Source organism: Arvicola amphibius, chromosome 10, assembly GCF_903992535.2.
Source record: "Arvicola amphibius chromosome 10, mArvAmp1.2, whole genome shotgun sequence".
In the NCBI taxonomy this organism is placed as follows: Eukaryota; Metazoa; Chordata; class Mammalia; order Rodentia; family Cricetidae; genus Arvicola; species Arvicola amphibius.
The window spans coordinates 10,442,222-10,686,086 of record NC_052056.1 but is presented as its reverse complement, the minus strand read 5'-3'; the positions used below and the strand labels follow the sequence as shown (position 1 = coordinate 10,686,086).

Below are 243,865 nucleotides of genomic sequence, written 5' to 3'. Positions count from 1 at the left end.
GGAAATGCAAGCTGAACCACCAAAATTACCTTCACATATAATTTATTGTGCAAAAGTTCCTGTGAATAACTTTTGTTTTGTTTGTTTGCTTGTTTTAGACAGAGCTTAAGTAGCCCAAGATGGCCTTGAACTCCTGATCCTCTTTCCTCTATTTTCCAAGTGCTGTGATTACAACCGCGTGCCATCACGTCCAGCTCACGTCAAAAGGTTTCCACCATGTTGGATAGATGGTTCAGTGGTTAAAAGTATGCATTGCTCTTGTAGAGGACCCAATTTTGGTCCTCAGTACCTACAATGGGCAATCCACAACCTCCTGTAACTCCAGCTCCGGGGGCCCGATGCCCTGATTGTATGTATATGTGCATGTTTATGCATGCACCTCTGAGGAGGAAGGACAGAGGCCATCAGACAGGCTGACGTTATGAGTTCGAGGTGATTATGAGCTGCCTGCCGTGGGTGCTGGGAACTGAACTTAGGTTCTCAGTGATAACAGTATGTGCTCGTAACCTCTGAGCCATCTCTCCAGCCTTCTCTGTTAGAAATGGAAATTTTATAATTTGGAACTCGGTTCTTCTCTCAGTCACAGCATGTTTTAACTGATGCTTTGCAACCATATTACAGTTTGTCCTATGCTCCCACGCCTATAGCATTGTGGAATGGAACATTAAAATTCAAGAAAGAATGGGAAGAAACAAGCAAAAGAGGAACAGTGACCCTCACCCCCCCACCCACTGAGTCACTGCCCTTCCACACCAAAGAACATCTGGAAAACACCCCCACAACCCCTGGCATTTAGGAACTGATACAGCTGACCAAAGTCCATGTGATTTCCTCTGGCTCCATGGACACTGAAGGCCTTCTCCTCAAAAGTGGAAAACCTACGTTGTTTCTCCATTCCATCCTTCGTACCATCAAACGGCATGTCTTCTCGATGGCGAATTAAAATTCTCTTCCAGTTCAGTTTTCTGAGTCTGAAAAACAGGTTTTCAAAGTAGGAAATTTCAAAATAGATTTTCCACAGCACTGAGAATAGAATTTATAAGATATACTTCTCAGCATTGTGGGTGGTGGTACATGTATTTAACCCCAGCACTTGGGAGGCAGAATGCAGATCTCTGTGAATTGAAAACCTGGTTTACATACTGTGTTTCACACTAGCCAAGGGATATGGTGAGACCCTGTCTAAAAAAACAAAACAAGCAAATTATAACAAAGGGACAAAGAACAACTGACCAGTTCCAGTTCATGTTCCTGTAAATAAGGAGGTAATCTCTCGGGAGCTTATTTTCATCAGATGGTTCTGGTTATGATCCCATCTGAACACTCATTGACTGTCATCATTATGATCTTCCATTAGAATTTGATTTTTAATATTTAATTATTTTGTAGGAGGGTTCTGTGAATCTCAGGCTGGCCTCTACCTTAATATGTAGCCAAAGGTGGCACTAAACTCTGGGTTCTCACACTTCTACCTTCAAAGGGCCAAGATGTGTGACCACACCTCCATGCCTGGGATAAATGGTGCGAAGGACCGAACCCACAGCCTTGTGCATGCCAGGCAAGCGCTCTGCCAACTGAGCTACAAACTCAGCCACTGTCACACCTATTTCAAAACAATACAAATGGTTGACTCTTAAACTGCTTAAGAAACTTCTCAGAAACTAAACAGAGGAACAAGACAAGTGGTTATCCTAATCCTCAAAAAGAATTCCCGTTTCATATGACAGAAGAACAGATTCATGGACACTGATAGGTCCTAGATGGCATCGGGGGAGGGGTTTAATTTATTCAGCATGTATTACAGAGTGTGCATTGTGCTAGGTGAGGAGGGTAGTATACGTGTGTCATTATATATGACTTCTGCCTTACGATCCACTTGAGACTTAATCCCCGTGAAGATAACCCCCTGGGACATACTTATTTCTACAACTCAAGATTCATCTTTCAAATTATAAGTAATGATGTGATATCTAATATAGGTGAAGGCGCACCTTGACCAGAATTCTTCGCAAGCACTCTGTGGGCCTTCTACACACACCACACCGGGTTTCCCAGGAAGGCTAAAGCCAGATAGGGCCAGTTCCTTTGCCCACTCCAGGATGTTTTTTCTTTTGCATTTGTTGTAGATGTGATGGCTGTAGATCCAGAGTCTCGTGAAAGTGAGCTCCATGGGCTGGGCTGGGCTTTCCTTGGCAGGGGAGGGGGAGGCATCCCTGTTGACATAGTCAGAGGCATGCTCTCTAACCCAGTCTGTGGCATTCAGTACACAGACCTCTCCAAGACAGTTCTTCTGCAGGTATGCCAGCAGATCTGTGTTCAGCTGAGTCTGCTGGGATCTACTCAGTGATGCTGATCTGATGCAAGACACAAGGGGGGAAAATAAGTCAATTTTCTTAGAAAACAAAACAAAACAAACACAAGAATTGCTTTTATTTGCACATTAATTTTGACCTGCACAGTTTCTCCAACATACCTGACAGTGATTTCAGGCAAAACTGTAGGGTACTTAAAGGGAAGAAAGCAAGACAGAGAAAACATCACCTGAGAAGAGAAGGGAGAAAAATGCTATAAGCATTGTTTTAGGTCTTGCCGTGCTCCATTTCTTTCCAAAACGGAACAGAATTACCCTTGCTTCCTCAGAGAAGTCCAGGTGCATATTGATTGTAAAGTATACTTGTGATGACCGGTCCTGCATTGTCCTCTTCTCAACACAGTCTTTCAGCTCTGCTAACGCCAGCTGGTCGTTCACTATGAGCTCATTCTCACCTGGGAACATACTGGCCAGGAGGTCTAACTCAGAGAGCTGGGCCTCTGCCTGTTCTAGCTCAACCATGCTGAGACATCTGCAAGCTCCTAAGGAGTTACGAAAGAGAAAGGATTTATGCACAGTCTTGGGAAAATTCAATAGAGCCCATGGGCATTTCCTTTAAAAATACTTAATTCCTTCATAAAAATAAAAAAGTAGCCCAAGTCTTTTCCTCTTCCATGTATTCTATTCTAATATATGAAAATTCTACTTCCATATGTTGTATTTTAGTCTACTGTCATGTACATGCTAAAGATCAAAACAATGAGGCAGTGCTAGACACAGCTTAGTAATTAGTAGTTAGGAGTGATCCTGCTGCCCCAGGGTTTGGTCCCTAGAAACCATGTCACATGGCTCACAATGGCTTGTAACTCCAGTTCCTGGGACTCCTATGCCCTCCTTGAGTACCTGCAGACACATGGCATTCTGTGACACAAACGCATACAATTTTTTTTTTAATTAAGTAAGAGACAATCCATTGAAATCCACAAAAATCTATGCAGTAAATTTCTGGTTACAACAATGGCCATTCTCATAGAAGAAAACAAACTATGTAGTCAAAAAGCCAGAAGATACATCTAGAGGAGTGACTGTGACCAGTCACACTGGAATCAGGATGAACTAAATAAGAGAGTAGTAAGTATTTTGAAAACTCCCGGTTGTGAGTTTCTCCGCCTATGCAATAAGCCAAATTCAGGCAAATTAATAATTAAAAAGTTTAATAAACAGACATTTCTGGCTCAAGACTTAAGCGACTGCTGTAAAAAGGTAAATGAAAATGTGAATTTCCTCAATGGGGACACTTTTCCATTTTTAGAAAGGGTCTCCCAGGATAGCCTACAATTCAGAGACCCGCCTCCTTTGCCTCCCAACTGCGGGTCCTCGCTGGACGATTTAAGGAGGTCGACCAAAGAGCGGGTCCCAACGCGTTAACACAGCTGTCACGCAAGCAGGCACAGTGACACTGATTGGGCAGCCGCAGATTGTGGGCGGGGCCAGGAAACACCGAGTTCGATTCTGGCCAATGAGGGGGAAGGCTGCTTCCTCGGTCGCCCGTTCCAGCCCCCCCTCCACCCGTGGGGAGATGCTTAGTTCCGCTTAGCAGGAGCACCCGGTGCCACACTCACCCAGAGTCGAGACTGCCGCACGGCCGACACCCCGTGGCTGGAGGCACCCGCAGCTCAGGTCTCTCCCCCAGAGAGACTAAAGAGAACGGTGCGACCTTTGAACCCTTCCTGAGGGAAGCCAGGACAGCTCTGCGGGCAGGCGCCTGCGCGTGAAGACGCAAGTCCCGGAAGCAGGAAGTTTCTGGCTTCTTTCTTAGTTTGATGTCTGGGGGCAGCAAAGGGATACTTTGACTCCCCAGATGCTTCATGGTCCGGGTTTTTATTCTTAACACTTTTCCAGACCGGACTCATTGCCTTAGGGCGCTGGGGCTGTGGCAGTGCTCCTGGACCAACAAGGGACGTCGGCCAGCAAGCACCAGAACAAATGCTGATCAGAGCGAGCCAGGATTCTTGCTAATGCCCGAGAGTCTAGAGCAGAAACGTTCAGTAGCGTACACAGGGAAGACAGTATTGTCATCCTCTTTTCGTTACGTGACCCGTCCCTGCTCCAACGAGATTTTCTCTGAAGCTAAGCAAATTTTACAGCCGCCAAGGTTGCAGGTTTCTACTTAGAACCTGAGCCTTTAGCAAACAGTTTGGTGTATGCTAAGGGGATATCGGTGGTGGTCACTTCTCAAGAGAGGTTTGCTTTTCCAGAAAAGGGGGAAATTCCAGGCTTACAGAAGCGTTTAGTAGTTGAATTTCAACTATGTTAAAAGCAAAACTCGGACGTAGTCTGTTTTCTTACTCTTAACAACTCTTTTCTAAGTAAGGGCTGGAAAACAGTTCATAATCTCTAAGAAATAAAGACCACCATTCCGACTGACTTTTCCAGAAAACAGTTAATGGTCTCTAAGAAACAGAGACTACCATTTCAGCTGACATTCCCAGACAAGGCAAACTTTACTCTTGCACACTCTCAGAAGAACAAACACAGATGGGAGGTGCATGTGGTTTTTATCTAACTCACGTGATGACTGTCTTTCTTTCCCATTGAATGGGGTCCTACTTCATAATCTTAATTCAGATAATCTGAAAACAACTGACACATAGAAAATGAAGAAGGAAGGGAAAGGGGGTCCCACTACTCCAGGTGATCAAATTACTGGAATAGAGCAGCTAGCCTTCATGTAAAGAAAACTTTAAATGGGTGGACAGAGGAGTGTAAAACATTGTCTAAAAGTCTTACAAGGTGGGGGATATAAAACGATTTGAATTCCTTGTTCAAAACACAAGAAGCACATTTGATGTTTCTTCCAGTAGGCTTTTAATCCTATGAAAATGAAGCTCGTTGCTGTTCTGCTTTCTTCAGGAGCTTTGCGGTAGTGTTTAATGGAGCCAACATAGGTCCACTGGAGCAATTTTTATCTGTGCACATGTGCACAGATGGGATTAAGCAGTGGTGTCAAGAATTACAAATTCTGGGTTTGTAGAACCTTCCTGTTTGTGGTGATTCTTGTCTCTGAACCACCCAACAGTAAAGCAGTAGAGATGTGGCCATGTGGATTGAGGTTGACTGTCCTGGTTTGTAACCAAGCTGGGAAGCAAATGAACAAAAGAAGTAAAAAAAGGAGGGACATAATTGGTCCTAGGTACAGTGAAAGTTTATTGTAGATTTAAAAAAAAAAAAAAGGCCAGAGGCAGAGCCTTCTGTGAGAGTCCAGAGTGAACATGACCATGAGCAGGGCTATGTGAGGAGAGAAGGAGGAGAGAGGGGACAGAAGAGGCCAACCAAGAAGGATGGCTGAACCAAGAGACTGGCATAGCCGAAATAGCTGAGTTATGCAGGGGCCAGAGGTGGGGTTGGGGTAAAGCCCAATGCCTGAGCTGGAAAGTTAAGGGTAGGGGGTGGGGTATGCCAGCCAGAAGGGCCCTGAAACTGGTAAAGACTGAGGGATGCTAGGAGAACCTAGTGGCCAGCATCTGCTTTGAATGTCAATGGGAACCTTAACCACTTGTCCCTGAAGAACTCTCAATTTATAATCCATATTAATAAAAGGACAGTGAAGGGTGCTCCAGTGCTAAGATATTTTTAAAAGATTTTCTTCCTTATCCAACTATATGCAACACACTTTTCTTTATATGTATTTTCTTCATTTTAGAAATGGCTTGTAAACATTTGTCATTCATTGGTAGTAGATGTCATCGGTAATTTCAGAACAGCAACAAAACCCACAAAGATAACGCTTCATAGCAGCTCTCTAGCTCCATCTTGGAGGAGGTGTGGAGAGAGGAATCACCTTCGCAGCCATCCCACCCCACCCCACCCCACCCTTAGCAATGCCCCAAGTGAAACTAGCAGCTGCTATCTAGTAGGAAATGCTATTCTGCCTGGTGGTGGTGGAGCACACCTTTAATTTCAGCACTCAGGAGACAGAGGCAGGTGGATCTCTCTGAGTTCACGGCCAGACTAGTCTACAGAGCTAGTTCCAAGACAGCTAGCACTGTTATACAGAGAAGCCCTGTCTCAAAAAACAAAAACAAAAAAACAAATGCAAGCTCTGCCAGTAGCTTAGGCTTGTTTCTAACTAGCTCGTATAACTTAAAGTAACCCATATCTTTCTATGTTCTTTTATGTGGCTTGGTTACCATTATTCTGTAGTAGAAGCCCATGCTGCTTCTACTGCATCTCCTGGTATCTCTGCCCCTTTTCCTTCTATCATCCTCTGTGCCTGGAAATCCTGCCTAGCTATTGGCCATTCAGCTTTCTATTAAACCAGTAAGTGCACAAAAAGATTATTCCACAACAACCTATTACTATCTCGCTATTAATAGGTTTTGAACACCACCACCTCCATAATAAGTTCCTTTGCTGATTGAGCAAGCCTGAGCAAGCTGAGTTGAAAAAGTATAACAACAGGTATATTGAGGAGAGCAACTCCTGGGCAGGTTCTCCAGCTCCAGAGATAAGAGGCCTAGGAAGTTGTACACCTGAACTAAAGCAGGGAGATTTTATAGGTTGTAGGTTAGGGGTGATGACTTGTCCACTACAAGCTGAGCTTGTGTCCAAGTATGGTCAAAAGCTGACCACTTAGGTGGGGACTCATGTGGCTGTTAACATCAGGAAAGGAAGCTGAAATAGCTGCCAAGAATGAGGAGCTGGGCTTTTTGGTGCCTTTCCTTGTTCAGAGACTCTAAGCAGGCAGGGTTTGGAGAGAGAGAAAGAGAGAAATGGGGTTTTCTGGACCATACAGGAACAAGCTGGAGGCTTGAAGTAGACAGTTATGATTGCCTATCACTATGACCACCTTGCAAACAAGGCTTTGTTTCAGGAGATTACTGTGGGATGTTTTACTCTTTTGACTTTTCTGGGGGGTCCACCACCCAGCTCCCAAATAAATCACACAGTGGCTTACTCTTAGTTATGAACGCCTGGCCTTAGCGTGGTTTGTTGCTAGCCAACTTTTCTTCTGTTATTCTGACTACCTTTTTCCTCTGGCTTTTATCTATCTTCTGTATATCTTTCCTTCTTACTCCGTGGGTAACTGATATCCTCATCTTTCTCCACTCAGCTCATTTCTCCTTCTATTTATACTCTCTGCCTACTAATCCCACCTATCTTTGCTCCTGCTTTGCTATGGGCCATTCAGCTCTTTATTAGGACCATCAGGTATTTTAGACAGGCAAAGAATCACAGCTCCACAGTTAATCAAATACAGCATAACAAAAGTAACACACCTTAAAATAATATTACCCCAACAGGGGATTTTTATAACTAACTTGTTATGCTTAACCTTCTTCTTCTATAACCCCACCAATCTGCCTGCCAAATTGCTCGTTTGGAAACTCCCTATTTCTGAACTAGAAAAACCTTGTCTTTCTCATGTCCAGTTCTGACCTCTCAAACCCCACCTTAGAGGGAGGCAGCCTATATACATGAATAAAAAGGCTTGCTTTAATTGGCTATTTTGATTTGGGTCAGTGGTCTCTCTCCTCAAATCTTTGGGACTAAAACAATGATCTAGGTGTGAGGTCCAAAGGAAACTCCACTTCCTCAAACTCCAAGAAGCAGAAATGAGCTTAATTTTATCTATTTCTGGTGATTAAATAAAATGCCAGTATTCCTCAGAAACTTATGAAGCCGGTTCCCCTCACAAAAAGGAGTTATTTCCCTGACCTCTGGCAGAAGGGATGTACGGCTGCCTGTATAGCATATCAAGATCAAGCTCATGTGGCGCCCTCTCTCTCTCTCTCTCTCTCTCTCTCTCTCTCTCTCTCTCTCTCTCTCTCTCCCCCTCCCTACTTCTGCTTCTCTCACTATGTTTTCTCTGTTCTCTACCTTCTGCTCTTCTCCCTGAACTCAAAGATAGCCTTGGCCATGTCCATGCTGACCATGTTATCTACTTTTCCTCTCTGTTCTGGATTCTTCCAGATGCCTCTGGCTGTTCTCGCTCTCATATCTATCTACAATTAAAAATCTTTCCCTTAACTATATCATGGAGGAGCGGTCATGTCTTCAATTTATGCACTAGGAATCATCATGAATATTTTGTATCAGTGTCGTCACAGCTTATGAAAAGTAAATTGCAGGACTGGAGAAATGACTCAGCAGTTAAGAGCACTGGCTGCTCTTCCAGAGGAACCAGGTTCAATCCCCAGCACCCACACAGAAGCTTGGAACTGTCTGTAACTCCACTTCCAGGGGATCTGACACTGTCACACAGATATACATGCAGGCAAGACACCAATACACATGAAATAAAAATAAATTAAAAAGAAAAATAGATTGCATAATGTCAACAGTTCTCTGAAAATACAGAAGCATAGAGTTCAATGCTTTTTTACTTTTTAGCTAAAAATGAAACAGCCATATTAAATGTGTATTTGCTTTGTTTTGACAACTGTACACATCTGTGTTACTCATAGTCTATTAGGGTCACCTCCCAAAATTCCTATATTTTCTTTCTTAGTTCTCACTCTTCTCTAAGAGGAACTGCTGCTCCCTCACACACTTTGTGTGATCTAGAACTTAATACGGTCAGACCAAACAATAAGTGCATTTTTCTTTCCATATACTGGTTTACAGTTATTTATATTTCTACTTTCACTTCTGTTTCTTCAGTATTATGTTTTAATTTTATTTATTTTTTGATCATGTACTTGGATGGCATGGATGTGTACCATGGCTCGAGTATGGAGGTCAGAATACAAACTGAAGGAGTTGGTTCTTTCCTGAATTTTAGACTCAGGTCATGAGGCTTAGCAAGAAGTTCTATAACCCTTTGAGCCATCTTGGGGCCCCAGCATAATACTGTAAAGAGTTATCAGTGTTGTTTGCTTTTATTTTCTATTTTTGTTTTTAAATGGTGCTATATATCCAATTCAGGACCTGGTACATGCTGAACAAATGCTCTCCTGCCTAGCCACAATTCCATTCATTTTCTATTTTTTTTGTTTTTTTTTTTTTTTTTTTTTTTTTTTTTTTTTTTTTTTTTTTTTTTTGAGAAAAGGTTTCTCTGTGTAGCTTTGGAGCCTGTCCTGGAACTCTCTGTAGGCCAGGCTGGCCTCGAACTCACAGAGATCTGTCTGCTTTTGTCTCCCGAGTGCTGATATTAAATGCATGCTCCACCACCACCCAGTTTATGTGAATATTCTTAAACAGCATTTTGTTGAAACGTATAATGAATACAGTTCCTCAATATTTAAGAAGCACTAGCATACTAGATACTTAGATACTAAAATTATAAACGAAAATGTATATCCTTCCCCATATCACATATGTATGTGTACGTATATACACACACTTCATCTGTATATATATGGAAACATACTAAATGTGTCGAAATGAAGGTTAATTGGCAGAGATAGAAAATAAAATATGAGGGGCTGGAGAGATGGCTCAGAGGTTAAGAGCATTGCCTGCTCTACCAAAGGTCTTGAGTTCAATTCCCAGCAACCATATGGTGGCTCACAACCATCTGAAATGGGGTCTGGTGCCCTTTTCTGTCCTGCAGGCATACATACAGACAAAATATTGTATGCATAATAAATAAATATTTTTTTAAAAAGAAAATAAGATATGATATGAGAGCAAAACAGAAAAACTAAATTTTGCAGGCTAAGGGTTCTGCTTGCAGTTAAGACTGTTAAGAATAAGTTCCTGTTGGCCCTGTGCAGGTTAAGGTTTCTGCCTGTAGTTCAAAAATAAATTCCACAAAAACAGAAACAAAGGGCCAGGCGGTGGTGGCACAAGGGAGGCAGAGGCAGGACACCCCATTCAGCCTGAGGATTTGTGGAGACAGGATCTTGCCCACTTCAGTCCGAGTATTCAGTAGAGATAAAAAGTCTCTCTAGTGGCCGGCTGCACTGCTTCTCTGATCTTTCAGCTTTTACCCCTTAATATCTGACTCTGGATTTTTATTATTAAAATGATACAGATGACTAATGTTTAAATATTTCACTTATAATCTGTTAGGTCTCAAGAAGTCCATATATCCAGAAATGAGTTACAGGTGAACTATAGAAGAATTTCTGATAGATAAGAGCTCCAGCATCCTTTGGAAATGTAAGGTTGTCCCTCCCCAAAAGGACTCATTTCCCTTACCTCTGGCCGAAGGGACATATGATTCTCTATTAGCACACACTTTTTGGTTGCAAGCATATCAAAGTACATGTTAACCTCCAGGCTCTCTCAACCGCCATTGATAAGTAGCTATTATACGTCTCAAAGCTCTCACACCGGCCTCCTGTCCCTTCTCACCTCAGATCCCAACTCTCGACTCTTGGCTCCGGCACCCCTGCCCCTGCCTACTCTGGCTATGTTTTATCTTGCTATCCCTACTATTCTCTCCTACCCCCCTGCTTCTCTAATCCTTCCCAGGTCCAGCCTACTTCTTTTTATCTCTGCTCTAGAATCTTCCAGATGCCTTTGAAGGTTTTCTCCCAATAAAACCTTCCCCTAATGGATCAGTAGTTTCCTTACCTGCCCTTGCACACAATCAACTGTTCTTTTCTCGGGTTTTGCTACTGACACCCGCATGTAATAGCCCCACTGGTTACAGTCTATTGAGGTCTGTTTAATTCTTGTTACAGAAGACGTGGCACAAAGTGCACACTTACTATTTCTCATCAACGAACATAAGTATTCCAAAGAGTTTACATCCCGACATTCCCTCCAATTCCTTTCAGTTTTGGTTTATGATACAAGGTGAGGCAGAGTTCAGAAAGGTCATCAAGTTTGAGGACTGTCCTGGCTTCTTAGAAATGTCTTGTATCAAATAATAATAATAATAGAGATGTGGTGATGATAATAATCCCTCTTAAGCCTCGGGAGATGGCTTAGTGGGGAAACGGTGTTTGCCACCACACCTGAGGTCGCCCTGGAAGTTACACAATGGCGCAAAGCCAACTCCAGAAAGTTGTCCTTTGACCGGCAGACAGACAGTCATACTCAAAAGAAATACACCTTCTTTATTTGCTAATTATTACTTTTTGTTTTTTCAAGGCAGGGATTTTCTGTGTCCTTTTTCTCTGTGGACCAGGCTAGCCTGTAACTCAGAGATCGTCTCTATGCCTTTGTCTCCTGAGTTCTGGGGTTAGAGCTGTGCGCCTTTACGCCGGGCAAATCCAGTCTTAAAAAAGATTCACTGTTGCTGCTTACCATTTTAATTTGCTCAGGGTGCGGAAAGGCTATTGCAAGGCAATTTACGAGCTCATTTTTAGAAGCGCGAAGGACAGATTTAAGGGAAATGAGAGGCTTCTGCAGGTTGCTCTCGGCCACCCTGCAGAAGCAACGCATTTAAGAGAAGAAACCATCCACCTGACACCGCTCTCTAGGAGGATTTAAACCACCCGACAGTCGATCACCCTCAGCCTCGACGGGCAGTCCGCGCAGGCTCGGAGCCGGGGCGTCGGAAACGCACCCCCGGGCCGAGCCATTTCCCACAAGGCCGCGTTCCGGAAGCCGCGGGTCCTGAAGCGTGACTGGCTCGGTGGGGTAGCTCTCTCTTCGTCACCAGGAGGAAGCCGAGCTGGCTGCCGGCTCCCGGCCCGTCGCCGAAGGCAGTTATGGGGGCCGTGCTCCCGGGTGAGTACGGGCGGCCCCCGCTCGCCCGCCTTCCCGCCCCGCCGCTCTCCGCTCCCCGGCCGGCCGGCCGGCGCCGCGGCGCCATTGGCTGCGGGTGCTGTCAGTCCCCGGGGGCGGCGGGGGACTCGCGGGGCCCGCGTCCCCGGCTTGTGCGGCCAGCCTGCCCCGTGGTCTCCGAGCAGTTGGAGGGGCCGGCGGGCGCCGGGAACCGGGCTGGCTGGGCGGCTGGCCTGCGAGCTCCGGCCAGCGCCCGGTGACAGCATGCGGATTGGAAGCGCGCTCGGCTCTGTCACCTGTGGGTGACAGCCGACGTCCAAACGCGAGAGCCACGTTTCGGGGAGACCTGCTGACGAGGTTCTCCACACGCCTTTGCGGCGGCGCCGCACAGGCAGAGGAAGACCGGGAGGGCAGGGGAGGAGAGCAGCCGGCTTAACATGCGAGGGGACAAGAGGAGTTTTGATTTCAGCGTAGCATGGAGTCGCGAGCGAATGAATGGGTCCAAGAGGCCCATTCTTATCTGAAAACTCACCCGACAGAACATTCATGTTTTATAGCACCCCTTCCCACGACCCGTCAGTTGCCCTCTTAGCTGTCAGAATTTTAATGTGTGCCCTTCAGTAGCATCGACTGACTCCTCGGGTCCACTCCTTGCCCTAATTAAAATTTGCCTTTCAAGTTTGCCTTTGCTGACTCAAAGGAAAAGGCAGGCAGTCCTTCAACCAGATTTTCTGGTGCTGTTTTCACAACTGTAGGCCTTTGACTTAATTGTCTACCTGCGTCCTTCCCACCTGCAGTTGTGCCTTCTTTTTTCAGGCGCTCTTCGTGTTTTGTCATATGTGTGCCTGTTTTTTGAGACAGTCTCAGTCGGTGTGTAACTCTGGCTGGCCAGGAACTTTCTAACCGCCAGCTTTGCCGTAGCAGTGCTGGGTTTAAAGGAGTGTGCCGTCGTGCCCAGGCTCTGGTACTGTGATGTATTAACGTAGGAAGTTTTTCTTGAGGACCCACTATGTACTGACAGTCTGCTGTAGGCATAGAAATACTGCCCAGAATCAGTTCTTTCTCCTCAAGTTCCAGATTGCAAAGAGAAAAACAGCATGTTTAGATTGTAGATTTGAAAAGCAATTTACTGCATGCAGTAGAGAAACAGGTAAAGGAACAAAGGATAATGCGTGTTTTCTTCCTTCTTTCCCTCCGTCCTTCTTCCCTCCTTCCCTCCTTCCCTGTTTCCCTCCCTCCCTCCCTTCCTCCCTCCCTCCCTCCCATGTTTTGTTTTTCGAGACAGGTTTCTCTGTAGCTTTGCAGCCTGTCCTAGAACTTGCTCTGTAGACTAGGCTGGCCTCAAACTCAGAGATCACCTGCCTCTGCCTCCCAAGTGCTGGGATCAAAGGCTGCGGCACCAGGCCTGGCACTAATGCACGTTTTCTTAAAGCTTCATTGAAGTGGAGAGGGAGGATTTGTTAGGATGTGGCCTGAGGGAGAAAGCGTCTTAGGTATCAGGCAGAAGTGGGCCAAGGAAGCACTGAAGAGATGATCTTGGTTGAAAGAGTTGTGCTCTCAGAACCAAAGAATGGAATTGTAGCGGCAGCTCCATTTTTGTTTCGGAATTTCTTCTTTCAGTGAATATCTTCATTTAAAAGATTATTGCGGAAATCAGATATGATGGTTTTGGAAGGGCACTGTCTAATTAGAATACGTTAACTGTTTATATTGATTCATTAACTGTTTATATTGAGGAGTTATGAGTGGCAGGACTGCTAGTGCTTTGGAGCCAAATTAAAAGGGATAAGCCCCAGAGTATGAACTTGGACCTTTAGCTTTTTAATGAGTTCACTAGAGTAACATGATACAAATTGCATTTTTTTGAAGATGAATCTTATTCTAATGTAGTACAGATTAGAGGGGGGTTAGTTTGGAGGTGAGAACTTGGATACTATTTATTTTTCTAAAATAGGACTGTATTTTTACAGCACTACATGCTTTGTGTTCCTTTATTATGTTTTTATATTTATGGCAGAGTCTTATCAATCCCAGGGTGGCGTCAGACTCAGTGTGTAGTAATTGAAGATGACGCTGAATTCTTGACACCCCTGTCTGCACCTTCTGAATACCAGGATCACTGGTGCCTCACTCTACCTGGCTTGTGTGGTGCTGCAGCCTGAGCCAGAGCGCTTTGTGGTGGCGAGCATCCTGTGTGGTGCTGGAGTCAGGTAGATCTCTTGAGTTCGAGGCCAGCCTGGTCTATAGGGCAAGTTCCAGGACAGCCAGGGCTACACACAGAAACCCTGTCACAAAAAAACCAAAAAAATTTATTAAAAGTTTGATGGTAGTTCCTTCCCCTCTGAGGAGTGAATGGGGGGTGGAGCGGGGGATTAGGTGGAATGGATGGGAGGAGGGGAGGAAGTAGGAACTGGGATTGGCATGTGAATGAAAGATGATAGTTTGTTTGAAAATATGTGTGTGTGTGTGTGTGTGTGTGTGTGTGTGTGTGTGTGTGTGTGATGGTGCATCCGTGGTGTTCCTGACTTGTAAGGTGCGATAGGTATGCAAAGCATTAAATGTGGCTTCTAACCATAGAAATCTTTCTTTTGTTTTTGTCAAGCCGGGTTTATCTTGTTCTCTAGATTGTAATTTTGTGTCAGTGAGCCATCCATGAAGTGCCAACATGGGAAAGAAACGAACAAAGGGGAAAAATGTTCCAGCTAAGGCTTCCTCAGAATCTCCAGGTATATTTTACCTTTTGTTGTTAAAGCCTGTTACTATACCTAAATGAATTTTCTGTTAGATTTATTTTTATGTATTCTGTGTAGGCAGAGTTTCTCTGTGTCTCTGTAGCTCTCCCAAATAACCATTCAGAGACTTATTAAATATAAATGCTCGGCCAATAACTCAGACTTCTTACTAAATAACTAAATAACTAAATAACCCATATTTCTTATCTGCATTCTGCCACATTGCTCAATACCTTTTCTCAGTATGACAAATTCTTCTCCTCCTCTCCTTGTCTCCTTCCGACTCTGAGAGACTTCTCTCCTTCACTCCTTTTTTTCCTGCAAATCCTGCCTAACCTCTACCTGTCCAGCTATTGGCCAGTCAACTTCTTTCTTAACCCATATTAAGTCACAGTAACACATATTCACACAGTGTAAAGGAATGTTTCACAGTACTGGGTGTTTTCCTTATATGCATGTCTGCACTGTGTGCATGCAGTGCTTTCAGAGGCCAGAAGAGGCCATCATATTCCCTGTATTAGCTGGTTCTGAGCCACTATGTAGGTGCTAGGACTCAAACCCAAGCCTCTTAGAAGAGTAGCCATTGCTCTTCTGATCATCTCTCCAGCCCCTAGATGATATTTACGTGATGTATATATTATTATGTATTTAGGGTTTTGCTATTTCTTTTAAAATTTTACTGCTTGTAGTCTGTACACCATGTGTGTGCAGTACTTTTAAAGGCCAGAAGAGGGCATCAGAGCCTCTGGAATTGGAGATAGTGGATGCCATGTTTGTAAAGGCCAGAAGAGGGCGTCAGAGCCTCTAGAATTATAGATAGTGGATGCCATGTTTGGTGCTGGGATTGTAACCACAGGGCCTTTCGAAGGGTAACACGTATTCTGAACCACTGACCCGTCTTTCCAACCCTATTTACTTCTTTTTTAAAAAAATTTATGTGTAATAGGTCTTTTTACTGCATGTATGCTTTATGCATCACATCTGGGGAGTGCCTGTGGAGGGCAAAAGAGAGCACTGGATGCTAGGAAGCTGGAGTTAGACATATTTGTGAAGTATCATGTTGCTGCTGGGGTTGGAAACAGGTCCTCTAGATAGGGTTTCTCTGTGTAACAGTCCTGGCTGTCCTGGAACTTGCTTTGTAGACCATGCTGGCCTCAAACTCATTGAAGTCTGCCTGCCTTTGCTTCCCAAGTGCTGGGATTAAAGGAGCGTGCCACCACTGCACAGCTTGCTTGATTAGTTTCTAAGACTCTAGTTTCCATCAAACAATGCAAACCCTTCATCCCAAAGTCCATCATTGACTTGTCCTAACTTGATTTCCATTCACAAGCCAGCTGTCAGTTTTGTATTGTGTATGACTTCACCATTTAGGGAGATAGGATACATTTTAGTCTTTTCAGTTTGCCTTATTTATTAATTTATTTGAGACGGGGTCTTTATATATAGTTTTTGCTGGCCTAGAATTCCATGTATAGACTAGACTGGCCTAAACTTACCAGAACTCTACTGTCTCTGTCTTTTCAGTGCTGGAGTTAAAAGGTGTGCACCCCCAGCCTGATTGCTTTTTACTATTTGATGACATAGTTTTCAGTGTGGTGTATGAGGTGAAAATACCTGACTCCAGATTCTGGCATAGTCATTCAGTAGTTACTTGCTCTTACATACTTAATTTTTTTCATTTGTCATTAGGAATAATAGTGTCTTCCTTCTAGGTAATTATGAGGATTAAATGAGATCAGTATATGTAAAACAGTTTATAGGATATATTTAATCAGTATCAGAGACTTTTGTAGTGTACAGGCGAGCAGGCCTGCTTTTCGTCCTGCCCAGCTTCTACATGGCTAGCTTTACACCCGAAATAACAACACACAAATTGTATTCTTTTAAACACTGCTTGGCCCATTAGCTCTGGCCTCTTACTGGCTAACTCTCACATCTTGATTAACCCATTTCTCTTAATGTGTGTAGCACCACGAGGTGGTGGCTTATCAGGAAAGATCCTAACCTGCATCTGTCTTGGGTCGGAGAATCATGGTGACTGACTCACTTCCCTTCTTCCCAGCATTCTGTTCTATTTACTCCACCCACCTATGTTCTGACCTATCAGGCCAAGCAGCTTTCTTTATTAATTAACCAATGAAAGCAACAGATAGAAGACCCTCCCACATCAGACTTTGATTACTGTAATATCCTTTAGTTCTTGGCCTTATCTACTTCTTGAAATTTTTGTGTCATTAGACTTTCCTTCTGTGTCAGATAGTCAGTTTGGGAAATTCTAATGCTTGCTTTATGTTTCTGCTCCTGATGGAATGAGCTTCCCAAAAAGGAAGAGGTGTGACTTGGTTACTTTTAGGTTCTCAGAGAACTAGGCTAGTGTCTGGTCTGTAATGGGATGTTACAGTATGAGTGAAGAACCTCTTTTCCCTGTCCTTCAAAATTTAAAAAAAAAGATATGAAAATAACCAGACAAATGGAAATGAATTTACAGATGTGATTATATTTAGGGCATCACGGCAAAATTTCTGTCCTTGAGAGATGGCTCAATTGGTTCAGAGTGCCTGCTCTTCAGTCATAAGGACTGGAGTTTGGATTGCAGCACCAATATAATAAATCAGGTCGCCCACAGATGCTCCAAGAGATCAGCACTTCCCTGGCCTCTGGGCTCGCTTTGCATGCACACCCTCCTGTGCACGGTCACACACATACACAGAAAAAAAAAAAAATAAGTCCTAGAAAATCCACTTCAAATTTGTGAAAACTTTTTCTCAGGAGAGTTTGGGTGTAGTTCAGTGGTAGTGTCTCTGTCCACTGTGTGAGGTCCTAGCCCTTCCTGTGTACCACAAAGGAGAAAGGAGATCGGAAAGTGCCGCTCATGGTTGTCATAGTGGTTCCCTTGGGAACCTAGAGCTCAGATGATAGCGCCCGCCCGCCCTGACTTAGCACCACTGCCACTGCTCACAGTCGTGTATATTCAAATGCCCGTCAGGGTGGTGAGTGCTCTGAGAGTCTGAAGCTCAGCTGTAGAGTTAATTTAATGTTGAAACTTGTATACGTTCAGTATTAACAAGAAGGCTAGTTTGATCTTATGTATTGCTCCCCCTCCCCTTTTTTTCCATAGAAACAATGTGCAGACACCTTAGAAAAGGGTTGGAACAAGGTAATTTGAAGAAAGCTTTAGTGAATGTGGAGTGGAATATCTGCCAAGACTGTAAGACTGACAATAAAGTGAAAGATGAGCCCGAGGAAGAAGCGGAAGACCCTTCAGTTTGGCTGTGTCTTAAATGTGGCCACCAGGTACGTTTGAATTCTAATAAACGTGAGATTGTAGGTAGCACTGAGTTTGCTTTAGTAGGTCTTATGTAAAGACAGTCTGGCTGGCTGATGGCAGCGGGCACAGGTTATGATCTCAGGCCAGCTGAATCTGAGACTAAACTTTTTCCTATGTTGGTATTTTGGGAGGGTTCTTTCAGGTACCATGGTTGCAGCAGTGAGGGAGCAGGAATAGGCAGAGAGAGATTAAGAAACAGTCCCAGGAGGGCATTTGTATGTTGAACTCTTGGGATGTGCCCTGAATAGAGGAGAGGGTCTAGGCCTTTGTGCCCATGCAGAACAGGCCCTGGTCCTGGAGAGAAATTATAGTCTTCATCAAGGCAGCTCTGTAGTTGGACCTTCTCTTCAGGAACACCAGCTCTCCAATAACAAGGAGACTTATTATTAATTATAAACAGTAACAGCTTGCTCCCTCTGCATCTCCTTGACCTCTGCCTTTCTTCTCCCCAGCGTTCTCTCTGCCCTGGAAATCCTAGTTATTGGCCGTTTAGCTTTTTATCGAATCACTCAGAATTACATTTCTTCATAGTGTACAAAAAGATTATTTCACAACACAGCTCCCTTCCATTGAGGATAACTCTGGGGTGGGTGGGTTGGGTTGCTACCATCATCAAACTACATTTCAGGCATCTAGAGAGTGAGTACTTTGGTCTTATGGCCTGATCAGGAATCTGGTAGGTACTTCTCTGTAAACAGACTGTTACTTTTGTTTCCTGGCTGCCCAGACCCAAATTATCAACAGAAACTATATTAATTACAGCACTGTTTGGTTGATGGCTCAGGCATATTTCTAGCTAGCTCCTACATCTTAAATTAACCCATTTCTATTAGTCTATGTATTGCCATGTGGCTGTGGTGTTACCTCATTTTCTACATGTCTTGTTTCCTCAGGGGCTGGCTGGTGTCTGACCTGACACTGCCTTCTTTTTCTCTGTCTCTGCTTGGATTTCCCACCTGACTTTACTCTGCTAAATCATTGGCCAAAACAACTATATTCATTAGCCAATAAAAGCAACACATATACAGAAGGACCTCCCACATCACATCTCAATGTCTACTATATATCATCCTGAATTATAGATAGTGGATGATATGGTCATGGTATTAAAGTTCAGACCCTTGGTTATCTGAGACAGAGACTTGATATGTAGCTCTGGCTAGCTTGGAACTCACTTTCCTGGAACTCAGTATGCAGGCCAGGCTTGCCTTGAACTCACAGATCCACCAGCCTTGGCCTTTTCAGTGCTAAGATAAAAGGCCATGCTCAACTGATGGCAAGTCTTTGTTAGGAAACTGGACTCCTGGTCAGTCGTACCATGAAAACCACAAGATGAGACAGACAACCAATTATTTTAATTTTTGTTTGTTTTTGTTTTTTCAAGACAAAGATTTTCTGTGTAGCCCTAGCTATCCTGGAACTTGAACTGTCATAGATAACTTGCCTTTTCCTCCAAGTGCTGGTATCAAAGATGTGCACCTGACTTTTGCTCCATTTTTTAAAATAAAAATATTTTTAAAATAAAAAATTAAGATCTTATTTATTTATTTATTTATTTATTTATGTTTTTTGGGACAAGGTTTCTCTGTGTAGCTTTGGAGCTTGTTCTGACACTCGCTCTGTAGACCAGGCTGGCCACAAACTCACAGAGATCCACCAGCCTCTGCCTCCTGAGGGTGCAGTTAACGGGAGGTGGTGTTAGCACTTTAGAGAACAGCTCACTTTTTTGAGTTGAACAGCACGTAAAAAGACTGTTACATCAAGAACGGTAAGCTGGAAAGTGTGCATGGGACGGAAGCAGCTGAGGAGAAAGAACTTTCTGGTGGCTCTTATGGAGTCCACAGCAGATCTGATGTATGTGGGTTTGATGGAGGGTGTGGGTTAGTGTGGTGGGAACAGAACCAGGGTCTTGTTGCACAAGGTAAACATACTACCCCTGTGTTCATGTGGTGTAATAGGGACAGGAAGAGAACAATTACTTGGAAAGAAGATTAATTTTAGTGCTAAAATGCACTTTTCCTTGAATATCCTCAGTTTCCTGTGGATATTTGAGTTTCAAAAACAACTCTGTAGACTCTACTTTTTTTTTTTTTTTTTTCTGAGACAGGGTTTCTTTGTGTAACAGCCCTAGCTGTCCTCAAACTAGCTCTTGTAGACCAGGCTGACCTTAAACTCACAGAGATCCTCCTGCCTCTGCCTCCTGCTGGAACTAAAGGCATGTGCCACCACCGCCCAGCTGAGTCTACTTTTTAAAAAAGATTTCTTTCTTTATTTATTATGTATACAACATTCTGCCTCCATGTATGCCCGCATGCCAGAAGACAGCGCCAGATCTCATTACAGATGGTTGTGAGCCACCATGTGGTTGCTGGGAATTGAACTCAGGACCTCTGGAAGAGCAGCCAGTGCTCTTAACCACTGAGCCATCTCTCCAGCCCCTACTTTTTTAAAAAAACATATTTATTTATTTTGTGTGCATGCATGTGTGGGCGAGTGAGGGATATAGATCATGCCCTGGTGTGCCAGTGGAGGTCTGAAGACAGCTGGAAGGACTACTTCCCGTAGGTCCTGAGGAATCAAATCCGGGTCTTGCCCATTGAGCCGTCTTCACTAGCCCCTAACTCTTTATTTTTAAGATCATGAGAATGACAAAAGTTCTTGAAGTGCTTCTTTGTAACTGTAGTCCCTGTGGCTTTGAGTCTTGTGATTATGACTCCCTAGGGCTGTGGCAGAGATTCTCAGGAGCAGCATGCCTTGAAGCACTACTCGACACCAAGATCTGAGCCTCACTATCTGGTGCTTAGTTTGGACAACTGGAGCGTCTGGTGAGTTTCAACCCCTGTGCTGATTGACTAGAGATTATTCAAAATACTGGAGAATGAAACTTTTGGGAAATATTTAAAAGCAGAAAAAAGTAAACTGGTATTCATTTGTCTCTTAGTACTGCACAGACACAAAAATAAGTGCATAGAAGACACAGGGATCATTACCCCTTTAAAGATAGGGGCAGCAAGAACAAATTTCAAATAAATGAGAATATAGTAAAAGGATAATTTCCACAAATCTATTGTCAGACCATTATGTTGTATTTCTAAAATTGTAATATTATTAAAACATTTTTATTTCATTGAAAACCATCTTTACAGCATGTATTCACTGAATCTCATTTGTCACTTGTAAAATGCATTAATTTTGTTGGCATAAGTCTGTAGTTTAAATAATACATACAAAAGACTGTGTGTAGTGTATTGCATGCATATGAGTGTGCAAGTCACTTATGTCGAGATCAAATAGCATCTTCTTCTGTTGCTCACCACTTACAGCCTTGAGACAGTCTCTCTCACTGAAACGGGAGGTTGTTGGTTGGTTGGTTGGTTGGTTCATTGGTTGGTTTGACTGGCTAGCCAGGGACAATCCTGGAGTTACAGGCAGGTGCAGGCATACAGGGAATCAAAGCCAGATCCTCAGGCTGTGTAGCAAGTACCCTTATTACACTGAGCCATCTCCCCAGACCAGAAAAGATTTAATGGACCGAGAGTGCAGCTCAGCTGCAGGGCACTTACCCAGAATGCATGAAATCTTGTGTTCCATTCCTAGAACTTCATATGGAGAGAAAAAAAAAAAAAAAAAAAAAAACACCTTTCGGTTTTAATGATGTGCCCTGAATTTTGAATTTCCATGATACTGATGTGTAGTACCATTGTAGTGAATTTTATTACTAAATCAGTCTTAAAAAGAAAAACATGTTTTTAACTATGTCTGTGTAGATTTGGCTCATAAGTGCAGGTACCTGAAGAGTTCAGAACTTAAAGGCTTCCCAGAGCTGGAATTGTAGGTGGTTGTGTGCTGGCCAGCAAGGGTGCTGGGAACCAAACTCGGCTCTTCTGGAAAAGCAGTGCATACTCATAACTCTTGAGCTGTTTCTCCAGCTCTCCGAAATCAGTCTTGTATCTTCAGTTTCTCTCTCCGTTTCTTAGGTTATCATGTTGACGATGTGTTTGTGTTATGTGTGTGTGTACATATGTGAGCACTCTTGTGCAGGCTCAGGCTTGCCACAGTGCATGTGTGGAGGACAGAGGACAGCTTTCAAGAATCAGTTCTCGCATCCATTGGGTTCTGGGGATTGAGCTCAAGTTCTCAGGATTTTGAGGCAAGCACTTTTATCCACTGAGCCATTGCCAGCCCTACTTTCATTATTTTTAGTAGAATAATTGGACAGTTAAACATCTTTGGTTCTCCAGAGTAAATAATTTGTCTCTCCCTCTTATAGTTGTCTGTTGGTCAATTTTCTTCTCTGGTTGTAGGTGTTACAAGTGCGACGAGGAAGTCAAATACTGTAGTTCAAACCGGCTGGGCCAAGTGGTCGATTTTGTTAGAAAACAAGCTGGCACTACAACTCGAAAACCAGGTGAAAGTTTGTTTCCTAATGCATACAGTGACGGTGATTTGTGTAGCTGCTTTTATTTACTCATTCGTTCCTTTATTTTTTATTTGTTTATTATTATTATTATTATTATTATTATTTTTGAGACAGGGTTTCTCTTTGTAGTCCTGGCTGTCCTGGAACTTGCAATGTAGACCAGGCTGGCCTTGATTCTCTTCTCTCTGCCTTTCAAGTACTGGGATTAAAGATGCACCCCAGTGCAGCCAGCCATTCATTTACTTTTTGAGATCACATCTTTCTGTAGATAAAGCTGTCCTTGAGTTTGTGAGGCACCTGTCTCAGCCTTCTGTTTACTGGGATTACTGCTGCATGGCTCCACATCAGTTAATTTGTTACCTTTAGTATTGCACATAGCAGGTAATATTAACTATGATGTGTTTTAAACTGAGAAGCTATTTTTGTTGTTATAATTAAATAGAATGTAAAAATGATGTATTCATATGTGATTAATAGGCCGGACTAAGGTCCTCGGAGGTCAAAGGAAGTAGGCACTGCTCTCATAACTCTGACCCAGACCGTGTGTGAGAGTGTGTATGTGTGTGTGTATAAAAGGAATCATAATATTTTTTCTAGTTTTCTTCTACTGAAAGTAGTTTTTTTTATCCAATATATTCTGATTACCATTTCCCCTCTCCCACTCCCTAACCCCTCTCAGATTCTGTTCACATTTCTTCCCATTCAAATCTACATCCTTTCTCTCTCCTTAGAAAACAAACAGGAATCTAGATGATGATGATAAAATAATAAGGTAAAACACAAACAAGTTGGGAAAGGACAAAACAAACATAAGGAAAACATCCAAAGGAAAATCACAAGAACACATATAGATGCAGAAACACACATGTTCACAGAAATTTCATAGAAACACAAAACTAGAAATCATAATAGATACTCAAAGGACTGTAATGGGAAAAACAAACCCTGATATAGCATTAGGAAACAGAGACTCTCCAAAGAGGCCACTGAATTCATTGTGTTTGTTAGGTGATGGAGGATTCTCATTGGCTAATAAACAAACTGCCTTGGCCAGCCCTTAGGTGGGTGGAGTAGACAGAACAGGAAGAAGGAAGTGAGGTAGATGGCTCAGTCAGATGCCATGCTTCTCCTAAGTGAGATAAATCGCCATGCCTCTGCTCTCTGGGCCAGACTGCCGTGCCTCTCCTCAGGGAGACAGATGCGATGAAGCCAGCCGCCAGGTCAGACATGGTCTGCTGCAAAACTGGGGATAAGATTTGGGGATTGGAATTGGAGGATAGGAAGGAGAGTGAAGATCGCCTACCTCATTTCTTGGCCAGTGTGGGAAGCAGGTTTCCAGGGAATGCTATAGACTTAATTTTACTGTATTTAGTGATACATTTTGTAATAGAAGATTTTCAGTCTATCAGTAAATAACATGAACACACACATACATTGGTTTTTAGGCAGAGGTTGTGTTTTGTTTTGGGGAATGGTCTCTCATACACTAACTAGCCTGAACTTACCTAGGTCCACCTGCCTCTGCCTCCCAAGTGCTGGGATTGAAGGTGTGTGCCACCATGTCGGGCTAGAGGTAACTGACCTTACATGTATTCAAGAATGACACTGCTTTTCACTCGGCAGCAGCTTCCCTTCTGACTTACGTTCCTAGCTCTCTGTGGCATTTTCTAAAGTCAGTTTCTTAGATATTTCTGAGAAGTAAATGAATTGGCACGGTGTACAGCATTTGCTTTAAGTTTATTTTTTAGATACTTGTGTTGACAAGTATCTTTTTCAAGCCAGAATTGTTTATTCATGTCAGAATTTAGTTTTGGTTAGTAGAATTCATTTAAACACATTGTGTTTGCATTCTTGTTTTATGTCCTAATTCTACAAAGTAATATACATAAATGTATAAAGAATATTTATGTTATAAGGGATGATTTTATACCAAAGCATATGCTACTCTTACACTTGTCAAACCAGCTTCTATCCGCAGTTCTGCGTGTTTATCACTTCTGTGAGTTTACCACTACTTACTATAAATATCAGTCAAATCGGTGCTAAAATAAAAAATTCTAGTACAGTGGCATGTGCATATTCTATACTTGCCAAGTCTTCTTTTTCTCCCCTTTAAAGCAGAGAAAGATAATGGACACATTGAACTTGAAAATAAAAAGTTGGAAAAAGAGAGTAAAAATGAACAAGAGCGAGAAAAATCTGAAAACATGGCTAAAGAAAATATTCCCATGGACTCTGCTTCCCAGATAACCATGAAAGGACTCAGTAATTTGGGAAATACTTGTTTCTTCAATGCTGTTATGCAGGTGACAGAGTTCTTTCTCTTCTTCCCTCAGGCTCTGAAACTTAGAGTTGAGTTGTATCCCTCTGCCCCCCCCCCCCCCCCCGTTAATTCCTGCATATTCAAAGTAACACGTGTTTATTGCATGTAATAAACTCTGGTAGCACTGGTGATAGAATGGCGTTTTAAGTAGCCGTGGCCCCTGCTCTCATGAGTCATGAGTTTGGATCAGGAAAACACAGGGCGGCCTGTACAGAAAGAAATACATTGTCAGAATGGTAGCGAGTAGTGATGAGACCGTCGGGATGTGGGAACAGGTATCTCCTTCCCAGTCTTAGCAGGAGGCCATGTCCGTGAACCATGGAGAGCAGGGAGAAGAGCCTGTTGTAGTGGCTCCTTGCCTAGGTAGAGAGATAATAGTCAGTGTTGGTTGTGTTCTGTTTTGGTAGAACAAACTCTTCAATGTTTGAATGACTTGATTATGTAATTAATCGCCCTCTTATTTCCACCCTGCACTGTAGAATTTGTCCCAAACACCAGTGCTTAGAGAACTACTAAAAGAAGTGAAAATGTCTGGAACAATTGTGAAAATAGAGCCACCCGACTTGGCACTTACGGTATGTATTTGATTCGATTGAACTTTATAACTTTTATTTTTGAGACAAGATCTCACTTTGAAGCTCTGTCCTGGAATTTGTTCTGTAGACCAAGCTGGCCTCGAACTCACAGAGATCCATCTGCCTCTGCCTTCTGAGTGCTGGGATTAAAGGCTGCACAACCACCACCCATTTCTAACTCATTTTAAGAAAGGTTCTTGCTACTGGCCTGACAGTCCCTTTGTATCTGACCTAAAATCTGACCTCAAGTCTTGGCAGGCCTTCTGTCTTAGCCTTCCATGTTATGGGGTTGGAGGTATATGCCATCATGCTAAGCCAGATTTTTTTACAATATTTATCTGGGAAGATGTCTCTGTGACAGGCTTGCTGCCAAGTCTGAGGACCTGAGTCCAGTCATTGGGACTGAGAATTCACTCCCCAGATGTTTTTTTCTGACTTCCACACTTGTCACAGCACAGCATGTGTGTCTACTTCTGTGCATGAAATAAATGTCAAAAAATAATAAAATTGTTTTAAGTATCTTCTTTGTAAATGTCCATATTCCAAGTTGTTTTGAGGAATTGAAACTCATTCTGCCTTTTCTCCTTGGTTTTATTTCAATCTAAGATAAACAATTTAGAACTAATTGCTGTTACAAGGACCTTATGTTTGCTTGCTGTGAGCTCACCATGTTCCTTTTGTTTGTTTTCTGTATGTGTGTGTTTTCTACCCTGGTTTGGGAATGTTGATAATTGTGAAGCCCAGGCCTGTACTGGGTTGTTGTTTTTTGTTTTTTTTTTATTGTTGTTAGATGTATTTTGCCTTTGCTTTTTAAATTAATAGGTATTAAGTTCCTGTCCACTTAAAACTAAGATAAAGCTCAATTTTCCTTTAAAATTTTTTTATTATCATTTGTGTGAGGGGTGTGTGTGTGTGTGTGTGTGTGTGTGTGTGTGTGGTATGCCATGTTGTGCATGTGGAGGTCAGAGACTTCATGGAGTGGATTCCTAACTTTCCATCTTCGTGCACGTTCTGGGGATTGAACTCAGGTTGTTAGGCATGCCCAATAAGTACTTTAATCACTGAGCCTTTTTGTTGGCCCAGAGCTGAATTTTTGAACAGGAAGTTTATCTCTTGGTTTATATTTTGGATGTTTACAATGGGCAGCTCCATCAATATCAATTGACTTGTTACATTTTGGGAAAGTAAATGATCGTAATGTTTGAGTGAAATAATTTTTATTCCTATTTTTAGGAACCTTTAGAAGTAAACCTTGAGCCTCCAGGACCTCTGACTTTAGCTATGAGCCAGTTTCTTAATGAGATGCAAGAGAACAGAAGGCGAATTGTAACGCCTAAGGAGCTCTTTTCTCAGGTCTGTAAAAAGTGAGTATCCACTTGGCTGTGCTTTCAGTGAATCAGGAAGATGTTGAGAAAACAGTTTAAGACTGACAGTTTCAGAACCAAGTGAGCAAACACATATTTCATTCCAAGTTAAAGAAGCATGCTTCATGTGGTAATTAAATCTGCCTCGGGTGTTCTTATAGTAGACACAATTTTTTATATATATATAATTTATTTAACTTTATTTCATGTGCGTTGGTGTGAAGGTGTCAGATCCCCTGGGACTGGAGTTACAGACAGTTGTGAGCTGCCATGTGGGTGTTGGAATTGAACCCGGATCCTCTGAAAGAGGAGCCAGTGCTCTTAACCTCTGAGCCATCTCTCCAGCCCCAGTAGACACAAATTTTGAGAAAACTCTGGCACTTACTTGGGATGAAACTCTTCAGACTTTAACTGAGCTTTGTAAAGTGGTAGAGCCATCAGTGCTTCTCTTTCTTGTGTTTTGTCTTCAGAGCAACACGGTTTTCAGGGTACCAGCAACAAGACAGCCAGGAGCTTCTTCGCTACCTACTGGATGGCATGAGAGCGGAAGAACACCAAGTTAGCATACTCTGAGAATCCTGTTGTAATTTCATGGGCTCGCCTACCATTTCCTGCCAGTCACAGAGGCCACTGTGCTTTTAAACACTTACTTACCAGGTTTTCCAGCCAATATGCTTCTTCATTAGAATAAGTGAAGAGGATTAAAATGGTCCTCTTACTTGAGATGTTCTCATTACTCGATGCTCGCAGCAGTGCCGTCTTTAAAGGCTCGCTCCGTTACACTAGAGCCTGGAGAGGCTCAGAGCACTGGGAGTCCTTGTTGCAGCACATTTTCACTTTGCTAAGAGTCTGGGGACGGTTTTTATAACTGGAAACTCTTGTTAATCACCAGTATATGTAATGCATAATTCATTTAATTCTGTACTTATCCCAGGCAACACTGTTTCATATCTTACTGAGGTAGATCATTTTCTTACCCCATAGGCTGGTGTAGAGATGTTCCGTCTTAGTTCAGATCACTGGTGATACAGAGCAGGGCAGGGTGTGTCAGAGCTGGTTCTTGCAGCTGCGCTGTGGCCTCACTAGCACTGTCAGTGTCCTCCTGAGATAGTGGCGTGTTCCGGAAAGCAGGGTTGACTAGGTTGAAGGTCTCAGAATGCTAACACCATACCTGTGTTCAGAAGTTTGCTTTATAGGCTTAATAGGCATAATTTTTCTTAGCTCCTTGAATTAATTTTGATTTATTTGAATTAATTTGTGATTATCTTAGTAAATTTGGGGAGCTACATCTTGATCCTTTCTTGAATTTATTACATATTTTCTAAGGAAAATAACTTTAAAATTTAATAGTATATATATATTCATTTTATTACTTTTAGAGAGTGAGTAAAGGAATTCTTAAAGCATTTGGTAATTCTACTGAAAAATTGGATGAAGATGTAAAAAATAAAGTTAAAGGTAATGTCTGACTTTTTGAACTAAAACACTATAGTTAAATTCTTCTGTACCATAGGACAAGATTATTGGCACATATGTTTGAAAACCTGAATTATTTTAACACAGTTTATCCATGTCACTATGAGTTTTAAAAATTAATTGGTCCTCCCAGTGGTCAATATTTTGGAGAAGTTTAACTTGTGAATATTCTTTTTATGCATTAATATATTGAGACCTATAAAGATAGAATTAAGATAACATCACAATTTTTCAAAAATTGAATTGTGACTAACCATAGCTCAGACAGGCCTAGACCTTCACAGCTCTTTCTGCCTTAACCACTTGAGTGCTGGAATTATGGGCTTGAGCCATCACAATTGGCTTTTTCTGTAGGACTCTGTGATGATGGGATTCTCCTGCAGAGACAGAACTACCTACATGTAGCTACCGAGCACTGGATACAGGGCTGATGAAACACAAGAACTACATTTTGATTTTCATTTAATTTTTGTCAAATGACCATGGAGACTAATGGATACCTCCTTGGCATCCTGTAGAGCCTGGCCAGTAACCAAATAGTGTCTACTGGACCGTCTGTTGTAATACCTCTTGAATAGTGCTTATGCATTTCATGAATTTTGAAAATCAAGTGATGAGATATTAAACTACTCTGACTTTAAACATGTCAAGTATTGCCAGTACTGGAGAAAAACAAAGGGAACATTCTGCCTGATAGTTTGCAGAGTTTGTTTTGTTTTTAATTACAAAAAAGTTGAGTTTTAGAGCTCATAAACCAAGTTACGCATTTTCTTTTCTTTTTCTAAACTGCAGTCTCTTATCTGTTGTAATCAAGTGTTCATGCTGGATGGAACAAGGCAGTGGTCCTAGCAGCTAGCAGAGTCTGAGCCTGTCATTTTACTCACACGATAATAGAAAGTCTTACTGAGCTGTAGCTTGTTCCTTACTAATAAATAGACTTTAGATAAATTTTTTTTTTTATTTGTAACAAGGTTGGGCTGGAGAGATGGCTCTTTGGTTAAGAGTACTGGCTACTCTTTCAGAGGTCCTGAGTTCAATTCCCAGCAACCGCATGGTGGTTCACAACAGTCTGTAATGAGATCTGGCACCCTCCTCTGGCATGCGGGCATACATGGAGGCAGAATGTTGTATACATAAAAAAAACCAAAAAAACCCAAGGTGATTGTGTTAATTATTTGCTCAGCAGTAGAATATAAAGTGCTAATTTCCACAGCTTACAAATGCAACACATAATTATGACTAGTGGAAAGAATGTTTAGGGACAGGACATTAAAATTTAGATAAGTAATTTAAACTCTTCTCAATTTTAAGAAATTGTAATTTTGTTGTTGCAGACTATGAAAAGAAAAAGACAATCCCAAGTTTTGTGGACCGCATCTTTGGTGGCGAACTGACTAGTACAATCATGTGTGACGAATGCAGGACTGTAAGTGGGTGTCATGTGCAGTGGGTTTAGGCATTAACACTCGCTGAGGACAGATGCATCTGATTAAATATGGGGTTGTTGGTTTGTTTTGAGATGAGGTCTTACTGAGTATCCCACATTGGCCAGGAACACGCACACCACAGAATGCATCCTGCCTCAGCTTTCTGAGTGCTGGGATTATAAGTGTGTACCTCCATGCCCAGCCCTTATAGGATATTCGTTATTGATATTTATGATTCTTCACTGGAAATATAGCACCGCTAAAAAAATTACAGTAACTATAAGTTTTCCCCAGTTCAAGGTCCTCAACATTCTGTAATTTTTTTTTAATTTCAAATTTTCTTAATCCTTTGCTTATTAAATCCCACCTTCTACCCTTCATCCTAATAGGTAATGTTTAATGTGAGTGTCTTGCTTTCCAGGATGGGGATAATCTAATAGTAAGATTTAACATGATTTTTTTTCCTTTTCCTTCCATTGCCTCTTTGGTCGGTTAAGGTCTCCTTGGTGCATGAATCTTTCCTTGATTTGTCTCTCCCAGTTTTAGATGATCAGGTAAGACTATTTTATTTTATCAAACAAAATTTATTTACTTATGTGTTTATTTTGCCTTCCTTAGCTTTTATGACGAACACCCTCACACTTTGTAAGGGTGTCTGTATTACCAGCAGCACGTGAAGAAAATTTCCAGGATCTGTTAGAGATGGAATAATTTTTAGGATTTGAAAAAAAATAGACTGTATTCTTTTTGGATTTTCAAGACAGGTTCTCTCTGTAGCTTTGGAGCCTATCCTAGAACTCCCTCTGTAGACTAGGCTGGCCTTTCACTCAGAGATTCTCCTGCCTCTGCCTCCTGAGTGCTGGGATTAGAGGCATAAGGCACCACTGCCTAATGGACTATATTCTTTATTAGAAAGCTGTGTTTACAATTCTTTATAAGTATTAAATTGATTGTATTACCCATAGGGAAGTATTTTTTTTCTGTTTTCACTATTTAAGGCTGATCACAAGTTCCTTGTAGTCTTAATTAGATAAAGAATAAATAGAATTATTATCTTAGTTTTATACTGCATTAATTTGGTTATAAGATAACAAAAGAGCATTGGTATGGTTTCCCATGCCTTTCCTTTAGTCTCAGGTCTGGGGAGTCAGAGACAAGCATATCTCTGAACCCAGGCTGGCCTTTTCTATATAGGGAGTTCTAATAAATGAGTATTGAATAAATTATTCAAGTCAATATAAATTAGGAACCCTTTGCCCTGTTACTTAAATAATTAAAGTCTTACCAACCTAACTTTACTTACTTCCTCTAAGACTATCATTTATGTGCAGAAAAACAAAACAAACAACAACAACAACAAAGGAATTCTATGGTGTGATGCAGAAACCACTTAAAGTACATTTACAAAAGGACATCTATACAACATTCCATGACTTGTGTCCAATACAGTTCATCACATTCATTTCTAATATACTTACCCATGACACTTCTTGCTTGAGATAATGTATATATGTGTTTATCTTCGGGTGCCTTTGAAACGCTGGAGCTGGGGCTCTGGGTGGTCGGAGTCACCTGACACGAGCGCTGCTCCTGACTACGAGCCACCTCTTCAGCCCCTGCTATTGCCCTTTTACCGTTGTGGTTCATGTTTTCTCAGCGTGTGATGAGTGGTAAGGGGGCCTGGAGTGGTGGCTCAGCAGTTGGGAGCACTGGCAGCTCTTCCGAAGGCCTGGGTTCAGTTCCTGTCATCCGCATGCAGTGCGCAACTGGGACTCCAGTTCCAGGGGATCTGGAACTCTTAAGTAGACGTATATGCAGGCAAAACACCAGTGTACATAGAAAAATAAATCTTAAATGATAAGGGAGTAAAGTAAGCTACATGAATTTTCTTTCACCATAATAGTGGTAATGTTTTGTTTTTCTTCATATTTTAAGAGTGGTAAGAAAAACACAAATGATAAGAATGTTAAAAAGACAATGGAGGAAAAAGATAAAGACAGTGAGGAAGAGAAAGATGACAGCTACATGAAAACAAGAAGTGATATGCCTTCAGGAACCAGCAAGCACATACAGAAAAAAGCAAAGAAGCAAGCCAAAAAGCAAGCCAAGGTGCGTAACTACAAGGGAAGTTATGCTTTTTCTTTATTTATTGTGCATTTACTTGTTATTTTTAATTAAAAAGATTTAGTTAACATGCAGAATGGTGGCTCTTAGCACTATATTTTTTGTTTTGTTGAAATTTTATTTATATTATGTGAATGTGTGTTTCGTTTACATGTCTGTGCACCACATGTATGCCTGGTGCCCATACAGGCTAGAAGAGGGCATGAGATTCCCTGGACTGGAGTTATAGATGGTTGTGAGCTGCCCTGAGGATTCTAGGTCTCGAGAAGAGCAGCCTGTGCTCACAGCCACTGGGCCATTTCCTTAGTACCTATGTAGACTTCATTCTTATTTGCCCCTTTCTTCTCCACCTCTCCCCCTATGCAGACAAAAAGGTAAATTCAGTAGGGAAATTTTACTGGCCTTGTGCATATGGCTTCATTGTGTCTTTTTTCCTTCAAGAATTTTCATGTATCCTGTATCCAAAACAAGTTGTCAGTTTGTTGTCTTTTTAGTGAGACTGGTTGGTAATTACAACTCATAGATACATATTCCTGCAGAGTTGTCATAGTTTCTTTCCTATTATTCCAACAATATGACATGAACAAGGCAACTTCAGGTGTTGAAGTTGGCTTAGAGTTTCAGAGGCTTAGAGTCCAGATGGCAGAGGAACAGCTCAGAGTTCACAACATTTTTGTTTCTTGAGACAGGGTTTCTCTGTGTAACAGCCCTGGCTGTCCTGGAATTCACTCTGTAGACCAGGCTGTCCTTGAACTCATGGAGATATTTTTATACCTCTGCCTCTTGAGTGCTGGGATTAAAGGTGTAGATCACCATCGCCTAGCCCAGAGCTCACATCTTGATCTTACAACCATGAAGCAGAGAAAGAGCACTGGGAATGGTGTTGACTTTTGAAACCTCATTGCCTGCCCTCAGTAACACACCTCCTCCCACAAGGTGTGTTACCTCCTAATCCTTCCTCTCTATATGGATCCACCAACTGGTGATCAAATACTGAAACATGTACCTGTGAAGGCCATTTTCATTTAAACCACCAGAGTGTTGTCTGAACCACCACTCTGTCTAATTCTTGACTTCTCAGTTCTAAGTCGCACAACTCATAGCTCACTTCTCAGCAGTACGCATCATCTCTTGTATTGTTACCTCCACAATAGCCCGGTGTTTGGTGAATAGTGATAATTATTGATTTCATTTAAAGAACTTCTTGTTATAATTTATTTGAACTCTGATAGTAAAGGAATTTTAAAATCAGAATTTGAGAGTGAACATTTCTTATGAAATGATTTTTTTTGAAAAGCAACAAAACCTGATGTGGTATCTACTTTCTCTACCTTTCTCTCTTTGCTTCCCTCTCTCTCCTTCTCTCTCACTTTATATATATATATATTATACTTTTTACACAGAACCAACGAAGGCAACAAAAAATTCAAGAGAAAGTTCTTCACTTAAATGATATCTGTACCACTGACCACACTGAAGACAATGAACACGAAGCCGAAATGTCACTTCCGGGAGAAGCGGAAGTGGATATTGAGTCCAACCATGGTTCTCAAGAGGAGGTTTTACATACAGAACTTTATGTTAATGAGAAAGATTTCAATGGCCAAGAGAAAATGATAGAAAGTACAACTGACAGTCAAAATTGTCCAGAGGCACTAGGTGTGAAAAATGTCAACACTGAGTGTGATCTGGGGATTTTGGCATCTGCTACTGAATGTAGTAGGGTTTTAAATGATTCCTTTCTAGAGGAAAGGACCAATGGAGAACTTGACATTACCAGTGGTTTAAAAAACCTTAATTTGAATGCTGCTATTCATCCCGATGAAATAAATATAGAGATTCTGAATGACAGTCATTCTTCTGTGACAAAGGTGTATGAGGTCATGAATGAGGACCCAGAAACTGCCTTCTGCACCCTTGCCAACCGGGAAGCTTTCAGTGCTGATGAGTGTTCAATCCAGCATTTCTTGTATCAGTTCACCCGTAATGAGAAGCTTCAAGATGCAAATAAACTGCTTTGTGAAGTATGTACAAGACGGCAGGGTCGTGGACCAAAGACAAATATAAAAGGTATTTAGAGTTTTTCTTGCTCTAAAAATTGATATTAAAGTGCATATTCTGCAGGGGGAATACTTGTAAACTATGGTCACATCGGGGTTTGGAGAGTTACTAGTGCCCTCTTGCATGTAAATGTCTTAACAGAAGGAAAAACTTTATTGGCATGGCTAGCACACTGGCACCTAGCAACAGTATAGTGAACCAGCTTTTCCCAGTCTCTTCTGTGGGTAAACTTCCCACTGGAATGCCGTCATAACAGTGACTCGTTTCCTTGTTGGCTCTAGTAATGGCCTTCATCTCCCCTACTCCCAGGAAGTCACACTTGAAGTTTTCAGTGTACTTATGTGGCACATTCAGAATATAGGGACCAGGCTTTCTTATCTCCCTTAAACTATAATATCCTCTTGCCTTGCCCGAAAGGGGCAGGATGTCACAGATTGTTAAAGATCTTCACTAGAGTTGAAATATTTTAAAGTCATTTATTTATATGTAGATACAAAGAATAAGGAATGTTGCTTTTAGAGAGTTTTAGAGCAGACAATGTCAAGCAAGCCAAAATCTGTAGACCTCTTATACTCCGCTTTTGATAGTTTCTAAATTAAAATGTTTTTTTCCTCAGTCATTTTTTATGGAGGGAGATATGCCATACCTCCACCTCCAGGCATCTTGCTGATGTTCCAGTTCTTAAAGATTTCTTAGTTTTTGGCTAAGAATGAATTTAGCACCTTGTACATTTTACTAGTGAGTTGTACTTTAAGCCTTTAAAAATTTTTTTTTGAGAAACCGTCTTCTTAGGTAACTCCTGCCTGTCTTCAAACTTGTCTTCCTCCTGCCTCTACCTCCCAAGTACTGGCATTATAGGCATGTGCCATCACGTTTTTCCACCCCTCAAAAACATTTCTTTAGTGGTGGTATTTATAAATGATTTGATGATATGGAACACTTACTTCCATCCCTAATTAAATGTTTGGCTTTACTACATGACATTCTTCTGATGCGGTGCATTCAGAGCCAATTACTGTTTTTGTTGTTGTTTGTTTTTGGTTTTTTAGAGAGAGGGTTTCTCTGTAGCTTTGGACTTTCTCCTGGAACTAGCTCTCGAAGACCAGGTTGGCCTCAAACTCACAGAGATCGTCTGCCTCTGCCTTCCGAGTGCTGGGATTAAAGGCTGCATGACCACCGCCTGCCTCTCGCAGTCAATTACTGTTTTTAAGTTTATATTTATGCCAAGAAAATATCCTTGATTTTGCCTCTTGTTTAATAGAAGCACAAATATTACCACATTCTTTGTAGAAGTTTGTTAATCCTGTTTTAGAATTTGAGATGATCTTATAGCCAACTGATTGTTTTGTTGCTAGCATCTCTCGTTTCTGCAGGTGAGAGGAAACATGTTTACACCAATGCGAAGAAACAGATGCTGGTTTCCCTTGCTCCTCCAGTCCTCACTCTCCATCTGAAGAGATTTCAGCAGGTGCCCATGCAACGCCTACCTTATCTCTTTCTGTATTTGCTTCTGCTTTTTCTTAATTCTAACTTCAAAAAGAGTGGGAAAATCAGAAGAGAAATATATGTAGGTTTGTCAAAGTAAGAAATTTAGATAGTCCTAGGTTTCTAGAACTCATTGAGATTTATAGTGTCTTACTCTAAGCTTAACTTCAGATTAGAAAAACATAGGTTTACTGCCTAAATGTTTTTCTGTTTTGTGTATTAAATCTACTTTTACTGATGTGATAAAAAGACATTCATTGGATTTTCATAATTTTTATGGCCGTATCTTTCCTGAAAGATTTGGTATAATACAGCCTTGAAACCGTCCAGGGTTTTGTAGGTGCTGCCCCTCTTACTGGTCAAGCATGGTCTTGACTTAGTGTTTGTGTCTTACGAGGAATTGTGTAAGCACGGTAGGAACATGAGCTGAAAAGTATTTCACAGGGAAATAGTCTGCTATTGCTGAATTTTAGGAATGCATTGGAGGTGACTAAGGCAGAATCAGAGAGATCTCATCAGAGAAGTTTCGGTGGTATGTGGTACTTGAAGAAAAACCTAGGCCAGGTGGTGGTGGCGCACGCCTTTAATCCCAGCACTCGGGAGGCAGAGGCAGGTGGATCTCTGTGAGTTCAAGTCCAGCCTGGTCTACAGAGCTAGTTCCAGGACAGGCTCCAAAACTACAGAAAAACCCTGTCTCGAACACACACACACACACACACACACACACACACACACACACAAAGTCTCCTTAGAAAGGTGACTAGGGCTGGGTATTGGGAGTTCTTTGGGCTTTAGAGGGGATAATTACTTAATCTGTACAGCTTTTCCAGAAAAGAACTTAATCTGTAATCCTCCTCCTTTAGGCTGGTTTTAACCTACGCAAAGTTAACAAACACATAAAGTTCCCGGAAATCTTAGATTTGGCTCCTTTTTGTACTCTTAAATGTAAGGTATGTAAAAATGGTTTTTAAGGGAAATTGTTTGAGAAATCATAACCCACCAAATATGTATTTCATATTAAACGTAAAGCTGATGCTAGTTTTGAAGAAAGGCTGGGGATGAAGCTCAGTGATTGCTTAGAATTATTTTAGAGTGGTACTTTGATCATTATACCTTTATAATTTTAAGATCTGTGATGAACCATTTTGAAAATTATTTTAGATTGTCTTAGTGTCTTTTCTATTGATATGATAAGGCACCATGACCAAGTCCATGTATAAAAGAAAGTGTTTGTGCTTACAGTTTGAGGTTAGAGTCTAGGATTGCCACATGGTCAGGAACATTGACAGCAAGCAGACAAGGCTGAGAGCTCACACCTTGAGATAACCATGAGGCAGAGAGAACTAATTGGGAATGAAGTGGGCTTTTGAAACCTCAGAGCCACCCTCAGTGACAAACCTCTCACAAGGCCACATATTCTAATCCTTCCCAAACAGTTCCACCAACTGGGAACCAAATACTCAAACACATGAGCCTATGGGGGCCATTCTTATTCAAACCACCATGGACATAAAATGATTTTGACTTATTTTTATGGCAGACATTATCCTGATAGTTGAGAGTGCATGCACACATCTCGGTTTAATATAGCCTGTTCAATATAAATGTTGATACAGTATGCAAAGTACATGCTCATGTCTCGGAGAAGACCATATAAAGCAGAGCTTGCTTAAGCTGATACTTAAAAAGAGTAAAACTTTGTATAACGAATTAAGTTTTCAGACAAAAACAAAAGCAGGTACAAGAATATAACAGTATGAAATAGGGTAGTACCTGCCAAAGACCAGCAGAAATTTTACAGCTCACAGAATAAAGCATAAGCATTCAAAAGGCAAAGATGGAATGAGGACTTTAATGTCAAAGAACTCAGCCTTATTAGGTGTGCAACTGAAAGCGACAGAAGAAAGGTAAAGCAATTTGGTGACCAAGTCCCACCTGAGTGTTACCTAGATTGTTTGCTTTGTGTGGAAACTGGATCTGAGAACTGAAGAGACATTGAGTTAGGAGGGACTGAATAATTCAGTTAGTAGGCAGGCAGGACAGGAGGGGGAAGAAATGTTTTAGGAGGTAAAATTAAAGACTTGTTTGGTGTCAGAAAGGGAGTCAGACTCCTTTAAATAGATATTGAGAGTGGTACAGAGCAGAGGATTTCTAGATCCAGGTTTGAGTGACTGGACACATGGAGTGCCATAGAGGCAGGCAGCAGTGGCATGTGCAGTCAGGAGGTAGTGGCAGGAGGATCGCTTGAGTTCAAACCTAACATGGTCTACAGAGTGAGTTCTAGAACAGCCAGGGCTGCACAGAGAAACCCTGTCTCGCCCCGCCTCCCCCCCCCCCCCAAAAAAAAAACCCAAAAATTTGAGTGAGAAGGGGCCACAGGTTGTGGTAGTTTGAAAAAAAAAAGTGACCCCCAAGTGGAGTGGCACTATTAGGAGCTGTGGTCTTGTTGGAGGAAGTGTGACTATGGAGGCAGACTTTGAGGTCTCATATATGTTCAAGCCATAGCCTAGGACAGGCTTTTGAGTCAAGATGTAAAAATTCTCAGCACTGTCTCCGGCACACTGCCATACTCCCAGCCCCCTGCCATGATAATGGACTGGAGCTCTGAACGGTAAGCCATCGGCTCAATTATCTGTCCTTTGAGTTGCAGTGGTTGTGTCTCTTCACAGCGATGAACCCAAACTTATAACAGGGAACAGGTTGGAAGGATTGAGGTCAGCATTGGATACATTGAATTTAGGTATCTTTGATACCCAAGCACTATGTCTTGGAAATATTTCCAGTGTACATGTCTTATACCCAAGAGGCTTGAGATACAGATTGGAAATCAGTGTGTAGATGGTGACTCAGAATGAGCTGTCATTTATGTTGAGCCTGGCAGATATCACATAGCCAAGAACAAGACTGAAGCATTTGAATGGAGATGCAGAGGTAGAAGGGGAAGGCACCACGACTTGTCTTTCAGAAAAGGATTTCAAGATTAGAGAAGCTGTGCTGCTGTGTTTGCACACGAACCCCTGATGTGTAAAAACTAAAGTGCTGAATGCCTTCTCATTCTGGACGATTTCAGAGTTGAGGTGTAGTCAGTTGTCATTTTTACTACTAGGTGCTGCTGTTGCTGCTTCATAGGCTATCAGACTATACAGCAGACAATCAAGACTCAAGGATACTTGAGGTTAAAGAGCACAGAAGTGAGAGTTGAGGGAGTAGAGCATTACAGAGAAACTGGACTGGATCTCTAGACTAAGAGTTCAAAATCCAGTCCGTTATGGCACTGAAAAGGCCATGTGTGTCACCAGGGCATGTACCTCTGGGGAAATGCAGGAGGTACAGAATGCAGAGGACTGTTAAATAAGTGACTTTCAACAAGGGCACCAAGGAAAACAGCCCCTGCCTGAGGGAATTTGCATTTGTCAAGGCCTGTGATACCTAGGGCCTTAACAAGCAGCCTCCACTCTGGGTGGGAAAGTAAAGTCCAAGAATTTTCTTTTAGCATAATCTAATTGTTAGCCTTCTACAAGGTTTATATTGGTGGAGAACCAGGATTATGGCCAGGGGTATTAAAGAATTCTAAGGCATTAAGCAATTCTTTAACTGGTAAGTTGAGCTCAGTATCTCTACTAGTTTTTGTACTATGGAACCAACTGCCAACGTCTGACAAAGGTGGAAGCATCTCTGTGGGCTGAGAACAAAGAGGTGTTATGTAAGACACTGTGAATGTGTCTTGCCAAAGCATCTGTATAAATGGGGTAAGAGTAACACTGGGTTATTATTTTTTAAAGAATGTTGCTGAAGAAAGTACAAGAGTACTGTATTCCTTATATGGAGTTGTTGAACACAGTGGTACTATGAGGTCAGGGCATTACACTGCCTACACCAAGGCAAGAACTGCAAGTAGTCGTCTTTCTAATCTTGTTCTCCATGGTGACATTCCACAAGGTAAGATAATTCCACAAGTTATCTTGGATAGCAGAGACGTTTTATAGATTATGCCAAAGCCAAAATGACTAGCCTCAATCTTTCCTTTTGTGTCTCCTAACAGACCGTGAAATGGAATCGACTAAAGGGCAGTGGTTTCACATCAGCGACACACTTGTGCAAGCTGTGCCTATAGCCAAAGTACTAAACTCACAAGCCTATCTCCTATTTTATGAGAGAATACTGTAGTAACTAAAGTGCTTTCTCTGAAATACATCTATGGCTTTTATATTGGCTACATAATATAAAGATAACAATAAAAAGTTAAACTATAAATTATGTTCACATAAGTAAACGACAGTTTATTTAAATACCTATTCATAAGTTTTTGTATTGTCATACTGATTTTTATTGTTTTATCAAAGGAAATTTGAAATACTAAAATCCTGTTTTTAATCTGATTGGGTGGTAGTTCTCAACACATCAATAAAATGACTTAAGTTATATATTAATAACTTAATTTTTAAGTTATATATTACTGTAACCCTACTTGCAACAAAATGTTCATTTTTCTAGTGTTGGGATTATAGATCATCTACATTATGTTTGCAGTAGTGACTGGAAACAATGTGGAATCCTGTTGTCAGCGTGCACTAACTGTAGCATGGTTCAGGTGACCGGGCAGACATTATGCAGGTACTCACAGCTATGCTGTAGACTAAAGTGCTGCCTCCACACCAGCAGAATCTTGTCAAGTATGTGGTGGGAAAGCTTTCAAAGCTGTGAGTTCGAAGGAATAACTTTGGAAATTTAGTCTAGAGTCTAGAGGTTAACACATTTTTTTTTTTTTTAAAAAAATACTTTCCAGTCTGTCTCTGTAACAACTAATCTGCCATCCCCTTGTAGAAAGCAACTACTACCATACATGGTATGGTTATAGCAACTTATTTTCAGAAGCAGAACAAAGAACAGTCATGTAAGCAACTTGCCTTGTTCATAGCTTGTGTTTAAAAAGCTTGACATAGGGACTGGAGAGATGGCTCAGCGGTTAAGAGCATTGCCTGCTCTTCCAAAGGTTCTGAGTTCAATTCCCAGCAACCACATGGTGGCTCACAACCATCTGTAATGGGGTCTGGTGCCCTCTTCTGGCCTGCAGGCATACATGCAGAGAGAATATTGTATACATAATAAATAAATATTTAAAAAAAAAAAGCTTGACATAAGCAGTAGTTGATCAGACAGGTATAACAGTAACACATTTATTTTACCATCCAGGAAGAATACAAACACAAATACTTCTTAATTTAGGGAGACTAAGAAAAGAATAGGGAACCCTAGTTTCTGCTCCACAAATAAACTGCTTCACTGCTTCACCTACAACAGAAAGTCCCTCAGTCATTTTGGTCATCATCCCAGTCTTTCTTCCCACTTGGAGGTTTGGGCCCACCAGCTGGTTTTGCCATGATGATCTGAAAAACAAAAAGCCAAGTTAAGTCCAATAAACTCAAGCTTTGCAGTGAAGACAGTTTTCTGTCAGCAATGTTAGAATTACCATTCAATATCAACACTCTTCATCTCTATAACCACAATCAGAAGTGCTGTATCTACCATTAAGTTTCACGAAAATTTCTCCTACACCCTGCTGCCTGTCACTCTCCATCTAACTTTTGTTGAACCTTAAAGTTTCCTGTCTAGCCAGTGCTGGGTCTCCCTGGGATTTGCCTGTTTCTGACCCAGGCCAAGTAGTGAGGTTATAGATGTACAACTGTGCTCAACTTTTTTTAACCTTTTTACTTAGGTCTTCAGGCTTGCAGGGCAAGCTTTCCATCTGAGCCATTTCCTCTAACCTGAAAACCTATTAAGTTTAAGACAAGGTCTTGCTTTGTAGAGCTGGCTGGCTTGGAACTCAAAGATGTGCCTGCCTTTGCCCGAGTGCTGGAGTGTTACACCACTTTTGAAAGATTCAGTTTGCATTTCTCACTCACCTGATCCACTCTAAGTACAGTGACAGCAGCATTAGTGGCCAATTTAATAGCCCAGTATTTTCCCAAGTAGGTATCTAAAATACTGGCTTCTAGCATATCCTTTACAGCCGGAATTTCAGCCTGTCAACACAAAACTATGTTAATTTCTTACATGTGAAAATGTTTATGCCCAACATGAAAAAACTACAAGGCTCCTAAAATATATCTTAACTAAGTATTTTATACAGCCCCACCCCAAAGCTGTCAATAAAACTAAAATTTCCTATTAGATAAATTTAAGAAAATTACTTGTAGAATCATGGCTAAGTTACAATTCCGCCTTTATACATGCTACTTCTATGTTTGAATTGTATATGCACAGAAATTAAATTTAATAACTACCTCAATATCCAATCCCACATTTTTGTTTCCTTCTTGGTGCACTGCGTAAAGTTTAGAGATAACTTCGTTGGCCTTCACGCCAGAATTTTCTGCCAGTGCACGTGGAATAGCTTCGAATGCTTCAGCAAACTTCTTAATAGCATACTGTTCAAGTCCGGGACATGTCTGAAACAAAATGTATCAACGCATTGTATTAGAAAAGAGTTGGGCAGTACTGGCTCACGCCTTTAATCCCAGCATGCGGGAGGCAGAGGCAGGCAGATCTCTGAGTTCGAGGCCAGCCTGGTCTACAAGAGCTAGTTGCAGGACAGGCTCCTGAGCTACAGAGAAAAACCCTGTCTTGAAAAACCAAACAAACAAACAGAAATGGACAGAAAGTGAATTCATTAAAGTGATACCTCTCCATATGATGTAATTTGTTTGGCCAATTCAATTTCTGTTGCTCCACCTCCAGGTACAAGACGCTTATCCTATAAAAATGCAAAACACTAAGATGGATTATTTCTTCAGACCATAGTTTTTAAGAGCACCGTTGCTCAAAACTTGAGTATACATTTAGGGAAATCAAGTGACTCTGTCAAACTTTGAAGGCTAGCAATCCATAAATACAGCACTGATAGTGAGTGCTTCAGCAGTGGGAGGCAGCCCACACTCAGGAATAGCTCTGCCTGCTACTTTCTAGTTTGTACAATTAGTTTTTGAAGGCAATATATTCATTAGCAACTGATGTGTTAAACCACATTTGAGTCTGCCAACTGTGTTTTCAAGAAATAAAAAATTTCTGAAATTGCGAATACTGACCCTTGTGAGAACTTTGAAAGTATTAACTCCATCATCTACTGCCCTTTCTATATCATCCATCAGATTATCTGTAGAACCTCGAAGAACTATAGTAGAAATGGCACCATCTTCTTTTTCTGCCAATAAATAATTTTTAGATTAAATGAAAGAAAGCACACCTCATAACTGTACAAAACACACCTTACCATTATGACATACCATGCTTAAAAACAACCACCTGTGTGTCTCCAACTTCTGAGAGGTAAACATTGTCACAATGTCCCATTTCCTCAAGGACTGGAGGAGTCTATAAGAAAATGATCCTTGCAGTAAAACTTCAAATGTGTTAGTAAAAATTCAAATGTATTCACTTATCTTTTTTTAAAAATACATACCAATCTAGGAAGAGCTGTAGCACCAACTGTTTTACACAGTCTTCTGAGATCCCACTTTGAGTTCAGCCTTCAAAAGGAAAAAATAGTAGAAATTTTAATTCAATCATATTAACAAAATGCAGAAAATAACTGGACAAGGTGTTACATGCCTTTAATCTCATGGTTTTTCTGTCTAATAGCACTGGCTGTCCTGGAACTCAGAGATACACCTGCCTCTGCTTCCTGAGTGTTAGGATTAAAGGCATGCGCCCCCACCCCCCAGCAAGATCTCTTTGACTTCAAGGTCAGCTAGAGCTGTATCAAAACATCGCTTTATTCTAACTAAACACATCCACACTGGACTGAGTTAGGAAGCCAAGATGCAGAATGTAACAAACTAGCCAGCAATGCCACATCTGAAGTATATAACAGTTAAAGATATAAAAGCTGGGGCCAGTTTAACACCTTTGATCTCAGCACTTGGAAGGAGAGACAGGTGCAACAGTCTACATAGAGTTCCAGGCTAACCAGGGCTACATGGTAAGAACCTGTTTCAGGTAAGTACTTAAACATTTACAGCATTATCTTAGGAATTAGTAAGGTATTATAGTCTCATAGACTTCTAACCAGGGACCGTGTGTGTATGTATAAATAAAAATCTCCTTTAATATGTGCAATTGTGCAATCTGTAAGAAAGAGCATAGATTTTTACTATGTCTGGTTTGGTGCTAGATAGTACAAAGTTTTTGCATGTGCTCAATGAAAAGGTATTTTTCCTGACTCTCACCCTCACCAATAAACAATTCAGTAAGCTGGTACCTTAACCCTTAAGCTGTTCCTTTTGCCTGAAATGCTTTTTTCTCCCCGTTGGTTCTTGGACCCCCACAGCTTAATTGTATGCTCTACCTGCCCCTCCTTGATAAATCCTTTCTGCTTGACATAAGACCTTCATTTTCCATCTATCAACTGTCTATCAATTCAATTTATAGAATTTGCTTAGCATTTCCCCAAGAATTTTTAGTATCAGAGACGTAGCTCTTACCTCACCAACATGATATTATACTTGTTAGCATAATGAAGAGCCATGTCTGCCACTTTGCCACCGGTTACTATGACATTTGCACCAGTGCTGGCAATAGCTTTCACCTGTGCATCCATAAGATTTTCTTCTCCCTTGCTAAAGTTCATCAGCTCTTCAGCAGTCTTTATCAGCACTGTTCCCTGGAAAACAATCAAGCTCTCACTTGAAAACCATTTGATTTTGGTGTTCAAAGTTCTAGGATGGTTTACTTAATAACTTAAAGACTTGAGAGAAAAATAAATGCTTTATTATGAAGCAAAACACATAACGTATATAAATTTAGATCCTTGGAGCTTGTTCTATACTTCTTTATGCCAAAGTCAATGCATGTGCACTGTGTTATGCACACTGATGCAGTTAAAGAAACACTCTTTAGAAATGTCAGCCATTTCAAATACTAATCTATCTACAAATTAGTATCACCAAAACAATTAGTCCTCAAATTTTCCTTGAAACACAGACTATACAACCATTCTCCCCTCAATCCTGTAAAATCAACAACTTCAATCTGCTAAGAATGTTTGGCACAAATCCAACTACTTAGGAATCCAAAACATGTAGTTCATTTTCAAATTAATATTTTAACAAAAGACATTTATGAATGTCAACATTCAACAAAGTGATTTCACCAAGAGTTTACAAGATGCTCATAGTATGAGCTGCTTGAATATAAAGAGCTGTACATAAGAATACAAACACTGCTATCACACAATGTTTCTAGTTTAGTATTTGGTAGCTGAAGCAAATACTCATGCATTAAAAAAATCTACAATTTCCAGTTTATTATGAAGTACATACTGGCTGAAGAGCTAATCCCACTTCAACCCAAACTTACTTTTCAATCTCATACCTTAGTCTCTGTAATCATGCCATCAAAGGGACAAGAGTACACCGCTATTTTTGCATCTTTGACAGATGTTACATCACCTTCGGTTTCCTTCTTAAAAACCATGCCATGCAATACTGAAGATGAATAGATACCAGAGCCCTAAGGAGTCAAAACATCAAAATTGTCACTGAAGTTAAGTTTTAAACTAAAGAAGTATGCTAAGGCTAACAGGACCAGACAGTGGGCATAAACAAACCATTCTTCTCAAGGTTACACAGTAAGCCACTACTATGGAGGGAAGGCACTTCAGCGGGCTGGGAAAACTAAGACAGCAATCAAGTCGTGTATTTGCCTAATCACCAAGCACTTTGTACTAATGTACCAGGTAGAATTGTTACTACACACAGAATAGAAAAAATCAAAGGCAACCATCTCTGCAGTCCCATTCTATTACAGTATTCTAATCCCTAAATATCAGGGGGAAATGATGACGTCACAAGAAAATGCACTCTAATAGCAACATCATAATTTATTAATACCAAATGTTATAAAATGATGCCATAAAACAGTGGCTCTCAACCTGTGGGTCAGAACCCCTTTGAGAGTTGCATATCCTACATATCAGATATTTACAATTCATAACAGTAGCAAAATTAAACCTATGAAGTAGCAACGAAAATAATGCTATGGTTGGGGGGGATTCCCACAACATGAGGAACTGTATTAAATGGTTGTGGCATTAGGAAGGTTGAGAACCACTGCCTTAAAAAGACAGTTAAGTGTTGGGCGGTGGTGGCGCACACCTCGAATCTCAGCACTTGGCAGGCAGAGGCAGGTGGATCTCTTAAGAGTTCAAGGCCAGCCTGATCTACAAGAGCTAGTTCCAGGACAGTTAGAGCTATACACAGAGAAACCTTGTGTCAAAAGACTAAAACCAAAAGACCGTAAATACTAAGTCTAAAACAGGGTGAAACTTAGGGGCAGAGAAATGGCTCAGTGGTTAAGAACACTGGTTGTTCCTCCAGAGGACCCAGATTTGATTCCTGACTCCCCCACAAAGAGTAGGTCAAAACCACCTGTAACTCCAGTCCGAAGAGATCTGATGCCGCCTTCTGGCATCCATGGAAAATGCAAAGTATACAGACAAACAGCTGGCAAAACTCACATAAACAAGTCTTTAAAAAAAAAAGCAAAACAATTTTGGAGCAAGGAAATAAGCAAAATAATCGATCTTGGACTGAGAATGTAGCTCCATGGTAGAGTTCTTCCCTAACACACCCAAAGCTCTGGGTTCAAGTCCCAGTACTGAAAAAACAACACCCCCTTCCAAGACCTATTTGGATAATGGTAATGCATTTTTGAAACTTACCAGAATCTTACATACTCTGATGTTATCAACATTGAAATTGCCAGAATCAGGAAAAATAGATACTGTCAAGAAGATGAAACATATTTTTTAGACAACAAAGATATCTCAGTCAAAATTAAAGAGAATGTATTTTGGATTTTTTTCTTTTACTGGTATAACTTACCACATGCCTGAGCAATAAGCTTGGCCAGAAATGTTTCATTCCCGTACTGCTTACTCATTACAGAGGTTCGAAGCAGAGATGACACTTCATCAACATCTCGAAGGTTTTTTGCAGAACAGCATACCAAATCAGGAAGAATCTCGTGAGCTTTTTTACAAGCTATTTCATAGCCCGATATTACCTAAACCATGAAGAAATACTTTAGTAGACATAATTTTGACATGACATACTCTGATAACCCAATAAATGTATTTTCAACATAAAGTAACAAAAGTGTTTGTAGAGGACACATGGTAGAGCCAATAGCTATGAACTATATAGCTTTGACAACAACACACCGTTCAATCCTGATTCTATCACTTAAGTGTTATAGGGCCCTGAGCAAGATTTCTCTATCTCAAATCTCTCTTCATATGAAATAAATTGAGTTTAAGGTTTAGCAATAGGATTCTTCTGAGGACAAAATCTGTACCACACGTGAAGTATATGGTCATTGCCTAGCACAGTGTAAGCTACTCAATGTTAGCTATTACTAGTGGACTTGAAGTTTATTTTAAACTTATTCATTTGTATATGGTAAATGTGGGAGAAGTGTGAAGTATGTGAACAGTGTACGCCTCTATATACAGGTGTAGCACGGTGGCTGGAAGTAATTTCAGGTGTCCTGCTCTATCTCTGACATATTCCCTTTACACAGACTCTCAATCTGAAGCTAAGTGGCTGATCAGCAAGTTCCAGTGCCTCCCACAGTGCTGTAATTACAGGCATACCCGAGCAATACATGAGTTCTAGGGATTTGAACTCAAGTCCTTGTGCTTGTCCTTGAGTTATCTCCCTAGTCCTGAACCTTCAACTTTAAGCAACAAGTAAACAACTAAAGTACAGAATACTTGCCTCTGATACTGACAAACCAATCCTCAGAAGTTCTTCAGCTAGTTCCAACAGAGCTCCAGCAAATACCAGAACAAAGTTTGTGCCATCCCCGACCTCTTGTTCTTGCATATGAGAGGCCATCACGATCATTTTTGCAGCAGGATGTTGTACCTGATATAAAGAGATTATCAAGTGAAAACTTTTTTTGGTTTTTCAAGACAGGGTTTCTCTGTTACAGATCTGGCTGTCCTGTAACTTGCTTTGTAGATCAGGCTGGCCTCAAATTCACTGAGATCCACCTGCCTCTTCTGAATGCAGGTATTAAAGGCAGACTTTGGTTTTGATCCTTTTGCCTCTGCATCCTGAGTGCTAGGATTAAAATTGTGTGCCACCACGCTCAATTTATACAGCATAGGAAATTAAACCCTAGGCAGACACCCAACAAATTAAAACGCACCCCCAAGTCTGAAAGTAAATTTTAAAAAATAATGAAAATTCCTGAGTTCTTAGCAGTTAATTTTAGATACTCTTCAATTTAATGGGGACTGAAGCCAGGTTTTGTGCTTGCTAGGCAAGTGTTATCACTGAACTATATCCGTAGAACACTTTTAGATTCTTCCAAACCAAGGAGGAAGACAAACTCTAAGCCAACACTGCAGTTCTATTACTTGGACAATACCCCATTTCTGAAAGTGCCTGGAGACCGCAAGAGCATGTTAGAGCCCTCAGAGCTGGGGTTACATGTGGCTGTGAGCTGCCTGATGTGGCTGTTAGCAACTGAGCAGTAAGCGCTCTTAATCATCAGGTCATCTCTCCAGTCCTACTCAATACTGTTTTAATTCCCGAGAACGTCAACATGGTGGAAGATAAACATTTACCACAAAATTTCCTCCACAAATATTCTGAAGCTAATTTGTCCTTAGCATATCATTTTTTAAGATGTTAAAGGAATGTTACTTTTTTTTTTTTCATTTCTTTCAAAGCAGATTTAAGTTTTCGTCCAGTACTTTTAAGGCAATGCTTTGGAAAATTCTTCAAAGCCGAGCAAGCACACATAAAACTACAGTTTAATAGAATGAGAAATAGGTGTGTCAAACATTCCTCTTATCCCTGCTTAAAGTATCTGTTCTGCAGACTCTTTGACATCAAAACTGCAGCAAAACAAAGTTCCAACTGGTTCTTTAAAAAAGCATCAATATTTACCATCTAGTTTTATAGATGTTTTGCTAGTCACAGCAACACTCCATAAACAAGTAACCGAAGACAGTGTGTGAGCAGCCAACAGTCAACTGCTGGTCACTTACAAATCTTCAGATCAGCTTGAGGAAGAAGAAGCCCTTTACCATCTAACTGAAATAAGGCTGCACCGGGGTCAGTTGGGTCTTTCTCGATGGCTTTGGGAAACTTACTTCCAGCTCTCGTAAGATAGTCGCCGCGTCATTTGTCACGAACAGCTTCTCCAGGCGGTTGATGACCATTTTATTCATTCCTCAGATAGTTGCAAAGAGAAATAATCCATTATTATTCAAACATTCTCCTCCATAACCCAGAGAGAACATGGTCCAGAGGCTGTACTGGCTTTCACCCTCCATGCACACACTTGCTCTGCATTTTCAGATCTACCAAGAGCCCATGGGCTTTTGCTGACTGAACACCCAGTTTAGCATGTAGAAAGCATTCAACAAATAGAAATTAAGACATACAAAATTAATATACTCAGAAACACACTTGTCTTATGCTTAATTCTCTAGTCTATCTTTAGTTCAACTAAGAGTTTGCTTAAACTATGTCAAATTTTGAAACTGTTCAGCCTTTTCCATTATAAAGAGCTATGTCAACAGCGAAAGTGCTCTAATTTTCCTATTACCTAATAGGATAACAGTACCACTTTTTAAAATTTTTCTAGAAAGCTAAATTTCGGACGGAAAGTTAGAAGCACACCAGTGCCATCAAAACAACTAGCAAAAACTGCCCTATAATTTACCACCCTGAGGACAAACACGAGACAGAAGCTAACACACAATCACACCAAGTCTTTTACAGCCTGAATATGGCCATTACCATTTGGTCCGTATGCTGTACGAGTGGTCTGAGCAAGCTCCTTGCAGGCTTGTATATTTCTATACACGGCCTCTTCTAATCCTGAAAAATGCTGCAAAAGAAAACATCTGCTTAAATAGGGTCATGAAGAACTCCCAAACACAGAGGATCTGCTCATCATGTTTCTAATAAAGCTTTAGGTTCACATAAGCACTTAACACGGACTCTGGAGTCAGTCTTTGTCCCCCCGTCCCCCCCACTAACTTAGTATAGAGCCCAGGCAATTTTTTTCTGTATGTAAATCAATGAAATAACTAACATTCCCTACTTGACAAATTGTTTAGAAACACTTACCTGTAGTGACTATTTAATTTGTATTTCAGTAAATAAAACTTGCCTGAAGATCAGAGAGTAAAACAGCCCCACTGGTCAGCATTATTAAGACCAGGCAGTGGTGACACACACCTTTAATCGCAGTAGCAACACTAGCTTGCCATAGAAACTGGGCAGTAGTGGTGCATGCCTTTAATCCCAGCCCTAGAGAGGATTATAAAACAGGAGGAAACAGCTCTCACACACAGTCTCATTCTGAGATTCCTGGAGGTTAGAATCACCATTTCAAACTGAGGTAGAAGTTAAGAGCCAGTGACTGGCTGTTTTGCTTCAGATTTAACTGCAGTATCTGTTTCTGGGTTTTTACTAATCATCCTACACATACCTACTGAAGAACTATCCTTCCCTCTCACCTTTACCAAGGGACTGAACCTAGGAACTCAATCTACCATTAAGCTACAACCCCAGTCAATTAGTACTAGCTTTTTATTTGAAATTCTTTTGGGGACTTGGGTTGTCTTCACTTCAGTCCTCAGTACCGATTTACAGGCATCTCGGCTAAAGTACTAGTCTCTGAGTGAGACAAATGTTTTTAAATGTATCATTTTCTCAATCTAAGTGAGGGAGGTAGACCTAAGCTGGAAGCCATGACACCCACTCCACATCACCACAAAGGAAATTGCCAATATCATTACATTAAATACTGACAACCACTTAGTATGCACAAGCTATCAGCAAAATGTTCTCAAACTGTTAAGGGTCCTCTACTTCCCTTAAGACCTTAAATTCAATTCACCTGTCTATTTCTACAAGTCTTCGTACCATGGTAAACAAAAAAATTATCTGGCAGCTTGAACATCTCTTGGCAAATGGCTCCATATACAGTGTGATACTTTACAAAAAAAAATCACTTTCCTAAAATTATATCCAAGAGAGAACACTATTTTATCTGGGTCGGAGCTTCACTTGTCCTGTGGGCTACAACGTGGGATAGTTAGAATTCAAATATATTACTATCTTTTGGCCCAGTTTTCTCAATTTAGAGAAGATAAAGAAAACATGATCTCGAGAGGTAGATTTTCAGTAAAATTAAACTGGGGATCAGGTATCTACGGAGGATCATTTGGAAGGAAGTCACCACGAGCAGGTCCAATGGTGGCTATACCATGCCGGGCTCTGTCCCTTCCATCTTACAACCCCCGAGCCGTGCGCCAACCGGCTCATCCGTCCCGCCCAAGTCCATCAACTGCACCGCCAGCTCCCGTTACGGGCGGGGCCCTGACCGCCATCCCATAGAGGGGAATGCAGAGCTGGGGTGCGAACCCGCCGTCTTGCCCCGTCCGCTCGGGCCAACCCTGGTCGGGGAATGAGAGGCTTGCCCGCTAGAAAGGGAGGCGTGCTGGGCGTCAGCGGCCCGGCATGCAGAGCACGCCTCCCTTTCTGGAACCTTCCTTTTCCCGGGTCGCGGCGCAGTCTCACGCCCGCAGGCCTTTCGCCTCTCCTACAGCCTTCACTCTCGATGTCACCTACTTTTGCTCCATCCTTGAGCATCTGGGCAAAGCCCGGGGCCTTGGGGACGTGGAGCGCCATGGCTAGCCCGCAATCAACCGCTCACGCGCTCGGAGGAAGCGAGGTGCGCGCACAGACTGCCGGGAACGCCGCTTTGCGTCCCCTTCCCCCGCCCGCTCCTCTGACGTATCGCGAGAACGAGCGAGGCCGAGCACTAGAGCGGCTCCTGCAGCCAGACCCAATCTACAGATCCCCGATCAGGGCGAACGATTAGGCCGAGCACCGAGCGCGCGCTCCCGGCGCCTGCGCCACTGCCGCAAACTGCGGTTCTTCGTTCCCGCTTGTTCTAAGTAAACTCTGGTCTGGATGTTTGGCTTGAGACGGCTTCTGAGGCGGGCATTCCACTTCTTAATACTGCAGATCCAGTTTGCCTTTTCCTCTCGCGCCGAACCTGCCCTTCGTCCCTGCAAACTCCCATTGGCCGTCCTCTGTGTGCTGGTCACTGTTGGAAGCACCGAAGGCTGGAAGGTGATGGTTAAAATGGTAGCAGAGATTGCAACCTGTGGAGTGCCCACGCATGGGCAGTTCCGTATGGTTTGCCCAAGAGTAGTTATCTTTGTTATTGGTCAAACTTACAAATGAATATTATCTCCATTTTAGAGGAGGGAAATTGATGTTCACTATGTTAGTAATAAGCCAGAGGTTGCCAAGCCAGTAAATATTAAATATTCCTGCCCCAGGCTGGCTGATTGCAAAGTATGCGTAGTTAAGCATTTTGCTTTCTTCCCCCAGGCGGTGGTGGTTCAGGCCTTTAATCCCAGCACTAGGGAGGCAAAGGCAGGCAGATCTCTGTGAGTTCAAGCCAGCCTAGTCTGCAGAGTGAGTTCCAGGATAGCTAGGGTTGTTACACAGAGAAGCCCTGTCTCAAAAAATCAAAGACCAAACAAGCAAAAATATTTGGAAAGAACTGTGAATACCACTCTTTTAAAAAGTTATTTTCAGTAGTCTTATGTTAGCCTGCGGTGGTCACTGTTACATTTTTAATGTTTAGTCGTTTGTCTGATTTATAATATTAACAACTATTGATAACTAAAATACACATAAACAAAAGATTATTGACGGGTTCTATATTTTAAAGCACATATAGGCGTTCTATAACTGTAGAGAATATAAGACCTGGTTAAAGAGGACAGTCCAAGACTTTCTCATGGATTAGCTAAGAAAATTAAAGCTCCTGTCTCAGAAGAACATCATTTATGAGCCTAGCTGGCGCCAAAGCGGAAGGGAATTTAAAATAATAACCTGATTCTGTAAAAGTGACTATGATGAATTAAATCTTGGGAAAATGTAATGATTTGATCATGAAAATCAAACTTGAGTTCAAGACTACTGATGAATTTTCATTAAAAGTTTACGATAAAATTGGACTTTGCCTTAGTTGTTATAAACAGTAAATGGGAAGAATTAAAATCACTTTAAATCTAGTATATGATATTAGATTTTAATTGCCAGTAACTCCTTTTAAATGAAGATTTGTTAATTCTGTGTAATTTGGATTAAACTGTATTTGTAATTGCAGAGTCGTGATAGCAAGGGGGAAGTTTCTACTGGGCTTAAGCAGAATATGTGTCAGCCAGAAAAGAAAGCAAACACAAATCCTTAGTGTGAGTCCAGTCAGGTCTAGCCCGGGCTGCTGTCACACTAGTATCTCTGCCTGCTTGGTTCTACTCTGGGTCTTCTAGCCACAGTAGCCAAACAGCTCACCCTGTTCTTCACTCCATGTCTCATTCTTTCAGCAGGGCTCTCTGGAGGCCTCCGTGGTCCGTGATATGACAATGGCTTTAATGTGCAAAGCCTGAGAGGCCAGTTGTCCCTGATGCCCACTGTGCCTAGCAAACCTTTCCATCTCCTGTGGCTCCGTTAACTCCATCCACATAAGTAAGCCTAGCATTTTCCTTGACAAGCCTGGTTATCATTCTGATGGCCTCTGCCCTTCTCCGTCACATGTCACTCGGTTGCAGTGACAAAAGTCTTTCTCAACCAGAGAGTCAGCGCTGCATGAACTGAACTTCCAATTGGATATTGAGTGGAATGAGAACTCCATATCTAATTCCCATGTAGACTGCTGCCCAACAAATGAGAATCGAACTGTTAGCATCCTAAAATTCACAGGCTGAAGTCCTCCCCATTAACAGGGTGAGACATTTGGGTGGGTAATTGGTTCATAAGAGAAAACACTTTGGAGCGGATAGCACCCTTATAAAATATATTTAAGGGAACTTCTTGCCCTTCCACTGTGTGATGGCACCTAAGAACCAGAAGGTAGGCTTTCACTGTACCTATCCACACTTTGATCTTGAATTTCTCAACCCCCCAGACTGAGGGATGAAATTCTGTTGTTTGTGAGCCCCCCAGGGTGGAATTTTGTTAGTAGTCTAGTACAGCGAAGGTGTGGTCTGTGTCTTCTCGTCTACTTATCATACAGTCAGACAGACAACAGAACACAGCAGAAAACGTGCCGCTTTATTTTTTTTCTTTTTTCTTTTTTTGGTTTTTCGAGACAGGGTTTCTCTGCAGCTTTTTTAGAGCCTGTCCTGGAACTAGCTCTTGTAGACCAGGCTGGCCTCGAACTCACAGAGATCCGCCTGCCTCTGCCTCCCGAGTGCTGGGATTAAAGGCGTGCGCCACCACCGCCCGGCCCAATGTGCCGCTTTATAAAAGATCAAGGATTCAAGGTGTCTGAGATTTCAATTCAAGAGTACATGCTGTTAACACAGTGGTTCTCAACCTGTGGGCTGCCACCCCTTTGAGGTCTCATTAGATCTTTACAGTATGATTCATGACAGTAACAAAATTACAGCCTGGGATTAAAGGAGTACACCACCGTGCCCAGCTTACTTTTATTTCTTAATATACCTGCATTTTCTCCCTATCTTTGCCCAGTCTCTGTGGCTTGGGAATGAGGTTGGGAGGACAGCGGGCTACAGACTAACATGTCTATCCTTCGTGAGTGTCTGTCTTCTGGGCCAAGCAACTGCTATCAGTTGTGTCCCAGGCAGGGATGGTTTGACCCTTTACACACCCGAGAATAGAGACCTGGAGTATAGCATGAGACTCTCTGTGTATCCAACTGCTCCCTACCACCTGGCAATGATGCACATGGCCTGGATGAGGGAAGGAAAGAATAGAGCAAGGGCTCCATCTGTGCCCTCTACCCTGCAGAGTAAGGCTTTCCAGGTGGCTGGTTGGGGAAGGAATGTCCGCACCCCTGCAAGTAACCCCTTTATAAGGAAGCCTAATAAATGCATTGGTTCCTCAGATTGAACTTCGGTGGAATCTTGCCTCCGTTTGTCACTGGGACCTTGGGAGGAGAGGGGAGATGTTGCTTTCTGTCTCCCTAAGGGAAAACATGTTAACATCACCATCTCATAGATTCCCTTGGTTTCTGTCAAACACACAGGTTATAAGGCCACTTCAAATTCAGGTCTCAAAGGGCTGTGCTGGTTATAGATAAAACACTTGGCTGTTGTTTTACATTTTGAGACAGGGTTTGTCTTAGTTGTTTTTATATTGCTGTGAAGAGACAGTGTGACCAATGTAACTTATGGAAGGGAGAATGTATTGGGGCTTACAATTTCAGAGGGCAAGTCCATGACCAACATGGTGATGGTTGGGGGAACATGGCAACAGACAGGTAGATGGGGCAGTCATGGAGCAATACTGGAGCAGTAGCTGAGAGTTTCTGTTGGATCCACAAGCAAGAGCAGAGAGAAACACTGGGAATGATTTGGGCTTTTGAAACCTCAAAGCCCCGCCCAATGACACACCTCCTCCAATAGGACTGCACCTAATCCCGCTCAATCAGTTCTACCAACTGGAGACCAAATGTTCAAATATATGAGTGTGTTTTTTCTTCTCTTTTGGGGGACTCACCACCCAGTTCCCAAATAAGTCACACGCAAAGGCTTATTATTACTTATAAACTCCCAGCCTTAGATTGTCTCGCTTTTTATCTTAAATTAACCCAACTACTTTTTGCCTTGGGGCTTTTTCCTTTTCTTACTTCTGTATGTCTTACTTTCAATCTTACTTGGTGACTGGATGGCTGGCCCCTTTTCTTGCTCCTTGATCTCTCTTGCTTCTTTTTTTCCTCTACATTCCTCCTTCTATTTATACTCTTCGCCCGTCAGCCCCATCTATCCTTTCTCCTACCTTGCTATTGGCTGTTCAGTTCTTTATTAGATCATCAGGGGTTTTAGACGGGAAGGACAACAACTCCTCAGAGTTGAACAAGTGCAGCAAAACAAAAGCAACACATCTTTATATCGCTAAACACTTGTTTATCCAGAGCATAAACAGATGTAACCTTAAAGTAACATTCTACAACATATGAGCCTATGGGGGCCGTTCTCGTTCAAACTACCACAGCCTGACTTCACACTCACTGTGTAGCCGAAGCTGACCATTAACTCCCGATTCTCTGACCTCTGCCTCCCAAGTCCTGAGACTCCAAGCATACATCTAGCAACAGGACACTTTTATAATCAGATTATGGTGCAGGTAACAAAATGTGCCAGCTCTTTGAGGTCAAGATTGCTCACAGCAAGAATGATGCTGAAAGAACAGGACCAGGGGACATGGAATTCAAACCTCATGATACCTGTCCCTAAGGTACCTCTAGATGGAACAAAATGCCTTTAAATTCTGTTACTTAGGAAAAAGAGTGGGGCAAGAAGACTCTACCTCATCAAAGTGTTGGCAGTGACAATAAACTGCCTCATAACACGGAAGATACAGATGTAGAGAGATGGCTGAAGAACAGCTTTTCCCAGACCCCCATCCTCCTATGCTCTTGCAGGATCAGATAGCATTCTCCAGAGGCTCAGATGAGCATGGCCTTTGTGGGTCCATGTAAGAACACCACCAGTACATAGCAGAACCATTTTCTTCTAGTTTAGTGGTGATTTTTGGCCACACTGAGGCCATTTTGCTATGCCAAGTCTTTGGGAAGCTTCCTGTCTTGCTTTTTCTTCTGAAGCAGTATTTCTCTCGCTTCATACTGCAAGACATTTTTAACTGTCTTTGGTTATTCAGTTGTTTCCCAACTCCTTTGTTGTTTGTCTGCTTTTGCTTGTTTTCTTTTTCAAGACAGGGTTTTTCTGTGTAACCCTGGCTGTACTGGAATTTACTCTGTCAACCAGGCTGGCTTCAAACTAAGAGATCCGCCTGCTCTGCCTCCTAAGTGCTGGAATCAAAGGCATGAGCTACCACTGCTACCACGGCTTGGCCTTGTTTCCCAACTCTTAAGGAATGCTGGCTGCTAAGACATGACCAAGGAGCGAGGATAATGTGTTAGATAAGACAAGGCTGAGTTTGTTTCTACTGCAGCCATTGAGAATCTATCATCATAGACGTTCTGGTTAGCTTTCCATTTCTATGATAAAATACACGAGATCATCAGCTTAAACAGAAGAAATGCTTATTTTGGCTCCTGGTTTCAAGAAATTTCAGCCCATGATTAGCTGGTTCCATTGTCTTGGGGCCTGTCTGAGGACATTATGGTCAGGCAGTTTTGTTGATAAAGCAGGGCTCTGCTGGGTAGGGAAGGGATCTGCAGTCAGCTGACTCGCGGTCTGGCTGGAGATGGCAAGTGAGGGGTCTCTGCTGGGATGGCTCAGCTCTGCCTCACAGTGGCTTGTGTCTGAGCAGGCTTCCGGGGCTTGTTCTCAAGGAGATGGAGAGTTCCAAGGGAAAGGGGACATGTGCAGACACATTGTCAGATTTGCTGGCATCTCCTTGATCAGAGTAGGTCACCTGACCGCCCCTGACTTCCTGAAAGATTGGAGAATCAAAGAGTATAGATGGAAGGAAATAGGAATATTAAGGACAGTAATGCCGTCAGTGACCACAGCTACATAACCCCAATCAGTCTTTTTGCTAAGAAACTTCAAGCATTTTTTTTTTCACTTTGTCTTCAATAATCCCATTCAACAAGCCATCACAGGAAACACTGTGATGTCATTTGACCTTACAGGATTTTCTATAAATCAGCAAATAAACATGTCCTTCTGGTGTTTTACTAAACTTTTTTTCCAGTTACAGTGGGCGATGACTATATTGAAAAAATACCCCCCAAAATTGAAAATGGCCACTGTTTTTAAAAAAAGGAATTTTAAAAATTATTGTATTGTTTTGTGTGTATGAGTGTTTCTCTGCATGTGTCTCTGTGTAGCTTGTGCGTGCAGCGCCCACAGAGGCCAGAAGAGGGCATCAGACTCCTGTAACTGGAGTTACAGATGGCTGTGAGCTGCCACATGAGTCGTCTGAAAGAGATGCAGTGTTCTCAACCCTGAGCCATCTCTCCAGGCCCTACTATAGCCCTTTTTTACAGGACTGTCCTGTTATCAGGCGTATGTGTAGGCGGGTACCTGTGCCTGGTACCCATGCTCTCTAACTCCTCTGCGGCAGCGTTCTCCCTGAACCTGGACTTGCATTCTGTAAACTGACCTGGCCATCAGGAACCCTCTTGTGTCTATCCCTCTCAGGGAAGGGTTACAGATGTGGATCCAGCTTGGTGCTTGGTGCTGCGCTTGCATCTTTCTAGCCCAGTGCAGTCATTGTTGGTGGGCTGCAGTGTCTTACTTTTATACCTTTATGTTCTGAGATGATTCAGAGCATTTTGGAGAGTATCCTATCAGCCATTCCTAAAGGCACTAGCTTGTTTGCCTTTGTTCGTGTCTTAGTTTTCTCTGCCCTAGTTTATTGCATAGAATAGCCATACTATTCAGATACTCTATTCAAATAACGCTGGATTTGAACTTGGTAACATGTTTTTTAAAAGCGTTCCTCTCCGATCCCTGTTAGAAGTCTGAAGTCTGTGTTAAGAGTGAAATTCTCTGGATGCCATGTGCTGACTTCTCATTCAGTAATAAATTAGTAATTTTGCCTTTGGATCAAGCCAGGCATTAAGGGTCTTCTTCTTTGGAGAATTAAATTTGATATGTTTTCCTTTAAAAAAATAATTTATTGTTTTATGTGGCTGGGCATTTTGCTGGCATTTTTGTCTGTGTACTACATATTTGCAGTGCTCACGGAGGCTAGAACAGGACATCTGATCTTCTGGAACAGGAGTTACAGATGGTTGTTAGTGGACACATGGGCACTGCGAAGTGAACCCAGCTTCTCTGCAAGAGCAGCAAATGCTCTTAACTGCTGAACCATCTCTCCAGGCCACAAACTGCCATTTTTTCTATCATATCCTTTTTCTTTTATTTTCTTTTTCTGTTTGTTTGCTTGGTTTTTGATTTTTCAAGACAGGATTTCTCTGTGTATGTAGCTTTGGTTGTACTGGAACTTGCTCTGTAGACCAGGCTGGTCACTAACTCAAGAGATCCGCCTGCCTCTGCATCTCAAATGCTGGGATTAAAGGTGTGTGCTGCCATCACTGCCCGGTTTACATAATATTTTTTTTGAACATTTATTCTCCTTAGTTTCTTGCTTTTCCATCTCTTTTTGCCTCAACTATCTCAGTTTAAGAACAGTTTTGCCAGGCACAGTGGTCCGCGCCTATATTAGCAGCGGTGGGAGGCTGTGACTGAGGAGGTCAAGGCCAGCCTAGGCTACAGGGTGAGTCCCAGACAAGGCAGCAGATGCTAAAGGTTCCCATAGGTTTGGGAAGGGTTAGGACGCCTGGCCTTGGAGGTGTGTCACTGGGGGTGGGCTTCCTGGTTGTAAATACTCATGCCTTTCCAGTATGCTCTCTCTCTGCCTCCTACTGGTGGAGCAAGATGTGAGCTCTTAGCTATGCTGCCACCATATTCCTGCTGTCAGCTTTGCCCTGCCACCACGAACTCTAATCCTCTGGAACTTAAATGCTTTTGTAAATTGCCTTGACCGGGGTGTTTTGTCACAGCAATAGAAGAGTAACTAAGACACCCTTTCTCAGAAAGAACAACCACCAAACACCTTGACAGATTTTGTTTTTTTGAGCTAGATTAAATCCTTGATGGATTTCAGTGGGATATTCATTTTTCATAGTTACTAGCATATGGGTTTACAGATGTTTTAAAAGTGAAACTCTTCATTTCAGAAATTTAAACATTTAGCAGAGGAAGAATTTATTATTTGTCTTTAATTACATTTACTTATTTTGTGTGTGTGTGTGTGTGTGTGTGTGTGTGTGTGTGTGTGTGTGTGTCTGTGTGTCTGTGTGCCTGCGCGCGCATGTGCATACGCACACACGTTCGTTCGTGTTTATTCAACTTGAGGGAATGGATTCTGTACTTTGACCACATGGGTCCCATGGATTGAACTCTGCTCATCATGCTTGGCTGGAAGAGTCTTTCCCTGATGAGCCATCTCCCCAGCCCAAAATTTACAGATGTTTGCTTGAACAAAGAAACACAACCACGCTATGAAAGTTACAATGCCAAAGTATGAAACTTGAGAGGGGCTTACATTGTTATATATAGATGCCATTAAAAACAGAGAAACTGGAGGATCACTGTAGAGTGTTGGTGCATATAAGATAGTTCCTGACTTATTCCCTCCCTCCATCCTTTCCTCAGTGCTGGAGAGCAAACCCAGGGCTTTATACATGCTGAGTGAGTGCTCTCCCACTGAGTGCTCTTTCACTGAACTACAGCCTAGGCTCACTCACTTCTGACTTGTGATTCTCCTGCCTCAACTTCCCAAATGCTGGGGTTGTAGGACATGTCCCATGTCCAGCTGGACCATAGTTTCTTTTAGGAACTTAGTCCATGAGACATTGCTTATTTTGGGGGTTGGATTGGTAAGGATGCTCGATGGTCCAAATGCTTATTAGCCATTGTCATTCTCACTTGTCCTATTCTTAATGTTTTGGCTATTTTTGTTGCAATGATTTCCACTCGGGTGTTCAGTGCAGTCAGTCATTAGTCCTAGGGAGTAAAATTAAGAAAGGATCTGTGTGTCTATTTATGTAGCAGTCCGCTAGAGCAATTACATTTTCTCATTGCTATGCGGCAGCCCACTTCCTGTTCCTTAATAGAGCCTCGCTCTTCTGACTGCGTGTCCAGCTGTATCACGGAGGAGAATATTAAGTCATGCCAGCAATTTCTGTGCAGATGAAAAGTAGTGGCTACTGAAATTACTTTCCCAAAGATGGTTATCTCTTTAACGTGGTTACACAGTAACGGCATAGGAAAATAAAGTCTAATGATTAGAAATGAACTCTGAGAAGAAAAGAATCTGTATTTAGGAACTGCGAGAAAGGAGAGGTGTAAGGATATATATATTTAGAAGACCTAATTGCAATCACTTATCTTAAGATGACATTCAACTTTGTCAAAAAAAAAAATCCCAACAGGAAGCGAAAGAAGTAAGCAAGGAAAATGTCTTTCTCCAAGTCTGTATATTTCTTTCTAACCTATGATATGGAACAAGTCATTGGCCCTACACTGAAGCCTTTTGGATCAAGAATTGTTGTAAAATACTTTTAAATTTCATTAAAATTAAAGGACATTGAGTGTCCTTCCTCACAAAGATGAAATAAGAACAGATATGAGAAGGCATGAGTCAGAAGTTATTGATAGTAGCCAGAAGTGACAGGTAATGACAGGCACCCAGATGAGGACCTGTCACACATACAGAAGACCCCAACCTAGAGAACGTAATTGAGGTTAGTGAAGCCATTGCATTTGAATCGCTTCAGGTGATTGTCTATGCCGATCAGAGCACCCAGGGAGTTTCATCCATTGCACCCGTGGAAAGAAGTTCCTCAGGCTGGGGCAGCTTACAGTATGCTCACCCACCCTCCCAATGCTCCTTCCCACAACGGCCAACTGCAGTCTTGTTTTCGGCAAAAGAGTAGGAAAAGGTGGAAGATCACTGAGAAGATACGAACCCGTGCTGTCTCTTAGTTAACAACCGCTGGCGGTAACCTCTAGGCGATTGAGGGAGGTCATAGCCTATTTGTTAAGGTGCTGATTGAGACTCTGGGACACCGGTTCCTTCCCTGAATATAAAACCAATTTTGAGCCAAGTCATTTAAGACCTTTTGAAAACTGAGTCTAAAATAGCATGTGATATCCTGAGGAGAAAAATAAACGAGGTGATCCACGGGGAAAGGGCAGCTTTATATGGTGTTCTTACAGAGAGAGAAGGCAGGGTTGATAATGAGAGGCCAGAAAAAGCAAAACCAAAAACCCACCGTGGCACAATCACATGAATTCCAGCTTGGAATGGACATTCCCGTGTCTGCGGCCCAGTGAGTGCTGCCCCCAGCCCTGAGAACGGGTGGAAGGATTTTTGAGTTTATGAAATGGACAGTCTACTAATCAACAATGCTCTTAGGGGATGATGGTGCCATTTCTTTCTTCTTAAAAAATATTGATACTATGTGTGTGTGTGTTGTGCGTGCTTGCAGGAACATGTGTATTTGGGTGCCCCCAGAGGTCAGAAGAGGCTGTGGGAACCCCTGGAGCTGTGGGTAGAAGTGGCGGTGAATTTTCTTATGAGGGTGCTATAAATGGAACTCGTGTTCTCTGGATAAATGACAAACACTCTTAACTACTAAACCATGATATGATATTCGTTTTACTTTTCTATTGAGACAGGGATACACTATACAGACTTAGCTGGCCTGTACCTCCCTGCATAGTACAGGTTGGCCTTTAACTCATAGAGATCTACCTGCCTTTGTCCTACAAAGTACTGGGATTAAACACCTAGGTCACCATGCCCAGTGAGATGATATCATTTCTTGATGAGCATAATATTTAAAAGTGTTCCTTCAGAGTCGTTTTGCCACAGGCAAATTACTGTTTCACTGCAATGCTGAACAGAGCTGACCTTCAGTTTCCCCGATGATGATGCTGATGGTGAGAATGAAAATGATGATCAGATACATAGTAAAGCATGCTCACCGTAATTTGGCCATATGGTGACGCGCAGTTGACGCCTACTTGCTCCTCAGCCTCTCTTCTCACTTCATTTACCTTGTAATAACTGTATCCTGAATTTTATATAAGAATTACTGCTTTTGAATTTCATAATATTACGGTTCAGGATTTTATTGTACAAAGGCAATGATGGTGATAATATCACTAAATGCCAAGTGTTCCTGGGCTGAGGGTTTTGTGCAAGTTATTTCATTTGCTCTTCAAAAGCACGTTGACAAAAGCCTTCAGTGCATTCCCATTTTACCTAAAATAAAAGCAAAGCTCCATTTGGGGGATTTTAGGACCCAGTGTGACCTGTGCCTGCTGTCTTGTGTACTGTGCTTGCTACGCGTCTCCACGGCTGTGCTGTGTGCCTCAGGGTCTTGAAATGTGCCGCTTTCAAACTCTTCCCTCCATAGGGCTCTTCCCCCTTCCTTTCGTTCAGACTCTCCTCCTCTCACACCTTACCATCCATGACTCTTTCTTGTTATTTAGGTGCTTGGACAAATCTCACCTCACCACAGAGAGTTTATTTGAAAACTGTCTTAAAAACATCATCAATCTCTCTCAGATCATCTTGTGTGCTTTTCTTTCTAAGACCCAACACATTGTCTCTTAAAATCTGCAGGCATGGGCCCTGGGATCTCTACAGAGACCAACATTCATGGATGTTCAGTCCCTTATAGTAGACGGTGCAGTGTTTGCTGTAACATGGATCATCTTGTGCATTCTACATCATCCCTAATGTCATGAAAACAGTTGTCATATGTACCGTTTAGTAAAGTCTGCACGTGTTTTCTCCAGATACCACTTAAAAAGTACTTTCCGTCTGTAATTGGTTGGACTCACAGATGGAAAATTCACAGATGTGGAAGGATAATTGTAAGTCAGCAAATTTCTCTTTTCACAAAGTTTTTCATATTATTTATTTACTTATTTATTTGTGTACAGTGTATATGTAGAGATCAGAAGATAGCGTTCAGGATCCAATTCTCTTCTACCTTATGTGGGTTCTCAGGGTTGAATTTAGAATACCAAGGTGTAGCTGAGGATGACTTTGAACATCTAATCACCATGCCTCCACTTCCTGAGAGCTAGAATTTCAGGCATGTGAACACACTAGGCTTTTGCCTGCTGAGCCATCTCATCAGATCTGCCAGTACAATTTCATGTTTCTTAAAAACATTCTGCCATGGACTGACATGCTCCCATGGTCATGCCTCTCCCATCTCGATGGACTGATATCTCTAGAAATCATGAACCACAGTAAATCCCCCCATCGCTTTTAAAACAGGAACAAGAGACCTTTTTATTCCTACCAGTTGGAATTCAATGTTATTGATAATTTGAAAAAAATCTTTTCTTTATTATAATGTTCTCTTTTATTCTCTGTAGGGGGGAGCTTCTTTTCCTCCAGGCCTGTTGGCCACCCGATTGAGAGGGCAAGAGCTACTAGTGGTGACAGGAGACTTTGTGTGCAGTCCATGAGCAGAAATGGAGACAGTCCTCCCAGAGGAAGACTTCGGTGAAGCAGCTCAACTTTATTCCAGAGTATAAGGAAAATACAGGATTTGGGAGCCTGGAGACACATCCTAATTTGCAGCAAGCGACTTGCTTCTATCACAAGACTTATTATGTGGCAGTAGGGTCCTATCTAAATGGTTAGAGCTCTTGCCTAAGTACCATGTGGGTCATCAGGGGAAGAGAGTTTGCAGGGAACTATGTCAAGGGTCTCCCTTGAGATGCGTCAGGCATCCTGGGGTTAGAGACGCCATCCAGATGAGGCTGGGTAGAGAACAGGAAGTTCTGCGGGAAGGGAGGGACTTCCATATTGTTGAGCTTAGAGAAGCTGCCAGGGTATGGCAGACTGCGACCTCTACCAGCCAACAATGTTGTCCAACAATTCTCTTCTGCCCTCCATTTCCCTTGTCTCTTTCTGTTTCTCTCTCTAGTTCTTTTTTTTTTTTGAATAGTGATTGAGATGGCAAATATTTAATAAACAACACATCTGAAGTTCTGGACATCCACAGACGCCGGAGTTCATGAGTGTCCTGGAGCCAAGGTTCAGGCAGGTTAATATGTTTCTGTATTAGATCATTTGACCTAAATAACTTGAACAAGATGCCGGCAGGCTTAATTATGAATACTATTTTCCTCAACACTCACCAAGAGAGCGGAAAACACCACGCCTGCAATATGTAAAGACTACAGATAAAAAACTTAAACTTAGATGTGTGTGTGTGTGTGTGTGTGTGTGTGTGTCTGTGTGTGTGTGTATGTGTGTCTGTGTGAAGTCTCACAGGGTAACCAACGTTGACCTCAAATTGAAGATGCTTTTTCTTCGGACTCCCAAATACTTACATTGCAGGCCCCTCACTTCCTGCCAAGGTAGCAGGATTTGTTTGTTTATTTGTCTGTTTTTTGTTGTTCAGACAAGGCTGGGACTGCAGGGCAGGTGAAGATGACCTTGAACAGCAACTTCTGCTCCCCCTCCTTCTTCCTTTTTGTTTTTCAAAACAGGGTTTCTCTGTGTAGTCCTGACTGTCCTGGAATTTGTTCTGTAGACCAGGCTGGCCTTGAACTCACAAGAGATCTGCCAGCCTCTGCTTCCCAGGTGCTAGGATTGAATTTGTATTATAACCTCATGCTTTCACCCTTTAAGAGCTGGAATCACAGATGTGGCTTATATGGTGCTGAGGATGGATCCCACAACTTTGTCCATTCAAGGCAAGTACTGGGCTGACTGACTAACTACATCCCCAATCCATTTAAAGTTTTGTTTGTTTTTTTAAAATTTTTGAGATGAAGTCTCATGAGGGTCAGGCTGTCCTCAAAATCTCTGTGTCTCTGAGGATGACCTTGAGCCTCTGGTTTTCCTACCTCCCAGGTGCTAGCATTAAACACACACACACCTGGCTTTATGTGCTGCTGAGGACTTCGCCCATGGCTTCATGCATCCAAGCAAGCATTCCACCAACTGCGACTCATCCCCAGCCCCTGTCAAGGCTTGACTGAAGGACTGTGTACCAGCGAGCAGCGAAGCTGTGTTTCTCAAGTGTTGACCTTGGGAAATGCCGGTGCGCGCTCAGGAGAGAGCAGAGCTGCGAACACATTTCACTTAGGATCTGATAACCCCCACTTACCATCCACCAGAAGGCAGAAGTCGTGATTGTTTTCACCAGCAGAAGTGAAGCTCAAGTAGGACGCAATTTAACTGTCAAAGATTGGTGATTTAGAAGTTTAAACACGAGCTTAAGAAAAGGCAAACAAGTCAGGAGGCGGTGGCACACGCTTCTCATCCCCGCACTTGGGAGATGGTGGCAAGTGGGTCTGGTCTGCAGAGTGAGTTCCAGGACAGCCAGGGCTGTAGAGAGAAACAAGTGTCTTTCTGTGGAAAAGGAAGGGAGGGGAAAGGGGAAAAGGAGGAGGGAAGAAAGGAAAGGATGGACACAGCCCACCAAACCGTTCCCTTGCCTTTATTTACATCATTATTAAGTCTGTGATGGAGATAAAGATAGATATAGTAATCCAACTCCGTTGTTTACATCACGTTCATACACAGTTGTGCTGATTCTGCTCTAAAGTATACTAAGTGGCCTGCAGAGGGCGCACTTTCCTTATGTTTACACCTCATGCTTAAACAAAAGAAGAGGACGTTTTAAAAGATTAAAAAAATTCTCTAGTGAATAAGCAGAGGGGGTTCAACTTTTTTTTCTTTTCTTTACTAAATGTTGGAAAGTAGAATATGTAAAAGTTATAGCAGTGAAGGCACTCTCTTATTAGATTTTTCAGTAGCAGAAAAATCAGGAAAAAAAAAAATCCTGACTAGCTGGTGTCCCGCCCATTGATACATCTACAACACAGCACAGCACAGTACAATTCAGCTCAGTACAGCACCAGAGAGTATAATAAACCCATCACAATACAATCCCAACCCCTGAGGCTCAGGGAACACTGCGAAGAGGTGGGTTGCAGCAGCCAGAGGACAAGGACGCCTACCTGTTATAAGATAGTGTAGGGCAGCCGCACCCATGAAATCTTAGCAATGTGGTCACCTAAACAAGACGATAACATCTGATATCCGGAGTGGTCGAGGGAAATCTTGAAAGGCTCTGCCCTTCAATGAAAGAGCCATGGGCAACTCTGGCTGCGAAGGAAGGGAGAACCAGTCTTCTGGGGCTACTAACCTTTAATTAGTTACTCAGTTTGAAGTAGCTATGAGTTTGAGCAGAAGTGGAAAGGACAGGAGTCAAAAGATGGCAGAGCGGGGTGGAAATGACGTAACTACAACACTCAGGTGTGAAATCCCCAACAATCAAAACTGATCTCGTTCACTGACTGATTCCCTTCCAGCTCTTTGCCTCCCTGCGACTTCCTCTTTTACCTTGTTCTTTTCAGTTAATTTATTTTTGTTCTGGAGACAGGGTCTCTCACTGTGTAGCCCTGGCTGCCCTGCAGCTTGCTATGTAGACCAGTGTGGCCCTGAGTTCACGGAGATCTGCTTCTCTTGGCCTCCTGGAAGCTGGGATTGATGGTGTGGGCAACCATGGTCAGCTTTTATCTTACTCTCTTTTTCTTTCTGTATGTGTGTGTGTTTTCATGCTGAAATATGCTTTTAATAGTCCCTTTTTCTGTATGGGTATTATCCAATGGAAATACAATGCAGTTGCAGATATAATTTAAAATGTCTTCATAGTCACATTAAACAACAAATAGAAACAGGTGACATTAATTATATGTATTTTACTTTTAGTTTTTTTTATCATTTCCACACATAGGCAATATAAAAATATGAATGGATATTATTTTTGGTGGATAAGTTACATTTACAGCACATTCCAAATTAAAATGATCATATTCAGTTGTTAAGGAGCCACATGGGAAAAGCACATGTGGGAAAAGCATTGGACGATGCATCTCTCTGACTTCCTTTAGTTATCTCATCCCAACCATACTAGCATCTAGGAACCACTCATGTCGGATTATCCACCAGTTTGGATAGAGTAGGAAACACAAGAAAAAACCCGAGTGTCTTCTGAGCCTGTCACCAACATCTGTAATCTTCTTCCTAGGAAGGAAGTGGCATCTCTTAGGCAGTCAGTTTTTCAATGCCTCAGATCCCCTTTTTCACAACCTGAGGTGCCTCTTTATCCTCCTGAGCATTCATTTGCGAGCGCATACAACCTGCCATCTGTTGGGTATTTCCTGTGTGCGGGAGTGTGTGTCTAATTAACTGTTTACACATAAAATTCCATTTGTCCTTTACACTAACCTTTTAGGTGTTTTTTATTATTTATCCCCTCTGTTTTAAAGACGGAGAGACAAGCGGGGGAGGCTTAGAGTTAGATCCAGTTAGAAGATTACTGAGCTGAGCTCTCAAGCTGGATATGGACATGTCCAAGTCCTGTAGCTTCACTAATAGTGCCTCCCAAGGAAGCGGTGGTTATTGTAACTGACAAGCAAAGCAAGGGGTCGCTAATCCTGTAATCAAACCTTTCGTTTTTAGGGGAAAAAACCCCACATTTCTGAGGGATGCTGAGTGGCTTCTCCCACGAACACCCAGGATCGGAACTCATGCTGTTGACTCAACCTTGGTGCCTTTTCCCTTTATTAGAAATGTTTCCGGATTTAAACCCTAGTTTATAAAGACCATTTAGTGACCCTGTCCAAAGAGGAAGCAAGAGGTTTCAGATTCTCCCCAGAGCAAAAAAGACCTGACCCGAGAAGGTTTGTGTGAGGTCACCGGTCTCCTCGCGACTTTGACTTGGCCTTGATCTTTTTTTAGTGTTTTAGTTTTATGTTCTGCAACAAGTTTGGCCATGTTGGAGGACCATCCAAAGGTCAGTGAGTTGGCTGCTGCGGATTGGGCGCTCACCCGCACGCCAGCGTCTATTACTGTGCCGGTGGAAATCCCCAGCTCACCTCAGGACGGTGTTCCAGCCGCTTTCCGAAAGTCACAACTTTGCAGGCTTTTTGTGCACTACTCCGTAAGAACTCAAGACCGTGGGGACCTGGATGAGAGCGGTGGGCGAGAATCACACCTGCGAAACTCTTCTGAGTTGTCCTTCCCTCTCCATGGGTCAACTGATGTAAGAGTCCACTGCACTTTCCCACCAAAGGGTGCGATTTGAAGTGGAAAGGTTGTTCCTAAATAATTTAATTATGATTTTTTTTATTTCTTTGATTTGAGTACAAATATTCTGATATTTTAAAGGATCACAGTGACTATCAAAAGATTTCTTTTGAAATGTTGTCTCACAGTATAATTCAAGATCATCTGCCGACGGTTGTGGAACACGCCTTTAATCCTAGCACACCAGGGGCAAAGGCAGGCAGATCTCTGAGTTAGCAGCCAGCCTGGTCTACAGCCTGAATTCTAGGACAGACAGGGAAATCCTGTCACGAAACAACAACAAAATAACAACAAAACACTCAGACCATCATCTGGATTTGAACTGATCTTGAATTATACAATAGATTCTGTTGATCAATCTGTTTAAGAAGCTGTTGTTAAGTCTGGAGACCCCGCGGAGTGTGTTAGCGTTAGCAAGTGCCTTTAATCCCAGCACCGGGGTTGCAGAGGCCCATGTTATCTGTGAATTCAAGGCCAGTCTATCCTCAAAAGCAAGTTCCAGGAGAGCAGGATAAACAGGGCTATACAGCGAGACTAGAGACCCTGTGCCCACAGTCATTTAACAAGACAGTTGTCTTTATCTAGGAAAACAAATGCTTTAGCTGAGTTCCGGCTTTGACATTGAGCACATCAAGTATCCCGATTCTCAGGTTTCCTTATACTAATACTTGAATGTTAAGTTCCTTCCTTCCTTCCTTTTTTTCTTTTTCTTTTTTTGAGATGAATCTTTATTTTACGTGCTTGGGTGTTTTGTCTGCATCTTTGTGCACCACATACATGCCTGGTGACAAAAGAGACCAGAAAAGAGTGTCGGACCCTCTGGAACTAAAGTTACAGATGGTTGTGGGCCACTATGTGGCCCTTGCACCTCTCTTCCCAGCCCAAGGGTCTATAGAAAGGCAGTAGCCTTTTTAAGGGGCTCTTTCTGCTTAAGAGTCAATCCCAGCCGGGCGGTGGTCCTGCAGCCTTTAATCCCAGCACTCGGGAGGCAGAGGCAGGCGGATCTCTGTGAGTTTGAGGCCAGCCTGGTCTACAAGAGCTAGTTCCAGGACAGGCTCCAAAGCTACAGAGAAACCCTGTCTCGAAAAACCAAAAACCCATAACCAAAAAAAAAAAAAAAAAAAAAAAAAAAAAAAAAAAAAAAAAAAAAAAAAAAAAAAGTCAATCCCTAGGAGGGTGTTGGTGGTGTGAGGTTTTTAATCCTAGCACTGGGGAGGCAGAGGTTGCTGAATTTCTGTGAGTTGGAGGCCAGCGTGGGGCAAATTCCAGGACAGCAAGTGCTACAGAGAGAAACCCTGTCTCGACACTGACCCCCCCCCCCCAAAAAAAAAAAAAAACGAAAAGAAAGCCAATCCCTCCCTCTGCTGATGTCAGCTGACCTATCCTTGTCGTTCTTCCCTGTGGCGTGGCCCCCACTCCGTGCGCAGGGAATGCCAGTGTTATGGTTTACAGTATCTTGTCTAGCTGGTTGCTCCAGGAAGAGCTGGGGACCACCACTTGGTGTCAATCTAGAGTTATTGTTAAAAAGCAGTTTTTGATCTTGTAGGTTCTGATTCTGGGTTGGGGTTTGCGAGTCTGCATTTCTGAGTAAATCTTCAGGTGATGTTGACTTTGCTGGAACCAGAACTATGTTTGGAGGAGCAAGACTGAAGGTCGGAAATAACTACTGATTTTCGGCGGCATTATTATAGTTGTTAGTATTCAGGCATCTGCACTGGCCTGCCCTTAGGGTCCTGACAGGATACGTCCTCAGCTGCAGCCACTAAGAGCACCTCCTGTGTACATTTGCTGCATTCCCCACTTCCTGCCTCTTTCTCCCTCTCTTCCACCCCTCTTGTCTCCAGGTACCAGTCTCTGCTCTCCCCCTCTCTTTCAATAAACCTCCTTCCCATGTGAGCCTTGTTGAATGGTGTGATTTCTCTTTGCTGCGTTTTTAAAATTACACAATAATTACTATAAAACAAACAAAACGAAGTGATTCTACTGTTCCTAAGAGAAATAAATGTACAGATTTTGCAACAGTGATGCTTAACCCTGCCCCCACAGGGTTTTGTTTTTTTCTTTTCACAGAAAATAATTTTGGAAGCAGATGTTTATAGAGAGAAGTGAGCTGGATTGGGAGTTATGGGGGGGGCATTGAGAGCCTGCTATCTGTAAAATTGATTATGTTAAGAAGTGTATTTGAAAATATCTACTGTGCTTCAAAAATGTATTGACAAAAGCATCGGTTTGTTGTCAGTTTCAAATGAGAAAGTAGAGGAGAAAATACCATTCATTTGCTTGTTTATTCGTTCCGTGTTGATTCTGGGACAAGCCCTCTCTCTTCTTGGCACTGGGGAACATGGCAGATGCGATTTCCTGCTCTCCTGAAGCTTGGAGTCGGCTGACCAAGACAAGCTTCGGAGACATAATCATGATAAGTAGGGTAAGGCTTTTGATTTTTCATTTGTTGTCAGTTAGCATGTATTAATTATACAAAATTCCAGGCTTCACAGTAGTATTTTAATGCACATATATAATGATCTTTGGTCATATTAGAGAGAAGAGAATTTGAAATAGTAAAAGGCCTGGGTGCCAAGGAGCTATAGAAGGTGAATGATCTTTCTTTAAATATCGGAGGGGGACTTTCTTTATTTTTATAATTAGATTTACTTGTTTTATTTTATGTGTGTTTTGCCTGCATGTATGCATGTGCACCACATGAGTGCTTGGTGTCATAGAGGTCGGAACAGGGCATTGGATCCCCTGGTACTGGAGTTATGGATGGCTGTGAGCTATCTACCGTGTAGGTACTGAGAATCAAAGCTTTGCTGCAAGGGCAGCAAGAGCTTTTAACTGCTGAGCTGTCTCTCCAGCCCTGGAGGCGGGGGAGCCCTTCAACAAGGCGGTGTTTCAGCTGGGCTCTGCAGGCAGCGGTCCAGGAGTGGCCGGAGATCCACTGACTTGAAAGCACGGTGATCAGAGTGTGTCTAAGCACAGGGAGGGAAAGAGCACAACCTTGTGGGTCCAGAGCAGAGCAGCGCTGAACAGGACACACGGGATTACAGGTGGCAGAAACCAACTCAGGGGAGCTTAAGTATAGAAGGGAAGGTTGTTGCCTAAAGAGAACATGGGTGGAGCTGGCCTTGGGCACAGGGACACGAAGTGACCTCTCCTCTTCTCCTGGGCTTCCCTTGGAAGAAAGCTACTCTGTCTCTCTTTGAGGACTGCTTCTTCACGTCGTTGGGAGACCACTGGTGATCTTCCCAGCTGTCTCACATATGCAACAGCCCAGTCTCACTACTGCAAAAAATTGAGGACTCCTTTCTCCCAGAATGACTATATTAGTAACATCCCCAAGAGTTCTGGCTGGGTATTGATGAGTACTCTGCGCAGTCCTAGCCTGATGACTCTGGTTGGGAAAGGAGTATTGAGGATTGCCTGACTCACAGAATCACAAGGACACTCGCTATAATACACCATGGAGGAAAGAATTTCCATTACTAGGAGAAAAAGTTGCAAAGTGGTGCTGGACGGACAGATAACAATACACTCCCAGCATGCAGTAGGCGCCAGTGGTGACGTGGCTCAGTGCGTGAGCATTTCCTGAAGAAGCCTGGCAACTTAAATTTGGTCCCTGAAACCCATGCAAAGTCAGGAGGAGAGGACTGAATCCACAAAGTATATGGCAGGAATTTGAAGGGAGTAGTCACACCATATTCACACACTGAATTTTAACATTTTTAGGTTTATTTTCATTATTTTTAATTATGCATATCTGTATGGGGGTGTGTGTGCACATGAGTGCAGGTGCCTTCAGAGGCCAGTAGAGGGCATTGGATCCTCTGGAGCTGGAGTTAGAGGTTGGTATTGTTGTGCCCAGTCCGTGGGGGACCCCAAAAGACCACCAGGGAGACCAACTCACCGAAATGCAAAAGCAAGGTTTATTGTGTGCACAGTACAAGTGGGCAGAGGCCTCATCAAAGCAACTGGCACAGCAGTGACAAGAGGAGGTGCCCATCCTTCTAGAGGGTACTATTTAAAGGCAAAACCCAAAAAAGTTACATTAGCAGGGTGTGGGGTGATGGGATCAATCCTGATTGGCTCATGCCTAGGGACTTTTCAGAAATTTTAGTTTTGAACCTCGCCTGTTGCTTGTCAAGTTTTCTTATTGGCTGACCTTCAGGTGGGGGACATTCTGTAGTTATCTGTACTTCTAGAGGGCTACCCTGTTACTTTTGCCCCTAGCCATTTGTAAGGACTGGAATGTTTTATGGGGAATAGCTTACACAAGACACAAGATGGAGATGAAGGACAAAATGGAGGAACTTTGGTTCTTTAGGTGTGAGCTGCTAGCTGTGGGCTTTAGGAATTGAACTCAGGTCTTCTTCAAGAGCAGTATGTGCTCTTAACCACTGAGCATCTCTTTAGTCTACATATTGGACTTACGTTTGTTTGTTTGAGGTGGGGTCTCATATCTAGTCCAGGCTGGCCTCGAACTCATAACAATCCACCTATTTTATACTTCCTTAGAAATGCCTCCAGACCATCTGGCCTTGGACATTCTCTGACTGCATCTTAATGATAGGTTTGGTTTTGAGTACTGATAGGGTGTCCGCACTACAGGGAACAGAAGGATGCTTGGAAAGGAAAGATAAAAAAGAGCCTTTGTAAGTTGTACAGGCCATTGTTATGAACAAAACATAAAGAGATGGCATAAGAATAAAATTTATTTTTATCACAATTGTTACTGTGACTGCCCTTGAGATGCTGCTCAGCCCCTGAGTGTGACAGCACCACCGTCCTCGGGCCAGGAGACAGATTTATTATGAGTTTGTTTAGGGCATCGCCCTCTTCCTGAGTGCTTTTGAAATCAATCATTTCTTCTGTAAGCATTTTGGTCAAATAAGGTGATATGTGGTTACAGTAATTGATTTCTCATAAATTAGGCAGAGGAGCAGTATTCCAACTTAATTAAAACCTGCAAGGCTGTAATTTATGCTTGTTTACAATGGTCGAAGGGGGTTAGCCATTAATGCGATAATATTGGAACTCAGAGAAGTAGGAAAGCCCTTGTTCGTTTTCCCCCCAGATTTTAGCTCAGATGTCATGCACTGAATTATTATGATTGTACAAAATCATGGAAGTATCTATCAAAGCAAACTGTAAACTTGGTGAATTGTTGTGTCTGCATATTTAGGGAATCCATTTTATTTTATTTTTATGAAAGTATGTGTGTCATTTGTGTGTGTGTGGTGTTTGTGCATGTGTGTAGATGCAGGTGCATACACCTATGCATGTAAATACAGTGCCCAGAAGAGCATCAAAGCATCTAGACCTACTGTATCCCATATTTTCTTAAGACAGGGTCTTCTCATTAACCTGGCAATAAACATATGGTAGTCAGCAAGCCCCAGTGATCCCTTTTGTCTCTGCCTCCCAAGTTTTGGTTACAAACTTGTTTTTTGTTTTTGTTTTTCTTTTTTTCCGAGACAGGGTTTCTCTGTAGCTTTGGAGCCTGTCCTGGAACTAGCTCTTGTAGACCAGGCTGGCCTTCAACTCACAGAGATCCGCCTGCCTCTGCCTCTCGTGTGCTGGGATTAAAGGTGTGTGCCATCCCTAACTCTAACCCTAACCCTTGACTCAGTGGTTAAGAAACGCTTGTTCTTACAAAGAACCCAACTCTCATGCTGTGCACATGGGGTGGACATAAGAAAAACAAAAAATTTGTTTTGTTTTCACTGTATATAATTTGCAATATCTTTTAAAAAATCTTCACTCTTTACAAGATACATGAAAGACTTTATCAATGCTGCCTCTTCCCTAAAGACAGAAATTAAATTCCAGAGGAAGCAAACTGCGTATCTGTATTCCCCCATCAAGTGGCAGAGCTGTTAAGGAAAAGCAAGATAACTCTGACAGCCAAGTTTAGAAAGCGTTAACTCAAGCTGCCTGGCAAAGGACATCTGTTGCTGGTTCCTTTGTTTTGAAAACAGAGACTCCTGCACATCTGCCTTACCTGTGCTTTCATGGGACCCTCAGCTATGATTAGGACACCATCCTCATGACCTTAAGCATCCTTTAAAGATTTAAGTATACCAATGTAGCAGGTAGAATTTTTGACATTGCTTCTGTGCAGAGATCCCTCGAACAGCAACTTGGACCTGTTTTCCCAAGGTCTAGTGAACTGGTCTTGTTTTGAGTGTGAGCTGATGTTTAAAAATGTTAGAAGATTTGAAGGCACAGTGAAAGGGTTCGGAAAAGTCGCTGCAGCTGATACACAAAGCCTAGGAGAACAACCAGTCGGAATAAGCTAAGATCCCTCATAGCAGATAGACATAGGGATAGTGACCACACTGTTGACCATGCTGTTCCTTTCTGACATGGTGTTACCTCCTTCTCTGTGGTTCCATGTTTTCCAACGTTCTGTCCTTAGAGTTGCATGCTATGTTGTAACAAAGTGAGTTTGATTCCTTTGATTATGTTCATTGCAGCTGGGAATATTTCAATGAACATCAGTTGCTCCTGAGCACGGTAGTCCCCTCCTCCACCAGCCTGCTCTATTTATTATTATTATTATTATTATTATTATTATTATTATTATTATTAGTAGTAGTAGTAGTAGTAGTAGTCATAGCAGTAGTATTCTTGAGACCGAGTCTCACAGCACAACCCAGCCTGGCTTTGAGCCGAGGATCGTCCTGTCTCAGCCTCTGAGTGCTAGGGCAGCAAGTGGTTTTCTCGCCCTAAAGAGCAGTTCTCCCTCCTGCATCCTCTATGTGGCAGCACAGCATGCACAGGGAGCTGGCACACCTGCTGCAGGCTGCGCAAGCTTCACAGCATTCAGACTCAGCTGCATTTTAGTTAAATCATGTGATCTCTAAGTCCTCTGCCTCCCTCTTCAGCGTTCCTTACTATCAAAGTCATGTAAGTGGGAACCAAGAGATTGGAGTCATTGGCCTTGGTAGAGAGGGCGGTCTGTCGAGAAAAGAAAAGAGATGCCTTGGAGACTGTCTGGCTCCAGGTTCCAAGCGGCTCTGAATTTAGGGGATCTCACCAAAATAATCTGAGTCTGTTTCCTCCTCTGTAAAAGGAGGTAGTGTGGCCTGGGCGAGGTGGTTGGGGGCTGCAAGCTTGGAGATACAGTTGGCACATCACCTGCAAGAATGTGTTCCTTTCACATTACTGCATTATAGACAACCCGAGATCTAAACAGCAAGTGTCTCTCATTTTCTGTGTCAGGAGGCTGGGTGCAGTTCAGTAAGATTCCCCTGGCTTGGGATCCATGACAAAGTCGTACAAAGCATCATTTGCATGGTTTGAAAAGAGGAGGTGATGCGTGTTCCTTGGGGACCATATTTTGGGGTGCTTTGAGAGAGTTTCTGCTGCTTAACAGCTGATTTGAAATTAGATGTTGGGTGTCTCAATTAGGGTTTTTATTGCTGTGATAAAGCACCGTGTCCACAAGCAAGTTGGGGAGGAAAGGGTTTATTTGCCTTACACCTCCACTTCATTATCTACGGGAGTCAGAACAGGAACTCAGACAGGGCAGGAGCTGATGCAGAGGCCATAGAGGAGTTCTGCTTACAGGCTTGCTCCTCATGGCTTGCTCAGCCTCATTTCTTTCTTTCTTTTTTTTTTAATTGATTTTATTGAGCTACACATTTTTTTTCTGCTCCCCTCCCTTCCTCTCCCTTCCCCTTCAACCCTCTCCCATGGTCCCCATGCTTCCAATTTACTCTGGAGATTTTGTCTTTTTCTATTTCCCATGTAGATTAGATCTATGTAAGTCTCTCTTAGGGTCCTCATTGTTGTCTAGGTTCTCTGGGATTGTGATTTGTAGGCTGGTTTTCTTTGCTTTATGTTTAAAAGTCACTTATGAGTGAGTACATATGATAAATGTCTTTCTGGGTTTGGGTTACCTCATTCAATATGATGTTTTCTAGCTCCATCCATTTTCCTGCAAATTTCAAGATGTCGGTTTTTTTCTGCTGTTTAGTACTCCATTGTGTAAATATACCACATTTTCCTTATCCATTATTTGGTGGAGGGGTATTTAGGTTGTTTCCAGGTTCTGGTTATGACAAACAATGCTGCTATGAACATACTTGAGCACATGTCCTTGTGGCACGATTGAGCATCCTTTGGATATATACCCAAAAGTGGTATTACTGGGATTTGGGGAAGGTTGTTTCCTAATTTTCTGAGAAATCACCATACTGATATCCAAAGGGGTTGTACCAGTTTGCACTCCCACCAGCAATGCAGGAGTGTTCCCTTTACCCCAAAACCTCCCCAGCATAAGTTGTCATCAGTATTTTTGATCTTGAAGCCAATGACCTGTAAGCCATTCTTACAGGTGTAAGATAAAATCACAGATTTGTTTGATTTGCATTTCTCTGATGACTAAGGATGTTGAACACTTCCTTAAGTGTCTTTCAGCCATTTTAGATTCCTCTGTTGAGAGTTCTCTGTTTAGGTCTGTACTCCATTTTTTTATTGGATTATTTGTTCCTTTTGAGGACCAATTTCTTGAGTTCTTTGCATATTTTGGAGATCAGACCTCTGTCTGATGTGGGGTTAATGAAGATCTTTTCCCATTCTGTAGGCTGTCGTTTTGTCTTGTTGACCGTGTCCTTTGCTTTACAGAAGCTTTTCAGTTTCAGGAGGTCCCATTTATTAATTGTTCCTCTCAGTGTCTGTGCTACTGGGGTTATATTTAGGAAGTGGTCTCAAGTGCCAATGCATTCTACTGTATTTCCCACTTTCTCTTCTATAAGGTTTAGTGTGGCTAGCTTTATGTTGAGGTCTTTGATCCATTTGGACTTGAGTTTTCTGCATCGTGATAGATATGGGTCTATTTTCATTTTTGTGCACGTTGATATCCAGTTATGCAAGCACTACTTGTTAAATATGCTTTCTTTTTTGCATTTGATATTTTTTGCTTCTTTGTAAAAAATCAGGTGTTTGAAGATGTGTGTATTGATATCTGGGTCTTCTATTCTGTTCCATTGGTCCTCCCTTCATGATAAAGGTCTTGGAGAGAGCATACCTAAACATAATAAAAGCAATATACAGGAACCCAACAGCCAACATTAAACTAAATGGAGAGAGGCTCCCAGCGATTCCACTGAAATCAGGAACAAGACAAGGTTGTCCACTCTCTCCATACCTATTCAACATAGTTCTTGAGGTCCTAGCTAGAGCAATAAGACACCAAAAGGAGATCAAGGGGATACAAATTGGAAAAGAAAAAGTAAAACTCTCACTGTTTGCAGATGATATGATAGTTTACATAAGCAATCCCAAAAATTATACCAAGGAACTTCTACAACTCATAAACACTTTCAGTAATGTAGCAGCATACAAGATTAACTCAAAAAAATCAGTAGCCCTCGTGTACACAGATGATAAAAGGGCTGGGGAAGAAATCAGAGAATCAACACCCTTCACAATAGCCACAAATAGCATAAAATATCTCGGAGTAACTCTAACCAAACAAGTGAAAGACTTATATGACAAGAACTTTAAATCTTTGAAGAAAGAAATTGAAGAAGACACCAGAAAGTGGAAAGATCTCCCATGCTCTTGGATAGGAACATGAATTGGCATAGTAAAAATGGCAATCTTACCAAAAGCAATCTACAGATTCAACACAATGCCTATGAAAATCCCAGCAAAATTCTACAAAGACCTTGGAAGAACGGTACTCAACTTCATATGGAAAAGCAAAAAACCCAGTATAGCCAAAACAATCCTGTGTAATAAAAGAACTTCCGGAGGCAACACAATCCCTGACTTCAAACTGTACTACAGAGCTACAGTACTGAAAACAGGCCGGTATTCGCTAAACTTTTAAGTACTTATTTTAATATATATTTACAAACTATCTGTGTTAGTCTATTAACTATTGGTAAGGCGTAGTTTCTTGCTGTAGATTTAAAAAATATATAAATAGAGCTTCCATTACTTTTTACTTCAAAGGTTCTTGTTCTCCTCTTTCCCCTTCTGTTGGTGTGTGCGTGTGTGTGTGTGTGTGTGTGTGTGTGTGTGTGTGTGTGTGTGTGTGATCCACTGGCAGAGGATGTGACTGCGAGATGGAGAATTTGGTGGGTAGGATGGCAAAATCAGGATCTGCACATTATGCCAAGAAAGGTGTAAATCACGCCAACACTTAGTATCCCAAGGCCAGTGTTCTGAAAACTGCTGGGGCGCTTTACAGAGACAGTCCCTCAGGGCAGATGAAAGACAAGAGCCTTTCTTTCCTCTGTGGACTTGGGTACAGGCTTAACTTCGGTCATCATTTGGCTCCTTTTTGATGCATCTTATTCAGGCATAAACTGTATAACTAAGCATGGCAGACCTGTAGCTTCTCAGTGGCAAAAAGACTCTTAGTGATTTCAAATTAGTTGATGTAACTGAGCCCAAAGAACAGGAAAGTTAATAAATTGTGGAAACAGGACTCAGGGAAAAGACTAAATCTCATGGAGTCTTATTTGGCCACAGTATTATAAATGACTTGACTTTGTACTTTCTTGCCCTTGGTTTTTGTGTCAACTTGACCCAAGCTAGAGTCATCAGAGAGGAAGGAGCCTCAGTTGAGAAAAATACCTCCATGAGATCCAGCTATAAGGCATTTTCTCAAGTCATGACCAACGGGGGAGGACCCAGCCCATGGTAGGTGGTGACATTCTTGGGCTGGTGGTTCTGGATTCTATAAGAGAGCAGACTAAACAAGCCATGGGAAGCAAGCCAGTAAACAGCTCTCCTCCATGGCCTCTGCATCAGCTCCTGTCTCCAGGCTCCTGCCCTGTTTGAGTTCCTGCCCTGGCTTCCTTGGCCTCTGCATCAGCTCCTGTCTCCAGGCTCCTGCCCTGTTTGAGTTCCTGCCCTGGCTTCCTTCAATAATAAAGAGCAATGGTGATGTGGAAGTGAAGTAAACCCTTTCCTCCCCAGCTTGCTTTATGACCACTGTGCTTCATTGCAGCAACGAAACCCTAAGGCAGGGTCCACACCCAGCCCTTTAGAAGGGGGAGGCCAATTCTTGTTCTCTAGATAAATGACCGCACTCTCAAAGCATAAGCTATATTATTAGACTGAGTATAGCTCCATCACAGATCTCCCATCCACCCCTTCCCCTCACATCATGTAAGTTTAGGACACAGACTGCCATGTTGCGAGGACGCTTGAGTAGCCCTATGATGAAGTTCACATAATGGGAAGGAGGCATCTTGCTGGCAGTTATGAAGACGCCAGCTTGACAGCGGCGTGAAGTCCAGTCGTGAAGAAACCTTCAGAGTACACAGAGTACAGCAGCCTCATAAGAACGGACCCAGACTACCTGCTCTGCCTGGATTCCCAGCCTGCAGGAACTGAGCTAATGACGGTTGCTCTTTTAAGCCAGAGATTGGCAAAGTACAACTCTAAGGCCTCATTCAGCCTGTTACCTGCTTTTTTTCCTCATTAAAAAGCTTTTTAACTTTTATTTTAGTGTGTGTGTGTGTGTGTGTGTGTGTGTATGTTTGGGTGCCTGTGCCTATGTTCATGCATGAACTCCAGTGTGCTGGTGTCTTCTATATCACTCTTCTCACCCTTCTTCACCTCTTCCTTTGAGGCACGGTCTCTCCTGAACTGTCTCCAAAGCAGAGGCTCTTCTTCTCTCTCGCTCCTCTCTATCCTCGCTCTCTCTTCTCTCTATCTGATCTAAAAGCGAGAGAGAGCGGATCTCCCGAGGAAACCTCTCCCTCCATCCCCCACTCCAACTCCAGCCTCCTCGCCTCTACTCTCTCTCTCCCTCTCCCTCCCTCCCTCCCTCCCCCCCCCCTCTCTCCACAAGATATCTAATGCTATCATCTGAAAAGATGACGAGGAGAAACCTATGAAGATAAATGTTTATTTATTTATCTACTGTTCTTTCTTTTTTCTTTCTTTTTTCTTTCTTTTCTTCCATTCTCTCTCCCTCCCTCCCTCCCTCCCCTCCCTCCACTCCCTCCACTCCCTCCCTCTCTCTCTCTCTCTCTCTCTCTCTCTCTCTCTCTCTCTCTCTCTCGGTAGGTTTTTCCTCACTGAACCTGGCTCTGTGATGACATCACTAAGTCACCGACTCACTCACCCTGTGGCTATCTTACCTCAGCTTTCCTTATTACTCGGCAGAAAACCCCTGGAGTGCTTTAGTTGTTGAGTTGTGATTTAAGCTGTTTACATGAGTGCACACCTCTCAGCTTGTACAAAGTTCCCCTGTAACTGAAGAAACCAGATTCCTCTCAAGCATATTGGTTTGATAAAGGCATGAGGGAGAGTGTGGAGCTTGGGGTAGAATAAGACTTTTGTAGCAAAACCTCAAACTGACACTCCTCGTGATCCCTCCCCACTCATCACTGCTGCTTCCTTTCCTGCAGTCTGGCATCAGGTTCCACAAGAAAAGGCTCAAGACTGTGGCTGTGCTGCTCTGGATTTGCAGTGCCTCTGAGAACACTCATGATGGACTGGAAAGGGTCCGGTGAACAGACCTGATCGCTTGTTTCCCCTTCAGTCCTTCCTGGATGACCTAGGAATCTGTCTTCTGTCTGACTAATGAGAGATCTAAGGAGTGCCGTGAGGACCCAGCTGGTGACAGGGCCGATGCCTGTCATTGTCCTGGCGTTTATTAGGCAATGTGTACTTTCTATTTTGTTCTTTATCACTTAGGCCTTGGAGATTCTTCCTCTTGCTTATGGTGGTCTCTTGATTTCCTTCCTGGTGACTGGATCTCACCCAGAGGTCACAGGTACCTGTGACAAAATCAAGGTAAATAAAATAGCGTCTGTTTCTCAAGAACATTCATTTTATTTCTATGAATTCAGTGTCTATTGTGGTGCAACAAAACAACCATCCATTCTTTAACCCCCCCAGTCTGCCTAGTGCTTTGGATCTGTGTTGAGAGTTTTCTTTTTATTTCTTTTTTTTTCTGTTTTTTCAGGACAGGGTTTCTCTGTGTCACAATGCTAGCTGTCCTAGAACTAGCTCTTGTAGGCCAGGCTGTCCTTGAACACTCAGAGATCACGTACCTCTGCCTCCTGAGTCTGGAATTAAAGGTGTGCGCCACCATCACCTGGCTTTGTTGAGACTTTTCATCTCCACAGATTCCTGCTATGATGCTGCTGATGTTTTTCTTCTTCGTTTTTTCTTAATCCATGTTTTTCTACAAACCAAATTCAGGCTTGTTCTTCTCCGTGACACTGCTTCTAAAATAGTGGTCCATGGTCTCAGCATCAGCACCTCTCCAGACAACCCCTTAGAAAAAAGAAAATGTTAGAGTCTCATGTTGCTCAAGTAGAGTCGAGGATGACCTGATTTTATCATCTCTACCTTTCAAGAGCTGGGACTCCAGGTGTGCACTGCCAAGCCTGGCTTGTTCAGGGCTGAGGCTCAACGTCATGGCCTCAGTGCTAGGCAAAGACTGTATTAGCTGAGATACACCTATTGCCTAACTTTTTCTCTTTAAGCATTTATAATTTTACTTTTTAAAAATGTGTGTGTGTTCATACATGTGCACATACACGTGAGTGCCAGTGCAGAGGTGTCAGATCACCGTGGAGATGAAATTACAAGCAACTGTGAGCCACCTGACATGGGTGCTGGGATGGAAACCCAGGTTCTCTGGAGAATAGCATGTGCTCTTAACCACGTCTCCCTCTGTCCCCCCCCCCCCACTTAACTTGAGGTTATTTCTGTTTTCTATCAGAGCAATCTCTCACATCTCCTCGAAGCGAGAGCTGTGGTTATATAAACTGTGGCAGTCTCTGGAGAAGAGCCCCATCCCATAATTCTAAATGTATGGATTTCTTCCCTGGCGACGAGCATCGTCATTGTTTCATTTCCACGTCACTGTGGACAGAACAAACAATTCCTATGAAGACATCTCGGCTCTCCGAGACTCTGCTCTGAATAACCTACCTACTCACTTTGAATCTGAGAACTTCCTTCCCTTCCCAAGCAGAGAAGCCTGACTGGATTAGAGAAGTCCAGGACGGAAACCCGACACTGTCCTGAGCCAGGAGCATTTGGACTTACACACAGGAAAGGACTTATTTGTTGACCTGTCTGAGTACAGACCGTGTGCTCAGCCTCTCCTGTTACAGCACTTCAGGAAGCATCATGCCTAAGGTACCATTGCTATGACCTGCAGTGAGTCCTCCAGCTAATCCCCAACCACCTAGTGACATTCTTTATGCATGTGCATCTTTCCCCAAAGCATCCTTCCTGCAGTCTTTTCGTGCCGGTTCTCTGGGGCACAGAGAACTAAGGCACCCCCCCCCACACACACACCACGTTCCCTCACATTAATTAAGAGTTGTTACTAGGTAGCCAGCTCTCCTAGGGGATACTCCGGGTCCCTTGCACTGTGCAAAGGCCTGGTGGCCATAGGCAGGACTCTCATGCTGGGAAGGTTGCGATTCTTGACAAGGGGAAAAGAATTGTCATTGGAAGCTCCTGCTCCTCTGGGGGCCATGTGAGTTCTGCCCATCTGTGCAGCTTCCACAGACCCAGTTAATTGCTGATGAGTCCTGGGCTGGTCCTGACCCCCACTTTCTGTGTCTCCAGCCCTAGAGTTGTGCTTCCTTGGAAAATTCACCTACAGGTTCATCTCCCCTTTCCCTGATGCCCCGCTCCCATGTCATGTCCATGATTAGCCTTCAGCAGATATGATTCTTCCTGCTGCTCTTCGCTGAGCTCCTAACACTCAGAACTGAGACTGGAATCACAAGTGCCAAGTCTGTGTGTGCATGTGTGTGTATGGGTGTATGTGTGTATGATTGTGCACATGTGTGCATACTCTGTCCAGACCAGTCCCTGCCTCTGTTACGTCTAAGAACTCAAGCTCTCATGGGCCTCTGATGTGGGAGTCCCCCCTGTGTGTTGCTTGTATTGGTTAATTAATAAAGAAACTGCTTTGGCATTATAGGGCAGAACTTAGGTAGGTGGAGAAGAGAGAACTGAATTCTGGGAGGAGAAAGAAAGAGTCAGAGAGACACCATGGATCCACCAGAGACAGATGCTAGGAATTTTCCCTGGTAAGCCACTGCCATGTAGTGATACACAGATTAATAGAAATGGATTAAATTAAGATGTAAGACTTAGGCAATAAGAAGTTAGAGCTAATGTACCAAACAGTGATTTAATTAATACAGTTTCTGTGTGGTTATTTCGGGGCTAAGTGAGTGTGGTGGCCTGGACAAACAAGCCTCCTGTCACCGAACAGGTCTCAGACCCCACAGAGTGGTCGACCTGTTAAAGCAGGACTTAGCTTTCCACTGTGTCTTTCGGTCACATACGCAGGACCTGTCTTCTTTACTGCCAATCCTTTCAGCCCCAGGTCCTGCCTTCCCATCTAAGGGATGATTTATCAGGGAAGAAGGAACCACGGTGCGCTAGACTTTACAGCTGACAGCTAAGCGGAGACAATGTCCACAAACTCTGACTTATGAAGAGAAATTATCTGCCATGGAAGATGGAGCCTCAGGAATAGAAACAGTGTTGAAACTGCTTGTAACGTAGAAGGAATGGGCTCCAGCATAATAAAGCCTACACAGGACAAACTCACAGCCAACGTTATGCTAAATGGGGGAAATTGGAGGCATTTGGTCTAAAGCAGGCACTGGACGAGAGTGCACTCAACTCTTTATCTTAGCGCGTGGGCTCTTAGGAAGAGCAATGAGGGAAATATAAAATGGATAAGGTAGGAAGACACAACCAGGCCGTTTCTGTTTTAGATGGCAGGATCCCGTGCTCGAAAATGTTAAAGGCCTTATCATTAGATCTGGGCAAAACTTTCAGCAAAGTAGCAGGACACAAAATTAACATACAAAAGCCAGCAGTTTCCCCTATACATATACCGTAAACTTGCAGAGGAAAAAGACCATAGTAATTCCACTCACAGTAACTTCAGACACACAGAGAACAAAACCAAAGACTTCGGAGTAAACTTATCCATGGAGAGAAAAATGGCTCTACACTGGAAATTAAAATAATGGAGGAAGCCGGGCGGTGGTGGCGCACGCCTTTAATCCCAGCACTCGGGAGGCAGAGGCAGGCGGATCTCTGTGAGTTCGAGACCAGCCTGGTCTACAAGAGCTAAGTTCAGGACAGGCTCTAGAAACTACAGGGAAACCCTGTCTCGAAAAATCAAAAAAAAAAAAAAAAAAAAAATAATGGAGGAGAAAACTGAAGAAGTACTTGAAGGTGGAGCGATTGCTTCTGCTTAAAGATGATCAGAATTAATATTCAGAGCAATATACAAGTTCAATGTAATCTCCATAAAAAGCTCCCATGATATTTTTCACCAAACTAAAACGACTAGTCCTAAAATTCATATGGAATCACAACAGATAGCCCCTCGCCACGATAACCAGAGCAGTTCTACCCTCAAAGAATATTGCTGCAGGCATCACCATATGTAATTTCAAATCACACTACGGGAGCTAGGCAGAAGTCCCTCAAGCACGAAGACCTGAGTTCAGATCCTTAGCACCTATGTTAAGAACTGAGGGCAGTGGTATGTGTCTGGAACCCACTGCTGTGGAAACGGAAGGATGGACCCCTAGGGCTCTGGACCAGTCAGTTTAGATGGATTGATGAGCTCCAAGTTAATTGAGAGACCTTGTCTCAGAAAAATGTGTGTATGTGTGTAGGGCTGTGAGATAGTTCAGTGGTGCTTGTTGACAAACCAGAGGACCTGAGTTCAATCCCTGAGACCCACACACTAGGAGAGAACTGACTTCCATAAGTCATCCTCTCCCTCTTCATGAATGCCGTGGCATGGACATCTCCACACAAACATATATGCACACATACTGTGGTAGTTCGAATGTAATTGCCTTATAATCTCATAGGGAGTGATACTGTTAGGAGGTGTGACTTTGCTGAAGTGGGTATGGCCTTGTTAGAGGATGTGCGTCACTGTGGGGGAGAGCTTTGAGATTCCCTATACTCAGGATACCTCCCAGTGTGTCATTTGACTTCCTGTTACCTGCAAGAAGTAGAACTCTCAGCTACTTCTCCAGCACCATGTCTGCCTGGCCACTTCATGCTCCCTGCCATGATGATAATGAACCTCTGAACTGTAATCCACCAACTCATTAAATGTTTCCCGTATAAGAGTTGCCATAGTCATGGTGTCTCTTCACAGCATTAGAAACCCTAACTAAGACACAAGTAAATAAATTGTATTAAAAAAAATTCTTAAGGGCCAGCGGGTGAAGTGCTTCCTGACCATGAGTTCAGTCTCTGAAGCCCAACGGTAGAAGGAGAAAGGAGAGAACTGACCCTCAGGAGTTGTTCTCTGACCATCACAGGCTCATGCACGAACATACACGCACTTCACACACACACACACACACACACACACACACACACACAGCACAAAATACATGAATAAATGTAAAAACATTTAGAAATTAAGAGTGATTGAGGAACTTGGCATCAAATTCTGGTTTCCATACACTCGAGCACACACACAAATGTACCCCTTTCCCCCCAGTCTCTTCATGTCCGGTATTTGTCTTTTAAGAGTTCCTATTTGAGAATTAAGAATACCCCAAGGTCGCTGTTTTAAAGCCAGATGATCTGGATTTGCATCCTGGCTCTGGATGCCCTGATTCTGTGTTCACGGGTAAGCTAACTAAATGCTTTGTACCTCGGTTTCCTCCTCGGTGCATGTGGTTACTACTGGTTTCATCCTCATAGAGGTTTTGTGAGAAAATTAGTATTAGCTCACTAATATTTTATGCACATTCCTAGGTGGTGCATCATTATCCATGTGCAATGTTATGAAGTGTGTATGGATCTATTTCTATGTGCAAACCATGTGTCTCTCTCCCTACTATTGTGAGTCTTAATATAATCTTTCTTCCTAATCATCTTAGTGGCACTATCGATTCTGTACACACACACACACACACACACACACACACACACACACACACACACATTCTATCTCTCATCTGTCAGTTGCTCATCATCTCCCTCCTTTATTTTTCCTCTCTTTGTTTCTATCTGTGCTTCAGAACCTCTGTCATGATGTGTATGGCAGGTGATTTGAATCTAGGTTTTCTGGCCTGTAGTCATTTTCCCTCCAAAGTTGTTTCCCTTTGTAATTTGTACCTAGTTATATTTTCTCTTTTGCTTTAAGATATTTATTCCATTAGGTATTTTCCACCACTACTTTGGGGTCATAGTATTGCCTTCCTTTCTTTTAACACATTTCATGCAATGTGAGTAGGGAGTTTGTAATTTGTCTTTTTAGCCTTGGGATGTTCTTAGACCTGAGTTTGGACTTCTTCATTGTTCTCCTCTACTGATTGTGGCCCCCTCTCTAGACCCTCTCTGACTGCTGGGCCTCCTCCTCCCACCTCACCCTCTCCTCTCTGACTGCTGGGCCCCTTCCTCCCATCCCCAGCCCTCACTCTGACTGCTGGGCCTCCCCCTTCCCAACCCCTCTGTCCACTACTGGGCCTCCTCCTCCCACCTGACCCCTCTCTCTGACTGCTGGGCCTCCCCCTCCTATCCCCACCCCTTTCTCTGACTTCTGGCCTCCCCTTCCACTGCCCCTCTATCTGACTGCTGGACCTCCCCATCCCCCATCCCTCTCTCCACTGCTGGGCCTCCTTCTGTGTTGTTTTTCTCTGACCTTCACTGCGTCATAGTTCAATTTGTTCAGGTCTCCCAGTGCTGGCAACCCTGTCTCACGGGCAGGCAGAAAGTAGAAGACATAAGAAGGGACAACTCACTGCAGAGACACTTGAATAAAATCCCTTTGCTCTCCTTAGGTTCTTCCAGACTCAAGTTCAAGGTTGCCCCAATACTGAGATATCATACAACGAGCTGACATGTTTATCTAATTATTCTTTATCAATAAAAAAAACCAAGAGTCAGGTATTGGGGTAAGAACCTGAATCATCAGAGAAGTGGCAGAGAAGTGACCAGTGACCTCCCATCTCTCCCGTTCCCCCATCCAAAAAAGCTGAGGTTCTCTCACAGGCCCGCCTTGCTACTTCCTGTCTCTTATCTGTCCTCAGTTCTCCAAAACCTCTATGGTTAATTTTGGTCATCAGTTATGGTCAGTTAATTATGGTTAAGTTTGCTTTGCCCTCTGACTCAACGCAAACTTTTATTGCCTGAATGCGATCAAAATATCAATTGTTGTATGATATCTCAGTGTTGGGGCACATAGTAAAATTTGTGAAGTTTGTTGCAAGGATTATTCTCCTTTGTCAAGTTGACTGGATTTAGAATCACCTGGGAGACACACCCCTGGGTACAGCTGTAGGGATCATTCCAGAGATGCTGACAGTGATGTCCCACAGGCTGGAGTGTGGACTGGATTAAAGGGGACAAGCAGGAACCCAGCTGTGGCCTGCTGCCACCTCATCCTCTTGTAACCACAGCTAGTGAAAGACCCAGATAAATCCAGACCCCTCTAGCAGAAAAAATAGAGCCAAAAATCTAAGCAGGAAAGGAAGAGCCAAAAATCTAGGTTAGCTGGTTCAGTGACTCTGTTTTAGGAACTAGTTGAAGATAATGTTAGATTATAATCTTGATAATAATCTTGAGAAACAGGGAGTTACCCCATTGTGATTATCACTGATATTTTCGGAATTTTTTAATGATCATTGGTATTTTTGAAATTTTCCAATGACGCCCTCCCTATCCCCTTTGGATTACTGGGTTGTGGTTTTTTCCCTTCAATACCCTTCTCCCAGCTACTCGGGGTCGAACTTTCTACCCCTGCGTGGGAAATGAGTTTCAGCCCCAGTGCACTGGCTCCTGTCCTGTCAATAAACCTCGTGGTGGGGGGGAGGCTGGAGAGATGGCTCAGAGGTTAAGAGCACTGATTGCTCTTCCTGAGGTCCTGAGTTCAATTCCCAGCAACCACATGGCGGCTCACAACCATCTGTAATGAGATCTGGTGCCCTCTCTGGCGAGTAGGCATATATGCAGACAGAACACTGTATACATAATAAATAAAAATCTTAAAAAAAAAAACCTCGTGTGATTGCAGTAAGGATGGTCTCTCGTGAGTTCCTGGGGGGTCGTGTTATCCCGAGACTTGAGTGAGAGTCTCCTTGCTCCAGAGGTCTTTCACTAGAGCTACTTACACCTTCTCTGCCATGATTGATGGGCATACCCTTGAACTGTGAGGCAAAGCAAAGCCTTCCTTCCTTAAGTTGCATCTTTTTTTTCCTTTTTTTTTTTTTTTTGTGAGCAGGGCCTTACTATGTATGTATCCTTGGCTGGCCACCTAGAACTCTCTCTGTAGACTAGGCTGGCCTCGAACTCACAGAGATCTGCCTGCCTCTGCCTCCTGAGTGCTGGGTTAAAGGCATGCGCCACTGTGTCCAGCTCTGATGTTGCTTTTGTCACTATGGTGTCATGGTATGTGAGAAAAGTCACATACCAGTCCAGAAACAAACAAACAGCATAAATCTGGCTTTGGCACCTATTGTTCCCCCCACCCCCACCCCCAATTAGCTCTTGTCAGTAGGGCAGTAGGTAGACACAATGATTTCTGGACATTCCTGAACATGTTCACAACTACATCTCTCTGACCAAGAACTTCCTTGAAGAGCAAGGTGGTGCTATTACATATAATGAGGTTTTCAGCACCCTTCCCCTCCCCCCCCCGCAACAACACCCAAGGACCAGGTGAGGAGCTGCAAAGAGCCTTGGCCAATTTGAACTCCCTTCTGACTTCGTGTTGCTGCGGGTGATTTCAGCACTCACAAACCCCGAAGAGACAACCTTTTCTCTTAGTGCCTCTGCTGCCAACTAGGGCCTCCATACTGCCACTTCCCATTCTGTTTTAGAACTTCTGTTTGCACGTGAAACAAGGATACTGTCAAGGGTATGCTAGTCAGATTGTCTTGTAAGCAATGCATGCAGAATGTATTTCAAATCAGGAAAGGATCTTTTCTCACACCCGATCCTTGGATTCTGTGAATAGAGTGGTATCTTGGGAGACCTTATAAGGAGACAATGGTTGGCTTAGATTATTAATTGGTTAAATATTAACACACAAAGAGGCCCTTGTTGGCTTTTTGGACAATCATAATAGTGTAAGCAGGGTTGGGTTTGTATTTGCCTCACTTAATTAAAATAAAGGATGTGCATGATGTTGGAGACTCTTGAGCTTCTTTAAAATCTCTCGTTTTCACATAGCACTTCCTCTACTACTGGTTTCTAGGTCTGTTTAGCATTTCTCATTTGGTTCTGGTCTGTGCTGGGCAGGGTGTATGGTAATGGAGTGTGTTTGGTTCAGAATAGTGGATTTCTTTGGTTCTCCTTGGACCATAGCGAGTGATTTCACTGACCTTTGGAAGTTATGACACTATGAATGAGATGAGGGGTTGTTTGTTTATGAAAGGGCAGTGGGGGTGGGGCAGGTGTGGTGGTGCACACCTTTAATGCCAGCACTTGGGAAGCAGAGGCTGGTGAATCTCTGCGAGTCCAGGTCAGCCAGAGGCACATAGTAGAAAGAAACTTTGTCTTAAAAACCAAAACCAAACAAAACCAGTGAAGACAGAAAGCAACTGACAACAAACAGTGATAGTCTTATTTATTACTATTCCTGTTATGATGGGTGGATCAGGACCTGGGTTCATAGATGTCCACATCCCATTCCTCTAGCGGTCGATTTTCGGCAGGGTGGGACACCCACAGTTACTTGAGGTATAATGTGAGATAGAAAAGGCTGAACCAGGCACTGCTCTGAGGCTGAATGCCGCTCCCCACAGGGGACTCGGCCCTTGACTCAGAACCCTCTTTTCTTTAGTATTTGATGCTCAGCTGATGCAAGTCTTTGATTTATGTTTTCCCGTTGGACAGTGGGATGGTTGGGCTGCTTGCAGGTCTATAAAAGGTTCTTTGATGTGACCCGCTCCGCCTTGACCTCTTCCCCATGTAGGGCTCCAGATCCCACTCCTAAAAGCTCTAATTTGAGAATCAGAGTCTGAAATAGCCCCAAACGTATCCTGTTTAGCTTGTCATTCAAATAGCTAAGCCCCTGCCACGACCATTTTAAACCCTCTCACCTTTCATCTAGCTAAGCAGTTCTTTTTTGAAATCGGACTTGTTTATGAAGGTGTGTCCTTTTCTTTATCCACCCCAGTTCTGCCCCTCTGGGAAGCACTGACAGAAGGACTGGGACAGAAGCAAATCTCCCACAGAACTGCTAAGGCCCTGAGCCTTGATGGCTCCTGTTGTCTCCCCTATGTGCTGTGGTCAAAGTTGGGGTCACCTGGGGATGCAACCTGGACCTGATAGTGGCCATTCTTCAGGCAGTTGTTTAGTTTCTCTTTGCCTTCGTATCCCCAGCTGTAAAATGCCGAGGTCTTTAACCTGGAGAGGACCAGTTCCATCATTTTTAGAGTCTTCGGCTCACACTGGAATAAAATGGGAATGGGGATACCTCTGTTCAGATTTTTGAGGTGACCATATCAGAGCACCACATAAGTGGGGATCCCCCGGAAGTGAGACCATGTGTCACTGCCCAGAAAGATGTCCCTATTTACAGCATTATTGTAAGAATTCAATAAACTAGTATTGGAAGCCTTTAAAGTAGTGTCCGGCACTTATACATTCTATAAATGGCTAGCTAGAAAATGAGAGTTGAATAGTGTGGGAATGAGAAGGATCATGGGTAGTTCAGTGTGACAGGAGAGGAAGGCTTGGGCTGTACTTGGAGACTCCCTGCATAGTTTACTTATGAATAGCCCACGACTCTCTTCAATAATGGTGATTTTCCCAAACATCATTTTGAATGCTTTTTTATATTCCATGTACAAAAAGAACAGTGGTCATGTGTAACTTATGATTTTTATGTGATTTATTATATCACTATAGCATGTTAGAATACTTCTTATGATATCATTACTCTGCTACTTAATGGCCACATTATTATTTTTTTTTTTTTGTTTTTTCGAGACAGGGTTTCTCTGCAGCTTTTTTAGAGCCTGTCCTGGAACTAGCTCTTGTAGACCAGGCTGGCCTCGAACTCACAGAGATCCGCCTGCCTCTGCCTCCCGCGTGCTGGGATCAAAGGCGTGCGCCACCACCGCCCGGCCACATTATTATTTTTTTTTTATAGAAAATGACTTATTTATTTACTGTCTATCTGTGTTTGCCTGAGTGTATGTGTGTGCACCATGTGCTTGCAAATGTCCACGGAGTCCAGAAGGGGTGTCAGGTTCCCCAGAACTGGAGTAACAAGCAGTGTGAGTTACCATGTAGGCGCCGGCCACCGATCCTTGGTCCTTTGTAAGAACAGCAAGTGTTTGGAACCTCGGCACTATCTCTCCAGCACCATGTGATTTTTGCTCCTTAAGTCATTGAGTTAAGAGAGAAATATGTCACTGAGACATGAGTATTAAAATATGGGAGAAAACTTGTAAGTAAATATGTAAAAAGCATAGGCGAGAGGTGAGTCTTCAAGTGTTCAATGAAGGGATGAAGAGATAGGTTGAAAGAAGTCTGACTCTGGCGATCCTATTCTAATCGCTTGGCTCAGTTCTTCCCGCCACTCATGTCGACACACGTGGGCGGACTTAGTCTGAAGAATTGTTACTGTACTTTGCTCTAATAGAGCCTTAAAGGAGTTATTTTTAAAAGCCTCAGATCAGTGGACAATAAAATTTTCTTGAAATCGTCTTTTATAAATTACAAAGGAAATCTAATTCGTCAGTGTTTACTTTCTCTCGGAAGGGAGTACTTATTCATCGCAAATGTCAGAATCCAAATTTGGAAAGAAGAGTCTAAAATCGTGCTCATTAGGCTCTGCAGAAAGCACTTTGAACAAGTTGAATATGTAACTGATTTTTTACCATACAGGCTGTGAATTGGCTATCATCAGTGCGAATTGGCTATAGTTAGTGTGAATTGGCTATAGTTAGTCCAGGAGGGATGATTTCCTGATACATAAATAACCTTCCTTTTCTTGGAACTGAGACATAGAGGACAGTAGGGATTTGTTTAATTGAAATTGTTTGGGTTAATTTGGCAACCTGCAAGAATGCCTCTTTGATTTTGAGCTGTGGTCTTGCTCATCTTGAGCACTATGCTGCCATCTCAACAGAAAAGCATGTACAAAACCTGTCCTTGTCACAGGTGTGTCCCTCCTACTCAACATAATGAATATTCATATAAATCCTAAGATCTGAGATCCTTAAATCCCTAAAGGGGATAATCTCCTGACTTTCCCTGGATTTTTCTGTTCCAGGAAAATGTCAGATCCTATTCCTGGTCTCTTCTAGGAAATCCTCAGCTCCATTTAGCTGCAGTAGCAGTAGGGACCTGGTCCTCTACAGATGGGCTTAACATGCTATTTCCGTGTTTCATTTGAAAGGCCGGGCAGCCGTTCATTTGTGGTTAATACTGTAATTCTTAAAATGTCCTTTTAAGACGTGGATGGAAATATCCAAAACTCCATTTTCATTCGAATGGTGTCATTGCTCAAGCGCACACGGAACCGTCAGCAAAATGTGTTTGTGTCAGACAACTCGTATGAATGGAAAGGAGCGGGGCTAAAAAAAGGCGATTGACAGGTGTCTTGTTAGGCTTCTGCTCTCCGTCATTTTTGTAACTGCACAGTTCTCAACGCCCCGCCTCCAGGAAGATGTCCTGATGGATGATTCTACTGCACTATTTTAGGATGTGATGGCTTCATTTGAAAAGTGTTTTGATGAACAAAACACCATCACTTCCTTGTCAGTTTTTGGGATGCTCTCGGGTTTCACGGTATAATCAGGGACTGAACGGGTACTGCTTGGGTACCAGATATTTGATGACTAAGTGGGCTTGGCAGTGAAATCGGAGGTCGGCTTCAGCCGGGAAAGAAGGGATTAGCTCCATTCTGTGCTTTTCTTGATGGCTGCTGTAAAATGTATTTTTAGTTTATTACAAACCAGTTCACTCTTTTTTTTTTCCTGAATTAAAGTGAGGGAGAGATTTCTGGGAGTAATTATATTTTCAATTAAGGGCCAGCTTTGTCTCCTAAAGTTAGCAAAGTTAGAATTACAAGAAATGTTGTAAACTATCACCTTTAAATATCTGTCTTCCAAAAGACAAGACAAGGCTGAGAGATGCTAGGCAGCGATCTCAGCACAGCTAATGAGTAAGAGACAGAACCGAGATGCAAGACAGATTGTATGGCGTGATACCACACATGACACTGGTCTTCTCCAGATTGTATGTTAATGGCTTTTGCGCTCAGTAGTGAATAGCTAAGGCATCCATTCTTCACCATGCTCTCTGTGTGGTTTTCCATTTGACCTTATTCCTGAAGACACTGAGGATATTTGAACTGGCAATCAAACTGATACGCATGACTTTGGCATCAATAAGAGTGCACCATCTTGACCCCGAAATCTCATTGCCCTATCAGCAGCTTCTCATCCGGTTGGTCACTACAGTTCTCTATGTCATCCATCTCTGCCACTCTATGCAAGAGTGGTGTCCACACTGTCTGAAGGCTGGGAGGTAAACCTGCAAGTCACGGACACCCAATGTTCTAAGAGCTTTAGCGTGACAATAAACAGAGGACTCGGAGGACAAGCCTGGGTGACCACACAGAGAAAGTGGCAGCAGTGAGGGACTTGATCCTCCAAACCACAGTGTTGACATCAAAGCTGGGGTGTTTGAGGACACTGAAAGGAGGGGCGGTGGCTCCATTGTGTGGAGGGGTGGAGCCCGAGACATTTTCACTCAGTATTATGTCCTTTTTTAATTATTATTATTATAATTATTTCTTTGACCAAATATCTGACAAGAAGTAATTTAGGATAGAAGGTTTTATTTTGTCTCACAGTTGAAGGGGCTCATTGCACCATCATAGGGAAGACATGGTGGTAGATAGGGAAGCCCCAATGGTAGGAGCAGAATGCTGGCTGGTTATACGGCATTCAAGTCAGGAGGCAATGATGAATGCTGTTGTGCTCAGCCCACTTTCTCCTGCTTATGGTCCCATCAGAATTTGGGATGTATCTTTCCACATCAATTAAACTGATGTAAAAACTCTCACATATGTGCCCAGAGATTTTTCTCATGGTGATCCTAGATCCTTTCAAATTGACAATCAGTATAAACTATGACTCTTAGTATCAGAAGTTTTTTCTCTTGGGATAGTGATGGGGCTAATCCTAGGTACCATTTCTACACAGGAAAGCCCAATAACACACTCTGGACGCATTACTGAGACAATTGCAAGAATATATGGACAGCAAACATACACTACTTTTTCTTAGTTCACTCCCACAAGTTACTTTTAGCAACTCCATTTCTGCCAACACAGCATAGGTAAACCAGAAGAGGCTCAAAGCTGGGGTTTGGAAAAATCCACAAGTTTGGTGTTATGTTCTGTGTATAGCCTTTCCAAAGAGGAATTGATGAGATTTAGCTGAAGATTCTACGTAGAGAGGTAAATAAAAGGAAACCACAATTTCAATGATATTAGAAAAATTTCCTGTCCTCTTTTCAAAATTTAAATGCTGTGGGACAATGATTTTGTACCCTGTAAATATTTGTCAGTTGTATTGGTTTAATAAAAGGCTGATTGGCCAGTAATCAGGCAGGAAGTAGAGGCAGGGCAACCAGAACAGGAGAATTCTGGGAAGAGGAAAGGGCCAGTCTGCAGTCGTTACCTAGACACAGAGGAAGCAAGAGGAGAATGCCTCACGGATAGAAGTACCAAGCCACGTGGCTAACACAGACAAGAATTATGGATTACTGTAAGATGTAAGAATTAGTTAATAAGAAAGCCGGAGCTAATAGGCCAACCAGTTTATAATTAATGTAGACCTCAGTGTGTTTCTTTGGGACTGAATGGCTGTGGGACCAGGCAGGACAGAAACCTCTGTCAACATTTAAATGTTATGTATCCTTTCCTTTCCAGGGTTGTAGGTTGCTCTCAAAGATCATGTTTGTTGGTATGTGTACATGTCTAGAAAGTAAAATTGATGAGGACCAGGTTGACACTGGAAGTATCCCTCCAAGTGTGGACACTGAGTTCTCAGCTCTGTCCTTTTGTTCTCCTGTGTACAGTTTCCTGAAGAAGGCATTTGACTGAGATTCTATCTAGTTCTAATGCTATCTATAGTAGTGGTTCTCAACCTGTGGGTCATGACCCCTCTGGGGTTGTATATCAGATATTTACATTATGGTTCATAACAGTAGAAAAATTATAGTTATGAAATAGCAACGAAAATAATTTTATGATTGAGGTCACTACCACATGAGGAATTGTATGAAAGGGTTACAACATTAGGAAGGCTGAGAACCACTGGTCTATAGGGATGTCATAGTAAATTCTTGCACAAGGAATAACTCATGATTCAGTTCACTGGAGGAAGCTGTCAGATTTGTATCCACAGTATTTGGTTGGTAAAATAAGCAAGCCCCTTTGTATTCTTCCTCTATTGAGAAGTAGCTGCTTACCCTGAAGGTCCAAGAGGATCTGGCCACAGCAGTGTTTTGTGGACATGAATGGACCAGTGTGCTCATGAACTCCCAGCAGCTGTGGTTAACTTCCCAAGAGCTGTGCCTGATCAAGATGATCAGTATTCCAGTGTGGAGGGTAGAGGGGCTTGCTGTGCTGGATCAAGATGGTGGAGGAGAGAGGGGCTCGCAAGCCTCTGCCACTTGCCAAGAAGGTGTTAGCAGTTGGTGGTTTCCAGGGAAGGCGAGTCAGTTTTCTTTAAGGGTGTGGCCCCTGAGAGGCCAACCATGTCCAGTGGATGGCCCCGCAAAAAAGAGCATACAGGCAGTACAAACTGGACTCCCTTCATTATTTTTAAAAAGGGACATGAAGTTCGGAGGTTGTGGGAAGGTGGGAGGTAGATTTGGGAGGATCTGGGGGAGGAGTAAGAGTGAATATCATTAAATACATTGTATGAAAATTTCAAAGAATTAATAACAATATTTAAAGAGAAAAGAAAGAACTTCTCAAGGAGCAATAGGAAAGCATCTTCTTCAAAGGTGAAGAAGATTTTGGTGTGTTGTTGAAAAGATTTATTTTTGGCAAGAAACTGAGTGTAATTCCTGAGTCATGGAACATTGGGCAAATATCTGAGACTTTCTAACTCTCTGTTCCTTTATAAAACAGGAATGTTAAAGGGCAGCCTTGCACATTAAATACCACATGAATTAGTGCAGATAGCTGACTATCTGCCCGTTGGTGTCTGCCTCCTGCACACAGTGTCTCACCCTTATCTTGAAGCCAAGGTATTTCATGAGTCCAACACATTCTATCCGTGAAGGTATTAGCTTAGAACGTTTGAATCTCCTTTTCTTCACCCACTTCCCTCTTCCATCCATCTTCCGTCTGTCCGTCCATCCGTCTGTCCATCCCTCCCTCCCTCCCTCCCTCCTTCCCTCCCTCCCTCCTTCCTTCCTTCCCTTCCTCCCTCCCTTCTTCACCCACTTCCCTCTTCCATCCATCTTCCGTCTGTCCGTCCATCCGTCTGTCCATCCCTCCCTCCCTCCCTCCTTCCCTCCCTCCCTCCTTCCCTCCCTCCCTCCCTCCCTCTTTTCTTCTCTTCCTACTCCCTCCCTTCTTCTTTTATTCCTCCTTCCTTCCTAACATAAATTCCTTCAAGATGAGGTGAAAAAATAACTCTCTCCATACTCCAGGTCACCTGTGGATCCATGACAGGTCTCATGTGATACAGTACTCCCCCTCTTAACTACAGTGAAGACTGTGGCGTTCAGGCTTGGTTTGAAGGCTTAGGACAAGAATTCTTCTCTTCCCTTTGTACTAATAGATCTGGAGGCATGTGCAGGCAGGTAGCAGCCACATCACGGGGAACCTCCAACTGGAAATGGGGTCGGCCTAGACTAGAGCTTACCCAAAGGTGAAGAAAGTCAGTTTATATCATTTTTATATCAATTTATATAAAATCTGCTTGTAGAACTAGTAGGTTCTTGAATTTCCCAGGTTTCTGAGCCCAACTGTGCTCTATGGAAGGTAAGGTCATGTTAACTTGGTTAGTAATAATTTAGGAATGGAGAACTGGGTCACTCAGATCTACTCTTCTTTTTTTTTTCTTGCCATCATTCACTTGGGAGGTTTGGGTTTTTTTTGTTTGTTTGTTTTTGTTTTAATTCTTTCTGGAAATAGAAGGTTTTCCATACAAAGACAGCAGGCTCTTGTAACCATTCATCTTGGTTGCCAACTTGACAAACTCTAGATTCACTTTGGAAACCGGAGTTCCTAGATTCAGTCAATTTGAAGTTTTAAGGAACAGTTGAAAGAATTTCATTAATAATTCTAAGTAACAATAAGACCTTAAAATGGGGCCCATTTGAGAACTGTCTCAGAGCACAGGGAATATAGCTGATTAAAGTTTGATTCTAAGAGGTCTGTTTTCATTGGTTAGCAGAGAGCATGAACAGCTTTCATGGACGGCAGATGCTCATTGCTGTCTGCATGGTGTGTTGTTCTGCCAATGATGTCACAGGCAGCAGGCAAATATAGGCTGTAAAAGCCATAGAAAGGAAGCCCCACAAGGACCCAGTGCTCACCAGTGATGCAGTGTTGGCAAGGGGAATCCAGGGAACCTGCATTTCTGAATGTCCTGTGTTCAAGCTCTGTACATTTGTTTCATTTCAAGAATGCACTGTGTTCGGCTGAGCTGCGTTTTAAATGTGTTGTCTTCTTTGTATTTAAATAATAAACGACTTTATAGGAGCTCTTTGTAGCTTACCCTTGTGCTGAATACATTACCAACACATTACCAACAGAATTGGAATCTAGATCAAAAGTAGAGACATGAATAGTGCTTACTTCCTGTGAAGTAGTCTTTTAAAGAAAATTCTGGGGCCTGGAGAGATGGCTCAGCAGTTAAGAACACTGGAGGACCTGGGTTTGACTCCCAGAACCCACATGGCAGCTCACAACTCCAGTGTCAGGGTATAAGACAACGTCTTCTAGCCTCCACAGGCTCCAGACTCGTATCATGACACACTTGATGTAGGTACAAGCAAAACACCCATGCACATAAAATAAATAAATATATTCAGCTTGAATCGGAGGGCACTTAGGGGTGTTGTGGAGACCTAGTGCAGTAGAAACTCCCTGGAATCTATAGATGTGATCCTAATGAGTACTCCTGAGTCAGGTGAGGCTTCCAGTGGCGTGACTGGGGTTGCATTCTTAGCCAAGGGGGTCCCAAGGAAATCCCCAAACAACTCTGGTGGCTGCTGCTAAGACAAGGGGTTGCTCTACCCAAACTGACAGTGGGGCCCTACTTCTGAGGACAACACCTACTTGTTGAACATGGAGAATCTGAGCTGGTACCTACGTGGTAACCTTCACTCCTACCTTCCAGCTCTTTAGCTCAGGAAAGCTCTCTGCAGGCTCTTGAAAGAGAAATGTGGACACCAACCCAGCCACACAACCTCTGACCTACAATCTGTCCTGCCTGCAAAATATGCTACAGCAATGGTGGCACAGAACTTGTGGGAATAGCCAGCCAATGTCTGATTTGACATAAGGGCCACTCCACAGGAAGGACCCCATACCTGGCATTGCTTGGGTAACCAAGAACCAGAGATTAGATAACCCAGAGGCCAAGGGTAAAGCCAAACACTACAAGTCTACACAACAACAACAACAAAATCAATAAAATAATTCCTGATGATATTCAGCTGTACCCATAGATCAGTGCAATCATCTGAGAGGCTTCCAGCAGCAGATGAAAACAAATGCAGAGACCGCGGCCAGACATTTTTGTGAAGAGAAAGGCTACATTGGAGGTCTCCATCAAGTCCCTTCCATCAGAGCTCAGGAAATCCTGCAGAAGAGGAGGCAGAAAGAATGTAAGGGTCAGAAGGGATGGAGGACACAGGAGAACAAGGCCCTCTGAATCAACTAAGCAAGGTACGTATGACCTGAAAGAGGCTGAAGCAGTAAGCACAGGGCGTTTATGGGTCAACACCAGGTTCTCTGCAGAATAGCACAGCTATTAGCTTAGCATTTTTGTGGAACTCCTGAGCGTAAGAACAAGTGGGTCTCTGGCTTGTGACTGATCTTAGGACTCTTTTCCTCCTGTTGGGTCACCATGTCCAACTTCAATATGGTAATTTTTGCTTCATCTTATTATATTTAATTTTGTTATGTTTGGTTTCTGTCTCTTAGAAGCCTATTCTTCTCTAATGAGAGACAGATAGGGAATGGATCTGGAGGGGAGAGAAGGTGAAGGAGGGACCTGGGAGGAATAGAGAGAGGGAAAACTAGAATCAGAATATATGGTATGAGAAAAATATATTTCCATTTTCAGTAAAAGGGGAAAGGAGGAGTTGGAGAATGACTTTGGGTAACTTTTGTAAGCCACACAACCTTGATCATAATTGCTCATTCCTGACCTAAGTGCTGGAATTAAAGGCATGCACACTGTTCCCAGCCCAAAGTCCCCTTTTATTAAAGATAACTCCCCCTATAACAATGCACTAGATTGAGTCTAGAGGGTTTTCAAATACCCATATGTTCTAGACTTGATCCTCAGCTGGGACACTTATGGGACCGTTGAATTTTCTCCCTTTGCTTCTGTCCATGAGGGAGAACACCCTTCCCATCAAATGCACCTGCAATGATGCACTATTCTGCTACAGACTCCAACCAATCGGTCCAAGTTACCATGGATGGAGGCCCCTGAAACATGAGACAAAACAAGCCCTTCCTCCTTTAACTTGATTTACCTCGAGTATTTTGTCATGGATATGGAAAGCTGACTAACACAAACAGTGAAGTACTTATTGCTGAAAAGAATAAAATAAAATTCTTAGGTATTAGTACCACTCAGACACATACTGTTAATGTGTTAATATTTTCACGTGCACGTATATTAGAATTTCCCTAATTCTTTTGCATTCCTAAAGTGCCATGTAGTTACTTTGGGTTTCAGTTGTGGAAATAGATTTCACTTGTGCTTCCTATTTGTTGCTGTCTTGAGTGTGTTTGGGGTAACAAGTCCAGAAATGCACCATCACTCATAAGACAACAGAAGAGTTAGTTGGTATTATGGTTGGAAAAGGTTCAATTTATATTCTCAGGTTCAGGAAGAACACATTTAAAGTGTTTAGTACATTTTCTTATTTATTACCTACTCATTGTTGCCAAATTATCCTTTGTCACAATCTTTTCCTCCATAACATCTGCCCCACCTCCATCTTGAAGTCATCTTTGTCATCAAGAAGATGTAGCCATCAGCATAACAGTCCGTGCTCTGGGAAGCCTCCAGAATCTTTGTGACTCTAGGACAGGGAGATGCTGCATCGGTCAGGTACTAGTTCCACGACCACGGAAGGAGATGATCTTCATGTATTTAATGTGAACTGTCACTTTAAGAAAGCTGCTGCCTCAGTCTGTTTTTCCCCATCCCTAAGTCGGTTTCGCTGGAATCCAGATGCCAGCAGCTCCTGATAACTGGTGGCACCAGTGTCACCACCAGGCTTCCTAGAGGTGGAACTGGACGGCTGAGGTGGCCATCAATAAAGACGTGATGTCACATTAGTTTTTACTGTTTTGTCAAAGGACCTCAGAAAGTCAACTTATAAGCCTGGAAAATTAGTTTGGTCTCATGGTTTTAGAGGCTGTGGCCCATACTCACGTGGTCCTGTGGCCTTTGGGCCTGTGGGGAGGCAATTTATCATGGAGGATATGATACAAGAAACTGCTCACATCACTAAATTCAGGAGGCAGAGAGAGAGAGAGGATGAGGAGGGATGGGACACTGATATCTCCTTTAAGGCACACACCTCTGTCACCTAAATTCTTCAGCGAGACCCCACCCCTGAACGTTTCCACCACCTCCCAGTTGTGCTGTGGGTATCAGAACAAGCCTTCAGTGCAGGGACCTTTGGATGACATTTAAGGTTCAAGACACAGCAACTATTCACTTCCCATTCAGCTCCCAAAGGACGGACAACTTTTATTACTTTGAGGCTGAATGTGTGCATTGAGATAATTCCAATCTAATGTCACGTGAACCTGGATGCTGGGCCACTCAACAGCGTGTGGTTGATGGATTACATGGTAAGAATGTGTTTATCTTAGGAAGAAATGATCAGATTTCACTCTGAAGTTCCTTTCCCACTTTGCATTCCCAGGAGAAGTGAAGAAGTACCATTTTTTTTTTACATATGTTCTTGACCATTTGTTTGGGGATGTGGGCCATGGGGACAGGTGCACAGCAGTGCGCCATTGTTTCAGCCTGCGACTCTCTAGTGACAGAAAAATGGGTCATGTTTCATGGCTTTACCTGTCATCCATTCACCCTTGCTGATGACATGTCTGTTCAGAACTCCTGTCCCTCTTTCCGGACTTGATTGTTTTCCTATTGCTCAGTTGAAGATTTCCTTGCAGACTTTGAATCCCCGTGTGAATCTGGCAACTATTTTCTTTCAGTTGGTGGCTTGTGTTTGCATTCTGCCAATATTATTCATATTTAACTATCTAACCTTAGCATCATGGCTCAGTTATTTTTAAATACCCAAGACATTTAAGTTTACAATTGTAAAAAGAAGGTTGAAGGATTCTCATGTTCCCAGTTCACCATTGACCCCCTTTGTGCATGTCTGCATTTGTAGAATGGATCAAGTCATCAAGCTCAGGCCCTGCTCAACCTCAGACCTTGCCTTCTTAATGGGATCATCACAGCTACGATCCAAGAGTCAGCTAGTGGCCTGTCCAAGTTGGCTGGGCCTAGCAGAGCTGACATTTTTGCTGACTAGAGTCATGCTATCTTTGCCAGTTTGCTGGAATAGACACAGACACGGATTGGGTCACCGCGAAGACATTCCTGTCTCGTGAAGCAAGACTGTTTGTATTTTAGGTTTGCCAGGACTAATGAATTAAAACATTTGGACTCTCAACAACTCGCTGTTTATCAATGCTTCTGACAGGAGGAGGGTTTTTCTTTTGCTCTTGCTTTTTCTAGAAACATGACAACATCCTGGCTGTTGGAGTAGCAAGGAAAGGAGAGAGGGGCTGTGCAAGGAAGCGGAACGGGGAGGTCCCGTGGGCTGGGACGCCGGGGTATGGGGCTGAGCAGGTAGTGGTGTAGAGCCGGGACAGCTGTCTCTGCCCCTCAGCGTGTCAGTGGCTGCTATGCAGCAGGTGCAGACTGCTCTCTCGCTGCGTCTTGACTCCACACACGCAACGACTGGCCAAGGCAGTGGCTGGCCCTGGATTACACAAGTGCAGACTCTCCACTAAGTGAGGTAAGGCAGCAGGTGTGAGACGCAACTAACTGCTCCGAGCACCGGCAGCTTAACTAAGGCTCTGTTACAGCGGCCAGGAGAAGGGACCAGCAGCCGCTTTCCCCAGGAGGTGTGATGGAAAGGCAAGTCGTAGACGCTGTGTGGTTCACAATATCCGCAGGACCTTGACATCACTCTTTCAGAGGGAGACAGATATTTTCTGTTGTGCGGTCCTTAGCTGTGCTCATCAATTTCATCTCTCTAGCTTGAAACCGGAGCAGAGGTCTGTTGAGTAAGCCCCAGAGACAGAGACCTCATGCACTTTATTTCTTGACGCGGGAAAGTGTGAAGGGGTGAACCGGAAGAGGAGCGAGCTAGGTTATCCCTCGAAGTCATGCTCAGGCGGACTGGGTGCTGTGGGATGCCCAGCAGCAAGACTTTTCCTTTCAGCTGCAACTTCTGGGGCCTTTGTTTGCTTTGTTCAGTTTGAGACAATCTGCGCTATTTCTTCAGAAGCAGGTGGCTAAAAGAATACTTGATACCAGGCAGAGGAATCTACACAGCAGTGTGCCAGAGGGTTGTTTTTGTAAAAGCAAGAAATTCTGTATTAAATCATGGCAAATCCAGGATACCATCCTTTTGTAACTTATGGTTACGAGCCACGGTATATAGAATGTCCGAGGCTCAGAGCTATTCATAGGGTTAACTTAATGGGCTCAGCAGAACTCTAAGTGGCTCACAGACTGTTGCTGGTTTTTTTTTTTTTTTTTTTTTTTTTTTTTTTTTTTTTTTTTTTTTTTTTTTTTTTAGCTTTACTGGGTGGTTAATATAAGTCTGTTTTCTTTCCATATGGTACCTAAGATGGTTCAAAATGTATGCGCATCTGAGTGCACTTGTACAAATAAATGTATGTCTTGAGCTTGCCCGCCTAAGTAATTGTAAAAACAGCACTCAGCCCTCTGGACACTATTTTTAGACAGAAAAGCTATGGGAAAAAGTAAGAGACCTGACCATGAGAAAATGTTCTGGAGCAGAGGTTCCCAGGATCCTGCCAAGGATGGCTAAAGACATTATTTATATTTTGCCATTTTTGGAGACATTTTCGTGAAAATGTCATGCAGGTTTTTTTGCTTTTCTGCCTACATGAGATAGAGAGTTTAGGAGAGGCATGACCAAAAATAGAAATGTTAAATATATGTGTCTAAATAACAACCATATTATGTGTTTATTACAACATGTTTTCCTAGTCCCGCTGAACGTCAAATTATCAAATATTGTCCTCAAAGTATAATTATGTTAAATTCCCTTAAGTACAGTTTTTGCTCTTGCTATCTTACGCAAAGGATGTTTCTCACTCATTATCTCTAAGTTTATTGGCTAAATGATAATTTAATAGGTAGAGTCAAATATTCATAGAATGTTTTTGGGTTTTGTTTTGTTTTAAAAGACAGAGCTTCATGTAGCCCAAGCTGGTTTCAAACTCTGTTTAGTAAATATTACCTCAGATCGGCCGATCCTCCCATTACCACATCCCAAGCGCTGGTAATTACAGCTGTGTGCCCCACGGACGAGTTTTGTTGTAGCCTGCTGTTATGAAGTGAAACCTTAAGCACAAATGTCGGATAGATTTCTAGGTCATCAGATAGTTGCAAATGCAATATTCATACAACAATTGTAACATGGTTAAAGATGGTTTGGGACTTAGTTCAAATGATTTCATTGTAATGATCCTTTATTCCTTCCCAAACAAAACATTCTTTTTAATTTAGGCATTGTGTGTCTGCATGTTGTGTGTCTGCATGGGTGTGTGGGTGTGCACATGCATGAAGACGACACAGGTCAACCTTTGGACTCATTTCCCAGGCTCTGTCTTCTCATTCTGGGAGACCAGGTCTCTGACTAGTCCTTGGGGCTTGCTGTCAATTAGGCTAGGTAAATTGCCCTGGGGGCCCCAGAGATCTTGTCTCTGTCTCTTCTTTACTGAGGTCACGAGTGTGTACCACCCTGCCCCCTCCTTTTTACATGAGGATTGACCTCTGATTCTTCTACTTGAATGGCAAGCTCTTCTCAAGCTGAGCCATCTCCTCATTCCCTAAATTGGCTTTTAAACACGAAAAGGTAACTGATTCTGAAGTTATCTGAAGTCTATTAAGATTATATCTTTTCTATGTTGTCCTCATTTAAAAAAAAGCAATATAGGTGACCTCCAAAGTCAGGATTAAACTGATCGATGGGAAAGGATATTGAGAATATGAATAAAAATTTTAAAAACCATATTTCATCCATTCTGAATGTCTATTACCAAAGTAATTTTTGTAGAAGTCAGAAAAAAGTTAAAATGGACCAGGAATTTACAACGTGGGAAAAGGCAACTTACTAACTTTCCCTTCTAGTTTATGAGGGACTATAGGGGTTCTAGATCAGTGTTGGATAAAGTGACAATGGCTATCTCTTGTCCTTACAGCTGGAAGACCCAGGAGAAGGCCGGGCCTCAGGCGCCCACATGATCAGCACAGCCAGGGTACCTGCAGACAAGCCAGTGCGCATCGCGTTCAGCCTCAGTGATGCCCCAGGTACGCTTGCTCCGGGGGAAAAGGGTGCCTCCCGCACTGCCAGAATTTTCACTGTATTCTGTGATTCTTTGAAGGATGTTTAAAATGACATGTTTGCATGACCTGATGAGAAGCATCTGAGATTCCATCACACACCGTTAGGCTGTGGCGTCCAGAAATGCCTCTGTCAGTTCTCCCCACCTCCTTGACTGGGGTGTTGTAACTCCGCCTCTTCTCCCCATTTTAGCTTTCTTTTGGGATGAGACACATAGAGCTATAATAATTTCTAAGGATAGAAAACGGTGTCATTGTTAAGATGGCATGAGGAAATGGTTATTAAGAGCTGGCAGTTGGTTGGATAATATAAAAATATCACTGTCCCCATTCCAACCACACGTGTGTGATGTTGGTTTCTCACTGGTGTCCCCACACTTCCGGCTAAACAAACAGACTTCAGCAGAAATGATGAATGGGACAGGTGAGAAGGGGCCTCTCTAAATAGTAAGGTCTGAGGTGAGCCTGCCATATTTAGAGCCTTTCATCAGGGCTCCCCTCGGTGACCTCTTAACACACATATGGAATTGCACCACCCTTGAACAAGGGGCTCAAGGGGTGGGAGGTCACCATCTATGAAAGGAAGGTCGGGTTTACAACGGCTGGCATCAGCCGTGGCTCTAGTTTAATGGCCTCTGTTAAAATCACTTGCTCACACATTACCATTTAAACCTCAGGTCTTTTGAGAACCAAGTCTTATTTTCTCTGATACTGTCTCTCTTGCTGTGATGCTTGCATAGGCATGATGGTTTAAAAACTGATGTTCCAGGGATGGAGTGATAGCTCAGCAGTAAAGTGCTTGCCTTGCAAACATGAGGACCCGAGTTCAGTTCCCTAAAAGCCTGTGAGAAACCTGGGCATGGTTGTGCAACACTTGTGAATCTAGCACTGGGGAGGTAGAAAAAGGAGCATCCCTGAGCTCTCTGGCCCAGCCTAGTCAGTGAGTTGCAGGATGGTAAGAGCCTTTTTTCAAAGAACAGGGTGGGTGGCACTTAAACAATGACACCCAAGTTTGTCACAATGCAGACAAGCCCGCATGTGTGTGCAGGTGCGCACACGTGCTCATAAACACACACACACACACACACACACACACACACACACACACACACACAATTAATGTGTGAAAGGGTGCAGAATCAACCCAAAATATTGTAAAGTAAGAAATTTGGCTCTGGAAATTCTGGTGTGACAGCCAAATGCTGGGTGATTATACAGCCATTCATCTACCCTAAACTTTCCCAGACTGTGGTCACCACAGGAGGCCATGCTAGAGTATGAAGAGATAAAAAAAACTTTGGCTCTTTATTGTTTGTTTTTCTGGCAGTCTTCCTTTGACCTGTTTTCACAGACTGTGTCTTCCACTCCAGGGTTATTCTGTAAGACTCTGGTGAAGGGGAAACCTTCACACTAGGAAGATCCACTCCAACACAGACGCAAACGCTACCATCCTGATCCTCTTTGCATTAGGAGTTGATCTTTGTTATTTGTGTCAGTTTAAACAACCATGCAGTGTAGCCGTGAGCATTCCGTAGCTACAGGGTGGAATTCTAAGGACTTATGACCACTCTGTTAGTTCAGTCATGGAGTTGTGATCCAAACACAGGTCCTTGGAAGTCCAAGTCCCTTCATTATGTATTACTTCTCTAAAAAGTAGAAGAAAATCCCTTCCAGTCATCAACACATTTCATAGCTCCAAACTGCAGGTAATGGCCTGTATACAGGGAGTAGTCCTCAAGACACAGACATGCAAGTTTACAGTCCAGGAAGAAAGGAGGCATCTAATCTCCTTCTCCTCACGTCCCACTGGGACATGCCCTGTTATAATAATAATCAACAGATTTATGAAGAAATTTTCAGTCCATAAATCTTGCTTTACCCAAGTGAAAGTATTGCATAATTATAGACAAGACAAAGAAATGTACCATACCAGGAAAGAACCACAGAGAAGGGAGTCTTTTCCTTGGGCCGAGTGAATAAACTCTTCTTTAAAGTCCGAAATGGTGACTTGAGATTTGTTCAGCACTGTCTTTGAATTCTCTTGATCCTAGATGAGAGTTCTTGGACATTTTTAATCAACACATTTAATTTATTTAAATTCATTCAGTCTCTTTTTAAAATTTTAAACGTTTTCAAAATGTCCATTTTTGAAATTCATGTTTCTTAATAGATCTCTTTGAAAACAGTTTACACCTTAAGTAAGTCTACTTCTATAAAAAGATGCTTAGGAAGACTTATATGGAAGTAGCGGCAGGAGGATTTCTAAGTTTGAGGCCAGCTTGATCTACAAAAGAGTTCCAGGATAGCCAGGATTATAGAGAAATCTGTAAAAATAACAACAACAACAACAAAACCAAAAACCAAAACAAACGAACAAAACAAAAAACCAAACCAATCAAAAGAATCTGTTATGATTAATTATTTTAGTGTCATGATCTATGTTTTTCAATCTGTGTAGGAAGGCTGACTTCCTATAGATTCTAAGGCAGGGGGTAATCCTCAGTGTTTCTCAGCCTTGCCCAATTATATCACTTGATAGCATCCATCAAGAACACACGTTTAGAAAAACAAAAAAGACATGAAATTGTGAGGGAGATGGGATGGGGCACCAGGGGGAATTGGAAGGTAGTGATGGTGGATGGATATGCTCAAAATACATTGTATAAATATGTGAAATTATCAAAGAATAAATACAAACATTAAGAACACAGAACAAATGCCTAAAGGCACTACTCCTACTATGCTGATCTCAGAGACTTAGTACTTCTTTTCGAGGCAGAAGAAAGCCCTCTTACATGTTTATACACACCAGATGTGCAACATTTCAGGGGTCAGTCAGAGCCAAGGGCTTGGAAATTTTCCACGCGAAGCTGCCAGTTCACCAAAGCATGTTTTGCAGATATTTGGGACACGCCCTCTGAATTCTCAAATGAGGGGTGTGTGGAGTGTTCCAGAGGCACGCACACAGGAACATTTGCCATCATGCAAGCTGTACATGCCTTTTGAATTCCAGTGTGTGTATCCTGTGGACTACATATTTACTAAGAGAAAAAAAAAACAAAGGGAATTATCCTACACTTAATAGCGAATGGAGAAAGGAACCTGGACTTCTGAGGAGTAATTCCTCATCTGAGTTTACTCTTGATGAATATGCAGAGTCAAAAGGGAAGGGAGTTGCATTCACTTGTGAATAGCGCCATTTGTTTCTCTTTCTGAAGATCGTTTATTCTTTGACAATTTTATATGTGTATAAAATATATCTTGATAATATCCACTTATGTCTATTATTTTGTTTACATATGTGTGTGTGTGTGTGTGTGTGTGTGGTTACACACTGAGACTAGAAGTGAGCACTGGATCGCTCAGAGCCAGAATCACAGGCATTTTCAGGACACAATGTAGCCGGCATGCTGGGGTTAGAGTTTTGGTTCCATGATTACACAGCAAATGCTCCTAACCAGTGATCATCTCTCTAGCCTCCAAGAATTCATTTCTTATGGGACTAATATGGTTAGTACTTCATTAATTTTAGATTTGTTCTGGTATTTATTCCTGAGACATTTAATATCGAAGCGTAGGGTTTTGAAGCTAGAGAGGGATGCCTTGGGGCTCATCTTCACCATTTTTACCACGGTCTGGGATAAGTTAGCCATCAGCTTTGTTGGATTTCAGTTTTAAGTTAGCCATCAGTCTTGTTGGATTTCAGTTCTCCTTCAGTTGCATATAGAAGTAAGAATGAAGTGTCACCTTGTAGGTGAAGCATTTAGCAAAGTGCTTGACACAAATTAAATATTCAAGTTGTCCCCATAATTACAGTAACTGATTGTGGAATATTAGGACAAATATAAACTACTAGGGAGCATTGCCCCATGGACGTTCCACACTGCTCCTTGATGCCGAGATACACTTCACAGTACAGCTGCCTGCTGTTGTTTAGGGCATTAGTAATCCATTGAGAGGCTAGTGCTAGCTCTCCTGTCTAAGAAACTGGCCTTTCTTAGTTCCTGTGCCTTCAGTACTGTGCCAAAGCTGTTAGGATGTGCATAACAGGGCCAGACATGACCCCTTCCATAAATCTAAAAGGCTGAGATTTGCTTAATAGCCCATGTTATCTAGAGAAATTGTCAAAGTCTTTTGAAATTTCTGGGTATAAAGTATATATATGAGAATACCTATCTTTAGCCATTTTTCTTCTTCATACTCCCACAGAAATCAAGAGCAAAACTATGAGTCAGGAAGATCACGGCATATTAAAAAATGAAAAAACAAACAAACAAACAAAAACTTCACTAACCCAGTCTGTTAGCACAGAAGCTGAACTATGGGATCATATAACACCTGAGCAGAGCACTGTACTGGAGACCCCTGGAGGATACCTGCTTAGACAGTCACAGCCAGGGCTTCCTGGTCAATCTTCAAAGTTCATCTAATGAGTTTGCATTTGATCAGAAGCAACAGAGCCTACAGACTCCCTGAGCAGGGGTGTATATGATATAACGGGAGGGTAGAAACTGGGTGTAAGAGTCTGGAATGTGGAGAGAAGAGCAAATGGAAAAGATGCTTTGTACTGATACAAAGTGATGTGAGTCTGGGTTAGGATGGAATGGTGGAGTTTGAAAATGAATTTGAAAGAAAGATTGGCACAGCCGGGCATGGTTTGGCTTTTGAGAGTGAGATCTGGTGATTGTTTATTGATAGAAAATGAACCACAGGACTGCAAAGTCTCCATGAACCTTCAAGGGTACAAGTACTGAAGCAGGCTTTGGGCAGAAATAGATGGAGTCTTATAAGGTACACTCACCCTTCCCAGGTCACTGCCAGAGCCCTTCACTAAACAATACTTAGATCATTGTAATTCCTGGAGGCGGCCATCCCTGCATTCAATCAGCTCAATACTATTTCCAAACCAGGAACTCCAAAGTGTTAACTTCCTAAATGAGGTTGTCCAGTGAGTTAGTTTTCACAGCAACAAATGCTGAAAAGAAATGAGAACCCTCCACCTCGAGTTATGAGAATCACAGGCTCTTTCTAGTGGGGGAGAATTTAGATGTGGACAGATGCTAGGATTTCATTCAATTACAGGATTCTCTTTATTGTCAACTGAGTCACAAGGGTGGCATATTCTCATACATATTTAGATGTTGTAGTCATTCTCTTCACTCCACTCTGTCTCCAAGGATGTTGGCAGGAGCCTAGCCTAGAAACTTTTCTATTTTGTTTTTTAAAAAATTAAGTTGTTAGAATTTTTACATTAGGGCACAAATTAACCACGCAGGATTTAGTTTAAAAATCCAAGATCCACTATATTAGAGCCGCTAAAAGTATTTGTTTTTATCTCAAAAAATCCAGTGTTCTGTCTAGCAGTGGGAATTCCATAGGATAGCCAAAGCAGCCACCGCTGCGTGCATTCTGACTGGGTGCAGTGGCTCTCCTGTCCAGAGTGCTTAGCTATCAGACTGGCAGTTTCAGGTGCAGTGTCCCTTGCCACTGTCTCCCCCCCTCAACTTTTCCTACTTTGGATACTGTATTTTCCTTTCTCCTCAGGGCCCAAATGTTTCTAGTACTTTTTCTTCTCTATACTCTTCATCGCTTTTCTCCGGGAAGAATCTGGGAAGCCTAACTTTTGTCTAACCACAGGGAATACCGAGGCCTATTTTTTAAATCGCTAATCTGTTCTGCAATAGTTTTACCCATCTATTTGATAGAGAGAAAAAAGAGAAAATTCTGCTGGAATTCTGGATGCTTGACAAACCCAGCAAGGACAGAGGCTCCATGACAGCCACTTTTAACTTTAGAGACTCACCATACATTTATGAAATCAATAATACAACATTTACAGCTATATGGAGTTCATTCTATCAATGAAAATTCTTTGAGATGCAATCAGGTTTTATTTATTTTGGTTGGAATCTGTCGCTTAAGTTTTCAAGGAAAGGCTGTAAAGGAGGTAGATGTTTATGGAGTACGCAACGTTTGTGCCTGCTTTATCATCTCAGTTTCATACCACTAACAACGCCGTAGGAGGTTTTGTAACCATTTGTGCAAATGTTTCCTCAAGGAACAAAACCAGCATTAATAAATAAGAGCACTTCAAAGCCAGGTCCTGGGTGTTTTTGTATCACTACGCAGTCAGAAGAAGGGCCCATGCAAGGAGGGGATCTCATGAGCTGGTGCATGGTTGTGTAGACCTAAAGAACTCAAGAGGCAGAAGCAGGGAGATTTCAACAAGTTCCAGGAAAGCTCAAGTTCTGTAATAAAGACCCTGTCTTTCTTTTTAAAGCATGAGTGTTCCTGAAAGCAAATAGCTCCCCAGTAGTCAGGGGGAGAATGGAAGGGATGTTACCCTGGTATACGCTGTTGGAGATAGGAAGAAAAGGAGAGGTGAAAATGTATTTGGTGGGGTGCTGAGAATAAGTGTCCTCTTTTGGAGGTTTCTGAGGTCCTTGATTCCAGACCCCTGAAAACACCAAATTCCGCAGATACTCAAACCCTTACAGAGCATGGCATAGTGTTTGCCTGGCCTGTGTACACCCTCTTGTAATTCAGCTCTGGATAACTTTCCCAAATAGAGCATGAAGGCTGAGTAAATGCCTGCCATCTTTTATTATTTAGAAAATAGGAACTTGTCAATGCAGACATAAGTCTTTTTCTGTCGTATTTTCAGTCTATGATTGACTGAACTTGCAGGTGTGGAACTTCCATAAACACAGAGGGCCAGCTGTGTGTACCATGCTGTGCTTGATGCCTTTGGGTAACTGAGTTCCAATGATCCGAATCTGAGTAAGACCATCATCAAAACGTTCTGAGAGTAAAAGGAAAAATGATGGAATCATTAAGATGACAGGGACAATAATGACACAGAAGAGTGCTTCGATGAAACATAAACTTTGCTGTAAGCTGTACCAAGTCCTTCTCTGCAGAGAAGTGGCATTAGTTTATTCATGGCTGGTGGCACAGGTAGTAGGGTGTTGGCAGAGGTTTCTGTCCTGCCTGGTTCCACAGTTGTTCAGTTCCAAAGAGACACACAAAGGACTACATTAATCATAAACTGGTTGACCTATTAGCTCAGACTTTTCTTATTAACTAACTCTTACATCGTACATAAACCCATTATTCTTGTCTGTGTTAGCCACATGGCTTGGTACCTTTTATCACAAGACGTTCTCATCTTGCTTCCTCTGCGACTGGGTGATAACTATAGGCTGACCCTTTTCTCTTCTCAGAATTCTCCTGTTCTGGTTGCCCCACCTATACATCCAGCCTGGCTACTGGCCAATTGGCATTGTATTAAACCAATATAACTAAAAAATCTTTACAGGGTACCATTGTCCCACAGCAGTAGGGTGTCTGTCAATGATAAAGAACCAACAGTGAATGGGTGTCCTACAGCTCTCTCTTTACCATGTCAGTGTTCCCACCCCATCCATCTCTCTGGTTGTGCTTTTAGATCTATGCACATATTACAGAATTCACACCTTACGTTTAATAATCAGGAAGCAAAATTTTAAAACGTGTTTTGACGTAGCTTAAAACTGCTGTGCTTTTACAAGAGCTGGGGCATCTAGGTATCTATTTTAAAAAGCTTTTATTGTTGTTGTTGATGATGTATTAGAAATGTGTGGACCATCTTCATTTTACATAAAACACCTACAGAACTTTTCTATATGAGTTCAATTTTTCAGAAAATAGTTCATGAGGGGTTTCCTTTGCTGGGAAAATGAAGGAGAGATAGTTCTTTAATGCAGGTTTAGGTGAAGAAAGTAAATCATAAGATCTGAGGTGCTAGCTACACCTGGGAAGACCCCTCAGCTGTCAGGGGAGAAGTAAGACGTAGAGACAGTGACTTTGACCCATGTCCGTTCTCTTTGTTTTAGATGAGAACGTCAACACCACATATATGCATACACACCTGTGCACACATATGTCTGCCCCATTTCCACACATGGATCAAGTTTATAATGAGAAGGAATGGAAACAAAACTCAATTACATCAGGAACTCATCCTTGTTAATAACGATTTCCCGGATGTGATGCTTCAGGCTAAGTCATTGACATGTGTATTTCTTCATCAATAGCAAGTCTCTGAAACAAGTCACTTTGCCCATTTACAGAAAAACAACAACAACAACAACAACAACAACAACAACAAACCAACTCTCAAAGCAATCACACTGACTGTTCACATTCACCAACTACGGTGGACCTATGGTTCACCCACAGACCTATGCTACTGTATTCCCTGGTGGTTTGCTAGGCAGATATGAGTTCTTACAGGCAAACAGTTTCCAGGAAGGTTTGGGCATGACCCTCGGATCTGAAACCATTATTTAGGTTACTTGCCCCTTGGTGGCCTGCAGAACAGTCTCTGGGTCATGAGCACGTAGGTCATACTGCCAGTTGTATGCTGCCTGGGTGCACAGCACAAGACAAAAATGTGGGACTCCTTATTCAAATATTATCAAGAAAAATCAAGACACCATGGCAAAACACTAAAACGAGTATGGCTCATCTAGTCTTGTATCTCTTAGTGACTACACAGACCACAGCTATATGAAGCCATTATAACGGATACAAATAGTATTATTTATTATATATATTTTTTAAATTTTTGAGGCAGAGCCTTTCTATGTATCCCTGGTTATCCTGGAACTCACTCTGTAGACCAGGCTGGCCTCAAAATCACAGAAATCAACCTGCCTCTTTGAGCCACCGCAACCAGAATTTTTTGTTTAATTTTAAATTTTTATTTATTTTATGTGTATAGGTATTTTGCCTGCATGTATATCTGTGCATCATGTGTATACCTGGTGTCAGAGAAGGTTAGAAGAGGGCACTAGCTCTTCTGGCACTATAGTTATCCCTGGAACAAGAGTTACAAGTGTTGGTGAACCACCAGGTAGGTACTGGGAACTGAATCCAGGACCTCTGGAAGAGTAGCCAGTGCTCTTAACCACTGAGTCACCTCTCCAGCTCTAGTTTTTTCTTTTTGGTGTATGTATTTGGTATGTTATGTGTGTTGTGTTGCTGGCTTTTGTTGTTTTGTGTGTGTGTGTGGTATATAAATGCTAATTTAGGTGTGTGCAGATATACATTTGGGTGCATATATGTGTGGGGGGGTGGAAGACATAGAGTATCTTTCTCAACTGCTTTCCACTTTATTTATTTATTTATCTATCTATCTATCTATCTATCTATCTATCTATCTATCTATCTATCTATCTATTTAGGTTTTTGACAAGGTTCTGGGTAGTACTGTAGACTAGGCTGACCTTAAACCTAGAGAGCCACCAGCCTCTGCCTCCCTAGTGCTGGCATTAAAGGTTTTCACCACCATGGCCTGGCCTACCTTTGTTCTTTTAGGCAGGGTCTCACACTGAGCCTGAGGTTCATTCATTCCCAGGTACTCAGGTTGCAGACATAAGCCATAATGCCTGGCCCTTTACATGGTTCTGGAGACCAAACTTAGACCCTTGTGCCTACACAGCAAGAACTGTACCAACTGCGCTATCTCCCTAGCCCACAAATAGAGTTATTCAGAGGATTCAGAACAGGACAGCTTGTGTTCTGTATGGGGTGTGGGATGGGCTTGGGAGTGTCTTCTAAATGTGGATCCTCTTCGGGACTCTGCGTATGAAAACTTAAGGTCTTTATAACAGGATTTAGTGTCTTCTACTCTATACTCCAGTTATATCTATGATAGAAACAATGTCTGTGGGGCAATAATTGACCCCAAAGTCCAGTAAAAATGTTGCCCAGTCAAGAGAGTATTTAGAAAAGCAATTCTCAAATGTTGGTTTGCAGAACCGTTTGATGGAGTTTTCACCTCTCTCACTTGAAACAAAATAAAAACAGAAGTAATGAGGGCATTTAGAGCACATTGCTTTAGCACACAAAGGCAAAATTTATAAATATGATGGCCACCCTTTTATTCTAAGTTTCATGTATTTTTTTTTATTAAAGCTTCTCCGTGATGCACAGGGAAACTAAGGATGTATAGTAATTGTCTTTGAATCATTTTCACAAGCTAAATAAAAACTCGAATGCAATCTAAGGTGTGGTTTCCAATATTTCGGGAGAATTTGTTCTGGTTTATGAAATACAAGTCTGGACGATCATTGGCCCCCAAGGTGAGCAGCAGAGTGGTACAGTGGGAAGAACCCTGGGCCGGGAGTCACCTCATCATAAGGTCACTAGTCATGGCGCTTCAGAGAGCTACTTCTTGTGACTTGTTCCTTACTCTGCTCTCAGTGGACTGTGCCAGATGCTCGCTCAGCCCCTTCAGTTCAGAGCTCTGTCATAACTCAGATGGAGCGGCTAATTCCTAGATACCAGTGAGGCTTTGGCTTCCAGACTTGGTGAATCTCCTTGATCTGTTTCATGGACAAACAGCTCAAATGGTTTATGGGACTCTGAAAAGAGAATGCCGTTGAAAACCAACCAACATCTGCTCAATGGATGCTGAAATGAGCCCATCATAACCTGTATTGTGGTGTGCCAGTGCGACTGGAATGCCAACAAGAGAGTTCTGTCTTCAGGATCACGTCGGGCTTAGTCATATTACAACTGCCAAACAGGCAACGAACATCTGTTTATAAAAAAAATCTTTTCCTCTCTTTTTTCTCTCCTTTGTGTATCTCATTCTTGCTGGAGAGATGGTTCAGTGGTTAAGAGCACTGCCTGCTCTTCCAGAGGACCTGGATTCAACTCCCAGGACCCACATGGTGGGTTCCCAACCATCTGTGATGCAAGTCTCAGGGGATCAGATACCCTCTTCTGGCCTCTGTGGTTGTAAGGCATGCATGATACAGAGACATACATGCAGGTAAAACACCCGTACGTAAAACAGACAAACGTGTTTAAAAACTTTTTTATAAAGAACAAAGACATTCCCTTGGATAGATTTTGGTTGGTCTTTCTGTTAGGTTGTGCTGGTTGTGCTGTGTTGGTCACAGGATCCTGTGCATTTTAGATAAATAGTCTACTACTGGGGTTCACCGCTTCTTCATGCTATGAAGTACACATGGCTTTGATATTATTTTCTCAATGCATTACAAACTAGGATAAAGTGCTTTTCCGATTCAGGATGGAGTCTGAGACCTTACTGTACCCATGATAGCCAGTAAATATCTGGCAAGTAAATCATAGTAAAATGCAGTTATTTTGGGATTTTATCCCACTATAAACGTATCTAGTAACTGTCCTTTTTCTCCCTATTAGAAAAAAAAATAACAATTAAATATGCCCAGGGGTTTTTTGGTACAGCTACCGTGCGGTCTGCTCTGTGCTTCTGGGACTGTCATAACAAACTCGAGCACTCTCAGGGACTCTGATCCATCATCATGGTGGAAATGTTTTACAACGATTTGGCCAAATGTTTGTGCAACAGCTGTGCTACTAGCCCGCCTGAGTCATTTTCCAGCCCTGTGATTCATCAATCTGCTTTTAGAATATTTGCCTATTTTTAAAGCCAGTCAAAGAAGGCAGCCACTGTTTAAAAGGAAACACCCCTCACACCAACTTTGTAAGCAGCCCCTCAAACCCCGAAATTTCTGGCAGGCGAGGCTGCCAGCTAAAGCAGATGGCACAGAGCGGGAGATGCCGGTTGGCGTTCAGAGCTGCTAGACTCCTCGCATCTGTCTTGGGTTTGCTTATTTCCGCTGCTATTTCCTGCTTGGGTTAATCCAGTGTGATCCGTCCTGAAACAGAAGTCTTGCTTTCATTCTGTGTGTCTGTAAAACATCCATTATATTGATTAGACTTTCTGTCAAAGAAGTCCCATCGCAAGCCTGTGTTCAGCCACAAATTAGTTTCATAGTCCTGCGTGGCTCAGCGCGGTTGGCTTTGTAAAAAGACATTGATTTCTACTTTGCTTCATTCATTCTGGGTCATATCAGGTACTGGCTGTCTACAATAAGGCAGGGCAATGACTGGATAACGACCCACTCTTTTTTTTTTTTTTTTTTTTTTTTTAAATGATGAAACAAGAAGGAGTGTGCCTGCACAGTGGGCAGGATGACTTAAGTGTCAGGCAGCCTTGAGCTCCATGCCTCAGAATTTTCTAGAATTCTAGCATGCCCTGTCTGTTTGTGTTTTATGGAAGCAATTTCTCCTTCCATTTGTCTCCTCATCTGCTGTAATCGGGGCTGGGAAGCCAAAGTACAATATGCTCCGATTTACTGTGCCAAATTACTCTGGTCCTGAACCTGGTGAGCTCAAATCACCATAATGCTAGGCTTTTGGAACTGTACTGAAGTAAATTAAATGTACCCAAGACCCAGATCGGTCTTCTAAACCTTCTAATGGGAGGCTTCTCTACAATGTGTCAGAGAGTGATGATTCCATCCAGTTTCTTTGCCAATGATGGTGTGGATAGAGAAAGCCACAGGAACTGGCTAGAACTTACCGTTCCTACTCTGATAGGAAGAGAGCATCCAAAGGGCACAGAATTTTTACCCTTCTCTGAAGCCTGTGTTTAAGAGTACCAGTGAATCCTGGGCATCCACTGACCAGCACAACTGAAGTCAAAAAGAAAGTTTCATGTTGGTGATATATTGCCATTATTTTAGGTCACTTTTAAATGGAAGTATTATTTCAGTACTCTTGACCAAAATATACCAACTGCTATTGAGTGACCAGACCCCTGAGGGGTTTGGTAGAGGTTAATACCATCCTTGTTTAAATCATCTCTCTAGTGATTGTCTTCCATGCCTTCAAAGAGCTGTAATCCCCCAGAAGCCTCAAATACCTTGTGTACTTACTACATTTTATTTTGAACCATGTTCTCAGTAAACCGGGAGAGGATATAGTCAGTTCTGTGTGTTTGTGAGTTTGGTATTTGGGATTAAATCAAGGGTAGGGAAAATGTAAAACCGTGTATATTCTGAACTGGTAGAGATATTTTCTTGTTGTTATCCCTTAACCTGTAGAGTACATTGATTTTCATAGCAATCACATTGTACTTTGTTTGGGCTACTGAGAGATGAACGTATGTGTGAGGACACATTTAAGTTATGTGTAAACACTCCATATCATATAAAAATTTGAGTTGAGCTTCCTCTGACTTTTATCCATGAGGGGTCATGGAAATAAATCTCCATGGAAACCAACCATGACTGTCATTGTTTCTTTGTTGTGTATGACCTGCATAATTAAAAATGAACATTAATTAGTTTTATCAGTGAATTTGGTTAAGTTAGTGAGAAAAAAAAACAATGCATTTTCTTGCTTTATTATGACTTGGAATTGTTTTGGTTTTAAGTGTATGTGTATGGTTGTGTGTGTATGTTGTATTCTCAGGCATGTACGGGGGAAGGGTTTAGAAATGAATAGCGAGTGACCTTATGGAGCCAAAGTTCTCTAGAGGGACAGATCCTGTTTAACAAAGCACCAAGGCTGGATTAGCAGCCTGTTCTTGAAAAAATTTTGGGTAACTGGAATGTCAGAGGCCACGTTTCTGCCAGGTTTCCTCATAGGCTTCCAAGACTATGTATTTTTTGAAGGAGCAAGAGCTGTTTTTTGTTTAAGGGACTGTGTTGGTCACCAAGGACACAGGTGCAGCAGTTGTGTGGCCTCAGGCTCGTTCGGAAACACAGCTGTGGATTCTGCTCCAGGTTGGCAGTGCTGCCTGACTCTTTGGGGAGAGATTCCCTGTCGGGCCGCTGGCTGTTACCCGCAGGAACCCCGAGTGAGGTCTGGAGAGCTTCCTGTAAATAGTGGATTGTGGTAAGAGTGAAGGGCACAACTAAGCGAGGCTCCTGTTTTTCACACATGTCCTTCTGCCCTACTGAAGTTCCCTGACCACCCCATTAGCACCTTGTTAAAGTACTTTCATGCATATCATATTTTTTGGTTTGGGCTAATGGGACAGTATTAAGTAGCCCTTTTAAATTGGAGAGCTCTTAGAGAAGACATTTGAGGACACACACACACACACACGTGTGTGTGCACACACACATGCACACATACACACACACACATACACAAACACTTTTAAAAACTGTGTCAGGCCAGCTAAGCTCTCTGTGCCTACACGTGCTCAGAAATGAAGGGTGATGCTCATGAGACACAGAGCATGCGGAGTAATCATCGTATTTTTGTATTTTAGACGATACACCGTCCGAAGATACCATTCCTTTGGTCTTCCCAGAGCTAGAGCAGCAGCTCCAGGTAAGGATTCCAATTCCGCAAACGTTTGCCTAGTTTCCTATAGTGCCACAAACACAGTGACCCGGGAAGTGGCCAAGTGGGAAAGATGGATTGATACACAGGGAAAAGGGCTTCGGAGTCACAAACATTGGTATTTCAGAGCTCCAAGGTCAGATAGGAACAGTTATGGAAGGACCCTGGTTATCCATCTGTGATACCTAGACTTCAAATGCTGAGTGAAGTAACTTGAGCTGAGACTGTGCCTGATCCCACTTCCCTTTGCCATGATGTCTCCAGGCATTGGACTTTAGCTCCATTTTGGGTTAATGATTTAGTACAATGCTCTGCAGAGAAAGTTTGTTGATGTGGGTGTCCCCTCTGTGTGCTCTGAAATACCATTAATGAATAAAAAAACTGCTTTGGATCTATAGTAGGGCAGAGCTTAGGTAGGTGGGGAAGGCAGAAATGAATGCTGGGAGAAAGAGGGCGGAGTCAGAGGAGATGCTCTGGAGCCTTGGTGCAGGAGAATTGTCTGTATTCTGTCAATCATGTTTTAAATAAACACTGATTGGCCAGGCAGGAGGTAAAGGTGGAAAAACTAGACAGGAAGTAGAAATGATGTAATGAGAACAGGAGAACTCTGGGAAGGAGCAAGTTGATTTCTCCCACTCCTGCCCAGATCACCAAAGCAGCAGGATGTGATCTGCCCCACTGAGAAAAGGTACTGAGCCACATGGCTAACATAGATCAGAAAAATGGGTTAATCAAGATGTGAGAGAATTAGCCAGTGAGAGGCTAGAGCTAATGGGCCAATCAGCTTTATAACTTTAGAGACCTATGTGTGATTTTCTTTGGGGCTAAACAGTTGTGGGGTACCGGGCGGGACAGAAACCCAAACAAGCAGGTCTGGCCCCGTTCATTGTTACAGAGCCTCTGCCAGAGTCAGACATGCCAAAACTTTGCTGGTAGGTGATGACCTCATGGTGATATAGAGACTAATAAAAATGGATTAAATTAATATGAGTTAGCCAATAAGAAGCTAGAACTAAGGGGCCAAGCAGTGATTTAAATAATACAGTTTCTGTGTGATTATTTCGGTTCTGGGCAGCCGGGACGAACAAGTGGCCCCTCTTTCAACAGTTTGTCATATTGCCAAGTCTTTGGAATAATAATATTTTTACTACCTGCTTCTTTTCTCTGACAACGTCTAGTACAGCGGTTCTCAATCTGTGGGTAATGACTCCTTTGGGGTCATATATCAGATATTTATATTATGTTATATTATGATTCTTAACAGTAGCAAAATTACAGCTATGAAGTAGCTATAAAATAATTTTATGGTTGGAGGTCACAACAGTGTGAAGAACTGTATTGAAGGGTCCCAGCATTAGGAAGGCTGAGAACCACTGCTCTAGTAAACTGTAGCAAGGGGGAGTTAAGACCTTCAGAAAATTGTTGGTTCAGCTGGTGAGAAAATAGTTTCTTGATGACCTATAGAAAGGTCATCCCAGCAGACCACACCAGTAGAACACATTGAAATGGCTTTTGTTGTTTTTTTTTTTTGTTTTATTTATTTATTTATTTATTTATTAAAATTTTTTTTCTAGGGTTTCTCTGTGTAGCCTTGGCTGTGCTAGAACTCACTCTGTAGACCAGGCTGACCCTTGAACTCACAGAGATCCACATGCTTCTGCTTTCCGAGTGTTGGCATCACCACCGCCTGGCCAGATTTTTTTTTTAAAAAAGATGCTCATTTATTTTCTTTTAATTTTTTTAGATGCTATATTCTGGCATTAGGCAAAGGAGGTTTTAAATTTAATTTTTATTTTATATTTGGGGCTTCTACCTACATGTCTGCCTGTGTACCACGTTTGAGCTACTTACTGTCAGATTCCTTGGAACTGAAACTACGGATGGTTGTGAGTCACCATGTGGTTGAATTGAACCTGGGTCTTCTAGAAGAGCAGCCAGTTCTCTTAGCCGCTGGGGTAGCCTCTCAGAACCAACACAAAGCACTCAGACATGGGGTATCATCACTCCCTTCCAGTGGCCAGCCTGTTTACGTGATCACCTATGTAGGGCTCATTAAAGATTGCACAACGGGCAGAAAACATTATGATTACCACACAGCTATCAAGAGAGGATGCTGTAATCCCAAGATGCCCTCCCCAGCTGTCAGTTACTTCTTCCTGTTCCTCCATGCTCCATGCAGGCTCTTCCGCCTGGTTCTCAGGCTGCCCGTGTCTTATCACACTCCCCTTACTCCCACAATGGTCCAGCATCTTTTCAGCATGGAGAACTATTCAGTACGCCTTCTCCCAGGCTCCTTTTTTTTTTCTTTCTGTTATTCTCATACCACACATCACATTGCTTGAGTTGTCTATGTATGTACAACTGGTAGAACAGTCAGGATCGTAAAAGGAATATTTTCCTCTTTATTATACTGTCATCTCAAAGTTGTCTAATTATCATAAAAATCATGTGAGAACAGGGGTCAGTGTGTTTTGAAAATATATCAGGAAGTCAATTCAGGTTCCTGTTCCACCACGAAATTATGGATCATGTATCCTAAGGGTTTTGCTATTGCTGTTGTTTTTCCTTGTATGTTTGGTGTTAGAAAAATAATTTTCCTCCTTGGACTATCAGCATCTTTCTTATCTTGTGGCTCAGGCTGTAGAGGATTCACTCAGAAGGCAGAGGTAAGTGGATCTCTGCAAGTTCAAAGGCTATAAGAGCTAGTTCCAGGACAGATAGGGCTATTACACAGAGAAACCCTATCTGAAAGAAAGAAAGAAAGAAAGAAAGAAAGAAAGAAAGAAAGAAAGAAAGAAAGAAAGAAAGAAGAGCCTTGTGGCTGTCACTATACAGGAGACTTGAAAATTCACCAAGCACAGAACAAACAATGCCAGACGTTACTACGGGTTCCCTCTGCAAACCCTGGGAATGAAGTTCCACCACTGCACGCTGACTCTGGAGTAGGCAAGGGCCATTTTTCTACATGTGATCTCATTTGACTCTTGCAATAATTATAGAAGCTGTTTCATCTCCACTTTATACGTGAGAAACTTGAGGTCAAATTTTGGTCTAAATCAATTTGCTGATCTTTTGCTTAGTCCCTTTCGTGGGGCACATGGGCTGTTTAAATTAGTTTGATAAGCTGAGATTTGTTTTGTTTCTGGTTGGCAAGGTTACTGTGATGTAGTTCTAAAGCCGCCTTGTAAAACTTGCTGGGACTTTCTGATATCCTTTGCACATTCCTTGGTAATTTATAAAGTGTAGTTATAAAATATCTATTTGGTAGATACGCTAACACCAGTTTGACCCCCAAGTTTTTTCTGTTGCTTTGCCAAGAATGTGGACATGTTTGAACATGTAATTCGTGGTGCTTCTATTTTCACAGAAGCCAAAAAAAGCCTTGGGCAAGAATAGCAATGACAGACCTTTCTCTTGATGTCTCTATTAATGCAAAATTCTGGGTCACGGACCCAGGTGGAATTAAATGAACATTATAATGTTCATTTCTAGGCCCCGAGCCTCTGCTGAAGGGCAGGTGGGAGGCTAATTTTACATTCCGTTCTTGAGACTAAGTTTCCAGATCTCTTGTGGGCACCAGGAGCAATATTTGGTACAGCAGGTTTAGATGATATGAACAGGAAAAAAAGTGATATTCTATGTATACTTCAAGAGTAAATGAAAATTTATTGCTTTTCTTCAGGAAAAAGTGGTTTTCTTCTGTTTGGAGCAGTGTTGATGGACTTCTTATCTTTTCTCTGTCTGGAAAGATGATAGGATTCTTTCACGGTCCAGTGCAAGACCAAGTCCATCCTACAGCCCAAGTAGAAGGGTTACGTTTTACTCACTGTGGTTTAACGCAAAGCTTGCTGTCTCCAAGACCCACGCTCATCAGCCGGTGCCTGGAGTTAACAACAGCTGTCTCATACTGTGGCAGGAATGAAGAATGGCACCGAGGAGGTCGAATGAAAATAAAAATTGAAAATAAATAATTGCTCAGTCAACATAAATAGTTTGCCTTGGGGCTGGAGAGAGGGCTCAGCTGTTAAGAGCACTGGCTGCCCTTACAGAGGTCCTGAGTTCAATTCCCAGCACCCACATGGTGACTCACAACCATATACAGTGGAATCTGATGCCCTCCGCCACCACAAAGGCATACATGCAGATAGAGCACTCATGTACATTAAAAACAAATAGTCTTCCTTGGTGAAATTCTTAATTGGACTAAGTGATTTATTTCTTTATGTGTCAAGCACAACCAAAGCTGAATGCCTTGGATTCCTTTTGGATGTTCTCTCCAGCAGGCCAGGCACTTGGAAAACAATGATCTTTAAAAACAAAAACAAAAACTAAATTGAGCAATAGCTTCAAAGCCTTAGGCCTCTCATCTGATGGGCCAGCAGCGACAGGTGTCTTCGTGGTACACATTGAACTTGCCTTTCCTCAGACAGGGTCCAGTAAGTCCACAATCTGATGTCACTTCTACAAATAGACAATTTCAGTTTCCCCTGAGGAGCATAACATACCGTTATCTGGGAAGCTTCTCCAGAAACTTCTTTTAGTGCTTACCTCAGTATATCATTTGACACCTGGGAAATGAAAACGTTGAGAGAAAGATGAAGCAAGACCAGCATCCTTGGATTCCGCTACCAGGCTGGAGGGAGGTGGGGCACTAAAAGCAGCCAACATTTTCTCTCTTGTCCACACATTGATGAGTGTCTTAGAGTTATCCTTTGGATTTGGTGACCATTCAGAGATCGTATATAGATATTTTGGAGTTTTGCCGAAGTAATATTTCGAAAGCCCGGTCAGTGTTGTTAGGGTATACCTTGTGAGAAGTCTGAGAATCCGGAGCTACATTGCTCTTTTCTATCCTCTGGATCAACGGAAAAGACACAAATGTGTTTTACTCCAAGCTGTAAAATGTGTTAAGTTGCGCAGTATAAATCCCAGCACACTTACTAGGATTTTACTGTATGTATTGAAGAAGTGTCAGTAACTATAATAAAATTTCAAACCCTTAAAGTCTTAAAATAATAAAATTTGAGTGACCATAATTGAATATGCTCCAGATCCACCTTCCTCCAGTCTGGGCTAGGTTTCTCCTCTTAGGTTTGTTTGGCAGACAATGCTTGTGTTAATCTTGAGAGACACTAAAATGGAGTGTATCCTCTATCCTCCCCTCAAATAGGTAATCCTGAGAATCAAGGAATAAATACAAGCTCCACTCAACCACTGTAGAATGTTTGGCTTCCTAAATATATCTTCTGTGTGGGAAGCTGGGGTAGGAAAATTCAATTCTTGCATTTTGGAAGGGGACTGGGCCAGTAGTTTCTGAAGTAGCCAAGCAGAAAACGGAAACGCTTAAGCCGGCTTTGCCCCTTGCTGAGGGATGCCTGGCTGCATGCTTCTCGCCGGCTCAGTTCCAAAGGATGGAAGACACTTCTGGAGGCTGTGAACCGATGGCCGAGGTGGTGCGGTGTGGTTCAAGCCGCATTCTTGGAACCGGAGCCTGTGGTTTGGTTTCTCTCTTACTTCATTGTGTTAAATTAGTCCTGGGGATTGGGCTGGGTACCAGAGGCCGTGATGTGCCCCGCCCCCACCTCCGACTCTGCGGTGGTGTAATTGAAAACCTTTGCAGGCTCAGTTCTCTCAGGAAAGGGGGTGAAGAGGAAATGACCGCGGGAAGCGGGGGAGGGGGCGGGCGGGCTCTGACCTCATCCAAGCCCCAATCTGTGCCTTGGGAACCTGTGTTTCACAGTTGGCTTGAAGAAACGCTGGGAGAACATCTTTATTTATCTACTTTGAACTCCAGCAACAGATCTTCACACAGAGTGATACTGAAAACAGTTTCTGTGATAACACAGCAGCTATGTTCTAGGATCTTAAACAATTGCTTTTGGTGATGGGTGATATCAGAGGTTGCACCTAGGGCCTCCCAAATGCTAGGCATGGGCTCCGCCTATGGCGGCTTCCCAGGCTGTTCTAGGCTCTTTTCACTGCTCACTATTTTGGAATTCCTTTGGAATGCAGCCTCGTTCCTTTGACAAGAGTGTGGACTAAGGGCATCAAGGTGTAGGAAGTGCAGCATAATAATGAAAGGGGACCAAGGACAGTGTCTCCTGATGGGAGAGGAAAACAGACATGCAGTTGGTTAACTGCTCACCCCCACCTAGCATGGGATTGCGATGAAAACTATTCCCTCTATTCTCTCTCTAATGGGACTAGTTTAAATCAAGTGTTGGGAATAAAGACAGCATTGTTTTTCTTTCTTCTTTCTTTCTTTCTTTCTCTCTTTCTTTCCTTCTTTTTTTAAAAATAGTCTTATGTAGTAGTTTTGTGCTGGACTCAGTGAGTAGCCAGCGGTGACTTTGAACTTTTGCCTCTTTGATCTTCAAGTACTAGGATTGCAGGTGTACACCATGCCTGGCAGAAACTGTTGCTTTTATTCCCCAAAGTTAACGCTTTCTGTCTAGCTATTCCAGGAATTTTTGTAGCTTATCTTAAGTTTTCAGTTTGAACATGTGTTAAGCGGGATCAACAACCAAGTAAGTCATCCGTGCCTGAATTTAGAGCTTCCATTACTTAAGCCTACGGGTAGTTCTGTTTTTGTTTTCTAAATTTTATATATTTATTTATTTTTAAACAAGCTCTAGTAAGTTTCCCCTAAGCCCTTTGCTGGTTTACATTTCTCCAGCCCGTGCTGACATGTGTCTAATGATATCAGAATCACCCGGATCAATGACAGCCAGTGTGCTCATTCTGCAGTATTTGCCACATAATATGTTCAGTTCAGTATCCTTGCCGCTGCGGTGATGGACACGTTTTGGCCAACATGGCATCTTATTCTATCTCAGCGTTCCTCAAAGCTGGGCAGTTGGCAGTGATGGACACCTCTCCTTCATCTGCTCATCTTCAGAGTCACGGACTTTGCAGGGGGAATCAAAGGCCATCCTCAGCCACATAGTCAGTTCAGGGCCAATGTGATGATCTGAGAGCCTATGTGAGAAAACATGGCCGTGCATATGAGGCGACACAGCGTTAGTCTAAGTTGCAGTACTTAGGAAACTTTCATTGATTGGAATTTCTTCTGGGATGCAAACCGCGTGCACGTAAACAAATTCTTCAATGAATTTTCTGGGCTCGGATAAATGTCTAGTGTCTTCAGATTGCTCTGGACTCTGCCGACCAATGGACATGCTGATTTGCCTGGCAACATTGGTGGTTAGCTGCACATGGCCTGGAGTTTTAGTGTGGTGAGAATTTGAAATTCCCTGGCAAAACGGTCGGGGAGGACAAAAGCTGGGTACAGATGAGGCGCCTCAGCCGGCAGACTCCGGGAGGAAGGCATCTTAGACGGGCTAGGCAAAGAGGAAAGTCTCAGAGGAAACTGTCTTTGCAGCAACATGGACTATGGCTTAAAATAGGTAAAAGAAAGCTTGTCGCCTAGCTAGGCTCACATGCCCTCAGTAGTATCACCACACTGCCTAGGTTAAAAAAAAAAAAATCCTTTCACATAGTTTTGAAAGCTGATGTTAGTTGTAAAAACTAGGTTTCATTATGGCATTTTCATCTATGTACATAATGCGCTTTAACTGTATTCAGCCTCCCATTACCCTCACATGTTCCTCCTCCTCTCTGCAGGTCTCCTGCCTCTTCCAAAATACAAGATCTGATTTCTACAATTAAGAGATGCCAGTTGCCCAGATGCAGTGGTGAACTTTTGTAATCCCAGCTGCTTGGGTGGGGTACTGAAGCTTGAGGAGACAGGTTTGGATTACCTAGGATGCACAGTGAATGAACTCAAGGTTGCTTTTTGCAAGTTAGCATGATACTGTCCAAAAATAAAAAATGTAAAAGGCCTAGCGCTGTCACTTAGTGGTAGCATGCTAATGTACAAATAAAAACAGAAGTAAAAAGGCTGGAGAAGTGGTTCAGCACTGAGGAACAGTGGCTGCTCTTCTAGAGGATGGGAGTTCGATTCCCAGCATCCATAGGGCAGCTCAGAACAGACTGTAACTCGGCTTTCAGGGAATCCCAATACCTTCTGGCTTCTGAGACTCTGCCTGAATGTGGTGCACAGACAAACATGCAAGCAAAACACCCATACTCATAAAATTTTTTAAAAAAACCACAAATCCAAAATCATGAGGAAAAAAATCCTAGTTATTTAAAAGAACTGCAAGGTGCGAAGCAAAGGAAGGAGGAGGTGGAAGCTTCCTTGCCTGAAGGAAGTGCACTTGTGATTTTCAGTTTTCTTCTCAAAGCACAGCAGAAAGGATGCTCCCGCCTTGACCGCAGTCAACTTTATTCTCTCAGGCACACAGCCCTTTAGATTCTTGGCTCTGGCATTAGGTAGCTGTGGAATTTGCAGTTCAGGTACTTGCAGGTGGTGACTGAATTGTTGCATCCTGCTTGAATGAGTGTGGTTTATGTGGTGTTCATGAGCCAGGATGGGATGTGGCCTCTCACAGCTGCCAGCAGGCAAGTCTTCTAACAGGGCACAGATGATTTAAAAGCTTGGCTCGGGAGCCCGGGTATGTCGCTTTCATTCCGCTAACAGTTATACCTGGTAACTTGCCAGCGTAACAGGTGAGAATTGGTGAAGGGTTGAGATTTCTGGGCTACAGAACTGGAGGAGCCAGGAGTCGTGAATTCCTCTGGCAGCCGCTTCGTCGCCTGGGGTGAATTATATTGTTGTACCACTGTGTCCTGGTTTTCCATTTATTTCTGTGTTGAAAAGGGTCATGATTACAGCTGGCTGGGCTGGCGTTGTGAATATGTTCATAGGGGTCCAGGGAAAGTGGCCAGTGTCAGATTCCACGTGAGTTAAGTGACATTAAGGATTTCACACAAATGTAAAATTTGTCCTAGTCAGAATTCAAAAACATTGCAGAATTTATTAACGAGTATTCATTGTGCATATTAATGAGGTTCAGTGTGATATGTCAATAATGCCTATGTCTACCTAGAATTCTACTTCCTTAGAATGAGAAGGGAGCTCTTAGCTGTCAGCCAGAGCACACACTAGATTGAATTGCTGCTACTTACTGAGCAAGTACGACACCCCAATAAATCTGTGTGCTGTGCTTGGAGAATATGGAAGCAAAGAACAAGATCCATTAGTTCACACTTTACTAGAATAAATGAGTGAGAATAGCATCCAATCAGACGCTGTCTGCCTGCACAGACCATAAGAACAGGTAAGACCCAAGAGCTTGTTCAGCAACCAACTTCTGTGCTTCTCAGATTTTACATATTTTTCCATAAGTAATTAGGGAGTGATTAAAAACCTCTCTAAAAGACAATTAAAAGACCATCCCAAACAGTAGTGCTTTAAATCACACATTGCTGATGTGGATAAATGATGTGGGAGAGTCTTCTGTTTGAGTTGATTTCATTGGCTAATAAAGAAACTGCCTGGCCCATTTGATAGACCGCCCCTTAGGTGGGTGGAGTAGACAGAACAGGAAGAGGAAGTGAGGTAGAAGGATCAGTAAGATGCCACACCTCTCCTAAGTTAGGCAGACTGCCGTGCCTCTCCTCAGAGAGAAGCCAGATGCGATGAAGCTCCAGCCCAAGATGGACACACGCTAGAATCTACCTGGTAAGGCACCACTTTGTGGTGCTACATAGATTATTAGATATGGGTTAAAGCAAGAGATGTGAGAATTAGACAATAAGAGGCTAGAAATAATGGGCCAGGCAGTGTTTAAAAGAATACAGTTTTCTGTGTAATTATTTTGGGGCATAAGCTAGTCAGGAGGCCGAAAGCAGGGCGGCAGGAACGCAGCTAAACACTACATAATGGCGCCCAACGTGGATAACTGAATCCACAGAAAGCCTGAGAAAGCTTGGGAAAGACTAGAGTAAAGCATGTGTTCTTGATAACAGCAATTTCTCGGGTCTGAGCAAGCGCTCTCATCTAAGAGAGGCTTCCTGACTCAGCTTCAGCTGCAAAACCGTGCAGCTCTTTTAAGAGGTTCGGCTACGAAACACTTGATGAAAATTAACTGCATGCTTTTCGGTTTTCAGCCGTAGCAGGAAAAAAGCTGTGTCGTTTTAAAATGCCGGCTTTCTGGGCTGTCCTGCCAGTGCAAACTCTGACTCTTTGAGGCAGGAGGGCCGGCTACAGAGAGAGGACTTGAGTGTTGTCTGTGGACATACTTTTGCAGCTTGCTTGCTGGCAGGGACCATGAAACGCCATAGAGTTGTGGCCATAAACATGGCTACAGCCGGTACCTCTGCCATGAGGCTGGAAAGCTAAGGAATGGGCTGGATCTAGCTGTCAAAGCCACGGCTTTAGTCTTACCGATATTGTTTGGTAAATTAAAGACTCATGTGGTCACAAAAAGAGAGATATACAGTAAAAGAAAGATTCAAAGTCAAAGAAAACATCAAAATGGTTTACAATGTGTTGAAAATATATGCAGGCTAAAGGTGACAGTTCTTAAAATTAAAAAGAAGGAAGTAGTTTTTTGTGGTGGTACACACCTTTAATCCCAACACTTGGGAGACAGAGATTGACCTCTATGACTTCAAGGTGTGGTAGCACACACCTTTAATCCGAATGCCTGGGAGGCAGAGACAGACAGATCTCTGTGTGTTCAAGGTGTTGTAACACACACCTTTAATCCCAGCACTTGGGAAGCAGAGACAGTGGATCTCTGAGAGTTTAAGGACAGCCTGGTCTAAAGAGTTATCCCAGGCCAAAGATATACAGAGAACCTGTCTCAAAACAGTAAAAGTAAAAATAAATGAAATAGAGGTTAAAATAAAGCCACACAAAGATGGAAAATACACAGAAAATCTTGATACTGTATGCTATTATGCTCTCGTTGAATTGTTTAAATGCTGAGGAAGGAGCAACAGCTGCTAAAAGATATTTGTTTACAAATGCTGCTGAACTAATCCAACATAGATATTTTGAAAATACCTTGACTTCAGAATTTGGATCTAAGGATATGATACTTTGGAAAAGAGATTCTTTTATTTTTACAGAAAATGAGACCCGTTGGATTGCTTCTATCCCAGTATGGTATGATAGACCACGCCCTCCTGAAAGGTTGCTGTGAACACCTTCAGAAAATTACTTCACCCAACTGATGACTGAGATGCACCTGGCACACAGGTTACACCATGAAAGATCTGATTAACAGCGTCCCCATTCAGCAGGAAGCAGTTTGGAGAGAAATAACTACGTCCATATTCCCAAATATTGTTTATAAATGTTCTTTTACATTTAAAGGGGGAGATGATATAGATATGAATAATTTACATTGGTATAAATTTTGCCTTATTGATAGAAATATAAGGTCTATTTTGTTATATGTATATGTATTTCTAATAACGATTAAGGTATTGTGATTGTGTAGTTCATTTAAAAATGTAATGTATAATTAGGAAATATAGGTTGCTAATGAAAAATCATTGATAATAGTTAAGCTTGTAGTCATGTTAGTTAGATTTTCTAGATATATAGATATATTTCAGTTCGATAGGCATTCCTGATATCTTTTCAAAGACTACAGAATATTCCACTTAAATGTTTTAATAACTTAAGGCTTTTCATGACAATGAGACACATCAGCTCCTGGCAGCACCAATCTACTTCAAGAGGAAGATGGGCATCGAAGAGGATCCTTATGGAGTTTGATAGCCACTTGGGCAAGAAACTGCTCTTGCCTGGACTGTTGGCAGAAACTGGACACAAAGAACCCAACGAGAGAGGACTGTTGAACTTGCCTAAATGTGAGATGATTCTTTGGGGTTCCTAATTCAAGAAAGAGTCTGCGAGACATTCTGAAGGACACAGCAGATAGTGACTGAACTACCTTTGAAATTTCCTGATCATGGAAATGTCTGCTGGAAACTATGGGCCTGTAGGCTGAAGATGGATGCCCCAACAGTACAAAAGAACTTTGGGTGACTGTCCAGGCAGTGAGATGTCTCTGTCATTTCTAGAGTTTTGGAAGTAGCTTACTTCTTGTTCACCTAGGTAATATTGTGTCCTTCTGGAGACGCTGATGGAGTTGAAGAATAGATAGATAGTTATAGTTGTTTTCCTTTGTTATGATAAAAGATAAAGTAGATATAAATATTGTACCTGTAATTCTTACTTGATAACTGTTTTGTTATATGTAATTTTACTATGTTAAAGTTAAAGCCTTCTTTTTATTGTTTAAACAGAAAAAGGGGAAATGATGTGGGAGAGTCTTCTGTTTGAGTTGATTTCATTGGCTAATAAAGAAACTGCCTGGCCCATTTGATAGACCGCCCCTTAGGTGGGTGGAGTAGACAGAACAGGAAGAGGAAGTGAGGTAGAAGGATCAGTAAGATGCCACACCTCTCCTAAGTTAGGCAGACTGCCGTGCCTCTCCTCAGAGAGAAGCCAGATGCGATGAAGCTCCAGCCCAAGATGGACACACGCTAGAATCTACCTGGTAAGGCACCACTTTGTGGTGCTACATAGATTATTAGATATGGGTTAAAGCAAGAGATGTGAGAATTAGACAATAAGAGGCTAGAAATAATGGGCCAGGCAGTGTTTAAAAGAATACAGTTTTCTGTGTAATTATTTTGGGGCATAAGCTAGTCAGGAGGCCGAAAGCAGGGCGGCAGGAACGCAGCTAAACACTACAGATAAGAATTACAAAGCCATGGCACTCTTAGTTAAAAATGATTTCTGGAGGTAGGAATTTTTTCCATGTTATATGTAGGGAAAGTTTGCCGCATGGACCTGTTTTCCTCATAGATGGGAGGAAAGAAGAAACTCAGATCTGTTCTGTGTTCCACCTCATATGCTCCGAGCAGGGTTTAGGGTTCTGGTCCTCTTTACCGGCAGAACTGCGCCACTCTCGTGGGCTTGGCCTCAGGATCATAGGCATAGGAAAAAAAGGGAGGAATTGAAACGGACAACTGAGCACTCGGGAGGAGGCCAGCCTGGTCTACAAGAGCTAGTTCCAGGACAGGCTCTAAAAAAGCTGCAGAGAAACCCTGTCTCGAAAAACCAAAAAAAAAAAAAAAAAAAAAAAAAAAAAAAGAAAAAAAGAAATGGACAACTGGAGTATTTCCCCAGACCTTTTTTTTTTTTTTTTTTTTTCTTGTAGACCAGGCTGGTCTCGAACTCACAGAGATCCGCCTGCCTCTGCTTTGGATCTTTTCTAAAGCAGGTTACAAGTTCTAAGAACAACCATAAATCAATGGGGCTCGTAGCTAATGTGTAGTAGGTCTCAGGGCTCCAGTTTCTGGTTGAGCTGGCCAGGAAAGTCAATGTCAGCAAGATCGCCTCACCTCTCTATGATCTCGCCTCACCTCTCTATGATCCCTCAAACAGAAGCCGCCCAACTCGGCTGTGTTCATTGACGGCGCTGCTTTCTGATATGGTGGACTGATTGTGTTTCTCTTCGTTTGTGCAGCCTCTGCCGCCATGTCAGGACTCCGTAGAATCCATGCAGGTGTTTAAACAGCACTGCCAAATAGCAGAGGAGTACCATGAGGTCAAAAAAGAGATCGCCTTGCTCGAGGAAAGGAAGTAAGTACTCTCTTCTACTGAGCAGAGACTGCGGTCAGTGGGTGGGAAGGGAGGGGATTGTGGGCACACGCAACAGACCTTCTGTGGATCAAATGCCTCTGCCTATTGACTAAGAAAGAGAGCTGTGGGCGTGCTTCCACTCAAAATGTAATTGGTTTTGAAATGAGACATTTTAGTGAGAGAAATTAAAATTGCCAAAATACAATCCAGAGCCATGCCATATTCTCTCTGGCTGTACCCAGAGACCTCGGGGCACTTTGGCTTGGAGTGACTGTTAATTGATGTTTAAGCAGTAAAGGTCCCCCATGAGATGAAAACCCTTTTAGAGTTATGTAAATGCATTAGTTGCCTAACTGCATTTTATAGTCCCGGTAAGTTTTTATCACGATAGCGTTTATCATCATTACGGGTCTGCTAGGCAAAATCAGACAATTCAATTAATTGGAGCACTCCGGTTTTACTGTTTCATGAAACCCAGCGTAATTGCACTTTGTTCTGCCAACATTTTTTTCCTCCCCGACTCTTCCTCTTTTTATTCCTGAAAAGCATTATATTAAAGACTATGTCCTCATCCTCTGGCCAGTTTGCTCTTACATACTTGTTAGGGAGATCTGCTGGTAGTATTTACACCTCTGACTAGGACGTGGTCCCAATAAAGCGTAGCTAGACAGGCATTTCTCACCGTTGAGCTCCTGAAGCCTGGTCCATTATGTACACCTAAACGCTAAACACATCATTGTCAGGATGTGTACAGAACTCACAAACATGGCAGTTTCCAACCTTATCTTTCTTCTTCCCTTATCTTACTGCAGTGACACAACATATTTATTACTTAATTTCTGAATGAAATAAGGTGAAATGTGTTTTTTTTAAGAAAAAAATCTTAGGACTCAACTCTTGAGACTGCTGTATAGCGGTTGGCTATCTATGCAGTCGTGGGTTTGGTAAACAGACAACTGCATTTACCAAATGAGCCCAGCCTCTTCAAAATTCCCTGCTTTGCTTCGTTTCATACACAAAAATTGACTTGAACTTTTGGTTATAAAAGATTAAGAACTGTTGAGAAATCAGAAGGCACCACTTTTAAAATCCAAGGCTTTCCTTTTGGTCACAGAGTCTTGGTAAGCTGTTCAAAATGTTCAGATTGTGTTTGTCACCACAGCGTGACTTTCACGAGTGGCTGACGTTGCAGCCACAGGAGGACTCAGGATGAGTAGCCTGGAGTGCATTTTCTGGGTACACACGGACTGTGATGGCACAACAGGGGAGAACGCACCTAGGTAGTTCATCTTTATAGATAACTCTTCACTTCTTGAGGACTTTGGTATTTAATTTAACCTCATATGGGCCATTTTTCTGGCAATATGAGAATCACCCACTCTAAGAGTTACTATTTTTGTGTGCTGCATTTTGAACTATGACAGGATCATGGCATAAGAATGGCTAATGTTAGGGATCTGGAACTTGTTCTCATGGCTTGCGTGGAGAACAAGGATAACTTGTGGGTACCACTGCATCATCAAAGGAAGAAGGACTCAAGTTGGTTTTAGAAAAAAGCACCTAGATGGTTAGGGAAAAACCTTTATACAACCTTCTAGGACCTCAAAGGAGTAAGAAGCCTGCCCCCCCAGGGACTCATAAGGCCACGTGTGTTTCTGTAGAAGTCATCTTATTCCTTCATCAATTATATCTCAGTTCTTTAAACAATTGGCTACATATAGTGCAAGGGCAAATCTTTTACTTTCAACCCCCTTCATGTAGCTTCTCAAGTTCCTTCTTCTCCATTCCCAGTTGAATTATCTGGGTTTAAAATTTTCTGCTTCAAATCTTGGTTGGTGCAATATTATGTTTTCCTTCCTATGTGTGTGGCTTTTTCTTCTTTAAAATTAATAGAACCTCTTCCTTTCCTTCTCTCTTGCCCCTTCTCTCACTGGAGGCAGTCTCATGGATCCGGGCTGGCAGTCAAGCTTACTGTGTACCCAAGTATGCCCTAACTCCTGGTCATGCTTGACCTTCCTGATGGTTCAATCACAGGCATGTACAGCCACCTGTTTATGAAGGACTGGAAGTCAAACCCAGAGCCTCCTGCATGCTAGGCAAGCACTCTACAAACTGACCTACACTCCCAGTCCTCACACCCAATTCTGGCCTGGGTTTCACAACCTACAGCAACATGCCTAGAGACCCTTCTAGAACTTCCTTCCTTGACCCTACCTCAACTATATCAACCTATTCCTATTCCCAGGACAGAGCTGGATACTGTCTGTCTGTGCCACATGCAGCAGTTCCTCTAGGAAGGCCCAGCCCCTGTCCTCACCCATGGTGATCAGATTTTTTTCTTTAGCAATGAAGGAGAAACTGGAGAGTTAGTGCTATCAGGAGTCATGATTAAGTTTATTCCTGTCGTTATGAGGCTCTCTGTCTCTCTTGTAGGCACGCACTCTCTTTAGCATCTCTTTTCCGCCACAGAAAAGATCATAGATCATAGATGTCAAATATGGAATTAGGTCAATTTAAGGTAACCTGTTATAGGTTTCAGGAATGCCCTCTGCACAAACATATTTTGCTTGTATTGCTACAGCCTTGTATTTAAAATATGACATGATGTTCGTAAGGGTTGCTAAGATAAGCTGTTAAATCGAAGTGTGGTTGGAGTCACCACAGAGTCCATCCTCTCAGGGCTGTTAGCAGCCCTGCTTCTCATCATGCTGTAGTGAGCCAGTGGCTCATTTTATAACAGATCTTTTTCCGAAGCCTTTGTTTTCAAGCGAGATAAATCCAGCCATATGGATTTGACCCAAGCAATTAGCATTCCATTAAAAATGATTCTGATGAGAATTCCTCTCCCAACCCTTCATAAAGTGTGGCTGACTTTGATGCCTTTGGCACCTGGCTCATGCAAGTGAGACACGAAGATTCTAAAGTATTTTAAAAGAGAGGTTTTCTTTATTGGGGTTGTTTGTGTACAGCGGATGCTTGCACTTGAGACTGAACTTCTCTCGTATCTCCAGAGGAGGTCTCCCTGCGTCAAGTTTGAGAGGACTCACAGTGAGAGTATGTCACTGGTCATATCTGTTGGGTGGATAAAGATAGTCAAACTTTCTCAAAGTTTACAAACTTACTACGGGCTAAATCCTATTATTTAAATGTCTTTCTGGCTTATGACCAATGATGTAGAGAGTAAGTTCCTACTTTAGCTGAACATCTAGATCTTTTTGCATGTGGTCATATCCCTTATAATTGCATATATTGTAACATGATGTGTTTTTGATACATCTTATAAGAATTTTTATTTGGTATACGTAGCTTCTTTTGTACATTGTATAACTTTAGATATCTGGCACCAATTACCAGACAGAAATGATTTAAGATATCTGATTAGACTACACCGGCTATGAAGGTTGCTGAGTTCTCGACATGCTCACGTTTTGTCTGGTAGACAAAGCATTTCTCCAATCTGTATTTGAACCATTCTGAGGAGGTGGGCAATATCAGAAAGGGATAGTTACAAAAGATGAAAAGATACTTCTCCCTGAAGTTCTCTGTGTTTCTAGCATTGTGCGCTGCCATCTTGGATGTGGGCAATTTTCATCAGCCCAGAAGGAAATCTTGTAGTCTTGACCAGTCCCTCTCATTGTTCTTCTTCACTAGCTATTTTGGCAATTAAACTTGTTTTCTGTGTCTATAGGCTTGCTGCTGGACATTTTTTAAATGAATGTAATTGTGTAATATGTTTTTGGCATGACTCTCAGACTATCAGAGCATAGTGTTTCAAGTTCATCCATGTATCACACACCAGCGCTTCATTCTTTTTATCTGCGGATAATATCCTATTGTCCACATCTTATTTGCCTTTCATTGGTTAATGTATATTTGCGTTGTTTGCCCTGCTTAGTATTTTGAATGATGCCACTATTAACATCTGTTAAAAGTCTATTGCTGCACATCTGTCTCTCCAAGTGCTTGCTCTGTCTTGAGGACGCCAGTGCTAGTGGGTGGAAATAACCACGTGCATTTCCCTGATGGCTATGATGTTGCACATGCACTTCTGGGCCATCTCTATGTTTCCTTGGAGAGATATTTATTTAGATACATTGCCCAATTTTAAGAGGGTTTTCATTTCATCATTGAGTAAAGGGATCATATAACTTTAGTGGTGGGTTCAGGTGAAGCATTAGAGGATTTTTTTTTTTAAATTGGGAAGCCACAAACATTACAAGAGCTTCATGCTTATATCTTATTAATATAGAGCGACTATGGAGAACAATAGCTTATTTAGGGGAACACTGCACTATGGGAAGGGGTACTTAGGTAACTTGTAAAACATCAATGTAAAAATAACCCTCCTTTTGTTTGCCTCTTTTTATGCTACTTAACTCATTCTGAAAGTGCCAACAGAGGTTTTTGTGTTTAAATAGGAACACTTTCTGCCTGAGGTTATTTTCAAAGAAAGATTTTTAAGCCAAGTTCTTGGAACGTCTCTCAAAGTTGGGGGACAGAGAGGAACTCAACAGGCCACTGTCACTGAGTGAACAGAGAAAGGCCAGTTTTGTCTACGCCACTCCACTCGAGGGTGAGGTTTGTAAAAACGTAAAGTGCGAACACATGGAGAACTGCATCTCTCTCTGTACTCCAGGCATGTGGGTCTTATGCATTTACTCAGTCTAGAAATTGAGTTTTCACTGCCATCCAGGAACAGCAAGAGTGGTATTTCCCCCAGGTGTTTATAATAGAGGGTGGGCACATGGTGCAAACACCTATTCTCTTTCTCATGATGTCTGATGTGTGCAACTTCCTTCCTGGGGGAAGTATGGGATCTGAGTTCATTTCCCAGCAGTGAGGGTGCGCTTCCCGAGACCAGCTCACCAGTGACAATAGACACACTGCCTGGTTTGCGCTGGAACATAATACTTGTTGAGCAAGTTGACCAGAGGAGTCTGAAAATTGACTGCTGAAGGCTTTGCTTGAGGAGGCAGAGGAAGGGCCAAAAGGATGCTTTTCATTTAAGTAGTTTTGTGTTAAATGTCAATATTCCAGACATCACCTGGCTGTGAGATTATACTTTTTTAATGCCCAGTTATAATGACTGGATCTATAACACCATCTAACCCAGGGCTGTCCAGTCTCTTGACTACATTTTTTCCCTTATCTTCTGCCTGAGACCTTGTTAAAATGGGCAAGGCATTTATGTACCCATAATGAGTATATCTTTAACTTATTTCCTTTACCAGGGAGGCAGCAACAATACAATCTCCAGAGGAGCAGAATAAAGAAGCATCTTCCTTTTTACTTTATTATCCCACCCAAGGATCAGCTCAGGTTGACCCTGCAGCCTTCTTTACTTAAAGCAGTGTTTTTCATAAGGAGACTCTCCTCTCCCATCACCAGCCCAGGACCAGGCTAATATCTAGAGAAATGTCTGAATTCATGACCAGGAAGTGAGGAAGTTGTGTCTAGCATCTAGCGACTGAGAGCCAAGGATGATGCTAAGCCTCCTGCAATGCCATTGTCTAGAGCAGACTCTTAGGTCTAAATGCCAACCATACTCACATTAAACAAACCTTGTTTAGACTCAGTCTTACCCCCGCCCCCGCAAGAGCACAGTGTTGTCCTCTGGCCTGCTTCTGCCTCCTCATATCTTAGTACATGTGTGCATTTACTACTCATGAGCAGTCAGCACCATTGGCAGATTGAGTTTGGAAGCCTCCATTCAACATCATTCATTATCTCTCCATCATTAAAAAAAGGAAGGTAAGATCTTCAATCCTTCAATCATCTGGAGGCATCTGCTTTTTCTCTCCTATATAATATGGGTCTCTGAACATATAAGCACCACCAAGTCAAGGGTTTGAATTTTTTAAAAATAAAGTTTATCCTACTAGCTCATCAGAGCCAAACTTTCTAGAATTGTAACTTTTTCTTAATAAAAATCCCTAGTTAATTTTGCAATCACCAAGGAACATGATAGTGATTCTTCCAGTCCTGTATGTTGGGTTGCGAACCTAGCCTTTCATGTCTGAGTCATCTCTCCAGCCCAAGAGTGATCTCTCTAGATCAAAAAGTATTTGTACTATCGATGAATCAACTTCTTGGAACCCAAAGAATTTCCTACATTTTGAAATTAATTTCCACATATTTTTAATTTTTTTTTACTAATACTTTTCCTTCTCTCATTTTTCTTTACAAGTAGAACTTTTCCAGGTCTGTGGCTTAGGATGCGGACATCTGATGATTCGTGGTAAATCCTAGGGGTGTAGCCCTCAGACTGCTGGGATGCATCATATAGAGTATTAGGCTACAAATTCTTAGCATCAAAAAAGATTCCCATATGTCCTTCCTCCCCCACATTCTATGATAGTGGATGAGTGATAGACACGGTAGCCTGAAAGATCAAAGTTGGGTCCATATTTTGCCTCATTGTAAACAATGAATTCTTCTTGGAATTATCTGTTTATAAAATAGCTTCAGTAGCTTGACGTGCCTGGCCTTACTCATGACTTGCTAATGGATGAACATAAATGTGTCTAAATAAATAAGTTCCAAACAGGAGATAGCAGACATCTTGGCAGTTTTTTATTGGCTATCTATATAATTACTTACATGAAGCTAATTTAGAAAACTATCAGCCGAGGCTTCTTGATTGTAGTGAAGGAGAAATTATTATTGACATTCTCCAGTGTAGAGAGATGGGACTAGACAGTCTCAACCATTCCTTGCAGTTAGAAAGTCAGTGATCCTGCGGTTGGTCATCTCTAGAAATCAAAACAAAAGACAGACAGAGAGCATCAGGGGATTAACTGAAGTCAAACAGAAAGTCAGGAAAGTAGCCATCCTGGTACTAGCCACCCCTAGACCGTGCAGTGAAAGCGGAACTCTAAATGATTTGTGTGATGTAGGTAATTTAAAGTGGGAGGGGGCCCCAGGCAGACCAGGGATGACCTGATGGGTGCAGGATTTGCTACAGTTCTCTTTTTCAACCCCATGTAGGGTTTTTTCTCATTAATTTCTTTAAGATCATTACAAGAGAACTTTTACTGATCAATATTTAATTATCAGCATTTTCTGCTTTACCTGTGCTCAGGGACACAGAACACTAAGACTTTAATCAGGACAGGCTTGATTTCTGCCTTTTCTTATTAGCTGTGTGGCTTTTTTAATTAAATGGAGCACTTTGTGTTAGGTTTCCTTTCTCTTAAGATATAAATGATCTTTCCCTGAAGTACTTTTTTCCATTTGCCAATTTTTATTGTAAACATCTTGGAAGATCCAGAGATCAGCTGGAGCCCATGGACTTAGTGTATGTGCCTGTGTGTTCCACACCCTCTCCTTTGGTCCTGCTGGGTCCTCCTTCTTTTGTAAAGCCTGGTTTTGCTCAGCGGATACCAAATTGAGTGGTTAAGGGAGTCTATCAGGTATAGAAAGAAAATACTAGAATTTCTATTCTGATTTAACTTTTGCCCCTTCATAGATAATTTTGAAGGTTTCAAACATACAGAAAACCCCAAAGGAAGTGTCACAAATCCTCTTGCGTCTTTTACTGGATTTATTATTAAAAGTTTCCCAGAATGTGCTTTGTTCTTTCCTGCCAATGAGGGATATTTTTCTTGTAATTGTCTAATATTCCTCATGTTTAGTGTGTGCATTTTGGGTTGGGTAGGCAAGACCGCAGCTGTAATGCATGTTCCTCACAGGCATGTGGTACCTATTTGTCTCCATGGTGATAGCAATGCTCTTGATTTGGCTGAAGCAGTCACCCAGGTTTCTCTTCTCATCTATCCTTCACAGTTCATAAGATTTTGTGGGAATATACTTGGAGAACATGGAAAAATATTGTTCCTCATCAGATTTTCTTTCACCCACTTGTTCTAGCATCCAGTGTTATCTCATTACATATCCATATCTGAGTATGGTTTGTAGTGTATAGAATATGCTAACATGTAACTTAATTTTACCTGTTTCTATTCATCTATGTTTTGTCTCACGGCTTTTATTTTTCTTTCCTTCTGTATGTCTTACTTTCCTGCTTCCTTCATCCCCACATCTCCCTGTCTGTTATAGGAGGCTGCTTGTTTGTTTCCCGGTTGCCAGACTCCCAAAATCATCACACAGAAACTATATTATTTAAATCACTGCTTGGCCAATCACTTAAGTGTATTGCTAGCTATCTCTTACATCTAGAAGTAACCCATTTCTATTAGTTTATATTTTACCATGAGGCTCCATGGCCTACCGGCAAGGTTCTATCTGACAGCTGTGTCTTTCCCTTCTGGTTGCAACATGGTGTCTCCCTGTCTCTGCCTCTTCTCCCAGCATTCAGTTTAGTTTTCCCCGCCTAGCTCTGTTCTGCCCTGCTATAGGCTCAAAGCAGTTTCTTTATTCATTAACCAATAAAAACAACACATTTTCAGAAGAACTTCCCATACCACCTGTCCTCTTCTTTTTTCCCTGAGCCTACATTCCTCCTGCTACTTACTCTCTCTGCCCAGAAGTCCACTATACCTCCTCTATCACTATTGGTTATTTAACTTTTTTATTAGATCTATCAGATGCTTTAGGCAGGCAAGGTAAGACAGCAACATATCTTTACATAATTAAATAAATGCAGCACATCTTTACATAGTTGAATAAATATTCTGCAACATGAACAAGTGTAACACATCTGTACATAGTTAAAACAAATGCAACACATCTGTACATAATTAAACAAATGCAGCACATCTATACATAGTTAAAACAAATGCAACACATCTGTACATAGTTAAAACAAATGCAACATATCTGTACATAGTTAAACAAATGCAACATATCTATACATAAACAAATACAACATAGCTGCACATAGTTAAAACAAATGCAACACATCTGTACATAGTTAAACAAATGCAACATATCTATACGTAGTTAAATGCAACATATCTGTACATAGTTAAAACAAATGCAACACATCTGTACATAGTTCAGCAAATATTCTGTAACAATATCACAGGCCATTGAGATGGCTTAACAGGCAAGAAGCACTTGCCCTTCAAGGTAGTCCACCTGAGCTGGATCCCCAGAACTCATAGTAGAAGGAGAGAGCTGATTTAATTGCATGTTGTGGCACACACACACATGTGCACACACACACACACACACTAAATAATTTGAAAGATCACTGTTTTGAATGATTGAAAGATCTCTGGGTCCTAAACATATTCCAAAGACCCATGATTTTGGAGAAATTAAAATAAAAAAGAAGATCAATACTTGGGCATTGTAGTTCACAACTATAATTCCAGCACTTAGAAAACTGAGGCAGGAGGATTGCTACAGAGTGAGTTCCAGGCCAACTTGGGTCTGTAGAGTGAGACCTTATTTCACCTGTTGTTGATGTGCAGCTAGAACACTGCAGCCACAGTGGAAACCAGTGAGAGAAACCTAAAAATAGAACTAGTCTATGACCTAGTTACCTCTCCGAGGCACACACCCAGAAACTTGCTAGACATCTTGCTACAGAGACACTGACTTATCCATGTGGATCATGGCTCTTTTTACAATAGTAAGGAAATAGATGTCATATGGGGATAGATATGGATCTATTTGCATTCTTCTACATGTTGACATCGGTTATGCCGGCACTATTTGTTGAAGATGTTTTCTTTTTTTTTCTATTGTATAATTTTAGCTTATTTGTCAAAAATCAGGTGTTCTTGGGTGTGTGGATTAATATCCGGGTCTTCGATTCCATTGGTCAACCTGTCTGTTTTTATGCCAATATGAAGCTGTTTTCATTACTGTAGCTCTGTAGTAGAGTTTGAAGTTAGGGATGGCGATGTCTCCAGAAGTTCCTTTATTGTACAGGATTGTTTTCGGCTATCCTGGGTTTTTTGCTGTTCCATGTAAGTATTGTTCTTTCAAGGTCTGTGAAGAATTGTATTGGGATTTTGATGGGGATTGCATTGAATCTGTAGATTGCTTTTGGTAGGATTGCCATTTTTATTATGTTGATCCCACCTATGCAAGAACATGGGAGATCTTTCTATTTTCTGGTATCTGCTTCAAGTTCTTTCTTCAAAGACTTAAAGTTCTTGTTGAACAGATCTTTCACTTCTTTGGTTAGTGTTACCCCAAGATATATGTTATTTGTGGCTATCGTGAAGGGTGATGTTTCTCTGACTTCTTTCCCAGCTTCTTTCTCGTTTGTATATAGGAGGGCTACTGACTTTTTTGAGTTGGATCCTAACTTCTAATTGTTAAATACTCACATCCAGGAGGATGTAAATGAGTAAAGGGCAGGAATCTGGGAAGTCGCCCGTGAGAGTGGAAGAAAAGGTTTTAAGGGAAGTGTGGAGAAGGCCATAGAACATAGTAGAAGGGGGCTGGGGTCCGAAGGGTACAGTGGGGGAAGGAGGGAAGGAGGGAGAGATGTATGAACATCCCATGTGGAAGGAAACCTGTTGCGTTGTAAGCTAATAAAAACATAAAGATACTGAAAGAAAAGGGAAGGGGGAGAAAAGAAGAGGGAAAAGTAAGGTGTGTAGTTGGCGGTCAGAGGGCAAACACTTAGAAGCGCAGAGTGGGGAGTGCGGATTGCTGGGTATGGGTGCAGTACAGCCTGTGCTTCTTGCCCTGTGTCCTGAATTTCAGAAAGGAGCTCATTGCCAAGCTGGACCAGGCAGAGAAGGAGAAGCTGGACGCTGCTCAGCTGGTCCGGGAATTTGAGGCTCTGACGGAGGAGAACCGGACGCTGAAGATGGCGCAGTCTCAATGTGTAGAACAACTGGAAAAACTCCGCATCCAGTATCAGAAGAGGCAAGGGTCCTCCTAACATCCGTTGGTGAGACGTGAGTGTCAGAGGTTGTTGGCTGCTTTGCCCTGGCCAACAAGATTTGTATCTCAAAGGGGACAGAGAGTAAAATCTACTGCTTCTCTTTATTACCCACATGGCAAATGTCTAGAATGAGTTTAGTGCTGCCTGGCTTCCAGCTTGAGAGAGGGATATTTTATTTGAAGCGAGGTCATTAATGCAAAGCTCTCAGCAGTATATATTTTCATAGATCAGAGTTCTTTTCCAAAGATTTATATATGTATATTTCCTAGTTAGAGCGATATGATCGTACTATTCATTAGAGTAGAAAATAATAAAAATAGAATATCGACTGGTCCCACTGAAAAATCATGAGCCATAAAACAAGCCAGGATGATCACTGTAGTTTCACATCTGTGCATTTTAAAACTTTATGCCTTTCATATTTCACGTCTGCTCAGCTACAAACCATAGGAACGTCTTTCCACATAGCTGAAGCTGGCAGAGTCAGGTGTAACTCTCCAGCGATTGATTGTCCTAAGAATAAACGGTTGCGTAGCCTAAGTGCTCTCTCGTGAAAATATTAGCAGCCTTTACGGCCGTGCCCAGAGCTCACCGGCCAGTGCTGACTTGCTGTGTAATAAAGAGCCAAGGCCGCCGCGCTTCCCCACTCCGGGTTAACACACAGTGGATACGCTTGCCTTGGCCGTGTGCGTCTTGGGGATCTGGGCTGGGGGGAAGTGGAGAGACACCATTCGGACACACGTGGTTGCGTGTCTGTGGAAGGTCAGTGGAATGGCATACTATCGCGATGTTTGGGGTTTCCGGAATCGTGTTAGGTCAGTAGTAACTGAGAGGATGTGCCTGTGAAGTCAGAAGCAAAGCGACTTCCCGTTGTTCCAGCCGCCACGCTTTCCCACCCATCTCTGTTCTGTGTCCATTTCTATTCACGTGACTTCTTTTTCATTAAACACGATCAAAAGTGCAGCTCTGTGTCTTGCTTCGTTCTTGAGCCCTTTGTGCTAGGAGTTGCCCTGGTTAGAATGTCTTCTCCACAGGATGGGCTGGAAAAGAACTAAGTCCTTTTCCACGGAAGCACTTAGTGTTCTCACCTCAAGTACTCAGAGCATTGATGCTGACTGTGGGGCCGGAAAACCCTCAGAACACTACTACTGACGAGGAGGTGCTAAAATGACTTTAGATGTAGACAGTGGTTCCTGTCCAGGCATGATGTCCACCTAGGGCATATTTGACAGTGTCTAGAGGCATTTCTTTCCTTTTAAAATTATGTTTATTACCTGTGTGTTTGTGTGCATGCACATGCGTGTTAGTATGTGTGTATGTGTGTGCTATGGTACCCATGTGATTGTCAGAGGATCACTTTTCTTTTTTTACCTTGTAGATCTTTAGGATTGAACCCAGGTCCTCAGGCTTGGCAGCAATCACCCGCTGAGCCATCTTGCTGGTCCTTTTCTTTGGTTGCCACAGTTAGGGCAGAGGACAACATTAGCATGGAGGCCAGAGCCCAAGGATGACAGCACACTAGGGGCAGCCATCCTTAAAAGGAGCTATCCCATTCAGTCCCGTGCCAACAGGACAAAGAGTGATGGTCCCTCATGGTGAACCAATCACTGGGGATCTTGGGTACAGAATGGGAAGCCAGGGCCTGCCCCATATGTGGGTCAGGGATTGTGAGGCCCTCCTCTTACAGAGATGAAGCCTGTCTGCAGGTCTCTCATGCAGTGAAGCCTGAACGGCCTTTGTTACTTTAATCGTTGACCCAAAGCAGAAAACAAAAGCAAAACAAAAGTCTGTGATTCTGGCCAGACTCTATTTTTGTTGTTTATTTTGTAGTAGCTGGGAAGCTTAGAAGCACTAACAGGAAGGAGATCTTACCAGATTTACACAGTTGTAGGGCACACAGAGTAGCAGGCACACACAGTAGCTTCAGACTTGGGGTTTATCTCAGCTGCTGAAAGCATCTGTAGAGCCTGAGCAGTTGTGACCTTATGCAAAGGATGAGGGGCTTTGGGGAAATAGTTCCCAAGTCCCCACGCTGGCAGGATGGATATTAGAGCAGTTGCAACTGTTGGAATGCGCCTTAGTCAGTGTCTATTGCAGTGCAGAGACACCATGACCACAGCAACTCTTATAGAAGAAAAGCATTTAAATTGGGACTGACTGACAGTTTAGAGGGTTAGTTCATTGTCATCATGTGTGGTGGCATGCAGGCAGACATGGTGCTGGAGAGGAGCTGAGAGTTCTTCATCCAGATTGGCAGGCACAGGAAGAGAGAGCTACTGGGCTTGACTTGAGCATTTTAAATCCCAGTGCCCAACCCCAGTGACACACTTTCTCCAGCAAGACCAAACCTCCTAATCCATGTCAAGTAGCACTACTCCCTAATGACCAAGCACTGAGATCTACGAACCCATGGGAGCCATTTCTATTCAAACCACACAGGACGTCACTGGGATCACGACCCAGAACCACTGTATGAATAGCACTGCTAGTCTTAATGAGAACTTTCACCCAATGTTTCCAAAATATACATATTTATTCCTCAGAAGCAAACTTTGCCCCAAGTGTGCGTGTTTTCAGTAGATTCCAATTTATTAAAATGTGAACTATCATCTTTTTTATGGCAAGTCTGAGAAACCTAAAGGCAGAATGTGTCGTTTACTTGGCCACTTCCCACAAGTCTCAGGTACCACCGCACAGTATCTGTCTACTACCGATCTCTGAGAATTTGCCATCTTTGTAAATCCATAGTGTATACTCTATAGTACGCTAGCACTGAGTGAGACCCTAGGGCCAATCCCCAGCAACACAAAAAGGAAAAATATAATGGAAGAATTTCTGACATAGCACCATTGTTACTGTTACAGAACGTCAACAATCAAGAGAGGCCTTATTAGTAATAGCGTGAAGGTGCTTGCCTCAGAGCTAGAATTAAAGAGTGATAAAAATCTCATTATATTTTCCAATTGCTATTCTAAAAGATCTGCTATTTCTGGGCCATTTAGTTTGTGCAGACTTGAGAAGAATGTGATCAACTATGGCTAACGGCCAAATCTATTGGAATTGGCTGAGCTTGGTTCTCTAAGTTACAGAGGGCTTGGGTATCAATTCTGCACAAACAAGGAGCAGAAAGGACTTCAAATCCATATGCAATTCACACCCCCCCCCAGCTATCACACATTTAACAAATATGGCAGCAACAGAGACTGCAAAAGCAGATGGTGTAAAGAATGAAAGATAAGTAGTCTGTAGTGTGTTGATTGCAAGAGAGAAAGAAAGGGAGAGAGAGAGAGAGAGAGAGAGAGAGAGAGAGAGAGAGAGAGAGAGAGAGAGAGAGAGAGAGAGAGAGACAGATTGGTGGGGGTTTATAGGGATGTGCAAGGGTCCTGGAGTAACAGCCATGGACACGCGCCAGTAGATGGGAGGAATAGGAGATACACCAGAAGTGGGATGCACATCAAATAGATGCCCTAAGTGATTTAAACATGGAAGGAGAAGAAAAAGATTCAGCAGCTCCCGTGTCGGACTCCAAGGGCGTGTTAAGTGCTGGGTACCATTTAGTTCTTGAAGAATTTTACAAGTTCCTGGTGCTATCAACTGCACAACAGAGCCAATTTTGGAATAATTTTCAATTATAACATAAAATAATGAGTTTATCATGATGTTTTCATATAAATTAAATAAAGAACTCATTATACTCTGCTCATATTTACTTTCCTACTGTGCTTCCTCATCCTTGCTATTCCCCTGTGGCTGACTGGCCCCCTTCTACCTCTGAAAACCCCTCTCATGTTTTCATGTCTCCCACATACACACATATCATATAGCTAGCTGTGTGTATACATAATTAAATCCAGATCTTTAATTAAGAGAAAATATGCATTCTGCCCTTTCTAACTACTTTCTTTTGCTCTCCCTCTCTTCTGGACACCCTCCCCCTGAGAGTCCCCTTGTATTTCATGCTGCGTGTCTGTAGATTATATCTGGCATATCATACACATCAGGTCATATCCCTACTCTGTCGCTGTATTTACACTCACTTACCCGAACCAGAACATTAAGATTCCATGGTTACCAAGATGCCACCCCCACTCCCACTCAGGTCGTTCTTACATCCCCCAACTCTCTGTCCCTGCCCCCATCCCTTCCTCCCACCCATTTAACATTACTGCATACCTATGTACTTCAGGCTTCTGGCAGAGAAAAGTGGAAGCCGTGTGTGTAGGGGGTTCTATTTCCAAGAAATTCTTAATCTAGGAAGGAAGACATATGTTTACTTAAGTAATCATGTGGGGGCAGCTTCAGATATTTCTAAAAAAATTCCCTCAAAAAGTGGAAACCAAATTTTCTCCCTGATAGTAGGAATCTGATAAAATGTTTCTAGTATTCTAGTAATTACACAGGGAGCGGTCAGACTTGAAGACAAAGCACAATCGGCCTCAGTATGCCCTCCCTGGCCTCCTGTCTGGGTGAGTAAGCTGCTGGGCTGTGAAGAGCCCAGCTGGGTGTGGAGAGGCCCTCGGGTTTGAACTGATGTCCTGGACAAAGGCCAAATAAATGAGCCAGCGGGGCAGAGCCTCCAGCCCTAGGCAGGACTGCAGGTGGCTTCAGGCTGCCAGAAGCTCATCAAAGACTGAGCTAGAACTGGCTAGAAGCCCTGGCAAGGGGCTTCCAGATCCTGGTTCCTGGGAATTTTGAGACAGTAAATGCTTGTTGCTTTAAGCCGCTAAATTTTGGATTGATTGATTAAAGCGGTAAAAGATAAGGAATATGCCAAACGGGGTAAGAGCCAAACAGGAAAAAGATATCATTTATGGGTGCATATAATAAACGGGGGTAGGGATGAGATGAGGAATCTTTGATGGCTTGGTAATGAGTAATGAGGTAAGATCTGATGGGTGAGTAAGACCTACGAGGTAGAGAAGGCAGGTGGCGAAGACCTAGACTGCAGAAAACAAAATCCCCACACACTCGGGAAGGCTGCACACTACTTTAGAGACTTGCAGGTAGGCCAGTGTGGCTGAGAGTTAGGGTAGCAATGGGAAGACTGCATTAAGTAAAGTGGCCGCATGAGCCACTACCTGAGAAGCCATTGGTAACATGACTGCTAACGGTGAGTGAGTTTTCTTCAGAGATGTGTCCCCCAGAGGTCACCAAGGCTCCAGAAGATGGGTCTGCACCATGCACACACAGTCTGCACTAAACGGACTCCATGCTGTGGTTTGTGTTTGAAGCTGCTAGGGAAAGGAAGAACTGGAGGAGATCGAATGGTGGATAGATTTATTAAACACATTTTATGTAAGTGTGAAATTCTCAATACCAGGCAGTTTTTTGCTTGCTTGTTTTTTGTTTTGTTTTGTTTGGTCTTAATCCTAATAGCAAAATGGTACTATGCAGGGATTTCAGGTGTGTTACATTATAAAGGTAACATAGTCACTGCTAGGATAGCAGATATTTTTTATTTAAATAACATTTTAAAATTTATTTTATATACCAACCAGTTTCCCCTCCCTCCTTTCTTCCCACCCCTCCCCTTTCTCATCTACCCCCTCTCCCCATCCACTCCTCCTCCATCTCCGTTCAGAAAGGGACAGGCCTCCCACTGGCTTGTACAAAGAGGATAGTGGATTTTAAGGGTTTTTCTTTCAACATTTACCTCATTTTAGGCTTCTTAGCAGACTGTATAGAATTATTTGTACTATATCTATTTTGATGGATACAAAATAGATATTGTACTATATATATTTTTTCATGGGCATACTTCTTACAGAATAAACAAGGCTTTAGCAATACCACAGTGTCTAGCAGAATGAAGCGTCTTGAGTTTGTCTCTGTTGTTTCCATTTGTACCCTACTTGTAGAAATACCCATAATCCCACTGCTCATAATAATTGCTGCCTCACCTTCCAAAATGCTGGGATTCCAACCTTGCACCACCACCCCTCCACCCCACACACACCTAGCTAACATCTTTGCTGTTTTGGAAGAGTGATGGTTGTCAGGGCAGGGAACACGGACGCCAGGGAACACGGCCGCTGTCACACACGAGCCCAGAAAGAACGCACAAAAGTGCAAAGGTAGACTTGAATTTGAGGTCAGCCTGGGTCAGTGAACTCAACCCGTCCTGGGCTAAGGAAACACTCCAGTGTTGACTGCATTTCCCTCCATTGCTTAGAACCCCTCCCCATTCGAACCTGTCTTCACTAAGTGGGAATACATTTTTATTTCTCACGGTATAAGCAGGTTCTCTTCTTGGGGACAGGAGAGCGTTGTTGCTGTGAGGGGCTGGAAAGGCTGCATTCAGGTTTCTCGTGCACATCCTGCTCCCGTGGTTCCTAAGGCCGGTAGATAAAAGGTTGGTTTTACAAGGGCTGTTTACTGAGATTCTGATTATGCCATGAGGTGATCACCTGAGTCACACACACTGGAACACAGAGTGTTTCCCACAGGAGTCGAACGTTCAGGAACTTTCACCAGCTGCTGTGGGCAAAGAGGGGTCAGGGACACATTCTAAGCATATGCGACCGTGTCAGGGTGCCCAAGGAGACAAGATTCCAGGATGGCAGGCGACTACCATGCCACCAAATGTGTCTGGGCTGTGGCTCTTCTTTCAGGTCAGAGTCCTGAGAAGGGAAAGATAAAGAGACTTTGGGATGAGGTTCGATTGCGTGTGAAACGCCCCCCACCTCCCCCTCCCCTCCCACCTTCCTTCCACCCCCAGCTTCTTAATTGCTGTTCACATCTCATAAACGGAGTGCTGAACAAGCTGTCTTTCGCCATCATTCCTGTAAAGACGGATGTGACTCACGATCCCGGCCACCTCCAAAATGCCGCAGATACTACAGTGGTTTGGTGATTTAAAAATAGCTGCTTTGGGGGGAGTGTGTAGGGGTCAGAGTGAGAGTTCCCGGATGGCTTCTGTTGTTTGTTTTAGGTTTTCATTGTAAATTGCCTCACATCTAAGTGTTCTGCGGACTGCTCACCATAACACCTCGGGCTTTCTGAATGCTGATGAAGGTCAGGACGCTTAAATTTGCTGTTCTGATCTTAGACTGCAGGCATGAAGCAAGGCTCACCTCCCACCCCGACCCCCACCTCCAGCCTGTCACCAGGTCTACAGGCAAACATTTTACTTTTTTCTTTAGAGATGCTCATTGACTGCACTTAAAAACCCTGGTCCCCACCTCTGAGGTGACAGCAACCATACAATCTAAGTGTGCTGTGGTAACACTGGCCGGCACAATCACACATTTTACATTCAACCTATGCAACGGAAAGGGAGCATGTGGGTCTCTAATTCACTCAGAAATGGGGGAGGGGAGGCCCTCTTTATGGTGATCCAGGGGGCTGGAAGTCCAGTGTGTGACGTTCTGCCAATGGGAGGACTGAGTTTGAGGTTGGGAATCTCAGCTGTACGTCTGTCAAGCCAGGAAAGTCAGGGTCCTGATAGGGAGGGAACACAGTCACAAAGGGTGTCAAGGATAGCCCCAGGGAGCCACTGTTAAAGCACAGGGCATTTAGAGCCTGGAAAATCAAAAGGGCAGTGCAGGCCCTGGGGCTCTCAAGGCCCTCAAGCCTGGCCACCAGAGAAAGCTACTTGGCCTCCCAGGGCAAACAAAAGAGGAAGTTGCCTGAGGGCTGTGCTTGAGCTGCGGGGAGGGGAGAAGTTCCCTACCCCACCCCATCCTGGCCACTGACTGGCCTCCAGAATGTGACCGCGGGTGGAGCGGAGCCACAGCTTATCAGAGTTTTGCAAAGAGAAGATGGCTATCTGTCTTGTTCCTGCCCTTTGTCATCTTCTCCGGTTGGTTCCCATTGGCCAAACCCAGAGAAAAGCAAGAGGACCAGGAGCCTGGTTGCTACTCTGCCAGGCACTGAGCAGGGTGAAGGAGAGATTCGCAGAGGACGGTGAAATCTCCAGCACAGAACAGCTCCAAGAAGCGGACAGTCTTCGATGGCAAGAAACCTCAACAGGATCCAACTGTGCCCAGTGATGCCCGTTATAATCCCAGCACTGGTGAGGCTGAGTTAGGAGGAGACGCTTGCAAAAAACAAAGCAAAATGAACAAAAAGGCAAGATGTTCGGGCTGGTCACTTTTGATCCTGTGACAGACTTAGTAGTAAAAGCATTGTTAAATCACACGATCGAATGAAGAAGGCAAACTCTGGCTCTTAAGGACGTCAGAGGTGGGGTTGCCAGATAAAACACAAGCTGTTCAGTGAAAGCAAAATCCCAGGACTCACATAGGCAGTGGCTAATGCTTTTAGTATAATTATCTCCCCAATCTTGCCTGGGATATATCTCTACTTTAAGATCTTCCTATTGGTTTTAAACCCCATTTTAACTTTCCAGTGTACTGTGAAATCAAACAGGAAAATAAACCCTGCAGGTAAGGTGAAGGTGCATGCCTTTAATATCAGCATTTGAGATGCAGAGGGCGGAGGCAGGGCGGATCTCTGTGAGTTCGAGGCCAGCCTGGTCAACAGAGCAAGTTTCAGGACAACCAGAGCTACAGAGAAATCCTGTCTTGAAAAAATCAACCAAACAAAAAAAAGTTCCTGTTTGTTGTATGCTTATTTGACCCATCTACACCAGGTGTGCTTGATCACATGTGGGTGGGAGGTACGTGGACAGGAAATATATCAGGGTGTATGTTTGCCCTTGATTGGATGAAGGTGGGAGATATACAGGCAGGAAGTAAGTAGATCAGGATATATGCTTGTTCCTGATTGGATCTAATGGAAAATATGGTGGCCTTGTGATTTTTGACCTTTTTTCAGCTTCTGCAAAATGTGACTCATGGCCATTTCCTGGCTAGAGCCCGCCCTCCTGGCCAGCACTTAATTAAAGTTTGCTTCAAATTTGGCTTAAAATTGTGGTAGTTGTCTTATTCTTGATCCATGGGATTGACAGTACATTTTTATAAATGTAAACACTCCTAATTAGGGGCTGGTGTGGAGAAGGTTCAGCAAGCATACAGGGTCACTGCACAGCCCTCCTATGCTGGCCCCTCTGTTGGCCCATGCTTGGTGACAAGAAAGTCCTTTGGAAGTAGATATGGTGAGGCTTTCTGAAACTGTGTGCTCTCAACACCAATGCCTAAAATGGTGCTATGGGTATTGGAAAGAAAAGGAGGAAAAGGAGGAAAGAGGAAAAAAAAAGCAAGCCCTGTTTTATGGTCAAATAAAACCATTGCATAAATAAGAGTTCTCACCATGTAAAGATTTCTGGGGTATTTAATATTTATATAAATCAGCATATCAATTCTCTTGTTTCCAAACTTTATTTTAAACCCAGAGGCTGGAGCTATCAATCAGCCATGAGCTAGATGCTGGGTTTGATTCCTAACACCAAATCGTAAGTAACTACCACAGCAAAAACTCACTGTAGCAAACAAGCCACAAGCTGGACCATGTCTTTGTTTTGCTGTGTCCATAGGTTTTCATTAAAATACAGTTTAAATTGAACATAATCACTTTGATGTCCATCATGCTAAAGTAGAATTTTATCTTCATCTTCTAGTCTTGTCTTAAGGCCATATGTACATGTATTAAAGATGGTTTAAAAAATCCCATAAGAGATTCCAAAGTGGTAGTCTTCCATTTAATAAGATATTAGTTTTGTTTTTAAAAAAATGTTCGCAGGGCAGCTGTCAGCCCAGCAGAGACGGTTGTGGGTCCCTGCAAGATCTCCGGCCCCGCCATGCAACTACTAGCACATCCCCAGCGGCCAGTCCCCAAGGCAGCGGCCTTGGGTTCCTACCAGCAGGTGGGCACATGTGAAAAGGCAGCGGCGTATGTAGACACAGAAAATAGGAATAAAGCTTTGTTAAAGGAGAGAGGGAGAGAGAGAGAGAGAGAGAGAGAGAGAGAGAGAGAGAGAGAGAGAGAGAGAGAGAGAGAGAGGAGAAAGGAGAGAGGGAAGAAAGAGAGATGCGTGTGCACATGCCAAGGGAGGGCAGGAAGAGAGAGTTCAAGACCGCAGCGAGAGGTCAGGGGTTCCCGGGAGTGGGCGTGGCTTGCCTCTTAAAGCGGCAGGCGACCAAAAGAATAACAGATTGTTTGCTTGATACAGAATAGCTTTGCTTAGCTTAATATGAGGAAACAATTAAAAGCAAATTATTGTCAAAACAAGGACAGTCCTCAATATTTCAGAAAGAAAAATGAGAATAAAAACAGCAGTCAGCTCTTTATAGGCATTTTAGAGGCGGCGTGAAGCCATGTGACAGGCTGTGTGTGTTTCTGCGCTGTCCCCAGTTAGGACACCCCCCTAACTAGGCAGCCTTGCTTTTTCTCTGTGTTTGGCCACAGGTTGTGATAGCTCTAAGTGTCAACTTCATACAACCTAGAACCTGGGCAGAAGATCTCATCGTAATGAGGGATTGTCTAAATCAGTTTGGCCCGAGGGTGTGTCTCTGGGGGGCTCTTGGTTACCTGAAGAGCTAGCCTGAAGTGGGTAGCAGACTCCCCGGATGGGGCCTTGGCCTGTGGCATGCCTATCTCTCTGATCCCGACTGAGGAGGCGATGTGAGCAGCTGTCGCAAGCTCCTGCGGATCTGATGTTCCTGCATTGGTGGACTGTGAACTGGAATTCTAAGCTTCAAACCCTTTCTTTCTTACCTTGTTTGTTGTTAGAGTGTTGTTTTTTTTTTAAATTATAGCAACAGAAATGAAACGTCAACAGAAGTATTTCTTCTAGTTTGTTGTCCAACCTATAATGCTGTTTTGTGGACAGTGCAAATCATGAAATATACTGCTTGGTTCTCTTATGTAAATGAGAGAGATGTCAAGTCCTGGACTGATCTGCAGAGTGTGTTTCATGAAGTCTTCATGGCCTTCAGTGAGGGAGACCTGTCTCTTACTATCCAAAATGGAGGTACGCATGATCCAGGCCCGAAAAGGAAGATGGAGAAGAGTGGGACAGTCATCTTGTCAGCTGCTGCAGGATGCCCCGGTGACACTTGAAATGTCAGCTTCACTGAGCTACGAGTACACGTGTTGTTTGGTCAAAGGACACTCTAACGTGTCTTGAAGACGACAGGATGTAAAACAGGATTCCCGCCGTAATGTGGTCAGGTGTCATCTGGTCAACTGAAGGGTTGAATAAAACTTATAGAGACTCTCATCTGAGTAGAACACTGCCTGAAAAGGTTTAACCAACTAATGAAATAGCACCAGTTGTGGGGACCAAGTGTTTGAACAAGCCTGTGGGGGACATTCTACATTCAATCCTCCCTTCCTCTCCCGTGTGTGTGAGTGTGCGTGCACGTGTGTGTATATGAAGGATTTCCAATCCTTCAGAGTAGCTCTGAGTCAGCTGCCATACTGGCATCCTTCCTTACTTTAAGGAGATGGTTGAGTCTGCCCCCTCCTGGGCAGTTAGGAGCTGCTGTCTATCACAGCAGGTAGTACCATTCCCTTCTGATCCACCATCAAAGTTAACTCTCGGATCTAGACTCCCTCACTTTTCCTATCCATTTGAGGTATTTCAGATGCAAACATCGCTACAAAGATGAACTTGTCACCAGTGCACTGATACTGTGCTGCCATAATTGTCTGCGGAATGGAAACAGGCTTCAGCCTTCAGCCTGGTGTGGGATTAAGAGTGATTGCCTTTAAATATCGAGTAATAAGGACCAAACTGTTCACTCCTTTTATTATTGCTAGAAGTTTGTCAGAGGTGAGGAATGACAAAGGATGTTTTGGACATTATTGCCACTTCATTAGGCAATAATGAATAAAGGCACTTCATTAGCTAATGACAAATGATGTCACTCTTGGTTGTGGAAACAGCCCTCTGCACTCTTGCAAGAAGGGGGAATAGATGCTCCAGTTCTTCTCCTGTCTGCACAAGCGCCTGCTGGTGACCTCTCATGGCTGACTGGCTGCCCCTTCTACCGTGGGGAGAAGATGGAGACTATGAGACCTCAGTTGCTTTGCAACTAATAGGCCATCAAACTCACTATGAGATGGAAGGCTGAATAAACTTCCAGGGCCCAGAGCAACACAGAGAAATTAGGCCATGTGTTTCAAACATCATGCAGCAGCTCACACAGTGGCGGAGCGCTTGGCTGTCAGGCCCCATCTGATTCTACCGACAAAGCCATACTGCTCAGTGAAACGCATTTAGCACCCAGATCCCACTGAAATCCTTCCCAAAGTCTCACTTCATCCCTTCCCACTGACCTCTCAAGTCCTCGTCGTTTTCAAAACCTTTACTTCTGCAAAACAAACAACAAACAAACAAAAAACCAAAACACTATCGTGGATGTGAGAAGATCTGAGAAGGAAAATCTCAATTAGCTTTCCCAGACTTTTTTCTTTTGGTTTTTGAATCTCAGCGCTCACAGATAATTGTCCTTTGTTTTGATTCCCTCAAGTACAACCCTATCCCCTAGTCTACTTGGAAGTCTTAGGTATACATGTGGTGATATTTATTTGCCTATTGTTAGGGAATTTCTAGGGATTAAATTAATTAAAAATATTCTTCAAAGGTCCTTGACATTGAATATGGAAATAAAAATGATCCATATAAATGAAATCATCTGCATTTAGTACAGGTGAACATTGGGAGAAGCCAAGAGAGGAAGAGACATCTGAATCAAAGAAGATTTGTCAGTCAAATTAAAGGTGAGTTTTCTCATTAAAGTGTCTTCTGACAGCTTTGCTTTCAGTGAGATTGCTTGAGGGTTCTCCAGAAAGAATACCAAAAGAGTGTGTGTGTGTGTGTGTGTGCATACATGTGTGTGCATGTATGTATATGTTTATGTGTGTTCATGTTTGTGTGTTTATGTGTATAAATCTACTATCTATCTATCTATCTATCATCTATCTATCTATCTATCTATCTATCTATCTATCTATCTATCTATCTATCTATCTATCTATCTACATCATCTATGTGGTTTGAAAAATAAAATAGCCCTCAAAGGGAGTGGCACTATTAGGAGGTGTGACTTTGTTGGAGTAGGTATGGTCTTGTTGTAGGAAGTATGTCACTATGCAGGCGGGCTTTGAAGTCTCATATATTCTCAAGCCACATCCAGTGTCTCAGATCACTTCCTGTTGCCTTTGATCAAGATGTAAGTACCTTCAGTTCCAGCACCCTTTCTGCCTACATGCTGCCTTGCTTTCTACCATGTAAGTGAGTCACACCCCAATTAAATGTTTTCCTTTATAAGAATTGATGTAGAAAAAAAAAAGAATTGATGTGGTAATGTTGTCTCTTCACAGCAATAGAAACCCTAACTAGGACAATCTCTCTCTCTCTCTCTCTCTCTCTCTCTCTCTCTCTCTCTCTCTCTCTCTCTCTCTCTCTCCCTCTCCCTCTCCCTCTCCCTCTCCCTCTCTCTCTCTCTCATCTATCATCTATGTGTGTCACATACATACGTTTGTAAAAAAGATTTAGCTTATAGGATATGAAAGCGCTCAAGCCCTACAGTGTGTGGAGTTAGTGAACAAGCTTGACACCGAGGCATGCCAGAGACATCATCCAGTCCATAGACCAGGAGGCTCAAGATTCAGGGGATACTCATGACTGCTAGGAAGGCAGCAAGGAAGAAGAACTTTTAAATATTAAGAGAACAGTCGGCATTTTTGTTTTGGACAAAGTCTACCACCCTAGACAGGGAACCCTGATTTCCTCAGTGTATTTACCATATTTGAATCCCAGCAATTCCATGTAAAAACACTCCCCAATAGAAACATCCCGAATATTGTTGGCCCATCAAGCTGACATGTGAAATTAGCCGTCATAGACACTCTCTTGTCACAAATCCTTCAGAGCACTCAACATTTCCTGGCTTCACATGTTAAAATGAAAGAACCTTAGACCAATTAAATTCAGCACGCCAAAACAAAAATCAACTCTTCACCAACTGGGCAGCAGCTGCCACAATCACAGCGGGTTCTGAGAACTCTCCTGACAGTGTGATCTGATGGCATTTATAGGAAAACAGAAATGTGTCATAGGAAACAAATGAATTGGCTCCAGCTTACTCAGCCAATCACACAATTGATTTCAGGATAACCTGTTAATTATGTATAGCTTCATTAGTTAATTGGCTACAGGGCCCCTAGAAGCCAAATGTAGTCTAGTTGCTGTGATTAGATTCTATATTGATTCTGTATTTTCTGGGCTCTGTGTAAGACCCCAGTTCAAACCCTGTAAAATTTTGCTCAGCACATAGTACAGAAAACAGTTACTGTTCATTATTTGCTTAATTCTATCACTCACCCATCGGTGAACATTAATTATATCAAAGTTTAATTAGGACTGAAGATTTAATTACATGTAAATTCCTGCATCAGCAACTTTGTGGCTGCTGGCTTTGTGCTAGGCCCAGGTCAGTACTGCAAAAGAAGAGAGCGCTGTAGCTCATCCTAAGGATACTGGTTGGGATGTGCAATTAACGGGCTTACCTGAGACCTTCCTCCTGCACTCCTGAGACCTTCCTCCTGCACGGTGTGCACCTCTCTTTAGAGATGTGTTTTACTTTCTCTCGTGACTGCACTTTTAGAGTTGGAACCTACAAATGTCATTGTCAACCACCGTTGTGTTGGGGGTGTTTTTTTGACGCAGGAAATGCAGAATGAGAGGTGAGAGGTATTGCTCAAAAGATCAGAAGGCTTCCCTAGGGTAAGCTTCAGCTAGGCAATAGGAGGTAGGGGGAGTAAAGAAAAGCAAGAACCCAGGGCAGTGAGGGGAAGATGGGTGGAGGGAGGCCAGGAGGGGAAAGACTCCTGGCTACACTCAGTTCTGCATCCCTGAAGATGCCAAGGCTGCACGAAGAGAGAAAGAGAGCAGCCCAGCACTCAGAGAAGGAAGATAGGGTAGGAGCAGAGGAGCTATCGTTCTTGAAGAAGTTGAAGAAAATAACAAACAAGAGCTTGAGGCCTTTAAGACCGTGAATTCTGGCCCAAATCAGAGCAAGCTTGGAAGAAGAGGAAGCTGGTGCATTAATCATCAGTGCCTCTGTGTGTCTCACTGTGAGCTTTCATTTATGCTGTTCCTTCTGCCATTTCTCTGGCAAATTGCCACTAAGCCTCAGCCTGGTGCTCTTTCCTCCTAGGTGAGTGCCGCTGGTTTAGAAGCTCACACAGAGAGCTCTGACCTCTCTGCAGTCCTGTTGGAGCAGGGAGCAACCTGTTGATGCTGGGTCTCGTTTGAAGTCCTGTCTTCAGCACCAGCCCAGTGCCTGGCAGCCGGTCAGCTTTCAGCAGCTGTTTCGGTGCAGAGAAGGAGTGAAGGAGTGAATGGGGATCCCGTCCTTGCTTTGCCAACACTTAAGATGGTGTTATGGGAACTTGGTGGGTGGGAGAGAAGCGGTGATGAAACCAAAGGGTTGGAGACCATTCCTGGCCTCAAAGAGACCGTAGCAGGAAAATATTTACCAAGCATGGTACCACGCAAGACAAGTTGCCTAATACCATTCCACAGCAAGGGGCAGCAGATTGGGCAAATCAAAACACAGAGTGCCAAGTGAAACTTAAATTTAAGTAAGTAGTACATACTATCTCATGGAATATTTGAGACAGACTCATCATATGCATTATTTATTGCTTATTGGAATCCACATTTGACGGAACCACCTATATCTGACCATCCCTAGAGATGGGCTATAAGACATTACTTCTGTTCTTTTTTTTTTTTCTTTCTCCCTTTCAGGAACTGGTGGCATAGTGGTGAAAAGCAGGGGACTCAATAAAGACTTGCAATAAAGATCACAGGACAAAATGCAAGGAAGGGTGGTTCTGGGAGAAGAACCCCTGTGTGACAGGCACCCAGATGGCATGGTCACGACTGGCTGACTTCTGGCTCGACAGGTGTGAGAAACCCGATGACCATGAAGCTGACTGGTCAGGCAGGATCCCACATTGCCTCCTACTCTGCAGTCTCCGCCTCCTGAGCACCACCGCTCCTGCCTCCTTGCTGCTCGTCATGGACGGGCAGAACTAGATCTTTCTCTCTGGGCAAATATTTTATCCTTACTTAATTAGGCTTGAACATTAGTCTCTCGTTGTAAACAGCCAACAGGAAAGGCCAGGAACATTTTGCAAGCATTATCAATTGCTCAATGTTTCTCTCTGTGTTTTTAAACACTGGTGTCAAAACAGTGAAGTTGAGGGAGAAGTGAATTCTAATAGCAGCTTAGCAAGTGAAGATGTGACAGACTGAGAGACGCGAACTCTTGTGATACTTGTCATTTCACTGATGCCCATTTCCTGTTATGGCACCCGCTTAGCTTATATAGCAAATATATACTCAATGAACGACGGATACTTGTGTGGAAGCGCCCTCATGTAACAATGCCACATGCAGTTAAAGATAGGAAAACATATCACACATCACACACACACACACACACACACAAATGTAATACTTATAAAATGCTCACTGATAATTAGGAAAGAGAAAAAATGCTTGAATAACTTTTATTGATCAATTGATCACTTATTATATTCCAGATGGCAACATAATATTACCCTTTATCTTCACAACAGTATTATAATCTCTCTCTCTCTCTCTCTCTCTCTCTCTCTCTCTCTCTCTCTCTCTCTCTCCACACACACACACACATTATATGGTAACACTGTAGTCTTTTTAATGGACCTCTGTTGTCATTCACAGTGTTGGCTTGATCATCTATAACTACCCACAAAGCAATTAGTTATTCTGGAACCCAAACATGGCTTGATTCCACATCTACATTGTCCCCAAAGTGCCACATTTTTTTGTAGACTCAGTTATATGGTGTGGGAGAATTGTCTGTATTCTGTCAATCATGTTTTAAATAAACACTGATTGGCCAGGCAGGAAGTATAGGTGGGAAAACCAGACAGGAAGTAGAAATGAAGCATTGAGAATAAGAGAATTCTGGGAAGGAGGAAGTTGATTCCTGAGTGATGAGCACCGGGCCACTTCCCACCTCCTCGCTCCTGGCCACCTGCTAGCTTATGCCCCGAAATAACAACAAACAAATTGTATTCTTTTAAACACTGCCTGGCCCATTAGTTTCAGCCTCTTACTCACATCTTGACTAACCCATATCTAATAATTTGTGTAACACCACAAAGTGGTGTCTTACCGGGAAAGATTCAGCATGTCTGACCTGGTGGCTGGTTTCATGGCATCTGTCTCCCTGAGGAGAGGCACTGCGGTCTGGCCCAGAGAGGCGAGGTATGGCGATTTATCTCACTTAGGAGAGGCGTGTCATCTGACTGAGCCATCTACCTCACTTCCTTCTTCCTGTTCTGTCTACTCCACCCACCTAAGGGCTGGCCAACCAAATGGGCCAGGCAGTTTCTTCATTAACCAATGAAATCAACTCAAACAGAAGACCCTCCCACATCAGATTCCTCCCAGTCCTGCACAGACCACCCAGGAAGCAGGATGTGACCTGCCAGCTGAAAAAGGTACCTAGCCATATGGCAAAAATAGATCAGAATAATGGGTTAATAAAAGCTATAAGAGCTAATAAGTAACCTGAGCTAATGGGCCAATCAGCTTTATAACTTATAGAGATCTCTGTGTGATTTTCTTTGGCGCTAAACAGCTGGGGGTACTGGGCGGGACAGAAACCCCCAACAAACAGTCCCTCATGAAGGACGTGTACATGTCGGTCTTGTAGACACTGAGGATGACTTTGTAGGCGGGAGATGTCTGAGGGGTGGTGACTGTGTTACCTCACTTCCTAATCACCTTAGTAAGAGTATTATGTTACAGATACTCATAAGCAGAGAGCAGACATGAGAGGTGGCTCAGTGTTCAAGAGAGCATGCTGCTCACCAAGATGATCTGAGCTTGATTCCTGGCACCTACATCAGGTGCTTCACAGCCACCTGTAACTCCAGCTCCAGGCGATCAGATACCTCCAGGAGGGTTCATGCACCTAAGTGGCATACACACACACACCACACACCACACACACACACATACACATACACACACACACATACACACACACACCCACATACACATACACACACATACACACACACTAAAAATGAAATATTAACATGTTAACAATCAAATTGTTGATAATTTTATAGTTAAAAGATTAAAATAGACATGATAGGACATTTTAATTGTCGAAAGGTTTTCTCCATCTTCCTGGAGTGTCCCACACTGAACACACAGACAGAAGTTTTTTTCCCCTATTCAGCATTCCCTAGAATCACTCACTCGTTATGCCACTAAATAATGATCATTTAGAATAACCAGCTATTCATAAAATTATAGCTTGGTGTCTTTCTTGACAGAAACACTACACATTCATATAGACACATATTTTAAGCTCTTTTATAACTGACATTAATGACTGCATGGATGGGCTAATTAAATTCTTCCTGTATAATTATTCCAACTGCATAAAACGTTCCATAACTAGAATGACATTATAGCTGTAAAATGTTAAGCTCTATAATTATATGAGATTTAAAGTTTAAAAACAAAGACAACATTTTAGCCATGTGTTCCCTAGGGTAAAGTTGCTTTTTCTGTGATTTAAAAAATGTAACTATAACGGTAAAGTATGAAACACAGTGGGGTTTTGATATTTTCCCTTTCTCGAAACAGAGCGAAGTATTTGTTTTAAATGCTCTTGTGAGATGAGCTGATATTACTTCATCCTTGAGATGAAGTCTGGCTTCTGAATCCCCTTTCGAAGGCAGCCTTCTTCCTTCCTATGCTCCTGGCCTACCATTTTCCCTGAGATGCTTACAGGTGTTGCGGTTGTTTTCCTTGTGTAGGAAAATGCTGTTCACAATGGCAGGGTGGACCCCTGTAGCCCACATACTGAGTCACTTGTCTTTGACTGACAGGTCCTCTGATGACGACTACACAGGAGCTTCCGGAAGGAGTACACTGCTGTGGCTTTGGAGGGAAAGTGAATGGTTCCTTAGTGAACCGTGTAAGTCTGATGATTATTTAGGTCAAAGGTGTCCATACTTTTGACATGTGACATAATATTGTCATCGACAGTTGGACCACATTCATACCTATCCTGGGACACATGTCACCTACAGACCACAGGCTGGGCTATTCCTGATATGAAAACTCAGTTTTCATTTCCACGTTGGAATTATTTATATTACAATCAAATTTTTCCAAGTTAATTTGTATGTTTATTTTTAGTTTTTATTTATTTTATTTTTATTTATTTATTTTTATTTTATTTATTTTAGTTTTTAGAAATTGTAAATTTAGTGAGTATTTTGTCTACACTATGTCTCTGTGCCACTTGTGTGCCTGGTGCTGGAAGAGGCCAGAAGAAGGCATTGGATTTTCCAGAACCAGAGCTGCAGTCAGCTGTGAGCTCCCAGGTGGGTGCTGGGAGTTGAATTTTATTAGAGGAACCAGTGTTCTCAACTACTAAGATATCTTTGCAGCCCTATATTTAAAGGGTTGCAAAATAGCCTAGTAAGAGTAAATAGTTTTAGATAACCCATACAGCTTACTTAGTACATTTGAATTTTTTTTTTTTTACTTTTCTTTTTATGAGATAGTGTCTTACTACGTAAGCCAAGCTGGCATTGAACTCAAGAGAGTTCTTGTGTGCACTTGAGTACGTGTGTGAGTGTGTATGTGTATGTATGCACCTCTGTGTGTGTGCACACGTGTGTGTGCATGTGTGTATGCACCTCTGTGCATGTATGCACCTCTGTGTGCGTGTGCATGTGCGTGTATGCACCTTTGTGTGTGTGCGTGTGTGTGTGTGTAGGCCAGTGGAGGATATTGGTTGTCCACTCTACACTTCGTGCATAATTTCCATGAGAGAGCATCTCTCACTGAACCAGATGCCAGGAGGGTGATCAGCAGCCATCAGTGAGCCTTCTGTCTCGGCTCCCCAGAGCACTGGGGTTACAAGTCTGCACATGGCCACACTCAGGTTTTTACGTGGGTGCTGGGATCCGAACTCAGGTCCATGTTTGTGCAACAACCACTCTACCCACTGAGCCATCTCCCCCAGGCCTTTTTTTTTTCACATTTTTAGTGTAGTTTTTCTTTATAGGATAATCTTGGTTTATCTGACACTTACCTGATGGTAAATAAGACAGAAATTAACTAATGGACAAATTTAGTTGTTGGGTGCATAGGTGATAAACCTAAGCTCCTCTTTATAGTTCAGAGTGCTTGACTGGGTCAGATCCCTAAAACAAAAGACACACAAACAGGAAAACAACACAAATTCAATAGTTTATTCATATGCCTTTAATGTAATATCAGTATACCAGAGTGTTAGTGTAATAGAAACAGTATACCTTTTGTGTACATGGGGAATACCCAGAAATTCAAGGATGTGGACTGGGATTAATGTTCAGAAGCTGTCTTTTGCTGAACCAGAATGCAGAGGTGAATCATAGCTTCAACGGGCGGCCGCTTTCACTACTAAGAAGTTCCAATGACTAAGTCGCTTTTTCCCCGCACAAAAGTGGAGAGTTCTCACTGGCACCAAAACACCATTCGAGAGTAGGATTATAATTATTGTTATTATTATTTTAATTGACAATTCTTTTTCATACAATATATTCTGATCACACTTTCCCCTATGCCAACTCCTACCAGATTCTCCCTCCCTCCCCACACAACTCCATACTCTTTCTTTAAAAAACAAACAAAAAACCAAGAAAGAGGCATATTTGAGGGGGCTGTATTCTGGTGTCCTCTAGGTCAGAGATATACACAATAAGGAATTGCTACAATTAAAAAATACATTCAGGAATTTAAAGCTATAATTAATTTTAGGTAATAATAAAGATTCTTTTGAGAGCATGATTAGTTATAACTTGATACAAAACATGAGTATTACATTTTCTCTACATGGACCAATGTAAAATACTCTACAAAAAGAAACAAGAAAATCATTTGATTCGAAGCCAATCAAGAGTAACTATGACCCACGAATGACATGCCTCCCTGTGGAAGATGTTTCATGGACCTGCCCAGTCTCAGGAAGAAAAGACGGAATAAATCGTGTTTCCCAACTGCACTGGTAGATCATTGAGGTTACAGGAAAATGGGAAAGTTTGTTCTAAAAGTGTCGGATGTTAAAACAGGCTTAGCTGTGTGTTTGGTAGAGGAGATATATCTGCTAAGCTCTGTGATAACTGCCTGAGAAGTCTACCTATTCGTTACAATAATATCCAAGAAATAAAAAAAACCGAGGCAGCTGAGTACTGAAAGCCACAGTGTGGTTCAATATGATTATGATACACGGTCTACAAAATGTCAACTCTCCACCGTTGTAACTTTCTATGCACCCAGGGTCAAACAACCTGCAGAATTTTTAATACAGATGGAGTTTCTTCATCGAACTTTGTCTGTGGACCATAAGGTCAATTGTCAATCTTCTGAGGGGTCTGGGTGAGCTATACAGCAACGGAAAAGTCTCTGTAATTCATAAATCCACCTCCACAGTCAACAACGATAGAAAGCACAGCAGTAATAGCACCCACATCCTCTGGTCCCTTCGCAGGTGCCCACGCTGCAGGAGGTGTTGCACACAGAATCCTCAGTGTGATTTCCCCGATCCCCACACAGAGCCTGCTTATGAAACAGCGTTTTGTGAGTCCTCACTCTCGGCTTCTCTATTCAGCAAAGAGCCTTTAAGCAAGCGAATTTTACTGAATGAGCTCAATTAGCATTTCAAAAGCAGCGTGGTTCCGTGAAGTAAAGAGCCATTCTGTTTTGGCTTAGATTTCCTCAACAGCTTGGACTCTTTTTGAATTATGGATGGATTTATATAATTGCTGATGCCTAATCTCTGGTGATTGGAAAGCCTCCTGAGGTATAAAAAGCCCAATTATTCCTCTGCCTGTGAGCGGAGGGACTTGCAGAGCTCTGAGTGCTTTGCTTTCAGGCAGATTTAGTGTCTGGAAGGAACCATTATCTTCTCTAGCTCTTGAGAGCCAACCTCCGTAAGTCACGGGATGAAGCTGCAAATCCAGCCTTGCTCGCGAGGACTGAGGTGGCTAGCCTCTTCTTTACACCCCCTTCTCTCCTTTCTTCTTTGTTGGGTCTCTTCACCTGCCTTATAAGCTTTGAGGTTTTTCGGTTCCTGGCTTGGTGAAGAGGAATTTGTTGAGCTTGACTCTTTTTGTAATTGTATACACAGTGGGTAACGAGTTCTAGAATGTGTTGAACTGATCTCAAAGATGGCTCCTGTACTTGCTGGGGAGAAAGGATTTGATTCTTTCATAGGAGTCATGGTTGACATTCTTGTAACAAGGGCAAAATAAGAGACAAGCACATGAGGTTTATTGAAGATGAGTTTGCACATGAGGTTTATTGAAGATGAGTTTTGGACTCAGAAATGATTGCTCTCTCTCTCTCTCTCTCTCTCTCTCTCTCTCTCTCTCTCTCTCTCTCTGTGTGTGTGTGTGTGCGCATGTGAGTGTGTGTGTATGTTTATGTTCAGTGGAGAATGCACTGATGTGTGGAAAGGGTGTGGCCTACGGTGATACACCAAGTCTGGAGATTGAGCAATCTGCCTGCTGGGAGTCTTCTTGGCTGCTGTGTAGCATCCCTTCCCCCGGGGCACATGCGGGCCCCTTCTGGAGTAGTGCTCGTAGGATTTAGTAGACTAGAGCCTTTAATTATGTCTTGCTCCTCCAGAGACCTTAGAGGTGGGTTTCATGCTAGCCTACACTCTATTATGCCTTGCCTTCATAAAAATTGGTTCTGGTTTCCACCAGCCATCATGGGCCAGAGAAATTCTTGCTTTTACAATTTGCTTCAGGGAAGAAGCAGGAAGCTGGGAGGTCAGAGATATCTTGGTGCTGAGGCTGCTTCAGAGGGCTTGTAGCCTCTTTTAGTGGGAAGTCCTTAGCGTGGCAGAGCCCTTGGAGGAGCCATTTTCCGAGATCTAAGCCCTTCCCATCTTGCTCTGCAGTTTTAGATCCTTGTCTGGTATTGTTGCAAGAAGAAGGCAAGATGCTTTCACACACCATGGCCACACTTTAAATGAGAGTGCTTCTCCAGCCTGTCTGAGTGTTCTCCACCCTAGAGATGGAAAGGGCTAGAACAAGGAAGTGGCATGAGTCATTTGGCATTGCCACACCTCAGGAAAGTCCCTGTTCCATCCTTCCCCTTGTGCTGGGGTGGCACTTTCTAGCTCTGGGTCACAGGAGCTGAGTTTTCTGTCTACACCCCCAGAGCTTTTCTGTAGGTATCCATTTATTTAAAAACAGCAACAACAGAAACAAGGACAGACATAGAAAACCCTTGGCTGAGTAAGGTAACCCCGGTTCTTCTCACAGGTTAGTTGCTCGGAAGTGGGCACATGTCCTTTTGTTGTCTTTTAGCTTACTCTCTGCTGCTGTCATAAACACTGACCAAAAATAGCTCAGGCAAGGAAAGGGTTCATTGGCTTACACTTCCAGGTCACAGTTCATCACTGAAGGAAGTCAGGGCAGCAGCTCAAGCAGGAAGCCAAGGAGACACCACAGAGAAATGCTGCTGATTGGCTTGCTCCCTCCACCCTGCTCAGCTAGCTTTCTCACGTAGTCCAGGTCCACCTGCCGGGAGATGGTATCACCTATGGTGAGCTGAACCTGTCTGTATCAAAGAGCAATCACAAAATGCTCCTTCCTCCCCCGCCAGTTCCACAGGCCAGTCTGATGGGGGCAATATTTCGGTTTAGGTTCCTTCCTCTCAGGGGACACTGGGCTGTGTCAAGTTGACAATATAAACAGACCAGCCCACCAGCCTATGTGAGTATGGCTTGTGTCCAAGTGATGGGGGTGCATGGGGTGTTGTCTCTGTGAGGAAGATAGACTAAGTTTTATACTTCAGTTTTCAGGGCTGTCTTATCACCGTTCACTGAGGTTCTAAAGGACCATGGTGTGAGGTGTCCCTTTAGCCACAGAAAGGTCTTCTGAAGGTGATGAGACTTGGCACAGTGACTGCTCTGGTGTAAGGGAGGGGGTTCTGGGCCCCCTCTGAACCATCTCTATCACTTGGGACAGGAACATAGGAAAGTGTGCGGCATGGCAAAGGAAGGGGTGGTCTTAGGGGTAAACAGAATGAAGTTTTTCTTCTAGCTGTTGACTAGACTACTCAACCCCTTTCAAATATCAGTGGTTTCTGACAAGAAATCATGACTTTTTTTTTTTTTACCTAAATGACTATTTTTTACCTAAATTCTTGTGTATATGTCGATATGCATGAGTGCAGTGCTGGTTGAGTTTATGTTACTTTAATTTACTGAGATTCTTGGATGTGCCGGTTAGTGTATTTCATCATACTTGGAAAAATTTGGGTCTCTATGTTCTTCAGAATTTTTCTTCCATTTTGAGACCAGCCCAGGATGGTTTCAAATTTACACTCTTCCTCCCCCTAACTCCTGAGTTTTGAAACTATAGATGTGTGGCACGATACTGGGCTTACTTTCTATCTTTATTATCATTGTTGTTGTTGTTATATTATTAAAATCCATCTTCTCTCCTCTAGAACTCAACGAGATTCAAAGGGAGACTGTGCTGCAATCGGAGTCCTGAAAGGCAATCTTTAAAGCAGTGGAAGAGACGGGCTCATCACAGGCCAAGAATTCTCAATACAGCTAAGAGTTTGGGGCTAAAGAAGCAGCTCAGCAGGCGAGGTCAGGTACTGCTCTTCCCTTATATATATAGCGTGTGTGTGTGTGTGTGTGTGTGTGTGTGTGTGTGTCTGAGGCCTGTTTTTCCTACTTTGGTCTCTCTAACACATAATAATCTCAGTTGAATTCACTGATTCCCCTCTCTAGTAGTTCCCATGTTTGTTAATCCAATCAAGTGATATAAAATTTTTATTAGATTTACTCATTGTATTTTACATGTATGAGTGTTTTCCCTGATGTATGTATGTATTCTATGTATGTGTGCATGCATGTGTGTGTGTGTGCACGCATGCCCATGTGTGCATGTGTGGTGCTTGCAGAAGAAGGGATTGGATGCCCTGGAACTGGAGTTATGGGTGCTCATGACTTGCCATGTGCTTGCGTCTCACAGATCCTTACAGACGTCTCATTTCTCAGTTGTGTACCCACCGGCTTCCTACTAGTCCCAAGGAGCCACAGTGTCTGGGACAGATGCCACACTGAGAGTTGTCTCTGGTGTTTGATTGGTTATTTCTCTGTTGGGGACAGGGTCTCGATAGGCTGCTCAGCCTGTTTTCAAATTCTTTTAATTTGTTTTATTTATTCTTTGTGTCTGTCACATCATGCATCTGGTCCCGTTCATTTTCCATCACTCCATATCCACCCTCTGCCCTTGCAACCTTCCCCCCACAATAAAATAAAATTTAAGATAAAATAAAATAAAAAAATTTTGTCACAGAGGCTGTAGTGTGACACGGTGAATAACGCAGCAAAGCCTTCCCTTCATTTATCTTTTCTTGCAAGTGCTCACTGCAGAGTCATTGGTCTGGTTCAAGGCCTCTGGCTTCTGCTACACTATCGGTGCTGGGCCCTCACTGGGGCTCCTCTTAGATATCCTGTTCTTGCCCTATGCCATGGAGAACCCACAGCTTTGGGTCTGCAGGATTGGCCCTTTCATGTACTCATGAAGATCACAGATGGGGTGGGTATTTGGGTGGGCAAACTCGTGACCCTGATTCTGGGCCTGGTTAGTTACGGGGTTGGTCAGCCTGCCAGTTCTTCCCCGTCTTCACCATCGTTGATTGTTGAGGCTAGTTTACCCCTTGCAAGGGGCAGGGCCAGCCCCCTACTCTTATGACCTCAGGGCCAGCTCTCCCACCTGCTATGAGTGGCGATAGGCAGGGAACATCTATCCCTTGCCCACACTACCAAACAGTAGATGAGGAGCCGGGACCAGTTATCCCAAGCTCCTGTTCTCTACTGAGGCTCACCTGTTGGTGTGGGAAGTCCTTCTGTTTATGTGTTGCTTTTATTGGTTAATGAATAAGGAAGCTGTTTTGGCTAGTGGCTTAGCAAAATAGAGCTGGGGAGGGGGGGAGAACTAAACAAAATTCTGGGAGAAGCCATGTAGCCCTGCGGGAGACAGATGCCAAAACTTTGCCCGGTAAGCCATTGCCTTGTGGTGATACACAGATTAACGGAGATGGGTTAATTTAAAATATGAGTTAGCCAAAAATACGTTTAAGCTATTGGTCAAACAGTATTACAAATAATATGGTTCCTGTATGATTATTTTGGTTATGGGCAGCCGAAAACAAACAAGCAGCCTCCTACAACAACCTGTGGCCCCATAGCCAGCCCTGTGGTGCTTCCCAGATGAGGTACAGGGCCCTCTTTCCCAGTGTTGGAGCCGGTCAGCTCCCTCCCCTTCTGAAGATGGTAGTGGGAAAGAGGGAGAGCATCTTTCCCTCACCACCACCACCACACCAGGTGAGGGAAGCAGTACCAACTGTGCCCCTTTCATGCCCTCTGGGCTGGCTCACCCGCATCCCTGCCTGGGTGAGGTGCAGGACCCATTCTCCCGAGTGCCTGCAGCTGGTCTGGGGTTGGGTCAGGCCCGGTACCTGCTGCAACTTTCTCTCACCCATGCCACCACATGGCAGATGCGAGGGGCGCCACCTGCCCTCTCGTTCTTACCCCTCAGGGCCAAATAAGGTCAGCTGTATCGTGCTGCCCAGCTGAGGTGTAAGAGCCTTTCTCCTGAGTGCTTCAGCCAGTGAGGAGCAGGATTGGTCCTTCATAGTGTTGAAGCCAGTGAGGGGCGGGGCCTATTCTGTAGAGCCTTATCCTCTTGACCTTCCACGGTATCAGGAGCCGCCACCGACATCATCACAGACCAAGGCTGCATCAGGGCTATGAACCCAGATATGGGTCCCAGCAACAGCCCGGGCCCAGACATCACCATGGCCCTGGGTGGCAATCAAGCCACCCGCCTCAGCCCGCTTCTCACTGCTTTCACCTCTTCAGATATGCATCTGTCTACTGGAAACGAACCAACCTCCCTCCTTCCCTCTTCTTCCTCCCTCCTTCCTCTCTCCGTCCCTCCCTCCATCCTCCCCCCCCCTTTCTCTCTTCCCCTCTCTGTCTCCCCCTCTTTACTCCCCCTCCCACAGGGCACCATTTGTTTACTCATCGTAAGAGTGCCTGTCTTCCGGTGACTCATGGTGGCCCGTGTGTTTTCCTTGCAGTCTGGGGCAGACCACCTGCTTGTGGGTCTCTTTGTCCCTCTCAGTCCATCATCTGTTTTCAAATTCTTAAGCTGTGTGTCCCCACTCAGCATCATGGGTATCTGGAACTAGATGTACCACTGAACCTAGCTTGTCATCGATTCTTTCGTCGTCGTCTTCTTTTTGCTGAGTATAGGGCTGTTTTCATGGGAAAATGTTCTGAGTTATCTAAAAGTAAAGACAAGCCCCCTGAAATTTGAAGTTGGAAAAGTCAAATGCAGGCAAATTCTTATCTATGGTGGGGTTGGGGGAGTTTCCAATCCACTCTTTCCTCTCTGGTGGCTGTTGACGACCTGTTCACATAGCTAATTTTATTTTGGCTATCAGCGTGACACAAACTAGCGTCACCTGGGAGGAGAAAACCTCACTTTCAGACTGGCCTATGGATGTGTCTGTGGCAGCACCTTCTTGATTGCTAATTGTTATCGGAGGACCCAGCCTACTGTGTGCACTGACTTTCCTAGGTAGATGGGCCTGGCTTTCAGCACAAAGGTAGCTAAGTGAGCTAGAGCAAGGAAGTCAGGAAGTAGCATTCCTCTATAGTCCTGCTTCAGTTTCTGTCTCCTTGACGTGCCTGCCTCCAATTCTTGTCCTGGTTTCCTCTGGTGATGACAGACTGTAATTTGTAAGATAAAATAAGCCTGCCTTTTCTTCCTCAAGTGGCTTTCAGCCAGTGTTTTATCTCAACAACAAAACCAAAGTAGGACAGCTTCCGTGTCTTTGGGGATCTTGGTTTAAAACGTTCTTTGCAGCCAAAGAGTTAGGAGGAGAAGGGTTAGCATCAAGTAAAAAATGCCATGAAGCATTCTTCAAACCAAGATTCAGTCTCTCTCTCTCTCTCTCTCTCTCTCTCTCTCTCTCTATATATATATATATATATATACACACACACACACACACACACACACACACACACACACACATACATTGCAGCTTTTTAGTTTCTAGGGCTCAAAAAATTTTGATTTTGATAATTTTGCCATAGATTCCATGGTTTTTATGGAAAGCATGCCATTGGCATTTCAAGAATTACACCCCATTTTAGGAGAATATAGAATGTTGGAAGATTATTTTTAATATAAAGTAAAGTCATAAAATACAAATTAAAAAAATACTTAATGAATCTATGTCTAAGATTTTATTTAAAAAATTCTCAAGACGCTCATAAATTTTATGACTTACAGAATTGTTTGTAAGTCAAAAGACAATTAAAAATACACATCCACACAGGCAGTAAGAATGCTGACATAGGACAATTTTATAAGTAGATGCATATTTGGTAACACTTATAACCAAATAATCAATTGTAATTTTTTAAGTTATAAAGATAAATGATATATTTTTCCTCAGTGTTGGAGGTTCAGGGGGCTGATGTGTGGCTGGTGAGGGCCCCTTGGTTGAGTCATGCCATAAATAGCATGATAGAATTACAAGGGAGAGGCAGAGGTCATGGGGCAAGACAACTAGCAAGGAGGGAGTGGCCAGACATGTTCTTTATGCCCACTGTACTTCTTGGAACAACCAGTGTTCCGGGAAAATGCTGTTAATTACTTTTGAGGGTAGTACCTAAACACTCCCTTGGAACCCCACTTCCTCCATCAATCATCTCTTCCACCACCTTACAGAAAGTCAACCATCCCCACACATGAACTCCGAGTGCTGAATGAGATGTTCACACCATATCCAAAGTACAGAACTCCCTGGTCTGGTTCTACTGTGATCAGTAGGACTTTGTTCCCCAAAGACCAGCATATCCTAATTCCTAGAACTTAAGACTATCTCGTCACAGAGAAAAAGAGATAAGGCAGATGGGATCAAGTTAAGAACTCTGAGATGGGGACTTCTGTAGGTCGTCTAGGGTCCGTTGTCACCACCAGGTCCTCATCAGAAGGAGGCAGGAGGCTCAGCATCAGAGAGGCTGCCGGGTTGTGCAGCTGGCTTTGGAGAGGGAAGAAAGGGTTATACGGGGCCTCCAGAAGTTGGAAGAGGCAGAGTGTAGGTGCCTCGTGGAGCCTGTAGGCGAGATCAACAGTGCTTCAGCGGGACTGTAGCCCAGCGAGGCCGATCTCTGACTTTGCTCCGGTTTTAAGAGTGGATTTTCACAGGTTCATGCTGTTTGTGGCCAGTCACCCTGACAGGTATAGGAAACCCCCCGGGGCGTTAGAGGTGGAGAGCTGAGGGCTCACATCAAGGTCCCACGGCTCACGTGACAAGTCAGCCCTGCTGAGGGCCCTGAAGCTGGGAGTTTTCCCAAGGTATAGGGCTCAGGTCTTTCTAGTGTGCCCCTGTGGAGCCTAGATAAACTTGAAGCTTCAGGACGACGATTGTGGTGTTAAAAGTTATTTTATAAAGAAGTTAGTAAAACTATGGCTCATCGAATTCCCTGGCAGCGGTTGCTTTCCTATTGGGCACCTGGGCAGAACCTGGCCCCCTAATCAATTGCATTTTAAGGGGTTCAGTTCATTCTTTTCTTTAGTGCAGTGTCACACTCACGGCTTTCAGCTCTAAGAATCACTAGAGTGTTGTAAAGTAGGTGAAAGTCAATAAAAGGCTGTAAAGGTAGCCTCGAAGACCAGATTGGATGCATAACAATCTCTGTGGTGTGTATCAAAGTCTCTTGGTTTCCCCGGATAAGGGAATGGAGACGTGATTGAGCCGGGAGGATCCACACACCCCAATTTGAGGCTGAACCCGTGACTGGAGCAGCGGAGCAGGGCAGAGCAGGGTACAGGGATCATGTTCAGCACTCCTCAAAGAGCTTTCCTGGATCCATTGTGGGCCATAAATCCATCCCTGCCTCAGACTCTTCTGTCTAAGGTAAAGGATGAAGGCCAGGTCATCGGTGGTCGTAGGGGGCTCCTCACATTGTGACCCCTGGAATAATGGCAGCAAGAAAAATTTATGATAAACGCAGACCCTTAGCCCCGCTGAATAAGAAACTCGAGGGTGGATCATAGACCTCTGAAGCAGATAAACTTTGAGAGCCACTGAATACAACTTCCTATAAGAGAGAGTGTTGATATCTGGGGGGCTCATTTAGCTACTGTGGGACACATCTGTGACTTTTTTCTGAAGTTGTATGGCACAAATTCTACCTCTGTGTAAAAGGAGAAAGCTCAATCAAAGCTGTATTTTATACTAGAAAGAAGAAATTGTTAACTACATATCCAGAACTCATGGCCTACCAACCTCCTGGGTCCATTTGCTATCAGAGAAACCTCTATCTAGTAGTTATTTCAATACAGCCAATCCAAAGAAAGATCAAAGAAGTATTTTTCAAAAAATTTTATACAGGTAGATGCATTTCTCTGGTCATCCTAGAGGGTGCTAATGTTTTTATATTCCCAAGGCCTCCATGCAGAAATTGTTTGGTCTGTATCTTCACCCTCAATGGCAGAAGGCACTGTGGGGCACTTCTGGGAAGCCTTGGTCACTGTCATTTCCTTGTACGTCGCAGTCACGTGGCAGCTTTGATTTTGAACATTCTAGCTTGGTAATCTGCCTGTGAACACCTTCAGCTTCATTTTGTCTCTATTGTTTTTCATGGAAACCTTTTCCTCTTGACCCCATCTGATTTACCAAGGTGATCGTTTCTGCCCTGGCCCCCTGGCCATCTTTGAGAACCTTATTACTGACTTATTTTTAGGTACTGGTTACAGGTTACACTGATTTTAAGTAGTGTCTACGAAGTAACACAGTGAGTTCATGCTAAGCTGTACCACTGAGGGGAAAGCAGTGGGATTTGGGGAAGAATTAGAGGGGAAAAGAATAGGGAAGTGGATTTGATCAAAACACATTACATGCATTATGAATATTAAATAAAATATTTTTTAAAAAAACCAACAAAATATTCACAGTGTGAGAAGCCTTCTATAGTGTGGGGTCTGTGACCAGTTCTTTCTTTTTAAAATTTATTTTATTAATTCTTTGGGAACTTCATGCATGGTTTTAATCATATTCACCCCAACTCCTTTTCCAACTCTTCCCAAACCCCCAAACTTTGTGTTCCTCATTTGGTTTATTTCAATAACTCATTAAGTTCACTTTATACTGTCCATCTACTGCTGGGTATGGAGCCATGCCCTGGAACATGCTGACATACAGGATCCATGTCCTTAAAGAAAACTGACTCTCTCTTCCCCAGATGCCATCAGCTATTAATATTCCCTGTTCCGTGTTGGAATATTGACTAGTATGATTTTGTCCAGGCAAACACAGATGCTGTGATTCCATGAATAAAGGGTTTCTGTCACATCCAGAAGATACGGTTTAGCTCGGGTCCTCCCTGATCTCTGACTTTTACAGTCTCTTCCCCCCACCTCTTCCTCAATGAGCCTTGGCGAGGCAGTGTGATGTATGTGCCCCATTTGTGGGACTCCACAGTTACTGGTTCTCTGCACCTTGACCAGAAGTGAGTTTGTCAGCTATTATCCTCCACATGTATGTGCACACGCGCTTGTGAGCATGCACACACACACACACACACACACACACACACGTACACACACATTCTTTGATGGGATCTGAGAGCTGAGCTAATCTGTGGATACATAGATACAAATTCAGAGGGCAGTTGATACTATGTCCATTTAACAGGTTCACCCCCAGGTCCTGTGTGTTCCCCAACCATGAGCTTTTGGCCACATAGACCATTCTCTTAAAGATTCTGAATGTGTTTGTGCTAAGAGAGTCTGATAGTAAAGGAAACATTCCTTTAAAAAGATTAGTTTCTATTTTTAATTATGTGTATGCATGTGTGTCTGCATGAAGGGGTGTGCACATGGGAGCAGATGCCTTCAGAGGTCATCAGACCCCAAGAACCGGACTACATGCTGGTAGGCAAGCTTTACATGGTCTCTGTGATAGCAGTATGCTCTCTTAATTGTTGGGCCATCTCTCTACCACCAAGAAACTCATTAAGAACCCTGTATTGCATATGTGGTGTGTGTGTGTGTGTGTGTGTGTGTGTGTGTGTGTGTAGCACGATGTGTCTGTAGAAGTCAGAGGACAACTTGGGGGAGCTGGTTCTCTCCCTTCACCATGTGGGTCCCAGGATGGACTTCAGGTTAGGTCATCAGGTTTAGCTGAACTGCCTTTACCTGATGAGCTATCTTACCAGCCCAGGTACTGTTTTTAAGTCAACACTTTCAAATTTATTTGGGCACGGGACATTTTTATTACTGAAGTATCTAATTTCATATAACCCAGGAAGAACAAATACAGATTTGAGGTGATATTCAGAATTTGATAAATGGATTTGTTAAATGGCAAGATGTTGTGATATTGAGTCTCCCAAGCCTCTTCAGGCATGTTTTCACAGAGTAGTTAAGATTTCCCACAGTATTTCATAGACTCCTGTTTTTTTTTTTTTTTTTTTTTTTTTTTTTTTTTTTTTTTTTTTTTTTTTGGTTTTTCGAGACAAGGTTTCTCTGCAGCTTTTTTAGAGCCTGTCCTGGAACTAGCTCTTGTAGACCAAGCTGGCCTCGAACTCACAGAGATCCGCCTGCCTCTGCCTCCCGAGTGCTGGGATTAAAGGCGTGCGCCACCACCGCCCAGCCTAGACTCCTGTTTTATTCACTTACAACAACCACCCAGAATATGTAAGGGCCAGTCTTGTGAACCATCAGAATAAATGTGAGTTATTTAATGCTGTGGTAACTGAGGTGATTTGGGGGGCACTGGACCCAAAGCCTGGGCCAGAGGGCAGCAGCACTCACGTGCTTAGGAGCCAGGAGTATGTAGAGCTCTAGCCAACAGCCGCACGTTGGTGGAACTCAGCCTCTGTCATGTTCAAGCCTGAAAAGCACTGGGCAGGTTTCTGTTCCCCTTCCGGATGGGTCTTGGGCTCTCTCCTGCCTCTTCCTTTTTCCCACCGAGACTTTCCTGCAGTTCTCTCTTCCTGGAAATTCAGAATCGTTACCATCCATTTCCAGCCTGCCTTCATTCCTCTTTCCCTGAAGAATGGTTTTCTGTGTGGTTTCTGCTTTTGCACTAATATTATGACAGGGTCTGGGACAATTCTTGGAAGACCTTTGGAGACATAAGAAGCAAACAATTTTAAGTTCCTTAAGTTACTCAGGACTGTCAGTCCGTTCTCCAAAGTTGGACATTCTCAGCCTTTCGTCGGTTGTAGGAAGCGGCTGGGGCTGGAGGGGTAGACCGAGAATTGTTTTCTGGTTTGTACAGTTCCCTAGTAGTTAAAAAATGTATATCCTGTCAATATGAAAATAACAATAGATGGTTGTCAAAATCATATAGCTGTAAGGCTGAACAAACACAGAAAGCACACACACCGAATTTCCTTAGGAGCTTATTTCCTTATTGGCTGCTCTCAGGATGGAGATGAAGGATTACTCTGGTGGCGGTCACAGTGCTTGTAAAGGGACCTTGTCCTTTCAATATCCTTATGATTCACTGAGATGACAAGGTATAGTTTTAAGTGCAGATGTTTTTTTCCATTATAGAAGATTAAATGACATTTTCCTACTAACCAGTAGATCAGGTTTCTCCAGATATCAAGAAATCATCATTGGGAAATGAAAATGGTTTTGAGTGACTGATTTAGTCATATGTATGTATGTATGTATGTATGTATGTATGTACGTACGTACGTACGTACGTACGTATGTATGTATGTATGTATGTATGTATGTATTTCCTCCCTGGAGGAAGAAGCTAGAGGAAAAGTTAAAGTCTGACAAAGATGTATTTAGCTTGTTCTGTGGTAGGAAGGCAGTGTGCAGGATCTGAAATCACATACTGTCAAAAGCTGTGATTTTTCTTCTGTAAAATACGTATAAGCCTCTTGGATTATTAGTCTCTAAGATGATAGAATTCCCCAAATATTCCTGAATGTTCCTTCCTTGTCCATGTTCACAGTCAGATCTACCCATAAAATAAAAGTGGCCCTGATGCCTTAAAGCATGACTCACACAAAAGGGAAGTGAGAACAACGGCCATGGGAAAGGAATGCAATACAAAGAAGCTCAGTGTGTCTAGCAGAGGGACCATCAAAGCTTCTCAGAAACAGCCCGCGCATGATGTCACTCAGCTCGGCAGCACAATCCCCCAGGAGAGCAGAAGGGCTTGCCAGCGTTCCAGAGTCGACTCAGGCTTCCAGGAAGTTCCGCAACTCTGTATTTCTGCTTGTCTGTTGGCCATAAAAGGCTGTTTAAAAATAAAATATCAAGGGAACTCAGCCTGTCCCTACAATGAGAAATAGAGCTGTGCCCGGTGACCTGTGCCATAAAGTTACCTCTTAGGATGCCTAGCAGGAAGATCCCTGCAAGTTTAAGACCACCGGGTGCTACATAGGGAATTCTGGGCCATCCTGGGCCAGAGAGCACAACCCTGTCTCAAACTACCAAAAGCCAACCAAACAAAAGAGCAACCAACCAACCAACCAAACAAAAAACCCAAAATCAATTAATGGATAAAATGGCAAATAATATTTTCCTTTTTCAAGTCTGCTTTACACATGGGGTCTGTTGAAAAGGCTTGATTGGTGCGCACTGAAGGGATTGGGATGCGTGCTTGTAGTTCCAGCACTTGGAAGGCTGAAGCAGGAGGGTCACAAACTCAAGATCAGCCTGGGCTACAGAGCGAGATCTAAGTCGGCCTAGACCCTATCTTGAGAACCTATCTTAAGAACAAACATAAGTAAGACAAAAACTGGAAGTCCTAGAGCGAGGCTGCACAGTGGGGCGAGGCCGCACAGTGGGGTCATTGCCGGTGCCGAGATCTCGCATCTTCTGTTGCCTTCCGTTGCTGTTTATCCTTCCATTTGATTGTGTTTCTAGACCCTTCTATTTAATTTGTGATACATAAAAGGATGAAATATTTTACTATCTTCAGGTTGCTGTTTAAATTAAAATTTGAGCTACGAACGAATAAATATAAAATCAATTTGACATACAGCCAAAGGACACCCGTGTTTTAGGTACACACATTACCTGCCCTCATGCCGTGAGCCATACCTTAGACCATGGGCTCAATGGCAGGCTTCGGGGGAGCCCTCAGGGAGCCCTTCCTCTATTGCAATAGATTGCTAATGATGTTCCTTAAAGCATCATCTTTCTTCCTCAGGTCTTTTTTCCAGGTTTAGTTTATATACCACTCAAGAGCCATTGCTCAATAATATGTTTGCAATGTACAACCCATTTTTGAACAGGAAGAACTTATTTGGAGGCAAAGGAGCAGATATTATCGTATCCTTATAAGCTCCCTATCTGACGTTCATCTGTATTACAGAGTCCATTTTCCGACAGGTATAAAATATACAAGTTAGCTTTCGGTCTCTGATAAAATCCTCCACACAATCAATCTGAAGAAGGAAGAGCTGGTTTAGCTCTAGGTTTTGGCCAGCGGTCACTTGGCTCTGTCACTTTAAGTATATGATGAGAACAGAAAGTTCCAAAGGGTGTACAAGGTAGAGGATGCTTCTTCACCACATGGCAGCTGGGAAGCAAAGAGTGGGAGGAAGGGACCAGAGTCCTAGAATTCCAGGGAAACCCCCCAATAACCCAGTTTCCGTACACTGGGGCCTCCTTCCCAAAGGTTCAGAGCACCTCAGGCTGCCACCCAAGCCTTGAGGGTATTGACAGTTGGGAGAAATTTAAGGTAAAACCATAATAAAATTTAGCCCCAAGTAATATTAAACCTTCATCACTCATTCAGATTAAACTTAATTCCGTTTTCCATGGCCAGGTTTGCCAGGCTTGGGAATCTGCAGAGGGAAGAGGAACTGTGTGCAGCTTCTTCTCTCTTCTCCTCCGTTTTCCTCTCCCAACCTTCTGCTCTCTCTTGTGCTTCCAGATGAGGACTCAGGGGCATGGGGAAGACGACACAAGTGGCACAGTCTTGAGCGGCATTGTTGCAAACGAGTGTTTCTAGCCCCCGCGAGACATTTTTCTCACATCCTGCGCTTTCCTCAGCGTGGTCTGTGGGAACAGCTGTCACACCATCTCACCAGTTTAGAGCACCCAATCCTTTGGTTGTGAAGGTCTGTGCCACAGATGGCTGCTCATGCTCCCTGCTTAGTTGTCCTGTGTGACAGAGCACCTCTTGACATCTCCTCACAGGTTTCATTGTCCTGTTAGGCAGACTGCGTCCACAGAGTCTTTCCCAAATATCTTGGAGACGACTGCCTTCCATTTACCCTAGAGCACACTCAACACCTGACTTCAGATAAATCTCAAGCCTAGGCTCTTTCCTCACACTGCTGAGGAGGGAACCTCAGCAACCTTAGAGCAGACTTTGCCAGGTGAGACTGAGGCAAGTATTGTTTGTCCCATGAGTTTCCTCCTGTGGCGCGAACCTCAAATCCAATCAGAAAGTTGCTGGCTGAACACCTGTGTCACTACTGAACCAGGGGGCACATCTTGCTGGCTTGTTACTGCGGCTGCACAGGTGGATGAGGCTGTTTGTGACTTTTCTCCTTTAGCCACCTGCATGACATGCTGCAGCTCCATGACAGCCATCCAGGAAGCAAGCCGCTTTCGGCTCGGTTTCAGTTGGGTTGCTCCACAACCTATGACCGAAGTGAGACGCTTTCAGAAATAGAGTCTTTTTATTTAGTTACGATGGGCAACTAAGAGAAAGGATGATAGCCTCTGTTGCCTTGGGGGCATCTGGGGACTCCTTGACAATCAACTCATAGAGAAGCATCCTCTACCTAGCAATGGAATTTTTGCTTAATTAATTCATAGCTCCCCAATATTCATATTTACATCATCGTATTGACACTACCCTCAACCTCTGTTAGAGAGGCTTTTTATTGTAGAGAGCAGTGGTCAATGTGGATTCATGACTGGTTGACATGCTAAGAATCAGGGATAGTGGAGTGTATAGTCCCAAATGGAGTCATTTATATTACTCCTTCCTAGGATCAGGGGAGGTTGTAGAAGACAGGCAGAAGGAATGGATGAACCAAAGGATGGGGGAGCTGTATTGTAAAAACATGGTTTTGAACATGGCATGACCATTGCACCCATGAGCTCAGTACAGTTGTGATTACCAGTACAAGGCCTCCAGGAAGACTGAGCCTGTCAGTATTTAATCATGGAGGAGGGAAGGCTCACATGGTCCATACCGTAGACAGTTAACGGTGGTGAGGGGAAGGGAATGTCAAAGGCTTAAAGATCATTTTTAAAAATAGATTAGCAGAAACTGGAATATAGACGATTGATCTCTGACAAATCCTATCTTATACACTCACATTTTCTTTTTTCTTTTTCTTTTTGGTAGTGTTCTACACCTATCCCTTATTTATCTAATCGTCTGTGTCCCTCAGCATTAACAAACACGTAGACAAAGATGCACACACACACATATATATAGACGCCTAAATATTGTCCAGATTTTTTTTTGACAACTAATAAAAATCCATCTATTTTGTCTTTGAAAGTGACATCATTTATCAGCAATATTAACTTTTTTTCCAAAAATGAAAAGGGTTTCATTTTAAAAAGCTTAGCTGCTTCCTTCCTTGTCACCTTTCAGAATCATGTGTACTTGACGAACTGAGCTGTGCAAACCGTTTAGCCTATGAGACTCTCCTAGCTCCTTCCAGTCCAGGGCACCAGTGATGTCAGGCTAGAGTCTCGCAACAGAAAGGCAGCAGAGACTCACCTTGCCTGCTGGCTGTCAAAACAGGCCTTTCAGTTATCCTGGCTTCCTTGTAGCACTTTGATGCTCTAGTTCTTACTCTTTTTAAAAATACTACTGAGGTATGATTCACATACAAAAAGCTGCACACAGTTAATGTATCTATCCAATTTGCTGAGGGTGGAAATAAGTCACTGGCTATGAGACTGTAGTCATAATCAACGCTGTAAATCTATCAGCCCCCAAAAGTTTCCTCCTCTCCCTTACTTTTATCTTTAATGGTAGAAATCATTAATATAAAAATATCTTTCTAGCAAATTTTTATATTTATATTTAGATTATATGAAATAAAAAGGCTATGCATATTTCTTTGATCAATTCCCTCTGGCCTTGTTTCTCAAGAATGTCCTTTCTAGCTTCCGGAAAGCTCTCCAGGTTTGCCTTCCTAGTATCAATGTGTATGTTCGTCTCAGTACGTAGGCATACCTTGAAATTACCCATTTTAGTTCCTAGCATTTTTGGTCTTGTGGGCAAGAGCCAGACTCTAAATTTCTTTGCCCCCTCACCACAGTCCCATCACTTCTAGTGTTCAGTAAAGCTCATCCAATAAAGATAAATAGATAAGACATTTAATTACATTTGGCAGCTGAGAGTACAAAGGCTGATCAGGAATGGCCAGAGAAACTTTGTAGTCTGTGGTGGCCATTTGATTCTTTGACTCTTTTAATTTTTTTTTTTCGTGGGATTGTGTGTATGTGAGGCCGACATACACATTTAAGTGTGACCTTCTGACCCTTTAGTCGTCACCATCACAGCATTGCCATGTTCAGTTTGTTATGCTGGGGACTGAGCCTAAGGCTTCAAGCATGTCACATGAGCCCTCTACCAAATGAGTTGTATCTGCCGCCTGCCATCTGGTCTCTTTTATAGCTACCTGCTGTTTCAACAGGACAGCAGCACATAGAAAAATATGGAAAATATGGGCGTGGCCTCATTCCAACAAAATTTCATTCATAAACCAGATGGCACACAGCCTTGGTCCCGGGGCTCTAGGTTGCCAATTATTAGGCTAAGCTTGTGTGAAAGTGTTTTATTGACTTGACCTAATTCCACACCTAGACTTATATGTGCTTGGCAGAAGGCAAAGTATTTTTCTTATTTGATTTGTCGTATTTAAGGGTGAACTAGTAATCTCAACGGTGTTCTAGTAGCCTAAAGATTTGAAGATCAATGAAAATTACTACCACAAGGTACCTTCCTCACCAAGAAAAAGCAAATTAAACCCTACCACTCCAATGCATTGTGAGTGGGATGTTGTAATTAATATTAATTGTTTAGCTAAATAATAGTGTTTAAAAGAACAATCCATTCCCTTTGGATCTCCAAGGTCAACAAAGAAGATGGATCGTTTCTTGGACAAGAATGACATGCTTCATAAAACCGTAACACTGGCTTGGCTTTGCCTGCGAGAGGAAGCGCTCATTGCTCATTGATTTATATTTGTCTGAACTCTCCTGAGTCAAGACCTCTTTTCCCAGAATTTCTTGAGAGCAAGGACTTCATTAGCCAGGCCCAGCTTCTCTAAAGCCTCTTATGGTCCAGGCTGAGTCCTTGCTCATAAAGGCTCCTTCCCATCAGGATGTGGGGGCAGTGGGAGGACAGAGTACAAGAATTTTAAGGCTCCTATCAGTCCTCAAATTTACATGCATTCTTCTCTTTTTGGAAGCCATCTTCTTCATCCAGTTCCCATAAGTCTTTGGAACACGTTTTAAATTAAAATGAGCTTCTCCTTTTCTGACCCCCATTACTCCCAGTAATGGCTCCATTCCATATGCCAGGTTTATCTTGAATGTTAAGCTGATTTTTCTAGCTTCCTTTTCATTCTGTGTCACCCTTCACTGGAACCTCACATAATCTCCTATGCTGCTTTAGATGCTTGTTTGTACAAAATGGAAGTTTGACCAGGAGGAGAATATGGCCAGAGGGTGAGCAAGGGCATGAGGATAAGGTGCCAAGGCAACAGCTTTTAGCATGGGACTAGAAATGAGGAACAAGGACGACCTCGCCTTTGTGTCAAAGCTTTGGATCACCCATTGTCCCAAAGTGCTAGGTTTTCAGTTGTACCCTGAACAAAAGGTAGGATTTGGGTCACTTTTGTGGGACAGGAAGCCTGAAAGGAAAACACCTTATCATCCTGACCTAAGTGGAGATGAACAGGACAGGTGGGCATCCCTGTGAGAAGGAGCAACTGGGAACCTGTCACCATGGCGCACATAGCTTGGTCTCTGATGTTTAATCTTCATGACTTTTTAAAAATTACTTCTTTATTAATAAATTCCATCACCTCAAAATGGAGTAAGGAAAACCCCACAGAGTTACTGTAGGGATAAGAGAATGCATATAATGCTTATGAAATTATGATCTGTTGCACCAAAACAACACAGTGCTGAGGGATCTCTTAATTCAATAACGAATCAAAATCTTCAAAATCTTCAAAATCACATAATGGTGAGTCACATGACAGTACATCAACCAGAAAAGAGTCAAGGGGGAGATCTTCCTGAAAGAGCACCATGTAGCTATCACATCAATCAGTCTTTGCACTTATCACATCCTTCCTAGTCTGGATATTGTCACTCTTTAAAGAATCAATCCAAATATCTTCTCCTCCAAAATTTCAAGATGTTTCTGAGACATGATCTTTCAATGTAGCCTGTGCTTGCTTTGAACTCATATGTATGCCCATCTGGCTTTGAACTTGATAGCCTGCTGCCTCTGCTTCCTGGATGAATTGAGGGGAAATGGAGAAGATGCATGAAGAGGTAAATTGTGAATGGTAGGCTAGATCAGATTATGTATACAATCCTTAAGGTTTAACTATAACCCCCCCCCCCATCCTCCACCCTCCATTCCACCCCAACCGACACATTTTTCCTAGCTAGGCTCTGCCATCCAAAGATTCCACAACCTCTCCAAACGGCACCACCTACTGGAGACAGACAGGATGAACACGTGAGCCTGTGAAGGATGTTTCACATTCAAACCTCTGCAGGGACTGTGCTGTGTTATCCTATGCTCTGCTGTTTTTCATCCTTGCCTTGGTTCTGCATTGTCGGTTCTTTTTCTTCTTTGTTATTAAGACGTTTGGTTTCTGTGGTAGTTTGAATGAAAATGTCCCCCATAGGCTCAGGGATCGGTACTGTTAGGAGATGTGGCCTTGTTGTATGAGGTGTGGCCTTGTTGGAGGAAGTGTGCCACCAGAGGCAGGCTTAGAGGGTTTTAGACACTCAAGTCAGGCCCAGCGTCTCTCTCTTTTCCTGCTGCCTACTGATCCAGTGAAGACCTCCCAGCTCCTCTCCAGTGCCATGTCTGCCTATGTGCTAGAATGCTTCCTACCAAGGTGACAGAGGACTAAACCTCTGAACTGTAAGCCAGCCCCAGTGAAATGTTCTCCTATATAAGCGTTGTGGTCATGGTGCCTTTCCACAGCGATGAAACTCTAAGACAGTTTTGAAAGCTTTGTTGAGGTCAAGGATGTCTAGCTTTTGTGCTGTGAAGTCTCCATCTGTGACACTTGCTGACTTTTCCATGGGGAGGTGGGTTGTCAGTGTGCTTATCCGTGTGTGGGCTTATTTTTATTTAATCTCATTGTGACGTGACCTTACACCTCACCTCCCTAAGAGCAGTGCTTAGCTAGTGGAAGTACTAGTGAATCCGAGATGCGCTCCAGGTTTACGGCCTTGGCCTTGTTTGCTTTTTGCATTGTTGATTTTTCTGTGTGCCCACATTTTAATCACAATAATACTATTTTATTTTAATGTCTTGGAAACAATACGAATGGGATCCTCACATGAATGTGTTCTTTTTCAATTTTTTTCCCCACACTAGTCCCAGGGATGGGGCAAGCCTCCTTGGATAAGCCTCTGGGCGGTGGGCGGAGTGTGTTTAGTTCTGGTTTCACAGATGCGTCTAGCTTGGTGCAGAGGACTGCTTCAGCTCCCTGTCTGGAAAAGGTAAACACTATTAACGTTTTTCTACTTGGACACTGACGTTTTGCTAAGGAGAGCTGACACCCTCTCAGGAGTCTGCTGCATTGGTTCCACTTATCACCCCAATGTTTCGTTCCTACCTTCCTTCCTTAGCTCTCTTCTTTCTATCTTTCTTCTTTCTTTGTTCTTTTCCTTGCCTCCCTCTTTCCCTTCTTCCCCCCTTTCTATTTCTCAGGGTCTCATGTGCCCAAGTCCCAGGGTGACCTTGAAACTGTTATGTAGTCTTGAACAGTATTCTTCTTTCTTCTACTTCCTGTGTGTGCGCACCATACCTGGTTTGTGTGGTGCTGGGATCAAACCCAGGGCTTCATGTCTGCTGGGAAGCCCTCTACCAGCTGGGACCCAGCCCTGCCTCCTTTTCTTGAACTTCTGACTGGTTTCCTTTTATGTGTTTTCAAACTCAGTATTTTCCCCTTTTCTCTGTTATCTCCCATGGGGGAGAATTTACGTGCTCAGTCGCTGGGGGTGGAGGAGGCTCTCTGTCTCCACAGTCTCCATGCTCTCCGTCATATTCAATGTGATGGACTCGGAACAACCTAGACCCCAGCGTAGCCTGCCTTACTTGGCAGAATTCTCAGCACAAGTGTCTCATCCTCAGAGAAACTTCTCTAACCTCTCTTTAGATAATAATGTCTTTCAGATAGAAATTGTTCTCTTTCTCACTGGTACTTCTGCTGGATACCATTCCTTCTTCCACCAGAAGACCCATGACAATAATGTGTTTACATTGTGTCCCTTATCTTCAGCTCCTCCCCAAAGACTCTATTTTACGTCTACAGGGACCCACTTTGCAAGGTGCAATAATAAGTGTTTAAGACATGCCAGATAATGCATAAAGGGAAGATGGAGAATAATACAGTTTATTAGTTCCTTTGCTCCTGCTTTTATGCTAGTTTTCCATAGCAGATCATACTTACAAATACATAAAGAAAGTCAAATTTATCTTAGGCTATTTGTTTTATCCCACAAAGAAGTCTTTGATTTGTATTGAAAATAACATCAGCAATCATATATAATACCTACCATATGCCAGGCATATTAAATTAACCTGTCTAATTTTTCCACTAATCTGATCAAGAAACTCCAAGTCTTCCCTTTATACATGAGGAAACAGAATCAACAAGCTTGGCTGTTCACTCGGTTCCACTAGGCACTAAATCAATGCACAGTGGAGCTTCAGCTGTAGCCCAGAGCGTCCCCTCAGGACCCTTGCTCACAGTCCTCACAGCCTCTCTATACTAGTGAAAGAGATACAGAAATTTTGTGCCCATGATTTTTTTCTGTTTTTTTTTTTAAACACATTTTGAATCCAGAGTGAATAGTTATTTACTAATGACTTGAAAAGACTTTCCTTATATCTGGTCATGTGGGAAAATTGACAGCTTAATCCAGCAAAACGTCTCAATATTTAAGAATATTTAGAATTGAAGCTAGACCTTGGTGTTGGTGTTTGAGTACCCACCTTCCACTTTCTCCCCTTCATTGTTCATGAGGGTACAAAAGGACAGAGCAAATGGCCTTTGCCTTGTCTTTTTGGGATACGAGTTAGAAGTGTGACCACAAGACAGTGTTATAAGCCTTGACTCCGTTATCCAGAGGGAAATGCAGCTATCAGTGTTCCAGCCTTTGGATCATCAAATCACATGGCACTCTCTCTGTCCCCTCATGATTGATTGAGAAGTGAGAACTAAGTCCTAAAATTGCTGTGACAGTCTACAAACTCAGCACTCGGGTGACAGAGGCAGTAGGATCCTAAGTTTGAGGCGTCTCATAAAATCGGCAAGGGGTGGGGACCTTCCTAGAGTGAAAGGCGTTCATTCTGACTCTCCCACGGAGTTTGGCTGGTTCTCACAAACCCAGCACTGTGCCATGAGGTGCTTGCCCAGCGATTCCTGCGTTGCCAGTCTGAGCTCACTCACCTCTTATCTACCTCATTAGTGGGAATACGTGGGAGGTTGATAACCTCCCACTGAACCTCATAATGTCTGAAAGGGTCTCAAGCAAACTCAAACAGAAAAAGTGGGGGTCAAATTTTGGAGCAGCAGAAGTGGCTTACTTGGGATTAATTTTAAAATACACTAAAGAAAGATAAGCAACTTGAGTGGTTGCTAAATATACCCAGCATGCTCGGGGCTGAGATCTGTGCGGCTACGTGCAGCTGGACAAATGGAATGACTATTTCTGTGGGGCCTGGGGTGTGTGGTGCATTGCATCTGCTGATGCACTTACTATTTAAAGACTGCCGAAGGGTTATTCTCTCCAAAGTCCAGAATAGATGTTTCTCCTCAAGTGGGAATTATTTTTAAATGTTCGAGTGGTTTTGGATTAAAATTGATCTATCACAAACGTTTTCTTTGCAGGGGCGTTAAAGAACCCAAGAGACAGGCTGACATCAGAAGAAAATGGATATAATTCATAGAGTTACAAGAGATGTTGGTTTTCTTATCCCATAAGAAGTGTGTGTGTGTGTGTGTGTGTGTGTGTGTGTGTGTGTTCCTGTGTATGGTGAAGAACAGGTATATGTGTGCCCTGGTGCAAGCGTGGAGGTCTCAGGACAACCTTGGATGCTGGTCTCCACTTGCCTCCCTGTTCGAGACATAACGTTTTGTTCACTAGTATGTGTTCACTAGTGTGTACACCGGACTGGTTGCCAACGAGCCTTCAGGAATTCTACTATCACTGGCCTCACCATAAGAACATGAGGGTTTCCAACACACGCCAGCTTAACATGGGTAACATGTCTGTGCTGTAGAGTAGTGCCCACCTCCTAAGCGTGGATGATCTCCTGATGTAGGAGGCCCTTCTGTATTTGAGCGCTCCATACTACAATCTCCTTTCTGTCTGTGGAAGAAAAATTGTGAAGCAAATGTCTTCAAACACAGGACCCTCAGCACAAGGATTTTCTTACCTGCTGCTCTCTGTCCCAGGACTATCAGTGGTTATAATTCTTTAGCTCATAGAGTATCCGTCAAAAAGACCTAGAAGGGAAATGAGTACATTCTCTGCTTTTGGAGGGTCAGATGTCATGAGAAGAAAGAAACATGCAAGCTCAGGATGGTTGACCTGAGCTGACCAGAGAGCCCAAGCCACAGAAACAGAAACAGCAGCTCATCCTAAAGAAAGAACTATCATAGATAATGTGAGAGAAAAGAGTGGTGGGGAGTTTGGGTGTGCAGCGGGGACATAAGTGGGGCCAAGTATGGAGTCAGAACGGGCTGCGGCTGCTCACGGCTGTCACACAGACACTTATTTTATAACCAGGCTTCTGTCCCTGTGAAGTCCCAGGGGGTAGAGGATTTTTTTTTTTCATGACTATTTGGAAGAAATGCCTTCATACCTGTTTTTTAGTATGTGGATATAAAAAGGTTAAAAACCAACAGTGAAAGCATACTATCAATAATGGGGGCATAGAAAATTACCTATCTGTTATTTTTTAAAGCTAAAGAAAATGGCATTATTTGAATTTTACTGATAGAAAAAAATTGAATGTAGGCACAAGAAGCTAACATCCGACTAAAGAGTTTTTATCTCCAAAGGTGTATTTTACATACTTTTCTTTTTATATTTTCTTTTATTTAAAAAAATTACTTTTCACTTTATATACCAAGTCCATTCCCCTTCTCTCCCATTCTCCTGTTCCCCCTACTCTCCCCTTCCCAACCCCCACCCACTCCTTAGGCGGGGCAAGGCCTTCTTTGGGGAGTCAACAAGGTCTAGCATACCAACCCGAGGCAATACCAAACCCCTGCCCCTCCGTATCAAGGCTGAGCAAGGCATTCCATCAAGGAAATGGGCTCTAAAAAAGTAGCTCATGCTCCTGGGATAGATCCTGGTGTGACTGCCTGGGGCCACCCAACAGATCAAGCCCTGTAACTGTCAACCGCATTCAGAGGGTCTAGTTTGGTCCTGTGCAAGCTCCTCTGCTGTCAGTCCACGGTCTGTGAGCTCCCATTAGCTCGGTTCAGGTGTCTCTGTGGATTTTCCCATCATGCTCCTGAACCTCCTTGTTCATATGATCCCTCCTCCCTCTTGTTAACTGAACTCCGTGGCAAAAAATGACATCTTGAAATTTGTAGGCAAATGGATAGAGCTAGAAAAAAAAAAAAAAAAGAAACCATCCTGAGTGAGGTAACCCAGACCTAGAAAGACAAACAAGGGACATACTCACTCATAAGTGGATATTAGCTGTAAAGCAAAGGATAACTAATCCCAGAGGAGCTAGGTAAAAAGGAGAACCCTAAGAGTGACACACATGGAGAGAGCCCCAGGATAGAAAATAATTAAGATTTCCTGGGTAAACTGTGGGGGGGAGGGGTAGTGGTAGAAAGGAGGAGATGGGAACATGGGGGATCAAGAAGACCAAGTTGGGAGAGGGGCGGAGGGGAGAGCAATGAAAGAGATATCTTGACAGAGGGAGCCATTAGGAGGTTAGGGAGAAGCCCATGTTAGAGAAATTCTCAGGTATCCATGGGATAACCCCAGCTAAGACTCCTAGGAATAGTGGTGAGGGTGCCTGTCCCTTTAATCAGATCAGCGACGGCCCCAGTTGTCATCATAGAGCCTCCATCCAGTAACTGATGAAGTTACTTATACGTATTTTTCTTACGTAAATCTATTTTGATCATGTTCAGTCTCACCTTTTCACCCATGCTAACTTCGTGTCCTCTTTTTCTTTAGTGCTCCACTGTAACGATTATATAGTCATCTTTACAAGAAAATAAAAAGATTAGAAGTGGATTTTGTGTGTTTTCAAAGCGATAACACGGGACTGCTGAATTGGTTCAGGCGATCCTTGATTTGAATCATACGTGGTGGAAAGAGACAGCTAAATCCTAAAAGTTATCCTCTTACGTATGCAGGCATGTAGTGGCAATTAAACACATGAGTGCACATGTACACACACATGAGTACACACACCACCGCCACCCGATGTGTTTCACAGAGCACAGTGGCGCATTTCCTGCAGTCCCGTCACTGGGGATTCTGAGGCAGGTTGAGGACAGTTTGAGTACACGGCAGAGCACAACAAAATCAATTTATTTTTCATCAGCAATTTTGAATAACACAGATATTTTTTTCATTACATCCGCCTTCCTTCCTTCCTTCCTTCCTTCCTTCCTTCCTTCCTTCCTTCCTTCCTTCCTTCCCTCCCTCCCTCCCTCCCTCCCTCCCTCCCTCCTCTTTCTCTGAGGTAGAGTTTCATGTAACCCAGTTTCATGTAGCCTCAAACTCTATAAGTAGTCAAGGATGGCCAATGCATTTGCCCCCAGCTCCAAAATGTGGGGATTGTAGCCGTTGGCCGCTGTGCTGGGTTTATGCCGTTCTGGGAATCAAACCCAGGATTTCCTGTGTGCCCTTCTACCAAATGAGCTCCATCCGCAGCCCCCGCACCACTCACCACGTCCCGCGTTAGTAAACTGTGCCTGGCAGCCCAGTGTGGACCGCTGTCCTTTTGGGAAAATGAGGCTTCATACAAACAGCTTTCTCTTTAAGTTTCTCTTGCCCATTTGATGGAGCGCTGTCTACTCCTGCTGTGAGGCTGCAGCAGAGAAACTGAGAAGTCTCTAAAGAGATGCTAAGGGCCTCGGCTTTGTAAATAAATTTTAGCACAATGCGGCCATGCTCTCTTGGAATCACACAAGGTCTGTTGAGGCTTTTGACTTATATTGGTGAAGTTAAATAGCCTTGACAGACACCGAATGACCCATAAGCTTCAAATATTTATTATCAATCTCTTTTCAGAAGACGCCTGCTGAGCCTTGCTTGATATCTTTACTTTGCATATCATCAAGATTTACATCGCTTTGGCTCTGTAACCACCTTCACTGTCTTGCTATATTTCAGTGCTGGCCACTAAACCCTCTTTTCTATAACCCCCAATGATGAGTCCTGGACTTTTATTCCTTCTATATTTCACCAGGTGGTTTCTTCAATAAAAGTTTATAAGGCTGAGTTTCCTTTATTTATATTCAAGGGTAAATTTACTTTGCTGCATCTTGGATGGCTGTTACAGCTTCCTGAAAGAACTACATAGACCCGTCTACCTGAAATCTGTAAGCTACGCAAGTAATCTAAAATCTTCATGCATTCACATTAAAAAATATTAGAAATAGGGTTACCACTAATTTGTTTAATCCATTAATAGTCCAACATGGAATCAACAGAAACTTTTATTGAGATTTTTTTTAACCTTCTCTTTCACTCTTTGGTGTGTGGTGTATGCACAGGCTGGTGTGGGTGCATACATGATTGTGAGAGAGAAAGCTCCTGTGTGTGTGCATGTGTGTAGAGGCCAAAGGTGGGCAAACAGTTGCCTACTGAGCCAGCCCCCGACCCTGAACAGTGTTCATCATGCTAATTGTTTATCTTATTTCTCAGACTTATGTGATTGCTGTGTTAATCTATTACTTAAAGTGTTCATGGAAAATTGCCTTTCTTGTTTGCCTTCTTCCCCCCAGCTTGCTTCCCTAAAGATTTCTATAATAGTTGCTCTTTCTGTTTTCCCACAGTTTCTTTTCACTGTTATGACATTTATTTATTTTTTAAGCCTCACTGACTATCACTGGTGGCCATGGGTTTTTGCTCTTCCAGGCAGCAGTGGGTTTTTTGTTTGTTTTTGTAGAATGATTTCAAGACAGGGTCTCATATAGCCCAGGCTGAACTCAATCTGAATGGAGCAGAGGATGACCTTAACTAAACTCCTCAGCCTCCTGTGCTGGAACTACAGGCAAGAACCACCATGCCTGCCTAGTGTCTGCTTTCCCTTTTATTGTGTGTGGTTTATGCATGTGTGTATACATGCCTGTTTGTGTGTGAGCAAGCCAAAGACTTTACATTTATTTATCTATTTATTTATTTTTGGAGACAAGAGACTCTTGTTGGATAGGGAGCTCAGGCAAATCCAGCTGACTGGCAAACAGTTAGATTGCCCTAACGTTGCTCTTTGCTCCCCTCGGTTGGACGCCACAGGTTTTGCTCCCCTAGGTTGGGGCCACAGGTTTACACTGACTTTCCAGACCCTTTATGCAGCTGCAAGGGAAGGGAATTCAGAGCCAGACGCTTGTGCAGCAAGCCCTTTACCTACTGATTCACCTCCAGGGTCAATCTGTGCTTCCTGATCCCACTGAGCTTTAGAAGACCCTCTCTGAGGGGGAAACAGTGAGGTTTTGGCCTTCATTCCCATCTATCTGGAACCTTGATCATCTGTATGGTTTTCTAACTTGATCAGGAACAAATAAAAGCACTTAAGCAACATCCATATAGAATCTCTTATCATCAATCGAATCTGGATCAGACTCAGAGTTCAGCCTCACTGTGGTTTGTTACCTACCCGTTACCACCGTGAGCTAGTTCTGCACTTTGTTTAGTGTCCTGAGCAAGGCAAGTGTGTGCATCCACGTACCTGGGTGTGAGGATGGCTGGAATGGGGCTCCGTTTTTATATTGAGGTTCTCGTAAATAGATGATTCTCCCTAGTTGGGGAACATTCCATCTCTGGACTTTCCATTGCCATTGTACTCACAAGCATATTGAGAACTCTTTGAGAGATTCAGCTGTGATGTTTGCATCTCCTACTTTTGTCTGTTGATTTGTGTAAGTAGTAAGGACTAGTCCCAAAACTTTTCACAGAATGATTAGCTCTAAATTTGAAGCCTATGGAAATACCAGTTTTCATGACCCAATCAGGCATTATCCACCAGGAGTCATGCCTGTGGCATCTTTTTTTAAACAAAATTTATTTTATGTATATAAATATTGCCTGCCTGTATATATGTGCACCACATGAGTGCAGTACCTGATAGGGCCATAAGAGTGCATTGGGTCTCCTGGAGTTCCAGACAGTTGTGAGCCACCAAGCTGGAAACTGACCCTGCTCTTGACCACTGAGGCATCTCTCCATCCCCTACCTGTAGCATGGTACCAAATGCTTTACAGCGAGCTCCATTTACACTTCCTGAAGGTTGCCCCTGTGTTCCCAGCAGAGTGACAAGATGTATTTCATAGAAACATGGGAACTCTCTAGGGCACGAGATTCCCACATTTTTAGGACCCTCTTGCACATGCTTTGGTAGGGCAACCTGTGGGTTCTTCAGAGTCTGTTGTTGCTCTGGCTGGTTCTTCCTTTGGCCTTTTTTTAAAAATCAGTGACATCTCTGTGCTGTTCCTTTTCACCTCCCCCCTTTCTTTCCATAGAAGTATTTTAACAGTACCAAGGAACTTCTGACAGTCTTTATTATTGTATTATTAGGTGTGAACCGTAACATTCTGAATAAGGGAGAGGTGTGTGGGATGCTGATGGTACAGGTGATATATCAGTATCTTGATACACACGAAGGGACAAGTCAAGTGTTTGTTACCCTGCAAAGGGTGTCTCCAGGCATAGTAGAGTTCTTTGCTCTTGGACTTGAAGAGAACAATTTCCATCAATGATATAAACCAAAAATGTAAAAGCTATTTTGATCAAATTTCACAGTAAACAATCTAACAAGCTGGAGGTTAAAGATTGAGGGGTCTGAAGCTCTTACCAGGATGGATATCTGGTTTTGAAATGATCTGAAAATGTTGACTTCCATCTGTTTCTGAAGAACAGTGCTCAATAATGAAATATAAGATCCTCAGAGCCTCATCTGGAGCTCTCGAGAAAGCAGAGGGCTACATGAATAGATCAACTAACTACGTATCTGCTGTGGGACCAAAATACCATGTGGTTCCTCCCCGCCAAACCAAATCAGTGCTTATATAGTGAATATGCTGTGAAGAGTTGAGTCCTGAGTTCTAGATGCCTTGTTACATGACTCTTTGTGACTATACCTTCTAGCTCAATGTATTGCATGTAACAAATTCTTAATCATTGTTTATGAAATAACAACTATAATTATCAGAACATAAAAGATGTCACAATTGAAGGAACACTTTCAAATATGGAGTGTGTACAAGTTAAGATGATTCACCAGGGAATCAGCCAACCACATTCTAGGGCGTCGAGTTTGATTAAGGGGTCTGGAAGAGAAGATGAAGAAGACGGGGACAATCGTTTGGGTCCAGACGGGTCCATCCTGTCTCCAAAGATGAATCTGCTGAGTGTCAGAAGGAGGGAGCTGTGAACTCAACATTAAACTTTCTATAATTAACAGAGACGGCAGTGTGAGCTGTTAGACGGCCGTGCCCTAGGCACATTACAGAGGGAATTCCTGTCTATGTACCTGTGGGTGGTGATTTAGAGGGACAGCGATTCCAACTCAAAGGCCAAGGAAAAATAGCCATTTTTAGGGGCTGGAGAGATCTCAGCGATTAAGGACATGTACTGCCCTTGCAGAGGACCCGAGTTCAGTTCCCAGCAGTCATAAGTGGCAGCTCACACTGACAATATTGCCCTAAAAGACCGTCGGTCAACTCTGCTAAGCAACACTTCGTAAAAATAAATTTCTGTTTTATTGCATTTAACTTTTTACAGGTTAGGGATTACTAGATGTCTGTATCATTAATACCCATTATTTTGTTAGATTTAGGAATTTCTCTTTCTGTTTATAAGCCCTTAGATAGTTTTGTCTGAATCTAAACAGTGACTGGCAAAGGCACGGCAATGTTGCTATTTCTATGTATACCACAGCTTTTGTTCCATGTTTAAATGTAAGCTTTCTATTTTATTGTCTCCCAAATATTTCAGTAAGGAAAGGTTTGGCAAGTTCAAGTACATGGCGCACGCCAGCAGTTTGCTACTCTGTGTTTGCCAGCATGTTCCTAACACAATTTTGTCCTCGATGTCCTGGATCCTGGATGCTTGTGTTCTACACCTCTGGTTTCTCTAAACGGCTCCTCCATTAGCTTCATATTCATGCGGTATCACCCAGTGACATCTGTCTGTAGGATTTACTGCCACCATGTCTTATCTGCCTCCACGCTGGTGTGGAAAAGCCCACATTTCCCCCAGCAGCCCCTGCCCACCAGTCTCAGTTTTCACGGCTCTCCACTGGAACGGGTCTGCCAAGCCTTGGTATCTTCTCCGCTGCTTTCAGCGGGGCACTGTATCTCTCAGCTCCCGGAGTTCAGCATGTGTCTCCTCTCATCATCCTTAGGAGTCCAATTCCTCACCCAGGCTTCCCAGCTCCTACGCCCTTGTTTCCTCGCGGGGCTGGCGACTGGAAGTCTAAGATGGAGCTCTCCGCAGAACTGATTTCTGTCTGAGGCCTCGTTCCCTGGCTTGTAAATGGTTGTGTTTCTTCCGTGTGTGTTCCAATCTCTTTATGAGGCTATCAGTGAGGCTGGATGCGGGCCCACCCTCACAGCCCCTCCCTATACCCAGTACCTGCAAGAGCCTTGTTTTCAAACGCGCAGTAACCTTCTGAGATGGGAGGCCTGTGGGAGTTTCTGTGGGGGCTGGTGGGGGGTTGTCAGAACGTAAACAGACTTCTCGAGGAAAGTTGGGCGAATAGAATCCAGCCTGCCGCATGTATGTACCTGCAGGCTTTCAAACAAAACCCGAAGCCAGTTGCGTTTTAGGTTTGTCTGCTTTTATTTTCCCATGAGGTAATCAAGAGGAACCCAGGTGTTTTCAAAGCATTGCTTTTGGGGGTGTTTCATCATTGCTTCTTGAGCAGGGGGAAATGAAACTGGCCAACATGGTTTTTCTGAGTCTAGCTCCTACCACCCTTCTGAGGGAGGATGATTCAGAACGACAGGCCAGACAGGACCCCTGGGTTATGTGTGGGCGTCCCACCTATCTATGTGACCTGTAGCACACGTGACACTCATTTTCCATGCTCAAATCAGCCTCTACACCAGAGTTTCCCCAATATGCAATACACTGTAGTATGAAGTTACAGATCAGCTCGTTTAGTCTCGTGTGTATGTAGGTGCGTGTATATTCACATGCACTCACCTGTGTGGGTGCGCCTGTGTGCATGCGACAGCACTGTTTCTCAGGTGTCATCCACCGCCCGCTTTCCATTAGACAGGGTCACACTGGCCTGAAACTGCCAAGTAGCCCCAGACACCTAGGGTACCTGTCTGCACCTCCCCACCGCTGGGATTACAAGCATGTGCCACCATGGGTAGTTTTTACTTGGTGGTTTTGGGGGCGGGGCACACAGTCAGCTCAGGTCCTCAGGAAGGTAGGCATTTTATGGACTGAGGCTCAGCCCTACTTCAAGTTTTCTCTCTTGGGTTGTAATTCCTTTAAGGGTCAGATTTAAGGTTTGGGGTGGGAATGGGAGTGGGAGGTGCAGAAAATTAATACGAATAGGTGCAGGCTTAGGTGCCCTCATGTGTTGGCTTCGCTTTGGGCTTCAAAAAGACACACCGGTAGGCCCAGGTACCAAAAAGGTGAGCAAAGGAGAGTTTCCCCAGCAGGTGCTGAAGACTCAGTCCCGTGTGCCTCCCACCCCCTCACTAAGTTCATTTTGTAAAACCCAGATGCGGTCTGGTTAAGGCTGGAGTAAAACCCCACCTTCCAGTAGGAGCTCGCGATACTTACCCGGTGAAGTCAAGTCTCCTTTCTGGGAGTTGAAGGTGTGTGTTGAGCGTGTGCTTAGAATCTGGGGGGAGAAAGATGAAAGCACGGCCAAGCGCAAGCACGAGGGAGCGGCTGCTCCAGACATCCCCATTCTCTCTATATTTCTAAGACCTTTATGCCAATCCAGGATTTTAGAACAGCTTTCAGCCTCCCTGCAAGCTCCCCCCCCTTACCCCATATGAGACCTTAGTGCAGCCGCACATACTCACCCCGTTGAGTTCGCTGTTTTTATTATTTGTCAGTGTTTTTGCTTGGCACCTCCCTCTTCTTCCTTCCTCCGGGGCCCCTTCCGCTCTACTCCCCTGCCTTTCCTACCACAGCCTGCGTGGGCTGTTCTGTATCCTACTTACATTTATGAAACTTGTTTGAGGACCCTGTCCGCTGGCAGGGATGGCTGATCATGTGATGTCTCAGTGGCTTGCATACTACATGGTTGCGCTCGGAGGTGGAGGTATCACCTGGCTTATCCCTTGCCCCTCACCCCAGCACACACCCACAGATGATCTCTATGTAATGGTATGTTCTTCTTCTATTCTTTCTGGGAACTCTGAGCAGAAGAGCCGGTATCTCCAGCTGATGAGCTGATGACGTCAAGCGTTTCAGATCCCTGAGGTCCTCCTCTGGAGTCACAGCTTCCACTCCTGCTGAGTTGAGCTTGACACACAAGCTCCTGCAAATGCTTCTACTTTTTTTTTTTTTTTTTGAGAAAAGGCAAGTGCACAGAGCAAGTAACAAATGTTTCTCACCACAGTGAGCCGTGGAACCCCATCTCTGTGCACACCGTATGCTGGCTGTGTGGCCTCGGGTGCTTTGCTTGTCTCTCTGGGCTGTTTTCATCTGTTAAAGGAAGGGATTGGCCAGCCAGGAGCACCGGTGTTCTTGCCAGTTTGTGGCCTTTCAGTGGTCAGACGTTCTCGCTGAGTAATCATCGATGGTTTTGTCCCCACTGGGCTGCGCTCGCTGACTCGTCCTTTTCTCAGACTCCCTGAGATCCTGAGCGAATGTTAGCCCTGCCAACTTGTCTAGCCAAGAGTGAATCCTCTCTTTGCAAATCTTCTGGGAGAACAATGGCCCCCAGAGACAGGGAGAACCATGTTTGACTGTGCAATTTGGTGCGTTGCTGGCTGTCCATGTGAGACCTACACCCCAGCATCAAAGCTCAGCTTGCTAAGGGATGGGGCTTGAGGTCTGCTCCCCACCCTGACTGTCCTTTCTGGATTAGTCAGCAGCATTCGAGGAACAAATCTGCCCCTGTTCAGCCCTGCTTCTTCCTCCCTACAGGCCCCAGCGCGCCTGAGAGTGTCAGTCCTCACTGAGCTCCCTGGGATGTTCAGGTGGTTAGGACTTGGCTTCTCTAGATATTTTTAAGCACTTTTAATTGATTTGAAAAACATGCTAACTCTGAGTTTTTAAAGTTTCTGTAATTACAGCCCAAGGCCACTGGCTTAGCAGCTGAGTTGTCAAAGAGCCCATAAATAAACACATTGAAAGGAAGAGGTGGGGCCGCGAACGCAGTCACAGAACTTGGAACCAAAGGGAGCACTTTTGTGTTCAGTGCCTTTCAGGTGTGTGTGTGTGTGTGTGTGTGTGTGTGTGTGAGAGAGAGAGAGAGAGAGAGAGAGAGAGAGAGAGAGAGAGAGAGAGAGAGAGAGAGATCACCAGATTCCTAGAATGGAGTTTAATTCACCATATCGTCTAAGAAATTCATTGTGGTGGAGGAATACAAACCTCTGCCGCTCCCCGTTCATCCAGCCTACATTCACTATAGAATACTTGTGGCTCCAAAAGCTGATTCTTTCCTAGGCAGCTCCTACGCTCTCAGAACAGGTGATCTCTTGGATAACAACGGCTTCCTACATAGAATCTCAGTTTTTCTAGGAGGGCAAAATCTCCTTTTCACCCTTAACAACTGGTTAGACGACCTGGGCCTTGAGCCAACCTTATTTAATTTTCTTGGGCGCCTCTCTCATCATAAAATCCATGTCCCTCATGGAATGGATGTCTCTGGGACGAAATGTCTTAATTATTCACAGCTGCAGAAATACAATCTCCAGAGCCCCAGGCTCACTGGCCACTGCCGTGCTGTTCCCTGTTGGTAGCACATATCAGGGCATGCTATCTTTCTGTGATAGAGAAGGAAACAGAGGATTGGCTGAAAAGTGCGGTGTTTCCAAACGTTTGTATGGGACAGGGCCTCCGTTATCCTTCCTCTTGTGACATTAACTCAGAAAAGCCCACAGTTGTCTGACATTGTGGCAGAGAAATAGAGTCCACCTGCAGAGAGGTGCTACTAGCCTCCCAGAAATGGGTTGTGATGGATACTGAGAAAAGTCAGCATGGAGGAACACATCCATCACATCACCTAATGTGTTAGACAAGCACCTTCATGAGGAAGGCGCGGCTCTGGGTGGCAGCCTCTGGACCATAAATCTGCCTTTCCTATCCTTGAGTGCTTGTCATACCGAGAAGCCAGGGAAGAACAGATCTTGAGTTTTCATGTTTGGGAATGTCTGCTGGCAGAGTCTCTGCTAGGAGCTAAGGTCTGGCTGGGTACTTTGTAATTCCCCTCAGATCCCCCCAGTCCCATCCTTGACTAACTCCCACTTTCTTTAAGTTCCTCTCCAGTCTGGGCTTATCTCTTGATTACGTTAGATGGCATCGGCATTCAAATGGGGCATTGTTCTTCTTTAGATTGCTTCTGAGGTAGTGTTTTTACAGATGAAAATTGCTGTGGTTTGGAGCCTTGCCAGAAGACATAGGAATGGGCACAAGCAGAGACCTGGGCTTCTTGGCGCCAACATAGGTCCGGGAAGTGGAAGACGGAAAGCCAGACATGAGAATAGATGCACTGATTCATGATCTCTTCAGTTAATGTTTGCTACGCGGGGCTATTCTTTCAAAACTGTCTTGCGGTTTATCAATGAATCTTTCAGAAAAGATTTATTATTTACAACTGTGTGGGTGTGTGAGTGTGTCTGTAGGTATGCGCATGTGGGTACAGGTGCCTGCCGAACGGGACACATTGGATCCCCTGGAGGTCGAGTTACAGCCACTGTGGGCTCCTTAATGTGCAAGCTAGGAAACAAGCTCTGGTCTTCTGCAACGGCAATCGGCAGTTCTGACCCCTGAACTTCTTTTTCTGCCTCTTGGTGAGTCTTTTTATACAACGGAAAGCTTAGATAATGAAATTTACAGTCTTTTCTTTGAATTATAGAAGATGATTGTTTTCTGACCTGTGACAATGAATTCACAACAACCTAAAAATAGAAGGCAAATCTGACTTGGGCATTGAATGATTGGAGAATGTCCTTCTCATTCCAGAGGTCAAGACGATTTGCGATTTTCAATGTATATTTTAAAAACTGCTAATGAAGCAAAGCCAACCCTCCCACAATGATTTGCTTTTGTTGAATCTTTTATAAATAAATATTATGACGCGTATGCTGTTGGCAATATTTTACCATTCCCATCCCCATATTTTCTGGTGCTGAAGCCTGAGGTCTTTCCCTGTGAACATTGCACGGAGCATCCTCTAAGTCCTTTCCTTCCAGCATTAGTACCATAGCCACCATTTTTTCTTGTCTGATCCTCTGCTGGAGCTTAAGATTTGGGATCCCAGTGGCTTTCTGTACCCATTTCCACATTTTGTATAATGTTTCAACTTGGTGTTGAATTGGATGAGTGATCAGATCGTGAATAGAATATTCCATCTTATTCAGAAAAACAGCCTCAAATGTAGGGAAACCAATGCAAAGGAGAATGCCTGCACCAGCGTCCCAAACTCCTTCCTCACCAGCCCAGGCTTCTGGGAGGAGAGACGAGCAGCCCCAGTACTTGGACCAGGGCTCTGGCTTTTGCTGTTCTCTTCATATTCAAGCAGTGGCCGTATTACATTTTCCTACTTCATTCAGCAGTAGTGAGAACCCGTTTTCAGAAACAATGACTAAAACACTAAACAGAACCACAGACAGAAACGAAGATGAGCACGTGGCTGATGTTCACAAGACACACAGCAGCAGCCCCGTGTGTTTGTGACACAATCCCTCAGGCCAGGCCCCGTGCTTGGGTGTCTACAGATGTTCTCCACTGTGAAGTGTGGACCCCAGGTCTGTCTACAGAGAGCTGGGATTTGAGCCACGCTGCTCATCTGGCCAGCGGTGAAGCTCAGATGACAGCACTGGCTCCTTGATTCCACGGCCCATGGACTGAGAAGAGGTTATGACTACGTAAAAAGATGTCTAGTTTATGCAGTGGAAAGACTGATCTAAGTTGAGTTTCTCGCAAGAGACGGTGAGCTGCTTTGCAGGTGTGGTCAGCTTGGCCTGTACAGTCGAGCCGATAGGTTTCCTGCCCATGGTTTTGGCAACAGTCTTCTACCACCCATCTACACCAGGATTTTGAAGTTCCTCCTCCTTGTTTGCAGCTCCTGTTCCATTTCTTCCTCTAGTAGATTTTTTTTTTTTTAAGAAACCTAGGGTTTTGCTGATCTGTCTCATTTTAACTCCTGATATTTTTTCTACTTTTCTGTTCTCTCTATGAATCACTGTGTCTCTTAATTCATTGTTTCAATGATGAAAGGAGTCATCTTTTACAACATAAATATGAACCAACAATGACGTACGTAAGATGAGGTGCTTCTCTGTGAGAACCGAACTCACATACGCAATTACGATGTTGCTGCTTTTACGATCTTTTCAGAGCCATGGACGCCGAGCACCATCTAAATGGAGGAAAGACGTAAGGTTAAAGTGTTGTAATTTCATCGGCGACATCTAAAATCACGAGTCGTAGCTCTCTGCCAAAACGTGCTGTTTCCTTAGACACACAGAAGGCAATGACTTCTTAAGATAACTATTTGAGGTGTCTTTGTTAAGCTGACATCTTTGATAATTCTCAGATAACGTACACGGCCAGCAAGAGTCTCATTATGTAACCTGGCCTTGAGCAAGAGACCTGGGGAATTTGCTTCAGCAGTCACGCTCTGATGAATTACCGATTGTTTGGCCAGCCAGATCAAGTTAATCATGTCCCGTGTGTGACAGCGTTCCAGTGCTTTTTACACGCCAGGTCCGTTTCCAAGAGCCTGGATTGCCACCGGATGAACAATTCCGACATGTACCTTGGCCCTTAGGGTACTTAACGTGCCATCCAAACAACCCACTTGAAAGCTTGGTGAATCTTCAGCATTAAATAGTTCAGAATTATCAGGCGTAGGTTTACATATATGAACCTTTTGAAAGGCTTAGGCCCTTGTGTCAATGAGCTCACACTGTAAATGATGGCATTTCTTGACAGTTTCTTTCTATTTTTCTCGTCTTCCCAATTCCTTTAGACATCTGCAATGTTCTGCAAGTGGACACACTTTCATTAGAACAATGGTTGGTTGCAATTTAACATAATATGGACAATGTGCTTTCAAGTGAAGTTGGCTAGCTCTAGATAATGAGGCTAATTGCAAGCCTGGAGAGAACTTCCATCTCACCTGTTTTCCTGTTGCTATAATAAAGTACACTGAGAAAAGCTTCTTAAGGAGGCAGACACCGATGTGGCGAACTGTGAAGGAACAGACCACCACGGCGAGAAAGCCTAGGTGGCAAGAACTGGAAATATCAGCTCGTACTGCATCAACGCTCAGGAAAAGGAGGCAGGGGTACTTGCGCTCAGCGAGTCTCTGCATTTTTAGATAGTCCAGGATTCCAACCCTCGGAACATGTAACTCACAGCGAACAGGTCTTCTTGCCTCAGTAAACTGACCAAGGTACTCTCTTACAGGCATGCCCAGAAGCCCATCACTGTGGTGATTCAAAGTTTCAAGTTGGCAACTGAGATGAACCATCCCAGCCCTCAATTTCCGTATAACATTATTGACTACCCAAAAATTTGGAAACAGACGGAACATAGGATAATCTTTATATTTATAAAGGTGTCTGTACATTGAGGAAATATACATTATATCGTTTGAAAATACAACTTACATGGAAATGAAATGAATTTATCTCATGCTTCCCAATTTTGTGGCACAGCTTACGTATATTTTATCTCTATCCATTGCAATGAGTGATTCCATCTTTTCTTTATTCTTTGGATATATAAAAATTTTTGAGCCTGGTGTTACTAACAAAAAAAGGGCTGGGACACAGGCACTGCTTTATAGCAAGGCTTTTCAAATTTTCACACTCGGCCATCCTTCAATGGAGATGCAAATCCCAAGATGAAAGCATATTTTTTTTTTTTTTTTTGGTTTTTCGAGACAGGGTTTCCCTGTAGTTTCTAGAGCCTGTCCTGGAACTAGCTCTTGTAGACCAGGCTGGCCTCGAACTCAGAGATCTGCCTGCCTCTGCCTCCCGAGTGCATATTTTTAAAAGCTACGTAAATCAAACATTTATGGATAATAAATAATAAATTTATTTTTAAAACAATTTTTTGATATCCACATAGCTTTAGCAGTTACTGTATGCAAATCAAATTGCATATTAGTAAGATAGATGTGTTTGTTTAGTTTTACATCAAGAACTAAATCTTGGCTAAATATTTGATGCTGCCAGATGCCGAACATCTTCATCGCTTAAAGAATTGAAGTTTTAATTCTATGATCATCAGTGCTGAGAATGGTGCTTTGCATAAATATGCAGGGAAAATGGCAAAAGTGTGCTTAGTATCATTCCAGAGGTTCCTAGAAATCCTGTCCCCGTTTCTAGCCAGGATCGACTTAGCAACTTTTTCATGAAACTCAAGTCAGCAACTCCAATAACACATTTGTAAAATCCAAACATTCTAACACGATGAAATGCAAAGACAAACTGATTTTGTTCTTCATGATGAGGAATGACAGGAGGAAAAATGTGTTTGTTTTCAGGAATTAAAACTCTGTGTGTGTAGCAAAAGCACTGCCATTCAGGACACATAGGCAAAGTGCACTTGTGTGTTGAGAATCCAGGCTTCAGTCAAGTCGGGAAAGTCACGAGGCTTTCGGTGCCACTTGGGAAAGTGTCACCGAATTCTTTACACTCTTCATTTTAAATTCCCTTTTGGTTATTACTGCACAGCAACACGTGGCAGAGGGTGCTGTTGCGATGTGCACTCCTTCAGGCCAGAGAAACAATTACATTCCTAGTCATGTGACTGAAACAACTATGGTGTGTTTACACTCCCCAGGGGGAGTTGGAAAACGTGTGAAATAAAAGCTCAGGCGGCGGCTAAGTTTCGGATCCGCTGACAGCTGTGGTCTGTTTTCCTGTTCAAATGCGCGTCTCAGCAAGCAAGTCCCCAGACCTTCACCAGAGAGACAGGAAGTGATGACAGAGCTGGGCAAGCCCAGACCCCACATGTGCCTCCTCCTCTGTAATTTTGGATCCTTCTGGAAACTGGACCATCAGCTCTAATTACGTATGCCGGGAATCTTGTGCACACTAGGCCGCATTTCTCAACAGCTTGACTGTGCCGTGCCCCTGGAAACAGCTCAGACCTGCTCTACGGGGGCACTAATCCTGGCAGCTGAAGAGGGTGAACTCATTTTAACCATAGGTTCCTGTAAACAATGATCCACTCTCATCCTCACAGGCCGGGTCCAGCTCCTGCCATCACTCCCGTTCTCCGCCTTCTGCAAGTCTACAGAGCAGCTACACACTTTCGCCTCCCCGCAGATCTTGGTCAGATAACTTTGAGTGAACCTTGAGCCTTTTCCCCATCTCTGCAAACTCATCCACCAAAACCACAACCGCCCCAACCACCATAACGTTACAACAAATTTCCGCATCTGGTGCCGTTCCCAGCTGCTGCTGGGAGCCGTGTACCAAACAAGGATATCAGAGCTAAACTCCCAGCGTCATCCCGAGTTGCCAAGTTGGGGTTCTTCCCACTGATGGCTGTCCCAATTTTGAGACACCACACCGAGTGGGTGAGGGGTGGGTATGCTCTCACTTTCTGGATCAGAAGACCAAGGCTTAATCAGTTGCTCAAAGTTCCAGAGAACTGGCCCATGAATCCTTTGCCCTGTTCCACTGCAGAGTCAGTTAGTTACATATTAAAAACAAAAGCAAAAATAGGTGTGTGTGTGTGTGTGTGTGTGTGTGTGTTTAACCTGTGGTTTGTGAACCCTTTGAGAGTTGAATGACCTGTTCACAGAGATGGCCTAAGACTATTGGAAAATGCAGATATTTATATAATTCATAACTAACAAAATTATAGTTATGAAGTAGCAACAATGAAAATAAGTTTATGGTTGGGGATCACCATAACATAAAGAACTGTATTAAAGGTGATAGCATTGGGAAGGTTGGGAACCAGTGAGACACACAAACACACACACACAAATATGTTTTATTTTGAGCTTATAATTTTAACCTTCTTTGTAGATATTAATTTGCATACATTTTTATGAAGAGAATATGGCTACTTTGAAAGAATAGTACATTATTTCATCTGAGTATTTCCACCATGTAATGTGGAATTTTTATGAGACAATTTTTAGAAAATTTCCATGAATGTGCCTAAAATTCATCTTTTCTACCTAGTTAAAATTTCTCTTTCTTTCTTCCCCCTCTGGTGTCTCTGTATGTGTCTGATACACACATACAGAGAGAGAGAGAGAGAGAGAGAGAGAGAGAAAGAGAGAGAGAGAGAGAGAGAGAGAGAGAGAGAGAGAGAGAGAGAGAGAGAGAGAGAGAGAGAGAGAGAGAGAGGGAGGGAGGGAGGGAGGGAGGAAGGGAGGATAGAGAGACTACGTAATCAAGCTGGTCTGGAACTCACTGTGTAACTTGGAGTTACAAAGGCTGGCCTCAAACTACAGATTCTCTTTAGCTTCCAGAATGCTGGGTTTGTAGGCATGTGCCACCATTCCTGGCTTAGACTATATTGTTCTTTTTCTAAATGTTACAAGATTCCCGGTGGCAGTAGGCAGCAGAAATGCTGTAGGTCCCATGTGGTGGCAGGCAGTGGGCTCTGGGAGCACCGAGTCCCAGGCAGAGATGGCTGCCGGTCCCCGAGCAGTGGCTGGTCCCAGGCAGGAGGACACATGGTGGGCAGGCAGAAGATGGAGACATGGATAGACACGACTTGCAGAGTGAGGTTGAATATTTATTTAGGGGGTTATAAAGGGGGAAGGGAGAGGGGAGAGAGAGAGATAGGGGGGCTAGAGAAGTGGGGAGAAAGGCAGAAGCAAAGCTGCCTCTCCGAGAGGAAGATGGGAAAAAGAGAGAGCTCAGGCCGGAAGCTGAAGATCAGCCTGCCTCAGTGGATGAGGAGGGAGTGGGCGTGGCTTATCTCTTAAAAGGACCAGGGACCAAAACCATAACATTCCCAGGTCTTCCTTATAATAAAAAGCAGATGAGACACCACAGTTTGAAGAAATTGGGGCGGCGAATTCTCAAGACTGCTTCTGGCTGATTGTGGGTGTCATCTTTTGGGGGGGGGACCCGAGAGAAGGCTGGGTGCTGGTCACATCCTGGCATAGCTGGTCTCTTCTTCTGACTGGTGTCCGTGGCATGGGAATGTCTGGTGTCCCTTATCCTGTTTAAGGTATTGGCAGAATAAAGAACAAAGTTAAATTAAGGAAAAAAAATGTTTTTGGACTAGGGAATTGAGGTGGTATCTGACCTGTTTAAGGTGGATTCTTTAATTCGGCTTCTTGACAATTGTGAGGTTAAAAACTGAGGAAAATAACCCACAGAGCATACATGTATAAGAACCAACTGTGCGCAGTCAAAAGTTTGACTAACTTTGTTAGTCAAAAGTTATCCACTCATTAAAAAACTGGAGTTACAAGAGAAAAAAAATTATTCTACAGACTTTGCAGAGGACTATTTTGGCAATATAAAATGTAAAGCTAAAATGTTCAAATAAATGATATTCAGAGAGAGAGGTAGACAAAAAGCCAGGTTGCAAGCATCTACTTGAACCTGCATTTTTTTAAAAATTGTTTTTAACTGAGCTATCTATTTTTCTCTGCTCCCTTCCTCTCCCCTCCCCTTCTACCCTCTCCCAAGGTCCCCATGCTCCCAATTTACTCAGGAGATCTTTTTCTACTTCCCATGTACATTAGATCCATGTATGTCTCTCTTAGGGTCTTCTTTGTTGTCTAGGGAATGTGCATTTACATAAGCAGTCGCACAGTGCTGTTCGGTGGGGTCATAGGCACGGCCATTTGGTACTTGCAGCTGAGGCCAAGTGAAGCTGTTGCTTGCCAAAACTGCTCAGCTTCAGAGATGAATAGAACAGGTGTTCTTTTTGGGGGGTGGGGAGAGCAGGGGTTTGAAGACAGGGTTTCTCTGTGTAGTCTTGGCTGTCCTGGAACTAGCTCTGTAGACCAGGCAGGCAGGCTTTGATCTCAGCGATCCACCTGTCTCTGCCTCCCAACTGTGCAGATTAAAGTCGTGCACCACCACCAGCTGGCAGAGCAAGTGTTGTGATGGATCAGGTTTGATAGGTCCGGAAAACCTAGGAAAATAATAATTCTTGACTTTCCAGATCTACCAAAAGTAATCTGTGACTTTCCGTATCTACAAAATTTATGGAGGAAAAATGAACTTGAGGCTCCTCTGTACTTTTTATTTGTTGTATGTGTTTGGTGTATATATGTTCTCAGGCACACATGCGTGTGTGTAGGCATGCCTTTATGTAGGTCTGAGGTTGATATAGGGAGTCTTCCTAGGTCTCTTTCCAGTGATTTCATCCAGGCAAAGTCTTTTAATTGAACCCAGAGCTCACAGGTATGTCTTGTCTACCTTGTCAGCTTGCTCTGGGGAATCCCCTGTTCCTGCCTCAGAAATCTGTGATTACAGGCAAGCCACCAAGCCTGCCTGGCATTTATGTGGGTGCTGAGAATCCAAACTTCAGTTCTTAAAGTTGATGCTTGCGTGACAAGCAGTTTAACCTCTTCTTGGGAACTGTTTTCTCTTACTGAGAAAGAGCACAGGAAATTATAGCCACATTTGCATTTTACACTTAAAGTCCATGTCTTAAATTGGTTACGCAAAATAAAAAATGGGAAGCACTTCTTCTTCCGTCATATGGATATGCTCATCCTCATGAAAACTCCTTAGACTTCAAAATCCTAACGAGAAAGAAGATGAAGTCACAGTAACAAAACCTGTCATGACCTCTGCCGAAACCACTGGCTTCAGCACTTCTCAAAGCTCTGGTCTAGACCTGAATCTCTATTCTACATTTCTAAATTATTCAAGAGAAAAGCTTCCTAGTGTTGTTTCCTGTGGCGCCCACTTGCCTTTCTCCTTGGCTATGTGGCGAGTCTTGTCACACAAAAGAACTAGCCAGCTAAAGGGAGAATGCATGCTGCCACAGGGTAGCCCTTTTCTTGTAGAACTTTATTTTTTATTCAGAAGATTGTATTTAAGTGGTTCTCTTTGTTAGCAGACAATTTCCCAGTGAGCATATCCAATTTTATTTTATTTATGATTAGCTACCACAATGTGAAATCTTCATTCACAGAGAGAGGGCTTCTTTCTCCATCTTCATGAAGTTCCCAGAGTACTTAGTTTGGATAATTTCATTTCTTCTTTCAAGAAGAAAGCTGGCTGATATTCCTTTAAAAGCCAGACAAGTGCTCTGATGTCTCACTCAGTCACTGACGAGAAATGAAGTTCGTTTCAACACGGGTTTTGTTTTGCTCTGAGACACGTGGGTGGGAGCCAGCACTACCTCAAACAGACATTCTTTTCCCCTTTCCTGTTCCTGATTTTTGAGACCTGGGGTCTCCTCCCAAGTCTAGAAGTCACGTGATTTCCATCCACTTCTCATCTCCCTATCTGCAGGCTGCAGACACAGATGGCTCTCCCTAGACTGGGGCGGCCCTAGCACTTTTTTATTTGTCTTCATATCTAAAGCCAAGATCTCTGGCTTTCCAACTGTTCCTATAACCAGGTTCTTTGCTGGGTGAAGAATAAAACTAAAAAAAAAAAAAAAATCAAAGCTTGTTTTTAAAAGGGTCTAGTGTGTACGTTTTTTAAATACCAAGTGATGACAGACATTCTCTGTAAATCTTTTTTTTTTTAAGTAAGCTTAATGACAGTTGTGTATCTTTTTATATTTGGTTTTCTCAACTATTTTTAAACTTTGAGCCTTCAAAATTCATTCCAGAGATATTTACATGTTTTTTTTCATGGTTAGGATGCTACATAAGAAAATGGCATCCATTTTCAAAGTTCAAAAAAGTCTGCCATTGTAAGCTTCTTTTTTCCACTATGGAAGAACCATTCTTATTAAGGATATTTCGAGGATTGTTGCAATGTGCCGATAACCCCAGCCGGACACAGTCTCTGCTTATGGATGATAATTCTTTTAAAAACCATTTTATAATTTTATCATGTAAGCATTTTATCATACCTTAAACAATACTGTGTTTTCCTTAGCATTATTACATCTCTGATAAAAAGTTGTTAAAAATAAGTTTTGATAAAAATGTTAAAAATTGTTTCTAAATAACCCTGTGAGTTCCTTTTGTTATTTTAATGTTGGATGAAGATGTGACATCTCCTGTGTTCTACTCTCCTGAGCTAACCTCCCAACTATCCCATCAGTTCCTAGAGTTAGCCACTTTCAAAAATCTCTGCTACCCTACCCGAAATTTCCAGCATCTCAATTATGTTCTTATGCAATATAATGTTTACCACATGTTGTATTTCCACACACAAATCCACACTTGCTATGAATCATTTCTATTTACAGGCATTTGGAAAATGCCTTAGTGGTCTCTTTGTCACACTCGTCCATACACATGTGCACACAGACATTTCAGTGGCTCAGTTGTGTTCTTTTGTACCACGGCTCCCTACCGTGAACATGTAAGTTACCTCTGTTTCCTACGATGACCAAACACAGTCGCTGAGGTCCGTCAACACTTTGATGCATGAATAGGAACTGCCACTTACTGTTCTGGCTCTGGATGGTTTCCTGAGCCGCTCTTCTTCCATTCTGCCCCTTCTCCAGCTCGCCTGTGTAGGGTAGGCAACCTGCATCAGGACCACGCCTGTGGCTACCTTCCCGGCAACTGTGAATTGCACTCACCCACTGGGAGCAGATGTAGGCAATGGGAAGGCGAAGCCCAGGAAATCGGCACATCTGCTCCCCAGGCTGACTTCACATTTGCACATTAAGAGGTTGCTCCCTCCTGTAAGCTTTTCATCTCTGCATCTTGCTCCTACCTGGTGCCTATGCTTCCTCCCTTGCCTGTCTATCCCTAGATCTCTGTACGGTAAACGCCTCTAGCTTCTTTCTACCATTCTCTGCCATTGTACACCACCAGTTAATCAAACTGTGCTCAGAGCACCCATTTGAGTTTGTCATCACGTCTTGCATGGGCTCTGTACCGATAGTTCCTTCTGACAGCGTCCCACACCAGAATGCTTCGCTTGGTGCTTGGAGCTTGTACTGTGGTTCAATGATTCCCTTCTTCCCCCCGCCCTTCACCCACAACACATCAGTTTCTCGAGACGTTGCCAGGATAGCTGTGCAAAGTACAACCTGGTTAAGACATAGTAGCCTGGACCGTAACAAAATGATACACATGTGTGCAACCTTTGTGTGCTTTGGCGAGCTTCATAGGGTAACAACCTGGAGTTTTGGGGCAAAGATTATACGCTTTAAAAATATTTTTGCCTGTGTCTGTATGTGTGGTGTGCTGTGTGGTCTGTATATATGTAGGCACATGTGTATGTATGTAGGATATATGTGTACATGTGTTCATAGGGAAGCCTGAGGCTGACACTGACATGAGAAGTCTTTCTTGATTGGTTTCCACCTCATTGAGAAGTCTTTCTTGATTGGTTTCCACCTCATTCATGGAGGCAGATTTTTTTTTTTTTTTGAACCCAGAGCTTACCGCTTTGCCTCATTTAGTCACCCTGATTGCTTTGGAGGGTTCCTGTTTCCACACCGTGGACTCTGGGATTACAGGTAAGCCACCACAACCACCCGCCATTTGTGTGGATGCTGGAGATCACGCCTTCTTGTTTGATTTTATTTTTATTTTATGTATATGGGTGTGTCTTAGTTGGGGTCTCTATTGCTGTGAAGAGAAACCGTGACACTGGCAACTTTTATTAAGGAAAACCTTTAATGGGGTGGCTTACATTTTCAGAGGTTTAGTCCATTATCATCATGGGGTCTGCTGATCCGACCCCCAACCCAAAACCTGGAGTTACAGATGTGTACCACCACGTCCAACATTTATGTAGATGCTGGGGAATCTGAATTCAGATCATCCTGTTTGCTCAATGGGTGCTTTACAAAGTGAGCCATCTCTTCAGCTCCTAAAATATTGCTAAATAGGACGAGTGACATTAACTGTGTCTTTCATGGCTTCTTGGTTTGCGTCAGCATGAAGGCCAGTCTCATTCCACCAGCCCACTGGTGTCCATGGTGCTTTGTGAGCCTGATCTGGCTGTGGGTTGGACCTCGAGACTTGATTCTAACTGAGAGACTTCTCTACCGGAGTGGGATGTCACTTAGGGAACTGGGACTCACGCTCCATTCTCCTCTCTCAGACTCTTCCTCTTCTGTATTCACTTGCTCATTCTCAGGAAACCATCTGCCACACTCTGGGGGTTCCCGTGGAGAGGCCTAGGAGTCAACAAGTACTGACTCTCCGGTAACCTTCCCATGATCACCTGAGTGAGCGTGGAAGCAAGTTCTCTTGTCCCCGTGACCAAATACTTACACAGCATCTTAAGGCAGGGAGGCTGTCTTTGAGCTCATGGGTTGAGGTCTCTGTCATGACAGGGATGGCTCAGCCACAAGAGCCGTGTGATAGTAGGAACGTGCAGCAGCTGGTTATGCCATGTTGCAGGTGGGAGGTAGAGAGCTGAAAAGTCAGGCAATAATTTAGCATTATTCCAAATTTCTTTTTTTAATCATTTTAAAGCTGAAATGCTGATGTTAGAGGTTTGAATTTCCTATAGACATTTATTCAGTTCTTAATGTACAGGACTCAGTGATGTGTTAATAATGGCTGCATAATATTCCATAGGGGAAGGCTTCATGGATTGTGTTTCCATGCTGCCTGGTTTCTGAATACTGTTCAATAGATTACATGTGAAAGCTAATCTTTTGCTAATAATAATCATGATGAATGCATAAACTTTTATCTTGGACTTTTTTTTTTTAGCACATTTAGTATGCTAAATTTTTAAAAACCCAGTTTTAAAAATTGCTATTACCTTATGGTATATTATTGTGCCCATTTTCCAGATGTGGCCAGAGGCAGAAAAAGGTTAAATAATTTGCTAATGCACCCTCCCCTGGTCTGAGATCCTGGACTGCATATAGTGGAGAAAGTGAGCTGAGCACACATGCCCACTGCTCTTCCTTCCTGACTGTGGACAAGACACAAGCAGCTGCTGCCTTGGTTTCTCACCACAAAGGGCTCTTACCTGTAACTGTGACCTACAACAAACCTTTGTCCCTGATGTCGCTTTCATCCGAGAACTTCGTCTCAGCAACAGGAAAGTGAACTGGGGCAAGTTAAATACTTACGGAAGGGAAGTGCTAACTACTCAGATTTGATCATTCTCCATGGTATCTGTGCACTGGACTCTCTCACTGTACAGATTTGATCATTCTCTACCGTATCTGTGCACTGGATTCTCTCACTGTACAGATTTGATCATTCTCTACCGTATCTGTGCACTGGATTCTCTCACTGTACAGATTTGATCATTCTCATCATATCTGTGCACTAGATTCTCTCGCTGTACAGATTTGATCATTCTCCATGGTATCTGTGCACTGGATTACATCACTGTACCCAGATTTGATCATCGCTCATCTGTGCATTGGAGGTTCCACCCCCTCCTAATGCCACCTGCCACATATAAACCTTCGGGGGAGAGCTACTGACCATAGGGGTAGCTTTGCTGTGTCACCTCAAACTGCAAAAGTTACAGCCACAGTGTGTCATAAATGTTTAGTTAGGACGGAAAAGGCAGCCAGGCATGGTGGTGCACACCTCCAACCTCGGCACTGAGAAGCAGAGGCAGGAGGAAAATGAATTCAAGGATAACCTAGGCTACCAAGGATAACCTAGGGGCCTAACTAATGAGACCTTTTTTCAAAATGCCCTCTTACCAAAACATATGGATATGACATTAAATGTGCATATGTAGATAAAGTAAAGAAACATGCAATCCATCTCTATGAAGGGCCTGGTGCTCTCCAGAGTTCAGGTGTTCACTCAGAATCTTAAAGCTTGTCTCTCAAAATAAAGAGCCACCAAATGCAACACACCTTTTTTAGTTTGTTTGTTTGTTTTGTAGTGGAGAATGTAGCATGATTAACAAAAACCCAGAGACAGAAATTGGGGTTCAACCTGAAGGTCAGGAAAGCAAAACAGCCAACCACTGGCTCTTACTTCTACCTCAGTCTGAAATGGCGATCCTGCCTCCAGGAATCTCAGAATGAGACTGAGACTGAGAGCTGTCTCCTCCCATTTTGTAATCCTCTCTAGTGCTGGGATTAAAGGTGTGCACCACTACTGCCTGGTTTCTATGGCAACTAGTGTGACTACTGGGATAAAAGGTGTGTGTCACCACTGCCTGGTCTGTAACACTGACCAGGGTGGCTGTTTTACTTTCTGATCTTCAGGCAAGCTTTATTTATTAAAATGAAATATCTCTACTGGAGAAGGCTAGGATATACTAGGAAGCTAGGACTCAGTAAATTTGAATGCCATTGAGAAAGAAGAACAGTTTTTAAGCCTGACATGAGAATCATCCTCCATTTAAGCAGTGATTCAATTTATGGCTATAATTTACGAAGGTTGTGCCGGGTACTGCGTACTTTACTAGACTCTTATGTCTATGTTGTTTATGCCTCAGAACAAACACAGAAAACAAGTTCTAACGTCTACAGCTTTCAGGACAGTTGATGGGCCAAGGCAATGAATAGCTTGTCCAAGTAGAAAGCCTGGGATCTCAGGATTTCAATTTAATTAGGAAAGCTTTTGTTATTTCATTATACCACCTGCTTCTTTGTTTAAGAATGTGGATTTTTGGGGCGGGGGTAGTTTTGAGACAGGGTATCTCTATAGCTTTGGTGCCTGTCCTGGAACTAGCTCTTATAGACCAGGCTGGCCTTGAACTCACAGAGATTCTCCTGCCTCAGCTTCCTGAGTGCTGGGATTAAAGGCATGTGCCACCACTGCCGAGCAACAATGTGAATATGTAATTTGTAATGGATTTTCCTTTGAATGCGAATAAGTGAGTCAAAGTGTTGGGGATTTTCTGTAGGAAATGACCTTCATAAAATGTCTCCCTCTTTGTCATTTTTTTTTTTTGGACATCATTTTCTTTTAAAAGGCTCTTGAATCCTCACAATGCCCTTAGAAAGTGTGAGAAAGAAAATGTCATTCTTGTTTTCAAGGTCTTTGTACTTAAAGGCTTCAGAATGTGATGTAATAGGAAGAGCGCAGACTTTGGAGCCGACTGAGCATTGAAGGCTGGCTTTGATACCAAAGAGCTCAGCACTTCAGGGACTTTCTAAACAATGGCCCTAACTGTAACATAGAAATTACCCCCTTGCCGTCACGGATATGGTAATTCAAACAAGGATAATAAGACAGAAAGAGCCCTGTTCATAGGACATGTCCCATGAGTGTTAGTCTTTCCCCTCTGGCCCCTTTGCCGTCATGGTTTTCTAACTTACCCTTGAGACATTTCAGTCAGACTGAGAGGGCCAAGTAGGGAAGACAGGAAGAAGCAGACCTCAGTTGGGAGAGTCTGGCCATCTACCCATCAAAGGATGCTGTGCACGATCCTCACAAATGTGAAACCCAATAGCATCAGGCTTTCGTTAGTATTTAAAACACATTCTGGGACCTGGTAGTAAAGGCGCTTGAGAAACAACTTCACATAATTGTCCTCTGACCTCCACACAAAATTTCAAAGCTGTATTCTAAAAGCTGAGGAAGGGAAGGGGCCTGGAAACACAGGGAGCAACCCTAGACTCGGGAACTCTGCTGAGCAAGCGCTCTGGTCCGCTGGCGTGTGCCGAGGAAGGTGGAAACTTGCTCATGCCATAGGAGGAAGGCAGGTGCAGCTGCCCGGCACGTGCTCATCCGGGACTCCAGTGACCGGAGGCCATGTCTACGTGATTCTGCCTGTTACAGACCTCGTCCCAGGAACTTTATTTAATTCTAGCAAATTGTGCAATCCTTTCTTGTTTGTTTTTCTTAGGATTTCCTTCCCTTTATCTTTAGCAGGAAAATCTTATCCCTTGGGATTTCCTCCGTGGCATTTTTTTTTTTTTTAAATCAGTCACTACAGTTTAATGAGTTCTTAGGACATCTGTGGTTTAGCTTTTCTATTTTCATTCTTAAATGCATGTTCCTAGGTTGTTTTTTTTTACTTCTTCTCCTGGGTGTTTTGAATAATTTAAACAAAATTTGCAGTTTTGTGTATATCCTCCCCCTAAATTTCTCCAAAGTAATTATAATATTAATATACATGTATATGTATAATATACTGCAGTGAATAATATATAATACATATTTCACCATGGAGGTAGTATCTGCCCACTGGTATTTCTATACATTAAACCTTTAGGTCCTAAGATAATCATTGGTTGCTTGCTGCCCCCATCACTCAGGAGGTAGCTGTTCTAGAATATATAGCAGGCTGGGTCATTCATAAGGAATAGAGATTTACCTCGCACACATGTGGAGGCTGAGAGATTTAAATCCAAGGTACTAGTGGGAGGGAGAGAGATTCAGAACGCTTTCCACCATAGATTATAGGGTGTAGCTATAAGTAAGAGGCACTATTAAAGTAAATCATGAAAGCACTTCCAGGGTCTTTGGGCTCAAAGATTCCAGGAAGTCAGATAGGCTCTGAGAAGCCCAGTCTCCAAACAAAGAGCTTCAGCATGAATGAGAGTTACTGAAACTGGGGGTAAACCAAGATCCGACAACCAGTGCTTTTGCAGAGGTCAGTACTGACACACTTCACCAAGGTGAAGAAGAGCAATGATATTGGATGTGTGTGTGCCTAATCCTTAAAGTTTATAATTTGTTATTTTGGAAAAAATAACAAGAGCCAAGTGGCATCCAGGCTCTGCTGTGTTTTCTTTGGCTTTGCCACCTCTGCCTATAGAAAACAGGTACTGGGAAAGCCGTGCTCTGTGCAATACCAGACACAGGAATGAACAAGCCCGATACCACCCTTGCCCAGAGGCAGTGTCCCTGAGTCAGAAGGCCTTGGTCTGGGTTCTACTGAAAGCCAATAATTTAAAACACTCTTCTAACTTTCCTCATGCTATATTTATATCAAGCCCACCAAGTAAGACGATTTCATTTTATACACATTGTAACTTATGCCAGATAGATTTATATTCTACAGGGTTTTACGTGGTCGATGCTGATTTAGGTATGGAACTTGCTTCTAAGCTGTGTGATACACGTGTTATAATTTCATACCGGGCAGTAAAACAGATCCCCATCTTTACAGCAAAGATGTAATACAATGGTGACAACAAGATGTCACACAGTTCTTCTGTGTTACAATGAAAGTTGTGGCCGAGTGCTGGCACACAGCCCAGTAGACGGGTCAAGATGAAGAATAAAGTCACAGCTAATGCTGGACGTTTTGCTTGGGCATTTGGAATTATCACACTGGCTCCTCTAAAGGCCACGAGAAACAGTTGACACCGTCCTCACTTCTACAGGAAGAAAGAGATCCAGAGATGTCCAGGTGCTTGCCACAAAGGTTAGAGGTGGGTGTCAGGGCCAGTGCTGAAGTCACATGGGTCCACTGTCCATTTCTACACTGCTCCTGAGGCCGTCAGAGCTTGCCCCGGGTGATGGTCTTAGAAATCGTTGTTCTCTTCTTCAGGCTAGCAGGTTGTTGATATGATAAATTTAGCGAATGTTCTAGGATTAACATTGAGTATGTTTGCCTACATAGCGCATGTGCGGCAGAGCCATCAAAGAGGTCAGAATGCAAGCATAGTCACTCCCATCAACCCATTAAAAACAGTAAAACCAGCAGGTTTGAAGGAAAGATTCTTAGGCACTTTTGCCTGATGGTGACATCACAAAATGTAGAAGGAGCTGCGGGCAGGCCACTTCCCACTTTCTGGTTCCCGGTCACCAGATAGCTTTACCCAAAATAATTACACAGAAACTGTATTCATTTAAACACTGCTTGGCCCATTAGCTCTAGCCTCTTACTGGCTAACTCTCACATCTTGATTAATCCATTTCTATCAATGTGTGTAGCACCATGAGGTGGTGGCTTACCGGGAAAGATCCTAACCTGTGTCTGTCTCGGAGAGGAGAATCATGGTGACTGACTCATTGCCTTCTTCCCAGCATTCTGTTCTGTCTACTCTGCCTATCTAAGCTGCTGTCCTATCAAAGGCCAAGGCAGTTTTCTTTATTAATTAACCAATGAAACAACAGATAGACAGATGACCCACCTACATCAACAAAAGGCTGGCAGGACCGCCACTTTTGTGGAGAGGCCAGCACAGCCATAGACCAAAGGAACTTCTGTAAGAACACCTGCCAATATCTGATGCAATCCTCTTTGTTTTTATATTTAAAACCTTCCCCTTACCTTAGCCTCTTTAAATATTGTATCATGTGGTGTTCCATGACAATGATTGAGTGTTTTCAAATAAATATCAACATTCCTTTGAAAAATTCTTTGGAAACAATTTAACAATTAGTCTGACACATTTTTATATTTTATGCATCTACACCTTATATAATTTCTCCAACAAAAGACAAATATGTTTTATAAAAATAAAACATTATTATTTATCAGAAATTTTCCTTACTTTTTTTTTACTAAATAGTCTTTGACTTTTAACGTATCACATGCAAAAAGAAACAAATCCATATTCATCTATTTGTTAACTAAAAATTTTGTGTAAAATATATTAAAGGCTCATGAATGCAAATTTTAGATACTTTGACTTGAAACAATTTAAAATTCTCAAGTGGGATTCAAGGCCAACTGACCACTGGAACAGCCTAAAGGACCCAAACAACAGCACAGGATGGCTGTGCCCTGCTTTCAAAGGCCGTGTTGGCTGTTCAGGCCTTGTTATTGTCTACCCTCTTTCTGGTGATTCTAACAAGGATCAGAATGGAGCATCACAGACCTAAAGGAGAAGTGGCACCTACAGTGTGTGAGTCATTGCTGAAAGGCCTCCATTACACAGGTCTGAAACCAGGCCCCCCACCAGCCGGACCCCCTATACAGGTCTGCCTGAGACTGTTTTCCTCAGGTGATATCTCCTTGCTTCAGTACTACTGTTTCTAAGGACACAAACGACTGCAGGCTTCTGTGTTCTCACTCCTTAGCTTCCATAAGACAGAGTTGATAGTATACATGACTCTATGAGGCATGATTAATAGATGGTATTAATGCATGCTGAGATCTCCCTGGTGGCTTCTGGGGACCATAAACAATGCTGGTATATTTACTGCTCACCTCTGAGACATTGATAGAATGATATTGGTGAATGGGATCTGAAGATGAGCATGTCCCATGGTTCTTAAATTAATTGTTATTGGAGAAACTTATTGGAAATGTCAATATGAGATCAAAGAGAGGCAGAGCTACTTTGCACAGTGGTAGAGTTCTCTGGACCAGAGCCGCGACTGTTGGTTCTGCCCAACTTCCCTTAGAGAGTCTGGGTAGGCTTACACAGATCCTCAGTGTCTTTGAGAAGCTTGGAAACCATCCATCTGCCCGCAGGCTTGATCTGTTCCACTCAAAGCACCGGATATGGCTCATACCTTAGGAAGCTTCTAGACTTCATAAATAATACACCTATCCATGCTAAAAACATCCTAAGTTTTGGGTTTCCAGTTATACTCTGTTTACTATGTACCTTTCTGCAAGTGACTATCTGTCACAGGCAGTAATTCAGCCCTCACCTAGTACTATGAGCACAGTCATTATCACCCTGTCGGATGTACTGGGACACAGGGACGGGGACTTCAGAGCCCTTGCAAGCTGGTGAGTGCATGCATGATACCATAGTTCTAGTCATTGATACCCTGTCTGCTGTGTAAATGCAATGTATCCGGTAACCTGTGTTACCAATAATTAATGTGGAATATACCTGGTAACCCCCAAAGCACACACACTATAACTTCATGCGTGTATAGTACTTAACCAATGAATCTTTCCTAGCAACGGCTCAACAAGTTACAAACACTGGCAATCCAAAGGTGAAGAAGACAGACAAGCTCTGTGCCCTCCCAGAAGCAGTAAGGAGACAGACAGCACACCACCACAAGGTCAAAAGATAGGCAGGCATTGTCTGCTACAGGGATACACAACAAGGTAAAGAAAGGCACAGGAGTCACAGGGGAAGCACACCCTACTTCACATATATATGTGCATGGATGAGATCTGTGGACTTTACATCTTGAAATATATTATTGCAATCTAAGTCTATGCTGCCTTTATCTGCAGTGTGCCCAAGAGAAGCCTTTGAAACTTATGTTGAAATCCAGTTCCTATCATGAGAGTCCAAAGTGGGGCCGACAGAGACCTTATCATGTGATTGGCGCTCCATGCACACAACTGATGGGTTAGCTTGGAAGTGGGCCTGCTCTAAAAGCCGGAGTGGCTTGTGCCTCTTGAGTTCCCTGTCTCTCACCGTGTGATGCCCCAAGCCACCCCTGCACTTTGTCAGCAAGCAGGCCATCAGTATGTGTGGGCCCTTGACCTTTGGCCAGAATCCTAACTCCAAATAACCTTCTTTTAGGTAGAACTTACATAATCTGTGCTGTTGTGCCATTGGCAACAGAAGGTGGACTAATGGTGTATCTGCAGGGACTTCAGCACTTAAAAACAGTGTTTGGTCATAGCGCTAATGATATAATCATGGGTTACATTGCTGATTCAACATGAAGTGATTCATAGCTCTGCCTGAAAATATCATAAAAGAGGCGCTGTAAGTAAAATTTCTTTAACCCTTTCAAAATAAGAAATTTAAAACTTTGACTCCAACAAAGGGAATAAAGTATTGTATATAAAGAACTTCAATTTACTACAAAATATAGTATATAAATGTATGACTGTGATATAAATTTTCTCTCCAGTACTGTGCCCATTGTAAGAGCCATGTAAATACTTAAATGACTGAGTTTTGAAGAGCAGATTCCTTATTGTCCACATCACTTCAAAAAAGCCACTCCATTTTACCTAAGTGCATGGAACAGTTTTTCCCTCCCAGAGAAGCGGTTTCCTCTACAATTAGCATTCAAATTCATCTTGCTTACTTTAAAGCTCTAAGAACCTACTACTTAAAGTACTGAGGTATGACTTCAGTAGAGTTTGTGGCATTTCTCTTACTGAAAAACATTCAGAAAATTAGAAACTACCCAACATTCCTCTGGTTTGCCCTTCCCAGACTTCTCTATTTCCTCGGAGGTCTTTTATCGAGAGCTGGGACAAAAGCTAAAAACAAAGCAGCACCCAGGTGCTTCTGTGATCCTCAAAGGCTTAGCTTCCAGGAGACAATGGTAGGAGACTACAGAAGCTTCTGGAAGTAGGGCTATGACCTAGAAGGGGGATCATAGGATTCTGCTTTTTCTCTCTTTGTCTAGATTCTTGGCCCTGAGGGGGCTGTTTTGTTCCTCTGTGTGTTTGCACTATAGGACCACCAGGGCTTCTAAAGCTGTGAGGCCAAACAAACCTTTGTCTACACAAGCTGAGCATCTCACATAGCTGTAATGACAGCCAATTAATGCAGCCACTAAGTCAGCTGATAACTGGCTGTACAACCATCAGACAAAGGTCTTCCTTAGGGATTCTATTGCTGTGATGAAATACATGACCTAGAGCAACTCAGGGAGGAGAGGATTTATTTAATCTTATGGCTTACTTATCGGGGAAATAATGGCAGGAACTGAAGTGGAGGGATGGAAGAGAACAGCTTACTGGCTTGCTTAGTCGGCTTTCTTGTACCACCCAGGACCGTCTGTCTGCCCAGGGATTACACCGCCCCCCAGCTAGCTGGGCCAGCCTGAATCAGTCCTTCATTAAGAACACGCACCTTCAGACTTGCCTACCGGCAAATTTTATGGAGGCATTTTCTCAGCTGAGACTCTCTCTTCCCAAATGAGTCTAAATTATGTGTATATTTTATGGGCATGGGTATGTATGTCACATGTCTTTAGGTGCCCGTGGAGACCAGAAGAATGCCCTGTAACTGGACTTACAGGCTGTTGTGAGCTTCCTGACACAGGTTCTGGGAAATGAATTCTGGCCCTCTGGGAGAGTAGCAAGTGCTCTTAACGTCTGAGCTGCGACAAGCCTCAACATTATACAGTAATTGCTCAGCCATCTTTTCATGAGTGAATTATCAGATCCGAGCCACTTCTCCAGCCCTCCAAATGAGTCTAGCTTGTGTCAAGTTGACATAAAACGTGCCAGCACAGTCATCAACTCGTCCCAGTTTGCCAGAGCCTTTCCCTGTTCAAACAATTAAAGTGAAAACTTACACTTATTTTGAGGGATGTTATCTCCTTCTTGGGAGCCATCACAATTTCTATATATCGAGGAATTCCTGACCATTTTTCTCAGATATGACTTCTCTGTTAATTTAGATTTTGTTTTCCAGGAAAGAATTTTATTTCTTGTATACTCTTAAGGATAGTAAGGCTAGGGTAATTTTTAATTAAAAAGAAAGGAAGGGAAAGTCTTAAAATTGAGTCAGTTCTTTCATATTACGAGTGGGCTATAAGCAGGTGCAGTCACTTGGGAAAGCAGATTAGCATTATCTTTGAATGATGGATGTGCATACATCAGGTGTTCTAGTTTTGTATCCTTTGCTCTGACAAGTACCCTGACGAACAGCAACATGGGAGGAAAAGTGTTTCTTTGAAAGCCAATGCAGGAGCTCAAGTGGCTAGTCATATCACATTCACAGTCAAGAACAGCAATAGTACATGCATCCTTGCTGCTTGCTCTGTTCTTAGGCAGTCCCTACCTAGGGGGTGTTGCCACCCACAGTGGGCTGGGTTTTCCTTTATTAACTAACAATCTCCACAGACAGGCCTACAGGCCAACATAACCAAGGTAATTCCTCATTAAGCATCTCTTCCCCTGTGGTTCTAGATTGTGCCAAGTTGACAGTTAAAACTGACCAGCCTACCAGGTGACCTATAAATTATACTCTTAGGAATATAAAAATAAAGCATCCTTTATACATGTTTAAGAGCGTTTATTGCATGACAGCTAAAACCTGCACAGAAATCAAATATCCAACCATAGAAGAGTAAAAAAAAAAAAAAACCATTGAGTAACTATACAATGAAACCCCGACAATTAGGTACTAAAATAGACCCTTTCTATGAGTTGTAACCCTGAAGTGAATAAAAAGTGTGGTTGGCAACTCTACAAAAAAAACAAAAAACAAAAAAAAACCAAAAACAAAAGCAAAACAAAAACAAACAAAAAACCAAAAAAAACCCTACACAATGGAATGTTAATTACTCTTAATCAAGTACTGTAAGACCCATTAATGGATGAATCTTAAAAATGTAGTAATTGAAAAGAACTAAGTGCCAAGGGATTATCTGTAATACTCCCATTTCAATACACGTAAAACCAAACAAATATAGTGTGCACCGCATTTAAACTTTTGGTCATTGATAGCCCAAATGTGATTATAGAGATGAAAAATTCCTACTACCAAATGATGATATAGACATCCTAGTGTTGTTGCACAATGCATCACTCACTGGTTGGTACTATTAACAGTGTACAAAGCCTACTACATAAAAATATAGAGTTTACAATTATGTATGGTACATACTATTTGATAACAGTAGTACGTGACTATGGGTGGCTTACAGTTCAGAGGTTCAGTCAATTCTCATCATGGTGTGACATGGTGGTATGCTGGCAGACATGGTGCTGGAGCAGGAACTGAGAGTCCTTACCTCCTGCACAGGCAGCAGGAAGCAGTTTCAGACACTGGGTGTGGCTTCAGCATATAAGAGACTGCAAAGCCTGCCTCCACAGTGACACACTTTCTCCAATAAGGCCACACCTACTCCAACAAAGCCACACCTCCTAATAGAGCCACTTTTTTGGGGGTCCATTTTCTTTCAAACCACCACAGATGATTTCTGTTGCTGTACCTCCAAATTAATTAATCCTTCTTTCTTAGTGTCTAGTGTGCTGTTGATTTCCTTCAACATTTTTTACCAAGTTCATCATGAATGGACAGGTTTGCCCCTCCATAAATATTCTTGGATTTTATTTGAGATAGTGAAGAAAGTAGTTTAATGCTTTCAAGCCTTTGAGCTATTCTGAGTAGTACCAGAGCAATTTCTAAGAGCCAACTGTGTCCTAACTCTAAATTGATGTCTTTATAACTGCTCTACCGTGAGTAGGGTTTCCACTGTGGCACGGAGATGCTGCAACTATTTCCAGCTTTGTGTGACTTGGAGGATTTGTTCCCTCTGCTTCTTTGTTAAGCTTGTGCAATTATTTTCCCATCTGCCAGCATTTTCTTCAAAGACATGCACCAACCAGGACTAAAGAGCTGGGCTGGGGACCTCTGCAGAGTTCAGGAGGAAGTAGATTCTCTCTCCTCTGCCTCTCTTTCCCATCTCCAGTTCTCTCTTTCCCCTCCCTCCCAATAATTCCTTCCCTTATTTTATGCTATGTGAATTCTAGCTTTCTTGTTTTTCTCCTAGAACCAACATTGAGCTCTAAGCTCAACCACTTGGTTCTGCCTGGGAATTTTCTCTGTGCAATAGTCAGGGGATTCTCAAAATACTTATCCCTTGTGGGTCCGTGTTTTCAGGGATCACCGTCCCATGTCCCTAGACTCCAGTGTGCAAATGCACTATCATTTTGTATTTCTCTTTCCAAAAGTGTTTGCCTGTTTGTTTCTGAAGAACAGGAAATCTTATTCCTGTTGTGCTATCTTGACTAAAGGTAAAGATCTAGAAGCTTCTACGACATTCCCTTTTCTTTTAAAATTGGATAGAGTGTGATTTGTCTCATCCTTTTCTCCCTGGCACTTTCATAAATCTTACATAATCCTAATTATGAATAGGCAGGAAACAGGCCACACCTGTGTGACTTTCTTCCCTGGAGAATGAGAGGAAACATACCTGGCATTTCTAGACTTCCCTATCACTGAATTCTATCTGTGTGAGTGATACTATTTCTTTAGAGAAGATACATAATTCCAGCTCCTCTTTGCTTTGTAAATACGCTTTCCAGCTACGCCCAATACTATCTGATAATAAGAATGGTGATCTTGCATGATGGATATTCAAGATCCGTGGCCAAGACACAGACATTGGCATTAGTTAGAACTGGGGCCAAATCTTGGCTCAACTACTAAGCAAATATAATATTTCTTGAGTTCTTACTACCTGAGCAATGCAATGTGGGCTTTTACCTGGGTGGTTTCATTTGACTCTCATAATAACATTATTTAATGTGAAATTAGTATTATTGGGGGCTCAATATTAAAATCTGCTTTGGGAGTCAGATACCTAAGTTGAACCTTGACATTTCTAGGTTTGTATTACTAGGACATCTTTCAACTTCTCTAAACCTTGTTTTTTTTTTTTTTCTGTTGGCTGGTAATGGTAATATCTTCCTCTCTGGGATGTGAAGATTGTAAGAGAAAAAAAATAGATCAAGTGTTCAGCATAGCTATTGGTAGAGGTAAGTCCTCAATAAAAGCTAACCGATGGGTTGGGGTGGTAGCTGAGGTATTAGAGTCACTGCACCATGTGTAGGAAGCTCTGGGTTTGATTTATTTATTTATTTACTTATTTATTTGTTTTTTCAAGACAGGGTTTCTCTATGTTGTTTTGGAGCCTGTCCTGGAATTAGCTCTTGTAGACTAGGCTGACCTCGAACTCACAGAGATCCACCTGCCTCTGCCTCCCAACTGCTGGGATTAAAGGCGTTCACCACCACTGCCCCACTGGGTTTGATTCTTATTGGTCTTGATGGCACACACCTGTTATCCCAGCAGTTGATGAGAGGTAGGGGCAGGAGGATCCGGTGTTCAAGATCAAACATGCTACATAGTGAATTTGAGGCTGCCTGGGATGTATTAGACCTTGTCTCAAAAGAAAAAAAGGTGACTAATTGACTTTTTTTTTCCTGTGAAACATTGAGAACCAAGGGGATGTTCCAACAGAGACATTTTGGGAATGAGACAAAGGAGCCATGAGAATGCATCCTGCCCCAAACCCAGTGATGGAAGAGTGTGCTGTAGATCAGCGCTACCAACTAATCTTGAAAATACACAAGTAACTTTGCTTGAGGGCATAGCCAGTCAGGCGGCTCCTGCTGGGTAATGGAGTGCAGGGACTCTTGGAAAACCATGTTCGTGGAATCATCGACAGTCTGTTGGTGCTGACTTAGGCTCATGGATTTTTCTAATGGTGTCTATGAGTCTAATGAGCTTTCATTAGACTGCACAGTCCTTGTCTCCTGCATAAGACTTGCCAGAACCTTAAGTAGTTGCTAGCCATCTCCAGCTTTTTTTCTACTTCATTTCATACAGACCTGTATTTCTCTCATTCATTTCCTCTGACAGAATTCTTTTTTTTTGTTTGTTTGTTTTTTTTTTGTTTTTTTTTTTTGTTTTTTTTTTGTTTTTTTTTTTTGTTTTTCAAGACAGGGTTTGTAGACCAGGCTGGCCTCGATCTGACAGGATTCTTGAATGTTTAATTTCATCTTGATATTTGTCTTTTGAAGAACCTAATAATATAATAATATCCCTGTGTTCTGGTTCAGTTCTGTAGTTGGACTTTCTGTTACTCTAGCCACACATTGGAATGTCAAAATGGAGTTGGTTGTTTTAATCTTTTGGCTTTTTTTTTTTTGTGGAGGGCATCACCTAGCTCTAAAATAAATCACACACGGAGTCTTATTCTTGCTTGTGAATGCCCAACTTTAACTTGGCTTGTCTCTATGCAGCTTTTCTTAAATTATCCTGTCTATCTTTTGCCTCTGGGCTTTTATCTGTCTCTATCTGTATAACTTTCTTTCCTTCTCACTCCGTGGCTTGCTTTGTAGCTGGGTGACTGGCACCTGATGCCCTCCTTTCCTTCTCCTTTTCTTCTATTTAGTTGCTCTGCCTTCCAGTCCCACCTATCATTTCTCCTGCCTTGCTATTGGCCATTCATCTCTTTATTAGACCAGTCAGTGTTTTAGACAGGCAAAGAATCAAGCCTCACAGAGCTAAACAAATACAACATAAAAGAATGCAATACATCTTTGCATCCTTACAACAAATGACCCACAGCATCAACAAATGTAACACATCTTAAAATAATATTCGACAACAGTTTACCCCAGTGACTACTGGTCACAAGTGCAAAAAGTTCTCCCAGTCCTAACTCTGTTCTCCTTAGAAGCTGCCCTGAACTCCAGAAGTTCCTTTTGGCTTTGTTCAATGTCCCTCTTCACTTTCCTGTCCTTGGAACTGTGAATGTATACCAATTAGGAGGATGCTTGGTGAAGTTGGATTCACATAATCTTTGCACTCTCAATTGTTGATGACCATCCAAAGTATCCTTCATGCTCTTGTTATATATAATAGAGCTTTTGCCTTTTGTGATTTTTTATGTCATTTTACATTCAATGCATCCTTCCTGACTTGTGGATACTTATTATGAGTGATTTTGAAAAAATGATTTCATGTCTCTGCTCCTCAGATTTCTCATCATGAAATGGGGCTAGACATACACATGGTTTTCATTATTGCAAAATAATGCATTGAGATCACCTATATCTGTACCAAGTATTCAGCAATTGTTTATTTAGGTGACTCAAAATATAAGGCAACTTTTGACTGTGTTAAGAAATGAAAGTTATTGAAATAAAAATGTTGACAGGTGAGAAGCAACCTCATATGCTTTAGTATTAATAAATGACAAGGAAAGATTTGAACTCAGGTCTTCTGGCCCAAGAGCATGCCTCATCACCAATAATTTGTAATAAAACAGGACATTTCAGTGTCTTAAACTGCTCAGGCTGTTTTTAAAAAGTCCCATAAGTGGCTTATAATCACCAGAATTTCTGGAGGCTGGGAAGTCAAGGTTCTGACAAATTCGGGTTGTATTGAGACCTGTATCTTAGTCTACGTATAATTCTCTAGTAGAATAACACAGACTGGGTAAATTTCTAAAGAAATGAAATTGATTTGACTCTAAGTTATAGAGGCTTGGAAATTCAAGGTCAAGAGGCATTGGTCTGCCTTGGTCGACAATAAGTCTTGCTGCATAATAATAAGTCTCAACTATGTCTCAAACTTTTCTCCTTTAAGTTGCTTCTTGCCAATAGCTAATGCCCAGATCAAAGGGCAGTCTTGGGCAAGCATTCTGCAGGAGGCAGGCCCACTGGATCACAACGGGAACTTGGAAACTATGCTGTACTGCAGAGTAGTAGATAAGGGAACTTGATGTTTATGTTCTGGCCTCTATCAGCTAAGTGCCTTCGAAGAGGTGCTAAGGTCTCAGGCATTTCTAGTTTGGCACGTGCAGGAAAGGGGAGGGGCGAGCGGCTTCTATAGATCATCCTTCTAAATACAGCGGGTGCTGAAGCTGTGAGTTTTTATTCTCTGCCTTGAAAGCTATCATCCAACTTGTTTATGACTAAAATGTGAGATACAGGAAGATCTCCCAGGAGGTTTTCTATTAGTCACATGATGTCAGCACCACTCAACTCTGTGCTAGCCTCTTCTTCATGCCCTCTTATTCCACCTCAGAGTCAGAAAATTTGGGTCTCACGGGGCCTGGTGTCTGTTAATCCCTTTGTTTTTAATTTGTCTAAAACCTTCCTGGTTCCTGTTATTATAAAGCTACCATTTCGTGTTGTCCTAAATGCTCTCTGCATTGTCTCAGTCGGTGTCTGCGGTCACTCTGCTCTAATGATAACCAGGATAACCATTACTGCTTTGGTGGCCAAAGAAATATGCACAAGTGGTAAGTAGTGGAGCCGGCACTAAACCTCCTGGCTCTCAAGTCCACTCTTGTCATGATTATTCTGAGCTGGCTGGCTCTCTGTGGGGACAAAGTCCCTCTAAAAGCAGCCTGCATTGATGTGTGCTCTCTCTCTCTGCCTTCTCATCAGTGACATTCAGCCACCCTGAATGGGACTACTAAGTACTCGATGCTGCTGAACACTTTCTTTCTCTCTGAACTTGGTGAGTCAGTAGTAGAAAGTCCAACTTCTCGCCTTCCTGTCTCCACTTCTGTACCATCCCTAGATTGCTTGAGATGACCTCCAGGTTGCACTCCACAGAGGTCAGGGGTTTGTCATTATAGAACATCTCAGTAAAATTCCTAGAATACCCTCTTTGATAAGGAATTGGTGCAGCTTTGGAAGTGACGGCCACATCACAGGGCACACAGAGTACAGCTCTCAGCCACACCTGTCCATCAGTGTAGAAGACAGCTGTTGGGGATATTAGTTTACAGTGCATTATTTTTGTTTATGTTGCATTTTTTAACTCTGTGAAGCTGTGATACATTGCCTGTCCCATCTGATGGTCTAATAAAGATCTGAATGGCCAATAGCAAGGTAGGAGAAAGGACAGATGAGGCTGTCAGGCAGAGAGAATATATAGAAGGAAACAAACGGGGAGGAGGGATTTGGTCTGGAGTAGTAGCCCGAGAAAGAGGAGGACATCAGGGGCCAGCCACCCAGTTATACAGCAATCCACGAGGTAAGAGTAAGATTTTAGAAAGTAAGAAAATGGGAAAAACACAGAGGCCAAAGGGTAGACAGGACAATATAAATTAAGAAAACAAGCCAAGCTAAGGCCGGAAGTTTACAAATAAAGACTCCGTGTGTGACTCATTTGGGAACTGAGTGGTGGTCCCCCAAGAGCCCAATGATCATAACATCATGTTACCACAGATAACATTTAAACTGGTGGTGTTCGCTTATCCATGCTAATTTACAAGATCCCTGGAGAAGATCTCTGGTGCAAGAGAGGGCTCCTGGCCAATGAGCTCAAAGATGACGCGGCACCTGCTGTGGTCCTTTGAAAGCAGTGTTAGAAGGTGGTGCATCCACTGAATAAAGCCTACGGAGAGGGGCTGTAAAGCCGCCTGTGTGAAAGAGACACATTTAGAACGTTGAATGGGCTAAAGCTCTACCTACACTCCTCCCGCTGTGTGCACTGTCCTCAGAGCGTCCCTCCTTGTCCTTTCTCATCGTAATGTACTCATGTGTTCTTATTTTCAGCATCAAATTTAAAAATAGCTATTTAATAAGAATTTCATGGAGTGGTGACATTTCTTCTAAAGCATGTGTGTTTGCGTAGCAACAATTATGAGTTTTTTCTGTCCTCTTTCTTCTATTTAGCATCCAATACGTCTCTAAGTTTCTGTTTAGCCAATGAACCATTTTCTGGTGTTCTAATTAATTCAACTTGATGACTTCAGAATTATTAAGATTAATGCAAATTTTTGGATGTTCCTTGACTTATATAAAAATGTCAGGTTTTTAGTATATAAAGATATTTCCCTAACTTAATGAGTTTCAACGTCTCCTCTTTCTGAGGGCTCATTTCCATCATAAAGATTTAACGTGTGTCCTATTTTTAAAGTTTTGCCCACTTCGCAGTTGACGTAATCTGCCGGTCATGATGGTGTTCATTAGTTATTCTGTTCTATAATGCATCAAAACGGGGTAAGAGTTTGAAGTGCCAGCTTAATTGCGTATAATTTCTCAAGCTCTCCCAGTGTTTACACAGAGCTTAAATTCGTGAGCTTGTTTTGAAGGATGGTAACTTCCCCTTTTCCCTCTCTGGCAGCTGTCCCATGTCTCAAAAGAGCCGTTTCCTGAAACTTAGGGTATTTTTACTGACATCTCTGCATTCCTCTTGGTGATCTACTTAGACCCAAGAGGAAGCAGCAATCGGGAAGTCAATAATAACAGTCTCCATAACTTCTCAGTCAGATCCACTTCCCTGCTCCTTTCTTGGTGTCATCATTACCATTCTGTTGTTCACCTGCCAGCTTCCTGATCATACACACGGTCTGCATGCCTCAAGCATTTACATCAATTACACAAGGCCAGACTCTGCGGTGGCTAAACATCTCACTGTCACAGAGGAGGGAGTTCTAAGATCAGGGTTCTGACGAGAGCTCTCTTCTGCCTTCCAGCTGACTGTCTTCTTTCTCTGCCCCATACAGTGGAAAGAGTGAGGGAATTCCTCAGGAACCTTTACAAGAGCACTAGCCCTAGTTACAAGGCTAGTACCTTCCAGTCTTCTGAAGATCCCATGTCCTCTTATCATCATAAGGTGGGGTAGAATTCAACAAATGAATTTTGCTGTGCTAAAAATTCAGTCTGATCTATTTTTTAAATAGTCTACTTACCCCTACTTATCCTGGAATGTATCAGAAAATTATGGGGGACTTGAGATTAAGTCCTGCGATTACTGGACCGCACTCTCTAGCTGGTTGCAATGGAAACTGGCATGCAGAAGCTCAAGAGACTGAGGATTTCCTTCCTTGAATAAGAAAGCACGATCGGTCGTCTGCCCAAGGCAGCGGCCTGGGACCAGAGCTGCAGCTAACATGTCCTGTTACCCTGGCCCGAGACCGTGACTTTTATACTTCCCACTGACTGAAGTGACTCCCCTGCTGGTCATTCTGTGGAGGGAAGGCCAGGGTCAAAATTGTATGCCCACTGACATGGTCTTTTGGGTTCTGGAAAGCAAGAGGTTTCCTGAAAATCCCACAGAGTTCCTGCTGAACAGAACTAGGTGTGTGATGGAGGAGTCCGGGAAGGTGCTGAGTAGGCCTATGGCACACATCCTCAGAATTATATTAGAGAGGAGGAAGGAGGAGCTGACATTGAGCAGGTACCCAATAGTGTCTAACATAGAGGAAGCCAGAGAAAGGTAACGTGAGCAGAGAATGAGGTGAGTCATGAAGACACCAGCGATGAGTGCAAAAGATGTTTCTGTGGAGTAGGGACTACCTTGACCAGGTCATATGACTCTGGGTTTGCCTTATCAAACTCACCATGACTCTGAACTTGCTGATTCTGACCGTTGGCCTGCAAATATCAGTGATGACTCAGCTTTCAAAGGCATGCTCCCAAAGCTGTGGACTCAGAGAGGACGCTGGAAAGGCGGGCAATTCACAACGAGACTGTTACCAGCATGTATGTCAAATAGCATTATTGATCACTCTTCTATCTATCTCTGCAGGCAAATGTATGCTACCTGCAAAGCCAGGTGTCATTAGAAAGAATCAAAGAGGAATGTGGGTGGAATGATTTTGATGGCCAGGGTCTAGATTTTGCAAACCATGGCAGTCTGCATTTCTGCCATCCCAGGTAGGAGTGCCCGGGATCAAATGCTATGTCTATGGCCACACATCTGCACCCCTAGGCCACGTCCAGAATTGCTGCTGTTCCTTAGACTTTCTTTTCTTGGCTTCAGGGGTTAACTTCTCTACCCTTCGGCTCCATTTCTTGTTTAGATGTGTGAATATATTCACTTTACTTTCACCCAACTCCTGACTTGATGGTCAGTGAGGAAACTGGCAAGAACCAGTTGAGACCACTTCCAGGGATGAGGACAGAAAATACTGCAGAGGGTGAAGCAGTCTACGCGGAAGATGATAAAAAACGGGATGGAGGTATCACCACCCCTAAAGTGATGTTGTTTTTGACTATCACTATAGTTGAGAGTTGCCTGGGAGGAACTGAGGTTTTCAAGAAAGGAATACGGACATAACCAATCCATGGTGAGGCGGGGAAGCAATTAAGGCTAATGTCTCCTGCTATTATTGATAGACAGCTGATCAGGGAAACCCTGCATGCTAAGGGCCGTGTCTGTGAGAACACAGGGTAAGATGGAGAAGTTAAAGGAGCAATCTGGAATAGCTAGTGGTGCAAACTAGCCATTTCCAATTAATTAAATTCTCCATGTCTCTGTAGCCTAGACATCTCTCTCCTTATATTACGGATCATATTTATAGATTTTAAACCTCAGAGGTAATCTTTGGTTTACTCAAAGTATCTCTTACCCACAGCATTCCAGTCCAGGACACAGGCTGCTGTGATGGGGGTCTATGATTATGACTCTTTCCTTTTCTGGGATTTCAGGACTTTTCACTCTCCCCATGGCCATCCCATTCCAAAGCTCAAGTCCTATTTGACCTGGACCCCAGTTTGTCAAGGAGATATATATATATATATATATATATATATATATATATATATATATATATATATGTGTGTGTGTGTGTGTGTGTGTGTGTGTGTGTGTGTGTGTGTGTATACGTATATATATACATATATACATATATATACATATATATACGTATATATGCATATATGCATATATATATATATATATATACATATATATATATTTCTAGTTTCATTCCAGATAGGGTACTGATGATCGATCAGAGTAATGATTCCTTCTGCCTGTCTTGGTGAATCAATAAGTTTGGGGATAAGTGAGAGTCATGAGTGAGGGGTTATTTACCAGAGGGTGGAAAACCCAAGAACAGCAGCTGTACAACTGAAAGATATCAACCTGGCATGCATGACTAATTCTTCATAGTGGCACAGATGGAGTTCAAGCCTTCAGTGAATGTTCTATGCTTTAGTTTAGCATCTCCAAAGACAACATGCACCTAGGGCAGAATTACATGCAGCTGGCAGGAAGGGAGTCCTGGAAACCTCAGAGGAGGAGCTAATGAGCCCCTTCCCCTTCTTCTATGAGGGAACATCAGTAGGCCCCATCTTGAAGGTCTCTTTGGGGGTATTCACTTCTGCTCTGATAAAGTTCGTGATGGTTTGTTACGCCCAGAGGACAGCACTCCACAGTGGAGGCTCACTCACGTGGCTGGGATTTGACGCTGGTGACTTTTCTGGAGCTAGAAGGGAGTAGCGGTATATGTTCCATGATGACCTTCTAACAGCAAAGTGGCTTAGTTTTCAATGTGACATTCCAAGGGAGAGCATTTCAGAAGAGGAAATAGCTGCCAAGTCTTTGAAAAATTAGATCCAGCCTTGCTTTCCTCAGAATAGCACCAAATTTGAGACAACAGGGAGGAGGACAAATTTTGTGGCCATCTTTAGCCTGCGACAGCCTTTTGCCAGAGTTTAGAAGTGCAGATGTTTCCTGTGTTTGATTCACTTTGGTGGTCAATAAATCTGTCTCTGTATCATCTTGTTCATGGATTTGGTCCTTGTCACACGGAGTTCTCCAGCTCCAGCACTCCCCTTCCTTTGTCTGCTATCTAGGTGTTTGGAAAACTATTGTTGGGGAAGTGTACTACTATGGAGGCCAGACTAAATTCAACTTCATGATTATGCAAGTGCTGTGCTCACCGGGCTGTGTCACCCTGTCTGGTTTCAGCCTTCCATCTTTACTACAGACTTGTGGGGATTGCAAATCAGAACTTCCCTTCCCTCCACTGCCTTTCTGATCTCAGTTACCAAGTAAACAGTGCTCTCCAGGGACTCTTTCATTGTCTTCAGATAAAGTATGCATTTTACACACACATGCACACGCATGCACACACACTCATGCATGTGCACGCACACACCTACACACACATGCACGCATGCACCACATGCACACCCATGCATGTACACACACACACACACACACACACACACACACACACACACACACACTCCCCCATTTTCAGTTCCAAATGAAGGGTGGGGTGCTATAACTTCAGTTCCTCATCACTTCTGAGGGAAGTATTAAATAGCAGTGTTTCTGCATGTAGAAGTTGTTTGTTGTTATTGTTTAATCTCAGCATCCTCCTCCAGTTTTTACCACAATCAAGAGTTTTCGCTGATGGACTTAGTGGGTGGTTACTTACAGAAACTCAAAACATTGGAGACATGATGAAGGATGTGCTGGGCCAGGGTTAGAGGATGTGTAGAGCTGTCCTAGGAAGTCAGACACACATCTGAGTGGGGTGAGTCCTGAACGTCACAGTGCAGATCTTCCCTAATGTTAGGAAAAGGGAAAAGGAGCAGCCCAATTGTCATGTGGTATATCATGTGATACGGGATTATGTCTCCTCCAAATATTGTGTCACGTTCTCCCTTTTACAGTCACCATGTGCTGCTTCCTAGTAGGACTTAGAGTTTTCATTTTTGAGAGTCGTGCAAGGCAATCTGTCCCTGGAAGAGAAAATGTTGTTGGATACGTTTAGATTTCCTTGAAAATTTTCTTCTTGGCTTGTGCCTTGGAGTTATTTAACTGCTTTTAACTGTTAATGACACAATTTTGTTTTTGTGACAAAGCCAGTATAATGTCCCCAAAAGAGAATAAAGACAAGAAATGCTTGCAAAGAGAGTATGATTTTTGTAATAAGTGTGATAATACATATGTGTGTAGATGTGAGAAGGATGGCGTGTAGACAAAAGCCGCTCATACCGACGAGTTTGTCATCGCTTTGCAAATTGAGGAGCGGAAGTAGTCAACAGGCTCAGATGTCTCTGCTTCATAGGTATACCTTTCTAGGGACTAGGAAGCCATAACTATGGAGCAAAGAAGCACCAACTGTTAAGTCACTGTGAACCAGGATGATTATGTTGTGCACCAGGGTGATTTTCTCAACTGATGGTCAACACAGTTGAAAACAATGAAAAATTTCTCCTACAATCTGTGTGTGTATGCGTGTGTATGTGTGTGTGTGTGTGTAAGGAAACATATGTGTGCATGTTCATGTGCCTGTGTACATATATATGTGTGCATATGCATATGGAGGCCGGTGGTCAACCCTGCTGTCTTCCGTGATAATTCTTCCCTTTATTTTGTATTTGAGACAGGGTCTCTCACTGAACCTGGATCTTAATAATGTGGCTAGGTTGGCTGGTTATGGAGCTCCAGGGATCCACTGTCTCCGTCTTTTTAGTGTTGGGATTACAGGTGTGTACTGGATTTGAACTCAAGTCTTCACACTTAAAAGGCAAACACTTTAATCACTGAGCTATCTCCCTAGCTGCCTCCTCCTAATGTTAATTTTTTTTCCACTAGAAATTGGGAAGAAGCACCAAACCTTATTAGAGTCAAAGATAATTTTGAGCAATTTTAAAATTAATATTTAGCAAATGTGTAAAACAAAGGATCCCTAGACTTGTATCTTTAAAAGTTGACCCAAAGTGATGAAACAGACTGTTTCTCATAAGAACACAGAACATTGTGTACTTTAATTTGTAAACATGTGCAGCAGGGTGGGTGGAAAACTGGAGCACGGTGAACCTGCAGCTGAGGAAAATGCCCAAATTTGTTGGCTTAGCAGCTAACACACCATGCTAATCCAGGAAGTCCAGAAGGTGGACTCAGACCATACAGTCATTTGTGAATCTCTGTACTAATAGCCAGGCTTTAAAAGATGATTTCTTCTTCTTCTTCTTCTTCTTCTTCTTCTTCTTCTTCTTCTTCTTCTTCTTCTTCTTCTTCTTCTTCTTCTTCTTCCTCCTCCTCCTCCTCCTCCTCCTCCTCCTCCTTCAACAAAACAAAACAAAAAACATGGTTTTGGTTCAAAGCAATGCATCCTAAAAATTATCATCCTTTCTTTTATCCAACCTACACTTGTTCCCTTTCTAATCCTTTCAACTTTAGAATCAACTTAAATAATTCACAACTTAAAGATTTCTCGTCGGTGTATGGATGAAGTCCAGCTCCCAGTACAGTACATGGTCCTTCCCATTGGTGTGATTTTTATTTCTGAAGCATCTTTCATTCTCTGTTCGGGTTTCTCAATGGTTACCTGAAGCCCACTTGAATCAATATTACAAATGCTGATCCTTCACTGGGTCCTGTGGAATTAGATTGTCAGGGAGGCAGGACCAGAAGCCAGCATTTCAATATCCTGTAGATATTCTTACTCACTGACATTTGAGTTGCTCGTCACAGTCCCAACAGTCTCAACATCTTGGTATGCATTTGTAGGGAAGTTCCATGTGATCGATCAGAATACAGGCCATCACAATTGGATGAGAAAATATTGAAGTCATGGTCTAGACGAGAGAAGAATAGGCAAACCTGCCAGAGAAAGACTGCATAGGTATTGTTCTATGTGGTCTGGAGAATCATCAATAATAGTCATATTTTTGGTTTTAAATGAGTGAATTTATTCAGTATACAGATGCCAAAGTAAAAGAATAAATAGAAAGCAGTAGGTGGACAGATTAATAGATCATAAAATTGGGTATGCAGAACATCCAACAGAAATAGGTTGGGGAACTCCTGATTTCTTTTTCCACTGTAGACTGTAATCAGAGTTTCCTGTCTAGAAAGCCAATCAGCTCTGTGCCACCAGCTACTCCCCAAATAACCACACAGAGACTTATTCTTAATTATAAATGCTCGACAGATCACTTAAGCTTGTTTTTGGTTAGCTCTTCTACCTTAAATTAACCCGTTTCTATAAAGCTACGTGCTGCCCCAAAGCTTGTTTACCTTATGTAATACTTCCCATACTGCTTGCTCTGTGTCTCATGGCATCTCTTCTGACTCAACCCTTCTTCTCCCCAGCATTCTCTCTGCCCCCAAAATCCTGCACAGCCATCAGTCAATCAGCTTTTTATGAACAATGAGAGTAACTCATCTTCACAGTGTACAGAAGGATTATTCCATAGCATTTCTCCCTTTTTGTTTAATTAAAAAGGTAGGTTTTAACTTTAACATAGTAAGATTATAAGTAACAAAAATAATTATCTAGTAAGAATTACATCTACATATCCATTCTATTTATATTTGGCAAAATTAGAGAAAATATTCTATTATCTTATTTTTGTGAGTCTAAAGTTTTATATCTAATTTGCCTTTTATCATAACTAAGAAAAACTTTAAGTCTAATTATTTATTCTTTGACTCCATGAAATATCCCAGAAGGCTGTAATGTTACCTAACAACAGGGACATCCAACTGCCTGCACAGTCACCCAAAGTTCTTCTGTTAATACTGGGGCATCCAACTTTGGCCTACAGGCCTAGTATTATCTGGCAGACACTCCTGAGAAGGAGGGAATTATGAAGGACTGTCCTACCTTGTCTTGGCAAACTTTGGCAATTACTTTCTTTTGCATCCTGCTGGTCCAGTTTAGATAGTATACTTTCAGCAATTGAGGCAAGGACAGTTTCTACCCACATGGCTAGCTTTTGACATAAAAAAAGCAAACACCATACAGAGGTCCTTTGATCCCCATAATCCTCTTTTGAAGTAGACTGGTATTATCTCATTTTCATAAAAAGCCTTCAGTCATTAAGCATATTTAATGCAATATTATGTACGCCTTTGGAGTGTTTGAAGACCCTCTCTCTCTCTCTCTCTCTCTCTCTCTCTATCTATCATCTATCTATCATATCTATCTATCTATCTATCTATCTATCTATCTATCTATCTATCTATCTAAATACATCTGTTTAACCTTGAAAACATACCTAACATGACTACAAGTTTGTTATAGATGACTGACTACTGAAACTGTATTTTTAATTATACACTATATTTATAAGTGAGCTGTATAAGTACAATACCCCAAACATGAGTAGAAACATACATACATTATGCTGTGGGAACTCCTTCAGCCAATAGCCATTAAGATAACAGCCTACTTGGGTGTGGTCTCTTATTTTATAAATGCAGCTCTAAAGCATGTGTGCACTCTCGCTCTGCTGCTGGGTTTGGTTCCTGCTTCCCATTGGCTCAGTGGATGGTGATCTGTGAGTCTATCCCTGAATAAAGAACCTTTATTATACTCAATTCTGAGCTAGTGTGGGATTACTTTATAACATCCATCTTCATCTGGCATCATACAGTGTAACAAAATTAACTTTAAATTTGTATCAATAAACAAATATCCATACCAACATAAAATATTTTTGAGACCAAGAGTTGTTTTTTGAATTAAAATAGATTCAATAGTCTACCCTCTTATCTCATAATTTCTATATCATATCCCCAGTTTTCCTTTAGAAAGAGATCTTCGAATTTAACTCCTTCATCTCGCTTTTTCTCTGATGATGAGTGACAACCACTTGTAACCAATCCTCCTTAAATGATAGCAAACCTATATTTTTGGAATGTGGTCATTGTCTTTTCTTGATTGCTTCCTGTTATCTGGCAGTGTTGGCATCGTTGGGAGAATGTTGAGAAAATCAGGGTTACTTTTAAGTTTTTGCTAGAGTATTCTATGAGGCTAGATTATTGTTACCAGCAGCCTTGAAACTATTCTGGATGCTGAAACAACTGGACCATCCATATTTATTGGTGTCTTGTCTCTTTGTTCTGAAAATACACAAATTTTAAAAGGTTAACATACACATCTGTATTAATACAAATATAGACTGTGCATTATACACAAATTAAACAAACATGATTTTTTTTACATTTAAGCAGGTAAAATATAGATCATATGTCTTTTAGTTCTTCTAGGTTTATTTCTTTATGTATATAGTCAGGATTTTCAGGGGTCTTCCTTGACCAAACCTGATCATCTTTAACCTTGAAGAAATCCATAGCCTTTTGTTTTCTGTGGGGGGAAAAAGCATACTTCTTCTACAAAGCAACATGTTTTTTGACTTCCACTTAGAAATCAAGACATTTTAAAATTTTTATTTATTTTTTTTAATTTTACATACCAACCCTAGTTCCCCCTCCATCCCCTTCTCTTGCCACTCTACCTCCACTCCTCAATGTGGGTAAGGCCTCCTGAGGGGAGTCAACAAAGTCTGCCATACAAAGTTGAGGCAGGACCAAGCCCCTCCCCTGATATCAAGGCTGAGCAAAGTATCCCACCATAGGGAATGGCTCCAAAAATACAGTTCATGCACCTGAGATAATTCCTGGAACCTGTCAGTCCCCTCCCCTCAACAGATCAAGCCACATAACTGTCACCCACATTCAATGGGTCTAGTTTGGTCCTATGCAGGTTCTCCAGCTTTCAATCCGGAGTCCATCAGCTCCCACTAGCTCTGGTAAGCTATCTTTGTGTGGTTTTCCCAGTCATGATCTTGACCCTCCTTACTCATATAATCTCTCTTCTCTTTCTTCAACTGAACTCCAGGAGCTCAATCTAGTGCTTGGCTGTGGATCACTACATCTACTACTTTCAGTTACTGGATGTAGGTTCTATGATGGCAATTTTGGTAGTCACTAATCTGATTACAGAGGAAGGACAGTTCAGGCACCCTCTACACTATTGCTAGGAGTCTTAGCTGAGCTCATCCTTGTGGATTCCAGGCAATTTCCCTAGCATCCAGTTTCTCCCTAACCCCATAATGGCTCCCTCTATCAAGATATCTCTTTCATTGCTTTCCCCTTTTGTCTCTCCCCAAACTTAGCCATTTTGAACCTTCATGTTCCCATCCCCCATCCTCCTTTCTACCCCTTACCTCCTCCTAGTTTACTCAGGAGATCTTAACTATTTCCCCTTCCTGAGGCCATCCATGTGTGTCCCTCTTAGGAACATCCTTTTTTACCTGGCTTCTCTGGGGTTGTGGATTGTATAGTCTGGTTATCCTTTGCTTTACATCCAATATCCACTTATGAGTGAGTACCTACCATGTTCATCCTTCTGGGTCTGGGTTACCTCACTCAGAATGCTTTTTTCTAATTCTATCCATTTGCCTGCAAATTTCAAGATGTCATTTTTCTCACTGAGTAATACTCCACTGTGTAAATGTATCATGTTTCCTTTATCCATTCTTCTGTATCATGTTTCCTTTATCCATTCTTCAATTGAGGAACATCTAGGTTGTTTTCAGATTCTGTATATTACAAATAAAGCTGCTATGTACATATTTGAGCAAATGTCCTTGTGGTATGATTGAGCATCCTTTGTGTATATGCCCAAGAGTGGTATTGCTGGTCTTGAAGTACACTGATACCCAAATTTCTCAGAAACCACCATACTGATTTCCAAAATGGCAGTACAAGTTTGCACTTCCACCAGCAATGGAGGAGTGTTCCCCCTTGCTCTACATTCTCTCCAGTATAAGCTTTCATCAGTGTTTTTGATCTTAATCATTCTGACCCAGTGTAAGATGGTATGTCAGAGTCATTTTGATTTGCATTTCTCTGATTTTGAGCAATTCCTTGAATGTCTTTCAGCCATTTGAGTTTCTTCTGTTGAAAATTCTGTTTAGATCTGCGTAGACAGAAGTTTCTGTCCTTCCTAGTCCTGCAGCCATTTAGTCCCAAATAAACACACAGAGGCTTATATTAATTATAAACTGTTAGACCTATTGCTCAGGCTTATTACTAACTAGTTCTTACAACTTAAATTAACTCATAGTTCTTATCCATGTTTATCTTGCAGCCTCTGCGTCTGAGTAGTGACTGTCTCTGACTTTTCTCTTTCCAGAATTCTCCTAGTCTGGTCACCCAGCCTATACTTTCTGCCTGACTACTGGGCAATCATCATTTTTATTAAACTAATAAAGTGACAAATTTTTACACTGTATAAGAGCATTATCCCACATCAGATATGTACCCCAGATCCATTTTTAAATTGGATTATTGGTATTTTGATGTCTAGATTTTTGAGTCCCTTATATATTTTGGAGATCAGCCTTCTGTCAGATGTGGGGTTGGTGAAGAGCTTTTCCCATTCTGTATGTTGCCGTTCTATCTTATTGACTATGTCCTTTGCCTTGCAGAAGCTCTTCAGTTTCAGAAGGTCCCATTTATTTATTGTTGCTCTCAGTGTCTGTATTTAAGGCGTTATATTTAGGAAGTGGTCTCCTGTGCCCATGCATTCAAGGCTACTTCCCACTTTCTCTTCTACCAGGTTCAGTGTAACTGGATTTATGTTGAGGTCTTTGATTCTTGTGGACTTGAGCTTTGTGCATGGGGGTAGATATGGATCTATTTGCGTTCGTCTAGTTGTTGACATCCGGTCATGCCAGCATCATTTATTGAAGATGCTTTCTTTTATCCATTGTATAATTTTGACTTTTTTGTCAAAAATCAGGTGTTCATAGGTGTGTGGATTAACATCAGGGGCTTCAGTTCGATTCCATTGGCCCACATGTCAATATTATGCTGTTTTCATTACTATAGTTCTATAATAGAGCGTGAAGTCAGGGATGGTGATGCCTCCGGAAGATCCTTTATTGTACAGGATTGTTTTGGCTATCCTGGGTTTTTTTTTATTTTTCTATATGAAGATAAGTATTGCTCTTTTGAGACCTGTAAAAATTGTGTTGGGACTTTGATGTGAATTGCATTGAATCTGTGGATTGCTTTGGTAAGATTAACATTTTTACTATTTTGATCCTACCTATCCAAGAGCATTAGAGATATTTCCATTTTCTTTCTTCAAAGACTTCAAGTTCTTGTCATATAGGTCTTTCGTTTGTTTGGTTAGAGTTACCCCAAGATACTTTATATTATTTGTGGCTATTGTAAAGGTCAATGATGCTCTGATTTCTTTCTCAGCCCATTTATCATCTGTATATAGGAGGGCTATTGTCTTTTTTTTTTTTTTTTGAGTTAATCTTGTGTCCTGCTACGTACTGATGGTGTTTATCAGTTGTAGGAGTTTCTTTTACTTGTTTGACTTGTTTTTTTTTTTTTACTTCCTTTAAGGGATTTGTTGATTTCTTCCAATTTTTCGTTTGTGTTTTCCTCCATTTCTTTAAGGGAATTTTTCATTTCCTCTTTAAGGGCTGTTGTAGAACCACTAGTTTCTGGTTCTGCCATATTGGTCTTTCTGTTGTTGAATGTATCTTCCACTGCTGTCTACCCATCTCTTCCTGTAGTCAGTGCAGGTGGGCTTGTGGCTTTAGTGGTTGCTCTTTCTCCAGGTGCAGGTGCTGCCTGTGGCTCTGGTGGTTGCTAATGTGGTGGTGGATGGTTAGGGGTTGGGAAGGATGTGCTTCCTAGTCACTGGGGCTGTGGTAGGTGTGGGAGGGGTACAGGATGTGAACCCAGGTGTAGGGCTGTCCAGCCAGGAGCTCAGGCACTCACTTCTTCCTCTAGGAGCAGGTGGGGTCTGTCGCTCTGGTGGTCACTGAGACAGTGGGGGATGTTTGAGGGGGCAAGGAAGATGCTGCTGCCTGGTCACTGGAGCTGTGGTAGGTGGGGGAGTAGTATTGGGTGTCCAAATTTTCAAAATACATAGGTCACTTTAACACAGCAGACTTCATAATCCAATGTATTTTAGCAGCTGCCACTCATTCATCAGCAGTCAAAAAAAAATTAAAGATAACACAATAACATACAGAATCCAGACTCTGTGTATTTTCCATCTTTACGTGGCTTATTATATTTTTATTACTTTATTCCTTTTAAGGACTTTATTGTTTTTAAACTATTTTTTTCTATGACTATATATATATATATATATATATATCTTTTCTCTTTTCTCTCCCAAGACTATGTATATTTTCAAACACACTGTAACCCGTTAGAGGTTTTTGTCTGGATCTGTCTTTACTGGTCATCTGTATTGCTTTCTGATCGTATGAGACAAATCTTAAACTGTTATGTCAGCTGTCTGCACTACTCAGCTTAGTGCATGGCGGTAGTACGTGGTGGTTGGCGGCTGGTTCCATCCAGCAGGCAGCTGCCAGAAGACACGTCTCTGCACTGTGACTGGCATGAAACTGTGACACTAGGAAGCCATGTTTGGCTGGTTTTGTATGTCTGAAACTCCTTTTAAAGCTTTCTCAGGTTTTATGTGGATCTATGTTGCGTTATGGTGGGTGCTATTGTAGACAGCATTTTCCGTCTAGACTGCTGATCAGTTCTGTCCTGCCAGGCACACTCCAAATAACCACACAGAGACTTATTAATTATAAATGCTCAGCTAACAGCTGAAGCTTGTTTTTATTAGCTAGCTCTTATACCTTAAATTAATCAGTTTCTATTAATCTATGTGCTGCCCTGAGGCTTGTTTACCTAATGTCCATACTTCCCATCTTGCTCTCTCTGCATCTTATGACGTTTCTTCTGACTCCATCTTCTTCTCCCCAGCATTCTTTCTGCTCTGAAAATCCTACCTAGCCACTGGCCAATCAGGTTTTTATTAACAATGAGAGCAACACATCTTCACAGTGTTCAGAAGGTTTATTCTGTAGAGTAATTCTGCAGTAGACCTTGTAATACCACAGAAGAAGCAATGGTAACCTCTGTTGGAGGTGGTTCACCTTCCAGATGTTCCCAAAGGCACAAAGTTTCACTTTTGGTCTTCTTTGCTGTTCTTCTTTCTTCCTTGTCACAGAGTCAGTGATGGGGTAGCCCACGCGAAGAGCGGTGTTCTTAGAGGGCACGCCAGGATAAGCACGTTTGTAGGGAGCTCCTGGTGAGCTAATAGCATACAGCAGAAGGCAGTTTATCGAAGCAATGCACGCTAGAGGTGTGGAAAGAAAGCAGATGACAGTTCCCTCTGCTCAGAACGGAAGGAGAGTGAACAAAGCCTCGGCACTCTTGAGTGTCTGTCACAGCCCTCATCCTTCTCACACGGTCTCCCTCTAAGTGTCTTCCCTCGTTTCTCATGAAACAAACACCTGCATCATGAACTCAGGCATCTGAAAATGCTGCCCACCTCCATCTCCGAAGCCCCCATCGCCTGCTGGACCACACTCATCTCAACTAAGCCCTGGTTTTTGCTCTGCTGTTCCTTCCTCACGAAGCCATCACTTCAACACTTACATTGTTATCTCACGCCACTTATGCCACTTTCTTACGTATTTTGGAGGTAATTGAGTGTCCTTAAGCCCACAACAGCTTATGGACTGAACAGATGAAATCAGGTAAATGATACGACTATTTGGTAGCCACCCCTCTCTTGGAATGCCCAGGTTGTCTGTGTTTAAGGGGTAAATACATTTTGGGGTTGCTGGTGCTTAGAAACCCATTTTCCTCCACCTTTTCACGTTAACTCAAAATTATCAGTATTATCCCTTTCCACAAACCCTCCCAGGGCTACAGGTCTTGGGGCTACAGGCCTTAGGGGTGGTGATTCTTTCCTTATGTCTAATCAGGTTGGCCAGGAAAGCCCACTCTTTCTGCAGACTGATAATGCTTTGCCACGAGTGCGTGCAGCCTTGCGGAACGACGCTGCTCTGAACAACAGTGAACACAATAAAAAATAAGAACGAACCACTGGGTAGATACCTGAATAAGCCGCTGAGGATGCAAGCATGAGCAGCGCTTGGCGGAGATGGCTGCTGGCAGTGTCAGGCAATGAAACTGGGTCCATGTTTCCCGGTAGCTACAGCGTAGACAGACCAAAGGCTGCCAGACACTTTGCTCGATATTCCGGATGGGAAGCCCAGAACAATGTGTTAGCTCCTTGGTGAATGCAGCGAGCAGACGAGAAGCGCGGGTTTATAATCCT

The 243,865-nt window shown here is 42.8% G+C and overlaps 4 protein-coding genes and 1 long non-coding RNA gene across 21 annotated transcripts in view; 2 read left to right on the top strand and 3 right to left on the bottom strand.

Moving 5' to 3' along the window:
* Rwdd2b (RWD domain containing 2B) overlaps nucleotides 1-4,089 on the bottom strand; it is a 4,458-nt gene extending 369 nt beyond the window's left edge. Inside the window, exons 1-5 of the mRNA XM_038345543.2 lie at nucleotides 3,934-4,089; nucleotides 2,627-2,853; nucleotides 2,474-2,541; nucleotides 1,992-2,354; nucleotides 1-971 (exon numbers count right to left, since the gene is read on the bottom strand). The exon at nucleotides 1-971 is cut by the window's left edge and continues 369 nt beyond it. Of these exons, the coding sequence (XP_038201471.1) occupies nucleotides 737-971; nucleotides 1,992-2,354; nucleotides 2,474-2,541; nucleotides 2,627-2,833 (873 nt within the window). The 5' untranslated portion in view covers nucleotides 2,834-2,853; nucleotides 3,934-4,089 and the 3' untranslated portion in view covers nucleotides 1-736. The remainder of the gene's footprint in view (nucleotides 972-1,991; nucleotides 2,355-2,473; nucleotides 2,542-2,626; nucleotides 2,854-3,933) is intronic.
* Nucleotides 4,090-11,379: 7,290 nt separating this feature from the next.
* Nucleotides 11,380-39,504, top strand: Usp16 (ubiquitin specific peptidase 16). Of its 7 annotated transcripts, none has more exons than XM_038345035.2 (18): nucleotides 11,382-11,938; nucleotides 14,560-14,661; nucleotides 17,786-17,961; nucleotides 20,717-20,820; nucleotides 22,300-22,403; nucleotides 24,534-24,721; nucleotides 25,218-25,313; nucleotides 26,547-26,677; nucleotides 27,148-27,235; nucleotides 28,057-28,135; nucleotides 29,488-29,579; nucleotides 30,078-30,134; nucleotides 31,516-31,689; nucleotides 33,108-33,774; nucleotides 35,121-35,233; nucleotides 36,114-36,200; nucleotides 39,033-39,189; nucleotides 39,293-39,504. In XM_038345035.2, exons 2-18 carry the CDS (start codon nucleotides 14,601-14,603, stop codon nucleotides 39,415-39,417), a joined length of 2,499 nt encoding a protein of 832 aa, XP_038200963.1. In that variant the 5' UTR covers nucleotides 11,382-11,938; nucleotides 14,560-14,600; the 3' UTR covers nucleotides 39,418-39,504. The 7 variants fall into 7 exon arrangements, with proteins under 7 accessions (XP_038200969.1, XP_038200963.1, XP_038200966.1 ...); XM_038345038.2 differs by having other exon boundaries at nucleotides 14,538-14,661; nucleotides 24,537-24,721; XM_038345034.2 differs by having other exon boundaries at nucleotides 11,383-11,938; nucleotides 14,538-14,661.
* A 1,020-nt stretch (nucleotides 39,505-40,524) lies between these two features.
* On the bottom strand, nucleotides 40,525-51,062 carry Cct8 (chaperonin containing TCP1 subunit 8). The gene is made up of 15 exons (XM_038344937.1): nucleotides 50,907-51,062; nucleotides 49,065-49,155; nucleotides 48,413-48,492; nucleotides 47,025-47,174; nucleotides 46,131-46,311; nucleotides 45,968-46,029; nucleotides 44,620-44,757; nucleotides 43,731-43,909; nucleotides 42,710-42,776; nucleotides 42,534-42,621; nucleotides 42,336-42,451; nucleotides 41,933-42,004; nucleotides 41,535-41,699; nucleotides 41,154-41,273; nucleotides 40,525-40,637 (listed from the first exon to the last, which is right to left on the bottom strand). Exons 1-15 carry the CDS (start codon nucleotides 50,964-50,966, stop codon nucleotides 40,560-40,562), a joined length of 1,647 nt encoding a protein of 548 aa, XP_038200865.1. The 5' UTR covers nucleotides 50,967-51,062; the 3' UTR covers nucleotides 40,525-40,559.
* A 56-nt stretch (nucleotides 51,063-51,118) lies between these two features.
* Map3k7cl (MAP3K7 C-terminal like) lies at nucleotides 51,119-144,210 on the top strand. Of its 7 annotated transcripts, none has more exons than XM_038344943.1 (6): nucleotides 51,276-51,413; nucleotides 52,682-53,081; nucleotides 104,605-104,713; nucleotides 118,851-118,912; nucleotides 132,322-132,437; nucleotides 143,064-144,210. In XM_038344943.1, exons 3-6 carry the CDS (start codon nucleotides 104,644-104,646, stop codon nucleotides 143,242-143,244), a joined length of 429 nt encoding a protein of 142 aa, XP_038200871.1. In that variant the 5' UTR covers nucleotides 51,276-51,413; nucleotides 52,682-53,081; nucleotides 104,605-104,643; the 3' UTR covers nucleotides 143,245-144,210. The 7 variants fall into 7 exon arrangements, with proteins under 7 accessions (XP_038200866.1, XP_038200871.1, XP_038200870.1 ...); XM_038344942.1 differs by having other exon boundaries at nucleotides 51,279-51,413; nucleotides 52,685-53,081; XM_038344941.1 differs by lacking the exons at nucleotides 51,276-51,413; nucleotides 52,682-53,081 and adding exons at nucleotides 67,772-67,893; nucleotides 98,601-98,820.
* Nucleotides 144,211-205,890: 61,680 nt separating this feature from the next.
* LOC119825230 lies at nucleotides 205,891-216,857 on the bottom strand. Of its 5 annotated transcripts, none has more exons than XR_005287192.1 (6): nucleotides 216,794-216,857; nucleotides 211,223-211,366; nucleotides 209,572-211,125; nucleotides 209,358-209,498; nucleotides 206,586-206,985; nucleotides 205,891-206,058 (listed from the first exon to the last, which is right to left on the bottom strand). It is a non-coding gene; the product is annotated as an uncharacterized LOC119825230 (long non-coding RNA). The 5 variants fall into 5 exon arrangements; XR_005287193.1 differs by having other exon boundaries at nucleotides 209,436-209,498; XR_005287190.1 differs by lacking the exon at nucleotides 206,586-206,985.
* Nucleotides 216,858-243,865: the final 27,008 nt, after the last annotated feature.

Bases quoted from the DNA above. Each gene is read 5' to 3' on its own strand.
- Map3k7cl (XM_038344938.1), top strand. From the start codon at position 51,252: ATGTTTGGCTTGAGACGGCTTCTGAGGCGGGCATTCCACTTCTTAATA. The intron at 51,414-104,604 runs GTGATGGTTAAA...TTGTCCTTACAG, and splicing joins GAAGCACCGAAGGCTGGAAG to CTGGAAGACCCAGGAGAAGG. The intron at 104,714-118,850 runs GTACGCTTGCTC...TTTGTATTTTAG, and splicing joins CAGCCTCAGTGATGCCCCAG to ACGATACACCGTCCGAAGAT.
- Cct8 (XM_038344937.1), bottom strand. From the start codon at position 50,966: ATGGCGCTCCACGTCCCCAAGGCCCCGGGCTTTGCCCAGATGCTCAAG. The intron at 47,175-48,412 runs GTAAGTTTCCCA...TCTTTATATCAG, and splicing joins CTATCTTACGAGAGCTGGAA to GTACAACATCCTGCTGCAAA. The intron at 41,700-41,932 runs GTATCACTTTAA...ATTTTGTTTCAG, and splicing joins AAATTACATCATATGGAGAG to ACATGTCCCGGACTTGAACA.
- Usp16 (XM_038345035.2), top strand. From the start codon at position 14,601: ATGGGAAAGAAACGAACAAAGGGGAAAAATGTTCCAGCTAAGGCTTCC. The intron at 14,662-17,785 runs GTATATTTTACC...TTTTTTCCATAG, and splicing joins GGCTTCCTCAGAATCTCCAG to AAACAATGTGCAGACACCTT. The intron at 35,234-36,113 runs GTGCCCATGCAA...CTCCTCCTTTAG, and splicing joins ATCTGAAGAGATTTCAGCAG to GCTGGTTTTAACCTACGCAA.